The following is a 288,358-nucleotide window of genomic DNA, read 5'->3' on the forward strand; positions in this document are numbered from 1 at the left end:
TAGATTTTCTGAAAGTTACAGGCAATAATTTCAACAACTCTCAGAAAAGGTATTGCACTCACCATGAGGTAAACCTCTTCTGGACCTCATTAGGATGGGTAAAGATGAATTAATCACTTGTCTGGAAGCTCTAGTTGCCTAGGGATCAGTGATCATGACCTGATTACATTCATTGTGGGCAGACAAAAGATGGTTGCAGTTTGGTTCTTCAAAAGGGCTAATTTCCCAAAGTTAAAGAAAATTACCAGTGAAATTAATTGGGAGGAAAGGTGTAAAGAAAGAAACAGGAGTCCTTTAAGAGAGCTAATTAGCTTGCCAGAAAGCTGCAGTTTCACCCTCCAGAGATAGGAGAGCTTTGGCTAACAGACTGTCCTAGCTTCCTGGCTTCCTAGCTGCAAAGAGAAGGAAATTAGAAATAATGAAGCAATATATCACATACAGAAAATAGATAGAAGGGGATATAAACAAATAGTATACAAAGTGCAGGGCAAGGGACAATAGGAAGAACCATAAATAAATTAGAAATAAAAGCAAGCGTAGACTAATTTTAGGCTGTTTACTAGATAAGGGTGGTAAAATTGTTAGTAACAAAACGGAAAAGGCAAAGTGTGCAATAAATAGTTTGCTGGAAAAAAACAGATAATGGATTCATATTACATGAGGCTGACTCATATAACAGAATTGTCAGTTGTCGTGTCAACATTTTTTGACAGATACAGAATTAAAACCTTGGAGAGCTTGAAGAAAAGAGCCACAAAAATTATTTGAAGGCTTAGCTGCAAGGGCTGTTTGATTAAAGGATATTTTCTCCTTTTGTGGGCATTAAAATGATCTTTACTCTGGCAGAGAACAATAAAACATGAACCGATGGCTGGAAGCTGAGCCCAAAGTGTATATTTTTAATATTACGGGTAATTAACCATCGAGAGAACTCCAAGAGAAAATTGGTGCCTTTCTGGAAGACATGTTTTGGCCACAGCCACATGTTTGTTAATTCAGTGCCTGGGCGATACTTTCTTGTGATTTAATGCAAATTAGGATTCTTCCAAGGCTGGTGGGCTAAGGCAGCCTGCTGGGCTCCAACAAGGTACCAAGAAGTACATTTTTCTCTGGGAGTTTGGGTCATGATGGCAGGGTGTGGGGAGTGACTTGAGAGTCTCCCTGTGCCCAGAGCAGAACTGCTGTGACTACCAGGGCTGAGAGAGCAAAGAGAAGCCACGGATCTCCAGAGAAACTAGGAGCTCGACAATGAAGGCAAACTGGAAGGGCATGAAAACTCACTTCACTCAAGCAAGTGCATGTTTCTTTCACTAGCACTTAGTCTACCAGACACTGAGACAGGAAATATTCTGTTAAGGAGAAAGAAAAGTCCTGGCTGTGTTTTAACTAACTTTAAATCGCAATGGTGAGCTGGCTGAGGACAGACCAGGACCACAGGTAGCCTTGCATGGCCAGAAACCAGAATATTCCCCATCAAAGGCTAGAACATGCCCATACCTTTTTGGGTGTTCTTAGCTGGTTGTAGCCAGATCTTAAAGATTTTGGCTTGGTTTATACCCAGACTGGCTCAGTAAAAAAAAGTATGTCTACTCCTGCTGTTATGTCCGAGGTATTAAAAACATGTCCTTCTTCCTGACAAGGAAACAGCGTACAAATGAACTCCAGCCTCTAAATATTTCTTGTCACCTCCAGCAAATGTATGTTCAGAAGAGGTGCATTATAGGCCTACCATGACACATTATGAGATGGGCTTTCTATACCCCAGGCATAACAGTAGTCTATGGCCCCTGATCCATAGTCCTGTTAAAGAGTTTGGTAGTGAAGCAGATCTACCCCAGTAACAGTTCCACTTTGCGCAGTGTTGTCAATAACCTGCACTACCTGTCCCATCCATAGGCTGTTTTGCAACATCCACATCAAAATTAGGAAATAAACACAGTATATATTTGCATTTTAGGGGAAGAAGAGGAGAAAGATTCTTATCTAAATGACATTGATGTTACTGGGAGTTTTTCTAGTCAATTAAGTTGGAAACGGATAAGGCACAGGAACAAGCAGAGAATGCAAAATAAAAAATCTTCAGCTGAATGAAAAAGCCAACCTGGTAAGGAAAGGCAGAAGGTGAAGCATATTAAATACTGTGCAGTATGAAAAAACAGACTTCTAGTTAGCCAGTGACAGCATGAGGATTTTTTGTTTTGTAATTGTATTTTGTCATTTTATATTGAAGTACATTTTCCAATGAAATAAGCATTATATAGCAATTTACAAATATACATAAAATAAAGTGCCTACCACTGATGTTTACACTTGCAAAACAGGAACTCAGCCTAGCAAGGCTATCTCACAGATGACCCAGCAGCAGGGTTTACAGTGGGATACATTTTTACCAGAGTCCTGGAAACAGATGTGTAAAAGTATGCCATCAGAAAATGTGCAAAATGGAAGTGTAACCTTTCCTTTCCTACTCTATCAAATGTTTAGGGAAGAAAGTTGAAAACCCATCATCAGTTTTGCATGCTTACAAAACCAGGCTTCTGCTCAGGGTTTTATTTGCTATAGCCACTAGCTCTGATTACTAAAGTAGAAAAGATTTAGTGTCCTGACATTGAAAGTGTTGCACAGATTATAGCACAGCAGTATTTCAGAATGCTGCATAGCTTTGAAATGCAAAATATCAACACTGCAATATTTTCCTATACTGACTTTAACCGCAGAGTGCTTTGCAAATTTGTATGCCCCAGTTAACTAGCAAATTATTAATGATGCTGCTTTACAGATGGGGTGCTGATTCCCAGGAAAAGAAAAGTCATGTGTACAGGGAATAATAATCTGACGGTAACTTGCAGTCCTTTTGCTGTAATTGCTGGATCATGGTTCCTACCTACTGGTGCAGTATGGCAGCCTCATGCAATGGTCCAGTATTTAGGAAGAAAGGCAAAATATTGGAAAATAGCCGCACCTTCTCTGAAAACATTTCTTTTGGTCGAGTCAGTGAATTTAATTCACACCATCTGAAATCACCTTGGGCTCAGCCTGAATCTCAGCGCATGAATACCTTCATCTGCAGTTTCAGCCATTAGTCTCATCAGCCATTGCAATAGGAGTTATGTCCATGCAAGGATCTCAGCACTTGGCTTATGATAAGGTGCAGCAAGGAAGTAAAATGAGGTGCAGTTATTGACTGATAATAGGGCTCTTGACAATATATAACAGCTGTGGTGTGGCCAAATGAAATATGTACTGTGAGAATGGGCTACTGTCCAGCACTTAGTGTAAATGTTTTTGAAGTGCTGGTAGATCTACTCTATAAAATACCAAAGCCTTTGCTGGGAATGTTAATCCATACTGGCCTCCAGGAGAAAAAAGAAATTCAAACACTAGGAACTTTTTATGAATATGGAAGAAAATAACTGTTTTTAACCAATATTTTTTTTCATAGATTTAGTCTAGTCTTTGCTGCCTCTATTGTTTTTCTCAGGCTTTCAGACACAACTGCTCCTTCTCACCCGTGAATCTGCCACCTCAGCTGCATCCAACATCTACCTTATTATGCTGACCCCCATTTGAACAGGCTCATCAGCGTATGCTGATGAATATTTTCTGCACAGGGCTGTAATGGACACATGGCTTATGGTCTGCAGTAAGATGAATCTGTTTTGTCAATGATGTGACTACAGACTGTGTACATCCCAACACTTATTAATAATAGTTTATGTTTAAATGAGAGTCATACCAGACCCCTAAAAAACGTGTGTAATTGCATATTCTTCATCAAGTTAAGCCCATACGGAACCAGAGATCACGGAAGCAACAAGATGCACAAAACCAGACGTGTTTGTTCTGGTGGGAGGAGGCTATTCCCTGAGGACCAATAATCACATCCAAGAGTGCTAAGAATTTATTTCTTCTAGCCCCTTCCAAATTTAATTAGTAAATTTGAAGTCAGGTTAGACAAGATTGTTAATACACTCAGACAGCTGGTTTCTAGAACCACTGTCACTGGAAAGAAGTAAAGAGAAATTTTAAGTTTAGAAAGCAAGATTTTGTTCCATAAAAAGGAGTTGAAAAATGAAAATTTCTTCCAGGATGTTTGTAACAATACGTAAAATCTGAAACGTCAGTAATATGAAGCTTCTTTCTCTAGCTAGAATAAACTGAGAGACATGGAATGTTAGAGGATCTTCTGTATCTGTTAACACTGGTGTAACTTCATTGATGCAATAATTATTGCAGATTGACATGTAAGTGAATTAAAATCATGCCCTGCACATCTCAACCACATGAGTTATTGCACTGTGCTAAGCAACGAACTTTGAAAGCCCTTCTTTTCACCCCTTGAACCTTTTTGGTGTTTCTTGAATGGCTTTAGACTATGAGCCACGTTTATAAAATCCCATACCTGTTGTCATGTTAGCTGTTGTAGCATGTAATTAACTCTATTCCATATCTGAGACATGTCATCTTATTTTGCAAGGAAGCATTGTCCATGTGGATTTATGCCCATTTTGTTTAACCTTGTTTGAATTTCTGGATGTGTGCAACCCCTACAAATATCTGAAAATGGACAGTGTGGACAGAAAGTCACAACCCCACAGTTGTGAACATTATGTGTTGTGAATCTCAAGAGTTCAAACACATATATCTTTCTGCTCTGAGTGCTAAATGACATGTTAGGCCAACTGCACACTCATAAGCCTTGTGTCCCTATGTACATACAGACAGTCCGATGCCTTGGACAGGAATATGGCAACCCTACATATATCGCAGCCATCATTCAGCCCTAAGCTTTAGCACCAGTCTCAGCTGCAGTGCACAGAGGCAGGTTTGAGATGAGGAACCAGTTCTCCAGAACTGAATTGGAGCTTGCCTACACTTCAGAGTTTATTCAAAGTTAGCTTGTGTGTTGCCCCTCTGTGAAGTCCCTTCCACACTCACTGAGGTCTTTCATCTGGTTGGGAGGGTGCCGTGAGCTGGACTTGGCTGTGCCATGAAGGTAAAGCCTTGTGCCCAAGTGGGACAGTAATCCCACCACCCTGCTACATTAAGTTGATCACTGAAGAGGTCTGTTGTTTTGGTCTGGCCAATAGCCCTTCACAAGACCAGTTATCTCACAGCTAAACACATCAGGTGAACCCTTCAGGGAAGACCTTGTGTTGTCTTAGGAAACTCTTGCGTCCAGGAAACCTCACTGGGAAGAGAGGTCTCCATTGCCAGGGCTGCAACACATGGGAGGTGTAGCTATCTTGACGGGACTTTTGTTTTACCACAGGTGCAGCACCAGGTGGTGCCAAATTCCTCTGCTATCACCACCACCTCCCTATCTGCCTGACTGAATCTTTGCAGGAAGGTAGTATCAGATGCCTGGAGAAAATGGGGATTATGCTGTGCAGATACTGGTGTTACACTTTTCCTAGGGACACTTTTGGGTGACCCTGCTAGCTTCTGCTGCCCTGGATCTTTCAGGTTCAATTTGCCATCATTTCATATGCTACGGTCCTGTTCAGCCACTAGATTCCTTGACCAAGATCCCAGTTTTGCCTCTATGTATTGTCCTTATTCCTCTTCTTGGTGAAATGCAAGATATTTGTTGTTTTGCCATTTACCATCTGACCATTAATTTGTGTCAGACCATAGATTACATTAGATCATAGTTTGGCTGGGCTTTTAGGACATCTAAAACCTTTATTGTAAAGCAAATAAATCAAACACATTAGACTGGCTGATGAGGATACTTAAAATTAGCTACAATGATCTGAAGAAATATATTTAAACAACAGAAAACTTAGTGTATAAAGGATTTTTTTTCATTTTTAAATATAAATTTACCAAAAACACTACTTAAGTATTGTGAATTTGGGACAGAGAGTCAGTTGTTTTTTTTAATGGACAGTTGAGAAAAAGATTCATTTCTTTTTGATATTTACAAATAAAGGATTCTGATGTTTATTCTGAAATATTGTTTTCATTTTAAAATGATCCATTTTTTAAAGGGTTAAGTCAAACAAGGATTAAATAGGCCAAGATTAAGCTTTTGTTGTTGCCCTGTGACAAAATTAAACAAAATATTTCCAGTAGAAATAATTTTTAAAAATGTACTTGCCAAAAATCCCTGAACATTTTCCATATCCTATCAATCAGCTATACTGAATTTTCCCCCTTCCTTTAAGCATTTTCAATGATGAAACTTAAAAATCAGCCATTTGCTGAGCTGTACTGAACAGGGCTATATACAGTTTGCTTCTTTTACATGTGTATCTAACAGAAATGAATGGATTAAACTAGGGTCCCTTTCTCTAATTTTACATAGCCCTCACCCATGCACATTTTCCATTGGTTTCTATAGGATGGTTGTTTGGATTAGGAGAATAGGAGTCTGCACAATAAGAGCAATGGTGGAAGGAAGCTTTTGAAACAGGAATTTCAGAAAATGTTGACAGTGTTCTGGACCTTTTTCTGACTTTCCTTCACATGTCTGTGGAGCCCTAATCTCATGAAGAGGTTTTAATGTTTTATACCTAGAGATGCCACTCAAAGCAGTGACACTACCCAGGGAGATGTTAAGATATCTTTTAAATGATATGTATGTGTATTTTAGTATGATCTACTTTTAAAAGAGGAAATAAATGGTAGAAGTGGCATGCTGGGAGGTCCTGGTCTAACAGAGTTCTCTCTCTTGGGAGAATCATTCAAGGTAATTAATTCTTTAAGATCCCATGATAGGGAGTTCATTTTTGAGAAATGCACCAACCTAAATTTGTAACCATTTGCAACCAAACCTAAATTTGGTTTCTAAACCCAGTTTTGGTCCTTGTGACTTTAGTCCCACAGACCTATCTTTGAATAACAGGCCCTGACACAGTGCAAAATCCAAACTGGAATGCATGCAAAGCTGACAATTCCTGCTAGTTTGTAACCACAGGCTTGTCAGATTGAACTTGAAATCTGACCCAAGCATACTCAAAATTCATCCCAAGTTCTCCTAAAACTGCCTGATGAATTTTGCCTGGCAGCAGGTTTTATTACAAGGGGATTTCTCAAAGTATGAAAAGTAGTTCCAAGCCATCTCAATAACAGTAATTATTTCAATGTTTCCTTGTTGCTAGATAGAACCCAGATTCTTGGAACTGTACAAAAAAAAAAAAAATTAAAAGTAATTTTCTGCCAACTCAGCATGAAAATGTTTTGGACCTCTCACAGAAAAGAGCCTTGTGCGAAATATGTCTAAGATTCAATGAAGCGCTTTGTTCAGTCCAAAACAAAATATTGTGTTTCGTGTGGGGGAGTTTTTATTCTTGCAAAACGAATGTAGGTCAGTCCTATTTAGAAAATCTCATTTGAAAAGATGTCAGAATGACTTCCCTTACTTTTTCTTATCATGGGAGGGGAAGGTAGGAGGTGTGTGTGAAACTTCAACAAAATTGTCTTCATTTGTAAATAGTTTTGTTTTGTCTAAAACTGTTTATTTTTTGGTGAATAAACATTTTTACCAAAATATTTCAGCCAGCTCTATTTACAGTCAATATCAGGTGTAAACATTCATCATTCTGCCAATTGCAATGAAGCTACACGACTGGTGGGCTTGTGGGGTTAATATGGGTTATTGATGATGTGTATGCAACAGACGTGCGGTAGGACTGCTAATTGCTTGACTAATGCTGTTTTCCTGTGGTTTGGGTTGAAATGAACGAGTAGGTCTGAAAGGCTTGTGATATAAGGAAAGAAGAGCAAGTTCTCTGAGGGCTTCCTTACACATTTGTCATGGACTCAGTATTCCTACAAAGCCTGATAGGAGGATGAGCATCTAAGGAATGAAGGACAAGTTCAGTCTTTGCTATTTCTGTTTTGCTTACAATGGACTAGACCTTATTTCAGGCTGAAAATCCAGTTGCGAGGAGCTCACTATGTCAAGGTCAGCAGTAAACAACCAGATGAGATTTCTTTGTCAAGAAATTTATAAAGTATCAATGGCATTTCCTGGGTGTTATTTAAACAGCTAGCTACCTAGTTAGCAGGTTAGTTTAGCAAGACACCTCCCACATGGCAGAACTGCTGAATAAATATGAATCTGCCCTCTTTTCAAGTGGAAAGGCCTTTTGAGACAAATTTAACTGAAGCAACTGCACTTTGGTGGGGAATCGGGACAGGGTGTCATGGACCACACCTCTCCTTTGGGAGACGGCACCTGGAAACAGCTGGCCAGGAGCTGGTGCATAGCTGGTGAGCAAGTTCCCACCAAGGCTCCTAACACAAAAACATCCCCATTCTCACATATATCACTCTTTATCAAGATCTTTAGTTCTACCTCATTGCATCGAGATGAGCTAAGCTATGCAGCTGGTCTAAAGCAACACATTTTGATTTATGTTCTGATTTTGCCCATCTATATCTTAAAAAAAATTTACATATAATATAATACTGATACTCCGAAGAATCAGCAAAAACTCTCAAAGGTTCATAATAAACAATATTTCTAACTTTTTTTTCTCATGGTTGGTTAAACATGAATTCTTCATCTTTCAAGTATCCTGGAGGACTGTGAGGCTGACAAGAGAAAAGGCTGAAAACCAGTTCTACTCGAATCTATTCTTGTCTTTCTCTAATGGTGTATAGATCTTGCTATTTCCATAATTGTGCTTTGAAGGGGAAATAAGTGGGATTTTAATGGCTTTTCAAGTTCATATGGGTGTCACTTTCTTTGGTGTTTGCTAGATACAAAACAACAGTATGACTGAAGAAAACAATCAATGTTTTTTAAGGTGAATGGTAAGCATTGTGTTTAGGCATACACCTAGTATGGGCTTAGTGCACCCTGAAGACAGCTGTAGCATCGAGTTTTCATTATTTTCTGTCTAAGGAAAAACTCTTTATTGCATTTTGGTGAGCATAATAAAAATGTTTTGTGCTTTTACAAGTAAAATGCTTTTACCTATTGGTGACATGTTACTTATTACCATAAGCTTAAAATGGGTCCTTGGGCAGCGATTGGATTCAGATCTAACTTACAGCCAGGTTTTCAAACACCTTTTGACAGAAAAAAGTCTTGTCTGGAGTTATCTGGCTAATGAACAGTAAACATGTAGCAAGTGTTTTATTGTTGCAGTTGTAGAAATAAATCTGAGTTCTAACACATGTGGGAGAAACTCTAAGGCAAAATATTAGGAATAATTCTCCAAGAAGATTCTGTAAGGAAATGATTAGGTTAAGGTTTCTTTCAGTCTGCTTTCTGGCAGAGTTGGATTTCAGCTTTTATTTGTGGCCTTGCAATATGTCACCAGTGCTGATAGCCGCCCCCCAGTGCAGCGGTATGTGCCAGCCCCCCGGGCACTGCTGCAGAGCAGTTCCTCGCTGCCTGGGGCTCCTTGCCCTCTGACAGCCGGAGAAGGGCGCCAGGGGACATGGAGGACAGCATGAGAGTGGACTCCCTATTTCACACTAGCTCTAGTAAACCCACCTACCAGTAATACCTCGCTTGCTTCTTCCAGCCTGGAAGCATATGTGCTTATGACCCTGCACAACATGTGTCCCTTATATAAACCTCAGCTTATTATTTCATTTTCATATCACAGTTGTGGACCAGGACTTTGGGGGACTGTACAAACAAGCAGTACAAAACCGGTCTGTGCCTATGATCTACAAGGAGCTGGACGTTTCAGTTTCCTGACACAGAAAGTGAAACTTTGGGAAAAATACTATCTTGTGAAAGTTACTATTTTTGTTGAAACACATCCTCCCTCATTATGTTTCCATGTATCAGGAACATCTAAACTCTGTGGTTGACAGCCTCAGTACTTTCAAAGTATCCTGCAGCGGTTTTGTCTTATCAAGGAGTTAGAAGTAACTAGATCAGAGCATGTACATCCCTAACAGGACAAACAGAACAAATGAAAGTGACAGGGACATTATGGTTTTGAGATGCAAGTGCACAGCCAGACTAAGTTTTAAAGGTGGACACAAGTAGCCACTGAGAAAGCGATTGTTGTCACAAACTGAACATTTTCAAGTCAGTTGCTGTGAATGTCTACTGCTTGTAATTCCTTTACAAATGTAACAAATGGAGAAATCTATACAGACTGATACACAGAAGTGTAAAATGTCAGTTCAAATCAAATCACTGAGCCAAAGGGAAAATTTGCTACCTGTGAGAAAAGGGAAATGCATCCTATCACATTAGGATAAAGATCAAGAGCTGGTTTTAACATGAGGTTTCTGATTGGAAAGGATATATTGGGAAGAACAATATTTATAATCTGTTTCGGGCTACCTATAAAGAGACTTTTGGGGTTCACTTTGACTAGCAAAAACCTTGAATATTTAACCTACCCAGACTGTTGCTAAAACAAGAACATTGATCCTTTTATATACAGGAAAAAAATTATTTTGACCCATTTTGTGCAGGTGGCTCAGCTGTTATTGTGTCCAATGGAGGATGGAAAAATGCTGTTAACTAGGAGAATTAACTAACTAAATTTGGGTTGTGATTTATGACTTCTGACATGGTCCTAAACAAAGCTGACATGGCATACAACCAAGCTGAACTGATTGATCCATTAGTAACCCAGAACTCTTGACCCGGGGAAAAGAGTCAGTTACATGAATAAGAGGCTAAAAGGTATAGCCTAGTGATTACGTCAGCAGCTGACATCCTTTCCAGAGGATCCTGCGAAATGAACTTTACTTGATAGCTTTTTCATGCATGTAGCCTGCAACACTTCCTCCTCCTGTTTATCTCCATTTTAGTTGCTGCTCGATTCCTACTGTATCACTCATTCTCACTAGGCTTTGTACTGCCTGCTTGAATTTCAGTCGCTGAAATGGTTACTAGTCCTTGGCCTCTTCTAGAGCTGAGAACTGAACACTGACAAGAAAAATCAGCTCCAGATTTCATTGCCATTGCCATTGCCATATGGATATCCTTTTAATATACCTTGCATGCCTCCCATTCATGGTTTAATAATGCCACAGTGCTGCTAGTTTGCGGGGAAGAGAGGAGCAAGGAGCAGCCTAGTTGTGAACAGAAGATGTGTGGAAGTCCCTTACAGGAGAGAAATATCCTGCTTTGTGGCTGTATTTTGTGATAGCTGTGTCAAGTCAGAGCTTTGAGTATCTCAGTTACTTTCTCCATGCACATAGCAGAATAGGTATGGGGGCTCTTGGTGTGCTGTGTTTAGAGAGCGCATATGGGTTTCTGCAATGGGCTGGACTCCTCCTTGCTGCCACAGTGGCAGGAATAGTTGCAGCACAGGAGGAAAGCTGCAGAGTGAGGCCAGGCATGACGCCACCTGTTCTCATGCAGTATGACACAAATTCATCACACAGGCCCAAACCTGTGTGGCTTTGACATCCAGCTTCATCTCGAAGACAGCAGTACCCCTCTGAAGAGGTGTGAGAAAAAAAAGAGTACACCTTGGCTGCATGTAAAAGAGAAGAGCACTGTGATACCATTAAAAATCCCCCCCTCCCCCCATAAAACAAAAACAGTCAAGAGACAGAGTTAGGACCAATGATGGGCTGTGCAAGAGTTAGGAAACAGAGAAACTAGTTGCTGTGATGTGGGTGAGATATCAGCAGACAGTGTAAAGGTGCTGTTTACCCGAGCAGCGTGTGACAGCAGATGGAGCTGACCTGGGACTGTGGCAAGTTATTCTAGTACCAAATAATTCCAAGTGAGCTGTTGTGCCTGAATCCTCATGGCTGCAGGGAAAAAGGGACTCTGTTGTCTTTTCTTGGCATCTGCAATATCCTCTTGAGGATGGCACCCAAAGTAGGGCTGAGAAAAGCTGAACTGCTCTTAGGGAGAGCACATTACATTTCCCATTGGTAGGTATGCTTTTAGGGAAGTACTTTGGCTTGGACAATGTCATTACTGAGGAAGAGTCTTTTTTTGGTCCTTAATTATACCTTGTCCATCACCAGCAGCTTGGCCTCCTGTCTGGAAACAATATTCACCTTTTACCTTCATCCATGAAGTGCCACCAAGTATTTGAGAATGTGCAAAAGACTCCAGGGACAATGGTGCACATGACCAGAGTGAAACAGAAGATGCTGGTCATGCCAGCTGATGTATTTATCCCTGCCTCCAGCTGTTTCCGTAACCTGAGAGCAGGACCCCACTGCAGTAGCAAGGCCAGCACATGTGCCAGCTGCACTGCTGGCTTACACTTCTTCCCCATACCTGTTAGGAGCTCACCCCAGCAACACCACATCTCCCACTGTGGCCTGGACTGACTATAGGTGCTTCCCAGGTAGCAGCATAAGTTTTCCTACTTCACTCTCTTTATGTGCTCTTGCCCTTATCCAGAGCAATTGTCTCTTGGGACACCTTTTAGCCAGAAAAGGACCCCTACAAACATAGCCATTTTGCACAAGCAACAAACCATCCATCAGGGCGTAACAGCCTGTTGTCACTGTCAGTGGCAAAGTCTAACTGATAGGTATGGGAGGGGAGACTGCATCCTCTTTCTGAGCTATCAGCGCTCACAGATGGATTTAGTACAGGCCTCTCTGCTCCATATGGCATGCCAACATGATGCATTAAAAGAGATTGGAGCCTCTGCAATGCATTGCCTCAGAGATGGATGGATCTGTATTAGCTACTACACTGATAATTCACATTGCAAGAGCTCTGAAGAAACTTTGTCAAAGATCCTGCAGATTAACTGCTCCACATCAGGTGTTTGCTGCCACAAACCTATGCGCAGCATCGATCCCAGGTGCCAAATGCCATATGAAAGCACATATTTTTGAGATAGCTCTGTGATGGATTGGGTCAGTGTGTATTATTGCTACCAGTTCATGGCCCACAATTCAATGCAGAGATTAGCAGCATCTGTCGGAAACTCTAAAATAGAGACCAAAGTGATTCTCTAATACAGAAGTTTCCTCACCTTCTTTTAGGCAGGCCTCACGGATGCTGCTTGCACCTCCTCCTGCACCCCACCCCACCCTACACCCCTAGGCACTTTCCTCCAGATGGGCAACCTGCAGCCCCCTGAGTCCTGCATGTCCCTCCTTCAGCCCCACGCCTTCAGCATCCCAGCCCCAGGGTGAGGTGGAGGGAGGAGACAGGTCACCATCTACACGGTGACGATGCATCTTTTGCTCCCTTACTCTTATACCCAAATCCCACAGCATTGTTTTTGCCTGTCAGTACATCTTCTTTAATCAGAGGCAGCACTTTGAGGCCAAGCCTTAAAGTGAGAAGTAGAGAAGAATTCAATTTATTGTGCTCCCCCCCTGATTAAAAGTGAAGTGTAAGGGAGACAGCAGTGTTGTTTCCTGGGATGAATTTTTCCTGAGTCACATCTATTAGGGATCCCTACCACCTCTGTACTCCTTATCCTATGCCCACACAAAGGAGGAGAGAACGCTTTCAGGGAGGTCTGAGATAGTACAAAAACTGAAAACCTCAGAGGACAATGATACAGCTAGTGATTTTATATTAAATAAATGAAGATGCATTGTTGCAATTGCTGGAATACAAGTGATCCGCACTCACATGCTCTCCTTATCACAACACAGTTTATTATGGTGTTGATGTTCTTTTTATTACTACGGGGTTTAGGAGTGTGATCATGGCCTGGGACCGCTTTGTGCTCTTTGCAGTACAAACACGGAATGAAGACAGTCCCTGACACAGAGGGTCCTCTGAGACCGAGGCAAGGGGTGGTGACTGAGACAATTAGTCCAAAAGTTTCAGGGACAGTTTTTGTCCTGTGGACTTCGTACCACTGCTGGTGAGGATGGGTGGGTCAGCCGGCAAGACCTATGGCTGGGACTGTGCAGAGTGCCTAAAGCTAAAGAATTAGGCTTTGCTATGGAAGGTGTGCTTGCTCCTGCCATAGCGGGGAAACCTGACAGTGTATGACTCTAGTCTTCCTTCCTCATCATCAGAGCCAGAAACTAAGGCCTCTTGGGAGCTGAAGAACTAGCACAATTTGATACAGGTCCCCAAGTGAGCAGCAACATGCTTGGCTTAAAGCTATCCACATTATGGCCAGAGGCAGGCGCCTGGAAAAGGTGGACGAATGATCTGATCTTGTGTGGAAATTTCATTGTGCTTCAGCCCCAGTGCTCTGCTTTGCTGTAACAAAAAGTAACTTGGTCACTATTTTTACACACTATTCTTCTGTTAGAATAATTATTCTTTGTTTGCCAATTGCGGTAATTCTTTTACCTCTCTCCCTTTGCAGCAGCTGGGACTGGTTTATCACAGCAATAGATATTAGAGAGGCTCCTGGACTGGCAATTGCTGCATTTATGCAGCATATAATAAATAGACTGAGAAGAGAAAGATTCTCTTCTTTTACAAGGTGCACATAGGTTAATTTATCTTCAAAACTTAAGACACTATTTGTGCAAATAGAAGAAACCTGGAAATGATTCTTCCACCTGTTCTTGTTCACTCTGGGATATAGAATTCCCTCAGTTCATTTTATATTTAAAGTCTGCAATAAATTAAACACAAGCAAACTAAAAAACAAGGTGCAGCAACATGACCATCTTCTTCCTCAATAATTCCATGAGGGGAAGACAAAACTATGTCTCACTTAAAATAACAATAAAAACTGTTGTAATATTGCAGATGAATATGATATTATTTTTCATTAATACACTACATTGCATCCATTTTGCCCAGAGTTTGGACTCATTACTGCAGAATGCTTTTTAAATTAAGGTTTCGATTTTTGCCTGAAGACTTCCTCCATCCACCCAAAGGGAGCGCTCTCCCAAAAAAGGTGGCCTGTGGTTCAGAGTGATCATTCTTAATTGCATGTTGATAGGTAAGGAGCACAAAATGTTCAGCGTCCCTGCTAATACAGTTAGTGTCTATGAAACAAAAAAGCTTGAGTTGCTTATTATTTCTCTGAGAGGTTCACTCTTTTTCCCAGAGAGAAAATAATTTATGGTCTAACTGGTCTGAGCACTAAATCTGAGTAACGAGGATCCAGCCAGAGATTCCTATTAAAGGGTTAGAATCCATCATAATTGGCTGATGGGCTGTTTTGAAACTATATTAATCATGATGTTGGCAGCAAGCAAATTAGAAGCTCTGTGTTCTACTGCTGACTTCCCATTTCACTGAGCGAGTTAAATACAAAGCATGTGTTACTGGCATCAGCGATTTCAAAAGTGGGTGTTTCTCTGGATGTAAATGGTACTTAATAATGTTCCACCTTTGACTGAAACTAGGGCACGCCCTGCCATGAGGTTCTCATTGTCTAATTAAACTTACTCAATCTGAACTCAGTGGTATCATGCAACTTGGGCTGTGTCTCCGTGTCAGGTTAACTCTTGCGCTTGCCTCAGCAGCGATGCCGTACTCCAGGAAAGTCGAGCCTCCTGGCAGGGCCCCGGGACCGCCTTCCCCGCTGCCTGGCGGGGACGGCACGACCCAGCCGGGCTGCCTGCCCAGGAGCTCCTGCCCTCTCCTCGATACCCCTCATGTTCTCCCGCCCGTTACAGTTATTTTGAAGAAACGGGGCAGCAAGCCAATGACTTCCTACTCTGACGGGGGAGTGCTGGCTAATGCTGAAACAGCAAATGAACATGCCTTTGTGGCACTGCGAGGTGTGCTGCTGACAGGACTAATCACAGCCATTGTGGGCTTTAATCAACCCCTTCCAGGAGCCCTGCGTTTAGCACAGATGTGATCGGAGCAGTAGCTGAAGAGCTGGTGTACATTTGATGCCAGTTACTGCAGCCCACGAGCATCGTGCCTTGGGTTTATCTGCAGAAGCAGCAAAATGAGCTAAAAACATCTTGCCAGCTCTAGTGGAACATCTGCATAGACAAAAGATCACTTTGTGCTCCAGGCCTGTTCAGGCCATAGTCTCCATGCTGAGACCCTCAGTAGCTCTCCATACTAACAAATGACACAGCCCACGGACCATTTCTGGACTCCGAGGCCAAGTGAGGTCCCATGGCTTGTTGTACACACAACTGTCCCAAAACAGGGTGGCTGCAAACTATCTATTAGGGATCGTCTCTGGCTTGTGCTCTCCTCAGGTGTTGCCTGCCTGGTGGCTAGCTGGCATGGACCAAAATCATGCCAGGGAACATGCTCAAAATATGACAGCTTGCACGGTCACAAGCCAGTGCCAGAGCTCATGCCTTGACTCTACGTTATTTCCTGGTCTAGTTGCAGCCAGTGGTGCCAGATTTGGCAGTGTTTTTGAGCATCCTTGGCACTCACACAGGCCCTTGCATGCAGAGGAGATGGGGTCAGAGGCAGTGTCCTCACCCTTGCTGTTGGATGCAACTCCAGGACTCAGCTTCATTTCATCTTGCCTATATAATCTGAAAACTCACCAGGCAGAAGTTATGGAGAGGCATAGATATGGCTCTTTTAACCTCCACCCCAAAAGACACAAGAGGTGCCTTGGGCACCCTGCTCTGCACCACACTCCTGCCAGCTGACAAAAGGCAACGATGCTCTGCAGCCCATTCATAATTCACCTACTCCTGCACATGCTTCTAATGGGCCTTATAGAAAGTCCTGCTTTTATTCGCAAGGTTTTTTTCCAACAGTTTGGGGTGCCAAAGAGGAGAGAGAAGCCAAAAAGAGAGCAGTGAGCGTCTCATAATCGGAGATGACATTTTAATGGATAAATCTCTCAGGTCTGGTCTTCTTCTTGTATTTCAGCTGTTATTTATGAAAATAATGAAAACCATGGTGCACACAGCAAGTGGGCAGGTTCTCTGGAGATTTGCTTCCCTTATAATGGTTCTCTGCAAGTAAATGCCTTGTCACCGAAAACTCCCATGTCTTGGCACAGTAGGAGAGTCCCTGCCTGCCTCATGCAGTAGTGCTACTGGCCACATATGCAATAAGGCAGCATACCGTAAGCTTTACCCCCCACCTTCCAATTTTCCCTATCCCCTAAGGAGGTAAAGATCTTGAAAAAAAAGTGTGAGGCTTGAGAGCTGTCCCTTTTGGATCATTTCAGCTTTAGCCACATAATCACCATAATAATACTCTGTAATTATATCTTGCATCTTTCATCTCTATATTTCAGCTGAAATTATGAATGTTTAATTAAGCAAGCCTCATAAATACCTTCTGGGGCAAGTCGATGTTCAGATGACATCAGTTTTGGAGAGCTGCAGGGACATATAATCTTAGGGAAAATCAGCATTGCAGAGCAGTACAGGAGTATCCTTAGCTAAGCCAAGGTAGTCAGATGCTGTGCACAGTCTCATCTGCCCTGCAGAGGACTATTAAGCCTGAATCTATATAATTGCATGTCCACTGCAAAGCGGGGTACCCAGCGTCTGAGCTTAAGTGTGTAAAATGCACTGAGGCCAATGCTGCTGTATCATTACTGCTGTCAGTAACACAGATAGCTACACTAATTGGCTACTCTTTCCTGGGCTGTGTCCCCACGGCACAGGGCAAAGCAAATGCACCTGCAGAAGATTATTCGCATCCTCCCTGTTTCCACTGGCAGAGCCAGACCTACCTTTAGACAATCTGAATTGTGCCTCTGAACTGCCTAAGAAGATAGTGTGAACACAGCCAAGCCACAAATCTTGGTCATGTGCAGGGAACCCCTCACCATACAAGCAAAGAAGTCCACAATTGTAAAGGTATTTCTGCCTTCCTTGAATAGTTTCCTCCATATTCAAAAGACTGGATTTAGGAAGGGATGCATTTGGCATCTACCTTCTTCTGACACAAGTCTTTCTGCTGGTGGAGTCTAGTCATTTCTGTGGAAGGCCATACACAGCTTTGGCTGGTCTCCAGGGGCTGACTACGCTTCCTTACCATGTCCATCTCTCTGCAATGGCAGCTTCTCCCTCTCCAGTACTTTTTCTGTTCATTCTGTGTCTGCTTCATCCCTTAAATTAGGGGCAAAACTCTACTTCCCACATGATACACCTCAGCTGACATCCTGGCATGTATTGAATCCTGTTTGGATTTGGTGGGATTCCCAAATGTGTAGGAAGGGGGTATCGAGGAGCGCAGTGCCACGCAAGTGATCCCCCAAGTCAGCTGTCCTCTGAGCCTCACTGGAGTGTATTGGTGAAGTATCACACTGAATGTGCCTCACCTGCAGGATTTTAAAGGACAAACCATCCATCATTCTTTCTTTATTGCTCTCCCACACTTGTTTGCAGCAATTTTCAAGCCCTTATGATAAAGGGAACTCGGCCTTCCCTGCTGTCACTTCTTTGTCACTTTTGTTTTTAACCTCTGAGTTGAAAAAATAACTTTTGCTAACCTCATTTATACTGCTTAGGAAGGTACCATAACTTTGTCAAAGGAAACTCCTTAGCTTGGCATACACGGCATCTACATTGGAGGAGAGTGGGGTATCTGCTAGCAGGTCTATATTATGATGGCTAAGCAATATAGACAGGCCTAATTTGTGTCCTCTGAAGAGAGAAAGATACTATATTGTTTTTTGGTTTATTTTTCCTGTAAGTTCATATGCATTACAGGAAAGGAGAGATCATGTCAAATATTTGTTGGCATTTTTAATATGAAAGAACTAATGAGCCCAGTTTGCCCATCTGCTATGTAGCATGCAGCAAGTGAAGAGAGAGTCGGCTTGCTCATTATACTGATCACTAGGGTGTAAAGGGCTCAAAGGAGATGGCAGAGCTGCCTTGCCTTCCTCGGCACAAGCAGAACTTTATTGCTGTGCACTGCAGAAGTGCCCAGGACTTTATTTAAATCAGGAACGTGCTGTATCCATTTTAGCAAAGGCCCAGCTGCAGAAGGTAGGAACTAGACCAAAGAAGGCACTTTTATTACCATATGATCACACACACAGAATCACACAGAATCACTGAGGTTGGAAGGGACCTCTGGAGATCATCTAGTCCAACCCCCCTGCTCAAGCAGGGTCACCTAGAGCACATTGCACAGGATTGCATCCAGGCGCATTTTGAATATCTCCAGAGAAGGAGACTCCACCACCTCTCGGGGCAACCTCTTCCAGTGCTCTGTCACCCTCACAGTGAAAAAGTTTTTCCTCATGTTAAGATGGAACTGTCTGTGTTTCAGTTTGTGCCCATTGCCTCGCGTCCTGTCGCTCGTCACCACTGAAAAGAGTCTGGCCCCATCCTCTCGACACCCTCCCTTCAGATACTTGTACACATTGATAAGATCTCCTCTCAGCCTTCTCTTCTCCAGGCTAAACAGGCCAAGCTCTCTCAGCCTTTCCTCATAAGAGAGATGCTCCAGTCCCCTAATCATCTTTGTGGCCCTTCGCTGGACTTGCTCCAGTAGTGCCACATCCCTCTTGTACTGGGGAGCCCAGAACTGGACGCAGTACTCTAGATGTGGCCTCACCAGGGCTGAGTAGAGGGGGAGAATCACCTCCCTCGACCTGCTGGCAACACTCTTTCTGATGCAGCCCAGGATACCATTGGCCTTCTTGGCCACAAGGGCACATTGCTGCCTCATACTTAACTTGGTGTCCACCAGCACTCCCAGGTCCTTCTCAGCAGAGCTGCTTTCCAGCAGGTCAACCCCCAACCTGTACTGCTGCATGGGGTTATTCCTCCCCAGGTGCAGGACCCTGCACTTGCCTTTGTTGAACTTCATGAGGTTCTTCTCTGCCCACCTCTCCAGCCTGTCCAAGTCTCTCTGAATGGCAGCACAGCCCTCTGGCGTATCGGCCACTCCTCCCAGTTTTGTATCATCAGCAAACTTGCTGAGGGTGCACTCTGTGCCTTCATCCAGGTCATTGATGAAGAAGTTGAACAAGACTGGACCCAGGACTGACCCCTGGGGGACACCGCTAGCTACAGGCCTCCAACTAGACTCTGCACCGCTGATCACAACTCTCTGAGCTCTGCCATTCAGCCAGTTCTCAATCCACCTCACTGTCCACTCATCTAACCCACACTTCCTGAGCTTGTCTATGAGGATGCTATGGGAGACAGTGTCAAAAGCCTTGCTGAAGTCTAGGTAGACAACATCCACTGCTCTCCCCTCATCTACCCAGCCAGTCATTCCATCATAGAAGGCTATCAGATTGGTTAGGCATGATTTCCCCTTGGTGAAGCCATGCTGACTACTCCTGATCACCTTCTTTTCCTCCACATGCATGGAGATGGCTTCCAGGATGAGCTGCTCCATCACCTTTCCAGGGATGGAGGTGAGGCTGACTGGCCTGTAGTTCCCTGGGTCCTCCTTCTTGCCCTTTTTAAAGACTGGGGTGACATTGGCTTTCTTCCAGTCCTCGGGCACCTCTCCTGTTCTCCATGACCTTTCAAAGATGATGGAGAGTGGCTTAGCAATAATGTCCGCCAGCTCCCTCAGCACTCGTGGGTGCATCCCATCAGGGCCCATGGATTTGTGGGTGTCACGTCTGCTTAAATGATCTCTAACCCACTCCTCCTCCACCAAGGGAAAGTCTTCCTCTCTCCAGACTTTCTCTCTTGCCACCAGGGTCTGGGGTTCCTGAGGGCTGGCCTGACCAGTAAAGACTGAAGCAAAGAAGGCATTCAGTAATTCTGCCTTCTCCGCATCCTTCGTCACCAGGGCACCCACCCCATTCAGCAAAGGGCCCACATTTTCCCTAGTCTTCCTCTTGCTGCTGATGTATTTGAAGAAGCCCTTCTTGTTGTCCTTGACATCTCTAGCCAGATTTAATTCCAAACGGGCCTTAGCCTTCCTCGTCGCATCCCTGCATACTCTGACAACATTCCTATATTCATCCCAAGTGGCCTGTCCCGCTTTCCACTTTCTGTAGACTTCCTTCTTCTGGTTGAGTTTTGCCAGGAGCTCCTTGCTCATCCATGCAGGTCTCCTACCTCCTTTGCTTGACTTCCTACTCATAGGGATGCACCGCTCTTGAGCCTGGAGGAAGTGATGTTTGAATATTAACCAACTCTCTTGAACACTCCTTCCTTCCAGGGCCCTCACCCATGGGATTCCTCCAAGTAGGTCCCTGAAGAGCACAAAGTTTGCTCTCCTGAAGTCCAGGGTTGCGATCCTACTTGGTGCCCTGCTGCCTCCTCGCAGGATCCTGAACTCCACCATCTCATGGTCACTGCAGCCAAGGCAGCCCCCAACCTTCACATCTTCCACCAGTCCTTCTTTGTTTGTTAGTACGAGGTCCAGCAGCACACCTCTCCTTGTTGGCTCCTCCACCACCTGTGTCAAGAAGTTGTCACCATGATGAAAGTTAAGCTCTGTTGCCTCTTGACTCCTAGCCATGAGCTGGCAACCATGATGCTTGAAGAAACCTCCTGCAAAGAAACTAGGATATTGCAGTGGTAGAGAAGAATTTTACTTAAAACTTTAAGCATGCAATGCAACAAGTACAGAGCAATGAAACGGAGCTAATGGCATGCAGAAGTCATGGGCAACAGTGACACAGAAGTCATTAATTGTATGATTATGTGGATAATGAACAAGAGAAATGAAATGTTTGTATTCAAAACTGGTTTTATGATAAGGAATGTGAATAGGTGGCCTGCCTATTAAGAATGAAATTCTACCAACAAAACTAAGTTCAGAGATTAAGTTTCAGGGGAGATCTCAGGGCATCTGCAGAGGGAAAATTCAGCATGAAAGCATGCTCATTGCTAGAACTCCAATGTGAGCCAGAAACCTCCCTATAATCTTCCTTCTTCCTATCTCATCACTAATACCAAATTAATTTCATCTATATAGGACATTCAGCTTTTTTGGATTCTAAATCATCTATAACTGTTCAAGGTAATCAGTATTACTATTAATATTAAATAATTCTGAGCTATACAAAGTTATATTATACTGTATGAGGCAACAAATTTTTCTACTGGCTGTTTATGATAAAGCAATCCTGCTAAACACTGCCCACAAAAACCCCAGACTTATTTCTTACTTCTTAACCTTCAGTGGTTTTCTGGTCACCTTATTCCTATATCATAACTAAATCTGAAGTGTGAAAATACTGTTTATATATTTACTCCAGTTTTTCTAAGCCACAATTTATATTGACATGCAACTTTTAAAACCATCTTTAATTATCCTTAGTAAACAAGCATTTTAATAGGTTTAATCTTTCTTGTATATTTAATACACTATAGCCTACTTCAATGGTTAAGATTAAATCATGCCTATATGCCACAAAAGAGGACATTTCCGTGCTAGAATCAAAGACACTGGTGGAACAGAAGTCAGAGCTGGAGTCCCGACAGCAATTCCATTCTACAGAGTAATTCAGAAGTATTGGCTGTGCTCTGTACTCTGAAAAAGCCATCTCAGGCAGCCATACCCCACTGCCAGCAACTTCTTAAACAACAGGATGCCTTGCAAACAGCTGGCTGATTTCCTTGGTGTACATGCCTGAGGGCACATTGCTCTGGTAGGCAGGCATCTATATCCAGGGTCTTTGGGCTCTCAAGGGCCTCCTGAAATGCCCAAGCCAAGATTTTTAATGCCATACTGGCAGTTTTGAGATATGCTACCACACCCAGTGCTAAGCTCTTTCCAAACCTACCTTTGTATGTGTATTTTTCACATAAACACACAGTAATAATTAGGCCCAAGAAATACAGTAAGAGGTGTTTGTGCTGACATTCTGCTCTCTATTTGAATGCATGAAAATGGCTTTTTTGTCCTTATAGCCTGAACCAAGATTATGTTGAACAAAGGCTGGGGTCCCTAGTCACAAGAGGGTTTCACATGCTTTGTGGTTAGCATCTTTTTAATCATGTCTGCACGAGGCCATGTCTACGATAGCTAGTAGTGCAGGGCAATGAGTGAATCTGTCAGTCTAAACAGCTGATGCTGAGGATCCAGTGTTCACATTAGACATCTTGAGGGCTTTACCTTAGACTAGCTCTGGTGGGGACCTGTGGGCATGGGCAGTAGGAGTACATCTTACTGCTTAGTTTCATCTGAAAGGAATCCCATTCATGTGCTCTGAGACCTCTCTGCAATGTAAATCAAAAAGCATTCAGTAATGGGAGATTTGCTTCAAAAGCACATGCTTGACCTTGACTAAAACATTTAGGAGGATGCATCTGTAGATTTACTGGGAAAATCTGAATCCAGGTCTTGATCTAAATCTGGACTTGGGCCCATCTCTGATTCTAATATTCAGAGGTCTGGAACAAGAAGAAGGCATCAGAAACTCTCTGACTAGTGCTTTTGGAGCACTCATGTGAAATAATATACTTATCTGTCGGAAAGGTACTGAAAATGATTGTTAGGGTCTTTTCAATAATTTTAGCAAAAAATACAAGCTTTCTTCATATTTGTGGATCTACTAGATAGACTTGCTACCTGGTCACTAGAGTATGAATAACTGAGCTCTGAGTTTAATTCAATCACTTCATGGAGCTATCCCAGACCTGTGTTTAGCAGATGGGGGGATTCAGATATCCTTGTATGAATATCATGTACACTCTTAGAGTTTCTTTGCTTTCCACCAAAACATGGGATAACTTGGCAGATTTTATGGATTCCTAATATTTTTTTTATTGCATTTTTAATGGATTCCAGCTATTAAGGAAGTATTTGAAATTGGTTCTGCCTCATCTTAACTCTACTCCTATATATTTTAAGTATACTTCAAAGTTTATTAATGAGCTTCTGTAGCCTTAATAAATCCAGTCTATGTCATAATTACAAATGGCTAAATCACTCTTCTGAATAGTCCAGATCCTGGCATTCAAGCACAGATACTTAAAGGAACATTGCTGCGTACAGATGCAACCACACACATTCGTATTTATTCTAGGGCTGCTCTCCCAATATTTAGGGACAGAATGAACTCTGAGGCACAGAGTTGTTTTACCAGTGCAAACAGAGTGGAAACACAGATGAAGTCATCTTTCACCTCCAGGTCGCTAGTGTGCTTCCATCAGAATACAGCACTGCTGACTAAAAGTTTTCAGTCGGACACCAGGAGCTTAAGAAATACCATGATCTCAGCACAGCTGTTAGTGGAAGGCCAGTTCTCTAATGAAAAGCAAACCAAGCACTAACCCATGTCATTTTGAGAAGCTGCAGGAGAAAGACCATACTCTTGAATCAGCGTGGGGGCTGCATGGCCATCTCAGCCCAGGGGTGATTCCACAGAGGGCAACTGCATTATCCTGGCAGGGTGGGGACTGGGAAACTTGTGTGGAAACCCTTCAGATTATCTGTGCCCTTTGGTTAAGAGCAGATCACTTTTTATCCTAATTTTTCTATTTATAGAAAAGAAAAAAAAAAGAGGAAAAAGAGCCAAAGGAGCCACTTGCAACATTTTATCTTCATGGTGTATTCCTTTTAAGCAATTTTATTGCATGTATTAAAACAAGTCTAATTCTGAAATAAGGGTTTGAACCACTTGGAGCTGCATTTGAAACTTACCAATTTTTATTCAATCTGTGTTCAGGTATAATTTCTCAGTGACTTGACTAGAAATTTTGTCTCTGCAAGGGCCAAGGACTTACAAAGGTCTTCAGAGTTTCAACCCTTCACAGCAAAATTTGACTTCAAATTTCATTGAGAAAGTGCCTGAGGCACTTTCTCTTATCCATTCTGCTTATGTGCAAGAAATACTCCTCCTCTTCAGAGAAATCCATCCCCACTTGTTTGCTGGAAAATCAGGCCAAAAATCAAATGAGAATCCCTCTGCTTACCAGTGTTCTGCAGAAGGAGAGGAGAGACTGAATGCTTCTGTAGATGCATAGGTGTAAAGATGCAAAGCTATTAATTTGGAATGGTGAGGCAGCCACAAGGAACATGAATTTGCAATTCCGGCCTCTTGAAGAGTCTGCACAAGGTGTAGGTGGCCAGCAGTTTTCTTCAGCTGGCTTTCTGAATGGAAAAGTGAAAATAAATGTAACATGTCTGCCCTTCCTCAGCCAGGGGAGGAACACTAAGGGTTAGAGAGATGCATCATTCAACAAGGAGTATATTTCCATGCCACACTCAGATATGGGCACCTTTTTATCACAAAGAAGCTGACAAAACAGAGGGCAATGGGACAGGGGAAGAAAGGAGCCTGCAAAGGAGGCAATTTACAGGATCTAAATCTACAGAGTTAGGGAAGGAAGTAGGGTAGGAGTCAAGGTCTATAAGAACACAAACAAGAATTTTTTTAGTACCAGAATGAAGATGGACTGGTCTCCTACAGACATGCAACTCAAGGCTGATTGCTTTGGGTGGCTAACATGAAAGCCACTGAACAGCTTTGGTTCTGAAAGAAAATTTTCACCATTTGTAAGGGTCCTCTCTAAAGAAGAATCACTGATATCTAATAAGGAGTGAGCTCACACTGCAACCTTTGACTCGGTTAGGATTCTTGCCTTTTACTCAGCTATCTGTTTCAATAAAACCTGTGAAAACTTAATATTTTAACCTTTATCCTTCTGTCAAATGTGGCTGAAACTGGCCAATCGGTTCAAAAGTCAGTAGGGACGTACACACACATGCACAAAACAAGGTATGGGATAAACCTTCTTTCTAAAGAAAATGAGGCTAAAAACACTTGAGGAGGTGAAAAAAATAATTTTAAGTGATGAAGTAATCAAATTCTTTGGTTTTCCTATTGGGACACAGGATGGCCTGCTGGGCATCTTGGCGATGCCCTAAGCCATTCCAGCTTTCTGGTTGCTTCATTCCTTGGCCCAGTGCAGCCTTCACTCAGGCAGCAGCTCCCATCATGGGGCTAATAAGGCGCAGCTGAGTTTATTTAGTCTTCATACCTTAAAGGAAGGTGTTTTTGGTTTTAAGAGAGGGATAGAGTTTGTGTGTGATGTGAAACTTGATGATGAAGATGTTGCTTAATGGCTAACCTGTTTGATCAATGTGAGTAGTACCATGAGTACATTGTTTGGGGAACTCCTACTGAGGGAATGCTGCAAACAGCTGCTGACAGGCTGGGCTTTAATGTGGGTTATGTCCTCTGTGCTAGGGAGGAGTTGATATTCAGGGACCAGCCCATAATGAATGTGCACTTCTGATGCTAGCCTTGTTGAAGGCCAATTCAGAAGATGAATAACTTTTATTAAAGTGAATGGCAATGTAATTGCTTCCCGAGGAAAAGTGTTTGTGTGGGTGGTGGCAAGGGTGGAGGTGATGATCTCAAATGTAAATGATAGCTCTACCCTGTTGTCCAATCCAAAAGGCTTGCGCTGAAATTAGGAAAGGTAGTGTTTGGGCTGACTCCCATTCTGAAGCTTCCCAACAGTTAGAGACAATATATTAAAGTAAGAAGATGGTCTTTAAACAGAGTGGTTAGTGCTCCAGTGTTCAGATCCCTAGCAGCTGGAGAAAAGTTGGGGGTGTCAGGGTGAGCGGGGAAACTGCAGGACTTCTTGAGCCAGCTGATTTAGCAAGACTCACATGGCTTTGACTGTTCATCTACACAACAGATACTCAGTTCATTGACTCATCTGAGAGAAGCATTAGCAATTCATGACAGGCAGTGCAGTAATACCACCCTGCAGTAGGGTGTCTTCTTGTCTGTGTAGATCCCTGGTGACCCCAGGAAGCAGGAACAAGTCACTAGTGTGCTTTCTTTATTGGGTTTTTGGTGTTGACTCAGACTGGAGAAGTTCAGTTCATACAAGTTGCTTCACACACGGATGTGCCTTCCTCTCTTATTAGTACTTGGATAAATAGGATACAAGAACTACAGAATTATTCCTAGCTGCCTCCCTCAGCAAACTTCTCCTTCCTTATAGCTATTCTAAACTAAAATTATTTCCTCCTGGCCTTCTTTCCTCCTCCATTCTTTGCTCTGTGTACTCCATCTAGATCACTTTCAAGCAATATTCATGCCCTGCTAGGATGAAGGAGATGTGTTCAAGTGGCCACCAAAGGGAAAGGCACTGTGCTAAATGGAAGAGTTACCTTATGCAATAGGAGGTCTTCAGCTTCCCCCACTACAGGTGTAAATGCAAGAAATTTTCTCTACAAATGAGATGTTCCTTTGATCTGCCATCCTGAATGGGTTTTGTTCATCTCCTTTGCAGTCAGTTGCTGCTGGATGCGGGTCTTTCTTGACAGGAAATCCTTTAAATATTGTAACACATGTCTTGGTAATCCACAAACTGTCTCTTAAAGCCCTGGTAAAGGGGAAGGTCTCACACACACACAGAAAAGGAAAATATGTAAGAACAGGGTTTTTACTGGGGTCTTTTCTCATCTATAGTTGAAGAAAGAGATCTGAATGAGTGATCTTTGTTAAGCACTTCAGGAGAAGTTGAAAGTGAATCTGAGGCCCCTGTATCCCCTCCTCGTGGCTGTCATACAAATCACCTGACCAGTCTCTGTAAAAGTGTTATGCTTAACATCATCCCTTAGGTCCTCACTGTGGCAAAAGCATGCCCTTTCCTTGTGCAAGCAAAGTTCTGGCCTTAAATCCTTGGACATAAATGGATATATATTGTGCTTTCTAACAGGAAAATGCATTCCTGACCTAAGGTACCCAGGAGAACCAAAGAGCTGATGGGGTGGCTCAGCCCATGAGATAATCAACCAGAAAGCACTGCTGGGCCCAGCATATTTGAAACAGTGTGCAAGTTTCTTGCCTGTCAATGCGGTATTTCTTTTGGACTGCTTTCTTCGCTGCCAGGATGGGAAAAGTGCTAAGCAAACAGGCCTCAAGCAGAGTCCAGCTCATGTGAAGGCTGGCAGCTCTGATAACCATGCTCGCTCTTGCAACTCATGTGCAGATATCCTGTCTCTACATGTTGTACAGTCATTTCCACCACAGCCATGAGAGAATAAAGTCAAAACCACTTTAGCTTGCTGGTGTCTGATAGGCACCTGGTGCTGCAGTAAATGCCTATATGATATGCAAGGGCAAAGGGGACAGGACTACAAAAGCTGGAGGATGTTCTGAGGAAACCTCATGTCAGGTACTTACAAAGAAGCAGGGGAGCAGTGGTGTTGCTGTAGCTCTTGGGAATGCACTGGAATGGGAAACTCCTGCCTGGTGCAGAGAGGAGCGTATGGCAGGCTGGGCAGGGCAGGCAACTGGCCACAGCGTGCTGGCTCTGGAGCTGCAATGGCATAGCCATCCAGAGGGATGCTGCACCAAGCTAGTGACATCTGTGGAGCAAGGAGCTCTTATGTGGCGCATTGCTCCCAGCGTCTGGCGCTTTGCACCCATACTATAGGCATGCCCAGGAAAAGGTAAAATCAGGAAGGCTCAGTCAGCCTTGGTGCCCTAAGGAACCTCAGCACATCACAATGAAAACAAAAAAAGTTGCAGTGTTCACCTGCTCATCCTCTTATCTCCAGTGCCTGGTGATAACAGCGCTTTCACAATATGCACGAGGTTTCAGGCTGCTGGCTAAATCAGTCCCTTCTCTCCCTCCCCCCTCCCTAGATTTTAAAAATTCCCATTTCTGAGATTATTCTAGGAGAATATCTTGCAACACTGACTCCCTGGAAGCTTGTTAGCCAGTGAAAGGTCGCAGCAAGCCACAGTATAGTGGTGGCTGGAAAGGGATGGAAGTGTGGCTAGTAGAACAGTCCCTACGTGGTCTCCAGCAGCGGAACGTTTCTGTGGAAGGCTCAGAATGAGCAAGCGGAGGCTCTGCACCACGTGGCGGGTTGCTCAGATACAGAACAGTGCCACATGATGCAAATTTTTGGCACCCAGTATGTGAGTTCAAGAAGCAACTGGAAAAACTTGGGGGAAAAATATGGAAGAAGGCAGAAATCAAGATGCAAAGGAACTACTTTGAGTTCTGAAAGTTCCTGAGCCCCTAATTGAGTTTGAGAGGTTATACATGGAAAACAACTCTGCTTGTTTTGCTCCTGCCCAGGTATCTGCAGTTGCTGAGTGTAAGAGATTATCTGGATGGACATTTGACTGTTCTTATGTTATGTTTTCATGTAACATACAGCTGCCTCTGAGTGGCAAAATCTACAAAAAGAAGTTGATAGCCTAAATACACTGGGTTGTTTTTATATTTGCAAGACATAGAAAAACTGAGAATTTGAGCCTGAGGAAGGGAAGAAGCTGAGCTTTCCTTTGCCTTGCATATATAATTGCTGGGTACAGTAACATAATGAAAAGGACCAGTGCAGGAGTTTAAAAGGACTATCAACCTTAAATATCATTTACAGTGAACCACAAAATGCTGAAAACTCTGCACAAAGTCACCAGAAGAGCATGTGTCTGGCTGATCTGAAGGAAACCTACTGGCCTGTCTAAGAGCAAATACTGGAAATTCCTGTGTGCTTAGTAAACAGGTCTGCTCACAATGTGCCATCCTGCTTGTTCAGTGGGTGTTGGACATAGGGAGTGGTAGATAACGTTGTCCTTAGGGCGAAATGTCCTATCCCCAAGCTTCCAGACAAGGGACGAGCCACAGTCTGGCCTTGTACATCAGAGGCCTTCTCTATTTAAAGTATTCCCAAATACACTGTGCAAGTGATCTGGCAGCCTTTATTTGCTGACTTCTGTGTTCCCAGCTGGTGTGTGGAAAGGCTACCTGGCTAGCATGCAGGGCCCTGGGGAAGCCGCGGCTACATGTCTGAAGCAGTCTTGGACTATCCTTTTATAAATGCCAAACCAGCAGCTATTTCTGAACTCTAAAGGATAGCAGTGGCCTTGTGCTTTCAAAGCGGTCATACACCTGCCTAGCTTGTTAACAAGTCAGTGAGATTTGTGGATACTCAGGTCTCTGAGATGCCAAGCTGTAAGGCCACACATTTCACCTGCCTTCTGCTCCTCAGGGGGCTTTTGGCCAAGCTTTACTCACTGGGCAGGGATCTACTCTCTCTAGCACTACCTCTCCCACAGCTCATGTCATCTAAAATTCTAACAGAAAGGAAAGGTCCTTCTTCTTTGCTGTGTTTAGTGTTTTATACAGCTCAATTGCCTTTTCAATCTGCTGGGACGCGGGAGGGGAAGAACAGCTGTGGTGGAACATCAGCTGTAAGCAGTGTTAAGGCAGGAGCAATATAGAAACAAATTACTTCCATATATAAGTAATATATATAAATATATTTTTGTGTGTGTGTATAGATATGTAATTAAAATTTCCATGTATAGAGGGGCTGGCACATGCATGGTCTAATCTACATTCTAGCATAGAAAAACAAGGAGAAGCTTCAAATTGACCATAATGTGATGGAAGTTTGAGTCAAGAGAGGAAGGATCAAAAAAGTCAGAAAAATGTGTCCAAAAATGTAACTGCAGCAAATTTACAAAGTTGTAATTCAGCTAATTTCAGAGGGGAGCCATTCCTGAAGATACCCAGCTTTAAGGAGTGACAGCTAGTGTTAGACAGGGCAGCATGACATGTCCCTTCCACTTGTTGCTCTCCCTACTGCCTTCCAGGGGTAGATAGGAAGCAGGCAAAAGTCCTCCAGACTGAAAAAAAGAAGAATTTAAAATGGAGGCACAGAGCAAGAAGTCACTCTATTTGTACAGCGTTTGTAATCTCTTGGTAGTCCCATTACTGCCTGCACAATAACAGCAGGCTGAGGTGATATATTACCACCGCAGAGGTGTGGGAGCTGCAGCATCAGCTGTTACAACATAATTATTTTGTGTTTTCTCTGAGACCACAGGCTTTTCAATGCTCCCTCTGGTTGGTTCTGGGGCTTGGATGAGTAGTCCTAATATACCCACAGATAACCTGAAGAGATGGAGGAAAGGGGGGAATACAATGTGGAAGGTAGATCGAAACCAGCTCTGAAGCTCACTCCTCATCTCAAAGCAAGGACCAATTATCCAGGGCATGTCTTTGGGAGCCTGGAAGAGAGGTCATGGCAGCTCACAGTTGGAGCCTGAGTCATCTTAGTAGCAATTCTCTCCTCTGTTAGCCTCATTGTCTGTAAATGAAGAATCTCATATGAGACGAGGAATCTCATTTGAGGCTTGTATAACATGCCAGGGTTTGTGGAAATCAGCTGTGGGGCACATCTCAAGCTGCATTTAAAGACTAATTTTAACAATGATGTGGCTCATTAAAGCACTTGGCATATTCTGTGTTTTGTAGGACGTCTGCTGCCAGGCAGTCATAATATATTTTTTGGAAGGGAATGTACTGTTTGTGCAGCTTCTACATTAAAGCACTGTTTCTGTCACTTAGTGCCTAATTCAACTTTGTATTCATCAAAATTTTTAGTGAAGAGCTTCTCTGCTGCTGATAGAAGAGCCAAGACCTGATAAACCAGGTTCTGGTGGCTGCTAAAACAGAGCTGCTTGAGAAGAGCTCCTGCAGTGAGGTTCCTCCAGGGTTTTTCTGTGAATCTCATGACTGGAGGAATGGAAGGTGAATGCCTTGCTTGTGTTTTCAAAACTAGGCACTCTGAAGTCTATCCCTATTTCATGGGGCTGTTTGAAGACCAGCTTCTTAATCTTTAGAAGAAGCTTTACAAAAACTTTAAGTTTTTTTGACTAAAGGCCCTGGAGGTATAAGGTATTGTTATGATGCTATGTAGTCATAGAGATTTAATTGAAGGTATTAAACCGCAGTGCTTGTAAAACAGTTGAAATTGTACTTGACCTCCTCATTGGAGCAAAGCTTTTAAACAGATTAATAAGGCAGGTAATATTTACAATTCTTTGTGCCTTTCCTCAGGTTTTCTCCAATGCACTCAGCAGGTTTTTCAGAATGCAACCAGATTGGCAAATACAAGGAATTCTAGCAATTATGCCTCCTAAATTCCTTGTATGTGTGTCTGAGTATCTTTAGGATCAAAGTAAATATGATAAAAACTGTTTGTAAATGACCATCTCTGGAATGACATGCAGAGAATCTGGCCTGAAACAAATCAAACAATAACTGGTATTCCCAGTAAACCAGGGAGAACTTACTGAGAAAACTCTGCATGTGTATTTTTACAGATTACTTATTCAGTCACAGGTGTAGAGATTAATGTGGTCTTCCAATTTAAGAATTAATAATGGGCAAAGCAAAGAGGCTTGTTAATTTAGTATAGATGCTAATCTGAACTTCAGTTGAACCTACTTGCTCAGCTAATCTAAGCAGCAATCTCCAGGAGAAAAGACTTTTTCTCATGCAGAGCCAGCCTTACAAAAATGTCAGCTAACATTTAACTGAGATGGTTATGAAAAAAGAAGCTTTCTCTATGGGCAATTTGTCTGGGTATATAGGGAGGAGCAAGCAGGCACCTAAGTATTCTCTTTTTATTACTGAAGGTCCTTGTCGGGGCCCCTGTGCTGTGGGACAGGCAGGTGGAAGGGTCTGGTCACAGGCATGTCCCACTGCAAGCAGGGTGTGCTGCAGCTGCCTCCTGGTCAATCTGCTCCTGCTTGCACACTTTAGCTTGGATTACACAGTAACTGAGCAGGGATTTATGCTTAGACCACATGTGACTTGCTCAGTCTTGCTGAGGTGCCTTTTTAGCAGACTTGGATTAGTTTTCAACATTATTTGGGGATGCTTCCCTGTTTGAGGATAAGTTCTACTAATGATGGAAGTGCTGGGGTGGCCCAGGTCAGGATCTAGTACTTGTGCCCCAAACCTTCTTTCCCTGCTGGCCCCAGCACTCCTCCTTGAGCAGCAGGCATGGCTAGTAAGTGTCTCTGGGACTACCCCAGGGTGGCATAGGAAACGTGGGACAAAGCCTGGGTTAGACCACACTCTGTCCTGTGAGTCTCCCACAGGAACATTCTTTGCTTGCTATATAAATAGCAGACTAAACTCTTGCAATCTAGTCCTGTAGGCTACAGGCAAAACTTCCACTGACAGCAATAAGAATTGCAAGGCAGGGCCAGAATCACCTACTTAACTCTGAGAATTTGTCAGAGACTATATGACAGATATCACCCCTCCCCTGTGTTAAGGGTGGTGGAGTAATTTGCTTATACATTCTTGGAATAGTTTTGATGAATTTTGCAAAGACCTGTTTAAATAAAATATTAAACACACTTTTCCTTAAGATTTGCAGAAAGATTGTGATTATTTTTACCCTGAGTTATGTTTCTAAGAATAATCCCTTACTCCATCAATCTTTGCAGGAAGAAAAGCAATATACTGCCTTCAGAGGCTAGAGAGTTACCTGTTTATTTTGAAATAAATATTTATCTGTGCTATTCCTGACAGAGCATCAGCTTTCCTGTTCCACCCTTACCATGTAATGCAGGAAGGCAGTGTACTTTTGTCCTAGTTAACTCAAGTCCTGCAACCATGTAAGTTTGTGACATTTTATTTCATGTTTTTTTAGGTCAGACCAAGCTCATTCTCCTGCCATCCTCAAGGCTAGATGGAGGGGCATATGACTGCTCCTGTAAATATGCAGTTGACTGAAAACCACTCATCCTCTCTTCATGTGTAGCAGGCACATGGGCAATGGGAGTTGTTTAGTTGTTTGCTCAGTACTTCTCTTGTGAAGTTGTTATTGCTTTTTTCTAGGCATCCCAGCCTGGGCCAAACATTGCCTTGTTCCTGACTTGCAGAATGAAAGGAAGCCAAGAGCAGTATGGGGAGGGGAATGAGTCTTTCCTCATTCCTCTGGCATGGAGCCATGGCACAGCCTTTCTGCTGTGTCATGGTTACGCATAAGACGGGAATTAGCTCTATTCCTGGCTCTGTCATAGGCTTTGGGGACTTAGTTCTTGCCTACCTGGAAACTCATGAGTTCACTGTCACCTTTCTCTAGTAGAGCTAGCAAAGTTAACATCCCGAAGAGTCATTTCACTGCACGCTCCATATGAGTGGTGCTTCTATGAGATAAAAGCACCAAGCTCCTGTTTCTGGCACTGGACTCTCCCAGAGAGGGCTTGCAGGCTGTGTTGCTTTATTTACGGCCTCTTGCACTGTGGAGCATCTGACTCTACTGGTATTTTCTTGTTGTATCTTCTATTGGAGAGGACTCTGCTTATTTGTTAAAACTATGGACAGGCTCTGTATAAAATCAGTGTACTTTAAAGGTACAAGCTTGAGCAGATAGCAAATGGGGAGGGAAGGAGAAACTGCTTGGTTAGATACAATTTGATGACTTATAAATATTGCTCCCCTTAGGATAGTTAACAGAAAGAGTCTAAGCGTTTCTTTCTTCTTTTACCTTTTCCTGCCTGAGGCTTTTTCTCCTTCTGCTCTAGCAACTCTCTGCTGCACGCTGTGCCACTTTCCAAGAACTAAGCAGTTGGCGAGCATTTCTTCAGCATAGCAGTGTTTCCACCTCGCTCCTACTCCGCTTTTCTGTGTGCTTTCTGGCACATCAGCATGTAAACTATGCTCACACTTTCCCATGAGCTGGCAGAGTGGTTGTAAGCCTCTCTGTGGGACTCTGCACTAGCAAGGGACTGTGACCAAAGTTACTGCACACTGCGTGAGAGCCAGGCTAGAAATATGTCCCTGTTCTGGCAGAAGTGCAAGAGTTTAGAAGTGTTCCCTGCTTCTTGTTGGGATTAACTGAAAACCTCTCCAGATATCTCCCTTCCCTGGATGAGGCAGCAGCCTGCAGGCTAGGGCATCAGCTGGGGACATAGGAGATGCACACAGAAGTCATCTGCTTATGTGATTCAGTCAAGGGCTGGAGCTTGGCTTTCCCACATCTAAGGCTGAATTTTTTGTTTTGACCTTCTTTCATCCTTGTTGAATCTGGTACATCTAGCCCTGTCAGAGAACTCTTTTTTTTGATGATTGCTGTTGAACAAACTGCACTGAATTTCCTGAAGCTCTTCAAGCTCTCTCTCAGCTTTGCACCAAACATATTTGTGCCGGTGGACAGCTTCAATATCCCATCACCAGCATGTATGTGGTTATCCAGGGCATCGGTATTTGCTGTGCTCTTCACCACATTTTGCTCCTGATCAGACTGTCACACAGAGAAGCCTTCACCTTCTGATCCTCCCCAATGTTTCCTAGGTCACAGAGTCTGCTGGTAATGGCTAGGAAGTCAGTCCAGCTTAGCCATCTTTTCTTTTACCGTGATATTGCACTGTATAGTGTATAAAACATTCAGGAAAAGTTCTGGCATTTGAGTTTTAAGCCTCTAATCTTTGCAATAATCTCTCATGCTTGCCCCTGCAAAATGTTCAGGTCCTGACTGCTGCTTAGCACATCTTTGGGGCTGGAGTCTGCTCTCACCTGGCTCAAAAGCAATGGGAATACAGAGTTTCATGACAGCTCATGGTTTGTCATCTCTCACAGCTTTTGTTTTCCTTGCTTTTCAGCTCTCTTGAATAAAAGACAGCAGGACAAGTAGCCTCTTTGTCAAAAGTTGTAGTATATAAAGCAATAATAAGAGCCAAACTTGCACATTTAGTTAATTGAGGAGCACAGTTTTACCTTTAACAAATCCCTGCCCCATCTGTCAGTGAACTACAAATGTACACAGTAGGTCAAAGGGTTCTCTAGAAACAATTACCTGTAACAATTACTATGTGTGCTGGCTTTAAGTGAATTGCCTGAAATAGCTCTCACATCCTCTAAATTTAGACTTTAAAATATATCCAAAGAATGCGTGGTGGCCTAATGAATAGCCTGTCCTCCTACAGGATCCTGTCTCTGAAAAGTAAATTGCATATGAGTACTAATACAGCACCTCAAATCTCATGCAACTGCAAGCTTGATCAACTTTAATCTGGTTTAAACTGGCTTTTTTTGATTGTTTGTTTCCCTGGCCTATTTGTCTCTGATGCCTTTTTTATGCCATAAACTATAACAAAGTATTTTGTTGTGAAGTGATTTTTAGTGATTGGCTTAGGTAATGACAGCTATATATCCTGACAGATGAGAGCATTATGTAAGAACCAGAATATAAATTATTTGTCAAGGAAAAAAAATATATATTTAACCATCTTTCAGTCTCTCCCTTCTGAGTTTAAATTCTAATAGATGTCCACCATGTGAATTTCTTTACAACAATAAAGAACCAGATACAGAAAATAGAGGCATATATTAATATATTGAGTAAGATTTATATCTTTCCCTGATGACTGTGAGAATTCACTTAAGCACAGAGTAGAAATTAGAGGTGTATATGGAAAGCAACGTGACACTTGCCTCTGCAGAAATTCAACAGCTAACAGCAAAATGAAAGGGAATAGTCCCACCAGCTGCTTAGATTCAATATCCTCATTCCTTAAGTGCTCTTCAGTAAGTTTCCAAAAAAGTATGGGCTTGGATTTCTATGAAATTTATCTTGCTAAGATTATGCAGGAAGTTGGAATGGAAGAAAGGATGAAAACCAGTGTTCGCCCACAAAAATAACTCTCCTTCCCCCCATGCACACCACACAGCAACATGAGATACCAGTGGCAGAAGGTCACGCAGATAATTGCAATAATATTATCTGCTATGTCTCAGGAACTTGGCTCTTCTCAGTGGGAGGGTGATAAATTAGACCCTGTCAAAATTCCATTCAACTCCAACATTTCTAAATCTGGAACAAATGCTGTAAACTTCAGAATTTCCTGCAGAAAGCAAGTTCTGGAATTTCAATTTTTCCAAAGTGAAATGCTTCTCTGATGTTTCTGCTGATTTCTGTGTGGCTTTCCCCCCCCTCCCCCCAAAATCAACCTGAGGAACTATCTGAACGTGAAACTCTGAAAACCCTGGCCTGAGCTGTCTCTGCAAGGGTTTCCAGGCTCTTCAATAGTTTCCGGGCTCCCTGTAGTGCAGCTGTAGGTCTGAAAGTCCCAAATGAGACATTTATGTGCTGGGGTCACCATGAAACCAGGTGCTCTACATGCCTTCTCCATCAACCTGACCCATAAAGTAGCAGGAAACCTACCTGAGCTGGGTTTTGTCAACAGAACTTCCTCAAAACTGAGCAACTACTACAAAACCGTTTCAGGTTTGATGAATCAGATTGGAAAATTCTTGATGAGATGTAGCTTAGACCTTTCTGATTTCTGTTCAATCTCAGGTTCAGATGGGCAGGCGTTAGATGTCTTTTGGCATCTTGCTCTCCTTCTTAGTGGATTTTGCCTCTTTCAGAATGAAGTCACACTGCATGCTTTCCACCTTTATGTTAGAAATAGGTATTTACAACATGGACCACCTCTTCTTTTTGGCAGGCTTTTGTTGTCAATGGTCTAGGTAACAATGGCTGTGCTCAAAGTCATGTGGCTGGCACCTGCATTCACAGCCCACTGAGACACGTGGACCTTATCATTTCTCCCTGAATGTTTGCAGCCTGCTGTAAATAGCATCAGGTGGTCTGGGCTGCATTGTTCTCTGCTGCATCGCATTAGAAAGCTCAGTTTGTAATCTGTAAGACTGTTCCCAGTTAGAAATAGATGGTGACTTTGACTTCTCCAGTTCAAGGCAGACAGACATGGTGTTAGCAGCCTCAATCCTCTGAGTGCCTCTGGCTATAGAAACTATTGTGTGTTAACCAAGCAAAAAAGTCAGGCAGGTCCCCTCATCCTTAGTGGATTAGCAACTATGGCATAGTTTACAACAAAATATGTTTGGGTTGAATTAAAGATCTCCATTTAATTAAATGTGGGCACTTCCCGGTCTAGGCATATCCAGTGGAACTAGAGATTTGGAGGTGTGTCTATTAGTTTGGAGAGGACAAACTGTGTGTCTTGTCCCAGCCAAATGAATGCTGGTTTGTGTTGATAAAAGGATAGATAAACACAGTTATCTTTAAAACACAAGGCTGGAAATGCAGAGTTGCTGGAGTATAGATTCTCCTGTCTGGCATTACCTGAGACATTGAGACTCAGGAGGTATATCAGAGGGATAACATGTGACTATTTCAGAGGCGGGTTGGGAGGGCTTAAAACCCATTAGTGCCTTTGATGAGGTGAAGTGTAAATGTCAATAACATTGGCAATTCCTGCTCCTCCAAGGAAGTCAGCTGCTCCTTTTCCATTCACTCTCAGGATCTATACCAAGTGCTGCCCAACATTACGGCTGCTCCAGAACACTGTGCCTTAATGTGCCTTTGTGAAATGCTAGTAGACTGAAGAATAGTATTTGGTTTTCTTAAACGATGTTGAAGAAATACTTTTTTTTTTCTAAATCAACCAGCAAGGTGCCACCATAATAGAGAAATGATATGGCACTTCTTGGACTAAGGCCCAGATGTTGTTTGTGATGGTAAATCAATTGAAATGCATGAACGCTGAAATTACAGTGGAAAACATCTCTAAATTCTTTGTGTGATACTGAATCATTTTCCTGTAAATTAGCCCTATTGTCAGCAATTTTGCAAATTCAGTTTTAAAGGTCAAAATCAAAATGTTGCACTAGACAGTGATACTTAGAAGACGGAATCCCCTGAAGCAGATTTGTTCAGACATATTCAATAGCAGATAAGCAACCATTTCCAGATCCATATTAAACTATAGGGGCCTTTTCTAGTAAAAAAGCAAGCCTGTTCAAATAGTAACACGAAACACAGTGAGTTACATTAGTTACCCCAGTCAGCTTTCTGATTTGTGTTTAACTTCTGTCTAAATAAGGTTTCATACTTGCAGCATCTTCATAAACCAGTTAAAAGTTTGATTCACTTCTCACGAAATTCAGAAAGAGTTAGGCCAGGTCCTAAACTGGCAGAAGGAGAAAGAGAGAGAGAGAGAGAGCGCGCAAATGTTGGGAGCCACACGGCACTGCCTTGGAGGGACGTGCGGGAGCCGGGGGCATAGCCGTGACCTACCCCGTGCCTTGGCAGATGACAGGACGCTCATGCGCCACCTCTTTGGCAAAGGTGTGAGTGGCTCTGTGCAGGGTAGGTTTCCCCTCAGCTGCTCTGTCTGCATCTGCCCTGTGAAGGCCAAATCCCCAAGATCGCTCACACTCTCAGCTTGGTCACCGCAGCTTTGCATGCTCAGCCCTCGCCCTACCTCTGCAACAAAAGGCAGTATTTACCCCTACCGTTCCCATCTGGCCTTCAGCAATTAATCTCCGTGCCTCTAAGTACCACACATTGTATGATAATTCTTTATGTTAATCCCATGTGTCAGCAAGCCACTTAAAGACTTCCTTGGATGCCGTTCCCTGCTTCTCTTTTGGAATAAAACATAGGTTTTCCAGTGATGCTTATAACAGAACAACAAAGTTCTCTGGTTTTCAAATGCACAAGTTTAAAGTTTGATTACTGCTGTGCCTGTAGCACTGTGTTCTTACCTCGTTTGGTACCTGAAATAAGAAAATTAAGGGGACCTAACTACACATTTGAATCTGCAAGCTCCCCTTCCTCTTTTAAATGCAAATCTCCAGGGCAGAGGCACTAAATAATTAAACACATTTACACTATTACAAGCTATTCTGTGAGCAGCAGAGCTAATGAAGCCTGGTTTCAGCCTATCTCTACCCAGCTGCTGATTCTTACAAATCTTTTAAGAACAACTTTGAGACCATTACTCCCTTTGCAGATTTTAAGCTAGTCCCATAGACTAAAATGTTTTGGGAGAAGAATGGATGACAGACAGACAGAAGGACAGGCACTGAAATCAATTACACCTCCTTTTCTCACGAAACCAAGCTGAAACCCTTCTCAGTAGTTTCAACAAATTAAATCACCTTGCATTATCAGACCTGGATTCAACTTGTCCTGTTTCCCCTCTTTTCCCACTAATCAGGGTTCTATTGAGGATAAAGGTAATTAAAGATGGTGCATTCTGGTTGTAGGGGTGAGAGAGATTTCAGATGCACAAACCAACATGGCCAGAAGTGTGGCTGTGTTCTGGCATTGATTGAAAGAGCTTGCTGCTCTTGGCACACTCCCTGAGAAGGCAACACCTTGGTCTCCTGCAGATGAAAAGAGCATGGTGGTGCTGACCCACCTCTTGCGCATACATTTTGGCTTTGAAGATGTGGAGGGTAGTTCTGAATGCATCTAGAGAACAGTTTGTACTCAGTCCCTCGAGCCAGTCCCTCCAGACTGGAGATACATGGCCTGAGAGGGAAGTAGCTTGAGCTGCCAGTGAATCTGGTGTCCTGGTATTGCCTCTGGTATTGCCAGTGAGGACTGCAGTTCCTTGGTCAGTTCTCCTAAGCGCTCAGCTGCTAAAAGTTGTTTAGGTTGGGCTTCAACAGCTCTCTGTTGCCTGGGCACCTCCAAGGACCTGGAGTGAAATGCACACAGTGCCTCTCCTAGAGCTAAAAAATGCTTTCTAGAAGCCTGCACCAAGTAATGGATGTTGTTCAGTTGGATCACGGTGGTTTTAGGTCACAACTAACAGTGATTTCCTTTTGGCTGTCTGGGTAACTGAATCCCATCCCCCTCAGGTCCATGCATGAAAGAAAAAAATGGAGAAAAATGATGAAGCTAATCCAGACTATTTTCTTTCCTTTTGTAGAGTTTTCTTTCTTTGCTTTCAAAAATTCAACTTAGCTACAATTCAATTTAAAACAAATTGGGGAGGTTTGAATGCTGAAATGATGGCTCAGTTTTTCTGCTTTTCTTTCCAACCAGATTAGTTGGGCCACATTCTGCCTGAACTAACAAATGTTTTCAAGTGCCCTCAACTTGCTTCTTTTTTTCTAAGTGAATGAAGTGTTTCTCTGACATAATGTTGTCTGAATCCAGCTAAGCATTACAGCAATATGTTTCACTTGCTTCAGTTAGCCGTTGGCATAAAGACACAGTTAAAGATTTCTATGCAACTGTCTCTGTGTTTTTGTTTTTAAATTAATGTTTTCTCCTTAGGGCTATTGATACATTGACATTCCACAGATGGAGAAGAATTGCATGCAGGACTATGAAAAACTGAAAAATTGCAGGAGAAGCCATGGGCTGAATAATACGCTCTATATATGCTCCATGATATCATTTGGGTAGCAAGTTTCAGATTCAGAATGAGGAATGGATTTTCAAAAAGTACTAGGATTTGGCCCAAAAGCTGAATTGCAGACAATCTTAAAATAACAAAGCTCTGAGCTTTCTTACAATCAACCAGCAACTCAGTTCTTGGTGTTTTTAGCTTAATGTCAAGCTTCCCTACTGAGTGTTACACTTGACTCTGCTAATCAGAAAAACGCAGATCCTGCAAATGTAAGAACAGCATCCCTGCTATCAGTATCTAGCACAATAAATCCGTTCTGTCCACTTCAGATGGCTCTGGTTCTCTTTTACCAGCCTTGCTCTTTGCCTTTCCCCCCCTTCCCTTTCTCAATCTTAATGCAAAGGCAATAACAGCCTAATGCTTCAGGCATGCTTCCTTTGCATATCATCCCTCTCAGCCAAAACCACACTTCTCTGGCTTTGTTCTTAAACCAGCAATAACAGAGGGAACTCAAGGGCTTGTTACCCCATGGGGAAAGGCTGCATGCCCAGCAGGCACACAGAGCAAGCTCCTGGGGTGCTAGGAGCAGTTTGGTGGTCTTCCTGGACAGCCTCACTGGCAGGTGTTGAAAACTAATGACCCATCCAAGGAAGCAAGAATCCAGTCCTTCTGCACCTCGGGGGCTCAGGCGGAAACATTGCCCTTAGGCCTTGCTGGCTTACAGGGCTCAACTGCCTATGAGTGCAGACAGGGAAAGAAAGACTTGAGAAACTTTCTCTGAGCCCCCAAGCACAAGGTGCCCACCAAGACTGGGGGGCATTACACCAGTAAGTAGGCTTAATAAACAACCATGCTCCCTCTGAGATCTTTCATGTTAAATAAAAAAGGCCGATAAAGCTGAGAGGAAAGACAACAGGAAGTGAGAGCACTTATCCACACTTTCCTAAGCATGTCTAAACTGTCATGTAAGCACAGGTTTGAGTCCAGTTTTGGCTGAGCCTCTCCTGACTGCCTTTTGGAGTTGCACCAAGCCCTGGCACTGGTGCGAACATGGTGCTGTGCAGTCTTCAGGGCCTTCCAGAGAGAGCCAGCAGAGACGGGGCTAAGCCTGTTATCACCTAGACCCTGAGCACCCGTCTATCCTGAATGGCTGTCATGATGTGTACTCCGTCAGGACCACAGTGCTCACAACTGCCAAGGGGCCACGGGGTGAATGCAGAACATTGGCACTCTGCTCTACTGTGCTCAGATCTGGGGTCCAACCAGTGTGACAGGTGGGTTGTTTAAGTTTAATACTCATGCAAATGCAAACCATGGACTTGGTGATGAGCTGAAAATACTTTTTTCTTATGCTTCCTGCAAGGAGCAGAAGTCACCAAGACATTTCAGGATAGGGTACATGCTGTAAAAAGACCTACACAAGCCTGTTGTTGGTTTCTTGGTATCCAGCATTTGTATACACTGCCTACTATGCATCATGTGATTTATGAAGAAAGCCGACATCAGATGTTTCTGGCATTCTGAATGCTATCTAGACTTTTCTGGCTTTCATGCAGGAGAAAATGAAGGCTTGGGTCAAAATTTCAAGAGGTCAGGAAAAAGCCATAACCCTACACATATCAATAGATGGGGAAGAAGTCATAACTTGTAAGGATGATGAGTATTGCAAGATCTGCCAAACAATCCACAGCTAGAATAGTGTGCTGGAATGAAGGAATGATATGGGGAGGAATCCGGAAATAGGAACACATTTGAAAACCTGACTTCCAGGAGCATGAAAATGTTCGTCTGCCAAGGACTCAGTCCTGCTTGACCTTTCTTATTCTCTTTTTCTCCCATCTCTCATGATGCTTTTCTTGTATGGAGCAGATTTCAGAGGAGTCTATTGTTCTGTCTTTGAGAAAGCGGGAAGATTTATGCCAAGTTTATTGCAGGGAGCAGTTATGATTTCATTATAGAACACTTAAGATGATTGTAATTTTGTGTACTTACACAGAATGTTTAATGCACACATTAAGTTAGATGTGCCTTATTTCAGTTTGTATAGCAGCCTAAATGGCATAACAGTATTACACGCTTGTTTATTTGGCATTAAAGCTCAGATTCAGTGCTTAAGCATCCTGCTGAATTGGGGCCATGCTGTGATTTAATGGTTCAAATAAAAGTCTAGATAGTGATCAAAACTCCTGGATCTGTGAACTTAGAAGATTTTCAAACCAGTGGGAAATAATAGTTTACTGACATGGTGACCTGGCTGTCCTTTTCCTCCCAAAAGACAGTAACTTTAAGGAGGCCTGTAGATACTATCACAGAGCTCATATGTTGGGTCATTCTGAGGACCACCAGGGTGAAGATTATAGGGTGAATTGTACAATTTGGGGGGTGAGTTTACTGTCCCAAATATGAACTGCTTCAGCAAACTTATTTCTTTTCTATCAATAAACTGTGTGTAAACATTTTTTGTCCTTACTTCTTATTGCTTGGAGATGTATTCCTCCTCACTGAAAATGGATTTACTGCAAAAAGTAAATATTCCACATCTGCTATTTCATTCCAAAGCTTACTAAGATACCTGAGCTGATACAGGTTTGGAAACAGTAGGACTGTATTGCTCTGCTTATTAATAGCCCAGCAACCTTATTGGCTCAGGAAATATAGCCACCTATGGACCCAAAAAAGATTCAGCTTGATGGTTTATATTTTCATGACCCATTAGTGGAAGACATGGTATGTTTTGTAATGTTGAATTTGTATCTAAAAAAGATCCTTGCATTAGAAAAACTTCAGTTTTAAGAAATCATGTTTATTTAGTATTATGGGGAAAAGTGCACAATAGGTAAAGTAGAAGCATGCTATGCATTGGCTGTGTGTTCAGACACCAAGGATCCTGAAATGCTTCAGCTGAAAGCTCAGCTTTCTTCTCTTCCCCCTAGCTATAAAGTGGTAAAGGACAGTATTGAGAGTAATAAATTAAAACTAAAAATAATGGATCCCTTTACCTTTCTCCTTCAGATTAACTGCCCTGAAGGATCAGTAGAAAATTCAGCAACAGAGGACTACAAAAGTTTAACTGTTTAATGCATAGAACTATTTCAGTCTGATGACCCCAGAAGGACCAAACTGACTTACAAGAAAAAAATATGAAGAGTTTGGGCAACAGCCAAGGTTTCTTCTTCCCCTGCATCATTTGTATTGCATACAATTGTTGAGAACTGTTTCTCCTGAAGAACATACTTCAGGACAAAATGGAGGTGCCTGTTCCAGTTTCGAGGCCTAAGGTTTAGCTAAGACTTAATTGTTCTTTCAGTTGCTTTAGGAAGGCGTGTTCCTTTTTTAAATAACAAGGTTGGAGTTATTTTAATACCTTGCATGTATATTTTCCCTTGCTTACCTTTAGGCTGATTTCGCCATCACTGAAAAATCTTTTTGTGACTAGCGTTCAGCAGTTATCTGCAAGATGCAGAGATCTACCCACTAACCAGAGGCTTTGGGATTTGGTTTAAAACCTAGGAACTGGTTATTTAATCTGTGAGACAGATTTCCAGATCTGTAAAACATTATCTAATATTTCTCTGTAGACTACTCCCTATTCTTGTCCAGGTTATGTTTACCTCCTAGAACAGTTTTTGTCTGTAAAAGGCTGTTGTGGGAACGGCTGGTTCTACCTTGCAGTGCCTGTGTGCCCTCTGACACTCCCATCCAGCCCTATTTTCTTCTGTCATTTTGAAACTTGAAGGAATGTCTGCATAGTAATAGGGGTGCTGGGAAAACATTTAGGATCCCCAAACGGTTCTTCTCTATTCTACCCTGTTCTACATGGGAAAGGAGGAGAGGTGTAATTTGTTCTGCAGGACATTCCTACTCTAGTATCAGGAGATGCCTGCTGGTTTTTCCCCTCTGGTCAAGATCAGGATAGCATGATTTAGATGACATTACTGATTTGACAATGAGTTTTCTTACTTCCCTGCCCCCCTCCTTGTTTCTGCGGGAAGAGTACAATTCAGCCAGGCTGACGCTATCTAGCTGTCTGAGTCCTGGGGCAAGCTGCTTGCTGCGGGGCTTGCCGCCTCATTAGAGTACAGGCTGGTTGTTACACGATAGTCTGACAGTCTTTCAGCCTACCCATCCCCACTGCTGTACTTCCCTCTCACCCCTCAACTGGCCAGTTCAGGAAATGGAGGCTGTGCATATGCAGAGGCCAGACACTGCCTAAGGGCATGCATGTCATGTAATTTGAGGAGGATGTCAGGATGTCATCTGTGCCCAGAACTCAGCTTTCTTGCGGCTCCTGAGCCTGCACCACGATAGCAATGTGGGTTCTCTCCTGTGACTCAACTACGACTTACAGTTTCTCAGTGGTTTTGGCTTCCTAAACTGTTATTATATTATACAGCATATAGGGCTCTTACTTTAATGTAATGAAGTTACTGGGTAACTATTTATTCTTGTAATTAGTTTTTACACCAGCTCACAAGCTTTTAATTACTGAATTCCCCACATAGTTCTGTAATTCAATTTGTTTTGACCTTTCAGTTAGCGGGGAAATAAAAGAAAGGTGAAATCTGTGTTATGCTACTATATTCTGGCACTGGAGGCGAACAGGCCTTGGCAGCAGTAATCTGGAGCGTGCAGGCTGAGCTGGGGGAGTGTGGCAGAACAAGTGCATTGGTTCCCTTAAAGAAGATAGAGTACGTCACTTCTCTGTGCATGCACAGGGGAAGGCTTTGACACCTCTGTTGCCCACCTCATGAAAGGTTTGTACTTCTGATAGCCCTAAAGACCCTAGGTTTGCTTTTTTTTTCCCAGAAAGCAGAGGACTGAAATTGAACTTTATACCCCTCACCCCTTGCCTAACAAGGCAGTTCTAGCTGTGCTCTGTGAACGTGTGACCGATAAATGGCATCCCTGTGCAAACCTGCCATACTACTCTGAGCTGTGGGGCAAGGGACCATGGAAAAAATGGGCCTCTGAGACATGGAGAACTAGGAGACATTGCTGATGTTATGTAATAACCATCCCCAGCTGTCTGGGGAGCTAATATTTGGCTTCCCCTTCATGACAACTGATCTGAAGTCCAACAATGTCTGTTCAAATGGATGTTTGGGATTCCACAAGGAATATTTGACTCTTATCCAGCTCACCCAGCTGGCTACATGTCTGCTTTGAGTATTTGCACTGCAAGGTGCTAGCTAATGATTTGAGAGAATAAAATCTACAGGTGCAACATGGGTTGTCCCAGTGAAATGTCCCTCTTGCTTTGCTAGTGGACCCGAACATGAGTTCAAAGGGTCCTGCCTAAGAGTCGAACTGCTGGTTGGCCTTTATGTCGTTCAGCCCTTGGCTTTTCTGCCAAGATTACTGAGAAGATAACAGTCAGAGTTTGCTGGATGGCTGACCTTAGGATCTAACCCGACTGGTCATGCCAATTTAACTTTCATAGCCTCCTGACACAGGGTGCAGGTGGCACCAGCAGCAAGAGGAAAGTTTGGTTTTTACGCAGGTCCTTTGTGGTTGCTGTTATAGGTGAAAACAGAAACATCCAAACAAAGCCTTATTTGTCAAGTTCCTATTATGTGAAAATTTTCCTAGCTTGGGAAGAGGACTGATGGACAGATGACAGCCTGGGAGTAGGTGGCTCCTAAAGGTAAACTAGAAGACCTGGCTTGACCATTGTCAAAACCTTTGGAGAACACTACAGGGAACCACATGTGCAGTCTTTCATGATTCCTCAGTGAGGTGAAGGTCTTTTGCTGGCTGGTTCTGCTGGGATCTTGTTTGCTTTGCACTGGTGATTCACCACAAAGCAATTGCATGAGTCCCTGATAGGAGCAGAGGAACTATTATCTTGATTCCTAAGGAGACAAACTGAAATTAGTTGTTTAAACAGGAATATGCAGCATTCACATAGGTACACCTCATTCCATGTCAACAGGGATTGACATGAATTCTTCACTTGTCATGCATGGGTCCCTATTATAAACAGATTTTTGTATGTTATTTCTTTCCTGAGAAAGTCAAAACTATTAAGTTGGTTCAAATGGGTTTGGGTCTGACGGTATCAGATCCATTTTAAATAAATGAGCCTAAAGTTTCAGGCCAAATCCAACTTTAAATATGCATGATTCTGTTTTCCAAGTAGTACCATCAGAATCTAAAATAGTTTCAGTTCTCCCCTAGTATTCTTACAAATTCTGAACATCTGTAATAGTTTTAACACATACTATAACTTAATTCTACCTTTATGCAGGCATACAATCTATGAATAATGAATTGAAACAATTGGAAAGAAAGATTCTTAAAATTAATATTAACTGTGGTTTCTCAAATATTGTCCTAAGTCTTCCCCTAAGGAACAGAGAAAATATTCCAACTCCACATGATGGAGAAGCTTTAATGCAGAGAACTCTCCACAGGACTGTTTTCATTTCGTAGTGTATTTTAAGCATATGGACAGGGCAGACTGTTAATTATTTCTTCTCCTTTTGGCTCAGTTCCATATACGACTCAGCAAAAGCAGAGCTCTACAGAATATTCAATAGACAATAAATGGCTCTGCATTTGCTGAGTGCTAAATAAAAATGTTGAAAGGGTATTTTGACTAGCTCTCAAGGCACGTGTTGGCCCACAAAAAAACCATCCTTGTCCCCTGTTTCCCCAGCTGCTGTATCTTGTTGCATTCATTTTTCTGGGAGGGAAAACACTTTGAGAAAACATGGTTCAAAAATCCTACATACGATGTAAGAGAGGTTATTCAATAGGGCAGGGGGAAAGACATTACAGCTAGTGGGGCTATGTCCTTAAATGCCATTGGACACAATTAGAGTACAACATGACATGACTAAAAGGGCATCCGTGGCTTCTGATTGACATATGCAGGAGGATTTAGTTGCAAGAGTTTGAGATGCTGCAGCCCACGGCTGTCTGCACAGCCCTGGTGCTGTGCGTTGCCAGGTCTCTAGCAGAGGTAGCAGAGCAGGACCTGTGCCCCTGCCTCAGCTGTCTCTGAGTGCTCTCCAGTGCTTTAGCACAGCCCCAGCTGCAGCAGCAGTGTAAGTGCAGTCAGCAGGCTGTGAAACCGGAGGCTAGAGGACTGGTATCGATCCCCGTCTGCTGCCCAGGTTGTGCTATGCTGCACCACTTTGGTAGCGGATGGGTGGTAATATCAAATAATAATAATATCTGTAATGGACAGCATGATCATATCAAAAAACACCAAAGTTGAGCTCCTCTGGTATAGCCCTGAGCATGCCAATGCCAACGGGTTAGGTGCCTCCCCCAGAAAAGCAGTTTGTGCTGTTCTTTCCCAGCTTCATCCCCCCCCCCCCCCTTGGCTCTCAGGGGATAACTTTTACTCCCTCTATTTCTAGTCTCCCAGCTAAGCAAGGTGTGAGGTGAAGCAGGCTGGTGCTTAACTTCATGGCTGGTAACCATCTAATGCATATACACTTACCACTGGGTGCTAAAATTCAATGAATGCATTATTATTACAGTGTTTATTCTGTTAGCAAGGTTTGTACCTTGTACAAGGTTTCAGTAATTTACTGAAAGTACAAAGGCCCCAGTCCTTCAGCTGCTTCTAGGAGGCTGCTGTGTTACACCTTGCTGCAGCAGAGCAAGGGTTGCGTATCTTACTTTATGTGTAAATGTCCTGTACCTAACTGGAAAGCTTTTAGAAAGACAGCTTTAAAAAAAGTTCACATCTTTATTCTGCTTTCCGTCTGAGTCAGACGCAGTTCTTGAACACACAAAGGGGAGGATCTGCTCAATCCCATGGGATTTGCTCCAGCTACCCCCCCCTCCCTTCTTGCTGGGCAGAAGCAGCAGGTTGTTTTTAGTGGTGGTGATTCACCCACTTTTCCTTCAGAAACAAATACCTCACTTTGCCCATGGATCTTGGAGATCGCACAGGGTATTTCCCAACGGTGACTGCGGCACTCCCGCTGAGGTTTACTGAATGAGCTGGTCTTCCCTCCCCTTCCTTTTCCTGCAGGATTTCAATGTGAAGTATCACAGGAATGAGACGGGGAGTGGAACCTCTCCCCCCGCAGCAGGGCGTCCTGTGATGCCGCCCCGACTGGCACGGCCCCGGAGACATCCTGGTGGGGAAGCACTTTTAGGATCATGCCCTCAGTCATCGGAGCCAGACAGGCCAGTGATTTGTAGTCAGGTTTTGCACTGTGCTTCAGCTTTTTACCCCTCATGAGATTTCGAAAGGAAATAAAAAGATGAAGCAGGCTCCAAAACTGGCAGCCCAGAGCAGCTGCTGGGCGGGCTGCAACATGCTCCCTCCCCCAGCCGGCTCCGGCTGCTGCACTGCTCTCATTTCCACGTAGCCTGGGCTCTGATTTGGCATTTATTTTCCCCCAATTCTCTATCCCGAGGCAAAATTCAGCTCTCAAGCCTGTGCGGTGCATTGTTGTGCCCACGGTGCTGCAGAGAGGCTTGGGACCGCGGTCCCCATCCCTGCCGGGGAGCAGTGAAGCGGCCTCCAGATACATGCAGCGAAATATCTGGAAGAGCAACAAAAATGTATAAATGCAAGACAGCACACACATCAGCTTGGAATACTGATTAGATCCAGGAATAAAGGGATAGAGTAGCCAAACATTTTGGTAAGCCAGCATTTTGTATCATTTATTATTCTTCAGCTAGCTGGAATCGGAATCGGAATTGACTGAATGCTTAAGTATCATGTTGTCATATATGCGTACCGTTTTTGTCAGAGGTTTCTGCTTAGGATCTGCAAATGATTTGACAGGTAACCTGGATGGCTAAATATGAATCTTTTGTAAAATAGGAGGCAGGGAATACCACTAAAAGGCTCACAGTACATGGAAACCACTCCTGTTTCCACACAGTGCTTTGGTTGCATAGACCTGACATTTCCTTCACTAGTATTTCTACGCTTGTTCTGGCCTGGCCAGTGTAAAAGCATCAGTAAGAAAGGAGAATTACAAGATCTCTACAAATAGACTTCGGCAGATTTAAAATGGGGGTACACAGGAGACCCTGGTCCAACCATGGGAAGGTCCAAGCAGGGGAGCCACCACCCTCAGGTGCACCCTGCCAATACATCAAGAGCGAAGAGTCACTGGGGAGGAGGAGCCGCACACACGTCAGTCGCTCCCTGGGTGTTTCCAAGAGTTATCTTTTATCTGTCTCTCAGTCAGCTTCTGCAGATTCCACCCAGAACGAGGCTGACGTGTTCGTTATTATTATCACCCGCTGGATGCCGGGGGTGCGGTGGGCTTTGCTATTTTTATGCAGAGTTTCTCACTCTGCAAACAGCTTTCTCGCCTTTCATAAAAGTGTTATTGGATGGGCACCAGTGTCACTGTGACACCGGATGATCTCAGCGGGTCAATCCTAAACTCTGAGGAAGTCCTTGTTAGAAAAGAGTGATTGCATTGAACTGGGCCTGGTTTGTGGTACTATGGTGTAAGTCATTTGAGACAAAACCACTGTTAGCTTCCTTTTTAATTTCTTTTCTCTAAAAAAAGAAAGATGTTGGTGAACAGCAAGAGCAAACTGTTCACAGATTAAAGGAAGGTAAGGTCATGCCATCAATATAATGGGCTCTGAGATGTAATTATTTATGTGATCTTAACCTCAGTCATGTCTGTCCTCTGTAGGGCTCAAACTTCAGGTAACTGGAGGAAAATTGATCAAAGTCCACCCAAATAAATTAGTGGGTTTGATGTGTTATGAGGTATGTGCACTGTAGTATGTCTATGGGGACCAGAGTCCCAGTTTGTATTTCACAAGGCACTCATGTACCTAAACCATTACCCTTACTTCAGAAAGTTTTAGATAAAAGGTCTCAGCCTTGCAGATTTAAAAAAGGTCGTTTTCAAGTCAAGAGTGGGAGGAGGGCAGTGAGGACTGTCAGAAGTCTGTCCTGAACATGCTTATTATATTGTGATGGTTAAATGATACCACTAGCATCACATCCCACTGCCTTTACTTCTCCAGATCAGAGGTCCCTCTGACTTGCTTCTCTGGGCCCATAGTGGGACACTTTTCTTCCTGATATAATGGTACCTCCCCATTGCCTATGACAAGGCTACTTGTACACAGGAGCATGTGCAGTATTAGGGCATTAGTCCCAAATACGGAACAGCAGCTGGATAAAACAAACTGATGAAGACACCTACATGACAGGGCATGATGACAGGGATAGGAAGCAGCAAACCCCTTGCTGTATGTGAAGGCAAGGCAACAAATGAATTTTGTGACCTGTTCTATAATCATTACAATAACATGATGTAATAATACAATACAATAACATAGCACATGAATTTAATTTACTGTATTTGGAATAGTTTGTCATTTTACTCTGATCCAGTCGGCTGTAACAATATAGTACCAGAGCATAAGACAGGTCCAAAGAATGTAGTCAGAAGGAAAATAAATGCTTCTTCTGGCATCCTTGACAAAGACTTGGTTTAGTAGAGAAAGGCGGAGTATCATCAAAGAGATTCCATTCTGTTTAAAAGATTATTTGCTTTTGACAATATGCATTGAGTAAAACAGTGTAAAATCAATCTTTAAAATGGTATTTTTATTAGTACATACTTAATGATACACAGTAACAATCACTTGGGGACTGGGTATTTTAAAAGGCATGTGCATGCATCCTGAATTACAAAGTTCTGGAAGAAGGACTGAGGACGGCAGAATGCACAGATATGTCCTCTTTAGATTCCTTTTCCAGACAGCTGGACCAGCCTAGAACATGAGTTTCAAACGCTGTAATCATATCTATATCTTTCTTTCCTATAGAAGGCTGACAGATTAAAGGATGTGATATAGACTCTTCTGTCATAATAGAAAAGAGCTTATATGGGTTTTGCAATGAAGATATGATACAGCTTTGAGAGGCATGTACAATTTTATGCTAATCCTTTGCAAGCAGATCAATATCAAGGTAAAAGGCATAATGTTTTTGCAAAAGGAGAGGTCACCACACATACTCAGCTTAGAGGCGAGGCTATAATCAAGTTGCCAGGTGATGCTTGTAATACAAATCAAATCAGAAAGATTTTCTTTTGTAGGCACAGTAAGCTTGTTTCTGTTCTTTGGGAACCATGAATGTTAAAGCTGGAACAGTCACATCTGATCATCTGACCTATCTGAATTCTTTAGTACATCAGATCTCTGTCTGGTTCTGAATGGCTTATTGCACAGTGATTGTGCATGGAAATTTATATTCCCTGGAGACTGTTCATATACACTTATTCACATCATTAAAAATTAAATAACTTTTAATCAGATATCTCATGCAGAATTCATTAGTGACAGTGGATATTTCAAACAAGATAGGTTTTCCCCCTGCTGTAAATCAGTACACAGCAATAGAATAAAAACTAATAAGAGGAAAAAGTTTCAGTATCTAATTTGGAACGAGGACAGTGATCAAAATGATGGTTTCTTGACTGAAAAACAATTAGATTTTGCAGACATGCCCAGAATCTTTTATACAGCTACGTCCTTGGAAAGTTTATTGACAGGATTACCAACTAGCCACAGCTCATAAATTAAGAATATTTCTGATATATTTTACAAGGAAAAGGAGAGAGCAGAATGGAGCCCTCAGGTAGGATCTGGATTTGGTGGAAGCACTCCACATCTTGTGTGATTGCATAGTCTAGCTTGACAAATGTAATAAGAAGAACAGGGGTAGGGTTTAATATTGGCCTTGACAGGATAAATTATTTTTGTAGCCCTGGGCTACTCTTGTCCTTCTCTCCAACACATCCTTCCAGGCCTGGCTGCCGTGCACATGCACCCTGCTCTGGATATGGCTGGGGATGGAGAATGAGATGAGCAGCAGGGAGGAGAGCCATCTGGCAGCTCTGCATGAAAGCTGGAAATCCCTGGTAATGTTCCCAAGGGGAGCCAAAGACATGCAGAGGAGCTCCGAGCGCGGAGCAGCCGGTCGGGCGAGACGGAGGTGGAGGAGGGGTGGCTGTGCAGAAGGGTGGTAAGCAGTGCAGGTGGGTGGGCAGGGTGAAGGAGGGGAGCAGCAGGATCTGAGCGTTTTGGGTCTTTGACAGGAGAGAACAGGAGCTGTGGCAATCTTCGCCCTTGGGGTATCACAGGGCTGTGTGCTTAGTGCCTGTCAGGGATTCCCACATCAAATATGCTCGCTTTACAAGTCAAAAGGCATCTCTTAAAATCTCCCAGAACTGTCACAGCCCTGCAAACTCTACAAGGTCACTGAGTATGAAGCAGGTAATCTAACCATCTCGATCACTGTCAAGGCCAAGACAAGTCTGAAGTAGTGTTTTCTCAAGTTCACCCTGCACAGCTAAAGGGGAGTGGGCTGGGTGCTGCTCCTTTTGTTCCTGAGCAAACACTTCTAAGATCCCATCAGATATACATCTGCAAACACAATTACACATCCGTCACCAAGAGCTTAATTTGAAGAGAGCAGAACAGGTGTGAGAGAAGCACCTGTAGCCTGCACAATATTTTTTACTACCTTCAGCAAACACAGTTCTCCATATTCCATGGGAACAGCTGTGTCGAGTACTGAAATTCCCATGCCCCCATAAAAGCACTTTCAGAGGAGTTAAACACCTGGAATTCAGGGCTCTGTAAGTCTGGGTTTACCTGAGCATGTCTTCTTTTTCAGCCCATAAATTTTGTTCAAATGGGAAGCAGGGGGGAAATGGGAATTTGGCTTTTTTCCAGGATTTACAGATGTCAAATAAACTTTCTCTCATCAGGCAGCTTCACATTGAGTCCAAAGTCACTGTACACAAATGCATGCACAAGCATGTGTACACATGCACTAACGTACTCTTGCATTAGACCTTATGTGGCCATGCTGCCTGATTGACCTGCGCTTTCTCAGCAAGTTCCATGTGTTGTAGACACCTCTGATTTACTGCATGTGCATAAGTACATCACACATACCATAGGCTTAGGGTGTCCCAAACTCAATAGAGATGTTATACACTGGTACAGGATATGGGCTATAGATCTGAGATACCTAACTGACTGTGCGCACATATTTTGCATCCGTATTTCCATCCAGGGTTCCCTAGCTAGAGATATAGGGGCCATTAGTGAATAGCTTGACTAAATTATGAACATGACTTATATTCTACACATACAGCCACAATCTAGCTGGGGGCAAGCGCAGGCGGCTGTGCAATCACACAGCCTCTGCTGGCTCACACAGCTCAGAAAGGACACACTGTTTGCAACAACACTACAGGGGATTCTGGTAAATCTGCAACTCATGTTGCTGCTTATCACAGAGCACTCTCATTTCCTGCAATCCATGAATTGAAGATGGTAACCGCTAACACACAGAATGTTTATTTAATTTCCTCCATTCTTTGAGTTAAAAAGAAATGACAAAAGCAAAACAAACAATGCTAAGTGTATTATGATGAGGTTAGCTAATTGAACTCTTTGGGTAGGTTAACTGCATAACCTTGATGGTGGTATGTAATTGCATATTTGCACAACTGTGTGAGGCGGCAGAAAGCTACACGGATTGAAATTTAGTCAAGGATTTCATTCTGTCAGTAAGAAACTTGTTTGGTAATCCCTTATAACTTCAGGATTTTAAATTACATCTTCCAAACTTCTCCTTTCCAGGGAAGCCTTTTTCTGGCACCACCAATGTGCTTTTCAGTGAGGCTTTGCCCCCGAAAGTCTTTAAATAGCTGCTGCATACACAAGCAAAAAAACTGGTATTCATTGTGTCTATTGCTCAGTAATGACCATGTTGAATTAGACCCTGGCTCTGTAACTGCCCCAGCACGGCTGGACCCCTAAGGCACCATAAAGGTACATTTTGCCCTCACAGAATCACTGACATGACTGGGGCTTCCAAATCCCACAACTCACCAACTAACCTTACAAAAAAAACCCAACTCCCCTGATAAAAAAAAAAAGTGTTTTATGTGTTCCCTGTTCTAGTAACTCAGAAAACAGCTGAATGAAGTTCTTTTCAAGGTATGTCTCAAATCTTTCCTGTTGGCTGCAAATTTCCATACTCAGTTTTTTTGAAGAGAACACATTTTTCCCCAGAGAGTGATGGGTGAGCAAAAATGAGATGCTTCTGAGGAAGTGTACATTGCCACTTTAAATATCAGGGCTACTGTGGTGAAAGCTGTGAATAAGATTTACAATAAAAGCCAGTTTGTACAGGCAGGAGATGCTAAATTCCAGTGTCTGGCAATGAAAAATTCTTACAGTAGAAGAATCCAGCATTCCCCCAAGTGAGGCTGTGTTCAAAATCTGAGCCATAAGTTGATCTAAACTTTGAAAGCTGCTACTATTTGCATCACCAGTTGTACCAAGAATGTGGATCTGAACAACACTGAACACTGGAGCATCCAAATATCAGAGTTAGTATCAAAGTTTCTGCTAGTCTGGAATATTAATTTCATCTTCCTCAGAGAAGAGGCATTTTGAGGCATTTTGGCCCAGTATCTTTCAACCCTTGAGAAATTCAGTCATATCTCCTATGACTGAAATGCAGTTCCCCTCTGACCAGACGATAAAGTTGCAGACAGCAAACCTCCATCAGAGGACTTCAAAGAAGTTGTCTAAATAAAATTGAGTTCAACATAGCGCAAGGGTTTGGGCTGTCTTGCCAGGAGTCTTTCCAAAATGAATAGGAGGTATGAAGCCAACCTCATCCCCAGCCACACCAGGGCTGCCGAGGCAGTCGGTGGCAGGGGATGTGCCCCTGGCCTGCACCCATGGGTAGACTCAGTGCCCAGAGGCTCTCACCTCCATGAAGTGCTCCAGGCACATGAAGTGCTCCAGGCACGGGGCTGCTGGAGAGCTGGGACTGGGCTGCTCTGTGCAGCTGCACCTTTAGCACCTAGTGCAAACCGGGACATGGCTTTGAATTGCGGAGAAGCAGTTTTATGCTGATCCCAGCTTAATGCATCACCATTCTCCAGCTCCTTGAGTGGCCTGAAAACTACCATTGCCTTGTTGATCTTTCTCTGTTGACTCTGTTTTGGAAAAACAATAGTAATAGATGGGTTTCGGCTAACCCTAAGCCTTCAGACTGCCTTTGCCCTTCACACAGGGTGTATAGGTCACAAGTTGTTTTATTATTATTTCTGAATTATCTCTTCCAGGTGTGTCTCCTGTCTTTTATAAATGGGAGAGTTATGTCTTGCAACTGAGCAGCTATCTAGATTTTAGGATTTTTTTCTGTTTGCTCATGCCTGTGTCATCTCATCCTGTGCACAAGGCTCAGCCAGAGACAATGAGCTCTCCCCTGTGTTTTTTCCCCTAATGCCTCCAATGGGTTTGATGCTGTCCAGAGAATGGTAAATGTGGACTAAAAACATGGGTGGTGGATAAAAATGAAGCTGAGGAGCAGAAGTTTAGCTGCTAATATAGAAGAAGGTAAAGGAGAATAGGTTCAGCTCAGAAAAGGCGATGCCTTCTTTTGAGGCTGTAGGCACTGAGGATTTTCAGTCTGTCTCTGCCCTCTGAACGATAAGGGCTCTTATCAGCAGGAATAGGATCCCCCCCAAGAGGAGAGCAATTCCTTGCTACCTCCTGGGGAGGTTACTGGTCTCCTCACTGGGAAGGGAGAGACAACTTCCCAACACGCCTTGTGAGTGTCTCAGTGCCTCGGTCTGTTGTCATTCACTTCAGACCTGGAGAGACTTGCTCAGCAAGTTCTTCAGCTCAGGCTACTGGGTATAAGATACTAGTTAATTGTTGTTAGATTGTCGTGTGATGAATAGGTTAGATAAGAGGACTGTTAAGCACTGTTTTACCACCACCCCCCAAACCAGTGTACCAGACACTTCCTCTAAAAATACTGTTTCATCCTGAATCTTATAAATACACCTGTTGTAAACTCCATCTGCCATTATACTGTTTAATCAATGGGAAGAATGGTCAGTGTTAGATTTTATAGCTTAGGTATAAGTTTTCTAGCAATTACCTGGAAAAAAAGTGAGAGGTAAACACTTTTTTGTGTATTTTTACTCTGGCCAGATACAGTAATGATTTTTCCAAACCTTCAAGCCAATTTCTTTAATATGTTCCCTGTAATGCATTAAGACTCTCATTCAGCAAGAAACATAAACACATGCATAATCCCAGTGCAACTATCAACAGCTGCTTGTGTTAACCATAAGATTAATACTTTGCTGAAAAAGGGCCTTAGAGATGTAGAAGCAGTAATACTCTGTAAATTAGACTTGTGTTTGCAATGGGAAACAGCGGCAAGCTCACCTCGTAGCATGTTATTTTAGATTGCAGGCGAAATCTTGGCCTAGTAAAGTGAGTGGGTAGCTTTAGGGTATGTCGTGTGATTAGGAGGGCCTGTTCCTCCTCTGCAACACCGGTGCCTCCCCACTTGAGAAATTATATTCAGTTCTAGACACAAGGGAAGGGATTCAGCTCATGCCTGTCTATGTATTAAGCAACTAGTCTGAGCCAAGTAACTTGCCTCCATGGTAAATGGAAAAAGAGGCCCACAGGACAGGGGTTTTATCCCTGCCATAATACAGACATTTTAAATGGGTGGGACTGCCTGCTCCCTGGAAGTGCCTGTTAACTATAGACATAAATTTCTATTGGCTAAAATTAGCTGAAGTAAAAATGACCCAGTGCATTCAAAAGCTATTCCTGCCTTAAAAGGATTTATCTGTCCTCCCCCCTCCCAGACCTGCAAAGGAGTTGGGGGACTGACTTTAGGGAGGATTTCCTGATGCTGCCGGTCTGCCCTTGCCACCCCATGAGCACTAATGATAACAAGCACTGGAATTTGGTATTTCAAAGCCAGTATTTTCAGCCATAATTCTCAGTGCCCTTTTGTGGCTTTTGGAAGGCCAAACTATATTCTTCCTCAGAGGAAACAAGAGGGAAGTAGATATAAGAAGATCAAATCAAAGGCAGTCAGTGGCTCAGCGCTTGGGATCTCCTGGATTCTTGCCCTGGCCTGTGGCCAGTTGGTCAAGGTAATCAGGTTCATGTTTCTCCTTGCTTTGCCACCATGCAGCATCTGGGGCCAGATTTTTCGGACGTGATGATGAGGGGGTAGCCCTCCAACTCCATTAATAGGCCTCATACAAGGTGGGGGTTGTGTTATGCAATGCAGAAAAAGCTGTGCTGCTGCACAGGACCCACATTGCCATGGCAGTTGCACCCACTTGCAATTGTTGGGCACAAGGAGCATTTTGGCAGCAGACTCCGCCGCTCTGTGTTGTCTCCCAAATTGCTGGCAGATGACAAAGGAAGTATTATGGGCCTAGATAAAACAGGCCGCCAAGATCATCCTTTTTGATTATGCCATACCCATCCTCCTCTCCCTAATACATCCTCACATCACAGCTAGCCAAAAGACTGGAAAGCCATTGTTTCACCTGTGGAAATCCTTTAGAAACACCTGGGACCTGGTCCATATTTAAGTTTTGCCAGCAGCATTTAAAAATGTGCAGTGCCGGCTGTTGCAGTTCTGTTAGTTTATGCCCTGTGGCACTTTGCTGAGGAGAAAGTACTTTTGTTGATGTGTTTCATCCGATTTTGGGACTTTCAAAATAATTTCTTTGCTACTTGTCCCTAGGTTAGACTGGACAAAAAAGCCAGTCTCCACGTCTCAAGGAACAAGATCATTCTATGACTGTTAAATTCAAAGGCACAGGGGAAACTCTGAGCCAGCAATCACTGGAAGCTGGGAAAGTATTCCAAGAAAATATCACTATATGCAAGCCCCATTCTTACACTCTCCCTAGGCATCTGCCATTCACTGCTGTCCAAGGCAACATGCTGGGCTAGAGTGACCTCTGGTCTGATGCAGTGTGGCTTTTCTTCAAGACAAGGAAACCCAATTAATTTCTATCTATCTGGGACATTTTCCATGACTTTATCGTGTTAGGGGGACTGGGCCACATTTGTTGACTCTGAAACAGTCTAGAAACTTTGCACTTAAGGCTTACATGTAGCCCAAAGTCTGGCAGAAATCAAGAACATCTTGAGATAGGCAGCAAAGCATGGGGTCTTCAAATGCAGACCAGAATAAATCAGTCTTTGCTGGATTTCACGTTGACATTAACTCATACATTTCTGTATATTCTTTGCTGGCTTGATTATCCTCAAAAACTTAGGTGTAGTTAGCCTGACTTTACAATGAATCCTGCGTCCATCATCACCCTTGCATTTCAATTTACTCCCTAATGCACATGGACAAAAGATGGAGTCAGGCTGCTGCTGGCAAGGCCGCCATCTTCCCAGCTGCAGAAAATTTTAGGAGCAGAAAATCACCTGGCATGCCTGGGATAAACTTATCAGGAACTTCTGCAGTATTAAATAAAACAGAAAGATTTGAAGTGTGTCCTTAAAAAAAACAAAAACAAAATCTAAGCATAATTGACAATCTGGTACTGAATAATAAAACCAGAAAACAAAGTGTTCAGAAATCTAAGTGATTATTCCATTCAGGGAACAAGGACAGCTGAATTGATGAAACTAGTTAAATTTCAAGCTAATAAAAGAGAGAGATGAAAGAATTCAAAAATAAATAGCACAAAGAAAAGGGGAACAAGGCCAGCTTTCCAGCATCTGGTTAAGCAAACCTGTCTAAGTTGTCATTTGAAAAAAATTCAACAGCACATCCAGATTCTGAGGTGGGAAAGGTAAAGAGCTGGTATTTGCCATTTTGGGAGGTGGGGATTGGCAGTCTTATTCTGCATACTCTAAATCTCTTGGTAGCTATATATACTTCTCCTCAGAGCTTTGTCCAAGGTAGCTTTTCTCCAGCTACATCATGCCTTCACTATCACTGCTCTAATGAGCATTTAGTTAACTCTTGCCCTGTCTACCTTCGTATAGTGTTTAAACTAGAAAGCTGTTAATACGCCAAATCTTTAAAATCAACTCTATTTACCCTGACAGTCCTAAAGACATATTTCAGCCAAGTCAACAAAAACGGGCCGATTACAGATCAAATCACAAACAAGATGATACAATATGCCAAGAGCATTAGGATTTTCAAATCTGGAAAAGGAACATTTCAAAACTGACTCCTCCCCTTTAAAACGCCATAGGTGGATTGTTGCCTGGCATTCTTTCAAGATAGCACCTTGGAATGAGGTGAGTCAACTGGGATTTTTGATGGGAACAATTTTATTTTTGGAGAAGTAAAATAGAAAATTGGCCTAAAAACTAACTTTAACTACAGAGCAGCTTCTGCTACTCTATAACATTTAGGCCATTTATCTTAGAGCAAGCAATAAAGCAGTTGCTGGGAACAAACAACAAAGCAGGTCAATTAATCTAGTTAAGGTCACTTTCTTTTGCAAATTATTTCCTCCTCCTTCCCTCCCTATGCAGCTGCCAAAGGGTTAATTCTGAAATCCCTGAAATTTTTTTAGAGCAGATTCCCACAGCTACCTAGGAAATATTTATTTTAGAAGACTCCTCAGTGATCAGCTCAAGCACACCCTAATGTCCCTTGGAATGTCTTTCATGTTTCCATGCAAAGCTTGGTTTTGAAGTCATTTTAAATATATATACATATATATGTGTGTGCCTGTGTGTGTTTTCATATATATATATATATATATTCATATGTATGTTCACATATATATGAAAAAATATATTCAAAATAAATTTTATATTTTAGCATCTTTGGTGTTATTCCTGCATACAAATCTGCATCACTGGCAAATTTTGCAGCACGGCTCTGCTCCCGGTTCTGTAACACTTGTCTTGTGCCTGTTCAGAGAGGACAGAGGCTAAGAAAATTAAAAAATGCAGAATGTCCTCAGGGGCTAAATCCTGGCCATAATTCACACAGTTTGCTGCAAGTGGAGATGTGAGTAACATTTCCTATCTTGGCTCCACCCCAAAGAGCAATGACTTTCAGTTTTCATTCTGTCCTGACCTAGGTTTCAGAATACATTGGGAAAGCTGAGAAGAAGGTTTCATTTAACTAGTTCCCAGCTCATACAATGATTTTGGAATACAGCCTTTTTATATATCATGCATGTGTATGTGTGTAAATACACATACACATGCTTATACATGCATTTTATAAATATATATATATTTCACTGGTATAAATAACAAACATGGCGTTACCCATGAGAGTATATAAAACCCCAGCTTTTATGTTGGAAACATAAAACATAACAAAGCCAAGTTTGCATAGTAATTTATACCAAAGATATGGTGCAGAGTATAACTGAAATATCTTATTTGTTTCTTATTGCTTACAAGGACTTTCGTTAGTAAAAAAGATAAAAAATATTTCACTATCCAGACCTGAATCCCTATATATTTGTTAGTCATTATGTGATATTCGCAACATAAAAGAACATTTTCTGAAGAAGACTCAAAGGTGAGCAGAATTCTGCAGTCAAGCAAAATAATCAGTGCAGGCTTCCCCTTAATTCCCCAAATAAGTGAGGCGTCATGCCAATTCATGCAAGGTCATAGTGATTTCTCCCTCCACAAATTACACTGCAATTTTAAAAGAGGAAAAATAGTCCAAGCCCTCCTCTTGACTGTGTCTTCAATAATAATATAGTGTTGCAGATGATGGTCTTTCAGCACACAGATAATCACAAATGGTAAGCAGGTTTTCTCTGGCTCAGTGAAACAGGCAGAGTTTATACCACAGAAAGTCCAAATGAAGATTATGTGAAGACCTAAGGAAAATAACCAGCTAGCTGGTCTAAACTTGATCCTGCAGCTTGGATAATATTCCTGCTATAATAAATAGGCTGCTTTCTTTTCTCATTCAAACCTTCTGTCCTTGGAAGCTTTGTTGACCACGCCATTATTACAAACTTCAGGTTCAAAAATCAGTGTCTTTATTTCACTTTAAGATTTGGAGTCCCACTCACCCCCATTTACTTTATTCCTTAGTATGACTAGTTTGTGCAGCAAACGGCCAGTAAAATATTAATAAACTGAATGCAGAAAATGTGGAAAATCCAAACAGGTGCAAGTGAGTCTACCTTGATCATTGTATATCTTATCAAAGACCCAGTTTACTCACATAAGTCCCAATTTTGCCTAACAATTGCTTATGCAGTCTTTCAAATTTTCCTTTTGTCTTTCAATATTCTTTTAGGCAAAATGTTATTTCTATCATCTATCCACAGTGGGTGGATAAGATCAGTAAAATATACATACCATTCACAAAACTGCCAGGCTTTACTTTTATTGAAAAATGTAGTAGTGATGTGTAATGAAAGGAGTTCTCTCTTTCTGGAGGTGGAAAACAGACAGTTAGTATCGTTCCAAAAGGTCTCTATTTTTTTCTGTACTGCTCCCACATTTTATAAAGAGATCACATTCAGTCTTGCTTGCTTTTCAGCTTTAATTGAAGCCAACAGACACAGGCGTGAATTTAAACCTGCATACATCTAATTCTGCATTCCAAGGTTTATGTACAGTCTTAATTTCACAGTAAAATATGGGAGCTGTGCCTGAATGAGAATTTGGTCTTCTAAGTATTCAGTGTCAATATAGCTGCTTTGCACATATTTATTATATTTTATATGCTGGATCCTCTTTATTGTTTCTTTATGCTGTAAAATCTGCTAGTCATATAGCACTGTGACATAATTATTTCCAAAATTATCTTACCTTTTGTAAGTTCTTAATTCTGCAATGTTTGCCTCATCGCCTTAGCACTATTTTTTCACTGGTCTTTCACACTTTAACTGAACCATTAGTTGCCCTACCTTGTCTTGGCACTCGGTGCCTATGAAGTCTCTCCATACCTGGCAAGCAGATGGAGGGGCAGGTTTTCATACCCCATAACCTGAGTGCAGGTAAATATGACTTTACTTACCTGTGCTAACTGGGACTCAGCCCTATCAGTCCCTGCAGGGCGATGGCATGTTAGGAGCAGTGTCGCGACGCTCACCTCCCACGGTGCCCTCCTGGTGCTCAGGTTGGGAGCTCAGGTCCCCTCCTCTCAGTTCCAGTGCCAGCATGGCCTTGTTTTTTTTGCAATTATTCTAGCCCAAATATATCTTATTTGGTAGATTTCATCACGGCCCATTCAGGAAACATTATATTTAAGCCAAAAGCACTGATGAAACAAGTAAATTAGCAAGATGAGAGAGTAAAATGAGCTGTCTGTCAGTATAACCTAACCACTCTTGGCTCCTGCCTTTTCCTCGCCTCGACTCAGACAAGCCTGTCCATTTTATTTGCACAGGTGGTGAAAAGTGCTCCTGTGCCAAGGGTCAGCACAAAGCCCATGGATCATTTCAGACCTTGGGGTGGTCTTCTGGGCAGGGGTGAATTTTGCTCAGCCAACATCTTTATTATTTTGAAGTAATCTCCCACCTCTTGGGTTCAGTGCCATGTGGAAAAATACCTCTGCTGAAAAAAAGCCCCTTCTATTTTATTTGAAAGGTCTAGACTGGCTGGAATTTTCTTTTTCCCTAAAATTATCCAGATGATATATGTTGCATCATAATTTCGATCTATGTCTGTTAAGGGCATACTTCTGCTCCCACCAGAGTTCCCTTGATTGTAAGGGAAGCAAGACTCTGAGCTGGAGGGATTTAGACCTCTATGGAAAGAAAAGCAATTATAAGAAGATTCTAGCTTCATATCTGTGGTAATAAAAGAGAACAGCTCAGATAAAAATGAATTAAAACATGAAAGTTTCAGGTCTGTAGGCAGAGTTTAAGGAGAATGAATATGTTATGTCTTTAACACTCTTTCTTAAATGCTAGACTAGAAAAATCAAAGCTTGATCCAATAATAAATCAGTTGGTTTGCACAGAGTCTGATGCATTAAAATCCTGCTTCATAAAAATGTCATTCATTGATGCTGTATGGAGAGACTGCATAGTCTGTCAAACACCTTCAAGTAGGTCATCTTTTAGGGATTAGTCTAAGTTGCTATCTGTTGACATCTCGCATGTGACATCATAAGCTTCTTAAAATGAATGAAATTCTGCTTCTTTCTTTTTCTTTTTCTTTTTTTTTTTTGGCTAAAGGCAAATGATGGCTGAAATCTTGCAAGACAGAAAGATTTCCAGTAGTGACCACTGGTTTTAGCTGCCTTGTAGTTTGGATATCTACTTTAATAGCATCTAATGAGCCTGCTCATTTTTTTCTGAAAATCAGACCTTTTCTCTCAAACTGGAACTCACAACATGAAACACAGCAGGAACTAATAGAATACTTTGAAAATCCTGAGCCATCATCTTCTGATTAGTGATGAATTACTCCATTATTTCTCAGAAGACCAGTTCAGGAAGATGGATGTGAGTTTGATCCTCAAACTTTTAATATGTGGTAGTTTCTGCTACTGATTCCTTGTGTGACCTTGATGCAAGCAAGTCGCTTGCGTTAAGATTCTCAGAAATGCTCGTTGCTGGCCTCGTCCTGTGGGCAGTATCGTTCACTTTGAAATGGTCCATGAAGCTTTCTGTGCCTCAAGTGTTGCTGTCTTGCACACCTGGTCCTCTGGAACCTACTACAGAGGAGCGTTGTGAGCACAGGGGCTGTTTGTGAGTGTGGTACTGTTCACATGCAAAATAGTTCAGTGACATCCACACAATAGCTTTATGGGGCATTATAATTAATAGATGTTTATTTCCCAAATTATATTTTGAAAACTGGACAAAATAACAGGAGTCTCTCTGAGTGGGGCTTCTTAATGGAGCAGCTGAATAGCATGGAGGGGCTGCAGCATCTTTTGTGCCTTCCCTGTTTGCCCCATGCAGAAAATTTGTGCTGTTGTGGAAGGACAGTGAGAGAAGTAGAACAACACTTGGAACTGACATTGCTCCCTGCTACTAGTAAGAGGAAAATAGGATAAATTATTGGTTTATCAGGAATGAGACTAATAACTGAATGCATTAAATTAAAATGAGAGACATTATACAAGAATCTTTATTTTTACTGTAATAAAACAGCATAATTTTATTTTACAGCTCTAAAGACTTACAGCCTGATTGTTGGCCATCTTGAATACACTTAAGGAAAATATCCTTATGGAAAGACGTTCTTTAAAACATTAACTGGAGAGAAAAAGCTAGTATGAATAACAGTACACTGGGTATACTATTTATAAATGTCATTTATTTATACATCCTTTGTACATTTGTGTATTCACTGAAACCTCAATTCCTCAAGAAACTTATCTCAGTATCTTATTTACTTGTCTAGAGTGGCTTCCCCCTTTTGGACCAGTAAACTAAACATAATTGTTTAGAAACTCTATGCCCTTGCCAAAATATGAACTCATGCACATGGAAGGGGACAGAAGTTCAGATTTCAATCTGGCCGTTTGGGGCGGCACGTGCTGTCCTAAGCTTCTCTAGTAAAGTTGTTCATCTTAGTTGCTCTCTAGAGGCTCTTTTATTGGGAGAGAAAAAAGATCCGACTGCCAAGAAGGAGAATGATGCTGTCTGCTGAGATATGCATCAAAACTCTCACAGGGAAAACAGAATCTTTCTTTTCCTTCTTTCTACCCATGTTTTGAGAGACTATTGAAGAGAAAATAATCTGAAAAAATGTAAAAGTCTCTGCAGGGCCATACTGTTCCATTCTAGGTTATGTTCTGGCCTTTCATCCCACCCTGCTGAACCACTGATTGCCCCTTTTTGTTTTCTCTCTTCACCACTGTAAAGGAGTCCCTAATTCTTGGGCCACAGCCTTCTCCTTGTCTTCTATGTTCTTGCAGTCTCTCACACCTGGCAGCCCATTTCAGCCCTTTCCCACTTCAGTCCCTCATGCAGTTCCTTTAAGGATGGGTGAAATATTAAACCGGAGCCGCTGCTTTTCCTCCATCTCTGACAACATTGCAGCATAGCCCCTGAGGGAAGCAGCAAAGCAGCCTCCGCGAATTCGCTGCCCTCTGCCCTCGTCTGTACTTCTGGGAAGTCTCAATGCCAAGAAGCCGGCAGCCCCATTTGTGTCTTAATCCAGCCTGCATTTTGTAGGGGGTAAAATGTTTCAGCCTCCCCACATCTGCCATCTTCACTTTGGGCACCCTCTGCTTCACGGCAAAGGGGAGGGAAAAGAAGGTGCTGGACACAAAGCATTGTTTGCTTCAAGAAAAAGAAAAAAGGGGAGCAGAGATTTAAATTGTGGGATTCATTGTATCAGATACTGTCAGTTACCATAATAAGATTGTCTATGCTTTTTGAGTGGGTTTGGCTCAGATGAAATTAGAAAAAGTGCAGTTACAGCTGGGTATCATTAACTTTTTATCAAGGTTAACCTTCATCTTAGTGCCTGGTATCTTGGCCTTCACTTTCCAGATTGCCCTGAGAACTGAGGGAGCAGTTTTCCTGGGGAAAACCAAGAGGAGAAGCAGAAGGAGGAATTTAAAGCCATGTCCTGGACTTACACCCCTGTCATGTGCACTGCCCATGCACATTTTGGATTACATGACATGGAAAGAGGTGTCCACTGCAGAGCTGTAGCCAGAATCTCAGTCTGTTTTACTACACCCAAGTGTTTCCTGGTGCCTTAGACATAACTCATAAGCAGTGAAACAATATGCCATCATACAGCTCCACAAAGGAACAGGACACAAAACCCTACTTCTCTTTCCCTGTCCACATATTCAGAGTGCTACAAACCAGCAAAATAAATTATGGATTCAAGTAGAGTTTTCTGCTTTTCCCTAAAAAACAAGAGAAATGTTTGTTATTGGCTATATGAAGGAGAGACAAAAGATTTGTTCCTTTTGGTTGCAATTAATTGCAAAGTCTGTGAAATCCAAATGACTGGAGAGCACCTTGTAGCTTTCCTGTGGCGTCCAGTATATGGGAGGACTGAGCTTTTAGCAGCCTGGGAGTACCCAGGGGTGAAGATCTTGTTTTCCCCCTCATAGTCATAGTTTCTAGGATTATTGCTTCTTAGTGTGCTGGATGGTACCAGTGCCGGTAGCTTCCAGTTCTGTCGTGTAACATGGGACCAGTGTCCCTTCAGTTGTGCTTAACTCTGAGACACAGTGGCAAATAAAAATGTGGCTGAATTTATCAGCCTGGACTCCAAGTGGGGCAGTCAGAAGTGGGTACGTCTTGTGTCGTCCCAGCTGGAAACTGTGGTTACCAGCAGCTATGCTGCTGACTGTCATGGCATCATTTCAGGCTTTCTGTTTTGATATAAGTTGCTCAGTGTAAAATGGCAAAGTACGCTGTAGACTTGGCCAGTGCAGGTGGTGAAGCAGAAACTCCGACTTTTGTGAGACGGGGTCTTGAGAAGCTGTTCAGCAGCAGCTGTGTTTTGTGTGACTTTCAAGGGCAGGACACAAAAGAGTTACAGCACTTGAGCCTGACAGTGCAGCTTCTTTGCCACAGACAGCTCAGCAGCCAGGCAGTATTTGTCAGCATCTCAAAAGCCAATGAACTAAACAAAAGCACTGCTGTGGGTATGCATGAGATACAAAGGAACTGTGCGAGATGAACAGCATATAAGAAAAGCCAGATTTAGCCTCACTCACCCCATCATCCGAATAAGCTGGAATATGCTGCTGCAAGGAAACCACGCTGTGACAAGACCACTGCTGCTCCCTTCTGCACAGGTTTGCTCTTCCACAGGACATAGCCTTGTGTTATGGCTCACATGGCAAACAGCTCATCAGATTGAGTATCCTTCCTGGTCTTGGACAATATATCCCAGGCACCTCACAACCATTCTTCATCCATGGAGCACAGGACACCTGAGGAGGCTCAGTGCACAGCACAGTGGTGCACTGTGCTTGGGTGCCCGCCTCTAGGCCAGCACACTCTGGAAGTCAGCCGGCAAACTGCACATCACAGAAGTGTGGCTGAGAGGAGGACAAGACGGCATTGGATGCAGGGTTGCCTACTGACGTGTTTTTTAAAATGTGTGTCATTTTGACACGTTTTGGGAGATGTGTGCAACAGACACATATATGCCACCTAGCACACTTCTGGTAGCATGGCAGGAATCCAATGGAGTTTCAGATTAATGCTAAAATAGAATAGGATGTCATAGTTCGTTTCAAAGATATTTATCAGACACTCAGGTCAAGCCTTCTGGGTAAAATTTGTGAATAAAAAAAATTTCTGTGGATGATTTTGTAATTTTTGTTCTGTTTATGCTGACCTGTATTTTATCTTTATCAGCAGATCTCAGACTAGTCCTGCTCTCTTTGTGTGCTACAAGGGAATCTCACATCCAAACTCAGAAACAACCCTAGAGAATGCACGGCAGCACTTTAAGGGAAGGAGTGGGGGATTAAGCAGTTACAGACAAATCCAGGTAGTTCTTTCTTGGCTGGTGTCAGTTTGATTGATTTTATAAGAAGATCTGAATTTTTTTTGTGGATGTGAATGGTAAAAAAGGTAGTTGCAATACTCTGCACCTTTTCTGGGGCAATGGGAAAAGTCTCTAAATTCCAGCCACAGTCCAGCCAGAGCTACTAGTCTGCCACAAAGCACTACAGTTCCTCACCTACCAAAATCTTCTGAAGAAAGAAGTATGGGCACTGTATTGGCAGCTCTTTGTCTTCCTCCTTGAGGTGTCGCATGAATTCAAAGTGCATCTGAAATCTGACAGGAAATTTCTATTAGGATTCTGACAACCAGTCAAGTTTTACACCTCTTTGATGTGCAGAAGTCTTCTGGCAGCACACTTCCTCTCCTTGCACATCTGTGCCTTCCAAACATATATATGTCTATGATTTTTCTAGGAGCATCTCACCAAGAGGCCAAAGTATGCAGTATTTGTCTGCTATTAATATTATTCCCCATCTTCCAGTTCTGTATTGTTATTGATTGATTGCATGTTGGCTGCCAGTCTCTAAAAGATAGCTTGTTCACTGCCGTTAATTGATCGTAAGTTTGTCATCCTTTGCCCAGTATGCTAAGCTACTAGTAGATTGTAATTAATTGACATTTACTTATTTCACATTACTATTTATTGCTATCTTCCTTATCGTCTTTTCTCTTTCCTTTCCATGTCCTTTTTGTCTCCCTTTTGCTCCCTGCTCCCCTGGCTCTTGGTCTGTCAGTGCCTGTGCTTTTCCTCCCCACTCTCCCACTTCATGAATCTGTTTTTTCACCATGGTCTTCAGCCCACTTGTGCTTGCCGCCCTGCTTGTGCCTCCCTTCTGGTTGCCCCCTTTTTTTGCCCTCTCTAGTCTCTGTGCTGCTCTGGGCTCTCTCCCTGCTCACCTCCCTGCCCCTCCTGCCCTCAGCTGTTCCCAGGAGGGAGGGCAGAGGACCACAAGGAATCGAGCCCATGACTGAGTAATACAGAGTCCTAAGTCCTTCCTCTGGGGCTGCTGAGGAGAGGTGCAAGTGACAGTGCCCAAGATGAAGAAAGGAGGATGAGAGTGAGAAAAGGCAAGAGGTAAAAACAGGCTTTCCTACAGTGCAAGGAATAACACAACAAGTGTTTGTGGTTAGAAACAGTAGCATTTTCAACAACCCCTCTGCTGATCTGTACTGTGGATAGTGGTATAGGGGGGGATCAAGCCCCAACAAAGGCTATTTGCAGGAAATATTACAAATCAGCAGAGCTCTCAGGCCAGTCTCTGAAATGGTCTGCCTCCCGCTGACGTGTGTGGGCACAGTCTTCTTTGTGGAGAATGTGTAACACGTGGGACCACAGCAGGTGAGAGCCAGCAGGACTTTGGGAGCTGCTGTAGCAACATGCTGTGGGACCCTCACCACATCTCCTGAAAGCAGTAAGTCATCCTATTGCTTGTTCTGCCACACTTGAAATGAATCCAGGCTGAGTATGGCACAGAAAATGGGCACGTCTGTCTTCAGCACTGTTCATCAGCATGCGGCTAGAGGTGCCTCCACACAACAGGATGCAGCTACTGAGAGCCAATGCCTGCGAGAGATACTCTAGGGAGAACAAGTTCAAATATAACCCAGCATTTTATGTGTTTCTCTGTCAGGTGGATTAACATGGGGGAAGTCTGTGCACTTCTTTTGCCTAGCAGGTTCACATGGTGACAAGACTGCGTCCCATCCCCAGGCAATGGCTGTCACTGCAGCAAAGCGCTGTACAGCGATGATTTCACAGTCAGGAGGAAAGGGCGCAGTAGCTGCCTGAGACAGCCTGAGTGCTCCCCTTTGTCTCCTGCCTTGAAATGGCCTGTGTCTGCCATAGACAAAAGGCAGGCTACTGTACAGAGCGGTCCCCATGGAGGAACTGCGCAGATCCTCTGAATTACCACTGAATGTGAATTGCTTTGATTGGGGCCAGCCATCAAACATAATGAGGCTTGTAAAATATCAGGGCCTGGTTTTCACAATGTAATTGCTGATCCATGGCTCTGTATGTTTCAGTCCTGCTGCTCTTTCCCAATGTGTTTTATTTTTGGTTGACTTGGTTATCCCTCAATGAGCGCCATCTTTTATCACTGGAAAACAGACATCTGTAACCTTTTCCTACACTGTCAGTAAGACCAGTGGTGGAATAAGATCCACATCTGGGTACAACACGGCCAAGCCCAATCACATGATCGATCTCAAAGGAAGGCTATGAGAGGCTCTCTGAATGCTTGAGCAAAGTGAGAGAAAGAGGCTTATTTCAATACCTCCAAGTCTTACACTCCTGTGTGCCTTAGAGGCCACTCCATTGCTCTCCAATCTGAATCTTTATAAAGAGTCTCTGTTTTAAAATTATCACAGTGTAGATAATCCTTTACTGGAGAATTGATAGCAAGGTGTGAAAAAAAAAGCAGACAGGGATCTGGAATCAAAGGCAGTGAAGCACTTTGAGATCTGTGGATAAGAAGTGCTGTATAAATGGCACATTAAAAAGACTGGCAGATTTCTAAGCTGTTCCTTCTCCTGGATGCATTCATTTTTCAGTGTGAGTGCTTTTTTATCCACACATTCTCTATGACTGTGATGGCACATCTCCAGAAGACCACATTTTGGCCAGAAGTACACAGATTTAGTCAATTCCCTGTTCATAAGCCCTTACTGAAGCAGACAAGGGCAAGTCTTTGGTCTCTGATCTGTCCAGTATGGCAACTGTGTAGGCAAGTGTGGAGTGTGAGTAGCAAAAGTCCACACATATTTTATTCCTCCTTTTGATCCAGGATGAAAATAGACCAGATCAAGATTCGCTTCTCTTGCAGAATTGTAAAGATGTCAGTTCCAGGCTAGGCAACAAATTCACAGGCCTCAAATAAATACCTGAGTGATTGATGAGACAGTTGAGAACTTTCCTCTAGCTGTGAACACGGCATGGGCTAACGCAGTTCCTGAGCTGTAAGACAATGTTTCAGTCATATGTTTGGATGAAAAATTTAAAGCTGTTCCTCCCTATCTAGCACATGCCAGCAAAAACAGAAATGAACAGTGCTACTTTCAGTTCATTTGCTGGTCAAATTATGTCTCATGAAGAAATGACCTGTGAGTCTGTTTAAATGAAGCACACACCAGGACTCCAGGGCAGGTGCTGAGGCAGTCTGTGAGCAGTGGGGGACAAGAAAAGCTGTGGAGCCTCAGTGCAGCTTTTTTGCTGTCCCAGGCCTGCACTGATCCACACTCGTCTTTTCTGCGCATTGGATTCCCGGCACAGGAGGGAACTGTGCATTGCAAGAACTGACTGCTCAGACGTTGCAGGTCCCACTGGTTTCAATGGAAGCGGCTGGGCAAGTGACTGCCGGCCAGTGTTTGCTGCGGCTGGCTGGCCCTGCTGAGTAAACGCAGCAGGCGCTGGTGCATCACTCATGAATGCTACATTCGGCAGTCATTCCTCTGGGAATAGCGGGAAAAGAACAATAAGGAAGATGAAAACTGATCTTTTAAACTGAGCTTGGAAGATACTGAGGGACAGATTTCGGTTTGAGATTCATAGTTCTGACAAATTAGACAGGATCCAAATGTGATTTAGTGTTCTTGCTGTTTAACATTAGTAGGGAGATGCGAAATTCTCCAGAAAGAAGATGTATGTCCAGATTTAGCTGTGATACAAAGGTGCTTTAAATTACATTTCCTTTATCTTCATTTTTCTCTCCCTTTAACTGAAAAATCATTATTTTTATTTTTTTAAAATCAAACTGGTAGAATTTAGGCTTTGAACAGCAGAGAAGACATGTCCTCCATAAAAAAATGATGGTTTGTTGATGTTTGTATTTGACAGCTGTCTTCCAGTAGATAATCAGATGAAATAAATGTTGCTCCAGCTACTCACTATGAAAGAGCTAACAATTACATACAGGAAGATGTGACAGAGTTGGTTTTGATGGTTTCCCCCTGTGGCTTTTACTTCTCTTTTTGGTGAAAGTGATGCAACCATGATTTGTCTCATTTCCAGCCTTTTTAGAATTTGTGAAAGTATCCTTTCTGTGTTTCTTTTTATATCAGAATCTTCATTTTGCTGTCAATTCAGAAGCTGATCAGTAGCTCAAAGAGATTAAGGCTAAAATGAAACATAACTGGGAAACAGCATTCCCAATCAACATTTTATCCATAAAATCAGAGTCACAGAATCACAGAATAGCTGAGGCTGGAAGGGACCTCTGGAGGTCTAGTCCACCCCCACTGCTTAAAGCAGCTAACATCTAGGGACTGAAAAATAGGAGTGTGCTCTGCCTGTCACTTCAGTGAAATGCGTTCAAAAATTTCTGTAAAATGCTGACACTTTTTTAGTGTATCTAATGAACAGTCCTGGTTTAGATATTTTGGAATACAGATGGTATTCAGAATTCATAAAGCAAGCCAGAACCACTCCTCTAGTCTTCATCCCAGAAATTAGCAACAAAGAAACAAAATCAAATGAATATTTCTCAGTATGCTCACACCTCAAATTATAATTTTTTTGACATAGTAGTATGCCAATACCAAAGTCCTGAGCAATTTTCCTTTAAGCAGAAGGCAGTGTGTTGCTGCTGTGCTTGTAAGCACTTGGTTGTGTGAGGAATTCTGTCTCTTCACAGTTTCCTTAACTAGGAGATGCACATTCTTCACCAACTTTTAGATGTAAAGAGTAAGCACGGTGATATTTTTTGAAAAAATGTGCATAGGCAGCTGCTTCCAGTTTTTCTCTACTATGATACTAGGCAGCAGCATGCTGATATTGGGCACCACCTGTTTACACCTTATTCTGAGTCACTGACCCCTTTCCATACCCACTCTAGGCAGCTAAGTCCCTAACTAAGCACCTAGCTTTGATTTACATGCAGGGAACCAGGAACTGCAAGAAGCAATTTTTAGGCACCTGAACTCTCCGCTGGATCTCTCTTTTTGTGTCATATCCTATACGCCACAGCATCTGTCTAGGCTCCTTGGCTTGAGGGCACAGGCAGTCTACAGCAAGGCTCCCTCTACCTATGGGGTCGTTCTCCCTTAATTTGGCAGCTGCAGACATCTCTGCAGACTCTTTCTTCAGGTTATGGTTCATTGAGGCATTTGGTTCATGTTCTCACAATCCACTGTGGCAGTTTCTCCCCCTGCTGTTTTTTGCCACCTCTCTGCCAGCAGTCACCATTCCTGCAGCAAAGTCAGCACAACAGGCCTCAGCCTCAGATTTATGGCTGGTCTGGCCTGGGGAATGAGGCCTGAAAAAATGATCCCTTGAATGTCTTTCCCATGCCCACTGTGCCTGGCCCTGTGCTGCTCATGAATCAGGTCTGAACCTCTGCAGTGTCCATCTGGGCAGTGGAAAGCAAACCCTCAGATATTTTGGTTTTCTTGAGACAAGGCATTGGAAATTGCAGCAGTGGAGGCACTGTTCCATGAGCAGCTCCAGCAACATTTGCGTGGCAAACAGGACAGTGAAGATAGGGGGAGAAACTTTGAGAGCCACACCAAATGAAGCTAGCCCCGACCATCACTACTGGTCCCTGGTGATTTCAGTGCCATGTCAATAGACACATGAATGGGCAACCAGGGCACTACCTTAATCCACTGCTGGTGGGTTTGGCACCTCTCGTCTGGCAACAGCTGTGCCTGTGTTCAGTCTCAGCCTGTTCCCAAGTGCTTCAGGCTAATGACCAAACCAAACTTTAGTTTAATGCAGAACATTTTGAACCAAAGTATTTTAAATCAGAGCTTTTTGCTGTTCTTAATCAGCTTTAAAATGACAACTAAGATAAACCACCACATCTCAGTGAGTGGGAAAGTCCTAGGAAATTGGATGGGGACCAGGAATGAGTGTTAGGGAAAGTTGGTCAGGTGTTTAGGTTGACCGGTTGACAGCCTCACAGGTCCTGGGTGTTGCAGGAAATGAAATGCAGTATCTACTTTATTCATTAATTCAAACACTTAAACAAAAGATAAAATTAAAATATTGTTAAAGTACAACTACTACTAATATAAGTAATCTAGAACGATTTACAACTGTCATGTCAAAGTCAGATGAGTCTCAATATTGTATGAGTATATAGTCAAATTACTGCAAAAATTATCAGTCCTTATGCATTTTAAAAGAATCCACAGAGAGGGATATCCTTTGGTTGTAAAGTCCAGCTGAAGAATATTACCAAAACTGGCCAAATTGTAACTGAAGATGTTAACTTTCTTTGTGCTGAAATAAAACTATTATCTGACAATCTGATTGTCTCAGAGATAATTATTAAAGCTTTCTTCTTAGAATTATGTTCTTAAATAGTAAAGCACTTAAACAGCCTGCTCAGGTGCTTTTGAAAACTATTGTGGCAACCTAAACACTTTGAAAATCTGGTCTTTACTTTTCCACGCCCTCATCCTCAGAGATGTCTATCAATTTGACCAGAAGTTTGAAAACTTTATTTACCGAGGATTGTAGATAATAAGCTGATTCTTTTCTGACTTTTAAACATACAGTACACCCTGAAAAACAATCTTATAAAATAATATTTGAACAGTAAAGCCTTCTCTAGACTGATTTATGTGTGCTCATATGCATGTGTACTATATGCCTGCTTTCATGCCTAAGATTAAGGAGCATAAAAAGACCAAAGCATTTCACAGTTTAGAAGAATATAAAAAAAAAGAACAATAAATTTCTGAAGATAGCTGGAGTTTGAAAGTATTTCAGCTTTTTCAGGCTTTTGGATTTTTACAATGTAAGAACTAGGACTGCAGCCAATAGGCCAGATGGTGATCTGCTGGACATCACATCTCTTGAAGAGACCTTTATTGAGTTCAAAAAAACTAGTCATACGCTGGCAGGGTGTACTTTTTAGCGCTGTGACTTTTTCCCCCCTCCAAGGTGGATAGTCCCAGATATTCCAGAACATTAATTTTCCTTATGTTTTGTAAGGCTGGTTCTTTTAGCCTTCCAGATCATTTCTCCAAAGTCTTTGGACTAATCAGTCATAAGGCCTACCTTGGGGTTATGGAACCATACCAAAACCTTTGAAATTAAGTCAACCCCCTAACGAACACATAAGCTTTTAAGAATTCTACTTTAAAAAATAATTTGAATATAGTCAGTGTTTTGCTTCCCACAGTGTCTCCCTATCCCAAATATATACAAAATTCATAGACAAAGCACCATTTTTGAGGAAACTAGCATGGTCTTATCTGGCTGAAAAGTCTTGAGATAACATTGTGTCACTAATTTAGACAAAGTTCAGCATAAAAATAGAAATCACTACTTGAAAAGGAACCACAGTAAATGTTATTCACTAGGCATCTGCCCATCAGTAATATTTAAAAATGTAAGTTTGCATGGTTATTCTAAATTACCAGTTTCATTATGGTGAGTTTTTTCTTAGAAGGAGATGATATACAGTATTTTCCTAGCACAGAAATGGGCTCCAAGTCAAGTTGTTTGTTAACTGGAAACTTCATCTTGCAAGTGAAAAGCTGTTTTAAAGCCAATCAAGAGTGAAACTCACATAGAGCACTGAACTGTGTGTCAGGTTTGCATTCCTTAAGCTGTTCTTCCCGTGCTGGAAATCTGGGTTCCGCAGCTGCCTGTTGCTGATGTTGGGGAATGGCTGAAATATATAACAAATGCTGTAGAAATGTCTTCCATTGCGGTATTCACATTGAAACTGGATTCATGGGGTTGTTGTTGTATACCCAAACCACAGGTATTAGAAGGTATTGTTATTTACATGGCTCTAAGTAGCATGTTTACATGATTCTCTCCTATAGATATTGCCTTTGCATACTATTAGCAAGCCACCTTTTGCCCAAAGTCAGAATAAACAGAAGAAAACAAACACAGTGTTGGTGAAGAAGCATTGCTCTTAGGTGATTAAGCAAGACATAAAACATTACACCTGTGACTCTTAGAAGGGAACAGAAGCATAAAGGCCAACAAATTCTTCGTGTGTCCTGAAGAACAGAGCTAACCCATAGTGCTGGCAGTGCTGCTCTGCCTTAGCTACCCTTCTAGGGAAACTGTTCCAGTGACTGACTCTCTACAGGGCAGATTTCATCATTTATATACAATAAGAACAGAAGAGCAAACAGAAGAACCTGCTCACAAATTACCAGCACTGAGAAGGACTGACTCTGCAGGCTGTAGAGGAGCCCAGGTAGATTATCAGAGAAGCACCATTGAGAGCTACAACTCAGAGATGACTTTAAAGCTGTGATACCTAGATTTTGATAGAAGCTTTTTCCTGCAATAGCTTCAGACCTATCCTTATTTCTTCAGTCTCTGCCCTGACACAGTTTTTTTTTAATCAGTCTTGCTATCTCTGCCCATTTCCTTTTTCTTTCTTCATGCTTTACCTTGCAATAGAGAGGGAACATGAATATTATATAACAGACCACCTTTGTCTACAGGTGCCTTTGCACCATACCTTGTTAGGAATGAGTGGATCTTGGGTCTTCCAGCTGTATTCACTTATGCTAGTCTTGTGACAATCCCTGGAGAGTAAAATGTGTATGCATGCATTTTTGGTTACATAGCCACATACATGTGTGTTACAGCCAAATATCAAAAATCTTATATATCTGTGATTTCACACTGACTTTGCACTATACCTATATGACTATAAAAGAGCTTCTAAAAGATTCACCAGATTTTCAGCTGGTGTAGATCAGTGTAGTGTACTGAACTGTGTTGCCTTCTTGACTTCAGTGTGAATATATTTCAGAGCTGAAGGTGCACTGACTTAGGCCAGCTAAGAATCTGAATAAAAAAAAAATCATAAAACAACTAATATATTTATTTCCTTGTATCAAAACAAACTTAGGTGAAAGCAAGCCAATGAGCCTGTCTGTATATAATATTTTACATGTGGCTGCCAAAAATTTGTTTAAGAGATCTGAATGACATAAGAAATTCTCTATGGGAATCAAACATAGAACTGTTAAAATTACCTCTCAGTTGCTAATGACTTCTTCCAATTCTCATCCATATGACTAAGGTTTTGCTCATCTGAAAGCTAGAATCAGGGTTTGATTATGTATTGGAAAAGTAATTATTTTTATTGAATTCAGTAACAAAACAACAGACTGATTTCTTCCAGTCTAAAGGAATGGTCAATTTGTATTGAATTTGTGTGTGTTTTTTTTTTTTTTTAAGTTCTTTAAGAAAGTACATTCTTCTTACAGGGAGCCATAAGGTAGATTTAAGCTGGTCCCCACTGCCACTACGAAATACTTTCATACATAAAACTAGAAAACAAATTGTCAGCACTGCTGACATACATGAGTTTATAATCTGAGCAACCCTTAAAATTATCTCTTAATCCTGTATCCTATTCTTCCTGGCACGTCTGTATTGTGGGCTTTGCTACTAGCTCCTCTTCCAGACATCTTTCAGCAGTCATCCATCAGGCATGGCCTGAACTTTTAGGATGTCATTTCTGCTAAGTGACTAAATAGGAGTTTTTTCTTTTTTCTTTTTTTTTTTTTTAAACACCTTGTATCAGACTTCTCCTGAAGAAGTCATATAAGAATGGTAGAGTCCTCCTTAGAATGGTTGATTAGAGAATGGTGCAAGTGGAGACTACTGCTGAGGTTCGAACATGTTCTTGTTGACTTCCCTCTGTAATAAGTCCATCTATAATGAAACTCTTCACCTCTGAGCAATATGCCTCAGAAACAGATTGTGGGTGGGGAGATCCTCACGCAAACTGCATTTGGAGAGAGTCTGACAACAAAGAGGCAGGTGCTATGCTGAGGCAGGTGCTATGCTGAGGCTGGTGCTGCTGCTGAGTATGGAAAATGTACTTGCACCTTACCTCCCTGCCACGCTCCCTCCAGTCCCTAGAACATGGTGAGCCATTTGGACCAGCACTTGCCCAAGTCCCTGCACATATCTTGAGTGCTTGACAGGTATTCAGCCCTGGATGAGGCCTACAGGGCCTGTCCAAGGACAACTGAGAATAGCTGTGTTTACTAACACCTCTTACAAAGTCAAAATTACATGCAAAAAGAGGCAAGGCAGGTACCCATTGGAAGAGTAGTGGGTGGGTAGGAAGGGAAGAGAACTAAGAGTTGGGAACCTGCCTTCTCTTTCTGTTTCATTGATTCACTCTGCTTCTGCTTCCTCTTCCACAAAATGGCAGTTTCCAAGTTCACTCCTAGTTTTGATAGCTGGATGAAAAGAGGCGATGCACATTATGATTAATTTTCATACGCAAATTTTCATTCACAGCTATTAGGCTTGTTCATGATTTTGAAAAGCTTTGTGAAAGAAAAAGTCAGACTGAAATCATGATCTGACTTCTTCCTTAGCTCTGGAAAGCTATCAGTGGATACTTAGTCTTCTCATGTGCCAAGTTATACTTCATTCTTTGAGGTACAGTAGTTTCAAAAAAGTAGGCAAACTCTCTGGTTTGGCATGTCAGAGAAGAGGAGTATTCCCACAAGGGAACTTGTCTGCCTAACCTGGATATTCAAATTTAGTCAGACAGGATCTCTCTCTGAGGTAGATGAATTTCCTTCTGCCTTGCCTAAGGAGTGTTGCAGGCATTTGTTTCAGGGAAGTGCTTCATGAGGCACCTAAAGCGTAGGAACAAGGTGGGTGTCAAAGTAGCGTAGATTGGAGCACGCCCATGAAAACACCAAGTGTTTTCACCACTGCTGTTCACTGCAGCAGTACACAAGTCTTGGGTACAAAAGGCTGTTTTCTACCCTTTCTCTTTTCTCAGGTATTCATTTGCTATGCTTATCCTAAAATAAATCACTGTATCATAAAAATGACTGAATAGCCAACCTCAGCTTTTATCCAGTGCTCTCTTTCCTCAGGAACAACTATTAAGAGGATATTTGCTAACGCTGACATTAGTCCAGGGAATCAAGTGTCCCTCAATAGCAGTAGCAGTAAATGTGAAGCCTGTGCACCTGCGCTGGCAGCTGGTGTATGTCACCTGCCCTCCAGCTGTTGCCCTGGGCCCTCCTCTGCCCACTCTTGCTTCTCAGCCCCACAGGAGGCCACAGAAGAGCCAGGGCACTGTGTGAACAGGAGGAACAATGACTGAAGCCCCTTGCAATGAGCCCAGTGTGGGAGCATTCACACATGGGATGCAGGGTCTGGCACATGATGAGATATGAGGCACCTGGTATGGAAAAGATTTCCCATCATTGCTCCAGGATTCAGGGGGAGAAGCTTTTCCAGGGGAGGATTCAGAACAACAAAGTTGGGATCCTGGCCTGAAGTGATTTCCTTGAGAGTCTCTCTTGAATGGTTACAAGCCTTAGTGAGTCTAGCTTTCCTGTGGTGAAGGCAGCATTAGTGAACACCTCATTATGAATATGAGAAATCCTTAGATGAAGATCCCGATTAAGGTACGACTTCACATAGGTATCTTTAGTCAGGAAAGGTATCTAAGCATATGCGTAAGGTCAAGCATGAGCTGAGTTAGTTCTAGGAAAGATGAACTTTACAAATATTTAAATGCCTTCTAGAATGAGAAAGGAAGGGGAGAAAGGGGAGGAAGGAAAGAAGGGAGGGAGTGGGGGAGGGAGGCAGGAAGAGAAAGGAGAAAGAAAAAGAGAAAACGGGAAAGAGAAGGAGAGAGAAAGAGGAATGAAAAAAGGGAAAGGGTAGAGTGGGAAGGGGACTTGCTTCTAAAATGGACATTTTATTTTACTCTTATCTTGTTCCTTATCTTCTCTATTTATTACACTTTCAGTGCTGCTTTTGTTTTATCACTGTGCATTAAGTATGCCAAATCCCTTTGCAAAAACCCTTGAACCACAAATGAGCCTCAATTTTGTTCTTGCTACAGTCAACAGCAAATTCATTTATATCAGGGGCTAAGGTTCAGGGCTTTGCTAGGAAAACACTAAATCAGTAGCAAGTCATTTTAACATGTTAGCCTGGGTTCTTAACTGCTTAATTCAGTTCGGGTCTGGTGTAATTTTATTTTTTTAGCACTAGTGTGAAACCTGAAATAAGCCTTTTAAATCTTCTGTACAGTTAATCCAACTGGCTATTGTACAAATATCTCAGTAAGGCTGGGCAGTTGCAGTCTTTTTAAAATGTTGCTTAAGGAGAGTAATTGTATTTGAAAGGTATGATAATTTCTGAAGATGTTTGTTTTCTTGTCTGTTCAGTATAATAGAGCCCTTTGAGCTCAATGCTTTACTTGTATATGATGTTATTAAACTATTATTTTCTTCAAATCTGTTTCAATTTGTTACTCATGCTGAAAGGCTGAGGGCTGTGACACTGGTATATCTGCTTTTCATGGACTAATTCAGATAGCTAGGAGTTTAGAAAATCTTGTAAATACTTTTTGAAAGCATGTTTTCATATCCTTGGATGTTTTTTTCCCTTCTTAAAGTGAATGTGATGTAGCTTGTTCTGAGACAGAAAACCCAAAATTGGTCATTGAGCAAAACTATGGATTTCAGGAATTTTTAACAATGACAGTACTCTGACCTACAGTAATGCTTGTACTGTGTTTAACAAGTAATAGAACAGTCTATAATCTTTAACAAAAGAAGAGTTATCATATATATACACACAGTCTTCAGAGTCATTGCAGGCAGTCTGTGATCCATTGAAAACAACCACCACTGCTTTCCTTAAGGATGTCCCAAGCATTTTCACTGTAAAGCAATCTATCAGCTTATCCAGACTGAGATTTAAAGCATCTTGCCCCTAATGTAACTTAACACATCACTTGTCAGCCTAAAAGCATGACATGGAAAAAAAAAAGAAGCTTTGACTATATATATTTATTTCTTCATACAGAGATTTGTAAGTTTTTAGAAGCTCCTTTGCACTTCCAGTTGTCAAAAACAGCTCTGCTTCAAGGAAGTTAGTTAGTTGTAGTACTGCAGATAGATTTAAATAGTTCCTCCTTAAAATATTTTACACTTGTTGAAAGATGTATGGCTAGAAGAATGCTACTGTGCACATGAAGGAACGTTTTCTTAATACGTACTTCTTTATTAATCTGGCAATGCTCTGTACTCTAAATTGAAACAATACAATACAGTGCAATGATTCAGGAGGAACTCGATACAAGAAATATAGGTCAGTTTTGCATAAATCAGGCTATGTGCCAGGAGGCCCCAGAGGGCTTAGAGAGTGTTCCAAATTCTACAGCCAAAAAGATGGATTGCTGTTTTGCTGGATATTTGTATCTCCTCTCAGAAAAGTCAAGATATGTTTGCAAGTGCAGTGAAGAGCTTTAGTAATTATTTCCAAGCTAGAAAAAGTGCTTTACAGTGAGAGAGAGGTTATCTGTTTAGCTAGTTAAAAAGAAGAAGATAGAGTCAAATCTTTATGAAACAGCAGGTAAAGTAAGAGTGTATTAAAAGGGAGAAAGTATGAAGTACCAAAGGGCTATTGAACTAGAGAAAAGCGTGACAAAAGCTTATGCCTGGAAGTTGGACACATTCAATATGACACACTTTTTAGCAGCGAAGATGAGTAAGCGTTGGAAGAAACCCAGTGAGCTTCTATATCCTCTGTCTCTTGCCATCATCAATTCAAGCCCTTTTGAAAGATAGGATTTCACCAAATATAACTTACTGAATTAATCCAAAGAACAGCTGAATTAAATTCCACAATTTATATTGCACAAGTCAAATCAGCTGTTCATTCTGCCTCATAATTTGTTAGTATATGGATTAATCCTTCCATTGCTCCCTCGGCACTGGGGCATTTGTGGCACTGCTCATGCCTGTAGCAGGACATTTGATACCATGTCTCATTAGGGGATGATGTTTTCTTAGTCCACTGTCAATCAAAAGCTGCAGTGTGAAGAAGCTGCAATCTCACACAGTGCATCCTCTCCTGATGGTAATTCTGATGATCAGATTAGGATCAGTAACTGCGAGGAAGTCTAGAATAGGCCGGGGACTTCAAATTACTCTAATCAGACTGAAGTGCCTGTGTCCTGGGAAGAATACCCCAACCTAGCTTCAAAATACTGCTAGCAGCATAACTCTGATGGCACAGAGCCCCACCGGGTGAACTTCTGGATTGAGCAGCGTATTTTGAAAGGTTTGCTGAGCTCTGTGGTGCTATGACTTCCTCGCTAGTGATAGCCAGTTGGCATAGCCACATCTAAGCAAGCAGAGCCATGAAGACAGGTCCACAGCAATTCTCTCCACCATGCTCCAGAGCGAGGGCTGAGCAGAGGTTTCTGGCAGGTAAAACCTGCAGCCTCGCAGCATGGCCTGACCACCAGCTTCAGCAGAGAGCCTGCTGCCTCTAGCAATTTGTTGTATTAAGCAGTTTACATCCATCTGCCATAATTGCTTCAGATGGAGTGAAGTTTTTTCACAGAACTTTGGGCTGAATTCCCATATTTGGATAGGTGCTACTGGGAGACAAAGGATACATTTTTGAAGCCTCATGATCTAAATTTGTAGTGAGGATTCCAAGGTGCCTTTCATGGCTGGGAATTTACAGCATTTTGGAAAACAGGTCATTAATCTAGGTGATTATTTCTGTACATGTGTTTCTAACTTTAGTCAGTAAGAATTAAAGTGGTGATCTTCCTGTTTTGAAACGTAGCAGTAATGTAATTCAGGAGATCCTTCACCCAGAGAGTTGTACATCCCCATAGTTTCTGTCTACAATGATTTTTTAATTCTTAGTTTCTCATTTGACTGGCCTGCAGTGCTGGGTCTGGATAACCTTTTTGGGATATGTGCCTTGAAAACTGTAGATTGTTTATGTCAAATCTACTCCCAAACTGTTTATAGTTTGTTTTTACTTTGGTAAGAGCTAAATACACTTAAACAATGTAAATACAACACTCTGTAAGCACAAACTGTGCATTTAGAAAAACTAGATAAGGGAAGGTTTATATGAGAGGTTTTGACGATCCTGAAGGTGCTTACAAGGTAGAGTACACAGTGTGTTTAAAACTTGCTTAAATAGATCCCCAATGCTTCGTTGGGTTCCATTAAGTAAGTACAGTATCATGCATTTTTTAAATTATCTGTGAGGCTGTACCTTGTGTATGACAGGTTCATTAACAACAAGCTCTAACTGCCATTATGTCAGCCTTCCTGTATTTCCAGGAGATAGTCTATTTTTTCCATTCACTGTTGTTGTACAAAATATCACTCATGGGAGAAAATCGTCCAGCCAAGGATACCAAATGATTATTATACCAGAGCCTGACAGTAATACTTGCTTTCCAGAAAGCTTTACTATTTATTATTTATCATTTGGTGATGCATCTTGTCCCTAGCAATGTTTCGAACTGTGCTAGACGCTGCACATGCACACAACAAGAAGATGGTCCCTACTTCAGGTAACATGCAAATGCTTGCACATGTTGAAACACAATAAGGAGGGAAGGAATAAATAATGACGAGGCAGAAAGATTGGGAAAACAAGGTAAAAATGTGAAACTTGTGGTTAGCACAAGCAGAGGTCAAAGAACACAAAGTACCTTACGCACGGGCTAGTAGTTCACAAACTTCATGACTACAGCGAATTTAGAAGGATCCAAAGGAAGTACCTTTGTGATTTTTGCCTGGGTCTCCTCCCACAATCAAGGAGTGGCATGAGATGAAAGGTGAGGGTGTTTGAGGAAAAAATGCACAACCTGGTATTAAAGCTTGGTTTCAGAGAGAAGAGTCAGGGCTCAGTTATTTCAAAACATAATTATTGAGTGTTCTTACACTGACAGATGCAGTGATGAGTGGAGACATCCAAGCTAGTTGTTTAGAAGGTGAGGCAGGAGAGAATTTCACATGGACAAGTTTAGCCAGCTAAAGAGGACACTCTTTTAAATGTAGTCCTAGTATCTCTATGTTGTGTTCCGCAGTGTAAATACACTTCGTAATATGCTTCCCCCTCAGCTCCTCCCTTTTTCCCCCAGTTGGACGGGACTGAGTTGTGACATCTGTAAGCTGAAAACCTGGTGATTCACTGAGTTTGATGCAGTGGGTTTAACGTAGCTGGCAGAACTCTTTGCATCTGTATACACGAGATGACTAATGCAGCTGTATCATGCCTGATACAAAAATGGCATCATGGGCTAAAGCAACAGTGAACTTGAAAATGAAGCCCATGACACAGTCAAAAGATTGAAGATTTGAAGAGACTGAGGGACTTCTGATAAGGTATTACTACCCTTGAGGGGGGATTCATCTCACTTCCCTATAGCCATCTGAAACTCAGAGAACTAGTATAAGAACCTAGATAATGAGTTGATTAATCCTGACACAAGATCAGTGTTTAAGATGTGTCTGAATTGCTTTCTGGAAATGTCTGCTTCTTTCCACTACCTATAGAGGGAGTCAACACTCACTCTCTCTGTCTAATTTTTAGACAGTTCAGGCAAGGTAACACAAATCCCATCCCAAGTTTCTGGAGAGGGGTTTCCTGATGCTTTCTGTTGCTTTTTATTCTTACAAAATTCATACAAAAAGCATTTCTGTTCTATACCTGTTCTGGCCACAGACCTTGAGAACAGAAAGCGTTATTAAGGAAAACTTGCTGAGTGAAGAACTGTTCTTCTTTGCTGAACTAGCATGTTCCTTTCACAGGCTTACATTTACAAGCTTTCTGAAGTATTTTCTTTTGAGGCTAAAGCTGTCCACATACAGAACCTATGTATGTTATATGATTTAAAAGAATAGCAATTTGTCTATTTTTGTTGGAGCAAAGATTTAGGTATCCACTACATTCTTAGCTCAATGGTAAGATTTTTTTAAGGGAAAATACTTTCAGTAGTTTTGGATCAGTTCTAAAAAAGCACAATAAAACCAAAAAGCCAATGGTTCTGTGCATGGTGACCTGTTTGTTTTCAAATCAAACTTTTCTAATAAAAAACTGCTCAGATATGGCCAAATCACTTCTGTTCATATGTGAAGTGTATAAATGAGTTATAATCATTGTGTGAGTGTAAAAACTGATTAAAATGAATGCTCCTTTAATGTTCTATACAATGTATGCTTTGAATGATGCTATTTTTCAGTTGAATAATTACAGGGTGGAGAGAATGCATGGCCAATGGCAGAGGGTTAATTACAAGACCAAACACCCACTACATCTTGCTCAAAGAGCCTTGAAATAATTATATATTGTTATGACTAATAGCCTAGTTTGGACCACTGATTGGAGAGCTACCCTCATTAAAAAAAAAAAAAAGTTTATTCCTATCTAAACACTTCTATCTACCATCTTTACAAATAATGATGTATATCACAGGGAGATGAGCTAAATTTCTGGACATTGGGGATGTCAGTTTATTTATGCTGTCTGCTTGACAGTTTTATATACAGACTCCATTTCTTTCTTTCCCTTCTTGTGGTCAGCCAGTTTCTGCTCTTGTTTTGCAACACAACAGTTTCGGAGAAAATACTTTAAAATAAAGACGTATTAAAAAAAAACAGTAGCAGAAAGCTTTTGGAATACCTACAGCTGCTCTGAACTTTGTTGCAACTGATTGCACTTTGAACTATATGGGATAAGGCCAGATCATCTGATAATCTAATGCATATACCACCAGCCATTAAATTTCTCCTTAAATACCTCTGTGTTGAGAACAACGTTCTCTGACTGGGTAAAGACCATTTTCCAGAAAAGCATTCAGTATTGATCTGAAGATACCAGGAGGATTCCAGTAGTAGGTTGACACTGACTGCAGACCTGGAGATTGGTCCTCCTCCTGTGAAACAGACTTCAATGTGCTTCTCATTTCTAGGGGTTGTTCAGCTGAAGACAAACATACATCTTGCTGAAGTTGATGTGAATGCTTGCATGCTCTAAGACAGTAAAGTGCTTGTCCTCCTTGCAGAACATGGATCAAAGGGCTTACTTCAGTGAAGACAGGACTGCAACTGTGTGTGCACTGAACCTACCAACCCAGGTAAGCCTGAGCACATGGTCTGGGAAGAGCACCCTGCTCTGGAGTCAGCTGTGCAGAGCTTTGAACCTCTTTCTCTACAGCTAAATGAAACAGTTTGGGCAGCTGGATGCACTGCCTGATCACCTGCGGCATCCAGCTGTTCAGATGGGCCAGCTTTGGGCCAGCTAGCTTTCAAAAAGCTCCTGGGCCCAGACTGGGAGTCAGCACATGCCAGCGACTACTCTAGTTTGGCAGTTTGAATGCAGCCACTCCGTTTTAGAGCTAAAACAATTTAAAAGGATGGACGTGGCCAGCCTAGGCTAGTTGGCTTTAGGGCTAGAGAAAGGCCCTCACACTTTTCAGTTTACTAGTATAAAGATAACTTGAGAGGTCTTAACCTAAGAAGCTTTTACCACTAAATTACTTGGAAACATCTTCTTTATATAACAAAAATTAAGCATCTTCCTTAAGGATTGACTTGACAGTTTTGTAATACATCCATATATAAAACAAAGGTAAGATGAATTTATTAAGATATGTGATTATCTGCCATTATTCAGTCTTGTGCTTCCTTCCCCTAAAAATAGAGCGAGGATAATTGAATTGAAAACCTAAAGATTTCAGAAAAAAAATTACATAACTTGTCACACTTGTCCTGTTTTCCCCTCTGCTCCCCCCCATTTTTTATTTTATTAAAGAGGTCAAGGTTATTAAATATAAACTTCTACACTCACACAGCAAGAAAAATAGTGATCTAAACATACAATAAAGATTTTCCATGGAGTATGAATTTGCCCATGTAGCCTATATGTAGTATGTTTGTTTACCAATTAGGCTGTGAAATTGATACTTTGATGTATACAGTGTGTGCAATTCATGCTGGTGAGATAATGGCGCAATGAAAACCCTTTTTTCCTCTCACTGACTCATGTGTGTTTATACTCTCTGAAGCTGCAATCCTTATTCAGGATAATTTATTCACCTTAGTGGGTGTGTTGTCTGTGTAAGGACTGCAGTTTGATGACCTAGGTTTGCAATGTTAATGCTGCTCTAATGTAAGCTTTCGCATTCTGCTATGCAAAATTATAGTTCTGATACTTCTGCTCTAGAGACATATGCATGCTTGGGAAGCCATGAGAAGGGTTACTTTAATAATTTCAGTCTTATCTATGAATTTATAACTTCCAACAGTGTGCTGATTTATACAGTGTGGCACTATATTTCAGATGCACACTGCCTCAGAAAATGAATGCTGGATTCTGGCCACCATATGAGCAGCTGACTAGCAGCCAGGAGACCAGCAGAGCACCACCCTGCTTTCATGCAAACCTTCCCTACGCCAGAGAACTTTGGGAACTGGTAGCATGAACTGCACAGGCCAAGGAAGAGAAATAAAGAGATCTCCCGTACATAGTTATTACTTATAACCATCAGCTTCCCCAGGGATAGATGCACACCAATGTGATTAATGACAATTGCATAGACATAATCCCCTTGTGGCAGGTGACCACGTGTGCACTGCACCTCTTGATGTCTGAAGGAACAGAGAAGAATGCAAAAGCTTCTCCATGTACCTGCTGCTTCTTTATGGACCCCTCTACTAGTTGTTGCTCTCACCTGTGACAAAGTTTAGCTTGCAAGCTCTATGGGGAAGGACATTTATCTTATTTGCTCTGTAAAATGCATATTATGCTTTGAGTGCTGAACAAATAATCACACTAATGGCTTATGATAGCTTAGTTATCTTAATCACCTTAACAAAAAGAATATTTACACTGTTCAATAAGGAGAAAAGTAAAAAACTTTTCTCATTATCACTTGCAAGTAAAGCAGTTTTTGTTTCCCCCTTCTTAAGCTTCTTTCACCCCATTATGTCTGATCAACTATGTGATTACTCATAGAGTTAAATCTAACTCTACCACTGGCTTCAGTAGGCCTACCTACATGAATACTGGACTGGGAACTCCTCAGATAGGATTCTGGCTTCTTACTATGCAAATGATAACAATCTCCAAATGAATACAGAAGAAAATTTCATTTAATGGTTTCAAGTAACTTTATGAAATGCCTTAAATGGAAGATGACTTGATGATAGCTCACACAGACAATTCTATATTCTATTTGTAGAATGCTTTCCATTCATAAAAATCTCTAATTTTTTTTACAGCTGTTCACAGGAATCATGTCACTTGCTAGGCTTTACAGCAGCTGTTTAACTTCCTATTGCAACAGCCCTATGAAAAAAAAAAAGGACTGAAAGTGAAGCAGCACACATTTTCCACTGTAAACTAGGTGGTACACTGTAATTTCATGCTTTAGCTTTCTCCACACTACCTTTTCCAGGGAGATCAGGGCTCATGTTTTATCTCCAGCAGTGCAATCTCCACACACACATACCGTGCTGCTGGTTCATTCAGACAGCTCAGTTCTTGTCTAAATTATGATTTTTCTTAAACCCTGATGTACTAAAGCTGCTGCAGTTTTGACTGTTCACGGCAACAACTTGCTCTGCAGGACAAGCGGGCCTGTTTTTTGTTTTTTTTTAAACTTGTTTCAGCACTGGGCAGCTCAAAGCAGAGTTAATCAGTAGAGTGGTCAGTGCTGGTATCTGACCATCAGCAGTATTTCCATTGCTCACGCCACTAAAGAAATACATTGTAGTGACTTCAGATTTCAGAGAAATGACATCTAAACATTACTAATTTGCTCCAATTCTGCTCAGTTTGAGGGATTTGTTGGCACCAGAGAGGGGTCTAGCTACAGTATAGAAATGCTGACTAGCTGCAGTTAAAATAGAAATAAATAAATTCATAGATTACTTTATATACCACATGAGTCTGGCACAGTGACAATTTGACTCCTGGTGCTCCTCAGCATTTGAAAACCCAGGTAAGCCAGCAATTCTAAATTAACTGCTTTGGGTAGCCAGTTTTCCCAGAGCAAGTGCCTCTTTTTCCCAGGAAAAAACAATTTTATCCATGTAGCCTGTAATAGCAAAATGGTACACATAATCTGCATGTGAAAGTCTCCTTCCTAATCCTGAAGTAACACAGCCACTATTTCTCATCCTGCGTCTTGACCAATCCAGTTTCACCAATACCCAGAGTCAACCATCCAAATCAACACACCATTCTCCAGGTGTCATCTGCCAATAGAACATGCAGCTCTCTGCCTGGGTTGCGGACTATTGCATCACAGTTTTTATATGGCTTTGTGATCTTTGCAGGCTTTGCCAGAACATCCAAAGTTATCTGGTGACAAACTCTTTGTGGATATGGAAATAAAAAACAGTAGAATTTTCTTCCTTTTATATAAGAAAACTTATGTTTTGTTTTTCTCCCTACATTATACTCTTTAAAGCAATAAAATAGTTTTACAATTATGATAATTACAGTTATAAAAATTGTTCCCCCCTCCATATTCTCCTAGGGCTACCAGAAGGCCTTTCAACATGTCCCAGAGTTTGGGACCTGAGAAATATGATCTCTTATGTCCTTGGAACTGTAAAGCTCTAATATGGCACAGTTACAGATGTAGGGCAAAAGTATAACTGACCTTCACCTGTAAAACCAGAACTGCTGGTACTTACACAGAAGCTATACTGCTGGTTAAAAACAATAATTTAATTGCCTAATATAGACAAGGCCTCTGAGGAATCTCCTTCTTCAAATAACCCAGACAATCAAAACTTCATCAGCAAAACCTACTAATCTGAACTCCCTCAGCAAAAGAGGAATTTGAAATACTTTGCCAGGTACACTAAAAAGACACAGTATTTCTCCTTTTGTACCATCTGAAGAAATCTAAAAAGATGTATGCTTGGATAATTGAGTTCAAAAATGATCATTCAAGGAGTGTTTCCAAGTTTCAGAGGATGCCCAATGCAAAACAAATACAACTGTTGAAATATTAAGGACATTTCACTTATGGCAGTGGATTAAAAAACAAAGCCCAAACCCCAAAGCTATGCCGGATTCCAGAATCTAATACAACAAGCAATGCCTATTATAGCCAACAGACACATTTTGTGAGAAACCACACATAAATTATATATCTAAAAAAGCATTAAAACATATCTGATGCTTTAACGCCATCTCAGGTTTATCTCAAGCTGTGGGAATTTATGCCAGTACATTCTTTTAAGACAATTCCTTTCATGCAATGTTCCAAAAACACTTAATAAACATTATTAAAGACAGCAGCACCCTGTGAGGCAGCAAAGTATCATTACCCTCATTTTATAGAGAAAAGTTGAGGCAAAGGGAGGTTAAGTGACTTGCTCAAGGCCACATGGTGAGTTAGTGGCAAAGCTTCAAAGAAACCTTGACCTGTTCCCCCGTCCTATGTTCTGACCTCTGTCAGAAAGGGGAGGGTGGGCTTTTAAAAATATTGGAAAACAGGAAAATTATAGCTCATCCTCACACGGAGAGGCTATAGCGAGGTAAAATAAATCCTCTGCGAGGTGGATCTCTGCTGCTGGGGCAGCAAGAGAGGTGGCCGAGGCCCTTTGTTGCCGCGGGCTGCCACCAGGCCCCACGCAGCAGCCGCGGGGTGGCTCGGCCTCCTGCTCCTGGCCACAGACTGGGAACCAGAAAACCCTCCCGCAGCTTGGCGGCTCTCTGCGGAACAAGTGTGTGTGTGTGTGTGTGTGTGTGCGTGCGTGCGTGTGTGTCCCCGCCGCCTTGGGGAGGAGACATCTTCACCCCCTGCGCTGAACAACCCCCCCCGCGATACTGCCATTCCCGCGGCCTGCCCACCCCCGCCGCCTCCGGGCCAACGGCCGCAGGGCGCCCCCCGCCCCCACCCGGCGCGGAGGGCAGCGCGGGGGGCGCCGGGCCGAGGCGCGCCGCTGCCGCCGCCGCCCGGGCGCGGAGCCGCGCCGCAGCCGGGCGCAGGGAGGTGACGGGCGGCGGGAGCGCGCGCGCGCGCGCGCCGAGGGAGGGCGGGAGGGAGGGAAGGCGGGCGGGGGCGCGTGCGGGACGGTGTGTGAGGGAGCGAGGGGCGGGCAATACTGGGGCGGAGAAAGGCGGTAGCGGCGGCTCCGCTCGGCTCAGGGCAGGCGAAAGGGGACAGGCGCTGCCGAGCCAGGAGACACCGCGCCGGCCGCCGCCGCCGTTTCGGGGCATCCTTCCTCCTCCCCTTCCCCCTTCTTCTTTCTCTTCTTTCTCGCTGTCCTCCGCGGCTGATCGCTATCGGCGGCACCATCCCGGGGCGTTTCCGCGGCGCCCGCGCCCGGCAGTCACCGAGGGGAGAGCCGGCCCCTCCCCTCCTCCAGCCGGGACTGAGGCACCCCCCGCTTCCCCTGCTCCGTCCCCGCCTCCGCCCCTCGCCCGGGGATCGGCGGAGAGGGCCCGGCTGCGGCCCCGGCTCGGCTCCCGGCGGCGGCGACGGGCGAGGCGAGGATGTCGGGCGGCGGCGGCGGCGGCAGCCGGGAGGAGGAGCGGCGCAAGCTCGCCGACATCATCAACCACTGGAACGCGAACCGGCTGGACCTGTTCGAGATCAGCGCCCCCACCGAGGTGAGCGACCCCGGCCCGGCCGCGCCGCCCCCCGGCTCGGCTCGGCTCGGCTCGGCTCGGCCCGGCCCGGCCGGCTCCGGCACTCCCCCCCCCGGGCCGCCCGGAGGTGAGACACCGCGCCGGGGCCAGGCCGCGCCCGGCTCCCCCCCGCGGTCAGCCCTGCTCCCCTCCCCCACGCGGCCGGGGGCCCGCCCCCCCCCCCCGCTAGCCGTTAAGGCGCGGCCCGTAACGGCCGGGGGCAGTGCGTGCCCGGTGCGGGGCTGCGCTCCGCTCCGCGCCTCGGCGGGCCGCGAGGGAGGTTCGGTGTCCTCCCCTGGCTGGAGCGGCCCGCGTGAGGGCAGGTTGCGGCGCCCGGCGAGGGAAAGGGAGAGAAAAGCGCCGGAGTGCTGCCCGCCTACCCCGCGCCTCTGCCGCATGCACACACCGGCCCGGCCTGGCCCGAGGCAGGAAACCTCTGGGGGCCCGAGGTGGCGATCGGGGCGGGCAAGGGCAGTACAGACCCCCCCCTCCCGCCCAACGTCCCCCCAAACGAGTTGATTCTTTTTCCCTTTTTTTGTTTAATTTTTTTGTTTTTGGGGTTGTTTTTTTTTGGCCTATTTATGATTTATACAGTACAGCCAAAAGGGAGCCGGTAGAAGAAAAGGGTTGAAAGCATGCGAGTGGGTTTTTTTTTGTTGTTGTTGTTTGTTTGCTTAAATGTTCAGCTTTGTGCCGGAGGCACCTCTCACAAAACAACCTGTTTTAGTTCAGCAGCTCTCTGAGCCGCTGGTGAAATCTCCGGGGTAGCTTTCGCAGGGCGTGACGGACGGAGTGTTTTTTGGCTCAGTGTATCTGAAAACTTGGAGATTGCCAACGTTCAGTTTTAAGTAAATATCAGAAGCAGGTTCGTAGTCCTGAGTCCACATGTTGTACCGGAAAAACACAGCGGGTAATTTCTTCCTAATGAAGTGGGTGTTTCTAATGGTTGAGAGAGGCTGGATTTACTTTTTTAAAAAAGCAATAGTCAAACCACACCCTACCACTATCCCTTGTCATGTTCCCTTTGGCTGGTTAGTGCTGTGTGTCTGGTTTGAAAGGAGCGGGGGGAGGGCTGGGGAGGCAGGTTACAGCCCTGTTTGTGTGTGACAGCGCGGTCCCTGCTCAGAGGGTGGAGGCTGGTCATGTGCGTGCTCCCGGGGAAAAGGAGGAAATTCACACTTGCTCTTGGCCTGGCCCTGGTCGTGGTTGTTGATTAACACAAGTCTCTGAAAAACAACGTTGGCTTGGTCTTAGATCTTAGTCCTGTGTCATCACCCAGGTAGTGGTTGCAAGGGTAGCCACGAAAAAAATCTTGAATGCATTCGTAAGAATTTTCAGCCACAATAGTTTGAAAATAAGTATTTTGGGCGTTTTTAGTTCTGCTTGTTGCAAACTGTTCCTTGAGGTGTGAAGATGAGTTCTGTGAAATTTCCTATAGCTTGCAATATTTATTATAATTGCAGCTACTTGCTGGAATGGATAGTTACCACTGTCATTGTTGTCTGACAGTCACTTGTTCAAAAAAAGTGGACAAATGCTGGTGTGAAGGGAGCCTTCATGATTGTATTTGGGAACATAATAGATTGTCTTTCTGGAATTTTAGGTTGACCACTAAATGTCTTTGGCTTACTTTTTGATTAATGTATTTGTTCATTTCCAATATATTCTAACCCCAATCTGTTTTCTTCATGTTCATGACAAGTTTTACTTCTGTAGTTTTGCTAATGATAAGTAGTTTAACAAATATTGCCATTTTTATGACAGATGAATAAGGCTGACCTAATTTACTAGACCTTGCACAAAAGCTGCCTGCCTCATTAAAGTTATTATGGAAAGAAATAACAATTTTGCTTGCACTACCTCCACACTTATGTAGTTTAAGCTTCTGAACCTGCATAGGAGCATAGTTATTGCTGTCAGTGGTGACATCTATTTCAGTTGATCTACTGATAGTAAAAATTAAGTGCATGCATATCTCTTTGAGAGTTTGAGCTTTTTAGAGTACTAGTTCTAAAATTTTGGATAAGATTGTCAGTTTGCTGTAGACACATCTGCAATAGGTAGCAGTTTTACAGATGAAGTGTATTTTTCCTTACAGATAATTAAAAATTTAAATGTTCACGTTTTCCTCAATGTTATCCTGAACTGACCCAAATTTGGCAATATTTTCAACACAAACTAGGTGATTCATATTGGGCTTTCATTTGGGCTGATAAATAGCCCACTTTACTAGACTGCTTTAGAGCTGATAGTTCTCTGATGTCTTCCATACTTTTCCCTGTTCAGCTTGAACATAAGGCATGTTTTTTATTGTAGTTATTATTTATATATTTTATTTATTGTAGAATGTGTGGGACTGCAGCATCATGCTATAACTTGGATAAGACTTTGGGTGTACCTGAGTCTGATCCATTTGGGCCAGTTTAAACTGTTCATACATAGCAGTTAGTATCCTGGGTTAACTTTTCAATGAGGACATGCCCATGCTGCAGGCTGTCAGCCAGGAACGTTTGTTTGTGTGTATCGTTCATATTTAGAATATTGAGACTTGATGCTTTATAATGATTCTCCAGGCATTCCATCAGTGTAAGTAATCAGGTTTACGGTATTTGTCTTGTAATTTTCCTAGATATTGAATAGGCATTTTCAGAGGACCTATTCACTTCCATAATGGTAGGGTCAAAGGCAGATACGTGCATTCAAAAAAAGAAAAGAAAAGTGAAGTCTCATGTAGAATGACCAGAGTTCTGAAAGTTTAGCTCAGGCGATGACAGTGAAAGGTATCACAGCCTACACACAACTTACTGGTGTACCTCAGTGTTAATTTGAAAGATCTAATTCTTTGGTATGACAAAATTGCTAAGTTCTTAAATCTGTTGGGTCCTTATTGCTTTAGTGGAGAGTGTAAAATGTGACTTGGTTTTAAAATATAGAGTAGAATTTTGAAACTAGTGGGTTTTTTTTTGTTTTTTGTTTTTTTTTCTTCAGAGAAGTGCTTCATTAAATAAATGAACTTGATTCCTGTTAATATTTCATTTTGTAGACTAGTCTTAAGGGATTAGATATCCACTTTTCTCTTTGTTTCTTTTGAGAGTTAGGCCAGTTATTTTTTAAAGTGCATTGACTGTAAGGTATGGAAAATAAAGAACCTTGGATAGGGCATATTATTAAGTTCTATTACTAATTTTCTCCTAGCTTGTTGTATGGTATGAATAGAAGTAATTCAGTACTACTTTCCCCCTACTCTCTATTTTGCTGAGGAACTTTCTGTTCTGTGGTTGAAATAAGGTATTCTTTTTGTATTCCATTTGAGGAAGGCTGAAGACTTCTTGGGGCTGGAGGGGTTCATGTCTTCATCTGCTTAAGTTTTCACTGAAGGCATGTATGGACTCCTGCTTGAGAGCAACATGGTAATTTTAACATTGTAGGCATTTAGCTGTTTTTCGCAGTTGTTGCTTTTTCTGAGAAATCTGCTAATTGTTTGCATTATTTTCATTTTGAAGATTTTTATTTTAGAGAAATTAGCTGGGAGAAGCTCTGTGGCTTGAGAAGCTTATAAATGAATGAAATGAAAAATTTTTGTTATTAAATTCTATCAGCTAATACCAGTTAAACTCTAATGATGTTAGGAGTGATCCTAGGTACAGACCTTTGCTAAATAACTTTATAATGTTGAGACTAATTTGAACTTCATTAAAATAAGCTTTACTTTAAATGATTAGGCAGCTACCCACTTTAGGAAGTCTAAGAAAGATACAGCAGGTTTTGGGGATATGTGGGCTGAATCATGTTTTTGTTTGTAGATAAATCAACAGTCAAATTCAAAATGAAATAGCATGTTTACCCTTTTCTTTAAATATTTCCACCTTTCCATTCTCTTTTCCCCTCACCTCATCAAATTAATCATTTCTTAAACAAGCTTCTAAACAACACTACACGCTTGTTATCAAATCATTTGCACTTACACACTTTTACTTTTTTTTAATGAAAGTGCTTACTGGAATGAAACGATTGTATAAAATAACTAGTGTGGGAGTTTAGAGGGGGAGTGAGGAAAGCAAAGTCACTGTAGCCTAGTGCGTTTATCACTGTTGGAAAGGATAAATATAAATCCTCTTGAAAATATTTGAGATCTGTTGGTTTAAGGTGCCATACGTAGTCTAGGCATTGTAATTATTGTTAATGACAGCATGCAGTCTCGAAGTACTGTGTTGTGATTCAATATGATAACTAGATATGAGAGGAGGAGCAGCGCTATATTTTTCAAAACGTCAGTTGTGGATTAAGAGTATATACTGGGTTGCATTTAACTTTTTGAGAAAGACTTTTAGAACAGTTTTTTTTTTAATATATAATTGCCTAAGGGTTTGGGGATCGTTGTCAGATACATTGATACGTTGCAGTTTTGTTTTTTGATGGAGAAGGCTTTTCTAAATTGGTCTAATATACCTGTGTTTTATTAAAAGCAGTAAAATATAATCAAAAAACTTAGAGGAGTGACATGCTTTGTATTAAGAATAACACTTAATAGAGTATTTAGCTTTTAAATGGCCATTTAAAAATAAAAATAAATGAGGGATTTGGAAGCTCTTTATGGCTGTTAGATGACTTTTTTTATCTGAAAATATCAACTTGTGTAAGCTTAGCAGCAATATACTAGGAATAAATCTTCTGAATGTTTTTTGGGGGGAGGGTGTTGATTTCCCCCCACCTTCTGGTGCTATATGTTTTGTCTAGTCAGTATGTATTTAAATTCATATTACTGGCTTTAAATAGATTGCTTATTTGTATTTAAGGGAAATGTTGCACGGTACCCTGGATGGCATAGAATATTTTAAAGTTGATGCAATTTTTGTTTAGTCTTTGGGTTCAGATCTGATTTGGTTTCCTTAAGTGTTGCAAATGATCGTCATTATATGGGTGACTGATATGCGACATGAGTTGATAGTCTTTTCAAAGTATTTATGCAAGCAGGTTACTTAAATCCATTCAAATCACTAGGAATTCCAAATCTTTAGGGATTTAAAAACCCTCCAGATTCATATCTGCATGTTTGCTCTCCTGTATGCTTTTAAAAATCTGGCTCTGAGGGGTTTAAAAGGTCTCATGTCTTAAAATTGTAATTATCAATTGCTATGCCTATTGCATTATGGGTGATATTAGCGGGGGAAGTGCAAGTCTGGAGCTTGGTAAACATCGTATGAATGGTAAAAATACTTGTGCTTTCTCCATGCTTTGTATGCCGCAACTTCCAGTAGTTTTAGCTAGTGCAACTCTGCAAACAGTCTAGGCATCAAAAAAGCAAATGGTTATATCTTAGAATACTGTTTTTAGGTGTACCAAACCCATAGTATAGAAAATAAATTCACTTTGCAACAAATGTTTAAGCTAATGTTTAGAAAGTCTGGAAAGGTGTCTTGGAATCTTAAAGGATTGATGCCTGCACTTTATAGTAAATGGAATATTTTCCAATAATTACTATCACTAAATAGTTGCATTTAAAGAGATAGTAAAAACACTGAAGCATTAGTTATAGGTTAGCAATTTCAAACTTCAGCTAACTGAACCTGTTGACTTCCAATTCTTCATTGAAATGGTTGGAGAAAAAAAATCCTGGACCAAAGTCTGGTTGTTTGCATTAAAAGGACTATTTGGAGACCAGCTTTGTGTTAACTGAGAAGGGAATAGTCTGTCTTTACAAATGAGGTATAATGGCTGCTATCTACAGAGCAATAATAAATTTGAATTAAGATCTTGACCACATTCTACAGACCATATAGCGGCATGAAAATAATCTTCTTCTAGGCAGAAGCTTTATGTTTGTGCTTTTAATATTCCTTATGTAAGTTACTACTTGAGTTAGTGGCTAATTATGTCCATATGATTCAGACATACTGGCTTTAAGAATTCCCTCCCAATGTGTGAATCTTGTTCCCTGACTAAAGTGTCATTGACAAGCATTATTTTTTAGTTGAAAAAACCCTAGTCCTCTGGAAATGTTAGGGATTTACTTTGTTTGCATAAGTGTGCCTTTTTTGACAAAACTATTTCTCTTTCAGGCAGGCAAAAGTAAATGGAACATACTTTTGTAAGATTTTTGTGGATAATCTTGCTGTATAATTAATAAAAAAAAAATTGCTTTTGTTCATAAGAAATGTTAATCTAAATGGAGTAAGAAGATCTAAAACTTTCAAACAGACTCTAGCAGGAAGGTGTTAAGAGTTGAAATGAGCTGGTGTTTGTGATAAGGATGTAGATCACAAGAAAAGCACTCTGAATTTATCTTTGGGTCAGTATTTCTTTGAAAAGCTTCTTTGATTATAAATGAAGGGAAATAGATTATGGCTAACTAAAATTCAGAGTGCTACATGAAGAATAAATTCAGGTTTTGTCCAGGGGCTCTATTGAAGGTGGAATAGGAAACCACAGTATGAAGTAATAAACTGAATGTTACGATAAACTTAATTTAAGTTGAATTTAGCAGATATTCCAGATAAGTAATGGAGTAGTTGCTCTGTTTTTCAAAATGTTGAATTTCAAACTAATGGGAACCTCTTTTGAAGTATGTTTAAGTAAAGCACTTCTTGGATAATTTTGGATTTTTGGAGGGTTTTGGCTAGGAAAAATGTTTATGTATAAAACATTTTGAACGATACTCACTTCAGTGAGTAGGGATATGTGGGATTTTACTTCTGGCTTATGAAAAGATTAGAGCCTGTTAATTTCTGCTGTTAAGATTGTTGTGTTGATTTTAGAGATCTTTCTTCCTTGCAACATAACTTTGTATTAAGAAACTAGTTGTTAATAGTAAAATGCAATAAAGGTTTAGGAGAATGTTTTGTTAACTTAATACAGGATATCAACATATGAATGAGTTCAGTAACTCATAAATAATGTATTCATATAATTTATTATGTTTGTTAAGTAGTTGAGATGAAGGTAAATGGACAACACGTGTTTCATTATGCCTAGCTTATAGTAGAATGAAGAACTGCAGTATAAACAATCAGTGTGGGCTTTCTGCTCTGTAGTTTTGTATATTAAGCATCAGAACAATAAATAAGGCTGAGCACACATTGGAGGTTTTACGAGGTTTGTGTAAAAGTGGAGCAGGATACATTTTTCTTGCTGAATGAAATAACCTTAGAGATGAAAATGCTCAAGGACCATTGCTTTTTTTTTCTGATTTGGGGGTTTCCTTTGCTTTCTTTTCTCCCTGTTTATTTATTTCCTCATCTCTTTCCTTCCTCTCTTCTTGTTTTCAGGGAAGGAAATGTAAACTTACCTGATTTGCATCCAGTCCCTCCCCTTATTTTTATTATTTGCTAAACAATCAAGAATATGATAATTGAAAATAAAATTTACAGTGCCAACAATAAATTTTAGTATTTTCATTCAGTTAAGCGCCCCCTGTACAGCAAGTGTTCCTACCTTTGTTGTTATATGTTCTCTGTAGTCAAGGTATATATCAGAGCCAGCTCTTTCTTTGTCTTTGCTTATCTTTACAAATATGTGGCCTTAGAAATATTCTTTAGCTAATTTTTTTTCTTTAAATGAATGTTATCAGGACAAACCAAACTAGGTATTAGATAGTTCTTTTGGATACGTACATGACTTGACTTATAATTCTAAATGCCAGAGACTAAACACTCTGCTGTTTTTTATTTTTTTTTCTTCTCATCTTTATTTGTGGGCAAAATACTTACTGTTTTTCTGTAACTGTCTCTTTCCAGAAATCTGATAGTCCCAGATAAAGACAGGAGACAACAGAGATGAAAGTCTTGTTTCTATTGATTAAAAAATTCAGGTCTAACAATAATGTTCAAACTATCTTTTTGGACTGTATGATGTCTTGTGAACTTCTGCAAGAACTAAATGTGGTCACGGCATAACTTTTTACAGTGGAAGGATGAATTTTTCTTGTGACTGGTTGCCCTCAATCATTAAATCACAACTCTGCCTTTCACTGCTGTCTAATTTGGTTCTCTGCTAAGCCTAAAAATATCTCCGACTTTGACATGAAGTCCAATCTTACTTGCTTCTTTCTTTCAGTACTCACCTTGGGCTACTGATACCTTGCTATTTTAGGTGACTTTTGCTTTTACTTTCTTAAGGATTCATAACTTGATAAAAGCATTTTGTGGCTTACTTGGGCATTGTGTTGCTGATGGTGAGTCTGTGGCCTACTTGGATGACAGGTTTTAGCTTCAAGGTTGCTAACTATGAAATGGCTGAGTAGTATTGTCATATGTTATATTTCATTACCCTTTCTAGAGCTACTTTATTTCCTTGTGTGTTCAACTGTAAGTCCTTTGCTCGACTCCTTTTTAGATCATGTTGTAGCCCAGATATTCTTACCAGGTGACCATTCCAGTGATATCACCTTCATTCTTGTCTCCTTATGAAGAGCCCATTCTGTCTAGATACTGCTTTCTTCATTTCTCTCCACCTGGAGCAAGACAGGGTTCTTTATTTCCCTGGTCTGTCTTGGACAGCTTTGGTGTAGATTAGTAATGACTTCAGGAAATGTCTTTAGACTTTTTAAGAGCTGAAAGGCTGGACCTCCCCCCTCCCCCCCCAAAAAAAAACCCCAAAACACCACCACCACCACCAACAACAAAAAAAAAAAAAAAAAAAAAAAGCCCCCACACCTCTTAGGCCTAGGATTGTGATCTAGAAGACCACAGCTGTCCACAACGTGTTAGTTTTAACTTCAAATGTGACACCAGGAAATGCAAATAACACTCTAACACATCTACATCTGTTTCTAATCTTCATATTTTCTTCATATAAATAGAGGAGTCTGGTAATAGAATTTTTGACCATACAATTAAAGATTGTATGCAGTCTTGCATAAGCTTGTCCATCTCATCTGTTCCAGTCATATTTCTTTGGAGAGCAGAAATTATAAATCATCAACTTTGCAAGTGGTATGGTTGTTTGTTTGTTTGTTTTTAATGGGATTTGGTGTATCTTAATAATTATCAAAGTATTTCCAATTTTACTCATGTATTTTAAGAGTAGAAGGTACACTAGACTTGAAAAAATAATTGAAGTTACCGTAGTAAATCTTTCCAGCACATGTTCTGGTTTTGAATGCAATTGAAGTGGAGTACCTGTTTGAATACATGACTCCATATGCCAGATCAACTCTTGTGTAAATATTCTAGAATAGGTTTTGTGAAATACAGCATTAGTTGCTATAGAATACTACCAGGCTAAAACCAAAATGATGTTGTGTGTTAATGGCTTCAGGGTTTTTTGTTTGTTCGTTGTTTTTATTTTTCTATGTTACACTGTTGTAACTAGAGCTAAGAAACATTAAGGTCTAGCAATAGCTTACCACCTAGTACTAGTTTTACAGTTTCTTGATGAACTATTTTCAGGTTTACCCTTGATGAATTAAATATCCCAGGGCACAGCTGAATTTCTGATCTACTCTGTGGTGAAAGCACCTTTGTAACAGGGAAAAGTGAAAGAGTGAGTTGTTGGTGAGCCAAATATTGCTGCCAAAGTATGTTGCCCATAGCAGTATCTATCAACTAAAGTTTCACTGCCTTGATTTTTTCTTTTTTTTTTTTTTTAAGGCATCCCAGTGATTTGTTTAGTATAGCTTTCTCTTTGTCAAATGAGTTGCCTTTTGTATGCACGTCCACGTTCAGATATCTTCTTACAGGGAAATACACATCTTAATTGGAGTGTCATGCTTATTGTGTGTAATTGTTGTATTGCTTGCGAAACCCACTGGAAGATCAGAATCCTGCTTCTGAGTGAAGATTAGCAGCTTTTGCACAGCCTACTGTTGGGTAGAAGAGTTCAAAAAACAAAGAACTGCCCCCATTCCCCAAGTGACTCCAAAAAAAAAAAAAGTCCCTTTCTTACCTCTCTCCTCCCAGAAACAACTTTACTTTGAGCAACAGATGAGCTTGATCTCAAAAGATCCTTTATCTATTTTGTTGGGTTTTTTTTCAATTTTAGTAAAAAACGATATAGTTTATTTCAAAAACATCAGTGCAGTGCTGACTGTGATGCAGTTTCCTCCTGGAGAGGAAGAGGTTTATGTGAAAATAGATCAAGTTGTTCCAAGTTGTGCTTTGGAAAGCTTTGCAGACCTTACCTGATGTAAATTAATTGATTAAAATGGTCTTTGTAATATAATTTTTTATACATTGAGAAATCTGTCTTGCATTCATCTTTCAGTTACATTTCAAAACTATTTGCTGTTTCTGTATCATATCCAGGCATTGCATATTTGTCGTAGAATGCTGGGGTTTTTTGTTTTTTTGGGGGGGGGGGGAATATGTAAGTTGTTTCCATTACAAATTACAATTTTACTAAACATGATTACCGCTTATTTTCAGTGCGGACAGAATAGAATTTTGAAGAGTTCTTTAACACCTATTGTATTTATGAAGGATATTCAAAGACTGGGATAGATGGTTTTCGTATTTGGAAAAGAAAAAATTGAGTTGTGATGAGCAGTTTAGAAAGACAATGTTTGCTAATGAAAACATTGCTCAATCCTGATAACTAGTTTTGGTGGATTGCCTATTATGTGTAGTGTTTGCTGTATAGTGAGGAAACTCAGAAGTGGAATTACTTTATATTATTGCATGCTATGATCTAATCTTTAGCTTTGAAGTCTTAAGCCAAACAAGTGTTTCCTTTTTTAAAAATTTGAGGAATGCTGTAACAAAGCCCTTCTCTGTTTTGTGTTGGAGATATATTCATGTACTTCTGATAATTTCAGTATTTCTGGAGGCTTTATATCTAGTATTAAAAGTGTTTTTGTTGTTGTCAACAAGGACAATTTCAATAAACTTGAAATTATGCCTTTAGAAACTGCTTCATGCCTGTAACGAACTTTCCAGACAGATAAGGATCGATATGTAGACTACAAAAAGATTATAGTGATGAAATAATACCGTGCTCCAAGTATTGGCATGTTCATGGAAGCCATTTAGAAGCATCTAAAAACCTAATCATCCCCAAGTGAAGAAACTGTTAAGCTCTCACTAAGAGTTCAAGACATGAACTGGATTTGCAGTCTGTCTCAGGTGTTTTAGTCTCTTAATGGGAAAAATGTGGAAGAAGAGAGCTATAGGCTGTGTCCTAGAACCTTTGTCAAGATTTACAATGAAAAACCTGTTTTTCTGTTACCTGCTGATTTCTGACTGGATATATGTAGCTTTTGACTAAAGTTGGCCTAAAAGGTAGGATCTTTGATCACTGTATGGTGTTCAAATGGACTTAAATATCATCTTCTCCATATCATGAAGTTTGCTTATTTTCTGGTAAAATTTTCCGAAGAAGTAATCAAGAAAATCTTTAACAATCTGATGTTAATATATTGAGTATTAAATGGTTCTGAAGAAGGTACTAATTCTTTTTGTTTGGCAATAAATTATTTGCAGTCTGTAGCAAATTTCACAATATTTTGCTATCGCACTTTGCTTTCTCACCTGTATTAAGCTTAAGTGTGAACATGGGAAGTGAGTGCATCAAATTTATGAGAGGTTAGCCAAATTTGAAAATACTGGCTTCTTAAAGGAATCTGTAGTCTTCTGTGATGGATGGCAGATGGCAGAACAAAACTTGAACAGCATCATATCAGCACCAAGCTGTCACGTACTGAAGCAAAGTGTTGAACAGCACTCTGATAATGGAAGTCTAAAGTTTGTAAAAGCCTGCAGAAACTCAGCACTTACCTTAAGTGTCTGTCTTATCTTCAGCATTCCGTATTTGTTTCCAGCTCTCTGAGCTTCCTTGTAGGTATGGATACTTATAAATAACCATGTATATCATTATAAATGCATTGATTTAGCTCTGTAAGTAAAGCTGCCTATGTAGAGCCCTTCTTTTCCACATTCCCCCCTTACCCTGCGCAACCCTCCCCCCCCCCCAACAAACTAACTCCCACAACCCTAAACCAGACACTCTTCTCCTGTTTAGAGTGAAAAATACCAGTTACAACAGCCTCCAGATGCATGCATCCTGCAACATAGGCTTCAGAAAGACCCCAGGAATGTGGCTAGTGATTATGCAGCTTTGTCAATAGCTTCCAGAGAGGTTACTTGAACAGGCACCTTTGTAGCACGTGCTGTGCGTACTTTGGAATTTGGAACGGCTGGACTGTCGCAGTCAGGCCTCTTGTAACTAGCTAGTCCCTGTGCTGATGTTAGTTTGCTGCTGTTACCACTGCGACAACAGTGATTTTTTTCTAAGGGAGTGGGAAAAAAGGTTGTTTTTTTTTGTTTTGTTATATTATTATAGCTATGGATACATTTTCCTTATTTTGGAGAGAATTCCTTCTTCTAATCTACTTTCAGTTTGTTGGGTGCTGTCTGTTGTGGGCATCTGCTAGATTGTAACAGAATGCGTTTTCTAGATTAGCCTTGCACTGAATTCCTCAGGTGCAGAGAAGAGAACAAAAAAGGTTTTCCCAATATAGGCATTGCAACAAGGGGAAAAATTCCTTCCTAACCACCTCAGAGATAATTAGGATGGTGCTCTCAACAAGTAGACTAGAGCTAGTTGTAGTAAAATCCTGAGGATAAACAGAGGTGTGTGCTTTTTTTGTTGTGTTTTTTTTCTTTCTTTTTTTTTTTTTTTTTTATGGTGCAAAATGGCCAAGGCGATTGCTTTGATCCTTGGTACACATGACTTTTTCCGAGTTTCAACTTCTTTCCTTCCATGGTAATGCCATGACAGTATCAAATAGAGTAGTTTATTCCTTCGCTAAACATTGCTCTGGATTACATCTTCAGAAAAAGTCTGCAAGCAGACTGAAATATCAGAAGATTTCTGATGCCTTGATACTCTAGTATTTCTGAAATAAAATACTGAAGAGCACTGTTTGTGGTATGGCCAATAGATGCTGAACTAATTTGAAACCTTTTCCAACTTCTGCAGCAAAGGAGGGTGAATAGTTTCATATGTACATGCTCTGTTTGCTAGCCACTTCTCCTTTACCCACCTCTCAAATTCTGAGGTACAAAAAGAAAGCTGGTAGTGTTTGCCTTTTTCCTTCTGTCATTGTCAGCTGGCTGCCATAATGTCACTTGTTTTCTGTGACTCTGAACTGTCTGCTGGTGATAGTGAAAGGCAGTGATGGATTTTTCTGCTGCTGTTTAGCAGTTGCTTTGGACTGGTTCTTATCACTTTTACAGCAGCCCAGAGGTACTGAAGAGTAGCAGTTAAACGTGTATATTGATGCTCACTGTGGGTTTGAAAAACTTTGGCCAGCGCTTTCTCTGCCTTCTCCCCCTACCCACAGTGTCCAAATGACTTAAATGGCATTAAATGATGACAGCATTTTAATTAGTGCTTCGTTTGTTTCAAAAGTTCCTTTCCATATATATATATATATATATGTGTGTGTGTGTGTGTGTGTGTGAAACCTAACTCAAATGAGAAATTCTGGACAAGCTTAGATTCTGCTAAAGCTTATGTCTTTTGTTGGGAAAACCTACTTACTTGCTCTACGCAAGTGGGCATTTCTGTATTGCTGAGCTTTCATGTTTGTATATGCCAGCACAAAATAATATTGTAGTCTGCTTCTTTCCTTACATTTACTAATGATTAAAACAGTCTTGTAGGTAGAATATATATGATACGTTCCTTATGTAATGAGAAATTCTGGGTCTGTCATTCGTGAGCTTAAGCACTCCATCAGAAATGTTTGTAAACCGGTATTACTGAATTTTTGCTTGGAGTGCTTCTGAAAGATGCTTTTGAAGAGGATGTGATTATTTAGATCATACTTACCTTCTACTTGTGTGTAGTTGCTGTCTCTTTCTAAACTTTGTCTTGTGTTTGTTTAAAGGATGTCTAGCATTTTCACTTTGTTATAATGTCTAGAGGACAGGGGATGGGAAAATAGTGGTTCAAATATATGAAGTTATGTGTTCGAAGTCATGCGGTAAGCTTGGTTAGTACAGAGGCAGCATTAGAAGCCAGATTTTTATGGGTGTTTGTTCACCAAGTCATGCTAGTTTGAGATTTCACCTTATAAAATATAGCAAAAATATATATTATTCACAGTGTGTATCTAATGTGCCTCCCCCCTGTGCACAAATAAGTCTTAAACAAGCTGATTCATATTCAGATTTATAGTATAGCTTGAGAATGTTATTTTTTTCCCCTTTGGTAGCTGCATACAGTGGCAAATAGGCTATCTTCATAGAAAACTTAAATCATTTTAATCTTTGGTTTTGCTTTTCTGTTTCAAAAATACTTAAATATCAACTCTATGTGGAACTGCCTCATTGAGGTAAATGGATAAGTGTCAGTCTTTGAACTTCCTGAATAATTTTTCTTCTCCAAATGTATAACCAATTTTTCAAAACTTTCTGGTATTCAAACTTCTAGAGAGCTCATTATAAACAGTTTTAATTTTTACAAGTATATTTGTTTTATTAACATTCTTGACATGGCACTGAACACAGAAGAAATTCAAGATCCCCAAATACTTTGTAATGAAAAAACAGATAGACCTTCTTAAACAAATGACTCAAAGTTCCTAATCTTAGAAGAGTACATACTTCTTATTGTGGGTAATAATAAAAGATCTACTGCAGATAGTATGGTTTTCAGTAAAAATTTAACAAAAGTCTTTTTTTCAATTTCTGTATTGTACAGATAACCCTGGAAAAGTGGACAATCTGCAGACATACAGAAAAACAACAGTAGCCAGCACACACATCATGTGGGAGAGTTTATTAATTAAACAAGAGAAAGAGGCAAGAAATGCTTCATAATTTTAAAACCACTTCACTTCTGTATACCACATTTTTCTTTGCTTCTTGACATAATTTTTTTAGGTGATTTTTTCCATATTCTTGTGACATCCTCCATCCTCCCTCACTAATGAGAGGATAGAGTTGTCTTTAGGTTAATTTTTCAGCTACAGTAATCCTGGCTTGCTGCTATGATTGTTTGGATAATATCACCAGTTAAAGCCTAAATTGTTTCATGGTTAGTCAGAAGATACTTGAAATTTTGCATGGTACTATCGCTTATGCCTACATTAACTATGTTCTGATATCTGAATAAGCTCCACCAAGTTACTAAATGCTTTTGTAATCTGAGACTGTTTAAACTCGAAATACTCTTGTTCACGGTTAATCATCTGCATTAATGTTTGTATTGTAACTTGTCCTTGGTCTGTGTGCCGCTGAAATGACATCTCTTTGATAAGAATAAAAATAGAGTTATGTAATACAACTGAATTTTAGAGCAAGAAAATGGTTGAAAGTAAGCAGCAGATTCTTTTTCTGGTTGTATTTTGTAATGTAGTGATGACAAATGAAAGGTGGGAATTTTTTAGATGCCAGGGAATTAACTAAATGTACAGGTCATTTAACTGACTGCAGAGCGGCCTACTGGGAAGAAACAAACCACTTACTGAGAACAGGAATTCATGCAAAACAGCATTGGCAAACACTTCTTTCTGGTGACTCCTAATTAACTTAGCTGCAGAGTCCAGTTTCGTTAACCTGTGCTACATGATAAAAACAATAATTAATTAGCATTCTTCTAGTAGAAATCCTTAAAATATAGCTATTAGCATTAGTTATAATTCCTTTGGTAATGAAATATGCCATTTGGAGAGAGAAATGATCTCTTTAAAAGGGTGGATTTCCCACTGCAAAGTTTCTTTTCTGACTGGTGAAGTGATTGTCATTTTGTTATTATACATTTTAAAAAAATCACATAGATCTTTTCTATATATCTGTGACAGATTATAGAAAACTTAAATGCTGCAAATTGCGAAATAAAACTGACTACAGTACATTGAAAGGTTATAGATTCTATTTTAATACTGAAAAATATTTCAAAATGTTTGTGTTAAAGTGTATCCCAGAGGGTTGGAATTTTTTAAATAGTGAACAAATTTTAGTCAAAAACAAATTTTCTTTTGCCTTTTTAAATGAAAGTATATCTGGCCTGGATTTGACTATTGTTTAAAAACTGTTCTTTGAGATTGCTTTTTTTTCTTGGAACAAACATGAAAACTTTCATTGCTTTGTCATGCAAACCTTTCTGATGATGAAGAGTGGGTAGTCTGCGACACAGGGAGGATCTGTGTGTCTAAACTCAGTATTCCTTGATCATAGCTTAGAAAAAGGAATCAGCCTTGGAATTACTCTTTCTGACCCTGGTGTTGCAGACTGATCTGGCTGACTTTATCGGTATGGATATGTGTAAACAGAACAGCTTGCAGAATGGACACCTATCTCCTTAGAGAGAAAAATGGACTTGCTCCTTTTGGTTTCCTGCAGAACATCTGAAAAAATAAGGAATTTTTTTTTCTTTCGGTTTGGCTTTATGTCTTCCTTCAGCAATTTGAGATGTTAGCCAGCTTAGAATTTTAGTTTGAAGACCTTGCGCAGGTGATATGATTGGAGACTAACAGCTTGAGAGGGAAGAATTTTTATAGTTGGCCAAGACTTCTGTATAGTTTGATTGTCTCTCTCAATTTAGAGAGGCCCAAATGTGGTTTTTAATGTATGGCAATTGAGTTTAGGGTAAAAAAAATCAAAAATGTGATTGCTTTCCTCTAGAATTAGAAATAATGAAATTAAGGCCTGACTAATTTCTGCTGTATATAATTTTGAATGATTAAAAAATTTGCTGGACCATAACTTTGGGGGGCTAAAACATATGCTGTCTCTTGCATATGCATTTAAAAGGTATGGATCAAAAAGACAAACAACCCTTCATCTCTTTGCTTGTGACATCAAAAAACTCAAAGCTAGTTTTCCTAGTTCTTCAGTGCTCAGGTAGATAATTACTTAACATTAAGAAAAACCTTCCCTTTTTTGCATTAATCATTTACAAAGAAACACCAATTCCTTTATTATGCTAGTTATACATACGCCTTCTGTACCGAGAGTTTTCAAACTTCTGGCAATGAGGACCACATTTTTGTGTTGCAGAAAAGGAGAAACTAGTCCATGTGAATTTGTGGACATAAATGTCTTCCAGTGACTGATTACCTGACAGATAACTACCAAGTGTGCAAGTTGCTCATAGAAGACAGCACGGTGATCCCAATGTTAAAGGCTGTGTCAGTGAGGTATAACTTATGCTGTTCTCTGTGGATGAGAAGTCGTCTTGACAACTCAAGATATACAGGTTACAGTTTGGAAACAACTATTCAGAATAGCTCCTTACTGGCAGGAATAGCTCATTGGCAGATATATAAATACCATGTAGGTTTTGCAATGAATTATTGCTAGTCTAGTACTGTATGCAAGGGTGAACATTTGCTTGAGAATTTTTTTTATCATGAAACTATTTACAGTGATTAGGAAAATCTTCATTTTTAGTGTAGTTGTTTTTTTTTTTTTGTTTTTGTTTTTTTTTTAGAACCAGCACTGTGGCAAAAGTAATATGGTGCAGATTCCAGACCTGTATCTTTTAAACAGTATCGTATAGCTATGATTATATAGTGGCTTGTAGAAAATAATACTGTGACTTCTTTTTTAATTGTTATATGCACAATTTAACTGATACCTGATTTTATGAACATAAGTATGTATTTAAAAAGTTGTATCTCTTCTGCAAGTTAAATTTAAGGAGAGGTTTAGGGCTGACTTGGTTGCCTAGAGTTTTGAGATTGCTATGGTCAACCATAGGTGCATTTCTTTCCTTAGAATAAAACTATTACCTTCTTTCCTAGTTATTTTTGCTGGTCTCTCCTCAACACATTTCCCTTTAGAAAAAAGTGCACAGCAGGAAGGCTGATCCTCTAACTGCTTTGTGGGTTTGGGTTTTTTTGTTTCATCTTTTTTTTTGTTTGCAAGAACCATGAAACGAAGAGGCTTCTTTTAGTGTCTGAAGTTCAGATACTGTCTTCCCTCCCTCTACTCCCAATATGTACTTGCATGTAGTGAACAAGAGAGAAGCTTGAAACTGGACCATTAGGGTAGCTGGACTAGTGTGTTTATTCTGTCTTCTCATGATTACTCATTTGTCTTGCTCTACCCTGCTTTCCTTTTGTTCCTCTTTTCTTTGTTTTCTTCTGATGCTCTGTTGCTTTGTGGTGTTATCCATCAGAATCAAGCTGTGCTGCTGTTGCTCTTCAGGATGTGATTTTTTCCCTCCACATACCCTGCAGTAACTAGAAGAAAACAACAGATACTGATGATGGTGAATCACTTTCCCTGTTGCACTCAGTTATCTGTCTAGAACCACCTGGTAGACCACTGTGTTCAGAAGTGATATGTGCAACCCAAGGAAATCTTACCAGTATGAGGATATGGGATGGTGGTGGTGGTGAATTTATTTTTATTTATTTATTTATTTATTTCACCTCTGCTTCTTAGTTTTTTGCCTTTAAGTTTCTGGATTTGTCTTTCTGATCTCATTTCTTCTGGTTGTGTAATCTTTCTTGAAGGATGAACAGGTTTTATTGATGAAAACAATCATCATGAAGTCTTCTAAGGAGCTGTTCATGTTATAAAACTTCACTTGTATTTTTAAAGGAAAATGAGGTAGAGGCTAGTTTTAGTATTTTGCACTAATAATAAAACTAAGCAAGCTTATCTTTTAAACTACTATACAGTGGTTCACTTGACATCTTTGAAGAAACGTTTTCAGCTTTGATTTCCTTTATCCATATTAAAAGTGAAATAATCATGCAGTTCATTAACTACAAATGTGTCCTGCAAAATAAGACTTTACAGAGCTGATCCTTGCTTGAGCAGGAGTTTGGATTGAAGATTTTCTGAGTTCATTATCCTATGATTCTAGATGTGCGTATGCTGGTTCCATTTATTTCCTTCTGGGATGAATTGCGTTGCATTCGTTGGAGAGATGACTCTTGATACATGTAGTACAACCACTTATCCAGGTTTTAGTCTTTCTAATCTTTGTCAGTTGGACTCATATCTGAAGAGAAATTTGAAAATGTTTTACTGTTACTTAAACATCTGTATTTAGCTTTTGGTTATTCCTTCAAGTGTCATGCCCCTTCCTGCGACATCTTGGGACATCTCGGCATCAGCATTCTGCTGTTGGCTTTAGCCCTCTCTTTATTATTCTGTGCTTGGAATAAGCTAATGATATCTCCCTGACTGGTGCAATAATTAGTGTCTTCTGTAGGAGACTAGTTTGGGGAAATCAATTAACCTGTCTTCTGTGGATGATTAAATAAGATCATAGGATAATTCAGGTCAGAAGGGACCTCAGGAGGTCTCTAGTCCAACTTCCTGTTCGAAGGCTCAGCTGTAAGGTCAGACCAGGCTCCTCAGGGCTTTATCCAGTCAGATCTTGAAAAACTCCTAAGAACAGGGAGTGCACAACCTCTCTGGGCAACCTGCTCCGCTGCTTGACTGTCCTCATGGTGAAAAAGCTTTTCCTTATATCCAGTGTAAATCTCTCTTGTTTCAGTTTATGCTCATTGCCTCTTGTCTTCCACCATGCACTACTGTGAAGATCCTGGCTGCATCATCTTCTCCTTGTAGGTACTGGTAGGTCTTTCTGAAGCCACCTCTTCTCCTGGCTGAACAAATCCACTTCCCTCCACCTCATAGGACAGATGCTCCAACTTTCTGACCGTCTTGGTGGCTCTCAGCTGAGCTTGCTCCAGTTTATCCCTGCTTTTCTTGTATTGGGGGTCACAAAACTGGATGCAGTATTCTAGATGTGGTGTAATGACTGCTTGGTAGAGTGGGATAATCGCTTTCCTTGGTCTACAGCCTATACTGCTGTTAATACAGCACAGGATGCTGTTGGCCTTCTTTGCTCCCAGGGCACGCTGCTGGCTCATGTTCATCTTGTTGTCCACCAAGACTCCCAGGTTCTTTCTGGTAGAGCTGCTCCCTGGCCAGTCATTCTTAAGTCTGTATTGTTGCAAGGTGTTACTCCTTTCCAGATGCAGGACTTTGCATTTGTGCTTGTTGAATTTGCTGAAATTAAAAAAAGCCTGCTAGATCATCCTGTCTAGCAAATTATTTAAGCATGTGCTCAAGTACTTTATTGAATATAGAAGTACTTAAATGCTTTGTTGAATTTGAGTACTTGGACCACAGCATTCTGCTGTCTCTGTCCTACTCAACTTTTATGATTGCAAGTACCTTAACATTTCAGGAACTTTCTGATCCGCTTTATGTATCTGCTGGCATAGATTTATGATGAGGAAGCATTCTTCGCTTATATGATAGGTTTTTTGAGGGAGATTGAATATCCTAATATTTCAGGAGAAGAAGCAACTGTAAATTGTCTAAATTACATTCTGTTCTATTTCCATTTTCTCCAGTATTTCCTCTTAATCAAGATTGCAAACCTGCATGAGTTACCAGAATAGATACTTGCAGTGAATGAGTTATGCTGGATTATTTTTGTAAATATGTGCTTGTTGTGGGTAGTATTTGTTTCTGCTTCTGATTATTACTAATCTTATAGTACAGCACAGAATACAGTACAGTGTGTTATCAAGCTAATATCTTCATCCTGAACCTTCTTCTCTGTGTTTTGAATTCTGCTATTGTGATACAGATCTCTGTGATGGCTAAAGAAGTCTTAAAAAAAACCAGTATGTATCGCTTGAGGCAAGCAGTAGCTGCTGAACATATCTTGCCATTTGTGATCTTAAAAACAAAGTTTTGTCTATGAAACATTAATTTTAACCACAGAAAGATCTTTTTTCATGGTATTAGAACTTCAAAACATCTGGTATATTTGGTTAGATGTGGAGACTAGGTCAATTGCGTGGAAATATTGCTATGCTGATAGTGTAGCATTTTTGCTAGAAGAAATGCTGAAGTTCTAGTTTCAAAGTACAATAAAACTTAATCTGGCCACAGATGTTTAGTCTTACTATCTGCTGCTTCAGTAGAGTATTTTTTTTTTACCATTAAAATTTAAATTATTACTTTGGAACTTGGGTAATATTAATCTGTTAATTCTCTAATTCTCTGTTCCAAGGCCAATATTAACATACATAAATTTAAAACCAAAATAAGCTGAGAAAGCAAACCCCCCAAAACTGTCTGAGCTTAAATTCAGCATTAGATTCTGTATACTGGTATTCGTTTTAAACAAATAAAGCTTTAAATCACCTTTCTTACATTTTATATCAGAATCTAATTTGGAAGCTACTGATGGAATGGATAGCAAGTTTGTAGGTTACCACTTCAGTTGGCCTTTGCCTGGTCTGGATATTTGTTTTTGGATTTACATCTAAAAACATGGTTAAAAAGGTTTATTGTGTACTCTGAAAGTCAGTGGATCAGGACTGGCTTGCCCCAGAAGAGGGGTGATCACAATCTGGAGCTCCTCAAGGAAATATCCTTCCAGAAGTATTCTTTTGTAAAAGGAGACTGTTTAGCTGACACATCTCTGAACACAGCTGCAGCAACGTGTGATGGAGAGAAGCTGTCTTTATTATGACAATATGAAACCTTAAAGTTGAATCAACAAGCTCGCAGAGGAACTATTGAGTTGTGCTCATTTGAGAAACCTCTTTAAGCTCTGTAACCATCTGCTCTCTCAATTCTAGGAATGAAGCTGCAGCCTACTCTAAGCAATGTACAAATATAGAAAAGTGTTGTCATTAAGTGCATGCTGAGAGAATATTTGTGTTGTTCTGGACAGGCGTGGATAGGAAGGGTGGAAAAGAGATAATGTGAAGGATGGGCATGTGATGATTAACAGCATCCAGATATTCAGTAGATTCTAGTTTATAAAGGAGCGTCCCTGTCTCCTCCCAACTTCACACGCTAACTTGTACTCGGTGGTCTGACTGAATTGCCCTCTGAAACTTCCTTGGTCATCTTTAAGCAGGCAGTGGCAAGTTTTTTTCCGAAACGAGGAGCAAACGGCTACAAAATGATGGGATAGTATTGATTTAGGTGCTGATCTGCTGGAGTAGATTTGTTCTGATGTTTGAATGAAAAGTGAGTGAGTGACCCTGGCTACTTAAAATTTTGAGCACTTACAAGATGAGTATGTGATTGGTTCCATTGATTAAACCCCTCATCATGACTAGAATTCAAGTCAGGTTCCTATCTTACCCGGTATCACAACTAAATGATAATTCAAGTATCGATGTTTATAACTGGTAAGGAGGAGAGCCATCTTGCTGCCTTTTGGAAATAGAAATTTTACTTAAAAAAAAAAAAAAAAAGTTTTGCATAGATCATTTAATCAGAGATTCAACTGAAAAATATTTGAGAGGGTGGGATCAACAGTTATAAAGTAGTAACTTAAATTTTTTTTGAACCTGGCATATATCTGAGCTCTATTGGTCACAAATCACTACTAGATTTTCAAACAATGTCCCTTTGACAAAAAAGTCACTAAAATTGGTCATAATACATATCTTTTTCCAGATTATTTATACTATTATGAAGAGAACTGCACAGGAAATGAGGAGCTTCCTATGTAATCAAGTGGTCAACTGCTGTTTCCTCTATCGGGAATAGAATTGGTTATTGCTCAGTCTCTAAATCTGCATTGTTGTCCTGAGCATGGAATAGAAATTCTAAAGCAGTAGGAGTGAGGGAGAAAATAGAGTGGCCATGATTGAAATACTGAAATTTATAGAAAGAGAATGTTTTTTGACTCATATAGTTATGAGGTACTTCTAAGTGTGTTTTTTTTTTTTAATACATATTTTGTAGCATGATTAAATGTAGACTTTTAACTGGTTTAATTGAGCTTTTTTTAAACATGTTTAACTCATCATATCTCTGTGCTGACTTTCTTAATCATGGCTGCTTCCTCAAATCTCACTTTGTTTTAATATATTTTTTTTCACTTTCCTCCTCTGGTCTGTTATATTGAAATGATGCTACTGTGATTGCTGCAGGAACTCGTAGAGACTCAGGAATGTAAACTCTATCGGTGTCTGTGTATAGGCAACATCTGACATAGCATTTTTTAGAAATTCTCTTGGCATCTCTGAGTAATTGGTTCAATTAATGTAGCCATGCCAAAAATGGTGAAGCCTTGTCAATATTGTCTTTTATGTTCAGCATGTGAAAAATGTTTTAGTGGCTAGTACTAGCAGCAAGTGATAGTAGCACTAATGTACTCTGTACTGCTAATGTTTGGGAAAAAGTTATTTCTGGTAAAAAAAAAATAATAATACAATGTATTTAAATATTTAATTATTGCAACATCAACTTGGTATTTCTATTGATAACTTTAGCTGAACTTTGAAATAATAGAAAGCTGAACTTGTTTCTATGCAATGCTAGTCTTAGACAGTAGATGCTAAGTACTTTGGTAATATAAACAAAAATATGGCTTCTATTTGGTTAAATGAGTTACTAATTGAAGTATAGTCTGATTATACCATATTAGCCTTATACAGTCTCTTAGACTTTTTATGTTACAAGTTTTAAATACTGTATTATTTTCATAATGTTCTATTGTTGAGACTAGTGAAATAAATGTTTTTAGGTAGGGATGGTGAAATATCTTAATTCCCATCAACAACAAAGTTATTACTGTTAGATAATGTTAAGATAGCCTCAAACATACTTTTTGGTTGGTTGGGTTTCTAGATCCGCAGAGGTGTTCCTTGTAAGTCACTGTTTATAGACTGCCAACAGCTACCCAAGAAAAGAGAATAAGGATGTGATTTCATGTTTATAACTTAAGCTGGTAAAATGGCCTTCTAGCAGCAAAAGACTGCTCCCTTGCCCCTTTGTCAACTGAGCTTTTTTTTTATTATTATTATTATTTTTTTTATTTTAAATCCCTCCTTTATGTGGGCATTGGGTCTCATGTGACTCCATGATGAAGTTCTTAAGAAGGCTAAAAAAAGCAGGAGATACTCTTCAGGGAGCTGGGGGGCTAGAGTTAATTTTCTTTGGCTTTTCTCCCTGAACTAGCTCACTGGAGTTCACATAAATGATAGTGTTGTAGCAAGGGAAGTGACAACATGTAGCTGGAGGCAGGGCAGATGGGGAGAGGGTAAAGCTCCTTCAGATGTAGGTGCTAGTTGCCATTAGGTTAGCTGTGATGGAACCCCCACCCCACCCCGCCTTAAAAACAGGACCTGTGTAGAGTCTCTTTCTCCTGGTGTAACCTTCCAGTAATCAGCAGTATAGGGACTTTCAGGGAATTTACTTCTAGGTCTATGTATGCATGTATGTATTATTATTATTAGAACAGGATGTGGAATATAATGTGGAGGATATATGAAAGAAGAAAGAATTGAGGTATGCAGGTTTTCTTGCTAGTTTGCAGAGCGAGACATATCAGCCGATGCACTTGCTTCCAGTCTGGAGAAATAGATGTTATTGTGGATGGGAATGAGTGTGGAACCTCCTAGGAGAAAAGTAGACTGGTACCTTAATAGGAGGGTAAAATATTTATTCATGAGAAGAAGGGTGCAAGAGAAAACAGTACTGGGAGAGTCTCACAATAAAATCAGAACTAAAGCAGTATTTTGTTTAAGTACATTTAATAAGAAATCTGTCTAGGACTACATTGATCTAGCTCTTGTGTTAGAATGGAGGAATTTGTTTCTAGTATGGGATTAGTCAAGAGAAAGCCTCACAGAACCATTGAGTACAAAATTAGTGTCGGGCTGAAGGTACTGTAGATGGTGTTACTGCAGAGAAGGCCCTTTTTAACTTCCCAACTGTTGTTTTAAATGCAGTTAAATCAAGCTGAATGTCATTCAGCAGGCACACTGCTTGATGAAATTGCTGCCAAAGATTATATGACAGGATTAAGTACAATTTATTTAAAAAAAAAAAAAAAAAGAGGCTATCAACAGATAAATCTTACCAAAGCGTTACAACTACTGCAAAGCTTTTTCCAAGTTATCTGTGCCCTTGGGTCCTCCAGTCAACCACCAAAAACTAATATAGCTAGTGACATTAATAAGCTGCTTCATAGGTTTTAAGATATGACTTTATTCCCTAATTAAAAATTAATAATTCAAAGTGATAATTCATGGCAGAATTTTTTTTTGAGTAGCAGTATCAGGAAAACTTTTTTGGAGTATGTCCCTCAAGTTTGGTAGTTTGTGATACAGACCCAGCATTTCTCTTAACTGTTTGAAAAGGTTGCAGTTAGTGCTTCTAATACTGTCTAAAACTGTGTTTTATACACATGTGAATTTGGCTACTCACTTTGGTTCTATCTGTAGTGAATGAATCTCTGTTCTTTTTTTCTACTTCTGATAATGGATGTATGGTAAAAGAAACTAGAAAAGAAGATCATCTTAGGGTTTTTTTGTGCTCAAGCTGAAGGTGAGTATAACCACTGTGGTTATGCATCTTTGCAATCAGCTAACTTTGCATCAGCGCCACTTTCATTCGACAATGCAGACTTTTATATATTTTTGCAGAACTAATATTACACTAACATTATAAAAGTTGGGGACTAAAAAGCCCGAAGTTTAAAAAAAGGGGGAGGAGAGGGGGAATATTTTAGCTGGAGAAGAAAAATAACAATAATCCAAAAAAGCGTGTTGTGTCCCCCCCGTGTCGTGTCGTTTCCCCCCCCCCCACCCCCCCCGTTTTTTCCAGGGCATTTGTTATGACAAAGACTGTGTTTAGGCTACATTTTGAAATGGCATCACTTCTTGAAATCTGCTTGACTCACCTAATTTAATTTTAAAATAACTTTTTGAAATCCAGTCAAAGGTTGAATTTGAACCAATATCATCCAGAATGTATGGACTTAATGATTATAGACCAAGTTCCAAGACAGTGCATCAATAATTGTACAACTGGAACAAATTTAAATATTGCACATTAGTGTCTCTTGAGGTAGTTAAACTAGTAAGAAGGTTAATGAAGTTGGCAACAGTCCGGTGCAATTCCTGTGCTATCGCATTCCTTTTTGGCAAGAACCACTGTAAAACCTTCGGCGGTGTCAGTTTGGCAGTGAGCTCTTAATAGTATTGTAAACAAGAGAATATGGACTGAGAGTTTTTCCCACTCAGGACCCCCTTCCCCAAACTTACCTGGGCAATAATCCCTTGTAGGCCTTTCTATTTTGCATTCTGCCAGATAGGATCCTCCTATGTTTTGTTTGGCTATGTAATTCATTATATTGGTAGCTGCCTTAACGTCCCCCCGCCAAAAGAAGTAAATATTGTTCTTTAAAAAACAAAACAAAACAAAAGCCTAAAAGTTAAAAACATTTTAACTGCAGTGTAATGGATAGAACAGGTAATTGGAAACTGGGTCTAGTCAAGATTAGATTTTGTGTTAAAGTAAGGGTCTAAGTGCATTTTGTTTGTTTGTTTTTTAAGCCTTCCTTTTTTTTCAGGTTGATTCCCTGCTGTAGTACATCTACTCCAGGAGAATCAGGTGCTTTTTTCCTATTAGGCTTCTTAGCATTCCTACTTCAAGCTCCTGACTAATTAGCCTTGTTGCCAGAGCACTTGCATGCAGAGTATCGGATAGCATCTGCCTTTTTTTCTAGATTAGTCTGTGTAGCTAGCTGTCTTAACCCTGTATAGTGCAGATTCCAGCTTGTCTGACAGAAGTCAAGAATACACAGTCAAGTTCATGACTACACAGTGAAGCCGGGTCAGTCTTTTGTGGCAGTGTTAATAGAAGAATAAATAAGATATGACCCCTGGTTATGTAAAAATGACTCTATTTTTGTTTTCTTTTGATACCCTGTTGCATCAAACTAAAGTCTGATACTGGAATAGTAAAGATGCAATATTGATTACAAGAAATTAATCCAAACAGCTGTTGATTTAAAGGATCATTGATTTCACAGTTTTTGTCAGTGATAGTTTATTCCCAGTATTTAAACAGTTGGTGTTCCTTGCATGTATGAATGGGAGTTGATTTTCTGAAAGATTTTTTAGGGGAATGTTATAAGCAGTAGTCTAGATGTGACAGTAAATGTAGTAATTATTGGCAAACAAAACTATGTAATTCGTAAGTAATTCAAGAATGGAAGAAATATATCCCAGTGCCTAAAACTACTTTAAATAATTGGAGGTATCTCCAAAAAGAAACTGGTCATCAGAGACTGAACTTACCTTTAAATTATAAAACTGAAAAAGAAAAAAGTAGGCCTCAGATTCCCTTGATTCAGCTTAACATGTGAGGTGTTATTCTATGAAAACTAATGTGGAGACAAGGAAATGCAGATTGAAGGTTTACAGATGAAACTTTCTTAAAACAGAGATATAATTTGAAAGTGTTTGAATTTTACCCAGAATTTCTGATTATCCTTTGCCACTTGGTGCCTGCCTTCAATATCTTCTTCACCATTTGTAAAAGTCGTGGTAATATGTGTTTCTCATCAGTTCATTTGGGGTCTTATATATACCCATGAGCTTCACACCTTTAAAATCTGAATTAAAAAGTTACTTTTATGGTAATTTCTTATTATTTCTGAAATTATTTAATGTTTTGAAAATGGCTTTTATATTCTTAAGTATGGACACTTGGTCAGCTTTAATATACAGGGTCTACTGAGAGTAAATAGAATATAATATATAAAATATATATAGATTATATACATAAATACATATTTTTTACACACACACACACACACATATATATAGTGTCATGTGGTTGAAATTAGGGTGGTTTCCAAACTGCTCTGTGTTCTGTATGGGTTGGTGTCAGCTTCCTCTGGATACCTGCTTGTCAAATGTAGTCGTTAACTGATGCCTTGGTTGTTAGAGTGGCCCTTCAGCCTATGTCAGGTGCGTTAAGTTGCCAAAGTAGGTGGTCAGATGGAGATGAGACATCTGATTTAGTTTCTCCTGTGAGGAGAGAGGCCATAGTGTATATTCAACTTCTAGACACTAGAGAACCCACACAGAAGGAAACTGTTATGAATAATCTGATCTGTGCCACCTGTAATAAAACTATGTAATTCAAGTTTAGGAAGGACAGCCACAAAAAACTAGGCTTCATGAGTTTGACTGCTGGTGGAAATGCTCATGGTACAATAATGCAGCTTTCTGTGTTAGATTGGCATTTCTGTTAGCTGTAACCATTGCTTCTTGTGATAATTCTGTTGTCAGTTTTTACCTGTTTCACTGATTAATCTTAAAAACTAGTTTTCCTGTCCATTATTTCTGGATGTAAGATTAATCTTAATGATAATTTTCTCTACCAAAGTATAATTAGTGCAGGAAACAGTTTGATTTGTTCAAATTTTAGAAAATTACAGCATAACTCCAGTACCAGCAACTTTTGCAGTATGCCTGTTCTGGAAAGCCCTTACAACTAATGCATTCTGACTTTGTGATTTTTTAAATGCAGTTTATTGTTCTGAATTTCATGTGTTTGCTGGATGAATCTTTAAAATATTTGAGAGAGAGGTCTGCCATTTCTATAGCAGGACAAAATTTCCACTTAGTTCATCAGGACTGTCAGTCTCTGCCAGGACATAGTTTCACCTGTATCAATGTTGCCAAGCTCAAAAGAGCTTTTTTTTTTGGGGGGGGGGGGGGCAGGGAGGGTGGGCAAATATACCTTTGCGTAGATGAGCAGAATTTGTAGAACTACTTTTTGCATGAAAAATCACCATTCAGATCTTCACTTCTTACACATAATATTTAAAATGTTTCTTTGAAAACCATAGCCTCTAGATTAACTAAGCCTCTAGATTAAAAATTCCGCTTGAAAGAAGGGCTGCCACTGTAAGTAGAAACAAATTACTACTATGCTGTAATACTCTTAGCTCTACCTTTAGAAATATATAAACAATACATTGGAAAACAGAAATGAAATTAATTGTTGCCTGGGTGCTGTCAAGTTAACCAGATGCTCTAATGGTGATGATACCATGTTGTTGAGCAGGTGTGAAATGGCTAGTGGTCAGATGAGGGCAGATGGCTTAGCTGCTGGCTGCTACATTCCCACTCCCTTCTGTGGTCAGATGCTCGCCTGACCTGCACGGGGACTGTAGAATGTGCCAAACCAGCATATCCTGAAACCAAAAAGTACCTGCTGGCTTATAATGCTGTAAATTCTCTGTGCCGGGTCAGGTATGTGCTAGTGCAAGGGTGGGAATAAAGTATCTAGCTTGGCTTAGGTTGCTGTTCCACGAGAAAGACCATTTCATGCAAGCGCCAGCCCTGAAAGTTCTGTAGCTGTATAGTGAGTTTGAGCAGGAAACTACCTTGACTGGAGGAAAAAAAAAAAAAAACAAACCCTCTCTGGATTAGTTAACCTAATTCAAATTGCTCTACAACTGCAAGATGCTAGTACCTGGCATAAGGGAGGAGGTGAGAATAAGATTGAGGAAGGGCAGCAGGAAGGGTAGCTGCTACTTCAGCTAGCATTTCTGTTCATTTAAAGTGATTTTGGACCTATGCTTTTAATGTTAAAATGTGTTGAAGGTAGTCTTTTTTGTGGCCTGATTGATGAATGAAGACTTTTAAATACTGGGGTTGCAGATCTGCAGGTTGTTGGCAAGTAGTAATGTCAATGAAAAATTAGACTTTTAGTGCCAGAACTGTCATTTTCCCTCTTGTAATTTTCCTATTGTAATTTGGTTTGAGGCAGATGTAATAACATGTTCCTCTTCCCCCAAATCAGACTATGTAAAAGTAACAGTCTTTAATACAATAACTAGTAGAGAGAACTCTTGATTTATTATTTTGAGGCTGTATTTGAAAGGTACCATAGTGAGTTGTCTGTACTTCTAATTTTTCCTCTATAGATTTTTTGGAGTTATTTATATGCATTCTGTTCTTAGTTCCTCAGCAGTGACAGGTTGCAGGCAAGCAATTGGAAGGTAAACAATGGATCCTTGAGACTTACTGCTATTTCTTATTTTTGCTCTTGCTCTTAAATAAGTCATGATTGATTGATTTTGTTTTCGACTAACTTTTATCTAGTTTCAAATGATTAAATTCTGCCTGTATCTCTCTTTTATTATGGGAGCCTTTGTTTTAGAGTATTTTGGTAGTCCAAATTCGTATACCTCAATTAGTTTTCCTCTTTCTTTCTGTCCTATCAAGTCCTTCAAACAGCTTTCCAAACAATAAGAGCTGTTTACTTTGTGGTTATGTTTTTCAAGTATCTGTTTACAGTTACTACCAAATCCTCAGTATTAAGGTACTGGGGGATTCACTGAATGGCTGTTGCACAAACATCAATGCAGTTTTTAAAAGGAGATATAATTTAATCTAGGAAAACCTCATGTATCTTTATTTGTTGCAATTTATATTAAAACAGTCTAATGTAATGAATGGTTGGAGGTTAAATAGTTCCAGAACTATTTTTGGTGCTCATTGTTGAAAATACCTTTGTTCTAGTGTTTTTCGGTTAACAGCACTAGACTTCATTTTGTAAGAAGAGCATCCTGCATTTGCTTCTGGTTAATTGTGAAAGGTTAAATGACACTGTACAGTGCAATTTAACTGAAAATATCTTGCAGGTGGCAGACAGTTGCTGTGTGTTGCAAGTACTGTTTAAGATTTTGCAGATCTTTTATTGTAGGTTTGAAAATTAGAGAAATAAGCCTATAATGCTATAATGCTTTCAGGGAGCACCCCAGTAGGGTGTGGTTTTTTTTTTTTTTTTTTTTTTTGAATCTAGCAGGTTTGCCAGAATATCATTCTGAAATTAAGGGGTTTTTTGTTGTTGTTTTTTTTAAATTTTGAAGAACGTAGGAAATATTCTGGTTTACCTCCTTAATGTAGATGGGTCTGTCCTATAGTTTTTTTTGTTGTTGTTGTTTTAATGAAGCCTATTTTCTTACGTTTTTCTTTCAGTCTGAGTTGAAATATGAGATGAAACTGCAGTGTCGATTATTCTGGTGGACGATTAAGTTTTAATCCCCATAGTTATTATATTAATTGTCGTTCTGTGGGAAGTTTGCTAATAGGGAGAATGCATGCAAGATATACAACAGAATATCTACATCAGTGATAATTCAAGCTTTATATGAGCATTTAAGCTGCATTTATGAAAGTAAATTCTTTTTTAGAGTGTTTTTTAGTTATATTTATAGAAATGAATTTTGACCTTAGTTTAAGATTTTAGTTATGTAGCATTTGTCATATACTGTACTGGGATTTGCATTGATTTACTTGCATTAAATTTGTATTAAAAATGTGTGCTGAATTGTTCAGTTCTGTGGGACCTTACTGATCTTGAGTTTTCTTTTTATTTTGTAGTGGGACAAGTTCCTAAGATGTAGTTTTCCTCAGAAAAGTGGAGAAACAACTTCCCTTATTTAGTTATGCTTCTTGTGTTGTGGGCCATTGATAATTACCTTTCTGATAGGAAACTGATGTTGATCCTGTTTTTATGAACACTAAAGTGTGCATAAATGCAGTTGTGGAAAAACGGAGTCATTCTGCAGTGCAGTATCTTTGCTGAATCAGGTGTCAAAGATGTGAAAGGGGAAATAAAGCAGATGAAAAAGAAAATTTTTTTTATACAAGCTGTATTTTCATCTGTGTGACTCTTCCTTTCTCCTCTTGGAACTGTTTGAGGTGTTGCTATCATCAATCATGAAGCTGCACTTTTTTGAAGGTGTTCTACTTTCTCCCTTAAATGGAAAACAGTTTATAATAGTTAACATGCATTTTTTTAAGGTTATATGGAAGTGCTTTTCAATAGTTAAGTGTAGACACTGTATATTAAAAAAAAAAAAAAAAAATTGTCCTTAAGTTTCAAGTTGGTATAACTGCTAGAAATGCAGGCTAGAAACTTACTGACCTTCATGTAATTTAAATGCTTACTCCTTTAGTGACTTCATATATTTGTTCTTAAAATCGTGTAGTGTGGTTTTTTTTTTTTAATTATTTCATTAGAAAACTTGGCTTTGTTGCATATTTATCGCTTTTGGAGAGGGGAAGGAATCAATTCCATTTTACTCTATAGACTGACTACAGGTTAGGTAGTAAGGCATCCTGTGAATATTTAAGAGTATCCCGCAATGATAATATTGTTATTACGCTGACCTGTTATATCAATATTGTGACCTGAATTCATTTGAAAGTAACTTGTATTTGCTTTAATTCTAATTGTTATGCTGTGAATTAGTTTTATTGTGATTTATATTCTGTTAGCAAAACTCCTGAGCAACAGGTACATTAATTTGAATAATTACAGCTTAGCTAGGAGTTAGTTATATGTAGATTTTTGCCCACAGAATTTGAATGGGGCAAGGAGAAAGATGTGACACTTCTAATGCTGTTTTTTGGTGTTCTGTAGACCTAGCCATGCAGAAATGCCATTTATAAGGCAAACAGTGGTATCAGTATAGCTAACATAGCTCAAAGCTATGCTTTTGGAAGGGTTACCAATGAGGAATTTGGAAGGGAAACGTGAATTTTTTTTTATTGCTAGAAAAATTAAATAGTTAACAAAATGGATGGTGTATAATTTACTTGTGCTTAAATATGTATTGCTTTATGACTAATATCTGTAGGAGACTATTTTAAAAGCCTGCCTGTATTCTTTGTTTGGCTTGTGGGAATAGTGATCCAGACCTCATTTGTTGCTACCTCCTGCATGTTAGGAGGGTGGAATAATATTCTCTCATTAACTTCTCTGGCACTCTAAAGGAGGGGTTTCTTTTCTCATACATGAGTATTGCTGTGGATTACTGCTCCTGAATATTACTGTTTTGTTTGCAGGAGCCTCTGTGTTTCATTCTTCAGGAAGTCCAGATTTCCCTGCTACAAATCCCATTGTATCACACTGTAGACTTTTTCCAAACCCCTCTTTTACAATACAAGCCTTTTCTCTTTGTTTTCTGGTTTTCATTTTTCTTCTTGCATGTGTTCTCCTTCTGTAAAAAGAATGGGACAGTTAGAAGGAAAAAAAAGCTGTTTTTCTGTGGGAATTTTCAAACAACCAAACTGTGTAACACCTCAGTCTTCCATAACTTTTAACACTTCTAGTGTGTTCTGTAACCAGCCTTAGTAGTCATGGACCTAGGCTTGAGTTACTCTCCTGTACCATTTTATTTTATTTATTTATTTGCGCTTCTGGATAACATAGCTTTGAATGAGTGACTATCTTGATTATTACTGGTTAAAGATCAAACAAACCATGTTGAGAAGCAGCAATCACTTTGCTGAAGCTTCTTGGAAAACTTTGGATGATAATAATTTGAAAGCTAAACTTGTATGTCACTTTTTCAGTTTTAAATGTAGCTTAAGTGATTTGTATGACTCTTAATGTTATATATTGAAGTTGATTTCCTGCTTTTGTAGTGTTCTTTTTCAGTTGATGATGGTCTAAGGTCAATAGAGAGGGTGTCAGAAGATAAGGCCATAGCAGAAAAACTAGCTGAATTGTTTTGCTTTGTGTTCATTGTTGAAAAGCTTGGAAAGGTTGCCATGCCAAGAATCTTTTTATAGGTAACTCATCAGAGAAATTCAAATCAGTGTTTGTAAATGGTTTATAGAACAAATGGGCAACATGAAAGCAAGTTGCTAGAACTAGACAGCATTCATCCAAGAACTCTTTAAAAAAAGTGAAGGATGAAATTACTTTACCAACTGGTATGTAATGACTTTTTATCTAGCCATCTTCAGGTTCATAGATAAAAATGCAGTGTGAGCCCAGTATTTAAAAGGACTTTTACTAAGGATGATGTCTGTGCTGCTTAAAAACTATAGTAACTTACAGAACTAGTGGATGCATGGATAACTGTAAGATTGTGGAAGGGTCAACAGAGCTTTGTGAAAAGAAGTGCCTCATAACCCTGTTGGAGCTCACTCAAGGAGTTAACAAGAATATATGTAAGGAAGATTCAATTGGCAATGGTACGTAGAATTTCCAAAAGTCATTCGGTAGTCCTCCGTGAGAGGGGAAAGTCCTCATATGGATAATTAATCAGCTGAGAGATAAGAAATGAAGTGAAGAGGATAATTTTTAGAGGTGAGTGGTAGTTAAAAACATGCTGTTTAAAATACTCAAGGTAGAAAAGATGAGAGCCAACTTTGAATAACTACAGAAGAACTCCTAATGTCATAGCAGGTGAGAAAGTGACAGGTAAGTTAGTGTAGATAAATGTAAGGTAACGCATATGGAATCTGCAACTTATTGCAGGAAACAGCGACAGCTTTGTATTACAATAGATAGTTCTGTAGAAGCACCAATTTGTGCTCAGGAAAGTTAATTCTATAAATTTTTAGGAAAACAGCAGAGAGCAAAACAAAATATTTATGCCATTGTCTAGGTCTGTGGTGCATCTGCATGTGACTCGTGCAGTCCTTCCATCTCAAAGGTACAGTAGAACTGTGAAAGGCTCAGAGAGGGGTGACAGATTCATTCAAGGTATGGAATAACTTCCTCGCACAAAAAGAGTTTAGAGTAGGATGTATCAGCCTGAAAAAAATGACTGGAGGAAAAAAGCCTGTGAAGTCCCAAGTGGCCTGAAGGGGGAGTATGAGAAACGGTTGTTCTTGATCTCTTACAAAAAATAGCATCAGTCGAAGGTAGCAAGTTCAAAACAAACAAAAGAGGCTTCCTTTCACTGTGTTTTGTGTTTTTTTTTTTTTAAAATGTGGCTGTGGAAATTCTTGCCACAGAAAATATTTTGTGGGTAGTAAAAGTTTACATGGGCTCAAAAAAAGACAGATTAGTTGAAAAAAAAAATCACTGAAGGCTTCTGAATGAGGAAGTCTTGGAACCTCAAATGATTGGAAGTTTGGAGAGTATTTGGGTGGAGGGATATGTAGGAGAGGGGGAGAGATAGTATACTCCTCAAGTGTTTCCTGGATGTCTGCTTTTGGCTGCTTTCAGAGATGAGATACTGGGCTAGATAGACCCTTGGTCTGACCCACTACATATCTTCTTAGGATTAATTATTGGTCCCTCTCTCGCCTTGAACTTTTTGATTAATTTGAATTATGGATGTTGTTAAAATTTTTAAGAAAAAAATCCCATCTCCTCATTCCTGTATACAAGCTAGTTTAGAAGCATTTTTAAGGAGAATCTCGTCATACGAAGTTGTCTGACTTTCACTAGTAAGATCGGGACTAGCCAGTGTAAAAAGCAACAAAAAAAATTGCACACAAAGTATTTTCAGTTTCTGTGGTTGTATTTTCTTTCTCTATTTTAGACTAGAAGTATACTTCAGGAAAATATTTTATTTCTGTATGTATGAATGGCTTGGTGCAGTCATTCGTTTTTAATCTCTTTCTCCACCTGTCTTTTTATGGTGTGCCATTTTTTTTCTTACCTATTATGCCTTATCTTTGTTCTAGAAACAATTCAGTACTCTAAAATGCTTACCTACCATGTTTGTTTCTCCTGATTTTGTTGCAACTGTTAATACTGCAGTGTATCTTGACTTTGAATACCTAGAATGTAGTACAGATACAAAAATATACAGATACAAATACAAAAATACAATTGCCTTTTTTAAAAATGGCAATTGCACCTACTGCATAATGTAAATATGTGTTTGTAGTGCCACTGAGAAATGAAAGCAGAGCCTTGCCTTGGTTCCTAATGATTAGGAAGAGTACTGATGCAGAACTGGGAATTGCAAGTGCCCTGGGAAGAACAGTGTTTACAGTTGTAGAATTTTTCTTCTATATATATAGCAGTAACTAATACTCTTGTCTTACAGTGTAGCTTGTAACACTTTTTTTTTTTTTTTTTTTTTTGGCTGAAGCCTTTTGAATGCTGGATTAACTTCAGTAAATATCTCATTTTTTTGCTGTTCAAAGACAACCTTGTGATGTCTTTGTGTGATCAGATCAGTGCTGGAGAGGACTGCTTTTAGTGTGAAACCCACTATTGCATCTGACACCAGAGGATATATCTTTTGCAAAGCCTCTTGAAAATAAAGACACAAGCAATGATTATTAAACTGTAGAGTAAACTTGAATGTTTGCTATATAAATAGCTATACAGATAACAGGACGGTTGAATCTTCTTGATTAACTTCAATGCAGGGCCTCATGAGTGCTGGAAGTCGTGCAGAGGGCAAGAGTAGGCCAGGCTGAGACTGCTGCAGAACTAGAATTTGAATCTGGAGTCAGTGTTCAGGCCAGTAATAGAGGTGTAAGAACAAGGAGCATCCTCTCGCAGTTTGGTAGGCTGGAATGTAGGATATGACTGTGATGATTAAGAAAAGTATCTGAGGATGTGGATCTACAAGAGTTTGAGCAGTTCAGTGTTGCAGGTGCAGTGTAGCCACCAAGCCTAGGGTTCCTGTGTCTCTTTCTTCCCTTCCTTTTGCCTTGTGTTGGTACTGGAGCTTGTCTAGTGTCCCAGAGTGCCTTAAGAGCTAAACTGAAGACTAACCCTTCCAAAAATATAAAGTAAAAGATCAGGCAGTTTACCTTTCTGAACAGGCTATTTCTGGGACAAACAGATGCCAACATAAGAGAGGGTGTAGCAGCACATTGGGGGGAAAAGAGGAGAGAAAAGATCACGCTCAGGACTGCCATGATAGAAGGCTGGTCTCTGAGACAGGTTGCTGTTCCACAAGTATACTTATTTTGTATTATTGTTTGCTCTGGATAACAAAATGCCTTGAGACTAGTCTGCATTTCTGGCTGAAAAAAAGGCCATATTAGTTCTGCTGCAATTAAACCTATATTAAAAAAGAATTCTGAACCTTAGGACTCTTAGCTGGCAATCAGGTTTGTATCTTTATTTCTTTACAGGATCTGGAGTTTCATGGAGTAATGAGGTTTTACTTTCAAGACAAAGCAGCTGGAAACTTTGCAACAAAATGTATCCGTGTCTCTAGTACTGCCACAACTCAAGATGTGATAGAAACTCTTGCAGAGAAGTTTCGACCGGACATGCGAATGTTGTCATCCCCTAAATACTCGCTTTATGAGGTGCATGTCAGTGGAGGTTAGTATTTATTCACTAAACCTTTGCTGCGTCCGCACCACCCTCTTACCTGCCCCCAAATGAAGTATCTTAAGCTTTCCCCTCAGCTTCTGAACCTTGTAATAGACTTTGTATTTTTTGCTCTTAAGAACACTGCTTTTAATGGGTATATGGGGGAGTGGTATTTCAAATGTAAGTACATATGTCAGACCTCCAGTTTATGTAAGTTTTGATGATATGATCTATTAAATGCTATACTTGACATCCTGTACTTGTTGACATTTGTGAGAGAGTTGCTACTTTTAACACTAGTAGAAAAAAATTTGTGAGAGAATAGAAGTGTTAAATTGGACCACTTAAGAATACATCCTCAGTTTTCTTCTTTGATACTGTCGGCCTTTGTTAGATAGCTTTATGAGACATGTTCCTTTATTGCTAAATTGAGGGAAGTTCAGTGTATTGTTGTCTGAAGCAATTGTGTTTCTTAAACAGATCCTTTAGTGTTATTTAAGAAGAGCTTGGATTTCTTAATAGACTTTTGATGTTGCTTGCATGTGCTTTTTCTCCCCCTACCATATAGAAAGCTTCAGGTGGGAAAATGGTGGTGTATGGGTGGGGGTGAATAGTAGAAACTGGCTTTTTGCAGTGGTTTTTTGCTATTCTGGATTTTGGAAGCTTACACACAACTGGTTTAACTACTTTAAAGTCTGCTTTTCATTGACTGAAACTACTTTGGCTTGAGATAGAAAATGGAAATTTCTTGGGGTGTATGATGCTTTTTATAAGCTACTGATGATGACTTGATGTTAATTATAAGAAAAAAGAGCATGTATCATTACCAGTTTAAACAATGAATAGTATACATTTTTTCTGCTTAAAATTTTTTTAAAAAAAATCTTAGTGCTATGCCTAGGCTCAAAATGAAATGGTTTCTTCTGTGGGGCAAGTTCCTGATTGTTTAAAATACGGCTCATAAGAGAGGCACCTCTGTCAGTGTATGAGTGTTTCACATTAAATAAAATGTAACTGCAAAGACATCATTGTCTTTGTCATGTCATTGTCATGTGTAGATACTGTCTCCTGCATTCCAGAAGGGAGATCAAGTGGCAAAACTTGTTTAATTTTTTTAACCACCTTCTCAGGTTTTGTTCATATACTTAAAAGAAATATAAAACACTAATGAAATTTTATCTCGTATATGTGTGTAATGTATTTTTTCATTTTATTTTATAATCTACTTATTTTTGTGCAGTCTTTCTAGAATATTAATTTTTATGTAGAAGCGAGACTGATTAAATTTAAAATCAGGAAGATGAATATTTGGAAGTCTCTTGAGATGGTAAAGTTTAAAGCATCTGAACTGTAACTATAATGTCTACTCCTGAGTGATAATCTTATGTTCCTAGACTTCAGCTCTGACAAAGATGATGCACAAGGCTACTTTCAGTGAACTTTTAGCTTATGCAGATAGAGGGAATATACAAGGAAGAACCAACTGATTGTATATGGTTCACCAAAATTTTTTTTCCTCTTAAAAGCATAACTTGTTTCTAAGTCTCTTTGCTCTTGTTTGCTCTTGAGGTGCCAAATAACTGTTATTGATTTTCATTTTTTTTGAAGAAGAAAGAAGATTAGATGTTGATGAGAAGCCTCTTGTTGTACAATTAAACTGGAACAAAGATGATCGAGAGGGAAGATTCGTTCTCAAGAATGAAAATGATACGCTTCCTCCAAAGGTGAGGCTGTAAGAAGGAACATGGTAGTGGTAACAGCAGTTTTGAAATCTGTGGGACTTGCTCATATTGTAAAACTTTATTTCCACTTTTTTAATTCCTGAAAACAACTGCTGCTGCTAATCTTGGATATCTGGAGCAAGGTAAAATGCATCTGCACAACACAGCACTTTTTCCATCTTTCAGATAACTTATGATGCTTTGATCCATGTTGCTGGCTAGTATTGTAGCATGTAAGGGACAGAAAACTTGGAGCTTGTTTTGCTCTAGTAAGCTGAAGTAAAAATATTACTCTAATAGTTTATCATGCACAATGCCTATAAGGTAATCCCTTGCAGAACCTTTAAAGGGTAATGCCAGAGGGAGTTTAATAATTAAAACTCATCACCTCCCTAGGTAACATTCTGTTTCTTAACAGAGCTCACAAATACTTTTTGCTTTTGGGGAATTTTTTTTTTTTCTTCCTGCTGCAAATGAGGGGGATGGGAACATCAGGCAAACAAAACTATATAATATATCTAACCTGGATTTTTATAGCTATGGAAAACAGGCTGTTTGGTGTGGGCTGTCTTCAGACAAGTTTTTCGTCTTGGGGTTAGCACTGAATTTCTTCTGCCCTTGGAATTAGAGCTTGTTAATTTTAAGTGTTTTGGATATATGTGCATGAGCTACACTTATGCTTACACTATGCTTTTGAGTACAGGATGCATCCACATTAAAGATGGGGAGAGAAAACTAATGGTGCTTTGCACTACATCTACCAGACTTGCCATTCCTATTCATTGACTTCAGTAAACTTCAATCCTCCTTCTCTGTGTTCTTCCTTTCTTGACAGAAGCAAAAAACCTGCATCTTCTTTCTTATCTTTTGCTATTCTCTCTGCAAAAGACAAGTGGGCCTAGGATTACGGGGATCTTGTGTATGCAAAGAGCAGGAATTGGAGAAGAGTGAGAACACTGGAAGGACAACTCAGAAAAATACACCATAGAGGAAACATCCTATATAATGTATTTTCTCCTCCAGTTTATTCTGGTCTGAAACTCCAACACAATGTCTTGGGGAAAAAAAAAAAATCAAGTGCAGTGTTATTTTGTGAAGTATTTTTTTACTGGGAGGCAAACATTTGTTTTGCAGCCTTCAGTAAATCTTTGAAGTCAAGTAGATGGTATATGCTGCAGTTATTCATGTAAAATTCACCTATTTCTTCACTTCCCTGAGTATACTTTTGGAGTACAAGATACTCAGTTCATATCTACTTTGGAATTCTTGAATGTGTTTTCATCTTAGTGATGCTGTGTCTTTAACGGAGTTACCTGGTGATTTAAAATCAATAATAACTTTTCAGTGGACCAAAAGTGATGGAAGCTGTTTTAAACTGATTTATTTCAGAAGGCTCAGAGTAATGGCCCTGAAAAACAAGAAAAAGAGGGGGTTATCCAGAATTTCAAGCGGACTCTCTCAAAAAAAGAAAAAAAAGAAAAAAAGAGGCGTGAGAAGGAAGCATTGCGACAAGCATCAGATAAAGATGACAGACTTCTTCATGGGGATGATATGTAAGTGTATTAAACTTTAATCAGTTCATACAACCTACATCTTTAAAGAATTCTCCTTCTTTATCTAATAAGTGGTTGCTTCTGTTTCAGAAGTAAGTAATTGACATATGTACGATAGCATCTTAGACCAAAATACGTGATGGCAAATTTTATGGCTTGTATGTCTATCATGCAGCAAAGTTTATTTTTACACCATGAAATAAGTTTCTTTCACCTCTTTATCCTTGTACAAAAATCTACACATGCTCATTCACATGAGCTCTTGTAACTATTATTATTTTTGAGCATTTTCTCTAAAGTAGCTTTATTCTTTTCTTTCTGTTTGATTGTTGTGTCTTTTGCCAGAAAAAGTAGTATATGCAGGTGGTTGCATTTGACTCATCACCCGACTGAGTTTGTGTTTCCGGGAGACACATCTCACTAACCTGTCTTCTATAGTCTCCACCTCTTGCTCCCAAATATTCTAATCTTAGTTCATTAGGACAGGGCAGGTCATACATTAATCCTTTTAGGGAAAACTGGGGCATAAGAATCAGGCATGAATAAACATCTGTAGAATTAGAAAGCTGAAAAAAGGTCTCCATCACATTAAACTTTGTCTCAGTACCAAATTTTCTAGGTTTTCTTATGGAATACACCAGAAAAGATGTCATTTATGGTAGAGTTTTAACATACCCAAGAAGAAAATGAATGATGAAAAGGTACTAATTGATAAAAGATTCTCAGTGATGAAAGAAATTGGTTGAGCAGTTGACATATAATAGAGGATTTACTTGGTCAGCTTAATTTTTTTGAGATCATGTTTGTTTTTCATATGCCTAGTTCTGCATGTACATTTCCACAGTGTTCTTCAGAGCATAATCTTTCCAGCGTTCTGTGCAGTTACTTAGCTTGATCTTATTTTTTTAATTAAAGTAGAATTATGTTTAAGTGCATTAGCAAAGGAAAAGCATGAGTTGCAAGTACATGCTAATTTTGCTTCCAGATGATCTTCAGAATAAAGTTAAAGGTGTCATGTAAAGCTTCTGTAATGCCTCGATTTTTTTTGTAAGAGGTCAAAGGCCCTTTTTTCTTTCTTCAAAACTAGCAAGCATCAATACTTAAATTGGTTGCTGCATATTTTAAGTGAGCATGGGTACATGAACAATGTTAATCCTAGCAAAAGTACACTTCACAAAGAAAGGATCCGTTGCAGTTACTTAGGAGGTCTTCTGTATGTATAGATCCTCATTGCTTTTGATCCTTTATGAAGTGATGAAGATATATGCAATTTGGGCTATTAATGACAATTTTTCCTTTGTTTGTTTAACTAACTTGGCAGTGAGAATTCTCGCCTTGCAGCTGAGGTTTACAAAGATATGCCTGAGACAAGCTTCACTCGCACAATATCCAATCCTGAAGTGGTTATGAAACGGCGGCGACAACAAAAACTAGAGAAGAGAATGCAGGAATTTCGCAGTTCTGATGGCAGACCAGACTCAGGTACTTAGATTACTTTTGGCTAAGCTGATGTTAACCTGGTTACTGAGAGGGTATTGTTAAGGCCAACAACTGTAAATTTGAGTTAATTTAGACAATAAAATGTAAAAAAAAAAGTTGGAGAAAGCAGCAGTTATCCATGGTATAACTGAATGAAGGATTCCTAGAGGTGAGATTCTACAGGAGTTTGTCCCGGGACTACTGTTAGACAAAGCTTTCAGCGATGGACTTAGTGATGAGAGAGAGTATGCTTATTGATCTTGCTCTCAGTGTTAAACTGAACAAGAATGAAGAGCAGAATTAAATTTCAGAATACTGACATATTGGACAAGTCTTCTGGAATAACTGTGATTCATTTTACTAAGAACAAACTGAAGGATCTGCATGTAAGAATATAATCAGTAGCACAAACACAGCTGGGCAGGAATTGTTCAGATCTGCAGAGAGGCATCTAGCAGGTCTTGTGGATCACAAAATGAACAACCATTTCAAGTTGGAGATGGGGCTAAAGATCACATTGGCTGTATAAACATCAACGTTAAATGTAAGACAGATGAATCAATTTTCTATTTTTATCAGTGTTGCTAAAATCTCAAAGGATGTATTGTGTTCGGTATTGGGTTCTGAGTACCAGGAAAGCTGAGCGGCCATGGAAGAATAGTGAAGAATGAGTAGAGGTGTAGAAAACATGACCTCTGAGGGAAATCTTAAACAGGCTTTTTGAAGAGAGGAGAGAAGCTTGAAGAGCAGCACAAGTTTGCTTTTAAAAGGATGGGAAAGGTCTGTTCTTTATCCATTCATTATCACTGTTTCATTTTGACTTCAGGGAGAATTAAGAATGGTAAAGACAGTGAAGCATTGGAGAAATCAACTTGCCTAGAGAACTTAGGAAAGCATTACTGGAGGTTTTTTACCAATGGCCTAGATGAGTAATTCGGGGATTATATGACTGGTCTTGTGTTAGGGATTAACTAAACAGTTTCTCAAGGTGTTCCTTACTATATTTCTAACAGAAAATAAGAAATGGTTGCATGTCTGTCTCTCTTTTGATGCTCTGATAGCAGTGTTAATTAAATTTTATTTTCAAGGTGGGACACTGAGAATTTATGCAGATAGTTTAAAACCAAATATTCCATACAAGACAATCCTGCTGTCCACTACAGATACCGCAGACTTTGCAGTTATTGAAGCACTGGAGAAATACGGTCTGGAGAAGGAAAATCCCAAGGATTATTGTATTGCTCGTGTAAGTGAAGTTACTAAGTCACAATACTTCTCATGCTTCATCTTTGATTCTGTTCCTTGAAGAAACTTAAAATGAAATGGAAAAAACTCTGGTAGTTCCAGGACTTTTTTTTTTTTTTTAATTTAACAACCTCAGTCAATTTTTACTTGTTGCATAGATAACATTAATAGTGAAAGGAACATATTTTTGTATTTGGTACTGTATTTGGTGCTGTGCTTTTATGCTGCCAAGTGCTTACACTTTGCAGATGTATAAACAAGTAGTTAATCCTACAGATACCTGAATTTGTGCTTAGTTTGTGCATAAGCTATTCCCCTGAACTAAATGAGGCTGCCCTAAGGCAAAAGTGCTTAGTCCAAACTCCATTATAAAAAGTACATTATATGTTATTGCCTTATGCCTTTCAGTGGTTGCTTACCATTATTACACATCAGTGAAATTTAAACGTTTAATTGAAACTTAAACTTATTTTTGGAATTCAATTCTTCTAGGAGGTTTAAATGAATTAAATAGAATCACTATTTCTTAAAGAGGCATGGATTTACCAAAAAGGCCCAGGGACAGTATTGATTAAAAAGTGTAAACTGCTATCTATATCATCTTCTGAAAAGGAAGGACAGTTGGATTTGAAAACACTTGACCCTTGTTTGAGTCCAGTCTTTTATATTTCTGGCTATTAGGTTTCCAATAAACTTGATTTTACTGCTACTTTAGATGATGAAAGGAAGGAAAAAAAAAATGTTTGTGTCCTGTTGTGTTGTGCCCTTCCCCTTTGCGGGGCAAAATCCTTCCCCGCACCAGCACTTGAAATGCCACTGGAAAACATTATGGAAGCTTACATTATTTGCTATTTTGCACATTCTCTAATTGGTCTAAAGGATGTGAAGGATGTGAATATTTATCTTTAAGTTGCCTTCTTTTTTTCTTCTTTTTTTTTATGATATCTTTGCGTAACCTCAGCGTCTACTTTTGCTGTGCTTAAAGCCTCTAGGGGTATAATTAGCTTGGAATTGACATGATTACCAGTTTTAGAGTAAACTAATTGTTCTAATTACTAATAAGAAAACTGTATGGTAGTGATTTTAGAATTAGTTCACTGTTATGGAACTATAGTTTCCATTGTTACAACAATTTTTTTTGTTTTAGTTTTAGGTGCATTTTTAATGAAGTACTGGATGTTTTGTCTGCATCTTCATTAACCCATAATTGTGGTTCCAACTGTGAAAGTTAGTTTTAACATAATTTCGGTAAAATTTTAAATAGTTTTTATTAATGAGGGAAGTAATTTTGCAAGCAATACTTGTTAGACTTTGATTTTTCACATAGCATATTAAAAATTGATTCTCAGTTGTGATGTGAAGTATTTTCTATGTGCAGTTTTACTTATGCCAAGATCATGTTGTTCATATTTTAGTTTCTATAAATGAAAATCATGGTTCTCAGTTGTAGCTCTTATTAAATGCACTGCTGATCTGATATGCTAGTTTTTGTGCTGCTTTGAGAGAATTGGGGGTTATAGCACAGACATTGCAGCCTTCTTCAGAATTTGGAAGATAACTTTGCAGTGTTTTTTTTAGTTCAGATTTGGAGGTTATCATGATGCATTATGAAATATTTATATTTTTAAGAGTATATTGAACTGATCTCCCGCTTAGGTACCAGGGAAACTGTTGCAAGTCACTGTTGTGGTGACACCAACCACCTCTCCCTGTTCTCTTGCCTTTTCTGGGAGTGTTTAACATAGAGAATAGAGTCTAAGGATGTTGCATTGATCTTGGGAAAGATTAACAGTCTGCTATGAATCAGGTTGCTTTATATTAGTTTTATGGAAAGTGTTTCTTCAGGAAAATATTTTGCCATTTCTGAGCAATGCATCTTCTTGATATGGTAAATTTGTTGTGTGCTGAATGATGTTAAATACGTGAGTGATATTCACTGGCTAATAGCAAACCTTTTTTGTTTTATACCTTCAAGTGTAGACGACTCTGCCTTTTTGTTCTCCAAAAGTCATTGTAGCTGGCTGAAATCTATTAAGCCTGTCTCAGTGCCTCTGCTGACACAGCATATGGGTTTTAAATATGAAAATCCTTCCATTTTTACTGAAATTCAGTTTTTTAAAATCACCTAATTTGAAAAGCTAGTTTTTGTCAAGTATCTTACAAAGTTACTTTCCTTGCTTGAAAAAAATTAAATATTCTAGATTAAGCTTAGTATATTTTTTCAATATTATTTCCTTCTTTGGAAACTCTCAAATATGATGCTAAATAGGTTTCAAGGCAGTTTGTGTTCCTTTTCCTAACTTCACTAATGAAACGTAGCTATTCTTTACTGCTGGCTTTGTTCTTCTGACACTTTACAGTGTACTGTGAAAGGCAGATCTTAGGTCTTTCTTGTATGTGTTACTATTCTTTACTTTCTGTCAGATTTAAAACACTTCAAGATTAACAATTTACTATATAACTTTGGTTTCCTATTGGTTGGGAACTTTAAAATGTTTTGATTTCTTTGGGTAGCAGACGAAATATCTTCAGGGAAGACTTAAGAGGTTGACATTTAGTTAGCTGTTAAAATGGATTTTAAATTATATGACAAGACCTTTATAGGGTTGTGTAAGTACCTGCAATAAAGTTCACTCACTTCAGAAGTTTCACTTGAAAGACGAATATTTTAAGAATTTTTCTTAATGTTTATCGTTGACAACTTCTATTGTAAATGGCAATTTCCTACTTCTTTCATATTCTGTTTTGTGGTTTATCATGCTGTACCTTTATGTTCAGTTCTAGAGTGCTTTTCTATGTAATCAAGTAAATACAAGTTTGTTCTGATACACATTTTTGTTGTTTCAGTTCGCTTGGTTTGAGTTTCCCTGCATAATATAAGGTTCACTGCACATCTCTCAAGATGTCAAATTAATTAGACAGTCTTCCGAGCTACCTGTGCATATTCACTTATTTAGGGCATAAGACTTGAGGCATGCAGCAAGCCAGTTAACTCTTAAAATAGAATCTGGATTAGACCTTTGTTTTAGCATGTTCTTATTTTTTACCTGAGGATAAGAGAAAAAAATAAATTTTTGTAGTGTCAAGCAAAAACATGCAGTTCATCATGATTAGTTTTTCTTAAAGAAATCGGACGTTTGAGAGATGGTTATTGGAATATTTTTTTAACAAGTTTCATTGTTTTTTCAGGGGCATGAGCGGAGCCTGCGCTCCAAATTGTAAGGGAAATTGCATGAAACTCATCAGTATTGCTGCTGTTTTAATGATACTCATTGAAGAGTATGGAACTATAATTCATTTGAGTAAACGTGTATATATATATAGAGAGAGAGAGAGAGAGTGCACACAAGTGTGTAGATACTAGTTAATTTTTTATTTAAAAAAAAGTGAATTGGCAAAAGAGCTTATAGGAGGCCTATTAGAGTGGGTTTTTTTTTTTTTTTTTTTTTTTTTTTTTTAACTTTTGCTAAGGATAGATCCGCTAACTTTATCTGTAGCTAAACTTGACCATAACTTTACACAGAGGACTTGAGTATTATCATTTGTTACTGGTTTATCACAGCAAGTGTCTTGGAAGATAAATCTTAGTTACAGTAGGTTTCATTTAGACTTCCTACCTTCTATTTTCTGCATATTTTGTTGCATTTTGAATGAATAAATACAGAAGGAGTGACTTTATGATATTCATATATGCTTATGAATTCCCTATGGAGGAAGCAGGATATACTATTCCTAATTATCTGTCATGACCAATTTGTTTTGGATTGTAGGTGATCAGCTGACAACCTATTTATAAGACTTGTGATCTTAAACTGGTTTTACCCATCTCTATTTCCTAATTCATTGCAGAAAACGGGCAAATGTTTGTGCCTGATTCTAGCAATCTGTATGGATTTGAATTCATTATAGGATATTTAACTTCATTTTCTTCATTTTTCTGTTTTTTCAATATGAATGTAAATCTCTACCCATGAGCTTTGTGCTTTCTCCTTTTTATTGTTTCGTTTGCTGATTCTGAAGTCAGTTAATGGTCAAAAACTGATGATAACGTAAACCTGTTCCCATGTTTTCCCGTTATTCTAAAATGCAGGATTTTCAGTTTTGTGGGTGACACTGAGGCAATATTTTCTTAAGAGGTAGAGATGTTTTATAAAACTGCTTCAACGTGATTGGAAGCCTCCTGGCCTGCATATACTCGGTTGTCTTGTTTTCTGTCTCTTCCATCAACAGGGTCACACTTTTTTTTTCTTTTTTTCTTTTTCCTCTTTTTTTAAATGAGGTATGTTTGAGTTTATCACTTCATGCTTCTTGTGGGATAGGAGGAATATTAACCACCTGGGAGGACGAGGGGATCATTGCATTTGTGACCCCTATTCTTTAACTCTTCTAGTTCACCATTGCTGCTGTCAGCTAAGCCTAGTGTCAGTGTAGATTGTCACCCAATTGTTCCGGAGGACAGAAGTTATATTGGGGTCAAGTTGTAGGACTTCTTAAAATTTTATCATCCTTCCTCTAGTTTTAGTGTATTTGAGGATTTTTTTGGTTTGCTTGCCAATCTCAATTTTATTGAGAATTTGTCAGCCCCTGTGTAATCACACTGTAAGCCTATAGTTTTTGTGTTTAAACTAGTTAACTTTATGCCTAGGGCTTTGGAGTTGTGGAATAGTTGCTTATTGAACAAGACTTGCAACGCAGTGTTGTTTTAATTAACTAATCAAAATTACCATATGGGTATAATTGATTGTTTTTAAAATTTGAGACGTGAAGTAGAGAAGAGTTGTTTGGCAAGATAAGAATTGAATGTAGATGTGTTTCTGTTTCCCTTAGATGTCTAAGTTTTAATATTTTTCTCCCTTTATTCTATAATATCTTGTCTATTTGAAAATCTAATTAAAGATTATGTAACTAGACCTATGTTTAGCCAGGTTTTGCATAGAGAATGTTCTAGGGAAAGGCCGGTGACTCAAATAAGTACTTTTGATCTTAAACGCACTTGTTTCCTTTCATCTTCTTCCAAGCAGGAAGTTTGAGGTAGATCTGTGAGAACTTAGTTAATACTGAACTGGGTGTGGGAAGGAGGTGACAACTAGAATTTAAGGCCTCTTGAGAGCTGCAGCGCAGTAGCATGTGGTAGCTGATACTTGCCTTACTTCAGAAGGTGTTACTTAGGTCATAGTTCAGAGGTTGAAATACTTTTGAGTACTTTAAATAAAATAGAGCTTTCTGTGAATTAAGTAACATGCTTAGGATCACAAATTAGGGAATAAAGAGTAATTTTTTTATTCAGTCTTGAAAGATCCATCTTTTATTTAGAGGCCAGTCATGCATTGTAATATTGACTCTTACTGTTTTTATGCTTTATCACTGTGGTGAGCAATAATGTAAATATGAATGAAATAACTGGCCATGTCTCCTTTGGAGTCAGAACTCATTAATCAAGGTTCCCCCCTTCCTCTAACTTGTAAGCAGTTAGTGGTAAAAGGTAAGAATGTTCTTGTGCTTCTGTTCCCAAAGTATACTTAACTTAGGTTCTCCCTTAAAGAAAAGTAGCATGAAGCATTGGTGTCAAATGCACCTTATCCTCTGTACGGACCAGTTGGTAGGGTAAGATGAGGATATAGGAGGTATCCCACAAATGAGACATTCTCTTTGCCAGCTTGTCTAGCCATTTCTGAAGATACTTTGTGTTGCTTTAGCAGAAAGGTTTTAGAAAAATTGAAGACTGTTTTCAGTATATTGAATTTATTGAGATTTTGTAGGATGGATGTGTAAGATAGTTAAAAAGTAAAAATGAAATGTCTGTGGAGGGGGATAATAAAGGAAATTTCAGGGTTCCTTTGGTTTTGGTGGTGTTCTGGTTAATTGGAATAATTTTGTTTACTAGAAGATGATTGCATCTAGTTTAAATGTAACTTGCATTTTTTTTTTAATATGTCTGTTTTTTCTGGGAAGTGTGATTAACTCTGACAAGAGGCAAGGGAGAGAATTAGAAAAACCCTTGGATAGTTAAATCCATTTCAAGTTACTTAATTCATTTGCTTTATCTCCTGTTATAAACAAAAACAAATTAGAAGGAAGACACACTCCCAGATCCTCTGTCCTGATTGTCCAACAAGAACTCTGTGAAAACTGCTGATTGTTCCTTTCTAGGTCGTGCTGCCTCCTGGTGCTCAGCACTCTGATGATAAAGGTGCTAAAGAAACTATTCTTGATGATGATGAGTGTCCGCTTCAGATATTCAGGGAGTGGCCTAGTGATAAAGGTATGTCTAAAAAGCATTAAGAGATTTTGGTGCCTTGGGTATTGTAAGCCATCAGCGTGGACCTCTGTGAAGTAGGGAATCAAAAATGTATTTAGAAGTATTTTGTTTTCAGGCACTTTTAAAACTAGGTGCTTTTAGAGTTCTTTTCTGTTTCATTCAGCATTGTTTATAATAATGTATCTTTAGACAGTAGAAGAATTTTACATTTTCTTTAAAGTTTCTAAATTCTCCAATGAGAAGTATGATATTAAATCATCTAAATTATACACAACTGGTAGGAACTTAGCAAGCTGAAAGCCATTCTGTAGGATAATTATGAATTCATAGATGTGTTTTTGTGCTTATTCACTCATAGCGAGACTCAAAGGACATATAATATTGTGTTTTAGGAATACTAGTCTTTCAGTTGAAAAGACGGCCTGCTGATTATATCCCAAAGAAATCCAAGAAAATAACTGATGGAAAGCCATTAAAGGGGAAGGAAAGAGTTGACGGGTCTGGCTATGGCTCTTGCCTTCCTCCTGAGAAACTACCATACCTGGTAGAGTTAAGCCCAGGTAAGAGTTCTGGTTATATAGTAATCTAAATTATACTGTTAGTCATTTAGATTTTCTAAAAACTTTAATTCAAAGCAGAAGACAGTAATGTAGGCAGCGTAAGTGAATGTTGGCTCAGGTGATTTTCTAATGTCAGATTCTGCATTTGAGATAAATGGAGGTAGAGCTACATGTTGCTATAGTATTGATGTTTTAGTAGCAAATGTTTGGAGAAAAAAATGTGATGGGAGAAATGGCATGGCTTCAAGTGTTTTTAAAGGGGAAAGTGTTTAAAAATCAAAAAAACCCTCAGTTCTCAACTTACTTTGGATTTGGGGGTTTAAAACTTCATAATAAGTAGAATGTTTTGATGTATCTTACACATCTTAAACCAGTTAGAAATCTTATCCTCAATATTGTCCTGTAATCCACCAATTAATATGGAAGACTAAGTGTACAGAGTCCTAATTTGTTGAACTGAGTGTAGATACTTAGGTGTTTTTGGAAGCTTGGGGAAGGGGTACTTAAAAACTGTTTGTGTATACCTTATTCAAAACACTTAAAGTGGGATTATGATAGATTCTTTGTAGTAAATAGGGCTGTTGGGGGAAAAAAAAATTGCTGAAATCTGGTTTATCTTACGCTCTGAAATATACTGTAGGAAAGTTAGTAAGGGACCAGAACATGATTTTTTTTTTTTTTTTAAATCAAACTTGTTTGCAAATTAGCAAATAAATCGTTTTTCAGCCTATATTGACTCTTCAGCTCCTTAGCAAGGCTGGGTTTCATTTTAGACCTCACTGCAACTTCAGGCTGCTTTGTAATCTACAATTAATTTTGAGGGAGCTTGTTTATTTACAGCATAACATTTTTAAAACACATGTAACTTTTTTATTCTCAATTTCTACTGTCTTGTTATTTAAATGATTTAGTTATAGGCTTTCACTCTTTTGTAATTTAGTTATTTGTAACTCTTTTCCTAAGTGTAACTTGAGTATACTCAGGGTTCCAGACAAGTGGTTTAGGATTCAGAATCTGGTTGTTTACCTTTCAAGAGGCAAGGTTGGAAACTGGTATTGAAAACTTTGAATTTAACCTTTTGTTTGCTGTTCTGATTATAGTTAAATAGCTTAAAAATTGCCAGATGAAAACAGCAGTATGCAGACTGTATCAAATATATTGTATTCTGTTTTAGAGCTGGAAGTTAGATTTGCATGTGAATGTTTGAGGGTTTTTTTAATAGTACTTTCAATTTTTATTTTTTTTCCTTCTCCAAACTCTTACTCTTCATGGAGCCTGGTTGCTTTGGTATTAAAGCACTGTGTCTGGGCAGTGGAGCAAGACATCCCATTAACTGAGAAAGGAAAAACGATCTGAAATGACACAGGTGGCAGGGCTGTGTAATAAGCCCTTGCACATTGCCTGTGGAACTGACCTATTGTTCGTGTTTTTCTTCTAACAGCTTGTTGTCGCTTTTCTAAACAGTAATATGAATTGTTCCATCCACTAGCTTTGTAGCACTGATGTCTTTATATACTATGCAGTTTCTGAAGTTGAAAGAGTTAAATGCACTGCATCCTTATAAATTGAACAAGTATTTTCTGGATACAGTTTCACCCTTTCCTGTCTTTTCTTTTCCTGCCCTCTTCCGCATGTTCTGCATGGTATCTGTCCTGCTGGTGCTGCCTTCACCTGGGTCCTCTGCATGTGTTTCTAACCCCAGGGAGAAGGAATCACTTTGCCTACTACAACTATCACGCTTATGAAGGTAACACTGTATTTTAATAGTTCTCTCACTAGTCACTAAAAACATCGCTGGCTGTCTTTTGTTTCTTTTTGACAAATGAAAGGCTATCTTGCTTATCATCTTTTTTCAAGGAACTGCTTCTGTGAAGCAATCTGTCTTGTCAGCTGCAATTTAAATACTCTGTGAACAAACATCAAATAGATCATGAATGTGCTACCATCCAAAGAGCTAAACCTTCCAGCTAAGACTACTAACTAAACTTCCATAGGGTGATCTACAAACAATATAGTGGTAGAAAAAAAAAAAATTCTTTGTTCCATCTGCTTGCAGAATGCACAGGTTAAAAAGTGAATTGGGTAAATGGTGTAGAACTTAACTATGCTTTTCAGTGTTTGATGTGGTGGATGAAATCAATGATTTTTGTTTTTTGAAAGTTTTTGAATCACTGGAAAAGTAACCTCATTTTCTTCTCTGTGGCGTTCCATTGCATTCTTTAACATTTCTACTTGTATCGTGGTGTTGTCTGCCAGCAAGAGTGTAGATCAAAGATTTAGCTACATCAGATGGTCACAGTAGAGTGTCGTTAAGTTTTAACTGTAGTATTTGAAATTAATAACAACCTACAAGTCATTATGAAACTTTGACTCTCCTCATAGTTTTACGTTATGTGCAGGTACATCCTGTTTTTACTAAATAGAAAGGAATAAAAGCCACTTTCTTCTTATATTAGGAATTATAAATATGAAATGTCTACCAAAATAGATTTTTTTTTTTTTCTTTTTAACTATTTTAGCATGTGTTTCCTCATTTTATTTCCTAGACTGCTGTAAAAGTACTGTGTCTGTCAGTGTTGCTCATCTATTCATGGCTGTGGAATACAACATGGGGGTTAAAGAATTCTTTTAAAACTTCTACCTGCAGCATTCACGACTTTGAATTCAGACTTCCATTTCATTAAGATCGTTATTCTAGAGAGCAGAAAAGTTTTGTAGTATGTGCTGAACTAATAAGCATAGATTTCTTCTGCAGGAAAACCTGACTGTTAGGTAGAAACCTTGAAATTTAAGCTGTATCTCATTGGAAGAAAAAAATATTTACAATTTCTTAAATCTTATTCCAAACTGTGAAAAGTAGGTTTTAGTATACTAAAGTCCAGACTGTTTCTTCAGAACAGTGCATTTCAGAATATTTTTATTTATGAGAGCTATAACACCTGTAGAAATGTACTTCATGTCAAAGCATTGGCTGTTTGTGTTCTGCCAGAGGAATCTGGCAGACTTCAGTTTCATACCCTGTGCAATTGCATAAACTTAGTAATTTTGTTACTGGAAGTATATCACATCTTTTGACTTCCCCACAGCTACTTATCTTGCTGGTTGTATGACTGTTTTGTAGACTGAAGATCTGGGTTCTGCACAATACAGTAAAAGATGCACTTCAGTAGCATGTGGCTGTAAATATGGCAGTTAGCAAGTGTCTCTTTCTCTTCAAAGTCATGTAAATGTACTGATAAAGTGAGAGAAGTCTGATAGTAACAAAAATAGAATGGATAGACTAAAAGTGCTGTCGCATCTCTCTTTAGTTGCTGATACTGTCTAGGTTATCTGTGAGTATGGTGCCGGTGAGTTCAAGGATATTATTAACTTCAATTATTCACAAATAACAGATTGACATTTAGAATCATAATATTAAAAGGCTCAGAAAAATGACAAGAAGCTGTTTTTAGATGTGAGGCTCTGGGATTTATCACACAAGCCTGAAATAAAAATCATAATGGATTTAAAATGAACAAACAAGAACAAAGTTGAAAGCCTTTCTCCCTGCCTCCCCCCTAAAGAAAGCAACCCTGAACCTGTAGAATTGACAGCAATGGGAGATGCTGAGAACATGCAGGTATAACCACCAAAAAAGATGATTTACAAAAAGTTGGAGATGTTTGAGAGCCTTTGCCAGAGCTGTTTCCCCAGCTGACCTTCGCTATGAGAACAGAAATGCAGTATTGTACATGGTAACTCTTTTTTCCACATTAGTTTGAAGGGGCTTAGTTGTCAGTTGTCTGTCACAGTCCCCACCGACTCTTCCTTTACCAAAAATGTTTATACTGTTAGCTCTTCTTGCTAGAGATGCTCATCTTGCCTGAAATTTAATGGCTGACTTTTATCTTACAGCTTCCACAGCATATCTCAAACTTGCCAAACCAATCTTTTAAACTTACTGTCTAAACTCTTAGAGCTTAGCAGCTTGTGCATGAAATTTGTTGTTTTCAATATACAGACTTTGAATGTAATGAGCAGTGATTGTTCATATCTATTCACTGTACAAGTTTTTTATAACGCTACTATTTAAAGTATGAATGTTGAATAATAACTGCATAAAACAATTATGAAACTTGTTCATATGGTATTTTTAGCAAGGAGAGTAATAGAACACCAGACTTCTCAGTTTTTACACATGCAACTGTGACTATGTGTGAGTAGTAATGTACTGTGCATCTGTCTATCTGTCTTCACTGTGTAGTATGTGTTTCATAATGCTAAAAAAAAATCTTCCTAAATCATTGTTCCTTGCCTTGTCTCAGGTGATGAGGTCTCCTTTATGATTATTGACTGTGTCTTAAAATGTAAGTTTTCAAGGTGCTATAGGCAGCATATACAGATATGTGCGTGTATGTATCAGTGTAAGTGTACTTGTCTCATGGTTGAAAATAACTGGTGAAACATTTCAAATGCAAAGCGGAAAAGGATTGTTTGAACCTCCATATGATGTTACTGGAAAACCTTTTCCAGGTAGATAATTCAGTTTAAAATATGTGATACTAACTTAGTCTTCTGAATCATCTAGGCACACACGCACAAATTTAGCTCTGTTTAGCTCTGCTGATGTTGTTCAGTCATGGAGGTCATAAATGGAATGCAGGCATCTTTCCTCCATGCCATGTGTTTGTATGTGCATGCATATAAAATGATGGACAAGTTTGTATAAAATTTCTTTATGCCTTTTGACACTTTCTCTGTATTGTTTATTAATGCCTATCTTTCCAAGAACTTTTCACCTTTTCAAATTTTTGAATTAAAATAAAATTTTTGTCTTGACAGATTAAAACCCCTAAGTGTATTATTCCTTTTTTCCCCCCACAAATCCTGGACCTTAAGTAACATGACCTTAAGTCATTTGTACCTCCTTTCTGAACCACCAGAAGTTCTGAAGTTTGGTGGCTTATTAAAACCAGGAACAACCTTCTTCAGCTTTCATTCTGTGAGGAGCCTGGACTTTGCCATAGATAGGACAGAATCTGTAGCATACTGCAATGAGTTGAGCAATGCATTCTAAACAACATTTAGATGAGCTTCCAGCTGTGGAAAATCATGAAATAAAAGGCTTAATATTGTAGTATAATGCAGCCTTCCTTCCCTTCTGCATCCCTTACCTCCCCTAGAGTAAAATTGCACTTTCTCAAAGACCTTTTGTCCTTTATAGAGCTTGTAGTAATTGTCCTCAAGACTAATATATCTTTTACAGTAGAAATTAGCTTTTATTGATGGATAGTTACATATGTGCTCCAAGTAACTTACAGTAACCCTTGAGTTTTTCTCATTTTTCTGTAAAAAGTGTGTATATATCTAGTGCTCTAGTTTTAAAATAAATTGTTGTTGTTGGATTGGCCATCCAGAGAAACAAAGCCATCTTAATTTGTCTCAATAGAAACATTGTGATACTGCAGATATTTCTTATGTGAAAATGTGTATTTTACACGATGTACATATTGAAGACATATGGCTGTAGGAGATAAAGTTTTATTAGTAAGAACGTGATACTGATCGACTTATTCACAAGTGGTGAACTCAGGAATGAGATCCAGAAGTCATCCCAAATGAACACCTATCATACTTTATCATATATTTTACCGAATATTTCAGAAATATATGGGAATATTTTGAAGTTTTTTTCTTTTTAAGATGTCAAAAATGAAGAATCATAGCAGGGGGAAGTGTGTTTAGTATGGGGAGAAATCTCTCCACAAAAAAGCTTAGCCTCTAATCTGTGTATAAAAGACTCAGGAAGGAGTATCATAAGAAAATAAGAACAAAAGCTCTAGATAACTGGTTCTGACTTGTAAGAATTTCAGCTTCAGTGGCATATTTTTGTGTGCATTTGCCCTTGCTTCCAAATTGAATCTTGTATTTTCTGTGTATGAGTTTGGTAAAACTGGGATGTGAATAGGAGAAAATGCTTGATTTACAGATTAAAAAAAATAATAATTCAAAGCTACTTTAGGTTTTGACATGTAAATTGTGGGGAGATGTAGTAATGATTCAGAGAAGTGGGATTAAGCAGCTAAATGTATTCAGTACCATATTACATGCCTGCATTTGGTCATGTTGAGGTTGCAATCATATAATTTGTGATTAGCATAGTGAAGTATCAAAAAACGACACACAATTTAATTTGCACTTGCTGAAGATACTGTTAACACTTATCAAGCTTATTATACAGTGATATTAGGTGGATGTCTCCAGAATCAAACAGTGGGAGCTCAAGGGGAAAAAACTTATCCCTGTAATCTGAACAATGTTTAGAGGGCTGAGTGCTCTCATGTTAGATGCTTTTTTGTCATGGGTGCTGTACTGCTGTTATGACATAGATTCTAAATATGTTCTGTAACTTGACATTACTGTAGTATCAGCACTTCGTTTTGGTATATGTCATACTAATCTGTGGGCTGTCTCTGTCTCAGGCTCGTGGTCTTGCTGTGCTCTGCTTTTTCTCATTACTCCCCATTCCTCATTCCCAGATATATGGTGTTACTAACTCTCATTTCTTTTCACACTGATGTTGGTGAGGCCCTGATGGCAAATTACTGCACTAACTCATCCCTTTGCCTGGTGACGCATTTACAGCAAGTGTTTCAAGTCCCATACAAAACAGTTCGGCTCCTAGGACATTTTGGAGGGTGATGTTTTATGGTGGGGAGTCTTGTACTCCCAGGGCTGAGGAAATGGAAGCAGTCCAAATACCACCACAGACCCCCAAGAAAAAGCTTATTACTAGAAGCATACATAATACTTTTTTTCTATGTCTATATCATTTAGAATTCTAGCGGTATCATTCTTCACTGATACATTACCCCTATTCCCCCCCCGCCATTCACTCTATATTTTCTGCTCTTTTGTACTGTTGCCTTTTTTTCATTTGTGTCTGCTATTTTTAGTCAATGTGTAATTCTCAGCTGTTAAGTCTTCTGTGTGCTATTGGCCTTAATTTGTTTAAATACTGTTCATTGAAGGACTGACAGAGTACTTCAGGGATGAAGAAAGTGAAATGTTAAAGTTCAAATGGCATGAATTCTGACTTTAATAAATGAGTCATCATAGTAATGCTGGGAGCCTACAGTTCACTGTGGGTTTATGTAGTTTCTGCATTTATTGACTTTAATTTAAAATTCGAAGGTAACTAATATCCCACTGAAGAGAATATCACTGTATATGCCATGACTTTACTAATATTCTCGAGTGCTTTTGGGGGATGACCTGAAACTATTCTTCATGTTCCCAGACAAGATATTTTTAGTCTTTTAACCTCCCTTTTTACATTCTCCTTTTGGAGAAGAAATTGGAGAGAAGTCAGAAGTTGAAGGTATTAGTTTAGTATGTAGTAGTATTAAAAGCTTTAGTATTTTCTGGGAAGTGGGGAGGATTCATATGCATGCTAAAACTCATCTGTGTTAGCTGGTGAAGATAGCAGCTAAATCTTGTGTTGTCTCCTGTGTATTTCACTACATGTTATTTTATTTGGAGAATATATACTTCTGGGGGAGGAAGAGGACAAACTACTAGAATACTCTTTATCTCTGACCTCATTTTCTGCAAGATGAAAATGTGGGTCATAGGGGCTATAAAGATAAGGCCAGAAGTGTTAGTCTTGTATACCAAGACTAAAGCTGTCTTGGGAACAATTTTTCGAAGGTTCTCTTTTAATATCTGCCTATTATAATACCTGGTGAATGGGAAAGAGTATGGAATGTTGGCCATTTGATAATAGATATTGTTGATAATCCATGCTTTTAGTAACAGTAGTGTGATGGAGATGAAAAAATCTATAAATACTTTTATTATAATGATACGTAGGTATCTTATTTCCTAAATCATTTATACCCATATTGATATACATAATTTTTGTTAATCTCTAAGACTTTGTATTGCTTGAACTACTAAATAAATACAGAAATGTTTCTGAAGTCTATTCAGGGTAGTAATCCTTGATTACTTTGTTCTTTGCAGTTGCAGAAAACAGCCACTCTGTTGTATGGGCCATCTTTACTTTCCATGTTTTTACACAATGATGAAAAACTTTTCAGTGTTTTCCACAAACCTGAAAGAATCTCACTCAAAGTTATGTTTTGGTTAATATTGCTGCTTTGAACAAAGCTTCAATTGTGTAGAATTATTGTGTGAGTATCTGAGCTTTAATAACTTGCAAATGAATATTTGTTTGCTCTACAGATGGTTCTGACTCCAGAGATAAGCCAAAGCTCTATCGTCTACAACTAAGTGTCACTGAAGTTGGAACTGAAAAATTTGATGACAATTCCATTCAGGTATGGGTAGGGGGGCCAGGGAAGCGGACTCAAATGAAAGACCTGATCTGGTCTTCAGTGTGTCATGTGCAATTGTGGAAACTAGTTAAATATTCTGTGGATCTTGAATCATTTAACTTCTTTTAGCAGTGATCTCAAACTTACCTATAATGTTCATATTAATGAAGAGCAGATAAGTTATCCTTCAAAGCTAGAAGGACAAAACATTGCTGCAATTTCTTGTTTATTTTCTTGTCTTGTTTCTTGGTCAGAACTTTAATTTATTTTATTTCCTCTGTCTTGCTTTAAGAGGAAAGTGAAGATTTCATTATTTAAAATGGGATATTCTTTTTCCTCACTGGATTGTTCTAATGATATATATCAGTATGATCCCAACTGCTTACTGTTATCTGAGCCTTTAGCCTCTCAACCCCTTTGAGTGAGGTAGGATTTCCTAAATGTGGAAAAGCTAGAGCAAAGTCGCATGAAGTTCATTCCAAGGAGACTTTTATACCATCCTAGGTCCGTATCAGTGCAGTCTTGACTTGTAAATATTTGCATTTTAAGTTGTAATGTTGAAACAGCAAGTGGAAGAAAACATAGTTACAAACAGCGTACTTACAGCCAAAAGTGAAAAATTCTTCATTATTGGATTTTTGCTGCATGTTTTAGTTAAATGTATGTTTTAATTGTCTGTGTTAGATGGAAAGTTGAAATGAAACTTGACTGATTTAAGTACCTTACTTCTGTGTTAAATTTATAAGCAGGCAAAATTATATTGCTAGTCTGTAAATATGGTAAGCTGTGACTTGATCTTTTGGGTTTTTTTGTTTGTTTGTTTGTTTTGCTTCTGAAGCAATATAATTCAGTTTGTTCTGCATTAATTATTTTTATTTCCAGTTATTTGGTCCAGGGATTCAGCCTCATCATTGTGACCTCACTAATATGGATGGAGTTGTTACTGTAACCCCAAGAAGCATTGATGCTGAAACTTATGTGGAAGGTCAGCGGATTTCGGAAACAACTATGCTGCAAAGTGGCATGAAGGTTCAGTTTGGATCATCTCATGTATTTAAGTTTGTGGATCCCACTCAGGACCATATTATTTCTAAAAGACCTGTTGATGCAGGTCTTATGGTCAAAGGTCCAAGACACAAAACTGGGTGAGTATGATAACTTCTTATCTTCTAATTGTGGTGAAGAGTAGAGCCTTGGAAAAAATAATAGAGGAGAACATTATAAGGGGCCTATGATTAGAGCATGGTTTTAAATGAGTTCTGAGTAACTACTTTTAAGTGTTAAATATATAATAACTATTTTAATACTTGAGCTCCACCTTGTGATTTTTTTTAGGATTAGCAAGTGTCCATTGCATTATTAAGTATTCAGATGTGTTTTTCTGAAGCTCTTTGCTGTGTTGAAAACAATCAAAAGCCATTATTTTAATGTGATTTCATAGTCATTCATACAACCTCCAGGAAAAATAAAGACTTTGCTAAATGTTTTTGGGGAGCCTCGTTTTCATTTTTCCTCTAGATAGTAACTTTCAAAGTTTCCCTAGAGATATTCAGAAATGAAGTGAGGGTGAATACAGATTTTTTTACTGTCAAAATAGGGTACTAAACGTTTAAGTATAGCAATCATTGTTGCAGTGTGATTACTTATCTTCTAGTTTCTGTGTTTCAAGGACTAACAGTCCAGAAGTCCATCCTGTTTTTTCTCTGTATAGTCATGCTTTTGTGATAGATATATAATAAAAATATTGTTTATATTTTTAGTGACTTATATGGGCTCAGGTGTCCTGTTCAGTGTCTATGGACATATTCAGGAGAAACATAAGCTTAAAATTGGACTCTATACCATGGAAGATGTGATGCTTTTTATTCCGTCCTGTCTGGGTCCAAATGAAACTACTGTCATAGCATGCTATGTTTAAAAAAATAAAAAATAAAAATAAATAAATTTATTTATTTATTTATTTTGGCTTGGAGATGAATGAAAGACACCCAGAAAAGGAGTCTCTTCTGGCTAATTTGCTGAGTTAACTTGGATATTTTAAACTATGGGTTTTTTTTTTTCTTGACTTTATTTTAACCTGAAAGTACACTGTTTGTTGTAAAACAGAGAATTTCAGAAAAGATGTTTCTCCTGTTCTTTGTTAAGGATAAAAGATCAGTCATTCTTTCTACTGGACATAGGCTGTTTGCATGTGTTTCTTGCAACAAAAAAAACTGCACTGAGTTTTTGGAAGGAAGGTAATACTTACAACCAATACTTAAAGGGTGTTGAATGTACCAAGTGTGCAAAAGGAGCATGTCCATTAGTATGGACTGTGAGACTTAGAATATTTTTTAAAGGCAGGGTCCCAAGATGTCCAATGATTTCCTTTCTCTTTGCCATGGGAAGGCAGTTTTTGGCCTCAGACATAACTAAAATTTTGCTAGCCACAAATCTATATATGTCTGTGATCATACCGGCGCAGAAGAATTTTAACCTTCTTAGTTATGAGATGAGGTTTTATACAAATAACCAAAAAGTAACAGGACTCGGCGAAGGTGACTTTTTTAGTTAAAATTGTAACACCATACATTACTGTTGTAAGCTTTAAAAACACACAAGTGATTTTTCTTGTGCTAAGAGATTCTCCTGCCACTCCTCCCTCTTCTCTTCCCTGCCCCTGCCAAGTTCCTCCATCCTGGTAATGATTAATGTGCTTATTATAATTGCTAGATTTGTGGTGCAGTTTGAGTGAAATACTTATGAACAATGTGCAGTTTTATTCTTTACCTCAGCAGCTTTAGACTTGTGATTTTTAGATTTGAAAGTCTGGGGACTGATAGGCTGAAATTTATTGTGCAGAAACCCTCTGTTTTTCCTTGGCCTCCTAGTAGACTTGCTTTCAGGTATCTACAAGTCAAAGTATGTATAACTGGTGTAGGGGGACGTTTGTATTACCAAAAAGTCAGAACGTCACTGTGATTTCGTGGCAGTGCTTCCATCCAAGAAATTCTGTGACTTGTGATCACTTGTCGTTATAGTACCTATTGGAATACTTCTGAACATACACTGCTTATCTGTAATGGGATATACAGCACATGTAAGCTTGCATTTCACTGGGTGTCTCATCCCTGACCCCTAACTTTCATGTGGCTTCAACCCCTTATTTTCTCCTCAGCTGTTCACTGGTTGTAGGCCTCACTCTTACTAGTGGGTTTTATGCTAGTTTCTCGCCCAAAATAGAAAGTGGGATGCCATTCTCATGAGTGATCATCCCATTAGTAAGAATTAGAGGGTTTTTTATGTTTTAAAATGAAAAGGGAAAATATATTGATTCCTGTAGTGATAAGTGTAATACAAATCTTGTGAAGGCTTGTATTTTGTTTAACTCTCTTCAATTGGTAGAGGAAAAGATTTCTTAAAAATCCATGTGCATGTTTTGCTTGCATTTGTGGAATAAATCTCAGTTCAGGCTGGTGATGTGATACTTCTGCTTAAACCTCTAGCTCCCTTTACATCTAGCCTGCAGATCAATTAGCAGATGCATTTCTGGGTTTATATAGTCAACTGCAAAGCTTATTGCAGAGCTTTACGTGAATAGCAATGTCTCTGGTGAGGGATATTGCAGCTTGAGTGATCAAATATTTTTAAAATCTTTATTCATCAGAATAAACAGATAATAGAATGCATTAGTTTGATTTATGAATGATTTAAGTTGATACAGTGGATGTGCATTTAGTATTGAAGACCTGAGTAAAAACTTAAAGCAAGTTCGCTGCAGTGAAAATATCATGGATCTATTTTAGTGGTTTTATCTATTCTCACTTACTCAGTTGAAAACAGTGAAACTAAGAATCAGTTTTGCCAAAGGAAATGATCTGGCTAAATATCTGTAGTCTTTATATAAAAAGAATTGATACAGTGGTTTAAAAAGTAAACATTAACGAGAGAGTCATGGTAGGCCTCTGAATTGCAGTTTACTAATTTTAGCTACTCAGTTCCTTGTTTAACTATATGATTTCTAAAAAGTACTTCAAATGTTGTTTTGCTTTTAGAGCTGTTCAGGAAACCACATTTGATCTGGAGGGAGATGTTCACAGTGGAACAGCATTGCCAACAAGCAAGGTATTATATTATGGCTAAATTAGGAATAAATTATAAAAGTTAGAGGACATGCTTAACCTAGGTCAAAATTACAGCATTGGTAGTATTTGGTAAAGTGCTGCCAGTTCATCATTCTCCCCATCTATTTAGTTTTGTGGGCTTGGATATTGTGTGCATCTTTTTCTTCCCGAAGACTATTTTGTGCAAGTTTCTGTTAGCATTTGGCATGCATTCCTGCCAAAAATATAATAACTTTCCTTTTAGAAAGGAAAACTGCTTGGACTTGGAATAAAGTTTTAGGAGAAACTGGTTAATCAAAGGAAGCTTACATGCAGATAGAGATGCATAGTAAAAATGATACATCAATATGCCATACACGTAGTGTGTGACTGTTGTCATTTGTTAAATAAAACATTCAATTTATTCTATAAAATCTGAATGTGTTCAAGTTTTAACTTTAACTAGGCTTTTAAAATTTAGTGGACGTGACTACTGATGTCAATAGAGCTCCTGTAAACACATTCACTAAACAAATTGTCTCTGCAATCATAATTATAAACATTTTACGAAGTAGTAATCTTTTTGTTCTTGCTTTCTTCCTGCACTGTGTTTCTGCTAGTAGACTCTACATCAGAGTTACATTTTCCAAGAGCAAAGAAGATGAGTAAATTGACACAATGGTTAATGCCTTTTAGTGGTATGATCACATGCCTCGGATGAAATGAGAGAATGAATTATTTCAGCAGTCTGAAATGTAGTAATCTTCCCAGAAATGCATTTCCTTTTATTGCTGCTGTTATCAGATTTAAATAATTGAAAAGAAACATTGTGATACTGTTATGGCAGTGTTGTTATTAACAATACTCAGGCTTTTCTTTCATGACATTCGGGGGGAAAAAACCATTAAACTATCAGGGATAAAGCAGGCATCCAAGATGCCAGAAAGCATTGCCACTAACAAAGCTATAAAGAAGGGAGGGAAAATCAGAATCAGATGTTAGTCATGTCCTGGACATGTACATGGCACAGACAAAATTAAAGATAGATATATTTAAAAACTATATAAACTATTAAGATTCCTCAAAATTATTCAGAACTGGAGTTACTGACATTATTATATTGTATAGTGTGCCCCATATTCTTTTCAAATTCACTAGAAAAATACTTTTACTGGACCTAGGGAAGCTTGGGAAAATTAACTTTTTTGAGCTGTGTAGTTTGAGAATCTGCATGACATCTTGTTGAATCACTGATTAGATCACTGGTTCACTAATGGTTGCTTTTTATGAGTTTGCTTTGGAAAAAGGGGTAACAATAACTTTCATTAAAGTTCCCTTGAGACCTACTGATGAAAAGTGATTCATAGATTGGCATGCCAGTACTAAGATAATGATTTGTTCAAATTCCTGTTTTGAGCCACACTTCAGTATGTTTTCTTCTGTCAAAGCAAATTATTTAGTCCTAGAAATTTCTTAAGAAATGTGGAAGTATTTTGTATTTTATTGATACTTTATTTTCTACTGTTTTCACTGAAAAATAACTGCTGTAAATTTTGTTGCTTAAAGCAGCGTGTTTCTGATATGCAACTGAAAAGCATAAATCACCAGCTTGCTCTTAAGGAGCCTGTGAGACTAAAGAAAATAAACGAACTTGTACATAAAGATTGGCATGGTTTGAATTGCCCTTTCTTGTTTTAGAAAGTTATGTCCTGTCTATCATAGGAGACTTTACATAAGAACAGGATAAATTATGGCATAGATAAATAGTGTAAACACTTGGAACTATTGCTGAACCAGGGTAGGGTAGCTTAGCCAGTTTTAAATTTGTTAATATGTTTAACTTTGATAATGAAAACTTCAGAGGCATCTAATTCTTATTTTATATTGATAGCCACGCAACTTTTAAATAAAGACATTTAGAATTTTCAAGACGCATTTTTGGCAACATTTAAGAAATAGCCGCTTCTCTCTGCCCATTGTGATATTTTGCATTGCAAGTGTGCTCTTGGATGTTTCATTGTGGTGACAACATCCACTGAGTTGCTGTATTCTGTTGTGTGCTTTTTTTCTGCTTATCCCAACCCTTTCCCTAGCCTCAAATTGACACTTCATTCTAATAGTGCCAAACACAAATATTGGCTAATGTGGTGTTTCCCTGCTAAGCACCTGTCCTACTGTTTTGAATTAGAGCATCAGCAGGCTTGATGGTGACAGAACATCATCAGCATCCAGCACAGCTGAAAGAGGAATGGTGAAGCCGATGATTAGAATAGAACAGCAACAAGATTACCACAGACAGGATAGCAGGTAGGCAAGCTCTAATCCTTAACTTCTAATAATGAGGAAAAAAATTGATACATTTTCTGATAGATTAGCAGTGAATTAAAATATTTTGAACTACCTGTCTTTCTCCATGGAAAATAAGATTTCCTTTGAGATCTTACCCTAGTAAAACTCAGGATTAATAACCAAAGCATGGAGTTCAGGTTATTAAAAATGTTTTCTTTTGTTTAAATATTGTTATGTATAGTTCTCTTTCTGTAAGGTCAAGTTGATAGTTTGTTAGACTATTGTTGATTTGTGGTCAGGCACATTCATATGAAATGCCTTTAATTACAAGAATACAGTTTCTTGAAATTTGGTCTTCATTTGTCATTAGCATGGTGATGTGACCGACTCCGGAGAGGAAAATAGCTGGGTTGTTCCCATTTCTGTAGTGTTATTGGCAGCTCTTGTGAGCAAAAATTTCAGCTACCTCTGTGTTTTCTGTCTTGCACGAGTGTTATGTATGTGTTAACACCTGCTCCTTGATTTTGCTTTTATGATATAGTGGCTGTTATCAGGCAGATAAGCATTATCCTATTTTACCCATAGATAGGCCCTTTTTTCAAGGGCAGAATGCCACTTTCACACCCTGCATATTCAGTTTGCTTCCAAAGTCAAGGCGGAAAACACTGTCTCCAGCTGATATACCTTTTTCCAGCTGTTTGATCTCCATATATTCTCTCAAATTCAGTTTGTGTTACTTCTTCCGAAAAGGACCCAACTCCTCCTTAGAAAATGTCTTTTAGTGTTAGCACTGCCTCAAAAATCATTTCTACTTCCCATCGTAAATAGAAGTTGGGAAAAGAGAGACCCTTTCCCATATGCAAGGTTGGATAGAAGTCTGACACTGTGTTTGTGTCCCACGTAATGTATCACATGTGATACTAGATACCTATTTGTGTGTGTGCGCATAGGTGTATATGTATATATTTAAAAAAAAACCAAAAAAACCCAAAAAACAGCAATATGGCCTTGTGGCAAAGAAGGCCAATGGGCTTCCATCTGAACATAAGGGGGAAAAAAAGCCTTTTTTTACTGTGACTGAGCACTGGCACAGGTTGCTGAGAGAGTTGTTGAGTCTCCATCCTTGGATATATTCAGAAGCCATCTTTCTGGGTCCTGTGCAGCCTGCTCTAGGTGACTCTGCTTGAGCAGGGGGAGTTGGACTAGATGATTTTGAAAGGTCCTTTCCAACCTCAATCATTCTGTGATTCTGTGAAGAGAGATGAACTTTCATTACGCTTGTAAAATACTATCTAGGTTTTTCTCCTTTTCAGAGGTCTTTATAAGAGGAAGACAACCTCTAAGTATATTCTTAGGTTTTGTGTATGCATATACATTTTACTTTAGAATAAATGCCAAGTAGCAACAGTGAAGCAGAAGCAGACTACCAATAGTAGAGGATGCTTGAGTTAGGTGGCGTCTGTACAAACTGGACATATAAAAGTCTATGGGATCTGATGGGATGCATCCAAGGATGCCAAGAGTTGGCTGACATCATTGCAAAGCAGCTCTCATCTTTGAAAGGTCATGGAGATCAGGGGAAGTTCAGAATGACTGGAAAAGGTGCAAATACCACACCCATCTAGAGAAAGGGCAAAAAGGAATATCCAGAAAACTGCAGACCAGTCAGCTTTATTTTGGTCCCTGGGAAAATTATGGAACAACTCCTCGTGGGAGCTATTTCTAGGCGTGTGAAGGACAAGGAAATGATTGAGAAAAGCTGGAGTGGCTTTACCAAAAATGAATCATGCTTGACTAACTGACTGGATTCTGTGATGAAACAACTTGCTTGGTGAATGAGGGGAGAGCTATGGACATCATCCACCTGATTTTAGCAAGACGTTGACACAGTATTCCAGAACATCCTTGTTGATAAGCTGCTAAGGTATGGACTGGGTAATTGGACCATAAGATGGGTGGAAAACTGGGTAAACTGCCAAGCTCAGAGTGGTGGTTAATGGCTTAAAGTTGACCTGGCAGCTGGTCAGGAGTCGAGTTTCTCAAGGTCAATATTGGATCCAATATTACTCAATATCTTTATAAACAGTCTGGATGACCGGATTGAATGCTCCTTCACCAAGTTTGTGGATGATGCCAAACTCAGCGTAGAAGTAGATAAGCCGGAAAGAAGAGCCACTGTTCAGAGGGACCTTGAAAGGCTGGAAGGTTGGGCCAACAAGAATTGCGTGGTATTTAACAAAGATAAAAGTGAAGTCCAGGACATGAGATGGAAAAATTCCAAGTAGCAGGATAGGCTGGCGTCTGTCTGGCAGGAGTGTAGTTCTTCCAAAAAGGACTCCGGGGGCCCTGGTGGACAGCAAGCTAAACTTGAGTCAACAATATGTCCTGGCAGCAGTGAAGGCATTGAATGGACTGCATCAGAGTATAGCCAACAGATCAAAGGATGTGTTTATTTCACTCTACTTTAGGCCACACCTGGAATATTGTGTCCAGTTGCAGTCACCCCAGTTCAAGAGAGAGATTGAAAAAATGATGAGAGTCCAGTGGAGGGACATCTCAACTAAGGTGGTTAGAGGGTCAAAGAACTTGTTAACATATAAAGAAAGGTTTGAAGGGGTTGGGATTTTTTTTCAGCCTAGAAAAAGGAGAGCTTAGGGCGAATCTTTCACAATCTTTCAATACCTAAAAATTAGTTATAGAGAAGATCGGGGTGTTCTCATTGCAAGGGCACTGAGTGACAGGAGAAGAAGCAATGAGTACAAGTTGCTTCAAAGGAAATTTGGGTATAAGAGACGACAATTCTTTACCTTGAGACCAAGCGAACTTTGAAATATGTACCCTGGAGAAGTGCTGGAATCTCCCTCATTGGAGATATTCAAAGAGTTGGTTTGAGGAAGGCCCTGGATAACCTAACCTAAGGCCCTGCTTTCAACAGAAGATTGGACCAGATGAACTGTAGAGGTCCCTTTCTACTTAGACTTTTGTATGATTCTGTTCTTCTCTAGAGTCCAATGTCTTAGTTCTGATAAAAACAAGTAAATATGATAGGAGTGATTGGAGAGAGAGCTGGGATTGTTTAGCCTTGAGAAGAGAAGGCTCAGGGGGAACATTATCAACATGTATGAATACCTAGTGGGAGGGAGTATGGAAGGCAGAGCCAGACTCTGCTCACTGTTTTGCAGTGAAATGGCAAGAGGCAGTGGGCACAAACTGACATACAGGAAATTTCACTGAAACCTAAGAAAAAACTTTATGGTCCTGGGCAACCTGCAGTAGTTGATCCTGCTTTGAGCAGGACTACATGATCTCCAGAGGTACCTCTCAACCTCAGCACTTCTGTGATTCTGTGAAAAAACTTTTTTCTCATCTTACAAAAAAATAAAGGATTGCATTGCTGTCTGTATTAACCTGCTTTTAAATTAAGATGAACTGCTATGATAAATGGGTAAAAGGTAAGGTAAATGCAGTACAAGGTTGAAAAGCAGACTAATTCAAGTTGTAAAGTTTCTAGTATGACTTCTTACCCTTAGGTGGATTCATTTTTCACTGGACAGAAAACAGAGTTCAGAGACATGAGTCATGAAATAAAGCAGAAAATTGTGCTTTGATCTGAATTTAATTTCTCATGTTTCAGTGTTTTGCAGTAAAGGGATCATTTAAATGCTTTTAGTGAAATTACAGTAGAACTTGAACTTTTCTGGGATACTAATAATTGAATGCAACTCAGCTCTGCTCTGCAGTCCATTGTTAGAGTTCCTGAGCATGTTGAGTGACTTTTTTTCAGCATTGTTTTTATTAAGGTTGCCAAAGATTTAATGCCTTACACTGAAATAAGTTGATTTATTAGTTAAATTACTGTTTTAAATGCAACTTTCCTGTCCCTGTCTCTCTCAGAAAAGATCAACAAAACTTCTTTGTGAACCTTTATAGCCAGTCAGAAGCTCTTGATGTTTTTACTGTTAATATTTGTTGAATTCTAGCTGAGCATTTGTATCTATCGGAAGATGCATTAAATTTCTATGTTTTTACCTTCCAACAAGAGTATTTTATTTTACAGGATTATCCTGAGGCAACTTGTATATTGCAAATGTATAGAGTCATCTGTGAGCTCCATCCTGGCTTTATTTTGTTTTTTAATGTTTTAAATTCCCTCTGAATTCAGAGAACACACATAGGGTAACAGTAACATTAGGGTTACTGTTACTATATGTAGTTTTTCTTTGTCTTGATAGCTAAGTGTGCAGAAACTGTTTTTAGACAGTCTGCTAAATTATTCTTAGATTTGTGATAGTTGCAAGTGCAAAGTTCATTCTTATCACCACTGTTGACATTGAAACTGTATTTCTATGTGTATCGTATGTGAATGTAGAGTGTGGGGGTGTGTATATATATGTGTGTGTATACGAAGGGGGCATACATAGAACTATTTATCCAGCTAAATGGTTAAATAAATAAAAAATACAACATTTCTGTTGCATGCACTCTGTCACATATATGCACTATGTTGAGGTTAACGAATTGGCAAAGTCAGGCTGTCAAATTAGGAAATGCTGGTCAATGAGTTGCTCAAGTAACTTGAGTTCTTCCCTTTCATGGGTCTATTTAGTGAATCGGTAGTTAGGCTCCCTCTGGGATACTCTAGCCTTGTTCTGTGAACAGTGAGGATGGTAATCATGGCATGAGGTAGCTGTTATGATTGCTTAAAAACATGTCCTTGTATTTTGTGGGGGTGTTCATCACTGCTGTTCAATATTAAATAATAAGGCAAATAAGACTTCCTTCCAATCACTCAGTGCACGGGTTGCAGAGCAAAAATTTGAACTTGAGACTGCCCTAATTTTTTCACCCCTAGTCTGTAGAAAGAACTAAATTGAAATTTGAAAGCATAACTTTGAACTATGCGCTTATTAGGCCTGGCTGTTCTGATTGAAATGTGATTCTTTGAAATAAAAGAAGATGAATATTTAGTTGAGGATTATGGTCATATGTGCTTGTTAGGGGGCTGACTTCAGTTAGAAGGAGCAACCATATCAAAAGGAAAAAGATAATTTTTTGCCTTGGATAACCTTCAGGAGCTCTTAATGTGGTTGGAAATGAGGATAGTGGTGTGTAAGTAGTGTTAATGGAATGCAGACTCTTTTCAGAGTCCTAATTTTAACATGCCTTGCGAAGTATTTCATTTGTATTTAGTTAGTGTGCTGGGTACAGCAATCAAACAAGGACAGAGAATATAAAAAAAAATTTTTTTTGATGCAGTTTATCATACACAATTAATCTAGGGAAGAATAGAAATATCTGGAGAGTGCAGTAGTGATTTTTTAATGCAATTTTAAAGCCTAATATTACCTGATGCATACTTATTAGAGTAGGCAACACCTAATCAGTATTTTATGGCCTTGCTTGCTAGTCATACACGAGCTAGACTTGCAGATTGTTTAGCTCAAAATCATCAGGATGTTTCTGTAAAAGCAATAGCACAGAGATAACATATACTTAAAATATAGCTGGTAACAAAACAGTTTGGCTAGCTACTGTCATACCAGAAGTACACAGAGTTATTTTAAGTTACATTTCCGATTTGCAAAATTTGCCTAGAGAGTGTTTCTCTTGTGTGGGCTTGGGGAAGGCAGACAATGATATGACAGTTGAAGTAATCTCTTATTATTGTGGCTAAAATAGCTGATTTATTGCCTCTGTTTCTAGAGAGAATGCTAATTTGGAGGTAAAATTAAATTAACTTTTAAAAGAAGTCCTTCCTCTTCCTACTGCATATTCGTTTCTCTCTTAAAGCCAACTTCCAAAATTTTGCAAGCAATCTTGCACTAGTACACATGGGCTGTCATATCTTGTACTGCTCTCTTTCCTATTGCAGGAAAACTGATTTCCTGGTCCGCTCTTTTTCACTGAATGGGATCAGCATCTTTTCATTCCAAGAAATGAAAATAAAACAGCATGTGAAATGTGTCATTCATTATTGATTTACCAGCCATTATTGTTGAAACATTTCTGTGTCTTATTACTACAGCTGCATCTGCAAGTTTACCTGTTTATAGTCTTAGGATTACGCGCATCTTTGAAATTGTCTATATTAATAAGATGTATGAATATTAGTAGCTACTCTTCTATGGAAGTTAAGTACCAGTGAAGATGATGATGATGCACTTTTGACAGTGTGGTGGTAGTGAGAAATTAGTTCAGCTTAAATTCAAAGTAATAAAAACAGAAGAAAGGCTGCAACTTCAACACCGACAAGTGCTCTTTTTATAAAGAGAGTATGCTGTCACATTCAAAATGTAACTAACTTCAAGGAATTTGTGTACATATTGCCTTGCCGTGCCTGGAAATCTGTTCCTTAACCTTCAGCTCCCCAGAACTTAGTTTTGCCAATCTCCTTTTATAATAAAGTGCTACCTAGATGACATAGCTAAGTTCTCTGTTGGTTTAGTTTTTTGAAACTAAAAAAAAAAAATCCCTAAAAGAACGCTTAGTTTTTTGATCTAAGATGTTGAAATTAAATTTAGTTTCAGATCTTTTGACATCAGCTGTCTCTCAAAGTTACATTGTTTTTTACTATGGGCGATGGATGAATATAGGGGAAGATTGTCATGTATCCTAAGTATATGCCTTCAGCATCCTTTCTTTGCTTTGTTACATAAGTAAAATTTTTGCTGCTTTTTGAACTGACTTCTTAGAAAAATGAGGCTTATGTAATCATATTACATTCTTTCTTTCTGAAAGTTGTTGAGGAAAGAAGAAAGCTACGCATTGTGTTAAATGTGCTTAAAACTGGCTATTGCAAGCAAAAGATGTTAAGCTTCTGCATGTTTCCTAAAAATAGGAGCCTATCTACAGAGAAAAACAAAAACATTAATTGGGTTTCAGGGAGGAGTGAAATATGTGCTTAAACTTTGTAGACACCAGAAAACTCAATTTTCTGTTCATTTTTCTCTGAATTCTCTGATATGTAATAATGAGAAAGAGCATTGCAGTCACTTTAAGTAGAGAAATAGTTCTGGGGCTCATGGAATGGCACATATTTCTTAATATATATTGCAAGAGCAGTGTGAGGAAAGGGGCTAGATTTTACTTCTGTTTCCTTAACAGGAGAAAGGACAAATAAGTTGACCAAGTTTGCATCAGTTTTGTGAGTATTTTTCCATGATAGCGAGGAAAGTATTTTGTTATAACAGAGCTGATCCTTCAGGCTGAAGCTTCATTCACTTTCTTTCATGTGTCTGTGAATAATTTGTTATTTGAATCCTGTCAATGGCAGGTGGCAAGCTGATGTTATCAGTCTGTCATACAGTGCAAAAGAGGACATTTGTTAATAATGCAGACTCCACAGTTCAAGACTGTGTTATGATCTGTCGTCTTGTGGGCAAGTATAGCTTGAATGACTCTAGGAGACAGGTTAAAAAAGGAAGATTTGGAGGAAAGACATGTCAGCATTTGGAACCAGTGTATTTGGAGAAATCTGTCATTTGGCAATGTAATTAATATTACCCATGTGGATTGTTTGTTTCACTTTTAATCATCTTTCTTTAGATCTCAGGATACCCATGGACCAGAACTGATATTACCTGCCAGTATCGAATTCAGGGAAAGCTGTGAGTATATAGTGAAGTTATAAACACTTACTTGACATATTTTTCCGCAGTATTTTCAGCCAGTTTGAAAACTTAAATAAAACTTAAACATTGAAAAGAAAAATGACTGTATAGATAATAGCTAATTCACTGATATAATTGGTTTTGTTGGGGAGGGTGAAGAGACACTTCGTGTATTGGAATGGGTTCATGCCTAATTCTAATTGCATTTCAACTCCTTATCTGCACATACTCAAATTTAACCAGGAAAAAATTGTTGATCCCACCTCCCCAACATTACGCTGAATTCATTCACTATATAGAGAGTCTCCACATCTTAGATATTATGTTATATATTGGTCAAAAATCCAATTTATATAAAATCTGATGAGATTAGCACTTAAATTTGTGTCATCATCGTAGTCTCCCTGATTTTTTTTTATTTTTTTTTAAGGTCTCAGATTTGGTAGAAAAATATCATACCAAAGATTGCTTAAAAATCTCATTTAGTTTCAAACAAACAAAGACAAATTTTAATTGATATAAAATTTCCTATGATACGGGAGACAAGAGAAACTTTGCATTTTCCTATTCTCTTGAGGCCACAAATTTTCAACAAAGAGATAGGGATTAGTATGGAAATGTTTTCTGATGTATCAGATTTTTATAACTTTTATATAAAAGTGTGTTGCTGTTGTACCTAAATAACCACAGGATATAACAGATACAGAAATTTAAATTAAGTTCTTTGCTCCACTCTTCCCCATTTCTCCTCCAAAAATGAATCTCCTCCACCCCAAGCTAGAAAATGTTTTATTTAATTTTCTTCCTGTCTTTGATTTACTGGAATGTTGTTGTTGTTTTTTTCCCTTCCCCCACAGCTGAAGATGCCTTCTTATCTGCCATTATAAATTACACAAATAGCTCAACAGTTCATTTTAAACTGTCACCTACATATGTTTTGTATATGACATGTCGGTACGTATTGTCAAGCCAGTACAGACCTGACATCACTCCTACTGAGCGTACTCACAAAGTCATTGCAATAGTGAACAAGATGGTGAACATGATGGAGGGAGTTATACAGGTGAGTTTCTCTGCAAAAACCTATCAAGGGAATTACACATATGTTGTAGATTATCTAGCAACCTTCTTAAACTTTTTTTAGCATTTAATCAACTCCTGTCAAGGGTCAGACTATAGCCAACATTAATTTCCCATCTGAGGATTTGTTTTCTTGTCAATGAAAAATGTGAGTTGCAAGAAGCTCCCTCATGAGCAATGTGTGTAGGGAGGGTGTGTTGTTTTGAAGATATGTTCTATGACAGGAAATCCTTCTGTTCTCTAGAAGGAAAAGTCTTTGCAAGCATTTCTGGTCATGAGCGCTTGAGAAACAAGTTGGATTTCCTTGTTAAAGAATATTGAATGTCACAGGTGTTTGCATTGATTGAGTCTTGAAGGGGACATTACAAAGAATTGTGGCTTTTGAATTTTGGTTCTGTTACTATTAACTTCTGTGACTGCAAAAATGGTAATAAAACTTTCTGGTTTTGTTTTTTTGAACTGAGTTGACACAACTGCTTTATGAAGAGAAATGTTAAGTTCTCAAGTGTTTCAATATCTTGCACATAGTCTGACACCATTGCTATTACATACGCAAGACTTCCACTGAAGCACTGGGCAGGGTTCTGTTTTGCATGGGAATGCAGGATCAGATCCATTAGACTTTTTTGTGAAATGAGACAATACTTGGCATTGTTGAACTGTTGATAAACTGTAATGGTCATATCCTGAGAAAACAATGTTATTTTTCAGGTATACTTATTAATTAATTATTTTAACTTCTTTGTCTGCAGGATTTTCTCAGAGGAAAAATTGAAATGCATTTTTATAATTATTAAAACACATACGTTTGTTACAAAATATACTACTATAGTAACTTGTAGAGAGCAAGGATCCTACTACACTAGGCACTGTACAGACATAACAAATATATTAATCCTGCTGTAAAGAATTTGCAGTCCAAGTGAGTGTTAGGCAACAGGTTGATTAAAGGAGAAGAGAGAGGAGAAAAGTAAACAACAAAAGAATGGCATGACTGTCAAGGTCACAGCAAACTAAAACTGTTCAGCTTTTGTTCAGGTTTCAGAAAGCTTTAGTGGAGTTTTCAGTAGGGAGGATGTGATAATGAGACAGTTCTGTAAATAGTTACACCAGGCTCTCACCTTTCATAAGAAAGAATGGCAGAAATTGCCAGTGTTGAAGAAACTTTACAGAGAGAAAACAAGACTAGCCTTTCACGTGGATTCTGAAACTGATGTCATGTTGAAAGGCTGTTTGAATGTGAAATGAAGAACTAGTACGCTGTTTTGATGCCATAGTAAATGGATATTTGATAAAATCAAAGTGGTATCAAAAGTTAAATAATCAGGCTTTGCTGTAAACATTATCTGGCTATGGAAAGAGTGAATTTTTTCAAGTCAGAGAGCAGACTGTTGCAGCAGTGGAGAGCATGAACTACAAGAAGCCTGAACAAGGAGCCCGGAGAATGCAGAGGAAACAATAAAGGGTGGCTTCACTTATAACGTGGAAGTTACAGAGCTGAATCAAAGATGGTGACTCTGTTTACAGAACTCTTTGATGTAAACTTGCCGCAAGGACCCCTCCACACACACACGTGTGCGCACACCCCAAAAAATTGGGGTGAGAGGAAGGGGGCAGTGGGAAAGCAAAGGAAGCTCTATTTTGTCTCTGAACCAAAATAGATAACCATGTAGCTGCTAGAAGATAATTGAGAGGCAGGCTCGGACATCAGTTTTCACAAAAGAAGGCAGACCAAAACTAGAAAATAGTGGTTCTGCAAAAACATTAATTTCCAGCACTGAGAAGGGCTTCACAGATCAAGTCCAGCCTTTTGGTTGTTGTAAGCAACTGTATTTTATATAATCCTGCTAATAATATCATGAAACTTGTGTTAAAGCCAAATGTTTGTCTGGACTGTCCTTTGTGAAAGGCCATTTCTGCAGCCTTACATATTTGTAGTTGCAATCTAATTTCCAACCTTAAGTTTAGGGAAGGCATCAGCATAGAAATGGTAGCTGAATTTGTGTTTTGTGAAAGATGTTATCTGGGTACAAGAAATATTGAAGAGAGTTGGGGATTGACACTGAAGAAAATTGGGAGGAGGTTCCTCCAAATGCAACGCTGAAGAAGCTGGAGAAAACTAGGAAAAAAACAGTAAATTACACATATGATGAAAGAGTAGAACATCAGTGATTTTGAGGGCTAATGGGCTGAAGACAAAGTAGTACTGAAGCTTGATCAAAAAGAAGTTGTTGTTAGGTTGGACCTGCTTTAGTTGTGTGTAAACACTACTGGCTAAGCTAAGTGAAATTACTTTATCTAGGTTGTAGAATGTGTGTTTGTATTGATGGCTGTTACCGTTAAATTACTGTGTAATAGCTTGCTGTATTACAATAGCTTTTTTTGTAGCTCTTGACCATAAAACATGCCTACACTGACAGGGATCTAAGGGTCTGAAAGACTGAGGGAAAGACAGATGAGAGGCAAGAGGAGAGAGATACCCAAAGCAGAGAGAAGCAAAGGGAAGGTGCACAAACTCTTGTGCTGGGCTGCGAATAAAAGAGAAGAGGTTTTGATTCTGATTTTGCTTAACTAGATCAGAAGGAGACTTGATAACTTTCTGTAGTTACTCTAGAAGTACTTGCTAACAAATTAATTCTGTGACTTTTTTTGTAGTCTTTGATGTACTAGTATATGTAAACAGTATAGAAGATGTCAAGGGATAGGGAAGAAACTTTGGAGGGAGCTATGAAAAGGCTGAGCACTTCCATTAAAAATTTTGGAATAGGAACTTAAGTTGTGTAGACAAGCCAAGTTTGTGTATTCTGATTTTTAAATCACTTCATGGCATTTCTGATCCTCTGCAAATTTTAACATCTGTGTTCAGAAAGAACATCTTTTATTCTGTACCAACACATGTTCAGTCGGTTCAGAGTTTCTCGATTGGAAAGGGGGAAGACAGAGAAGAGTAGTGGCAATTAGTTGTTGAAGCGCTGAATAAAATTGCAATAGTGACAGTAAATGACATGTCAAATTTTTCTATCTAAGCTTAATGTGAGGCAGGTGGGCGAGAGTGATCTTAGCAGAAAGCTGAAAATTTTGAAATAAGAGCTCAATTTTAACTAAACAAACAGGCATACCTGGTGTTTTTTTGTTTGCTTAGCTCAATGTAGCTTATGTGTACCATTATTTAAGAAGCTGTTAGTGTGGTATTTCATTTGACCCCCTTTTTTGTTCTTTGAAACAATTTTTTTTTTGTTCTTTATTTGAAAAGCCATGTATTAAATCTGTCCTAGTTTTTTGTTGTTGTTCTTTTTGTTGTTGTTGTTGTTGTTGTTGTTGTTTTTTTTTGGTGGGGACTTTTTTTATCTCTGTTTTGCATGTGTTTGTACATTGTCTTCATTGCAGTAGTGTGGGCAAGTAGCTCCCTCAGTCTGTTGCTCATGTGACAGTTACCCCCTGTGCCTGCAAAATGTTCTGTGGGGTTTCTGTGGTGCACTGAGTGTGAAATAACCAACGAGTCTGGGATGTCAGCTAGTAGAGGGCATTCCTTGAATTAACTGTTATGTGTGGCACTTCAGTTCTTAGCTGTTGTGCTACAAGTCCTACTGAAATAATTCCTTTTTTTTTTAAAGGGGGCTCAGTTGCATCATAGCTGCTTATTAATGCATCTGTGTATAACTGTGAACATAAGTGTTATACCTTCATATTTAGTGTTTGATTTCTAAAACTGTCATGATTGTTCACAAGTTTCTTTCTTCTATTCTGTTATATTTCCTTCGTCCGTTTTTCTCCAGGAGGTAGACCAGGTTGATCAGGTAGGATATACTGCTGGGAACTGATCCTAGCTGTGTTGGCTTAGCTCAGTTTCTCATGCTGCTTCCATATCAAAATACAGTACTCAAACAGCTGGACTTGAATGGTTCATAACACTCATTCAGCAACTGGAACATGCAGTACTAAAATCCTTTTTTGACTTTGCAACTTTTACGGCATTCCATAATTTCTGCTTAACGCACTTCAATGTGGATATGAAATGACCAAAGTTCTTTTTCTTCCCTTTATTTTCTTTTTTTGTTGTTTGTGGTTCCTATTCTTTGGATCTCATCTGAGGTTGCCTGGCCTGGCATTTGTGGTCGGGAGATGGTGAGATAGATCAGTACTTGATACTGAATCACTGGGTATCAAAACCCGTGAGTGCAGTATCAGGGTGGCAGGGGGCAATAGTGAATATGTGCTTAAAAAGCATACAGATTACCAGATACTGCATTCAGCTAAGCTCTCAGCTCTATGTAACTAGATGCTTATGCCATGGCTTTATTGATACTGCTATTGGCAATATGACAGAATTTTGTATGTTCAGTAAACATATTAAAATTGAATTGAATCAGTTACAGCAATTGCAATATTATATATGAACATTTTGCAAGTATCTGGTATCTGAGATTTATTTGGTGAAATGGGAAAAGGTACTGGTCTATCTTCGGAGCCCTTTTAAGCTTCAATGTCTCATTGGAAAGCTATTTCTCTGTATTGTTCCCTGCTTCTTTCTACTTACAGAAACAGAAGAATATTGCTGGGGCACTTGCCTTTTGGATGGCAAATGCATCTGAACTACTGAATTTCATAAAACAAGACCGAGACCTTAGCCGAATTACTGTGGATGCACAAGATGTTTTGGCACACTTAGTTCAAATGGCATTCAAGTAAGGATATCAAACTTCTGTTTCACTGAACACATTCTACATGTTAACATGCAGCTTTATTATTATGTTTTTTGGAATCTCTCCATGTTTTTGCCAACTCTAGACACAGCAGTTGTCTTTTGTGTTTTGTTAAATATCTGAAAGGAGGACTTAGATACTTATTTCTTTGAACAGTTATTTTCTTTTATGAATATGGATCACTAGGCTATGCCAGGAGTTTTATTTGCATCACTTTCTTGTGTTTCTTCATTAAAGGAATAAACACCTGCAAGGATTTGCCATTTTGAAGCTTGGTTGTTTGTTTTGATTCTCGTATTTGGCTGAATGAGATGTTGAGAAGTCGGTCAATGTTTTTAATACTAAATTTCTGTAGTTTGTACATGCTTCAAGTATTTTAGTATCTGTAGACACAGAGCTTTAATCTCAGGGTATTTAGAGAACAGCTTAATAGTTACTAGCTGTTCTTGTGACAGATGAAGCTGCAAAATAAAAATTTCAAAGAAATTTATTTAAATTAGAATTTCTGTTGATTGCTTTCTCTTAATTTAACATTTTTATGGAGATAAAAACAGCAAAAATAAGCTTTCATATGTATAAATATATGATACTAAATATTTATGGACCTATCAAGTTATGAACCTTGCACTTCTAAGAGCTTCTAATTAGATTAATAATCTACTCCTTTCATAATTCTCATAAATAGAAGTTTGCATAGCAGTTTTTAAGAATGTAGTGTAAAGACAGTTTTAGGCTTGGGGTAAAAACAACCTATGCTAGTCAGCTCAGTTAATTACAGTACTATTTAATAGGAAGTGTGAATAAAGTGCCCAGTGGGAAGGGAAATCTTCCAAGGAAAATATCCTCAGAAATGTCAATACTGACTGAGCAGAGCGCTAATCAGTAAAAAAGGCTTAACTTTTGCACAACTTGATCTTTTTTGGGGGGGGGTGGGAGGGAGGAGGGAGGTTGGTTGTTTTTGTTTTTTTTATTTTTTTTGGCCAGCATTGGACAAACATTTTTCAGCAGATTTGTGTTGCTGAGACTGAACTTTAAAGAAGTCTCAGTGAACCTCATAATTCATTATCTAGCAAGTCAGACATTTTGCAGCACAATATTTATGAAGATTGTTGTTGCTATAGAGCTGGGTTTAAAAAAAAAAAAGAAAAGGAGGGGGGAGAAAAAGTTTGCAAGATATGACTTAAAAATTCTCTCCTGTAAATGCACAAGTATTTGTGTATAACTTCACAGGGAAATATTTTTTTACAGATGGTTTCACTCTGAAAATACATTAAAGAAGAATCATAAATTCTGCTTTTTGCAAAAACTCACAACCAGATGCCTGCCTACATTGTTAAGGGCCTGTACCTATCCTTCCCACACTTGTAGATTATCTATTTTACATAAAATCTTTTAATGCTTCTGTAATAGCACTGAATATAAACTTAATTTTTTTTTTTTTATATTGTGACAGGATTGAGGAAACCTAACCATGGTTTAACTGTTTAGCTTTAAGGGGTGCTATATTGTTCTGAAGAGATATGGTATGAAACAGATATGATGAAAGTAATGCACCTGCTGCAAATTCCAGATGCTACTATTAAGACTGTTGCAGTGATGTTGTGTGGTGTTTCCTACCATATTTGGAAGAATAAGTAAAAGTGGTCATTGTGCCCTACAAACAGGATTTTAATGCCAGTAATAATACATAATCCGTGGCATAAGTTTTCTTGAAAAAAAGATGTAATTCTTTCTTGCTAAGTTCAGTAGCTTGTACAATTTTTTTTTTTTTTTAAATCTTAGAACCATCTAGATTAAACACACACTTTTCTCTTAAGCACTTCAAATGTTTTGAATAGCATTTACTCGAATAGGGCATGATGGTTTGGGATTGTTGATTAAAGAACTTAACGTGTAGTGTGTGAAACTTTACCATCACTTTCTGAACTGTTGAAAGGTATCAGAGAAGGACCAAACCCCATTGTTTGTACTCATACAGAATTTTTTCTTCATTGGTGAATTATGGGCAAGTAGGATATAGCAAGTAGTTATTTTGACAAAGTATTTTGACAAAGTGATCCTCCATTTTTATATCACCTCTAAGTGACTAATGACTGTTAATGAAGCTGTGACTTTTTTCACTCCCCAGGAGCGATTGGTATGAGTGTCTTGAAACAAGTCTTTGCTGCTTCTATCTTCAGCCGCTATTTGGCAAACTGTATACTTCTATGGCTGGGAAGAAGTAGCACTCTATTTCCCCTGAACATGAGCAGACTGGGTATGAAAGAGTATTTTCAGAATTATGACTGTGTGAACTCTTCCCTAAATACACTGTAACGTGGAAGATTTCAACTGGATGTATTAAACCTTAGGAAAACAGAACTGTGGAATATATTTTTAGAAGGCAAACTAGCATGACAGAAGCATGAAAAGAAAGAAATCTGCTGTGTGAAAATGTTATTTGGTGGTAACAACTGACGTATAACAGAATTGGTTGAACTTCCAACAACTGTTGTTTTATAGCAGTTGAAAATATTTCATAAGAAATGTTGCCAGTGAAACAGAAAGGAGAGCTGTAGAAAGCCATGAAATATTTTCCTTGATCTATGTAATTATAATTTGATTCCATTTTAGTTTCAGTTTTTAACAGAAAATGTGTAAATGAATTACAAAAAACAGTGTTAGAAATGTTTTAATGAAAATGTTTAATTATTAGAAGTGAAGGAATGTTAAAACAAGCTTACTTTTCATTTTGCTCTAGCTAAAGGTAAGAAAAATACAAGAATCAAAATAACTTTTTTTTTGCAAAAGAGTAGGACAATTTCAGAGTCCTGTGTGTTGGCTCAGAATAGGCTAATTGTTTTCTTCAATACTGTTCTTGGTAGAATTAAAAAGGAGAAAGGTACGTGTCTGTTTGAAAAACAGTTTTAGTAATCTTCAAGGACCAACATTTGGCCTAACAACATCTCTTTATAAAGCGTATGAACGTCACTTGCACACGTGGTAAAAATGTTGCATTAAAGTGGCCAAATTCATTCCTTGCTGAACCTATTCTTTTCCTAATGTTTCTACGGAAGGTATAGAACTGGTCTCTCTATGTCCTTTTAAAAAGTATTATTCTATTCAATATAGTCACATACATAAGACTGTGATTACAGGAATGTTATGTTTTGATAGATCTCTCTTTAGAAGCATGCATAGTGAGCATATGCAGGATGTTAAAACTCCCTTTTTTTCCCTTTCTTGCAGGTACCTGGTTCATTGTCTCCAGTCAGAGCTTAATAACTACATGCCAGCGTTCCTTGATGATCCAGAGGAAAATAATCCTCAGAGGCCTAAAATAGGTTAGACTACTTGATCTTGTTTCATTGGTTCTAAACATACAGTTAATTAGTAATAAATAAATAGAAACAACAAGATAGGGCTTGAATATTTTTAAGTTGAATGAAGGGATCAACTGGGTTAGGAAGAGTTAAGAAAATATTGACGTTTTGAATAATTGAAGTTAAGATAATCAGAAAAGCCATTAAATACAGACATTCAGTTCAACTGCAGAAAGTATTCATAACAAAATTCATACATGCTTCCCAATTGTTTGGGTATTAAGCTTGCCGTAATTGCTTTTTTTTTCCTGTGTTGAGCATTCAAGGAAGACTATAAAGATACACTGTGATTTATCTAGTGCCCTATACTGAAAAGGGGAAAACTTGTAAAAAAAAAATAAAATAAAAAAAATAAAAAAAATAGCAATCTGACATTTTAACAGGTAAAACTATGCTACATGTTAGGGAATAAAGGGAGGAGATGAAGCTCATTATTTCAGTTATTTTTAAGTTGCTTTATAGGTTTCTATCTTGAAATATTTAGATAATTTCTTTCAGCCATGCTTCTCTTTTTCAATGCTGAAGAAGTGAATTTGGCAGCCTCTTTAATAGGGATTTCAGATGCAAGTATTGCCTTAAAAGAAGGCTTGGAGATAAATGTTCTACATACATTAATGCATTCTACCAGGAAGCATAAAAGGATGTTTGTTCTTAGTGAAGCTAACAGGAAGTGCCTATTGCTTATTACATAATGTTGCAGTGAAATAATGGACAAAAGGAATTAGAATAATATTTAAAAACATAATGTGCAACAAGAGGTGCTTTCTGCAATTTTTGAAGTATATCACGCAGTACAAAATTTTTGCTGAAATTCTTGACTACAGTTCTTTTTAAATAAAAGTGTTATGGAATAATTGCAATATGCATTTGAAACAGTAGAATATAAAGGTTTTAACTTGTTACTAAAAATAATAGGAAAATGAGTTTAAACACTTAAATGAAGATATGATTTGAATGTCAAATATAACCGATACTCTTGTATACTAAATACAAGAGTTAATTTTCACTTCAAAGTTATAAAAAAAATTTTAACTATCAGTTAAATGCTGCTGAATCTCAAAACAATTACAGAAAAAAAACATGAAGTGATAGATTTATTTCTAAAAGTGTGTATAACTTAAATTTGTGTAGTTTCTACCTAGTATTAACCAACTTGGATTGAGTGTGTCCTGCATATTAGTGTTAATGGCCTAAACCAGTTTTATGTTGTGTTATGTAAATCGATGTACTTTTTGCTTTATCTCTGTAGACGATGTCTTGCATACACTGACTGGAGCTATGTCCCTATTGCGACGATGTAGAGTGAATGCTGCACTGACTATACAGCTCTTCTCCCAGCTGTTTCATTTTATCAACATGTGGCTTTTTAACAGATTAGTTACTGATCCAGATTCAGGGTTATGTTCGCATTACTGGGGAGCCATCATTCGTCAACAGTTGGGCCATATTGAAGCGTGGGCAGAAAAACAGGGTTTAGAATTAGCTGCTGATTGCCACTTAAGCAGAATAGTGCAGGTGAGTGTTTGCATTTCTCATTAACAGTCCTAAAATAACTGTACATTCAAAGAAGGTATTTGTATATTGTGCATTCCTAGAGAATAGCTTGTTGACAAGTGTAGTTTGTGTGAATCAATCCTGGAACACTGAGGTAGCATGCAAAGATACAAAATGTGTCTGGCATCTTTAATGTTAAAGTTATAAGTGAAATTAATGCTTAGTGATTTTGGCTAACATGCTGTTCAATTTCTGCTTATTATACTGAGCTATAACTAGGTTGAACAGAGACAAGAAGAGCAGGTGAAAAATTGATATACCTGATTTGTGATAGGTTTAGATTTCACTTGTCTTGCAGGTACAGGAGATGTAGGTAGTGGTTATTTTGGGGAAACTTCTGTTGCTTTTGTAGCAAATCTGGCATCTCACTGTTTGTCTTCTCCTGCCTCTTGACTAAAGAAAATTCAGAAACAAGGTCTAAAGCTTTCTTTGGGTTTGGATTTGTCTCCTATGACTTTCCTTTTTTCCCCCTCACTCTCAGGCAACCACATTGCTTACAATGGACAAGTACTCGCATGCTGATGTTCCAAATATTAACAGTACCTGCTTTAAGTTGAATTCTCTGCAGCTACAAGCTTTGTTACAGAATTATCACTGTGCTCCAGATGAACCACTTATCCCAACAGTAAGTCTCTTCTCTTGATTACTGTGCTATTTAACATACTTGAGGAACATGGACTTAAAAATAAAAACATTGTGGCTGAAAATGGCCATGTTACTGTTTGATTGGTTTGATATTGTTATGAGAAGAGTCAGAGTGGGCCTCTGTTCTTCCATATACTAAGAAGTATTTATTGGTGGTAGCAGCCTGCTCCTGGATACCATATTTTGTGGGTGTGCTTCACTGGAACACTGGAACTGCAAAAAATCTCTTACAGTGATACTTTACTTTCAGAATCAGCGCATTTGCTGAGCATGCTCCAAGAGCTGTCACTGCATCTTACACCCTTTGCAAAGGAAATCAATAAGGTGGTAGAGGACAGGTGCACAGAGAAGTCCACTTCCAAAAGCTAGTTCCGATTATAGCCACAAGAAACAAGGAATACAATTTTGACTGTAGAAATCAAATGAAAGAAGCTGGGATACAAAAGCGCTGAGTATGTGGGTTGTAAAAATTCATGAATTTTGTATTCTTTCATACAGGCAGTGGACAGTATCTTCAGATGAACAAATTGGTACATGAAACCTCTATTTTATAGATAGATAGATGGATAGAGATATACAGATATATTGCTTCTGAACTGGTTTTTGTCTTGATATATAAGGGATATGACTGACTATTCTAAACCTTACCCATGGGCAGAATCTTTTTGGCAAACGTCAAAAGAGGGTTTGTATTCCTTGCAGGATTGTAATCATATATGGAGGAAAAGTAAAGTAAACTCTGAATTACAGGATAGTTGGTTGATCTCAAAAATCTTAAAAGGTGAAGATAATCTAATATTTGTATAACTGAATATGTTGTCTGCAAAATCTATTTTTAATAACTTTGGATACATCCATTTATTAAATCAAAGGTACAAGTACAATGCTCCTAAAGGTCTGAAGGGGCACTTGTAACGAGTAGAGCTGATTTTATATATTGGCTGCCAAACCAAAGTGCCTTTCACAGCAGAACATAGCTTATACTTCCTGTTTGCACATAGGTAGAATTCCGCAGTTTATTATTATTGTTCTTTATGGCCCTCCAAAAAAATATAATGCTGGATTTGATAGATCATCTTTGTTTCAGAGAGAGGATCACAAAATGGTCCGTTTTCCCTGTTGTGGTGAGGTGGTGTTTGGGACTTCTTTGCTCCTTGCTAAGAAAGACATGTACACTTGAATTCTGACTTTTTGCTGCCAAATATAAAAAATTTCAAGGCTTGGAATTTATTCCAAGGAGTATAAAGGCATTTAAATTTACATATTTTGGTTTCATATAATTCTTTTAAAAGCTATCACCTTTTATGGTAAAAAGGCTCTTCTCAAAGAGCACTTCCTAAAGACAGACAGAATGTATCTGACTTCCTGCTAGAAGTTTGTTCCCAACTAAATGCTCAATTTCAGCACATGCATATTTGTCTTGACTGCTTTTTTGAATTGTGCTGAAGTAATAAAACTGCCTTATTAGGTTTACAGATTCTGCATTGCTCTTTAGTGTAACTGGGATAAGATTAAGACCAAACTATTAAGCTGATCTTGGGAGCCAAATAGAAGCTGTAAAGAGAGACTCAAAATCATATCTGAATCTTCGATAAAGAAAATACCTTATAGGAAAGGAATCTATATGTAATATCTGTAGCAGCTTCAGATAAATGAATTGTAATAGTTATAGCTTGATGATAGCAAAATCACATATCTTGGGGATGAGTTCTCTTCCAGAAGGATTGCTAATTAGCTAGAAGTAAAGATATTTTTATTATTGTTGCTGCCTGGTCAGTGCAACACAGTGAGTCAGACCTGGGGTGGTTTCTTGGTTCCTATGGTGGAACATGCAACTGTGAAGATGCAGAGTGTTCGGACAATGACAACTGCCATCTTTTTAAAAGTTGTCTGTCTACAGCACTTTTTATTTCATTAATGCAAACTTAACAACTGAAAACCTTCACATTAAAACTTATCTTGAATGCCATAGGTTGGCAAAGGAAACAAAAAATAAAAAATAAATGGAGCAACTGCTTGAATAAAAAGAGAGATAAAAGCCTTTTCATTGTGTGCTCTTTTGAATAAGTTTGGGAAGAGTAGGAGAATATAGAAACATAAAATACTGCTTGGACCTTAACTTTTTGGAAAGTTATTAGGACTTTGATATTTGTTAACTTCTGAATTAATTTAGTACAGTGTAGTAATATATATGTCCTGTAAAACTCTTAGAAGTCTCACTAAAATGTAGTAGGAAGACTGCTTGTGTTACGTGCTGCTACAGTAGCTACACTGTGAAAAGCGTACTGGTTTCCTAGAGCTTTCTGTGGTAGGAAGAGGAACAGTTGTGTACCAAATGTAAAACCTGCTGTTCTTCCTGCACCTGGGTGATTGTACTCATGTGTTCTGTGCCTTTACCCTGTGTTTACACAGGCGTATCTGTCTATCTATGTTATGGGTTCCTTCATATTATACTGAGCTCATGGGTGTGGAATTAAAGAAATAGTTGTATAAAACTTCTGAAACAGAGAATTGTATATGCCATTGGTCTCTGGGTGTTTGTGTGTCCTGATGGAGCTGAAAATCCTTGTATACATAAGTTGTATGTTTCTTCTGTATATATTTAGTGTTACAGAAGTATGTATACTCAACATAGCAAAGTGTCAAAATTAGTTGCCTGTGATTCCAACTTATTCTCTGGCATTTATGTTCTATGCTGTATATTTTTCAAATACAGTTGTCAAATCAAGCAGGAACATGTAACACATTTTAAAAATATTGGAGTTAAAAATAGATGCTGTTGAGTTTTATTCTATAACTGCATAATTCATGGGATTTGATCAAATAGAGCGATGCAGCATCCTGTCTCTACAAAGTAGAGCCAGAAGTTTTATATCTGATATTTAGCTTCCTAAGTTTCTTTTTCATGCAGTTTTAGTATTTTCTAAATGAATTTTCTTTTTCCTTAATGAAAACTGTCCCTCAGTAGTAGTAGTAGTAATAATAATAATAATAATAATAATAATGTCTTTCTGTCTTCTCTCGAGGAATTGATAGAGAATGTAGTAACTGTTGCAGAAAATACAGCTGATGAACTGGCTCGCAGTGATGGCAGAGAAGTCCAGCTGGAGGAGGATCCTGACTTACAGCTACCTTTTCTTTTACCAGAAGATGGATATTCATGTGATGTTGTCAGAAATGTTCCAAGCGGGTTACAAGAATTTTTAGATCCACTCTGCCAGAGGGGTTAGTTCTACTGTTTTACAGTATAATGATGTTTCTTTTCTGGTGCAGTGAACAACACAGAACCTGAAATATATTTTAGTTATTTGTAAATCACTTTTTATTTATGTATGTTTCAATCTTCTTATTCTCCTTCAAGTATTTATTTTTGCAACCCATAAAGGTATGCAGGATTTTTGAATCCTTACCCTTTCTCCCTGACCCTTTCATTCATTTTCAAGGCTCTAAATAATCAGTACTTACTTAATAGTGTCTAGTGAAAATTCATTTTGCCTTTGCTGCAGAGTTTTTCAGCTTTTGCTGCTGGAGCAACAATAGATGCAACATGTTACAAAAAGAAATTAAATAGTTGTGTAAAGTGTGCTGTGAGTAAGGGTTATCTAGGAATCATTTATTTTAAGGTTTTTATGCATGTAGTTGTACTAAAAAAAAATACTTTCTGGCTTCTCCATAAAGTGTTACTACTTGTGATCTTGTAGTATGAAAAAGAGCAGAAAAGACAGAAAAAAAAATAGTGACTAGAAAGGCAAAGAAAGTTCATGATGCAGAAGAAAAAGAAGGGGAAAGAGCAACTTTGTATCCCTCTTTTCTCCTTGAGCTTGTCTCTTAGCTGGGCCAAGTGAATTATATTAGAATTAGAATATGGAATTAGAATTGCTGGAGTAAGCAAACACTGAAACTCGAAAGTCATCAGCAAGCAGGAGACTGGAGTTTGCCTTTCTTGTCTGATGCTCTTCCAGAAATGATTAAACTGTTCGACAGCAAGGCGGTAGCTGCCCATCATCTCTTCAGGCAGGTTGTGGGCAACCTGAATTTGAGGGGAAAATCTGTTTTGGGGCATTAGTTATGAAGATATTAAAAACTCATTCCTTGTGAGAACAGTGCCTCAGTCACCATATGAAAACTGATACTTGATTACCAATGCTGCAACATAAATGTAAATTTTTATAATACTTTAACAGTTTCAGAGTCAAGCTGCTTTTAAAGCTAGTGTATATTCAATAGCTTAGGTTTTTTGTTTGTTTTCTTTCTTTTTTACAAATCCGCTGCTTCCATATAACATTAAAGAAAACACTAGAGCTTAAAATACTTCCTTAATGTTCATCAACAAAAGAACATATTGCTTGGGAATTTGTACGCTAACAAAATTTTAAAATGAAGAGTAAAGAACTAATGTGGCTGGGTGAAAGTCAAATAAATTTGAGGAGAAAGCAAAGCAGTGGATCTGACTCTTGCTGTACTGTCCCTCTAGTTCAGAGTACTTAGTGAATGAATGGTCACAAATTGTTAGCTTTCATCTTTATCTTGAGCTACTCCATTTTATTAGAAGCATCTTTGCTATATAATTTCTTATTAATTTTCTGTTTAATAAGCAATTGTTTAAAACATTCAACAGGAATATCATATGTATGACAGCAAAAGAGGCTATATACAAAGCAGACTTGGTCTATCCTATAGAAAAGTTTTGCAGCTGTTAGTTCTAGCTGTTAGTTTATGGAAAGGCCATATTCTTGCATTAAAAAAAAAAAACCTAGGAAACTGAGTGTTTCAAAAGTTAAATGAGTTGCAGAGGATGTGTTGAGAGTAAAGAGGACTGGTGGAATAAATATTTTAGTTAGCAAATGTATTTGCTTTAAAAATGTCTGTATAGTTTTTATATGCAGTTCCTTTTTAATCCATACAATCCAAATTTTACATTTTTGGTCTCTCAAATTATGCTGAGTGACTGGTTTGCAGTAAGCCAGTGTAAACTAAGTTGCTGAAAGATGGTCTTTGTGTGAGAAGGAGCATCTGTTCTATTTTGATAGGATGACTTGTAATTTGGCTGTGATTTGGGTTCTTACTGTCCCTGATTTAGGGGAGAATGCTAGATATCTTAAAAGCAACATAGATCTGAGTGAAGGACTTCAGTTAAATTTCAGTCTCTGCCATAGATTTGCATTGACATTGGACAAAGCACTTGCTAAACCTTTGAGCTGCTATGGCTCCTTTTTTATTCTAGGAATTGCTCAGTTAATAATAACCAAAACAAACAAAGCCCCACTTCTAATGGCATGGTTGCACTGACAATGGTAAAGAGTCTATATGATCTTCAGCTCTGCTATATCTCTGCAGAGACTGGCTAGTGAGATTCAGTGCAGAAGAAAAGATTTCCATGGTGCTGCCTTATTCTGAGAGCTTACTGCCCATGTTCTGAAACATGAATTGATGTTTCATGTCTCTCTTGTCTGGTTGTTACAAACAATTTTTGCAACCCAAGAGTTTTCTATAAGCTTTTAGGGTTTTCAGATACATACGTGTTTCTTGGAAGCAGCAGCTATAGAACTGTAGGATTTTGTAGGTATATGAAATTGCAGTTAAGCCTCTAATTGCATCTAAGGTACAAGATTCAACATACCTATGGATATACAGGGACAAATTTTGTTGTTTGGTATTTCCCTGTGGCAGGCTGTTTGGTTTTAGTTAATCTGTTGAGAAAATATCATGCATATATTTACTTTCTCTTTTAGGTTTTTGTAGACTAATACCTCATCCACGGTCACCAGGCACATGGACAATATATTTTGAAGGTGCAGACTATGAAAGTCACCTGTTACATGAGAATGCTGAGTTGGTAAGTGTTAATTTGGCAAACAGTGGTGAAAACTGAATAATGACTTCTTGGCAAGTTGTTGTGTTTTGTGCTGAGTTTTCATTGTTATTAGAAAGAACAGACTTCATTATTAAATATGTAACTCATTAATGATTTGTTGAATTTAAGGAACTACTTGCAGACTTCTTTAAATCAGTGTTTCTGTAGGCTGTGACATAACTTTCACGTAAGCAATATTTGCCTGTCATGTTCTCAACCCTGGGAGTAAACAGCAAAGAACATTCCTTTTAAATGCAGGCAAAAATGTGTATGGACATGTATCTGTAAATAATTTTTAAGGTGAATGGAGCTGCAGACTGCTTTGTTTTATAAACTGGCAGTTGCCAAGTAAATATTTAGTACTAAATCGTAGTGTAGTATTAACTTTGTTTCTGTTAGGTTTTCAGGAAAAAATCTACAGTTTTCTTTTTCATTGGACTTGTTATTAAAGGAGGGTTACAGTTTCATGTGAGGTGTTCTTCTGTGTTGTAAGGTTTTTTTGTTTTGTTTAGAATAATTGATAACCAAGTAGATCAAAGTTTTAACTAACTTGCTTTTGGAAAGACAGTGGCTTTATATGAAACAGTGTTTAGAGCAATTAATTAGAAATAGCTTCATATTTATAATGATTATAATGAAATCAGGAAGACCAAAAGTAAACTAGAATTTACCTATCTTCCTAAGGCCTTCTAAGAAAAAATTCTTGGCCTTCAGAAAGAAGTGAGCAGGAAGGACTTGCCTTTCAAAGACCTCAGTCTTTTTGTCTTAAAGCAAAAAGACTTTTTTATTCTCCTTAGACCTGCCATAACAGTGATACTCATAAAAAGTGATAAGAGTTTTTATACTAGTGAGGGTACAGTACCATGAAACATTGCATAGAAAAGATGATAATCAGTATTAAAAGGGACTGGAAAGCTTCATTTACCCTGTGCATAACATGGCGTTTGTTAGGTGACATTCAGTCACTGCTGCAAGACTGTATAAAGAATTTCCTTGCTTTCAGAACAGAAGAGAGTATCTCCTAGTGTGTACAGCTGATGCAGCAGAGCCCAGTATTGAATTGATTAGCCAGGCTTCTGCAGGCTTGATATCTTGCTGAAAAGGCACTTGATTGAGGAGAACATAGCAGAGGCGTTCTTGAGACATCATGCTCTTCCTCCCCCCTTTGTTGTTGTAAAGAAATACCTTCTTTAGAGCTAGTGGAAGCAAAACTAATCTGGAGTTAGGCTAGGTACTTGCTGTTCCTCATACTAAGAGAAAAATAGAGTTCTGGTCATTCTGCATTAAAAAGACTTGATAAAGAAATCACAGAATCACAGAATGGTTGAGGTTGGAAGGGACCTCTGGAGATTGTCTAAGTCCAACTCTCCTGCTCAAGCAGGGTCACCTGGAGCACATTGCACAGGATCATGTCCAGGCAGGTTTTGAATATCTCCAGAGGAGACTCCACAACCCCTCTGGGCAACCTGTTCCAGTGCTCTGTCACCCTCACAGTAAAAAGGTTTTTCCTTATATTCAGATCGAACTTCTGGTGTTTGTTTGTGCCTGTTGCCTCTTGTCCTGTTGCTGGGCACCACTGAAAAGAGTCTGGCCCCATCCTCTTGACACCTTCCCTTAAGATATTTGTATACATTAATAAGATCTCCTCTCGGTCTTCTCTCCTCCAGGCTAAACAGCCCCAGCTTTCTCAGCCTTTCCTCATAAGAGAGATGCTCCAGTCCCCTAATCATCTTTGTAGCCCTACGCTGGACTTGCTCCAGTAGTGCCACATCCCTCTTGTACTGGGGAGCCCAGAACTGGACGCAGTACTCCAGATGTGGCCTCACCAGGGCTGAGTAGAGGGGGAGAATCACTTCCCTCGACCTGCTGGCAGCACTCTTCCTGATGCACCCCAGGATACCATTGGCCTTCTTGGCCACAAGGGCACATTGCTGCCTCATAGTTAACTTGTCCACCAGCGCTCCCAGGTCCTTCTCAGCAGAGCTGCTTTCCAGCAGGTCAACCCCCAACCTGTACTGCTGCATGGGGTTATTCCTCCCTAGGTGCAGGACCCTGCACTTGCCTTTGTTGAACTTCATGAGGTTCCTCTCTGCCCACCTCTCCAGCCTGTCCAGGTCTCTCTGAATGGCAGCACAGCCCTCTGGGGTATCCGCCACTCTTCCCAGTTTTGTATCGTCAGCAAACTTGCTGAGGGTGCACTCTGTCCCTTCATCCAGGTCATTGATGAAGAAGTTGAACAAGACTGGACCCAGTACTGACCCCTGGGGGACACCGCTAGCTACAGGCCTCCAACTAGACTCTGCGCCGCTGATCACAACTCTCTGAGCTCTGCCATTCAACCAGTTCTCAATCCACCTCACTGTCCACTCATCTAACCCACACTTCCTGAGCTTGTCTCTGAGGATGTTATGGGAGACAGTGTCAAAAGCCTTGCTGCAGTCAAGGTAGACAACATCCACTGCTCTCCCCTCATCTACCCAGCCAGTCATTCCATCATAGAAGGCTATGAGATTGGTTAGGCATGATTTGCCCTTGGTGAAGCCATGCTGACTGACTACTCCTGATCACCTTCTCTTCCTCCATATGCTTGGAGATGGCCTCCAGGATGAACTGCTCCATCACCTTTCCAGGGGTGCAGGTGAGGCTGACTGGCCTGTAGTTCCCTGGGTCCTCTTTCTTGCCCTTTTTGAAGACTGGGGTGACATTGGCTTTCTTCCAGTCTTCAGGCACCTCTCCTGTTCTCCATGACCTTTCAAAGATGATGGAGAGGGGCCTAGCGATAACATCCGTCAGCTTCCTCAACACTCGTGGGTGCATCCCATCAGGGCCCATGGATTTGTGGGTGTCAGGTCTGCTTAAATGATCTCTAACCCGATCCTCCTCCACCAAGGGAAAGTCTTCCTTTCTCCAGACTTCCTCTCTTGTCTCCAGGGTCTGGGGTTCCTGAGGGCTGGCCTGAGCAGTAAAGACTGAAGCAAAGAAGGCATTCAGTAACTCTGCCTTCTCTGCATCCTTCATCACCAGGGCACCCACCCCATTCAGCAAAGGCCCCACATTTTCCCTAGTCTTCCTCTTGCTACTGATGTATTTGCAGAAGCCCTTCTTGTTGTCCGTGACATCTCTCGCCAGATTTAATTCCAAACGGGCCTTAGCCTTCCTCGTCGCATCCCTGCATACTCTGACAACGTTCCTGTATTCTTCCCAAGTGGCCTGTCCCCCTTTCCACTTTCTGTATACTTCCTTCTTCTGGTTGAGTTTTGCCAGGAGCTCCTTGCTCATCCATGCAGGTCTCCTGCCTCCTTTGCTTGACTTCCTACTCATAGGGATGCACTGATGTGAGAAATTAATACCATTTAGACTGTCCGAATAACCTAATCTGATCAGTCTTCTCTCTAGTGCATGTATGTTAATGGAGGGTGCTAAGCATGACAGTGGAAAAAGTCTTCAGTATGGAGCTGTGCTTTAAATGCAGGTTCGCAAATCACCTCTTGGTGCTACACGTCTGGGTAGTCTAAATATTAGATAATGTTCAATTATATAGTTGTGCTGTCTTAGTTTTTTTGCAAGCCAAAACTGTCATCACAATTCTGTTTCTGTTGGTAGTCTAAGGAATGGCCCAAATTAGGCAGTCCTCCTCAATTTTCGTTGAGGATTTCTATTTATTTTTTTTATTGTCACACCAAAAAGAGAAATCATGTATAGATTAGTGACAAAGTTATGTTCCTGGTGTCTTGTGGCTTTTTCTTCAATGTGATTCTTCTATAGAAGTCTCTCACCTTTCACAATGTATATGGTTTTTGTTGACTCTAGTTTTAAAGAATGTTTCCATTTAAATTAATGAAGAAAATCCTGAATAAAGTAAGAATATGTTCTGTCCTTCTGCAGTCTTTGGCATAGGTGTGCTAGAATACTTCTAGCTTAAAATCTACTTGCTTTCCGAACATTTTGAATTAATCAGTGTTAATGTTTTTTGAATTAATTTTTTTAATATATTTTTACTTTGTCCTGTGTCTTGTGGAACTTGTAGTAAGCAAGTTTTAATATGGGTACAAGCTAGGGTTCACATGCTCTAATTTATGTGCTTCAGCTCATCAAGATTTAATGTCAACTTTTTGACAGGAAACTGGCAACATTGTGAAGATGCGAAAAAGAACCACTGAAAATGTGAAGGGGGCTGGGGTTTTATTTTAGCTGTGGGATTTGGAAGTGAAATTTTCTGGAAGCTTTCTTTCAAGGCTTTAACAGTCTGTCTTTGAAATTAACTGTCCCATAACATCTTTGCAAAATTATGTTCTAGATGCTGCATTAAAAACTGAACTCCAGACAGGTCACCCTCACCCTTCTAAAAGGGCCTACTGAGTTTAAATGTCTGATTTTGTAAAAAGTTGTTTCATTTTATAGACCTATTACATTTCAAATTGTAAATCACTTAAAATCTTTCTTTACTGTAACTGTTAAATTGGCAAAGGAGAAAATTGGTAGACTTCGTAACTCTGTTACTGTATAGAACACAGGTGTAATGATTAATATGAATTCACATTATCAACTAAGTGTAACAGATTCTACTTTTAAAATTAAGTTTCAGACATTATTTAGGGTGTGAGATTTTTTTGCTGCATAAACAGTTTTGATTGTCAGTTGGTTATTCTGTGTGGTAATTTTCTCAGCCTGGCCATGAATATGAGCTTTTGTCTTTTTTCCTCTCCATTCCCCTTCCCTGTTCAATAGACTCAGCCTTTGAGGAAAGAACCTGAAATTATCACTGTAACACTAAAAAAACAAAATGGAATGGGCCTGAGCATTGTTGCTGCCAAGGTATGTAAATCAGTTTGTTTAAGTGTTACTAAGTTTTTTTGTTTGTTTGCTTTTTTTAAGCCTACTGTGGAAGATGTTAATGGAAAAATCCATTTCCCTCAAGTCTGTCATGCATGTGATATTAATGATACTTTTATTCTGTCTGGGAAATGTTTCCTTAAAATACACAAGTATGAGCAGTATAAGAGAAAACATAATATGGATATAGTTATGATATTTAAGTCTAAAATGCTACAGGTTAATGTAGCATTTTTCAGACGCCAAATGTTTTTAAAGAGAATGAATAAATGTGGTTATTTAGCACTTCAACTGATAAATAGCAGGAGTATTTGGGGAAGAAAAGCAGTAAAATGCAGAAAGAACAAAGTGTGTGCATTAGTGTTTTATCCATTCAAAAAAAAAAAAAAAAAAATTCAAATATATACATTGAAGTTTGCCTACTTTCTGCTGTGAAGACAAGAGACCTTATCCTTTTACAGTATACAGCTACCTGTATGATTTCTTTCTAATCAAGTTCTACAGCATATTGAGTAGCTTGATGAAGGGGAGTGTTCCTCTTGTCTTAGCAGAAATATCTCGTGTATGCTTTCTGTTGATAATAATGTATAGCCTGCACATACAACTCCAGCCACCAGATGGAGGGCTCCACTAGTTGGTGGGTTTTGCTTTATTAAACGGGTCACATAGCAGACATGATTTTTAATTTTAAAATTTGTTATAAATTCTGTAACTGTGATATCCAAGAGTCCTGGTTGCGATAATGTGGTATACAACACATGCAGCAAGTCTTTCCTAGTGCCTCTTCACCATGTAGTACACAGCTTTTCGGAAAAATCTTGTCTTCCTTGTCACTTACTGCAAGGGCTAAAGGCATGATTGTTAGTCCTTTTAAGTTACTTGGCATAGTTAATTACTTCTAAACAGCACTATTTTTGTTGCAACTTTGCACATTTCATGTTCATGAAGTGGTAATCTTGCATGGTATCTGCTCTAAAGATTTATTTCTGAAATCTTTTTAAAAAAAAAAAAGGTATCGGGTACATGTTGCTAATGATCAGCAGTTATTGAGAAAACTATTCAGAATCTGAAAAATGTAACTCAGTGTTCTGCTCTGATTTTGTGGAGTCAGTAATTTGAGAAGCAAATACTAGATTTTGAGATATACCAGATATATGTATCAGAGTATGTATCAGTAGTATGTATCAGACTGCCATCTGCATTTCAGTTGAATGTTTTGAAATGTTAAGTTGAAATTAGTTTTTCACTTTAAGCTGTGACATCTGCTTTCTCACCTAGAGAGAAGCAGGGTATAAAAGGGGGGGAAAAATTTCCATTTTCACTGGAGCTGGCTGGCTTCTCCCATACATTGTTTTAACTAGCAACGCTATCTTAATTTATGTTAGCATTATGTAAGAATGTTACTGTCCAGTGTGAAAGCTTGCTTTGAAATTTTTTACAATTTGTTTAACCAATTTTATGATACATCCATTATCTCAGTTTGTGATGGAAGCAGCAATCTTCATCTCAGCACGTGTACTTACAGAAGCATTCAGTGCTTCCGGCAGTATTTGCGTGCCGTCTTGCAGTGGTACGCATGCCACACTATTGGGATGCTGATTTTAAAAAGGTTATGCCCTAAATCTCAATCTGAAGTAAGCTAGAGGCAGATTTTTATATTGTATTAGTGTGTGTAGAATAGAAATTTTTGCTTAGCTTGAAGTCAGCAGAATGTTGATTGGATAGAAATAATCATCTTACATTAAGTGTTGAACCAAATTGGTTCCAAATTAGTAAATAATTAGGATTATTTTCACGGGGCTATTTAGAGTGTGGAGTTGCTTATTGGAGGTAATTAAGTAGCATGGTTTTCCCTTAATGGGCTTCATAAAAACAATAGGGTAAGGAGGAATGTGCAGGGCACCAGTTTTCCCAAGAATGGATTAGAGAATTGTGTGACTGAGAAGCTTTTAACAGTGGGTGGATTTTTTTCTTTCTATTCTTATCTTGTTGACTTTCACTGATGCTTTTTCTGATGTGTCTCAAGTCGTGTGTCTTTTAGCAGCATAAGAATTAAAATTCTCAGTTTTTCTTTTGGCTGCGAAAAGTGGGAACAGAAATCCAATAAAGTATTTGTTAAAATTTCACACAATTTAAATGTATGAAGTACCTGAAATGAGAAAGAGACGAGCATCAGAATGGATGCACTTTTTCTTTAAAAAGTGTGTGTGTGTGTGTATATATATATATATATATATAGAGAGAGAGAGAGAGAGAGAGAGAGAGAGAGAGAGAGAGAGGTTGGTTATCAAATGTTCATATGAAAGTACATTATAGTTTAAGAAATTAAAACCTATATTGTGTTTCAGAAACACAGTTACTCTTGCCATGCGTAGGATCCTGGTTTGATAGCTGATCCCAGTTATATTTCTTTGACTACTGGTTTCTTGAGAGTGTTTCAAAAGTGCTGTAATGAAAGAAAATGCAATGGCTAGTCAATAGGTGGCACTGTTCCAAATAATGAAATATAACTTTGAAACTACTCAGCTTTGGTTATGAAAATAACTTTTGATATGACAAAACAGCTGCTCTCAGTAACATTCTGTGAAAGAATGAGAATGCCTTTGCGTGTTGGTGTTGACCTACCTTTCTCATTAAGTTAAAATCGACTTTTTCTTAATGTACTCCTGATTCTTGTCACTGGCCTTGTGTAAAGTTGATTAAAATGTGCGTTGCTGATGGTTTTTAGAGATGAGTGAAATGGGCAGATTCAGAAAGATCCATTAAAACAAGTAATTTCTACTGAATGCTTCTTTCTTTCTTTTACCCACTGCAACAAATCTACACTTCTATAGTAATTTGTGCTCATCTCTGAGGAAGCATCTAGCTAACTTATAATTTGGTAATTCTTTTGGCTTGTATTGGTTTGCAGGATTTCTGGATAATCAAAGTCTGTGCCAATTAAGAGTTTGTAATGGGGAAATTAATCCCCTTGCATACACCTTCCAAACAAAATTTTTGTAATTACCAGGTGATTGTCACTTCCTTTTCTGCTGCAATCTAAAAAAGATCATCTGAGTTGAAGCTAAGGTTATACAAGCAGAGAAGTGGCACAGTGTGCATTGAAATGTTCTGCACCTGCTTATCTTTCTGATGGATGGTTTCAGTTTGTAATAGCGATTGAAAACATATTGGCAGTAATAAGTGAGGATCACTGGGGAACCCTGCATTTGATCCTCTTTCCACGTAACGACAGCTAGAATGTTTAATTGCATTACTTTTAAATAAAAAATGAGTATTTGTAAAGTAAATGTTGCCAAGTATGTTGGAGGGAACAGAATTGCTACCTATCAGCTAGTTTGCTTATCTTAGTTTACTCTAAGAGTATTTTCTAAGGCAAGACAGCCCATTTGAGCAACCATGTAGTAAGCATATGTGCTATATGAATACATGCTGGATAAAACAAGTTCAGTTACGAAACAACTGCTAGCAGCCAGGGGATTGTAAACAGTGGTGGGTTTTTTGTTTTGTTTTTTTCTTAAGTTGAGAAAACAACTAACAGCATTTCTTAACTTCTTCTCTAACTTAAAAAGTTATATTGTATAGCTTCACGTGTTTTGTGACCCAGAAGGTTAACCTCTTTTTTTAACCCATTTGCAGTGTTGCATGTTTCCTTGTAGTAATGCTTCTGTAGCTTTATTACCAGTAGCTTTTATAATAGGAATATGGAAATCTAGTTGGTAGGAGTGGTCGGGCATTGGGAACAGTATTGCTTTTTTGAGGTTGTGTGCAGAATTTGGTTGCTCTAACCCTGAAAGATGTTTTGATGTTAAAAGCTGCCTGACTCCCAACCACATTGCGGCTAAGTTTTTATGAAATCCAGATGATTTGGAAGCAGTGTGTGCATGTAGTTTACTTTAAAAATATATCACGTTTTGGGGGCTTTTGCATGTGACTTCTTAGCCATCTGTGGGCCAGTACATTACTTCCTGTTTAATTTGGAGGTTTTGTCTTTTGTACAAAAGGGCTCCCTTTTTGTTTTTCTAGCAGTTTTCAAAGTTTAATAAAGCCTCTAAAGTAAATGAAAGTCAGAACAGCATAACTGATTACGTAAGAGACTGAATATTGTATTGGTTATAGCTGGTGTTGATAAATGCTATACTGTGTCATAGCATCCAGCTCAGAATTATCTTGATGGGTATCTTGGAAAATCCAGCAGACTTGGTTGCTGTTGAGGGCTGAAAGAGAAGTGGAGAATTGTTTTTTTTTCTTTCAAGGATCTGTAGTCCTGAAGATCAAAATGTGGTTTTCTGTTGTTGGAAGAACAGAATCCATGGTAAGTTTGTTCAGGTTTCTGTTGGGACTGTTTTTCTGTTAAGTTTTAAATATTATCCCTGTACTTTTTGCTGCTCTCTTGCTTGTTTAAACCTGCCAGTAGTTATTTGCTCATGTAGTAACAATGTAATGTAGCATGCAGTTAAATATAGTCAGAGGCTAGTAGCTAACTTTCCAGAAATTAAAAGAAAAAGCTTAACTAATTTTTAGCTTATTTTTTATATGCACTTTTCAGATTTGTGGAAGTAACTTTTGATATTTAAAGTTTAAGGTGTGATAACTACAGTTTTACCATGGAAGAGCATGAATAGCATGACCTGTGATATGCTTACTTGTCATATTAGTTGGCTTTAATCCAGATTCCTTTAAAAGCCCATTTTTCATTTATAAAGTCTTAATAGAATAATTAAAATTCACATCCCAAGCAGTATGTATAAGAGATTTTAAATATTCTGTAGACCCCCCAAAAAGACCAGAACATGCAAATATTTTCCAGTTACAGTATCTTATATTTAGCACATTTACAGCAGAGAGGCATTTAAATTCTGTTTAGACTGCTACTGCACAAAAGAAAGGATATTCCAGTGTTCTGCAAGCATGGTGGATCAGATTTTGTTGATTAATTTTGGCATGCCAGTTAGTCATTAATATGCTACAGTTTAGTTCATAGAAGTATACTGCATATTTCTCTTCTACTTCCTACTTTGTCATCTTTTATTAGTATAATGGAAAAAGTTACCTTAAAATACATACATACACCTTAAAATGCATACGTATATGCACACCTGTCTATAAATGAAACTGTATTTTTAGGTTTTTTTGAAGATAATTGAATTAAATATTTCCACAGCAATTACTAAAATATGATAAGATGATGACTTTTTTTTTTAATAGAAGCATTTCAAAGTGTCAGTATGATATTTTATGAATAAATATTGTGGGGATGAGGTTTCCTTTTCTAAAACAAGTGTGTGGCATCTTAGCTATAAATAATTTGTATTATTCAGTAACCTTGTTTGTTCTTAAGGTTTAATTAAATCACTAGGTTGATTTATTTTCTAAACAGTTGTTCTTCATTTTATATTTAACACAGTCAATTTAAGGTGTTAAGGAGGGTTTGACACTACAGGATTATCAATTTAAATATGAAATTTTTCTGAAAGTTTGTTTTACAAATATTTCATCAGTAATATATTAGGTAATATGTTCTCATAATATAATTTTGTAGGTAATATATTTTGGAGGAACTGGCTTAAAAATGTTAATATAAAAGCATAATTTTTTCAAAGTGGAAAATTAGATTTATATTTACAAATAATACTGATAACCTGGTACTTGATTGTATCTACAGTGAGTTTGCAAAATATTGACCATTGATGGGTTTGGGGTTTTTTTTGTTGGTGGTGGTTGTTTGTAACTGTTCCCTCTCACGTTCCAGCTCCTGAGGTAGAATTTCAAACACTTTAGCATTCCCTTGTAACAGTCGTCTTGTGTCTGCACATCCTAAATTTTTTTAAGGAAAATCTTTGCCCTTTCCTTCCAACATGAATTAATTGAAATGTTTGAGTATGAAGGGTTTGGGGTGTTTTTGTTTTGTTTTGTTTGAATGCTTGATGTTAAGTCACATCCATGGTCTGAACTACTAATGTTGCCTTAACAGACTTCTTAAGAGGAACTTACTTTTTTAAAGTAGTATTTTACTAGCATTTCTACTACAGATTTTCAGTCCCACAGGAGTAAGATATAATGCAAGCTGCCAATTTAGTCTCTCTCATGGACAAACATCTAGCTATGTGTTAGTAAGTCGCTTGTTTCCTGTTAATTCATAACTTTCGGGGGGGGGGGTTGGTAAATTTTGATACCTTATAGGTGTTGCATAATAGCTTGCTAATGCTTTCATATGTTTTGTAAAAACTAAAGCTTATGCCAGCACAGCATGATTTTTCTTCTCACTTGCTGAGACCGCAGCTCTGCTGAAGTAGAGTGGTTTTGTCTTTTTTACTAGCATTTATTTAGATTTATATTGCAATTGGGTCACCCAGACATTTGTATGTAATGCCTTCTGGACAAAGGGGTTTTTAAGAGCCTGTCTAAATAAAATTGATGTGCCAGTTCCTCCATGCATTAATGCCTTCTGTATGCAGACACTTGCTAGCAAGCTCACAAAAGTAATAGTGTACAAAACTAGCATTCCTCTGACAGGCTTCATTAAATTATGTCATTGAAATAACTTTTTAAATTCCATTTAAGTACATGTTAATATATCACTTTAATTTTAAATTTTTTACTTCCATCAATAAAAAACACTTTCAGAAGCTAGCAAATTCTTTGTTGACTATTTCTGCATGAATAATGCTTTCAATTGGAGTAGAAATTTAAATGCTTAAGAGTACTTGGTAGTGTATCCACTGATACTGCATTAAATTGTATCCATCTGAAACTGCCCAGCAAATTTATGTGGAGGACTGTACTATGTTTTTTCTGTTATAATTTGTTCTTAGCTATAGAGTCAAGATCTATTTCTTACAAAAAGAGCAGAGGTTGTTTTGTTTTGTTTTAACTAAATTAGATTGTCACTTAAGTCTTGCCCATGAAGTACCATCTACAGACCTAAGAAAGGTGAGGTGTTAGTTCAGAATTGTCTCAAAAGGAAAAAGTGCTGCAGGATCTGAAATGCAACTTGCAGATTTGTGCATAACTCTAAATAGCTGTTGGTATATCGTGGCTTGAAGTATTTCTAGCAAATTTACATTCAGAAGTTATAGCACTTATTTGGGGAATAGAGTTCGAGCAGTATATTTTGCTTGAACTCAACATGTTTTTTTTCCTTTGAACAAAAGAAAAGATAAACTGATTCAGACAGGCCAATGTATTTTATTTGTAAAAAAAATAAATAATAAAAATTGAGTGCCTTTATCAATTTGTGCATATCCTATGTATCTTCAGTTGCAGCATTCATCATGGTAAGAGAGGCTTCCTTTTCAGAAAGGTTAAAGAAGAATCTTGAATAAAATTTGCTTAGTCTTTTATAGATGCAATGTATGAAACACTTTCCCTTTACCTGCTTATTTTCCTGTTTCAGTAGATCCAAGAGTAAATATGATTAGGAAGAAACTGTTAATACTTGATTTCAATTCCAGAATAGGATTATAAGTCAATTGCTTTAGTTAGTTCCTTTATTTGCTTTGCTTTTCATCAAGGAAAATACTGTTTTGGAAGCATTCAATTTCTAAAATATGAGAGAAATAATTTGTTTTACACTGATATACTTCTGTCTACCACAGAAGACACTATAGCTATTTGTGTCTGCCTGCATGCTTTCTTTGTATACCTAATCACTTTACTGAGAATTCTGAGTGCCATAATTTGGTTTAAAAAAAAAAAAAAAAAAAAAGACTACATAGTTAATTAATCCCATTTCAGTAAGCCCATTATACAACATCCTGGGTTCTTTGGTCTTTTATCTCCTGGGAAAAGCAAGCCTTAGGAAGATGTAGGGTATCTTCACTTAACTACATTGCATGCAAGTTGGTCTTTATTGCAAACATTCCTTTTTAACAAAGTAACAGGCACTTGATTGGAAACCCTTATTCCATTAAAGAAAACAACAAAACTCCTTGGTCCGTTATGGTTTCCTCTTTCCAGGCTGTTTGTAAGTAGAGCAAAGTTCTCTAGGTATGCTGGCTGCTTCTGAGGCTTGTAGGGTTGTACAGCTTGCAGTCTAACTTTTTCTCTGGATCATAAGACGTTTATTTTTCATCTGTTTTCCTACCCAGTGCTACTTAGTGCAGTAATGGAATTGTTCATTAATGTTAAATGCTTGATGTTCCTATGCTTATTAGTAATGTTGATTGGCCCCAAAGTTTGAATCTCCCCTGCCTGTTTTGCTTAATTGGAGATGTTTTCCCCACTTGTGACTGTGCTTTGTCCAGTTCATAAAATGCTTCTTCCCCTCCATCCCCCACCATGGAGGGAGAATGTGAGAGGGTGAAAGCAGAAGTTTTCATTTGTGGAGCATGGGTCAGTTTCTGAATTTTTTTAAAATCAGAGTACCACATGAATCATGGCAGCTGTAGCTACAAATAAAGGACCAGTTTTACACACAGTAAACTGGTTCACCTCACTTTTATTTGGAAATTACATAGAGCATGCTATGAAGTATTTTGTCTAATGATGATAGATTTCCAAAGTCTCTAAACTGTTCTTGAGGGGGCTGAGGGCTTCACTTCCTCTGCCAGACTGTTTTTTTGATCTTCAATTCCAAAGCAGTTTTCCCTTGTCGGAGGCGGGACCAGTAGGGGCAAAGTTAGTCTTTCTCATTTCTCTGGACTGACAGCAAGTAATTCAGTGAATCGCAGTCATGGTATGTTCTGTACATAAAGTAGATAAAAATGCTTGTTCTCATCCAAATGCAGTACAACCTACAAAATACATTCAGCTTTGGGGAATGTGGGTATTGTGTTTGTTTTCTCAGAAGCATTTGCTTTTTACATCCTAGAGAGTACGTTTTTAAACTGGCTGCAGTAGTTTAGTAAACTGGTATTCTTTAAAACGCATATAAACTTGGATTATTTAAATGTTTCTAAACTAACTGCTTGCCAGGGAAGTCAGACTGAGACTTGATTCTGTTGCATAAACTTGCCTTTAAGGTTGTTTATAAAAACTTCTGAAGATCTTCTGTGTATCTTAGAGTCTGGAATAAGAGACTCAGCCTTGATAAAAATCAGTAAAATCTACTCTCGGCGTAGGCAGATAAAAGATTTCAGGCCTGATAATTGATTTCAGGCCCGATAGCTAGGTTACTATCATAGGGCAGACATTTATTGTTTGGTTTAAAGATACTTTAGTTGCAGCGATTCATTTTGTTTTTAAGCTGCTTAGTTTTTAGAAAATGCAACAGAGGCTTCCCAAGAAAGACTGACTTGAGGAAAAAATACCACCCTTGAAATGTTATGAAAGATAGCAGACTCTAATATTCCAGCAAAATGTATACATACATACATATGTGAAATCTATATTTTTAAAACTAAGTTTTTAAAAATGTTTCCATAATTATGCAAAATCCAAGCAAGTCTTGGAAATTATTAAAAAAAAATAATTCTGATGGTTTGTGTGAACAAAACTTGCCATCTGGAGCATTTTGACATGTTGTAGTCTTGGTATCTGAAGCCACTTAAGTTGGCACATAACTTGGAGTATGGTTGATAACTGTGTGACTTTTTTTGTATGTGTGTGGATTCAGTCAAACTAACTGGAGAATGAAGATACCTTCATTTCAAAACAGGTTGCTATCTCTGTGAAACTTAAAATTTTTTATTGGAAACTTGGAGTGACAAACAAAGTATGCAAAGCTAGGCAGGTATAGGCAAATGATAGTTTAAAACATGTAATGACAAGGCCTTGCTGTTAATTTTCTGGAGAATTATAGGTTTGGTTAGGCACCGTACATGCAGATGTGTTTTACAGCAGCATATTTTTTACTTCGTTCAGGCTATTTAATACAACAGTTTTGTAGTCCTAATAACAATTGGAAAAATGTTTCCATAATAGATTTCATCATTTTAATCTAATCATAGGTGTTAAAATAAGTAGGTCATCCTACAGATATACTAAAAATGCAAGAATATTACTAACCTAGGATAAAGTATAGCTAATTTGTGTTGGACCTAGACTAGTTGTGCAGTAGGATGTTTGAGGGTGTTAGTAGCTTAACTATTAAGGAGTTATCACCTTGTCAACAGATGGACCTTTGTTCCCCCTCTGATACCTTTAGGCTAGGGTGTTGCTGAGACTGGTTCCTGTCTAAGCAACTCGAACCACCATACCACTGGCTTTAGATCCCAGTGTGGCTTAGATGTTTAGTTTTGAAATCCAGCTGCCTGTTGAGTCCCATTAAAAATAGTAGGCTGTTGTCTTTGCCATACTATTATGGCTACTTAATCTGGCAAATGCAAAATGGTAAAGAGGTGGATTTTGTTATGTCTACTTTTAATTCTTTTGTGCTGAATAACCAGTTTGTGGGCTAGATGTGCCTGCTGCCATTAGGAAGACTGTATATCTGCTTTTATTGTTCTTCTAACTGCAGCTTAATATACAGTTGCGCTATATGGTATTTTCCAGTTTTATGGCTGATCTAATGTACGTGAGCCAAAATTTCCTGTGTTTGTTACTGACACAGGAAGTCCTATAAACTCATCTGTCTTGTGACTTAGCAACACTAACAGTAAAATCTCTCATCCTTAAATATTTTCTTTAATTCTGTCTTTTTTTATTAATTCTTTACTATTGTATTCTTGTTCATCCTCAATTTTGCATCCTTCTGATATATCATAGTAGTTGGGTTTTCTTTTTCAGTTCACTATAGTTTATCTTGTTTTTCGTTATTACTCGGTCTGATTACCCCATAGAAGTGGTTGTAATTTTTTTTTTTAATGCTCCCTCTTGCATGCCCCTAGATTTAGTAGTAAGTTTTGAAGCAAATGCAGTATTCTGGGTACAATCTTATTAAAGCACGGAGGGGCTTGCAAAATAACACTAAATGTGAAAGCAAGTATGTACTACTGTACGCTGATGTCATTCGTGATAGAAGGCCCAACTGATAAGCTGACATGATTAAAAATGACTTGTTTATTGCTACACTGTCTCAAAAGTTGAGGTTAGATTTCATTGACTAACTCCATCCTTTGTCTTATTTAACACGATGGAGTTTTTGTAGTCAAGCAGAGATTCATACAAGGTTTAAAAAAGACATTTGCCACTTTTGACAACATGTATGAAGTCTTTGCATCTTATATGCATTTGTCTGCCGTGAATCTTTGTCACCTGGGCATATCTCTCTATATATTCTTTTGTCAAATTAAATGTTTGATTGACATTGCTCTGTTGTATCAACTTTCTTTTCCTCCCATCCCCCGCCCCTGCTGAATTTCCAGATTTTTTAAAATCCTTTTGATGTTTTTCTTTTCAGCTCCGATATGAATCAACTTTGTGTTGTTTTTCACCTTCTAAACTTTTAACAAAGGTGTTGAATTAAATGGCATTAACCAGTGCTGATCATTCCTCACTAAATTCCTTCTTATCCTTATGCTTCATTCACCTTCAGTGTTACATTTCTGTGAATGTCTCAGTCTGTGTGACTTGAAGAGTGGGATCCTGACCGATAAACATAGTATTTGTGATTTTTGTTATCTTCTTCATCTTCCCAGTGCTCTTTTAATGAGGGAATCTGGTGTTGGACACCTTTTTGTTCTGTAGATGTGTGGTTACTCTTATATATACATTTTATCAGCATTCTAGAGATTGAAGTTGCTCTGGCCACAGGTGACAAAATTGCTCTTTAATTAATGAGGATTCCCACAGTTGCTTTGAGTTTTCAATACTTTCCTAATCTTCCAGGTCCTTCAGCAAAATCATACAGTAAATTCATTTATTTGATCATTTATTCAGTTAATTCTTTACCATATTACTTTATATTAGATGATGTGTCCTGGGATACTAGCTTACATTTTCTAGTTGTCCTATAGCTTATTATAAAGACATTTATAAGTGAACATTTTACAAAGTACTCGTTGCTTCTTAATTGTCCAAAAGTATTTAGTGCAGGTTCACTCCCTGCTGTTTCTGGTGTCTAATTAGTGGCCTTGCTGTTTTTCTGGTACTTCTTCTTGAAATGTTTATAGAAAATTTGTTTCTGCCAACAACTCACGAGAGAGCAAATACAAAGGCGTACAATCAAAAGGCATGAAAATGGAGCATATCATACTCCTTATGATATAACAGAGGCCATCATCTTCTGAAATGCTAAGCTGATCACTCTTCTTACTTAACCAAATCATTTTCTGTATTATTTATGCTTTCTTGAAGTTGGATTATCAAGGACTAATACTCCCTGAGAGTTTTTTCCTAACAAGGTGCTTCATAATTATCCTGAGCTATTAGTAGAAAATATTCTGTAGTAAGTTTTGGTGCCTTTTTTTCCTTGCAAAATAATTCTCCATGCAGCTCTTGTTAATGTGCCCTATCAAGGGCAGATTTACAAATAGCAATTAATACTTAATTTTTGAGTTCTTTCAGTAGTAAAATTCCTGTCCATTATAATTAAGTGAGATTAAATGTTATAGGAAGCTATCCTCATCTTTTAAGGGAGAGCTTTTTCTGAATTACTAGAGAAGAAAAAAATAAAATGATACATATACAAAAGTTGTCTCTTGGGTGAGATTTTAATGTTGGTCCTCTTCTGTTGGCCCCAGTCTGTCTGAATCCATTAAGGCTGCTCTTGAAGGAGCTAAAGGCCCTTGCTGAAGTTCCAGCTGTTTAACTTTTTCATGCTCCTCAGTCTTCAGTTGTATTTTCAGATGAAGCTCTGTTTATACTGTAAATGTGGTTTGTTTGCCCCCCCCCCTTTTTTTTTTTGATTCAGTGATGGGGAAATTATAAAACATCTTATTCTTTAAAACAAATGAAGTAATAGCTAGCACTGATTTTTTTCTCTTACACATGTAAGCTACGTTTTTGATCATGAAATCGTCTGCTGTTTTCAGTAGTTATACGTATTACTTAGCAGCTTGGGATTGTAGCTTACAATTTTAGTTTCTTCTAATAAAACTTTTTTTTTTTTTTTTTTTTGCTTTGACCGAGAATAATTGATCCAGAAATTTTGCAAATACATTACAAAATATTCAACCTTTAGATAGTGCTGTGGGTATATCATCCTCTTTTTCCTTATCAAGCTGCTTTAGGGTTGAATTACAATGTTTATTTATGTGTAGACTTTATATGTGGAAGACAGTGTCAGATTTGTATGTAGGGCATACTCAGTTATTTGAGAAGGTCCTTTGTCAATTTAGCAAAAATCACCAGAAATAAGTCTTTTGTTATAATTTTTTCTTACGTGAATTTGACAGATTTGCATGCAGTTGAACATTTTTGAACAATGCTTACACTAAACTAGTGCATAATTAGCATCACTTTAATACTTTGAAGTTATAATTTAATTTCAAATGAATAGTTAGATTTGCATGAAACTAGGAAACCAGTGACCTATGAATTGTACTGATGTGAAATTCCCAGCAATCATGGTCATCCAAATGTATAATAAACTTAACAAGCCTTTTAGTGTTTTATTTCCTCACTTTTATTTATATCCTCAGGTTGTAGTTATAAAATCCATCTTGGAAGATATTTCTAAACATGTTTCTTTGTTCCATGATAAGAATTCTTGAAACTGGGTGACTATGAGAAGAATGACGTTATTCCTCTCTAATTTGTTCTCTCATCTGAAAGCTTACCTGTCTTTTCCTTGTGTCCCGCTTTAAGAATTGTTGTATAGTGTATGTGAACCACACAGATGCAATAAAAACAAGTGTAAGGGAGATGGAGCTTCTGCTGAATTTTAATTGCTGGATTTATTGATAGCATTTCATACCTGTTTCTTGATTATCTGCTTGATTTGTAGCACCTTTTATTCTTGCTCTGTTTCTTGGAAGAGGACTCTTTTATTATTATTATTATTATTATTATTATTATTTACAAGGTAGTGTGGTCACTTAGACAAATATTTTCCCATACATTCCTTTCTTCATTTAGATTTAGGATAAAGACCTCAGTTACCATATTAAGCAGACTTTTGTATGCAGAAGTATCCTGTGTTTGCCTTTACCTCCCAAGTAGGATTAGAAGATCTATTAAAATTCCTTCTACGTACAAGAGAATGTTCACCATTGTCATAGAATTCCTGCAACAACATGTAAGTCGCTGCAAATTTAGGAATAATTATTTTAATACTCTTATTAAATTCAATCTAAGTACATGCCAAGCTTGCAAATGTGGTATGTTAACATCTTTCAACTTGTGCTGTTTTAAAGCATTAACTTATTTCTTAACATATCATTAAGATGAGAAGAGCAACTTTGTACAGTTAATATAAGAATCATGCAAATGCATGTGTTTGTTCCAGTTACTGGGCTTAATCATACAGGATTCTTTCTGGACTATATAGTAATTTCACAATGTTTTCCTCAATTTCTCACACAAATTGGATGTTTTATAGATGAAAAATTCCAAGCATGGAGAAAAATATGTTCAGGAGTTTTTTGATGTTTTACTCAGCCAGTTGAACTTCCTGAAAAAAAATCTGGGAACTTACTTTTATCCTGTTGTATAATTACATCACTAAAGATGTATTTTTTGTTGTTTTATGTTGTATTTTTTGTTGTTGTATTTACCTCAGTTTTAGGTACCCTAGTCATCTTCATCCCTTGCTAAAATTGCTATACTTTGAATTATTTACGTCAGAGGTGTGGGGGAAAATCTGATGGTCTGTGGCAAAGTTGGGAAGTGTCCTTTGGATGTGCTTGCCGTGCAGGATTTTAAAAGCTTAAAATTCATCTTAATTTTAAATGTTCATAACAGGGTTTTTTCCCTGTTCAGTTAGCATCTCTGTTAGTGTGGGGCTCTGCTTTTTTTGTTTTGTTTTGCAATTGTTTTGGGAATCAGCTTTTGCTAGAGTACGTTTGGTCTGCAGATACTGCTCGGAGTTGCTTGGCAAGTCTATAGGTGAACTACAGTAGGATTTAGGAATTTGAAACAGTTAAATTGTTGGGCTAAAAATCCTGTAACTTCACAGAATAGTAGAAGCTGAGGCTGCTGCTGCAGAAGAAACATGAATATTTTATGTCATGATATTTTTGCCTATTTGGAAGTTATTTGGACAGTGTTTAAAATGCAACATCCTTTGTTAGGTCAAACTCCTCTCTTTATGTTGGTCGTTAAAAATATGAGAATATTTCCCTAGTGAAAGTCATGGAGGAAGACCTATCTGTTCATATGTATGCTCTTAACATAGATGAATCGTTACATTTAAACGATGAAAACTTCCTGGCATTAGTTTTCCTTCTTGATGGTTTTTGTGCTTCTAGCAAGAAAAAGCCCAGTTCAGGGTCTGATGTCAAAAGCCTACCTGATATTCATCCTGTATATTCACAGCCCTTGAAAATTATTCATTTATTACTACAGGCAAACAGTTGCTTTAACCCGATAAAAGTTAGCACTACGATTTAACAAGAATAAACTCACCCACCCTTATTGATCCTCTCAACCTCCTTTACTGGATGGTTAGGAACAGTCTTATGCAAGGTAGTAAAGGGAGCAGGTGGTGAAAGGGGGGGTGGCCTCTGTAGGCTTCAGTCAAATGAAATAACAGTGTAACTAGGATATTGAGAAGACCTAAACTGTGAAGTAAATTACCCCAACTTTCTTGGCCCACTCCACTGCTGGCCTTAAAATTTATTTCTGTGCTTTATGCAGTTTTTATGTTCTGGGTTTCTCTTTTGTCCCGATAATTTAACTATATTGTAAAAGCATGGAATGAGGGTTTTCTCATTTTGAAGCCTAGGTCTAATGTACTTGAGGTATCAGAATCTATAAATATCATATAAGCCTCCTTTTTTTGGTTTGCAATTTATTGTTTTTCTAATTCTGATTGGTTGATACATTCCTTATAAAACTTTTTCTTTATGGTTCTCTGTTTCAGCAACTCATTGTAACGGTAGATAACATTTAGAGCTAAAGCAAAGCAGGTATTCACAATAGAATATTATGCTCGTGCAGTTTAGGGTTGGACTATTGTGCAGTTGTAACCTAGGTGAACTGAAGCCAATGTTAACTGCTTTTGATGTGATAATTGTGTTTACAGCTCTTTTTATTTTTACTGAGAAAAAGTTTATAATGCTTCTGAATTCTTGGAAATGTTAAATGATTTTATACTGCCAGGTGAAATATTGCCTCACTATTTTGCGTGTTCTACTAAAGACTCCAATGTCCATGGACTTTTTTTTTCCTCTGTTTATTTTTATGATAGGTTTCTTTTGGTTGCCTTAAGTGTTTTCCACAAGTGGTTCTTCTAATTGAAAACTATGACTAGAAGGTGTATCTGCTAATTTAGAAGCAGTGATTCAGTAGTTTTTTTGTTTTTTTTTTCCTCATTTGTACACCTTTAATAATTTAAGGGAAGTTTTCAAAGAGGAGGACTTCCTGAGGTTTTTCCCCAAAGGGTGCTATTCTTTTACTTTCTGCAACAATTATGAAAAACTTGCTTTAAATGTGGAAGAAAAACAGGTAAACTGGTAATGTTAGAGAGTTAGAGAAGACTTTTTTTATGTCTAGAACTTACTTTTTTTTTTTAATTCAAATAAATGTTTTGGGGGGTTATAATTGGTGGTATATGTTGGAGAAACTGCATTCTAGGTTCCCAGTATATTTATCTGGAGCGAAAAAAAGCCTATCTTCTTGTACTTAAAACATTCTTGCTTTCCACAATCATCCAGCTTATCCACAGTTGTGTTCTTCTGTTCAAACAGCATACAGATATATATGCTTTAGCATTTCAGGGAGAAAATAAAATGAACTGGAAAATTTTTTACCATATTAGTTACTATGATTGGTACACACGTCATTGATCTGTTTTGTTTGTCAGGGAATAATTCAAACTATGTTGACTTTCACTTTCCTTTAAAAGAAAAGTAGATTAATAGACAGTCTACCAAAAAACCACTGTTTTATTTTAATGTCGTCAGTAAACAGTATTTAGGAGAAAAATCCATGTGGGGCATATGAGAATTTCACTCACTTTGGAGTTTAGTATGCATGTCTAACTACATATGAACACACTTTTTGTGCCCCTAATACCTGTACGTTTTCTTCTAATGCAATCTCCTTGAGAAGCAGGAAAATACTGCTATCCTTTTTTGGAGAGGTGGAGCTGAAGCAAAATAAGTCTGTGTTAATAGGAATTGATAATTTAAATTCAAATGCCTGTAAAGCTTAGGGTAAAACTTGAAGGAAGATGATGAGTTAACTCTGAGGATGCTTAGTGAGAGGTCTTCCTAAGCAAAAGTGGTAGTATAGACATCTTGTTACAAACATTAAATGGCATATGAAGTAGGCAGAGAAGAAGGAACTCATCTGTCCTAATAATGTGTGATGAGACATGATAGCTGATAAAGATGTTTGATGTAATCTGAATGAGTAGAGATGTATTTTTAAATCATTTTTATCCTTTCAAAATTCATTAGTTTTAAGTGAGATAACTTAGTGCTAACACATCCGTCATAACTATTCTTAAAAACACAGGACAGAGATTGATTAAACTGTATTGGCTTCATAAAAATTTTTGAAGAAAGAAACAATGAGCAAAATGCCAGCTTATTGGAATCGTGATGAGGAATTATTGTAAGACTTTGCATATAAGAACAGTTATACTGAGAGCAAAAATCTGTCTAATGTGGTATCCTCCAGTGGTGGGAGCCAAAGAGCATAACAAAACAAATTCTGAAAATACAGACTGCTAGAAACTAAGAGAAACCAGCTATACTTATGTCAGAATGTATTGCGTGGGGGTTTTTTGTGTTTTTTGTGTTTTTTTGTTTGTTTTTTGTTTTTGTTTTTTTTTTAAGCCTGTTTATGTTTCAGCATCCATGGTAGCCCTGTTTCTGTCAGTTTCACGATTTAATTATGAAATTCTGTGGAAAAAGTAGTTTTTGTTGACTTTTTACATATGCTACCCGGTAGCACGAATAAGAAAGGATTATATGTCATCTCTCTCATCAGCTGCGCGACAAAGCTAACAGTGCCATTCATAATTCCATAGACCTTTACTTCCTTCCTTGGTTGCACCTAAGCTGAAGAGTCCTATTTAGTCGGTTCTCTCAAGGAAGCCATTCCACGTTTCTGATCATCCTTGTTATCCTTCTCTGAACCTCATATTTTGTTGGTGCCTTTTTGTAAGGGGGTAATTAGAATTATAAAATGTTTTCTAAATGTGAGCCCTCTAAATTTTGAGTGGCAGTGGTGGTTTCTGATCTGTTTTTTTTTTCCCGAGTAGCACTGTTGGCTTACGAGTATTTGAGCTGATTATGTGAAGAGTTCTCTGAAAACAATGTTTATAAAGATCTTTCTGAAAGAGTTAAAGTGAGTTTAGAAACTGTTATATGTGTATTTTTGCGATTGCAGATGTTTGTCTCATCACTATCAGCAAACCAGTGCACGTCATGGACTTAAACAGAAGTTTTCAACTTCATTTATTATATTCATTTTAGGCTTCTCTGATAATTTCAATTCCTTGTGAAAACTAACGACTTATTTTCTGTGGTTGAACCAGTTATTAATGTACAAGGACAACTTCTCTTGTATCCCATGATAACTTAAATTCTTTGAGAACACCTGGTGAGAGACCTTGCCAGGTGCTTTTTGGAAGTCTAGATGCAGTGTCAACCAGATCATCCTTCCCCATGCACTTGTCGATTGCATGGGGAAAAAGAATAGATTTATGAAGCATGATTTCGTTTTTCATTATATTTATCTAGCTGCCTTCTGACTTGTAATTCTCATAACTTAAATCAATTTTTCTAGTAGAAAGTTAAAAATAACATTCTGTGTTTACATAGATGATGTTTCCTAGAGTCCTTAGGAAAAAAAAAAATCCTTGTTTGGTCAAATATAATTTTTAAATCCCCTTTATATCCTTCCTGGACATAGGAAGTATCCTTATTTTAGTTATTTATTGCATGACTTTTATTTCCACATTTTATTCATTTTCATTACAGCTCAAGCAATTATTTTGAAATATTTTGAGATGTAGAATGTTAATCTCGAATCATAGGACTTGAAGTAATTCCTGTTCTGTGCCTTTTGAGTAAACATTTGGGATTAACTCAAGACTTAATGAATAAAAGTTAAACCCTTCCCCTGTTTAGAAAACCTTGTATACCCCAGCTTTTGAAGAATCTTCACCTTTGATTTTCATTTTACTTTATTACAATGATGGAAACAATGAATGCTTTTTCTTCCAAAAGAAGAAAAAAAGAGTTGAAGCCTGCAGGAAGTTGCGTTGTCACTATCAAAGTAACTTGGGATAATATTTTGAAAAACAGTGTTACATTGAAAACTGTACTTTGCTGAAGACTTTTTGATGTTTCTGTAGCACTCTTCTGCCAAGTGAATTGCAGAGTGATTTTAAAATAGCACAGTTCACTGTAATAAATAGTGAAATCACAAGTAATTGTCTTACAGTAGAAGTGACAAGTTCAAGGCTTGTGATAGTAAAATTTAGACTGATCTTTGTGGTGGCTTGTAAATTGGGGTGTGTGAAAGATGCAGCAGCATGGCTTGAGTGGACACCTGTGTTCTCATGCCTCAAATCTGTTATTTGTTTGGAAATATTTTCGGTGTTAACGGTCCTTTTGAAACTTAGTGAAATAGATACTTTGAGGCACATGTTTTATGAACAAAATTACATGGTTTTGCAGTAGATCTAAATATTGGCTCTGTCAGTGTAAAAGACTTCTTAATTATAATGTTCACTTTACCTGATTGTTATATATTCAGAGATACTGTTTGTCAACGCCAGCTCCTTTACAGATATCCATTAGAAGACAGTCATAATAAATGTAAAAGTAGTTGCATTTCTTTTCATTTTATTTCCTCAAGGAAGAATAGGTGATCTGCATTTTACCTTGTTTCATTTGGGTATTAGCAAGAGTAACAGTGCAGTCTTTTGGAACATAATGCATAAAGGTATAAAAAGCATTAATAATTTGCATGTAAAACTGCAAATAAGTGTTTCTCATTAGAAGGGGATTAAAGCAAACTCCTAAAGTATACATTTTAATTAATGTATTTTTTTTCTTGTTTATTCAAGCTTATATTAAGACCAAATAGTATTTGCTTCTAATGGTGCTTTCAGGTTCAAGAGGCATAATATTAAAATTTTGTTTTGGCTTCAGATGAACGTATATCTCTTCTGTGTGATTGTTTTTTGCAGTTTGGGGAAATAGAAAAATAGTGAGAATTTAGAGGTTTACCTAGTCATGTAAAATTCCAGTTAAAACTTGTGGAATGCTTGCTTATTTGAGATCACATTTAAAGGCTGCAAATTAATTCCTCTTTCTCTGTAGGGTGCTGGTCAAGACAAACTTGGAATATATGTCAAGTCTGTTGTGAAAGGAGGTGCTGCAGATGTGGTTAGTAATATCTTTAAACATCAGAAGTTCAAAGGTAGAAAGATCCTTTGGAAATATTTTTACATCTTTTGTTTACTAGTATGCATGATATTTGTTTTTATTTACACCAAGTTAGCATTGCTATATGATTTTCCCCCCCCCTCTTGAATATGTAATTAGGATGGTCGTCTGGCTGCAGGGGATCAGTTGCTCAGTGTGGATGGTCGAAGTTTGGTGGGCCTGTCCCAGGAAAGGTACGGAATAGTTTCATTAGGTGTCTTTACACAAAATGCTAGAATAATAGTTTATTGAAAAAGGTCTCAAGCTGGTGGTTTTGCATGTTACACTTTGGCTTTTTATGACTGCCTACATGTAACCTTAGTAACAAAAGTTCAACTGTTTGTGTAGTATTTTCTGTATATGGTACGGGTAGCTATATAGAAAAGATTGTGTTGTGCATTTGGGCTCTGGTATTGAGCAAATTTTTCTTAGCTCTAATTTTAAATATTTTGGCTTCTGGCCTTTACCTGCAGAAACTGGAAATAGACAACACATACAGGCATGTACTATTTAATGACTGTATCTTCTAGTTGTTGTATTCTAATTTTTTGAAAATTTTAAGATTATTTAGAAAAGGAGTGCCTTGTCAAACGAAAGATTGCTACAATGAGCAGCAGAAATGATGACATAAAAAATGATCATAAGGAGACTAAATAATACAGTGCTTAGTTTTATTCTGTTTTATTTCTTTGGCTCTTATTGCAGGGCAGCAGAACTGATGACAAGAACAGGTTCTGTAGTAACGCTAGAAGTAGCAAAACAAGGAGCAATTTACCATGGTCTGGCAACTCTGCTTAATCAGCCATCCCCAATGATGCAAAGAGGTAAAAATGACCATATTTATAGTAAAAACAACTTTATAAGCCTTAGAATGCAGAAAATGTAGTAATTCACAATATCTTGCCAAATATTACCAAAACATTAAATCAGAGAAGACATATAATCCCACAGAAGGGAAGCATTCCCTTTCATATCAAAAGTTCATCTGATTTTTAAATACTGTTTAAAATTAGACTAATCATTAATAAATGTAAATACCTTTTAAAAAATTAATGTATTTAAACACAGGCCTTGTTTGGAATAATTTTAATAAATGGAATATAATAAGTACAGAGGACATTACAACTTCAGTAGCTTTTTCATCCCTTTCATAAAAATTTCTCTCCTCCCCTCAAAGGATGACTTTCTTGTAACCAGAGAGAATAGTGTGATTGCTGAGAGAGAAATAAATAGAAACAGAGCCCCCTGAAAGATATGCTGCCATTGGTTTTTAAACTTGGGATATTGAAATGGCTCTTCTTAAGTTTCTGTATCTGATGATAAAAAGTTCTTGAGTGTTTCTCCAGTGGTGTGTTTAATCATCATACTTCAGTGAACTAACTCCAAAAGACAAATTTATTAAAGTCTTGCATAAAATAATTCCATAAATGGAGAAAATTTCTAAATATAGGATAGTACTACAGTATGGAAAAGAATGGGTTAAAAGAATAAATCCCTGTTATCACAGTTTACAACACCATCCCAGACACCATATGCCTCAAGAGTCAAGAGACTTTTCAGTAAAGCGCATCTGGCTTTCCCAGATATTGTGGTATCTTTTTTAAAGCTCTTTTGAAGCATAGAAGTCAAAGGAATCCTAAACAGTCAATGCAAGAGTGGAATGTATCTGAAGAACTAAAGTTTTTAAAACTTAGCATTTGTTTTACTAGCAACTCATATTCAATTACAAATGCAAGGTAGCTCTTGTTTTAAAAAGAGTATGCTAGACAGTAGTTTTTTAAGTCAAAGAGGGAAAATACGTATCTAACTATTACAGTTTCTGACCGCCGTGGCTCAGGTAAACCCCGACCAAAAAGTGAAGGTTTTGAGCTGTATAATAACTCTGCTCAGAATGGGTCACCTGAGAGCCCTCAGCTGCCGTGGACGGAGTACAGTGAACCAAAGAAGCTGCCAGGGGACGACAGATTAATGAAGAACAGAGCTGATCATCGCTCTAGTCCCAATGTAGCAAGTAAGTAAGATTATCCTTCTTTAAGGGGTAGATGCTTCCTCCACTACTTTTCATGGCCTTTGCATTCCAAAGGGGGATGATTGTTTTAAAAAATCGATCAAGTTTAAAATACTGACCTAGAAGTAACATTTGGAGAAAGCCTTTAGTTAGAACTATTCAAAGAAAAAAATCATAGTTATTTTGTGAATACTATTATTTTATTAAGTTATGTAAATTATTATTAACAGTCATTTAAATACTTCCTGTAACTTTCCAACAGATCAGCCTCCAAGCCCTGGAGGGAAGAATGCTTATACATCTGGAACTACTACCAAAATAACCTCAGTCTCTACTGGAAATCTTTGTACAGAGGTCAGAAGTGGCAAGCAAAATACTAGCTATTAAAATTTCCTTAGCTATCAATAGGAGCAGCGTGCTTGGGTCAAAAGAGTGTCTCACTTAAGAATTTGAACATAATGCTAGTGCTAGTGACTGGTTGGAGTTTTGCTTAATCTAGCTTAATGAGAGATTGAGACAGCTGTGGGTGGTTTCATTAAATTTTGTTCATGAAATTTTCACTGCAGTTTTTTTTAGGTTTGGGCAATATTGCTTACTTGTTTTCAGAGCTTAAAAAACATGGATCATAACTACAACTTATATTTCATACTAGAAGACCTCTTTATCTGACATTCCAGACAAATCATATTCTTAAGAGCCAAAACAAAACATTTAGAAAATGCACTTTTAAAAATAGAAATTTAGAATAAAAAATAAATATAGGAAAAAAATGGAAATGTAGAATAACATTCTGTGCAGATCTGTGAGATTAGTAAATTTTACCTTATGTTCTTTATACCTTTTTCAGGAACAAACTCTGCCTCCACGACCTGAAGCTTATCCCATCCCAACACAGACCTATACTAGAGAATATTTCACATTCCCAGCTTCAAAGTCCCAGGATCGAATGGGTCCAACTCAGAATCAGTGGCCAAATTATGAAGAAAAAACACAGGTCCAGGCAGAGAGTAATAATTCAATCAATACTACAATGCAGGTTAGAAATAATTTCTTTCAGTATGTTTAAAAAAAAAAAAAAGTGCTTGTCTTCCATGTACAAATTGCTGGAGACATTTTTGCAGAACAGTCACTCTCCATGATCTCTGAGCTTCTGAGGATAAACCATGCCACAGATTGAGGGCACTAGAACTGACTAAACTTCAGCTGAGCTCTCACCCCTGACCTAGTGCAACATGAACAACTGTACTTTTGCCAAGACTGGCTTGAATTCAGAAAGCCTGCTCCGATTTTGTTCATAGAACTTGGGTTATCAAGCTCTGCAGACCTGTTATCTGGGTTATGTTAATCCCCCATTACCCAAGAGAATGGGGAGTAGGTGGTAGTAGAATTTGTCTTGTAAAATGTTTTGTGCCTTTCTGAAAAGCAAACCAACTCCTCTACTCTTCCCAGAAGGCTTATGTGGAAAAACTTCTTTGCCTGCAGGGTTCCTTGTTTAAGTGATCAGATGAAGTATTAAAAATGAAATAAAACATTATTTTAAGACCTATCCAGGGTCTTCATCGAGACACATTCACTTCCCACAGTTAAAAAAAAACTTCAAGTTGCATCTTTTTTTCAGTTACACTGATACTACCTCATTATCAAAGCACAGATGCTTCTTGATCTGAAGTGAATTTACCCCCGAGGTACCTTTGTAAATTCAAAAAATACTGCTATTCCACTCTTTGTAAATGAGGACTTTACTCAAAGCCATACAGGAAATCAAATCTTGGTCTACAAATCCATTCACTTTCTCACATCTTTTTCTCTAATCCACCAGAGATAGCCTCATCACTTAAAAATATAGAGTTAAAACACTTTTTTCCTTCCTTTCCTTAGTTTCTGATAAAAGCTGTGCCTTGCATCTGTTTCAGCATGTTTTGCATTTGGAAAGTAGTTTCATCTAGGTTATTTTGAGATTATGTCATGAAAGCAATGTAGGGGATCAATTACTGAATACTCGCACATGTATTGCAAAGTCACTTGGATAGAAGTTATTGTGATTATTGCTGTATTATAGATATCAAATCCTAATTATTTCAGCTGTTAAGAATTTAGGTGTTATACCCAAAATAGGGTAATTTTGAAGGAACTTGCTGGAAGTGAAATGATTGGCATGTAGCTATAGGTATATTTTGCTGAACTTCTGTGCTGAACTGCTTGGTGTTTCATAAGATTTCATCTTGCCAAATCTTAGCTGCCTAGTTAATGTCTAGGCTCTCTTTGTAGATGATGGAGAGAGGCTGGGATCTCCAGAGAATGATTCTACCCATGTGTCCTAGAATGGGATGAAGATTCACCTTGCCCCTGCCTAAGACAAGCTTAGATGAGTAGCATAGATTGGGTGGCTGAAAATTTAACAGATGGGCTTCATCTCGCCAAGTTGTTGATAGATACAGAATTTGAGCTATGGTCTTAAGGCTTAATGCAGTTAAGAAGTGTTTTCATAAAGCAAAGGGCTGGAAGCTTTAGCTCCCTACAAGCATTGACAGTGTACACTCTTATTTTCCCCACCATACGATGGTTCTTTTAATTTCAAAATTAGAGTAAAATAGACTTAAAAAAAAAATCCTTTTAATCTTTGCAGTGAGAGCTGTGCTTATAAAAGCTGCAGGAAACTGCTGGCTAACTTGAAATGTCTTTTTTCTCTTCTGAACACAAGTCTTTAGCAAGCTGTTTGGCTAGGTGCATCTTTACAGCAAATCTAACACAAATAGCTTTGTGTTCAGATCTGCTGGACTAATAGAGCATAAGAAATACACTTGTCCATCTCAAAGAAGGCATTCTTTTAAGGTCACAGTTAAGGTCATTGATGGAGGGAAAAAGAAAAGTAGTTTGCTTTGTTAGTCTTCTCTCAGTTGCTGATAATTGGTACATTTTGTATTCAGTGCTTAGTGTTTTGTAACATTTTTAAAGCATGAATGTTTGCTTCAAGAAAATCATTAACAGATTTGATAGTCTGGTGTATGATCCAGTGCTCCTTTTCAGGAGGTGATACAGTGCAGTGAGACCCACAAATTTGTATGCAGAAAGACTTAGTATTTGGTGCATTAAAAATGTGACAAAAGCACAAACTAATAAATCTATACCCAAAAAGCAGGTAGAGTTAGATATGACTGTCCAGATTCCATACCTGTGAATGACTTCTACTGTAATGAGAAGCTGAGGTCATCTCCCTTATTAATGGAGGTGGGTGGGCAGAGGCTCCCTTGTCTTTTCCTCAGCAGTCTTTCTGTTCGCCTTCCTAATAGGCAGAATGTTCACCAAGCCACTAGAAGCCTGAATGGCAAAGCTGGTCTGCTTGACCTGCTGCTCCGGGCTGCCCGGCCTTTTGTGCTCCTGCGGGGGGGAAGGGGTGTCAGGGATAGTCCTGAGAAATTGTGTGAGCTGGGAAGGGTTTTTTGCTTGAGCTCCATTTTGTGTTCACCCTTCCTCTCAGTGCAGGTTTGCAGGCATTTCAGAGGTTGCAAAGTCTTCCATCACTTGAATGAGTTAAAGGACAGAGAAGAATATTGCATTGCTGGTTTTGGGAAACTTACTGGGTATGGAAATGCTGAACTTCACTAAAAATAATTACCTTCCATAATAAGAATGCAGTTTGTGAGCCATTTAGTTTTTAGCATTTTGGATATGTTTTAATATAGATGGACTATGAAATACATGCCTTGTTTTATTTTTTCCAGCGTGTGGCTCGTTCCCAGGAAGAACTCCGAGATAAAGCTTTCCAGCCAGAAAGGAATCGTTTGGAAGTGGTTATCCGGAAGGATGTAGAATACATTGATCGGAAGTCAGACAGTGATCCATGGATGAATTCATCTGTGGATTCTAGCACATCCAGCCAAGAGCATCTGAACCATTCATCCAAACCGGTTTCCCCTGGTTCTTGTTTAACTAAAAGTGGACCTGGCCGTTGGAAAACTCCAGCTGCCAGCCAGCCAACTCCAGTGGCCATCTCCCAACCCATCAGAACAGATCTTCCTCCTCCACCACCTCCTCCTCCTGTGCATTATGCAGCTGATTTTGATGAACTACAAATGGATTTGCCTCTGCCTCCCCCGCCTCCTCCAAATCAGATAGGAGCACAAGCATCTTCCCAAGTAGCTGCTGCTGAGCGTAAAAAAAGAGAAGAGCATCAGAGGTGGTATGAAAAGGAAAAGGCACGTTTGGAAGAAGAGCGAGAAAGGAAACGTCGTGAGCAGGAGAGAAAACTGGGCCAAATGCGTTCTCAGCCACTAATTCCTGCTCAGCCTGTGGTTCCTCCAGTTTCCCTTCAACAAGTGAAATCAGAAAAACCTTTGACTCTGCAGAGGTCTCAAGAAACAGTCATTCGAGAGTTGCAGCCCCAACAGCAGCCTCGGACTATTGAGCGGAGAGATCTGCAGTACTTTACTATCAGCAAGGAAGAACTGTCCTCCAGTGATAGCCTCTCTCCAGATCCCTGGAAACGGGATGCCAAGGAAAAACTGGAGAAGCAGCAACAAATGCACATTGTGGACATGCTAAGTAAAGAGATTCAGGAACTTCAGAACAAGCCTGATCGTACAGCAGAAGAAAATGACCGCCTGCGCAAACTCATGCTTGAGTGGCAGTTCCAAAAGCGACTTCAAGAATCAAAGCAAAAGGATGAAGATGATGATGAAGAGGAGGATGATGATGTGGATACTATGCTCATCATGCAACGACTGGAGGCAGAAAGAAGAGCAAGGGTAAAAGGGGGTAATCCTTTCTAGACAAAAGTATAGTAAATGTATATCTCGGTGGGTTCTCTGGATTTGTCTGAGTATTTTGATGCCCTCACAGGGCAAAGGAGGATGGAGTTGTATTGGTGGCCTTAATTTTAAAACTGGTAAAGAAACTTTCACTAGCTTACACTGGCTTCACCTATTAGATGGTGTGTTACGAAAGTGTCCATAGCTGCCTACTACAGAATCTAGTTGGGAGTAGAACTTACTTTTCTGGTTGTGGGGGGAAAAAATCCTTTTGATAAATGGATTTTGCCATGTAGCTGGAGCAGGATTAGAAGTTAGATATTGCATGTAATTCCCTTGCAGAAAGGGAAGCAGAAATACTTGAAATCGTGAGTATCTTTGGGAGAATGGGAACAAGATAGCGTGTGATTTTTCTTAAATATATTTAATGCTAAGAGTTCTTACTTATGGTCTTGCCAGTTTTACTTGGACCTAAACGCAGACACTGAAGGCATGCTATTTCCAGGGAACAATGAACTGCAATGAGGTTCCGCCTTGATGGTCCTCCCCAGGTAGAGGCTAGGGCATGAAGCAGCTGTTACCTCTACCTCATGGTCAGGTTGGTGACTGCAGCAGTCATGGGTGGAAGCCTTCTTATGATGGGCTGTGTGGTTTTGGGTCTTGATGGGACTCCAACAACTAAAGCTCCCTATCTAGGGGCTCCAGCTCATACATACCCAGATTTTGCCTGGTGTCCAGGGTAACTAGTATCTAACAAGGTCTTCTTCCTTAGCTTCACTACTGTGAAAGCTCATACTGTATATAGCTGCCAGATGAAATAAGATAATACGACTGAATAGTGTGTTAAAGTTCTTACCATTCTGCTGGTGGTGGTTGTTTCCCAGGATCTATTACCTATTGTTTTTGGAAATCAATTTTTATAGTAAAAGCTGTTTCTTTTTTCTAAACAATAGCACTGATACTAAAGTTGCATTCCAATAGCTAGTGTTTTGACAGGCTTAAATTGTTCTGTAATTCGCTGAGTGTCTTCTGTTAGTTTAAGAGATGACTTAATTCTGTGATAAGCAATTTCTACTTGGTAAGAACTGTTTGTGCATGTTTATTTTGACATTCAGGAATTGCTGTTGGCTTAAGTAGCATTTGAGTTCAGGATTGTTTTGGCAGCTTGATTTCCTAAACTTATTCTTCTCATATTCTCTGCAGTCTGCATTGCTTTCCTTTTTTCTCGTGGCTAGCTTTACTACTCTTTGAAACAATAAATACCTCACGCTTGGAAACTGAAGAAAGGAAAAACTAAATGTATTGTTGGCAAACTCCTTGTGTTAAAGCCCAGTATTGCTAACGTGTAATTTGTAACACATAGTTACCTATGGGCATAAAAATTTGTATAAAACTGCCGTTTTCACTCAGTGTCTTTAGCATCTCATTGTAACAAGGCTTAAAAAGCCATGTGTCATTAGTAGAATAGCCAGTTGTATTGCATGGCATAATGCTATGCAATCTTTTCTGCAAGGGCTGAATTTTAAATATAATTTGTCTATAAAGCTATCCACCATTTTGAAACATTTTGTAGGATTTGTACTCTGCTAGTATGAGAAACTTGTAGTTTCCTACTGAAACTAAAAATAAACAGTTGTCTAGAACTGAAATAATGTTTGCATTTATGTTATGTTTCACTGTTTGTATTGCTAAAGATGCAATAAATATCTCTAGAGAAGAACTTTTTTTTTTGATTGAATCAAACTAATACTGATAAATATTTTAGATTATTTTGACTGTTTTCATTTCTATATTTCAAGAATATGTCAAATTCAGTTCCTCTTTTTAAAGCAGCTGACTTAACAAATAAAATGCTTTTGGCATAGCACAAGTCTAACCTATCTTTATTTTCACTGTGCATCTTTCTTTTTTTCCCTTTTCTTACTACCTGCAGCAGACTGCTGTGCCAGCAATCTCTGTCCTAGATTTGGTATGTTTGTTTCTTTCTCTTCAATATTGCTTTTCCATTTCAGTTTCTGATTTTATTAATAACCATCTTATGTGCTTTGGATGATGATTTGCCGTCTTTGTTCAAAAACCATTTTGATACAATGTACAGTAAGCTAACTGTAAGCATGTGTTTTGATGTCTCCAGACGTGGTGACTCCTTTCCCTGTGTTTCTCTCCTTTTAGATGTTGCTTTCTGCTTCCAGGCTTGATTTGTTTGTTGTAGCTGTGGTCTAATATAAAACTGTATTTGATATTTTGTGTAATCGTGTTTATAAAATCTTACTAATCAGTTGGAATGAACGAACTGTGAGGTAAGATTTCTTTCCCTTCCCCTCTTCAGGTTTTTGAAAAGCTCTAGCATCACCATTCACTTCTGACTTGAAGTAAAATTGTCCTGACAGCCTAATAATAAAGAGTACTTGAATTCTATTGATGCTGTAAACTTAGGTAGTCTGGTTTTTTTGGAAGTCAGGTTTTTGTCCTGCCCTGTGTTGGCTTTGCATACTGTTTCAGCACACACTGAAAACCCATTGTTTACAGCTGTTAAAACTTTCTCACCAAAATAAAAGTGGATTGTCAACGCTGAACTAATATTTCAAAGTAGGTCTCGTAAACATGGAATTATTAAGTTACTAGATTTTATTTTTCTAAATTTCAGTTTCATTTGGTTAATACCATTCTCTTGTGTTAAATCATGACAGATTTTCAAATTGGGGCAATAACTGGCTAATAGCTGGCAGTAACTGGCTAAACTGATTCTGGCTAATCCTGTATTTTATTGCCATCATTGGAAATGGGTACATGGAAAAACATAGTTCTGTAGTGTTCTAAAGAAATAATATATCGCCTTCAGAGTGTATTCTATGTAATAGAATATATAGACAGAGAGAGAGAGAGAGAATGTATACTGGTTTGAAAGAAGTGTTATGCTTGCAAGCCCCGTTAGTAAAATTAATTTGTGTGGCTGAAAAACTGTAAGCATAACTGTTCAAAACATGGACTTGGCCATTTGGCCCTACATTTTTAAAAAAAAAAAAACTTTTAAAATGCATACACAGAGCAGGCTCTGAGCTTCTGGGTCTTTCTGCTACAGGAGGCTGTGAAAGCAGATAGTGTCAGAAGCTCTAAAAATCTGTTAGACAAATTCATAGACATCGAACCCATAAACCAATACTGAAAGGATTAGACAAGGATGCCCCAGCTGACATCTCTAGTACAGCGATGTTGGGGAAATACCTAGAGAAATGGACTGCAGAAAGCAGCCAGCTCCTGTGCAGCTCTTCTCACTGTTGTCAGAGACGGAATCCTTGCACTAGATCGACCTGAGTCAGTAGAGGTTTTATTATGTTCCTAAAATTATCATTTAAAAAAAAAAAGCAAACTTTTTAATTCTAAAGTATATGATGTGAATGGTAAAACCCAGCAAAAACAAGAACCTCTTTTTTTCTGATTTCATGATTTTGAAAGTATTTGCATGACTTTTGGAGCATAGAAATTGCATCTATCCTGTGTCACTTCATGTACCCAGGAAATTGCTTCCTTGTTTCTAGAAAAAAAAAAAGTACTTTTTAGAGTGCTGGATGTTTATTTTTGAACGTCTAACATGAGCATTGATGACAGCTGTTGTCCTTATTAAAAGGCCGGTGAAAGTTGATAAAAAGTTAATGCATAAATTGTCAATTTGCCTAGTGTTTGTCTTTTAAATTCCATGGGCCATTAACAGATCTAACCCAGATTTAGTTGTCATAAATAACTAGATATAAATTGAAAGTTTTTCTGGAACTTTTTTAAACCATTCTAAGCGGTGCCTGGAGACATAAATTTTGTGTGGACTCTGAAACCTCCTGAATTTATGCCAGTCCCATGAATATCTTAACAATTTCTGATATTCCAGAGTCTTCTCCCCTTCTCTCTCCCTGTTACCTATCTCTACTTGTCAGGGATAGGGATTAGATATTTAAGTTGTCATTGTCTGTATTAACAGCACTGTATTAAGCTTTGGCCAGAAGCACGTTATGCTGCTATGAGACAGAAAATGTTCTGCTTGTTTGCGCACTTGTTCAGTGCATCCTCCGAGTTTTCAGCACTTTTATGGGAAGGAACAGCTCAGAAGAAAGGTGGCCCTCTTTGCCTGCTTCCAGGTGGACTCAGTGCTGGAAGTGTGTGGGGGAGTGCAGAAGGGAGGCAGGAGTGTGAAGCTGAGTGAACTGCTGACATTTTGTGATAGAGCAACCTTGCTGGGACAAAGCAGAGGGAAAGAATTTGTGGTTTATAGTGGTTACTCTTGGAAGGATGCTCTTCTCAGTCACTCAAGTTGTTTCTGCCTGTTACTAGATAAGCACATGCTGCTTTGGAGAAACACTGAAAGTACAGTAAATCACATATGACAATATGACTTTTAAACTAGAGACAAACTAATTGGGATGGAGAAGTACTGAAGCCAGATATTCAAATTGGGGATGTTAGAAGAGAGCTGTATTATTAGAAATAGGACTTGAAGCCAATTTTCCTTAGTGTCCTGAAAACTTGGAAGTTCTGAATACTGAAGAGTAATATCTTGTATGCGATCACAAACGTAAATTGCTTCAATACAGCAAGGCTCGCCATCCTGACACTCCCTGTCTTGGTCTACAAATGCTCCAAAGCAGAAACTAGTCAGCTAGTCATAAAGAAGTAAAGTGTCACTCTATAATAGTTGCTCTCTTCCTGCTTGTGCCTTATATCTAATTTTTGGCTTTTCCCTATGAATTATGTTTAGAATAGCCTCTGGCCTAGACACAATTGTCTTCCAAAATTATTGTGATTGACATTCCACATGGGACGTCTCCACAGGGGCACGCTGTCCAGTTTTCCCTTCTTTCTTTCTTTAAGATAACAATAAGATAAAATAAGTTGGTCCTCCTTCCTCTTTAGTTAAGTTGAAATTCTTTTTGTTTAAGTGTGTTCGAATAGGAACATTTGCTACTTAGCAAAAAGATACTTATGCAGTAAACTGGGATAAGTAATTACTGTGTTCAGGGTTTTTCTCTAAGTGTGACTGGGACAAAGTCAAAGAGTTTTTTCTGTATTTTTCAGTATGCAGCTTGTGCCTTTTTTATGGGGCAATTAATTCTTTTCTATGAATTCTTCTGAATTAGTAGCTATCTTTTTGTGTGACAAGAATAGTATCTCCTGTGCTAAAATGATGTCTTTTTAATAACCAAGAAAGACAAGAAAAGATCTTGATCCAAGTGGTCAGTTAATTAACTATTTATTCCCTGCTCTATGGAATATACTAAGCCTGATCTTTATCTTTGTGTAGTTTTCAGTTAGGAATTACAAAAGTTTTAGCCCTGGATAAGAGGAAGTCATCTGTGACTAAAGCTCAGAGGTAGCATCCTCTAGCCTAGATTTGCCAAGTTTCTGCCCAAATCTAATTAATTAATTAATTTTGTCTTATAGCTATGCTGAAAAATGGTGGTTCTTAACACTTCAGATCAGAGCTGTCTTTGGTGCAATTAGTCTGTATAGCTGTTTAAAGATACAAAAGGCAAATGTCTTCAAAATTATCTGTCCAAAGATACCTGCAAGAAAATACTACCTAAAAAGTGGGGCGGGAATAGTTATTGGAAAATTAGTCCCCCCCCCCCCCCAAATTTTTTTTTTTTAACCAATAGCAAAATTAGAAAACCTTTGGCCAGTACCTGATATACAGTTAATAACTTCAAATCACATCTCCTGCTGGTTAAATAGCAGAGAGAGGGAGAGGAAGAAGGATACTTTCATGAAGGTTGTCATCCAAAAGTCTACAAAATTTCTTTTGTAAAATTTCTTTCTATATTTCTAATATTTCTTTCTATAAAATTAAATTTCTGCTATTATCATTACTGCTTCCTGTGTCTTAAAGGCCTTTCTCTATGAAGGAAACCGTATTGTAAAAACAGAAGTAAAGAAATTGCAGTATTAAATATAGCTGATAGTAAGGTATACCAATCAATGCAAAAGATCTTGTGGAAAAAAAATCACTTTAAAACATATGTAGCAGTAAGAAACAACTCAGCATGTAGTCGAGTTAACATTTATTTTTGAATATTATTATTCCACTGAATACACTATCCATCACAGGCAGATATTGTTAGCTTTAGAGAATAATGCAAAGACAGGTTTGGGTTATTGCTCATTTGTCTTATCAGTGCAGTATTTATCATAAGCAGAAAAAAAATAGTATTGTCTGTTGGACGTTAGTTGTTCATATGAGCTCTTTAATCTAAACAGTCAAAAGTTTTGTTGCCTTGCTGTCTGCTTTTTCCAAAACACATCTGTTGCAGATACAGTGGGAGATTTTATTTATCTCTTGAGACTATTTGCAGACTTGGTGAATGAGCCTGTTATGTTAAATGGATTGACCCTTTGACTAATGAGTCATGATTTTCCAGTGCTTAAATACTAATCCAAAATGAAAAAACAATTGGCTGCTGGAGCTGTGGACCATTGGTTCCAAGTATTTCATTTCACTTTACTGTAGTTATGAGACTATGGTTAGTGAAGCAGCCTGCGATACGAGTCACCTCAGTTTTCTGCGAGGGGTTCGTATGACTGCTACGCATTTCTCCCTTTGTGATTTTTTGTTCTTATGTATGTGCTTTTCCTCTCGCTTTTCCTCTCGCTTTTCCTCTCGCTTTTCCTCTCGCTTTTCCTCTCGCTTTTCCTCTCGCTTTTCCTCTCGCTTTTCCTCTCGCTTTTCCTCTCGCTTTTCCTCTCGCTTTTCCTCTCGCTTTTCCTCTCGCTTTTCCTCTCGCTTTTCCTCTCGCGGAAAAACAATCTAACAAAGTGTATTCTCAGCAGCTAAAAACTTCATTGATTCATCTGTAGCATAGCATTTTTTACTGAATTTGTTATTTTTAGATGCAAATAATCAAGTTACTTCTTTTTTTTGATGCATCTTATCAGCATGAGTGATAATTTGATGAAAAATTAAAGATGTGTCTCTGTTAGTTACAGGATGAAGAACGCAGACGGCAGCAGCAGTTGGAAGAAATGCGCAAACGAGAAGCAGAAGATAGGGCCAGGCAGGAAGAAGAGCGACGACAGCAAGAGGAGGAGCGAACCAGAAAAGAGGCTGAAGAAAAGGTTATGATCTTCTGACTGCTGCAGGAATTCCTTATAGGCCTCTCCTGTTTAGCCTGGCCAGTAACAGTTCAGTTTTGGGTCAGCAAGGGTTGAATACATTAGCCTAGTGATAACGTTCGTGGCCCAAGGTTTCATTTTATCCAAGAAAAAAAAAAGTGATTAAAAAAAAAGTCCTAATTCATGGTTGTTGGAGTTCACTGGTATTTCACAAATAATATAGTAGAAATCCCAGTGGTAGCTCTTTTGCAGTGCAGCGTTTACCCTCAGAGCCTTTTCTGAAAGTTATGGCAGAAATCAGCTATATCTCCTGACTTTCCAGTGCCCAATATGACATTCATACCGTCTTTGATAATGGCTGAGTTAGTAGTGTTGGGCTTTGCTGTGCCTCATGGATGGCACTTGAACATTTTTTCAGTATTTTTTTTATATATGTGTGTGTGTGTATAAATACATACATTAGTACATATATTTACACACACGGGGGGGATGAAAATATGAAGTATTGTGGAGTAGAGAAAGATATTCCATATTGTATTTACATTTGGACTATAAGAAAAAAGGGAACTTGTTTAATTGGATTTTTGAAAGGAAGAAAGTAATTATAGCACATAAATAACTCACTGTGCAATCAAGTATATTGCAGAAAACTGGGCTTCTAGGCTCCTTCAGAGCATCACACATGAAATTGAAAAGTTTTATTATTCAAAACTGGAAGACAAAGCACTTCATTTGACTCTTAGCAAGTTTGCTAATCCCCTTTCTCCCTAGAGAAGATTAAATACTTGCATGTTAGTAAAACTGATTTCTGAATGAAGAAAGAGGCTAACTTTTAATGTCCAGAGAAATTTCATCTTGGAAGATTGAGCAAAATTTGAAGAGGAAAAAAAACTAAAATATTTTCACTTTGTTAATTTGTTTTATTGGATTCTGTTAATCCTTTGTTAGATTGTTTTCTCTGCGCAGTATGGGTTGATGAGCAGAGAAAAGGTAGGTTGTGGGCAGTGATAGGCGACAAATGAGAACCTGTATCTGGACTCAAGTACTTAAACACATGTTTTAGGAAGCAAAACTGAGCTGGCTAGCAGAAAAATTTGGTCAGAAACAGATTTTCTTGATTTCTGACAGTGATGTGATGCAGTCAGATGACACTTGGGTCACACAGTTGACAGTTTTCACTGACAGACCTTGACTGAGATGCTACTGAATTTGGAGTTGGTAGATGTACAAGCATCTGAGTACTCTAATGGCTTTTGGAGAGTAGTACAAGGAAATAAGTTTTGTGTCTACGGTCTAGATAAAATGACACGGTCAGATTATTTTTCTAGGATAACTGATAACTGACTCAATGTATTGAGGACATAAGGAGGATTTAAAAAAAAAAACAAACTTGGATTAAAAGTGAAAAGGGATGTTGTTCAAAATGTCAGGTATTTCCAACACAACTCATAATATATGTAGGCAAAAGATCCTTTTGTAACATCTGATTTCAATATTAGATGTTACAAAACTTGTTTTCATTGGTTATCAAACAAACTACAGAATAGACCCCTGTGGTGCATATAGTAAATTACAATGTGGCATAGGCAAGAGCTGAACAAAATTAGCAAACAGTAGAAATCTTTTAAACTGGAAAAATCATAGAAAATATTTCATGGCCTTTTAAAATAGTAGCCTCACTATCGAGAGCTTAGATTTTTTTAATATAAATTTGTTTTTTAAAAAGAGTAATTTGATATGTTTTAAAAGTTCTTTCTAATTTGATTTTATGTGAAAGTAGTTTTCTTAGTGTTTATAGTATAAAGTTTTTTTTTGTTTTTTTTTTTTTAAGGAGTCATCTATTCCAAGGCTCTCTTGATTAATTTGTATTGCATAAGCGTGCAGCAAAATTATAAAGTTCCTTTTTAAGATGGTAGTTAATCTGAGTTATTTTCTCTCCACAGGTTCTTTATGGCTTTAGTAAATCCACCCTTTATGAGTTGTAGTTACATTTCTAGTAGTAAATGCTGGAAATGCTCTTAGTTCACATAGGCAGTTACCTTAGTTGCCACAGGCAGTGGTAATTCCAGAAATAACAGCAAAGTTGTGTTACAGGACGACTGGCATTTTCTTTTTATAGTAGTAAATATTCTGTGTATGACTTGGTATAGATATGTTGCTCATTGCCAGAAAAGGAGAAAAAATACATATATATTTACAACTCTGTGATGGAAAACTTAAATCTCACTCAGGCTGAAATGTCTGTCTTTCTGACCACTGTGTTTTTGTTTCCTCTGGACTTACAGAGGCGACAGGAAGAGGAGTATTACAATCGCTTAGAGGCTGAAAGGCGCAGACAGCACGATGAAGCAGAACGAAGATTACTGGAACCTGACGAGCCTGGTCTGTACAGACCTCCGCTTCCACGGGAATATGAACTCCCATCCCCAACCCCTTCATCTAACGCTCCTCCTCCCCCACCTCAGCGAAACACCTCTTACCTCAAAACACAGGTCCTCTCCCCTGACACGATTTATACTGCCAAGTTTGTTGCATACAATGATGATGATGAGGAGGAGGATTCCAATCTAGCAGGTCAGGATAAGTACTCCAGCACAAGAAAATCTTATGGTGACTTTCCTCCTGCCACCCTTAAGCCACAGCAGCCCTCCCGCCAGCCTCGCCCCGTTTCAGATGGCCTCTTTCTTTCCAACTCATTCCAGCCATCTCCAGTCAATGCCAACAGTACTGCTGCCAAAAAAAGCCAACCCCCACCCCCACCAAACAAACTGAGTTTCATCCAGGCAAGCAGCTCTAAAGGTAGAGATCATGAAATCAAAATCTTTTCTACAGAACTGTCTTCAAGTTTTCTGTTCTGGTGCTGTAGATATAATCACTTACTCTGTGTTTTGTTTTTTGTTTTTCCCGCTCAATCACTGTATTTTCACTATGGTGATCTAACTTAAATCCTGATAATAATGTGAGTCCTCTCACTTTTAATTGTTTTGATCTCTCAAATTTCCTTGTTCCTTACCCAAACTCTTTCAAAACAAAAATTCATCTTTTACACAATGAATTAGAAATGATTTTAACTGTTACTCAACCAATTCAAAGTACTGTTGGTTTTGGCTTTCACTCTGTATCTTTCAGTGATTTGTTTTGTACAATTGACTGCTGGTTACTTAGGGCTTCTAGAAGTGCGTCTTTCTTGAAGAGAGGAAACCTTTTCTAATGGGTTCATGAAGGGAGCTTATCTTCTGCTTTCATTTTTGGTGCTGGGGCCTCTTCTGATTTCAATAGCGTGTGCAAATGGCTTTAAAAATGACCTTTGTAGGCATAGTTCTAAAATAACAAGCACCAAGAGATGTGTGGGGGAGACAGTAAGATTAATGTATTAGGTGCCATTTCTGTACTTCTGCTTCATTCAGTGCGATTTTTTGCAAAGGGGGACAAAAATTTCATCCTAGTGTTTTTTGCCTTGATCATTCCCTCTGCACTCCTGTACTTCTTTGTCTACTCATCTTCTTTCCCTTGTAACTCCAAGCGGGCAGCCATAATGGAGCTGAATTTTAAAGAGAGCTCTAGTTACTAGTAACTTCAGCACCATATTTTTACCTGCAGATTACTAGTTTAGCTGTACTTACAAATTCAAAGCTAATTCAGTCCAAAGTTCTGTGCTAAATTTTTGGATATCATGGCCACATAGGAGAAATCTTACATGCTTTACTCTTTGAGTATGTGTCTGTATGAATTCCACTCCAAGTAAATGTGCAGCTTATGAATATACGACTTTAAATAGCAGCATCTGTCAGCTCTACCCCTACATATATTCTTCTGTATTCTTCTGACGAGAAGGTTGGCCATGACATCTTTCTAAAATGCAGAGGGTAATTGCCCAAGAAAGCAAGGGAAGGTGTTCGTGCTAGCTTCTAGCTGAATGACTAGCTTGTTTACTGGATTCAAATCTCGATGAGAAATCAGGAAGCCTACAATATGGTATGTCCCTATTCACTTTTTTGGCCACCTAATGAATTATGAAAAACTCCTTTTCTTTAATCATAAGTGTGTGCTCTGGTCATAGAGAGCATAGTAGCTTCAGAACAGGTTCCATTTATCAGAAGCACTTCTAATCCAGCTACAGTAGTGAATGAATATGACTTAGGATGTTTATGAGACCATACAGATGTGTGATACTGTGAGCTACCTGTCTGCATCCTTTTCAGTTAAGGCTCAAGTCGTTGTTTTCCAGCAAGGCATCTTTTTCTTTGCAGGGCAAATTAGCTTCAGCTACAGCTGTATTGTTTCCAGTGCCAGAGAGGAGCTCTGCACAGCATTATGTGGTTTTAATATTGCTGATGGGTCAGTTGTTACACTCGGTTGTAATTACTGTCCAGCTGATACAGTTGACACTTAGCAGTTTCACTGTTTTGGGTCTGTACACCACACAAGTTGCATAAAGGGCATCCACACTGATACTCACTTAAAGAAAAAAATGTTTTATTTACCCTAGCATTCCCTGTGAGATCTCTTGATGTTATAGTCCCTATGGATTCTGCAAGCCCATCTGCCACTCCTGTCTTGCTTTGTCACTGTTTCTAAACCTCAAAGGAAGGTGATGGAAGTTTTGGCTTTTTGGTTTGTTGTCATGAGACTGGAGTGTAAGCAGACGCTGTACACTGTGCAGCAACTGATATGTGCTAACATTACCAATGCAAATAATTTAGTTACACGTGCCTACAAGTGGCATCTATATGGAATATATAACCTTGAGAAAGCACCGGTTCTGTATGGTAGATCTCTCTTTCACTGTCAACTAGTCAACTCTTTAACAGTGCATGTGAGCCCTCTGATAAATCCACAAGCATTGATTTCAAATCATGGTTTCGTATCAGAAGGATTCTTGCTTTGAGCTCCTTATATCACATAGAATTAATGAATTAAAATTAAAGACAAGAAATTTACAGGAAAAAATACCTTAAAATACTATAACTACCTATGTTAGCTTGCTTTTAGGAATATTCTGGACCAAGCTTCTGATATGTCCGTACTGAATTTTTGTTCTTTCAAAATACTTTCCCTTTTCTGGAAATTCTTATTTGAAACTGACCAGGATTGAGCATAAAACGTGCCTTCCATCACAGCACATAGGCTTCCAAAGACCCTGACTTCTCTTCCTTACTTGACACTTCGAAGACTGTTCATGTAATAAATTAAGTAACTCTAGAACCATCAATCACTACTTGGCACCACCACTCTTACCCCTCCCATCATCTGCAATCCAGTATGTCATTTCATCTTTAATTTCATTTTCCAACCCTGCTTTCTGTTAATTTTTATGGACAAATGAGTCTCAAGAAAGTGAAAAGTTCAGTGATATTTTTTGTGTGTGTTCATTTTTCCTGGAAAACAATCAGAAAGACAATCTACAGAGATTTGTTTAGGTTTTTGGTAACAATTAAGGAATATTGTAGTATGATGCTTCGCCTTTAATAACCTAATCCATAAACCATACAACTAATTCTGAATACTCTTATTTCATAATTTTTAAAGTAGCCATGAGAACAGGTTAACTTCACCTGATTGCTCAAGCTTCTCTGAAGACTGCCTGCGTAACGTACAAAGCCGTTTGCACAAAATGCAGAATTCACTGTGCAGTTTGCCATCTTCCATCTTGCTGGCTCTGTTACATTACTGTCCTTTACAGCTCTCTTCCGTTCTGAATGTTAACTTTAGTAAACCACGCTTCAGCAAATTTTGCTCTCATACCTTCTTCCACTGGGTTGCTTAAGATATATTTAAAACTGCTGGGTCTGCCAAGTAGTTCTCCCCCCTCCCCCTCCAAAAAGCCAACACCCGAATCAAAACTACTGTCTTTAAAGTAGTTGGAAGTGTGAACCACAGCATGTGGACCCCAGACTTTTCAAAGTGGGGACAGTTATTGTAAGCATATGAGATTTAAGCCTGAAAGGAAAAAAATTCTTCATATTTCTGGCCTACCAAGTATGATTTGATCCACAACAACTTTTTGGTGAAAAAATTCAGCTTACAACACATCAGCTAAATTTGTTTTTGTGTTCCTTTATCATATTATCTCTTTTCCTTTGTTGAATATTTGTGAGATGTTACGTACACCAGTGGAAGAAGCAACCATTCCCTTCTGTACAGAAGAAGGTTCACAAGACATAACATGTACAAAATTGAGACCAGAACTGTCTGAAGACAAATCTGAGTATTGTGCTGACAATTCTTTTGACTCTTTTCCTGACCATTACTAAGAGAATGCAGTCTTAAACACTGATTAAATTATTAAACTTTTGATTGGAAAGAAGAGGTTTTGTCTTGTGACCTTTAGAAAGGATTAATATGCTGTGTAAAACTGTATGTATCTTGTATTAATTTAAACTAAAGGTGCAGTGCTGTAAGATATTTGCTTGGGAAAAAAAAAGTGGGAGAGGGGGGCATTTTCTAGGTGGTAACATCTTAGGTAATCTGGCTAAACGAAAACAAAAGTTTTGACTCTGCTGAATTGCAAAGATGGTATACACTAACCCTAGGTTACTTTTTAGTCTCATAAATAGAGCAGATACAGCTAATTTATTTCCTGTAGAACTTGTTACAGGGTAGTCAAGTGAGTATGGTACTCTTTCCTTCAGTTTCCTGAAAACAAGTTTTAATGTCTGTCTAACAGTGAGCCATAATAAGATAAACACCGTGACTTGATACAAGTTGAATAATTTAAATAAAATGTGTTCTGACTTGATAAATAAAAGTAGGAATAAGAAATTATAATTTTTTTTGAGGAGGGATGGAATTTAGTATTATTGACTTTAAATATTTTACAGGTCGGATGACCCTCTAAATTATTTCTGACTCTAGTTTGAGGTTATTTCTTGAAAGAAGCACTGCACCTTGTAGAAGAAATAAGATGTACAACTTTTGTTTTGCAACTGCCATTCTTCAACTGTCATTTTTTCTTTTGCATAAGGAATAAATTCATACACTGGATCTACAGGAGCAACTGTTGGGGCCCATGAAATCTATCGGGATCCAAGAGACAAAAGATCTAAAAGGTGACATGCAGGAGTCCATTAAGTGTTAACTTTAATTCATGTGACTTGGCTGACTTCTGCAGTGGCTGATTTTCTGCTCTTGTCATATCTCTGTGGGCTATTTGAGAGTTCTGCAATGGGTTGGGGAGTGTCTTGGAGTGCTACAGAATAAAAACATAGTTCTGCACAAGTCTTTTGGTGATCTGACTATACTGAATGATCATTACAAACAAACAACTGTTTTAGGTGTATTTATAAATCTGAACAGTACATCAAGTGAGCTTACCAAGTTTGCAGTAAGCATAAGTAGTATAATGGCTATATTTTTATACATGAGTGGCAAGCTTTCCTGTGTAGTGTATTAAACATGCAGCTGGGTTTTGGCTATGATTCTGTAGGAGCTGTTAGCCCAGTTCATGCACACCTCTTAATATGCAGTTAATGTTTCAGTGGTGTGTGCAGAGCAGAGACTTCTTGGAGCTAAAAGTGAAACTTCTCTGATCAAGGAATTGAAATAAATATTAATCACAGATGTATTATTACAGCTACTTAGAGGAGACTGATAAGTGATTTGAGGTGGTCATTGTGGTGGCCAGAAACAATTTATACAAAAAAGTAGATAGCTGCAAGGATAGAGATAAGTGAAAGAGGTTAGGCCATTATCACACTTGAGTTTGCCAGTACAGAATAGAATGTAGAGGTGTTAAAACCCCTACAGCACACAGCAGTGCTAGTAGTTTTGTTTACCAATACTTAAAAGCTTTGTATTAGAGTGCTTTTTCCTAGACACAAGCTACCATAGAAAGTCATGGCAATTTAGCCGTAACAGCAATGCTGTGCTAATACAGACTGGACCTTAGTTACACCTGCACTTTTATTTAAAAATTGGCAAGTGATTTCATTCAGGTTTATGTGCTAAAGTTAGTCATGAGCTGTCTCTTATGATTTGCCTAAATGATAGCTCAGTGTCAGAATTAAGGGCAAATTGGGGGACGGGGAGCAAAACCTTACAGAATACTAAACTTAGACTCTTTTGCTACTGTTAAGACTACCAGTTAGTACATCTGTCATTGAGAATTTTTATATTTAAGGTTATTTTGAGCTAGAATTATAACAAGGGCTTTTTTCTTTTTCCAGTCAAGATGTGGATTTACCTGGAGCACCAGAAAACTTGACGTTCAGGGAACGCCAGCGACTTTTTTCACAGGGTCAGGATGTATCCAATAAAGTAAAAGCTTCTAGAAAATTAATGGAACTGGAAAATGAGTTGAACACAAAATAATATTAAAGCACCTTATCAGATGTAACTGAAAGATCTCTAAATTGAGGGCTTGAGATGGGGGGGCTCTGCTAATGAACAGAAAATGAATATTTTCTGAAAAGAGAGTTTGATTCCTGTATATCTAAGACTGTTAATTAAGATTTAGAGATGTTGCAATAGCAAGAAAACTGATTGCTTTACCAGGAGCTTGTGGTTTATACAATTAAAGCACTGTAAAATTTTAAAGATATGAATCACGTGAAGGTAACTTTTCTTTCTTTCTCTTTTTGGGGTTAAGTTCTTGTGCACCAGACCAAGTAGCACTTGTCAAAGATAAGTTCTGTTTCCTGGTGTTTTACAGACACACTTTTGTTTTAGCTGCTGAGCAGAGAGAGAATAGCTTGAACTGCCTAAACTAAACTGTGCACTAGATATTAGTATTTTAGGTTGTTTGATAAGAAGCCAGTATCTGGACCACCTTAATAAGACTTTATATGCAAGTTTGACATACTGCATACATATATGCTGTTCATACAGTGATAAGCATATCAGTACAGATCTTAACATTGCTTAGTATTGGGATAACACATGTTCTCCAGATAAAACCTTGGAATAAAAACATTTCTACTCCTACAGACTTGCTGGGTCTAAAATGGATGCATAAGAATTTATCTGTAGTTATGGAAAGGTTTATATGTAGATGCATCCCCAGTATATGTGCTTCAGACTTTTGAAAATGTGAGGATGAAAAAACTTGGGGTATTTATTGTATTTGAAAATTACATAGCAATAGATAGTAGGCTACATTAGTGTCCCTTTTCCGCTAGGACCAAAATGCTGGTTGTGTGTTTATGGCAAGGAGTAATGATTGCAGTTCCAAAGCTAGCAGAACTGATGCATATGTTTTCCAAGGAAGGTAGAGTAGAAGGTGTTAGGCAACTAGACAAGGAACAGTATGCGTAAGAGTTTACTATTATCAGTTCAGCAATATCTTTTTTTCTTTTCCCTGTGGAGGAGTAAACTGGCATATTAGAGAAAGACTGAAGTGTGAAGCATCCAATATAATACTGTTGGCTGGAAGTGGGAATGTTAGTGAGGTAGTTAACTGAATTGGTGTGCTGGCAGCAAACTGTCTCTACTTAGGTTCACAAAGTAGTTCTTGTAAGCTCTTCTTTAATCTATCTGGCTTTACTAACATCCTGTTACTGTTATATGAAAGATATTCTTGGCAGTTCAAGCTATTTCTTCACACTGTAATAGCCTTATTTAATTTTAAATTGTTAGTCTTTTTCCTCCCACTGTTGTTTCTTCAGCTATGCATATGTGGCTGATGATGCTGGAGATGAGGACCTCATCAGAGTTTTTTCATTGTGTGATGTTAAGGCAATATATGTTGTGATTCCAAACAAATTTTCTATTTGACAAAGCCCTTTACTGGCTTTAGATGATTTTTTTTTCTGTATCATATTGTTCTCTTATAAATATATATTTAGGGAATTGTGCACACTTCCAAATACAGAGGGGTAGACTTTCACTGCCTTAGGAAAGAAATCACTTTTAATAAGAGTTGTATGATAAATAAATGCAAGTTGATGAAAATTGGAGTGTAAATATTTTTTACGTATTTCAGGTTTCTTATTTGAAAGTGTGCTTTTACCGTTTCACCTGTTAAATATGAAGTAGAAGATTAAACTGGTTCAAAGTGTTAATGAAGGATTTGCATGCTTGCTATGTCTGTTAAATCAGGAAAAGCAAGCCTCTCCCAATTTATCTTGAGAACACTAGCAGCCTTACAGTGACAAACTTTTCTTAAGGAAAAAAACTTATGCTGTGGCTGAGTTACTGTTGCTGCTAGAATCTGAAAAAGGCTTAGCAAAAAAATATCTATAACCTTCAGTTGAGTGGATTTGGCCGCTATTGGGCATTCAGGTCAAGTGTGAATATGTGTAAAAGTGCTTTTCATATTTGTCTGTGCATTATTATGAAAAACATCAAAACTGCTGTAGTTTCCCATTTCTACTGTATTTCACTTGCAACCTATTTTTAATAAAGTTTGTATTGTATTTAACTTTGCATTAAATGTTTTTTGTACTGTTTGTTATCTGATTCTGCATTTGTAACAGTATTATCGTAAACAAAAGGGGCTCTTTTTATATGTTTTGACTTACCTATTCTATTAAAATACTTATCTGCAAAGTCAGTATATTTCATAATGAAGAGACAAAAAACTCAACTTTACGTGAAGAATCAACAAATTAGTATGATTCAAATGAGGACTAGAGATAATACCTTGGCCTGATGTTGGTCAGTATCTCTATCAGTGACCTGAAAGAAAGAGTGATGTTTTACAGCTTACCCAAAAACTTATGAAACAGTAAATATTGGTTATTTCAGTTATGCAAGCTAGTCTGTGTGTTCTGATGGATGTATTGTATTTGCATCCACCTCAAGTGCAAAGTTGTATTTCTAGGAGCAAAGAGGAACCTGGAATGCAAAGTCTTTTGGAAAAGGTCATCATGAATAATTATTAGAACCAGTCTCTGTTGTGATAGCTCTGGTTAAAGATGCATTTGATCTCTCTGTTTTGAACACAAGGACAGGATAACTTTCTGTGGAATCATTTTGGAAAAATTTAGTTTTGGAAGTCCCAGAAGTTTGCAGGGGGGAGGCTCAAATTCACTAAATAGTTTTGAATAAAGTTTGAGTTAAGGACTTGAGCTAGATTCATGAAATGAGCTATTAGCAATGGTGTATTCCTCTTTATCATTGGATTAATAAAATTAGATCACTTGCCTCTTAAATGGATGAGAGACAACAGTTTTAAGTTATTCTGCTTGGGGAAGGTGCGGGAGGAAAACAGTCCACAGCAACATGCTCCAGGTTCCTTGTGCTGTTGTTGAATGTTCTTTGGAGCCGGGATTGAGAGCCATGTACATCTCTTTCCAGGTGAGTTCTGTAAAATCTCTCAAGTTGTAGGGTCTGCTCTGGACTTGTTGAAGTGATTAATGAAGACATTCAGAATTTTAGGGTAAGAGATGTTCTTATAAAAGCAGGGAAAAAGCCCGAAGAACTATAGAAACCCAGAAATTCTGTTTGTTGCAAGGAAATCATTAGATAGGGTGACTGCTAAGACTTATGTCTGTTAACTCTAAGACATTGCTGAGAGGGATCTTTTGCCTATGTTTTTGAGTCTGTAGCTATTGATTGTGAGAATAAGGTTAAAGAACTCTTAATTCTGATTATCAGATGTGTAGTCCAGAAGAAAAAAGGAACAATCCATTGCCCTTCTGTATGTTAGTCCCTGTGTCTAAGCAAAAGGAAAGAACTGGTACAATCAGAAAGTGACTTTTTTTTTTTTTTATGAGACTACAGTTGTCACAACTGTGAACTGTGTGTTATAGAAGCATTTCTTTCCAGACTTAGTCTAGATTAAAGGAGAGAAGGGGAGGACTGTATGATATGGAACAGTGGTAACAAACTTTCAGTGGGGAAAACTTAAATATTGCAAGTTGAGTGAGCTAAGCTGTGCACAGTTGACTTCAGATTTGCAGTTACTGAGCACACTAATATGATTCAGCTGAACAATGCAGCATCTGCTTTACTTTAAGTACATGAGCAGTCACACTTATTGGCAGAGCTTTTGATATTTTAATTAAACATGTATTTAAAAGCTTTACTGATTCAGGCCAAGGTATTTTTTGTTTTCTTGGTTTGACTTCTATGATAATAACTGTACATGCAAATGGCCTTTGCATGTGCAGCCAGGTCTGTGAGTCCCAGCAAAGACTTGAATTATTTTAAATCTGACAAATTCTCCCTTCAGCACCTATCAGCCAAATACAATGCTTTTCATCTGCTTTTACCCACTGCACTGTAGTCTTGCTGGTATTTGGGGAAAAGGGGAGGGAATTAAAAAAAAGACAAAGTCCATAATATATCCTGTTTACTGAAATAATAAACTATATAGTTGATTACACATATTGCTGTTTTTAGGTCAAGCAATGAGTACATTAGCAGCAGAGCAAACAAACAAGACCCTTCTCCTTTACCTCCCAATTCCCTTAGATAACATGAGAAATTATAACAAAATTAGATTTAAGAAAAAATAAGCTTCACTAAGAATAGTCTTAAAACACGTTGTAGTAACAATATGTATTTGGGAAGACTTTGGGAAGATATTGACTCTTCCTCCTCGTCTGTCAAATGATACTACTGCGTCAAACGGTCACTTATGTTAGTGGTTGTATGATCCAGAAAGCAAAGCTTCACAGATTAAAAATTTGGAGTCAGCTGGCTTTCAGCTGCAATGGCAAATAAACTGTTTAAGGAGATGAAAGTGCAATACACCTGCTTGGAGAATGTCAGTTTATTCTCAGTAACAGATTTTCAGAATTGTGCTACAGTTACTGAAGCAAATGTCCTGTTAAAAATGTAGAACAAAATATTTACAGTTTGCATATTGCATGTGCATGGATAGTAGGTTAATTTCACTAATGAATTTTGAGTGTACATTTATTAATGTGTGAAGAACATAAAATAATCTTTAAATGTACACTTTTGCTATGGTTGTGTGCTAAAACTTTTTCCCTGAGAACAATGTGAGATCTCATGCAAGAAGCTGTTCTTCAAGCAGAAAATCTTCATAGCCTTTTCTCTCATTAAATCATGCATTTTAATGCTTTACTCCTAACTCCTTCCTCACTCTGTTCTCTTGGGAGCCATAAGTTTAGCATTGATAGCAATTATCTCCCAGTAAATAATGGTAGGACTTAATACAGAAGAACAAAATGGGAATGGGGGGAACAGATATTGTTGTTGTGTCATAGATTTTCTTATTTCTGTTCATTGTTGTTCTAGATGTCACCATGAACGGCAACAACTGCTCTGCTATGCTGGATGGGAAGATTCTGCTGAAGTGATGCAGGTTGCCAGCACTGATCATGTGCAGAATTAACTAAAAAATTGCAGTGATTTACACAGGGTGGCTGGATTGTAGTTAGGAAAGGCATAAGGGCTGTCTTGGGGCTGGTAGTTTTGTCCTTCATTAAAAAAAAAAAAATCAAATTTGCCCACACTTTGCATTAATTCTTTTATGTATTTGTAAGCCTAATGGAAACCTTGACAGACGTTTGACTCTATCTAGTGATGCAAGTAGGGCAAAAACTGCAAAAACTATTGGTATTTGTTTTGAATGAGTAGGATTGAGGTTTAGTTACCTGTCACCACAAACAAATTACAGTGGTGTTTCGTTATTCTCTTGTAAGGGGACTATTTTATACAAATTAAAGTGGTATGTAGGTAACCGCATTTATAGTGGAAAAAAGTAAAGAAAGAAAAGTAAAATCTCTTGGAAGGAACTTCTCTCTCAGCATGTCATCCTTCAGAAGATACTTACCTGATCTTGCTTCTGTGTGGATGCTCAGAACTGGCATTCATATTTTATGTTTTGATAGTTCTTGGAACAGTATGCAGAAATGAATGAGTGAGAAAAGTTCTAGCTAGATGTAAGTATAACCCTATTTTCCTTCAGCTCCATAAGAAAAAAAAACCCTATGTACTCTCTTCTATAGTGGATTGCACCAACAAATGTGTGTGAACTAGGGTCATTTAAAGGCTAAAAGGTCCTGTCAAAGCCTGCGGTTTGTTCAGGCATTTATTGCCAGTTCTGTTCAACCTCAAGGCTGCAAATAAAAGTATATCTGTCCGAGATGGGAGAGGCATTCAAATAAAATCAGGTTTGGATCAGTCTCCCTGAAGTTTATCTAGCATTTACTGGGAGGCAGTAATGAAATGAAGTGGACAATGTTTTAGAAAGCTTATATGATGTGCAAAACTGTAATCTCAAGTTACTGTCTACTGCACTTAGCTAATGTGCTGTCATACAGGCAATACAAAAACTGAAGGCATAGAGCAGTGAATCTGTCCATGTTTGGCACAGAAGGGATAGCAGCCTTACCTCTTGGTATTTTTCTGAGTGTTTTTCTATGCATGTTGTTTCTGGTTACTGCATTTGGGAGCTCCATAAAGGACAATTCATATCAGAATGCTGAAGCTGGGACCTCATCATGCTTTTGTTTCCACTACTGAGGTTAATGTGAAATGCATCAGAAGTATTCACGATCATGCTTATTTAGAACTTAGTTTTTTATAATCTACCATACTATTTAACTGATGTTAAATTAATAAAGTAAAATGTGGAGTTGATTTAGTGGATTGATTAAATTTCTAGCATTCTGGTTCTCCACAAGGATCTACAATGAGGTAGTGCTCTTGATTTAGAGGGGAGTGACAGGATTAAGCTGGTAAAAGTTTGGAAAAAAATGAATTATTGAAAGCAGAGAATCAAGGTAGAAAGGCATTCTGGAATACAGTCTTGTAGCGCTTCTAGAAGAAAGTCAGATTTTGTTTGTTTTTACCTAAGTCCAACTGACAGATGGTTTTGTCCCCTGCTTATCAAGCAGCTTATCCTGAGCTTTGGAAATAGAAGGAAGATCCCAAAAAAGAATCGCTGCTGTCATGGTGAGTCACAGCATCATATTGTGATCTTAGATTCAGCTGGGGTTGAGTTTTGTGTACTAGTCAACTTTCAGGTGGGAACAAAGAAATGAATAAATCACAGCTGATAAATTCTAGGGATGCTCAGTTTTAGGCTACTAGTTCAAATTCAGGGTGATATAAACTGAAACTCTTACCTATTACAGGCTATGGAAACCCAATTCTTAATCTCATTCACAGTGACTAAAACCCCCAGGAGGAAGAACAACGATTAAATCAAGAATTTGTAGATTAAATTGACTAGATCACTTCAGAGTTGGCCGTTCTGAGCTGAAGCTGACTGACTTTGGAAAATAACGTTGTTCTGACTTGATTACTGCTGCATGATAAGCATTACATGGAAAAATCACAGCTCAGTGTCACAAATTGTCAGTATCACACCTCTATTAAAATACTACCTAAAAATAGCTCATGTTATTTAAATTCCCCCCCCCCCCAATTTGGTGAAGATAGTTATATACTAGGGTTTTCATAGTAGAGTCTTTCAGCATAATTTCAAATTAAGTGATACAAAAGGATGAGTGGCTCAGAATTATCAGCTGCAGTTTACAGGGAGAATTTGGAAAGGATGAGTCACTCCAGATTCTGTTTTTAAAAAGTCATTGCCCAAATCTTTAAAATGATTTAAAAAAAAATTTAAAATCTTTAAAATACCTACTACATATTATTTTCTTTTACCTTTAAATAAGTTATTTGCCTAAAATAAATCATGACCATTCATAATGCTACACAAATACCCATTAACACAATCTCTGTGAAGCCATCACCTCCTCAAAAGCTGGTATACTGCAGCAGCTTTTTTCTTCCCTAAAGAAAGGCCTGTCCACCTCATTTAGTGCCAGCATGTTTTAAAATCCATTAGTACTGCAGTAGTTTGGAACTCTTTTTTAACTTCAAGCCATTTGCCCATTTTTGTTATTCTACCAATGCAGAACTAGTGGCCGGGGTGAACTCCTGAGAAGCTTCTGGTCTTTTTTTTCCTTTTTTTTTTTTTTAACTGAGGCTACAGTTTGTATGTGATGTGGAAGGAAGTTACAATACCATGGATGATGGTGAGTTGATTGAGTTGCATGCTTTGGTCTGTGAGAATTGGACAGCAACATAAGAATTGGATTATAATGTTGGCTTTGGTTTCCCCCCAAAATTACAGTGTAAAAATAGTGCTATTTTGCAGTTCCAAAAAGCTGACATGTTGGTATCTGTTATACAATTTTGCCACTAAATGTGAAAGTATTCAGACTGCTTTCAAGATACTAAAAATATAATAATAATATATTTGATTCAGAGCTACATACAAGACAATTGTCTGGCAGCTTAGTACTCCAGGAAAGACCACCCAATTATCTGTGTTGAAACAGATAACAGAACTAGGATGGGGAACAGAGGTTCAAGTCTAAGACCAGCTTGCAAAGAAAGCTCATTTAAGTAGCCAAATGTGTTTGGTAAAGTTATAAGTTGAAACGTCATGTGGAAGACACAGGTTTTCTCATGAAGTCCCAGTGGGATATTGAAGAATTGGGAAAATACTTTTAGTTCTTTACATAATGTTCACCTTTCAGTGCCATACAGTAAAGCTTTAGGTAGTATTACTACTGCCAAGTTTTGGCCTTGGAAGCCTTACTACAAGACCCCAAGCCATAGCTGGCATGAATGCACTCACGTCCACTTGCCTGGGCAGCCTCTTAGGACTCCCACAACAACTGGACATCGAGGCTTTGTCCATCTCCTAACACTAGCCCTAGACCTCGGCTTTGTCCTTGGCCTCAGCATTTGAAGCCTTAGCCCAAAACCCTCAGCTATAATATCAGTAAGCTGATATTATGGCAGAGAAATCTTGTAACTTACACTTTCCTTTGGCAGCCCCTTTGCAGCCCTGTGCCAGCTGCACCTCTGAGCTTTGTCCTTTCATCTTGGTTGAGACTTAGCCCAAGACCTCAAGATGTGGCCCATGTGAATTCTCTCTCACAGAAGAAAGCTTTTTGTAGCCTATGCCTCTGTCAGCAGCACCCTTGTAGCCCTATACCAGGCTCTGTCTCTTTCCTGTCCCAAATTCTAACCTTAGGCCTTTGCCACTGAGTCCTTAGCCCAAGTCTCTCAGCCATAGCAAACATGAACCACCTCTCAGGGTAGAAATCTTTTTGCAGCCTACTCCATCCTTTGGGCAACCCCTTTGCAGCCCCACACCCACTGCAGCACTGCAGAGTTTCCCAACTCTGTCCCTAAGCCTTGACTTTAGATGAGCCTTAGCTGTGGCCCGTGTGAACTAGCACTCAGAGGAGAAACCTTTCTGCAGCCTACCTCAGCCTGAGGCAGCCCGGCACCCTGCGGAGCTTTAGGCTTTGCCTCTCTCCTGCCTCTGACCCCCATCCTTACCCAGTTCGTCCTTTGAAGCCTTATCCTCAGTGGCTCTAGATGATCAGAAAGGTACCTGCAGGGGTTCAATGAGTATTTACGGCATGCTCTTTAAGTATTCTGATAAACATCTGGGGGTGGGTCGTGTGTCCCTCCCCGCCGCTGCCGGGGGAGCGGTGGGTCTCACAGCTGCTGGCCACCGCCCTAACAGTCGGGGGCGGCGCGCGGGCAGGGCCCGCGACGCTCCCCGGTTATCACCCCCGTCCAGCCAATCGGAGCGGTCGCGAGCGGGGAAGGCAGCCCTGTCGCCATGGCAACCGGGGAGACGCCCCTGCTCTATCGGTCATTGGTCAGTTTAAATCCCTCGCGGGCCTGGGGGAGGGGAAGGCGAGGCCCGGGTCTCGCTCGGTGCGGCAGCAGGGCCGGTGGGATGCGGCCGCAGAGCGGGCTCGACCTGGGCTCCGTGTGGGCGCAGCGTGCCCGGCAGCTGGAACAGAGACTGCGGGTGAGCCCCGCGCCGCGCCGCGGCGGCGGGAGGGGCGGCGGGGGTCAAGCTGTAGATGTGCAGAGGGGCCCGGCCCGCTCCCACGGCGACGGCGCGGCGGCGGAAGGGGAGGCCGGGCCGCCTGGGTCCGAGGGGCGGGGCCGAGGGCAGGGGCGGGGCCGGGGGCGGGGCGGGCGCTGGGGAGGTGCCCGCGGCCGCGCCCCGGGCAGGCGTCAGCGCGCTGCAGGGCCGCCCGCCGAGCGCGGCGTGGCAAGCTGGTGCCGGAGGCGCCGCTCGGGCACCCGCGGTTCCCAATCGAGGGGCCGCTCCAGCTTCTCCTCGCATCCGGGGAAGCGCAGGCAGCCCGGCTGTTCGCACCCGTCTTGGCCGCTCGTACAAATCCCGTCTTGTTCCAAAATTCGGAATGTTTTACGTCTCTGTAGGCTTTCAAGCCTGAATGATACGTGGCGTTGAGTAGTTACAGCAAACACCCAGCCGAAAAAAGGTGTGCGTTTAACTGTCTTGGGATTCCTGGTCCGGTTGCAAGGGGTCTCTTACAGCATGCCAGTGACACCTCCCCTTGTCTGCCGCTTTCTTTTAAAAGTAAATTTTTAGGCTTAAAATTGAGGAGAGAATCCTAAATATGACAACCTAGGGGAATTTGCCAAGCAGTCTGGTGTGGTGGAGAGGATGGTCCCTTTGCGGCTGGGTTATAAATCAGGATTCACAGTTGTGAACATCCTTGCCAGCCCTGTGGATAGATGGAAGGGTCCCAGCTATTTTAGCAGACAGTACTAGTATGGAAAACATATCTCACACTTATGCCATTGAAAATCTCTAACAGTGCAGCCTAGGAAATGGGAAACTTATGTGACTGATTACTTATAAATAAATAAAACAGCACTTCTCTAAGTATCAGTGGTCTGGAGACATCAAGATACAACTTGGAAGCAAAAACAGTTAAAAATTTTGTACATATGTATTTCCACACAAGCAGACAAAATGAGAGAAAATATAAGTAATAAGGAATATTCAAAATCTATCCTAATTTTTAAATAGTTGTAGCCAAATAGTATTGTGCTGTGAAGATTGGGGGTAGATAGTCCTTTGATTTAGGAAGGTTGAGAAACACTGGTATTTAATAATGAAAGTTATTGTAATGAAATAACACTGGTAGTTTAGCTATATTTATTTCATTTTTACTTTTTTTTTCCCTTTAGGCTAAAGAAGAAAGAATAGTTGTACTGGAAACTGAAAATGCCCTTCTTCATTTAAAACTTGCAGAGGTATCTATCATTTGTTTTTTTTCAAAAACAGTTCATGTGAAGACACAGAAAAAAGATACTGAAATCTACTTTTCTATTTTCAGATTCTGTACTATTTTCCTGTTGGGGAAATCTAGGAAAGGATTAAGGCTCAATCTTTCTTTCTTTCTTTCTTTTTTTAAACCTAAATGGCACTCATAACAACAGATAGCATGCCAGTATTTTAAATTTATGAAAGTGAACTGAGGGAATGACTCTATAATCACTGCATATGGAATTACCTGATTTCAGCTTGCAGGAAAAATGTGTGTCTAAAATGCAAGGGCAGATTTTGAAGGAATACCTTGTAGGCATAAACAGGGTTATGCTTTAAAAAGGACTGTTCATAGAATGCCGGAGCCATATTTTATTATGAGTAGGCTGACTAAAGATGCCCTGGTGTATATCTTATTAGCACTTGTGTTACCTCTTTCTAGGAAAAGCTGTATATTGCAGAAGTCAGTTATAGAGCACACAGCCACAACCAGATGCCCTCATTTCCCTATATCCTTCTACAGAAGTATATGTTGTTTCTAGACCATTATTGAAACAGGGAGCAGCCCATGAAAATGTTTGGTGTCTTCAAAGGCAGGACTTTAGAGATTTAGAGAATTTTGAATATTTATCTGTAATGCTAGACCAGAGCTGGTTGTGAGTATTGGTTGTAACAGAGACTGTTGGCCAAGGGATTCTAATACACGCTGGATCATTAAATGGTTGGGTGACCTCAGGAAAGCCACTTACCCTCTCTGTGGCTCTGTTAACACTTGCAGATAAAAGTGGGTTTAACATAGCTTTTCAAAGCGTGATTGGAAGCCAGATGGTACATCTGAAATGGGTTTTGCTAGGTATACAAAAGAATACTGTAACTTATTTTGAGAAAATGCTTCTATTATTTCTGTTCTGCTTTATCATATTTACCAAGAACCTTAAGTATCTGATCTGGCCTTTTACTTTCACAAACACAAGAACATTAGAACTAATGAAGCCTTATATTATCTGCATTGTCAGGAGTCTGTAGTGTAAGTCCATGCTTTTATAAGCATAATATATGTATAATATACACCATAGAATCTGCACAAAGTACCTACTCTCAATATATGAAAACATTAATGTGGTATTCTTTTGCATACCTAGCAAAACTCAGTTCAGAAATACCATCTAGCTTGCAATTCAGCTTCAAAAACCATTAAAGCCACTGCATGTTGGACACCTTTCTACTACCCACCTGCCTACTCCCACAGCGTTTGTAGAGCTTGGAACTCTAGTTTATGCTTGTGTGAAGACCATTCAAGAGCTCCGTGTATCTACAGTGGGATATCTTAGATGTGCATAATAGACAAGATTCACTTCAAAGCCAGGCAATTTGAATCTCTGTCCATATAGCCCAGCCCTCCAGTCATAGATGAGATGTGTAGCTGCTGGAAAAAAAATATGGCATTGTTTTGGTTTATTGCAAAGTGTGTTGGAAGACTGAGCACCTACAGAAATATGAGGTGCATGCCAGTGTTACCACCATCAGTCAGAAACAGTGGCAAAGGGTTAGTGGAAATACTTTGCAATTAAGTGTGCACTGATGTTTCTACTCTGTCAGTTATTTAAATACACTTAAAAGACTTTAGTTTCTACTGGGTTGATTTGCCCCAGCAGTCTGAGAATATGAACAAAACTGACATGAAGGAGTTTTAAGTTAAGAGTCCCCATTTAAAAGGATACTGATTTTAATTAGATGAGTTTAAGGTTGTGCCATGTTGCACCACATCTCCCACTTTTTCACTAGTTAGGCTGGTGAAAAAGTTACTGCCATCAGCTATCCATCATTGTCTGCTGTTTAGTGTTTACTGACCCTTCAGATCTGCTGGTGGAGCTGCCTGAATGATTTTGAGTTGCAACAAGTTCAATCAAAGTGAGCTGGGTGAATAGAGGTTCATACTTAACTTGTAATGGCTAATTGGATTCATTTTGGCTGAAATGAGTTAGGAAGCTTTGAAGACAGACTTATGAGGATGGTCATTAATAAGGTTTTGCAATGTAAATGTTTTTCTGTAGCTTGTACCAGTCTAATAAAAATGTTATCTCATGCTATAGACCTTTCCTTGCTTTATAGCCTTAAGACAGTCATGAATAAACAGCACTACCACTGTTTTCTACAACCTGGTTCATTATTATCCTGGTAGTGTTTTGTAAGGGTTGTAACTGAACATAAAAATAAAATTCTTTCTCTGTAGACTGCAAACTTGTCTTTGTCTATTTGGAAACATGTTTGAAGCAGACAGGTATTAAAAGATGTTAGCTCTTTACCTGAATCATCTTCAGTATCTCATGTTATTCAAACTCCTTTCTTTTAATTAAAGTGTTTGTCTACCTTCATGCCCCTTGCTTTTGTCTGTGGCTCTTCAGGTCTTGATCCTGCAGCCTTCCATACGTACAGCCAAAAGTCTGCCAGAATGGATCTGATGGCAGAACTGAGATTTCAATTTGGAGAATGCTATTTAAGTGGTTCAGTTTCACTTCTGTTTATAATAAAGCTAACTATAAAGAGTTTTACAGTCAGTTTTCTGCTTCTCATGCATGAGCAAAAATTTACAAATTCTGGGCTGCAAGCAATTCTGATGAATGCTAAATCTACAATTATTTTAATGGATAAAACCTAAAATCCAAGGGAGCATTTCCAATAAAGATAAATCTGATAGTGAAAGTGAAGTTGACTGCAAAGAAAAAGTAGAATTGACCAGCCTGTTCTTATTGTCCATTTTAGGAAAAATGGGGTTAGAGGAACTTATGCAGACTGTAGAGAATATATTAGATGTTAAAAGTACATTCAGTTTTAACTAGCTTAAACTTATTTAATATCAGGGCTCGAGTACTGCAATTGGTTATATATATGCTCAACTTTTCACATGTGATTAGAGCCATTAATTTTGGTGTACTACTTGTATGCATCTTGTCAAGCATTTTTGTAAATACTGCGTCTGAGTATCATGAGTCTTGAAAATCCCCAGAGTAAAAGAGTGCATGAACAGGATATAGAAGCTGTCTCAATTTTTGGCACCTGTAAAACATATGATATTTCACACAAACTTTTTATGCAGCTTTCATCTGATGTATTTCTTGCATTTTGCAATGCCTTACATGAGCTTTGAGGTGTGTCTATCAAGCCAAAATTGTTAACAAAATTGTTCTAAGGTATGGAGGAATAAAAAATGGTTCTGATTAGAAGTCTACTCCACTTGCATCTTAGCTGCATTTTTAGTACTTTTCAAGGCAGAGGTTAAGTCTCCCAAAAAGGAAGAGTCCATCTCTCTGCTTTCCATGCTATTTAGCCTTCTGAACTGTATGGTAATTTGCTTATAGTGATTTTGTGAGTACAGTAGACATATACCACTTTAGCACAAAGTGAAAATTAAAATAAGATTTATGATATCTTGCAGCAAAGCTGCAGGGTAATCCTGTGGCATAATAAAAAGTGAAAACTCATTGGACACATAATGCTTTTTCTTCTCCTTGTTGGCAGCTATTACAGTTTTGACATGTAAGTACTTTTTATATTAGTTGCTAAGATGTTACATAGTTGTGCAGGACTTCCTGTTGCAGTTGTGAATAGAGGAGGCATACTTGGTGAAGATGAAAAAGCTGCATGAAAAAGTTAGTTTAGGTAAGTGAAACACTTTTTTTTAATTCTAAGAACTCCAGAACATTGTGGTGGTGTTCTTGCAGATGTCAACTGTAGTTAAACTGCAATTGATTCTTTGTTTACTTTTTACCTATCACTCTATCACTATCAGATGATTGGAATTAAATCAAACTCCATTATGTGGATAGTGTTAGCTTTTTTATATCCTTGTACTCTTGTATTGCTCTGTTAATATAAACAATTGGGAACTGCAGTCACAGAATTTATGGACTGAATAACCTGGGAAATAAGCCTGTGCTAGAGACAAATGCATTCCAAAAATAGGGAAGGAAGCTATCCATACTGGTTAAGCAATGACAGATGTCAATAGATTGCAGGAAAGAAGTGAAGAAGCTGCAGCTGATTTTAAGTGCCAGGATTGGCGCTTAAATCATCATCTATAAATCATCAAAATACAGTTTTTAATACAGTACAGTGCAGAATTTCAGTAGTAGTCTACAGAGATTTCCCTTTTGTGTTCTTGCCTCTAAATGTTCAAAATTGCACTATTTCTATTTTCTGTTTGATTTCAACATCTCAAAAATTTGGCCATAAATATTATTTTTGAATGATAGATTGTTGTATATTATTAGAAAGGATTATTCTCCACCTCCTTTAAAAATTGCTTTGGTTGCTTTGATCCCTGAAGGCCCAACTGACTGTTTCATTACTGCAGTTTTGCACCATTGCAACTCTACTGAATGCAGCGGAGTCAGTGTTGGCAGGATCTGAGAGCAAAGAAACAGCAAGTCAGGGGCTGTGTATTACCAGCAATCCTGCAAGATTCTAGCAATTAACCTGTGCTCCCCCCCGAGACCATGCTGCATATCAGAGACCCTTCTGGACTAAATACAGATACTCCAAACCACCTACTAAACCACCCCTTTACAATAAGAGAAGACACAGCTGTAACCATTTAGATCCTCAAGAATAAGTATGGGGTTTTAGGTACTGCAAAAGCATTTCAGTATTCCGTTGTTGAGGTTTACAACCCTACAGAAGTAGAATATTGTGATGTTACCCAGTTACCTTGAGATGGTCCTTCATATGAATCATAAAAAGGTAAAAGCAAAGAAATTATGTATCTACAAAATCACATGTTATCAGATGATTCAGTTACAAATATTTACAGGGACAAAGGTGACAGAGCAGAAAAAGAAACACGTTTAGTCTATGTACTCTGAATTAACAGAAAGGAACCTCTTAAATTTGTATTTGTCCAACATGCCATAAATGGTTACCTGCTGCATTGCCTAATCTGCACCCTTAGGTGCTGGACCCAGGAAGAATACTAGCTTCTGTAATCACTCTTTATTGGGGAAATACTTAAGAGTTCACTCCAGTTGGAAGGTCCTCTCTCATCACCTGCATTCTGTTGATCCTTAAATTACCCAGCAGGCAGTTTTTGTTCTGAGTTTCTGAGTTATTAACTTCCCTCATGTTTTTGGAGAATGAAATAGTGCCTTTCTCAGAAAGAGTGCAGGTATCTCCTGTGCTTGACAAAACCTTTAGGGGTGGATACTTTTTCTCACCTGGGCTTTGGTTTCACAAGAATCCTAGGTGCTGCTTGTCCCCACAGTATGTGATCCTCATTTGTGCTAGCAAGTTTGTGATGCCACACTGTGAAAAGGAACAAGGAACAACTGAACTTTAAAATACCTATTTGGATGGTTTACTTATAAGCTGGGCCAGTTTCCTTGATCTGGTTCTCAGAATAGCCCCAAAAGCAGTTGTACTGTCACAAAAAAAAGGTGCAGCAGTGTGGGGGTGGGAAGGAGTAGCCAAAAGCAGCAACATCCTAAGTCAGTGTTTGTGCCAGAGTCTTGTGAAACTGCAGCCTGTGCACAGGTTTTCCAACAGTGAACTTTTAATATTTCATATAAATTGCCAAGCATTCTTTATAGAAATATGTAAATAAATAGTCAGGCCATACTACTACATGCTACTCACTTTGACCAAGCCTGCACAGGATGGTAACAAGCCATGCTGATATAACAAGAAGCTTGGGGTGTTTGACCCGCTCTATCCCATCTCAGAGGGGCACTGTAACATTCAGCCTGCAGTGAGTGCAAAGTCTGCAGGGTACACATCAGCATCTGATCTAGTCACTCTAGGTTAATGAGAGAGGCAGGTATTTCTAAAGTGCAACTCATAAAGAAGACATCTACAGCAGGTCTGTTCCAAATATAGCGTTTCATGTGGTAGGAGGTAACATTCATTTTTTTAGATGTCGATTTTCTAACCATGGCTACTAGGAATCTCTAATATTAGAATAAAATACACTTAGAGTTTTGAGTCTTCAATGTGATGTTTTTAGGTTTTGGGTTTTTTTTAACAGTATCAAGAGTTGGCTGGAAGAAGCACTAATGAAGTTTTGCAGCTCTACTCTGCTCACAGACAGCAGCAGACCTTGCAGAGAAGCTCTGTTGTAACACAGCTTCACAGAGCAATACAGGTAAAAACATTTAGTAATAATCTAGCCATAGTCTATGCTCTAAACATGTATGTGTTTATCAAATATAGTAAAAAACAAGAAAACAATCAGATATGAACCTGATCTATGGCTTACTGCATTCAGAGCATTGCTTGCAGTGAAGTGTAGCAATGCCTCAGTTAGCTTAAAACTTGTAGCAGTTTTGCAGCAGTAGACTGCAAAGTCTGTTGACGTCACTGGGAGTTCATCCATATTGGGAGCACTCAGAAGCAAGATTTTTTTGCTGTATGCTCAGTCAGGCAGTCTTAATTTTGCACTAAAGATACTGGAAATTTTCCCCAGTAGTATTAAAATAATATTTTCCTTTGCTGAAGTACTTGCTCCTTAAGTTACTCCATAGAATAGTGAGTTCCTTTCAAGGACACTTACAAATGTCAGTTTTTCTCAGGGCAGTTTCGAAAGCCTCCATCTAATAACCAAAAAATAACTCAGGAAAGGACTCTAATTTTAAATAGGCAAAAGGATTTAGTGTAATTACAGTGGTGGTTCTCAGTAGATCTTGCAGTGATATTTTACGTTTTAGGTTAGCTAAAATGGCAGACTTGCTTGTGACACAGTAGCAGTGGATTGAGATGGCTTACTATCAGAGATAAATGTATGCTAGAAGAGTTGAAAGCTCTCCAGATAAATCTAAATTAATGGTAATCCTATACCTGTAATTAAAAAAAAAATTGATTTCTTTCAATCTTGAAGATTGAGTTCTGCAGCTTTTGAGACTGACAGCTACAGTGATTACCTCCCTTTTGTTTAGTTTATTGTTTTATCATTAAAACTTGTCAATTAATTCAAGGTCATTATCACAATTGGAACAATTTAAGTCTCACAGAATAATTGTGACACTTTTCACCACACTGACTAATGAATCATCACGGTGTGCTGTGAGATAAGATACTGTTCAGCTCCTTTTACAGGTGGCTTTAAGTGCCTGTTCCAAGACCTTGAAGTCAGAAAGCCTACTAATCCTAAAATTAGGGCAATTTTATTTTTACTTTATTTGAACTTTTAAGTGAATGTAAGATGCTCTGGATATAAATATTTAAAGGTCACACAATATATGTTGTACTGAGTTACAATAATAATATAAATACTTTTCTGAACAATAAAGGTTTCTGAGCTTCTCAAAATACATTTGTTTTCATAGGAATGCATAGAGCTGGCTTATTTAAGAAATGACTTATGGTGAACCTTAGCAAACACCTGCTGAACACAGTGTAGAAAATGAGTGCAGTAAGGGATATATGGATCATTATTTATTCATTGCTAATTCTGTATTTATTTTATAAGTGGAAAGAACATTCACAGTTACTTTTGTTTGATGAAATAAGAAAGATACTTTGTTACACCTGAGACTTTAATAGCCCAAGAATGTGCAGTAAGATGGTAAGGATCCTTAAGTCTTGCTGAAGTCTTTAGGAGATGAAATTGCTGAGTATCTTGCAGGATCCTTCTCAAAATATACTGAAAGATGCACTCCTGATGACTTCCTTTCATGAAGTAGAGTGTTCTTCTTGACTGGGATATCTCACCATAATTATTTGCATTGCAGTTATTTTGATTCTTCCTCAGCTGCTGTTTTTATGTCTTTATAACATGTTTTTTGTTTTTTTTTTCTTTTTGCTGATAAGAGGCTTAAGCAAGACCTGAAGAGCCTCCATTCATTTGCCCTTGAGCTTTCAAAAGACCTTCAGCATCAATGCAAGACTTATCTTTACCAAGTTTTGACAACGGTCCAAAGGATAGAGCTGCAAAATGAAGCAATGCAAAGTAAGGCTCATTGCACTTACATTTCAAACATGTAACATCAACAATGTCACTGTTAAATGTTAGTAACATTGAAAGGTTGGGTTTGGTTCTGAGACACAAGTCACTGAAATGGTAGCACTTTTCTTCGTTTGACCTTAGATTGTCATAGAGCCCTCAGGAAACGTTACAAAGAATACAAATAACCCTTCATTTTCACAGGGCTGTGAGGCTGATAAATGGTTCAGATTTAGTTTCTGTGCTGATAGCAGCTGCTACTAGGCTGCTGGGTTGGCTCAGCTGTAACATTTTAAATCTGAATTCTCAGCCTTGTTATCTTGATGGTTTTAGAATAGCTGAATAAGGAGAGTGTTGCTTTTGCTGAATTCTTTTTACTTTTGACTGTACCAGAAAAGGACTCAAGAGATTTCAGAGACTTCTCAAAATAATGTCTGAAAATTAGGACAGACTATATTTTTAATTATTTTTCTGTGTATTTAAGGAGAACATTTTACTTCTAAATTAAAAACCGATGCACATGCTAGAGTGAAGATAATAACACCATAAGGATTGCAGTTTCAATGTTCAGGTCCTTGTTCATGTGTACATATAAAGCACACCCTGCAATGCATTGGTGCTCTCTGCCCCTGTAACTGAGGCCAAGGTGCCTTGGTCCTATGTCTGGACCTGTTGGTATGGATCTTTGCATCCACTTCCAGTGTCCTTGATTCTGTTGCAGCTCCTGCGAGGCCTGAGAAGAACATGCCATATATCTGATTGTGATATGAGGGTTTACATTGTTTGAACTGTAGCAGCCTGGTGAACTAACCATAAATTCATGAGTTTATACTCCAAGTCCCTGTATGATGCACATTCTGATATCCATGTGTTGCTGTATAAAAAAATGTTTTTCTCCTGTTTTTATTTTTGTTTGAAATAATTAATTTTGGGGCTGATTTGATTTCAATGGGACTACTCATGTCAGGAGCTACAAGCAGTATGCTCAGTCACAGGTATTTGCAGAACTTTTCTCTGTATGTAAGTCATGGTTAAAATGATTAATTGTAATAGATTAGATCACTCTGTTATCCATGTAGAGAAAACGCTTAAACAAGTTGTCTTTGAGTCTGGAAAAAAACAAAGTAGAAAAGTAAACCTAGGTAAAGGTGAATGTTCCCCTTATTGAAACAGGGGGCTAAAGGGACAGATAGGAGGTTGGATTTGGCACATGAGCAGATGTGGGGTAAATAAATAATAAATATTCCTTATAAGGCCTTGCAAATTCCTATTGTCTGTTCTGGCCTTGCACTTCATGGTACATTGTTTTATGAAATCATAACCAGGAGGAGCTTCCTCACCTATATGAAAATAGTGTGTTGGTGCTTAGGTGAATGTCTTATGTTCCTGAGCTGGACATTTTTCTGGCCTCTCCCAAACACTTCAGATGGAGTTTCTATTTTAAGATTAAATATTATATTCAGAATTGCCATCCTGAAATTACATATAATTTTTTCTAAGCAGAAAGCCCAAAATATGTATTCTAGAGACAACATATGTTATCCGTTTAATCCTAAAATAGAGACTGAAGATAAGCAAGAGAATTATAGAAGAAACATTCAAAAAGGTGAATCTTGAAGCTCTAGTAGTCATGCAGCAAGCTATAAAACTTTTGTGTAATAATTGAGTACTCCCTTGCTTAGAAATATTGAATCATTGTCTGAAAATCAGGCAACTGCCATCTTTCCCAGTGAAACAGTAACAGAAATCAGTAATTCGTATAGGAGAAAAGCACCCAGCATTCTGTTGTTGTAGGCCTATTTCCCTCATAAACAAAGCTGCTGTCAGTTTAGCAAAAAATGTTGGCCGCCTGACTGCAAATGATACTACTGAGGCAGGTGCAACAATTAAGCAGATTTTTGGAAGTGTAGGGAGGTTCTGAAAATTTAAGATGACTTCTTAGCTTGCTTCACCATGCAGGTATTATCAGAAAGAGAAAATAACAGCATCTGTGCATGCAGAATAGATTCAAAGAGGGGAAACCACTGTTCTCACTGCTTGGCAAGGTGGCAGGTACTAACAAGCAAAATCTGTCCTTGTGAATATGTGACAGAGGTGTTGCTGCAGGTTATTAACATATTTTGTGAAAGCTGCTGGAGCTCAATGGCTTGTGCATCCTTTGTGGTTCAAAGACATTTTCTCTCCGGGTTGGTGAAGAAGGAAAAATGGGTAAAGAGTTTATCTCCCACTTTGCCTGTATGCTGACATCTAGGTGCTGTGCCTCTAAGTCCTTCCTCCTGCAGAAAGCTGAGCTCTGCACTGCGCTGATAACTTATATTTGTGGAATGTGAATACCACCTCTTCCCCACAGCTGGACAGTGGAGTCCCACCAGCTCAGCTGCCTTTGGAAAGCCTCTCCTTCTTAGAATTGAGTGGGGGAAGAGGAGAGGGGCCTTGGACCCAGATTTTTTATATCTTGAAAATGTTCCTCCTACAATGAAAAACAAAATAGGAAGACCTATAAAAACTTAAGTCAGAGATTTAGGAAGCTAAATGCCCAATGAATCTGTGCATGTAACATAAATATTGCAACAGCCCAAAGAACAATGCTACAGGTGTCGCAGGATATAAAACACAGCTTCAGAAGAATTCAAAAGGATTTTGCAATTAAGTCTATTGCATCATAGCTGCTTATCCTAGGAGGCAAGGTTGGAGTGACCTCCTTTTTAAACTAGAATCTAGTCTGGAAGAAGCACTAAAAACCCCAGGGACCTATGGGGACAGCTACACATCCATATCTTTTGGTGGCTGTGCTAGGTTATGCTGCTCCTGTTGATGGTGTCGCTGGCACTGGCCTTTCAGTTATGCTGATACAACTGTGTGACCACACACAAAACAGATTAGGGAACTGATCCAGGACAAAAGTTACTCAGCAAGAAGGGTTGCTTTTAGCCCAGATCAGTTCCCTGATCCATTTACAGTGTGACCGCACAAGCAGTTGTGCCAGCCCAGCTGTAAGGGCTGGAGTTGCATTGAAAGGAGGGAATGAAGATCTCCATAACCAGGACTGTCAACTCAAGGAACATTACAAGCCTGAACATGTTTGCAAGCTATCACTCTTTTCACTCTTCCACTAATATGGACCTGATTATTAACTAAGATCCCAGCTGTGCTCAGTGCTGTTTAAACAGAAAAATAGAAAAAAAAGAGCATTCCCAGTTCCCAGAAAGCTTCTGTGTAAGTAGATGAGACAGGCAAAGCATGGGTAAAAGGGATAAATGTCCATAACAGCTGCATGCATGTTATGACTACTACTCTTGAATAATGAAGAGCAGTGGGTTACTAGTATTTTAAAACAGATGTACCCAGTGGCTGCCCCTTGATTATCAATGAAAATATTATAACTTCTGAGTAGTTTGTAGCTGAAGCCAAGCAGAAATCTTGGAAAATGGTAAAAAAATGTTTAGGTTTAAAACTAAATAGTTCCACATTCAGAAAAATTAAAAGTTCAGAAGTAATTTATGTATTAAGAAATTTGCTCTGTGGAGCTTCTATTCAAGAAGCTTATCTGTGCTGCACATGAAGCTTTACAGAAGATGAGAGGTTAAAACTGATGGTTCACTCTTACAAATATGAAAATAGCATCTAATAGGTGCAACAACTTGACTCATTTTCTACAGATCGCAGTCCTTCACCTGCCTGCTCCAAAACCCTTGTGTCAAATTAGGAAGCCCCAAGGTTGTTTTCTGCTTTCAGGGTCACCTTCACCATAAAAGGGCTAGTTAGAAACTTTTTTGAGTAATGAAAGCATAAGTTAACTGAAACAAAAGCTATAATGTCCAGTAGGCTTCTAAGAGTCATCATGCAGAGATCACTTAAATATTGAAACAAACGAATATTTTCTTTTCCCTTTCAAGATTGAAAGAATGAAGGAGCACCTACTGCTTAACTTTACTGTTTATCCAAGAAACTCCACAAATTGAAAGTTTGTGTGTACACAAGTTTCTAAATTGCTAACATAATTTTTATGAAGATTACTTAACCAATCAATGGATTAAAATCTCATTTTTTAAAAAGTATTATATGATTAAGGGCCAGTGAATATCAGAGTCACTTTTGACAATTTATTGTAGTATTTACTTTCATGTGATTCTCCAATCCAAGACAAACTAGTGTTATTCCACATGCTGAATGCAAGAAAGGGGTTTTTCTTGGTGGAGCTCTTAGACTTTGACTCTTCAGCTATTGGCATCATTTTTCCCTGGATGCATAAACTGTGGAGAAACATTATGAGCTGGAGGTGAACAGCTTGAGTATTGCAAAAATAAGATCTGAGAAATCCCCAGTGCCAACAAAGGTCCTCTGAAGTTCTCTAAATTTTAGTCTACATCAGAGAGCATAAATGATATGTGTGATGTGCTGAGACCCTAAAAGTCCATTCCTTTCTTTGTAAGATAGCACATACTCAGCCTGGTGACCAGCTTGCTAACTCAGCTCTCAAATCATGATTCTGGCTGATTGCTCCTCTACATCTCAAACAGGTCACTAATTGCTGGAGAGATTGATTTCTCACAGGGTTTCCTAAAAGCTTGCTTTTTACACAGGTTTACAGTTACTTCATAAGCCTTCTGGACTGTATTTTTGTTTTAGGCCTGCTCAGCGTTAATGTAATTGGGCTGAAATAAAATCATTTTGTGAGGTTGGAAAGCTTTTATAATGTCCCCTATTGCTCTCAATTTGTATGGAGACTCTCTAGGGTCCAAAAGATCAGTTGTGTTTTACGAAATCTTAGCCGTGAAGTGAATGTAGCTATCATAAAGGACAATCTTATAGCTGTTTACAGGATTAGTAGTACTGTAAATGAGGCTGAGGATAAATGATAAGCTAACATCTTGTAACTTAAGCTGGCATGAATCTAATAATCTGCAAACATGGCACGATTTAGCCCCATCCAGAAGCAGTTTGCTTCAGGTTTCGGTTTTAGGCTTCACTGCCAGCTAATGCTGGTCTAACTAAGCTGACACATTTAAGCTACCTTTGAATATCTTGTCTTTTTGATCATTTTTCAAGACTGCACATGTATACATGTGGTAACTATCTGCAACTTTGCATAGCCATTTCATAGTAAGAAGTAAGATGGGGTTTTTCAGAGGTGACTAGTAAATCACAAACTGACTGTCTTAACTTAGGTGTGGTAGAAGTTAAAGAAGTTTATGCTTATATTTCAGGAGGTGCTATTGGTAAACCCATTCTGTAAAGTCATAGAATTTAGTTCTTTGAAATGACTTTCTTCTTCCAGTGTTCCAGATAAAAGCTTTTGATCTTGAGCAGTCCCTACAAGAGGTAACGGAGAGATACGAGAAGGAAAAGCATAAGAGGAGAGCTCTACATAACAGTTTAGTTGTAAGTATCTTTAATGACAGAACATTTTGTATTTTCTTGTAATTATGCCTATAATTTCCTCACCAGTAAAGGCAATGGATATACTTTTCACAAATATATCACCTGCCCAGCTATTTATATACAATGCATTTCTTTGCTGAGGTACTTCTGTCTTACAATAAGCCCCAGCTCATTCATTTTACACAAACATCTTCCAAATGCACTCCTGGGGCACATTGCCCTAAAGAGTATGATCCATTTTGAAAAGTGAGCAAAACTGAGTTTCCTAATCCTCTTCTCTAAAATTGCAACCCCTGGGAAACATCATTTCTCATTTAGCAATTTCCCCACAATGTGAAATTCAAGGTATATAAATTCAAGTTCGATTGTCGCTGCATGGAGCAAAATGTTGCCCTGAAATTGTTCTGGAATTTTTAAAATGATTGACTTGAAATTGCAAAATTTTCTTCTTTTATTTTTCCAAATATATCTAACTATATCCTTCTCATTTATTAGTGATGGTCCATTTGGGATTCATTTTTTATTTTTACACTGTTAACTTCACTCTTCCCCCCCACTACAAATTACTAGTTTTGGGTTGCCTGACTCATGACCTCTAAAAGGGACCTGATTTTTAGAAACACAAGCCATCTTCAAACAAAATTCTTTTAAGTTTTTCCATCTAGAAAAATGAAAATCTTTGTTACAAAATACTTACCTTCCAAATTCTTCCTTGTGTGCCTTGCAATTTACTGAAAGGATATTCCCCAAGGCAATGTGGAGTTAATGACAGTGTTCACTAGTCATCACAGACAAGCTGTTTTCATTAATATAAGGCAAGAAGTGAACACCAGCAAAAGGGAAAGAAAAACACCAGGTTAGATAAACTAAAGTCTGAAACAGTCTACAGAGAAAAATCACTTACTGGCTTTTTAGTCATATATGAATACATGAGGGAGAGAAAAAGGAAAAGAATGTTTTATGTTCCACATCTTCCTCAGGTCTGGTGTTTGCGGAGAAATGTAGTGTTTCAACTTGTTGCCTGCCAAGTTAATATAGGTGTCTGAAGAAGCTCAAGTAAAGAAGAAGGAGACTGAAGAGGGAAAATGGCTCAGATTGAAAGCCTTTTTTTTTTGCCATCTAGACTGGGGAGGGCCACACCATTCCATGACTCTGAAGAGTTTACACTTTCTCAGTTAAAGTTAGGAGAGGACAAATGATACTGATGTTTGTTTTTTTTTCTCCATGGAAAGTCTAAAGCTCTGATGTTGCAAACACTTGTCTGTTTTCTTAAATATATTTATGCCTGCAGAACTTATTCTGGTGTATTTGTCCTCTCCAGGACTTTGTATTAAATGCATGTTAATATTCTAATCCTAGGAATTAAGAGGAAATATCAGAGTCCACTGCAGGATCCGACCATTACTACCTTTTGATACTGCTGCTGGACATACAATACCACAAGATAGGTAATTTATTTTGGCTGTGTTATAATCTTAGCTGATTCATAGTTAATATATGGAGAAAAGAATAGCTTGTGTGTGAGAATAATTGAATTGAGAATAATTGTGTTCTTGATTTTTCTGTTTTTATGTGTAGGAAGACTATGATGGTATCATAACAAATAATTGCTATTTCCTTTTCTTTCTCCTGTTAAGTTGGCTTTAGCCAATCTCATCTCCTTGTCTAAAGGTCTGTCTACCTGAATAGAAAGCCACAGCAGTTCAACAACCCAGGATTATCCCTGGCTTGACAGAAGTAACACAGCTGCTGTCAATTTAAAGTGTATTCACTATCCTGTACAAATTCTGGGATACAGTAATTTAATAACATCTGTCGGAAGTTACGTGTAGAGAGAGACTTTCAGCATTACAGTTGTTTTGTAATGCTATAGAGAGATTTGCTGTCAGCACAAACACTTGTAATTCTATCTATTTTAGTATTTGGCTCTGCATCTCTAATTCGTAATACACTTACCATAACTGAAGTGTCAACACATCCCAAGGTTTAAAAGGAAAAGAGGGATTAGATGCAAGTATGTGCCATAACAAGCTGAATTCTCCATAGATGAAAAACATGAAAGAAGGTAGAGATTGACACATACACAAACAGAGAAAGCAGGGAAAAACTAGGTGGGTGTCTAGAAAACAGTAACATTATGTTTTGCCCTATCAGAAAATAACTAATTTGTGACTTTATTTTACTTTCCCTGGATGATATTTCTAAAAGAATACATACAGTGTTTTAAAAGTCTATACACTTATGGCAAATCTTTAAAAAATATATATTTATTTTAATTAAAACAAAACAAAAAATGACAGACAAGAAATTTCAAGGAGCCTGGAGGGGCATCTTGCATTATCCTGCTCTTAGTACACCTGTGAAGGAACAAACTCTGTTTTTGTTGCTGTCTGGAGTAGTGCAATTGGCTGCTGAATCAAAGGGTAATACATGATGGACTGTGACAAACATGCAATTGTTAAGCCTAACTTTTCTTAATATACCAAAAGGAAATTTAAATAAAACTTAGTTGTAAAACTAAGGACTGAGTCTGAAAACGCTTACGCACATGAATGCATTTATACACCTCAGCAGTCCCAGTCATTGTTTAGACTAGTAATGGATGCAAAATTACTTCTGACTGTGTTTGCAGAATCAAAGCCAAATATATAAAAAGACAGTTTTTTTCAGTTCAACATGCAATTGTGAAAGCCTCTTGTTACAAGCTTTCCAGTGGTGATCTAAAAAAAACATTGCATGTGAACTAGTCTGAATTGGGCTTGTTCTAAATTTGCTTTTTTTAAGTAGATTATTTTGCTTGGTTGCACGTTAATTTGGTTTTTAATCACAAATAACTGTGGTGTTAGCCTGTACATGGATACAATAGAAATGAAAATTCTGAAAGTCACTCTTCAGACAGATTGTAGTTCACAGACATTTTGAGCATTGACTTTCCTGACTTAAATAAAACATTTATGGCTTGAGAAGTATCTTTCCCCCTATTATCAAAAAAACTTTATTTCCTTACAGGCAAAGAAACTTTTCTGAAAAAGTGGCATATGCAGCTGATGATGTGAGTATATTTAATAGTGAAATTCAGGAGCACATTCACAGATAGTAGGAAAGAGAGACAAAAAGGACATGTGAACAATAGGTTCATAAGAAAATTAGGTAGAATTTCTCAGTAGGTACCCAGCTCTGATCAACCATGGATACATTAGCAGGTGATTTGTGCTATTTTCATCCTGGCTCTTTGTAGTAATAATAGCTTGGTGCTTCTGCTGATAAAGTCATCCATGAACTGGAGCTTGTGTGTTTGCAGTAGTCAAACTGATGCAGACATCCTGCAGTCCCTTTGAGCCATTTCTATTTACTGTAACCATTTCTAAAATTATGTCAGGCTTTTTCATTTTTGTTATTATAACACAACTAATGGATTAAGAGAGAAATATGATATCTCATGAAATACCACAACAGCCTACGCAGTATTGCAGTCAAGCATGTTAAAGGATCCTGGCTTAGATCCATCAGAGGAAGGAGAATGAACACTGAGATTGCAAATCCAGATGACATTCCAGCATTAATTGAGGCCATTACCAAGACATAAAATTTAAAAAGGCACAATAGTGTGAGCTGAGGTTAAAGTATTAACTCAGATTTTACCTTTAATTTTCTTAGCTGTCATAGTTCTTAGTCAGTTGCTCACTGTTACTTACATAGTAAGTAGCCAAATTCTCTTCTATAGTATAGTGCTTAAGATGTAGCTGAAGTGACCTAAGATATCTTATGCATTTAAATCTTCTAAATTATAGTTTCATTAGGCAGTTCTCTGTTGCACAGAGTGGATGCTCCTTAATGCAATTGGGAAACTAATGGAGCACATGAAGAGTCAGTTAGCTAGAGTAAATATGCCATGAGATAAAAAACAGGAATCTGTAATGGTATAATATTCTGGATGTCATGATCCATTTATTGCACTACACAATGCAGTGACCATTTCTCACCTGTTAAATTTTGTTGTATGAAACAGGCAAAATTAGATAATTAGGTTTTGGATTATTTCCTATAGCAATCTGATGTATTACAGTCTATATTTTTACAGGCAAAACAGTGTTTGCTTGCTTATATCAGTGTATGAGTTTGAATTTGTATGAGTTGGTAAGCTTCAAGATGCTAACCTGTTCTTGTGTTTAAAAGTCCTTATGAAATATTTCAGGAAAATAAGCATACGCATGGATTTGATTGTAAAATGAAATTTGTAAGATACTATCTTCCTATTTTTGGAAAAGACAGTATTGACCTCAAATGTTTGATTGGTTTGCTTTGAAATTTATTTAGTTAAAATGCTTCCAAGTTCTGATCAAACACCTTAAAGTTTGCATTTGTTTCTTAGTAAGAATTTTTCTTTATAGAAAATTGCTATTTTTGTTTAAAGTATGTGGGAGGATAAAGTATGGCTGATTTTTTACAAAAAGCAGTCAACTTAGACCGATCTAACAAAAGTAAAAGAAAACAATGTCTATGCCTGATTCTTTTAACAATTGTAGATGTTACGCTTGTAGCTAGGATAAGTATGCAGTTTTCAGATAAAATTATGTTTTTTGATTTGTTATTGAGGCTTTAGTTTCAACCCAGTCAAAGCTCACATTCCTTAAAATGAGTTAGCCCTTTTCCAAAAAAGTATTTATAATTTAAAGGAAATTTTAGATCAAGGTAAAGGGAAACTGCCTGTTTGTGATAGAGGTACTGAGTTCTGTTATTTAAATCATGGCTGTTTTTCCAGATTCCTCCCTGAACTTACTGGAAAATATTTTATAAAACTGTGCATGTAACATGGTCATTTTAGAGCCAATGTGCATTACAAAGTAGAGCTGCATTAGAGAACCACAGTCACAGTGCATTTGATTCTTCTTCACTCCCCTCCAGCATACGTGTAGGAAACTATGGTTTGATCTGATGGACAGGCTTCAGCTTAACATTGTACCTGGACTGTGCTAGAGCTCTGGTAATATTCTGCCTCATCTAGGCTACAGTTTGTCATGTTTTAACTAGAATAGGGAAAAACAACTGTCTCATAGTGAAATACCTTAACAGAATTTGCAGTATGATGAAGCTCTGCTTCCCTTCTGCCAGAAGCTGTCTTAAGACTTCCTTGAAACTCTCTCTACATAGGCAGAGCTTTAACTTAGACAGAATGACTGTGTATTGTTTTGTGAGACTGAGACTACTTGCATTCAATTTAGGATTTTCTTTGACCAATTTTTCTCTTGTTCATTTAGATATTCATGCCATTAATTCTTCAAAAGTCGCAAGTGACCTTTTCTATAATCTTGCACATCTTGTCTAGAGAGGGTCATTATTGTGATTCCAAAGTCTAAAAAAGACTTAGGTTTTTATTGGATGTACAGGGCAGTATTTCATTTCAGTTTTTGAGCTAATTCAAGATTTTAAAGTCTTAGATTGCATGTATAAATACAGTCATTTTCATATGCAGGATCTGGCTGCTAACATTAGGGCTCCAGGGTGACCATCTCCAAGGTTTTTTCTTGTTAATTTCTTATTTAATACAAATCTCTTGGCTTGAAAGTTCTGAAAGAGCATATATCTAGACTTTCTTCAAATTTTCTCATGTGCTTGGCAAGGTTTCTTTTCACTTTCCCATGTATGCCCAGCTACTCAGCATAATGATAACAACTGTCTGAGCCTTTCTCCTGAAGCTTGTTGTTATAATAAGGGTAGGGAGTTAGCACTCACTAGGCATCAGGTTGAACTACTTCACATAGATTAGGGTATTGAGCAGTGCTGGTCTTGTGTCACTGCTTGGGGGAAATAAGAAGATGAGAGGCGATGCTCTGCTGGACTTGATCCTTACAAACAAAGAACTGGTCAGGGATCTGAAGGTCAGGGACAGTCTTCATTGCAGTGACCAAGGTGCGGTGGAAATCAGGACCGTGAGAGGAGGGAACAAGACAAATAGCAGGTTCGCAACTCTGGACTTCAGAAGAGCAGGCTCTGGCCTATTCAGTTGTCTACTTGGAAGAATCCCATGGGATACATATGATCCTGGAGAGAAGAAGGGTTCAGAAGAGGTGATTTTCAAGGTCTCCCTCCTCCAAGCTCAAGAGTAGTCCATTCCTATGTGCAGGAAGTCAGGCAAGAGTGGCAGGAGGCCTTCATGGATGAATAAGGAGCTCCTAACTAAACTCAAACAGGAAGCATAAAAGAGGCTGAAGCAGGTACAGGTAGCCTGGGAGAAATATAAAGACACTGTTTGAGTCTGCAGGAATGGGGTTAGGAAAGCCAAAGCTCATCTGGAGTTGAATCTGGAGAATGATGTGAAGGGCAACAAGAAAGGCTTCTACAGCTATATCAACAGCAAAAAGAACACTAGGGAAAACGTGGGCCTGCTGCTGAATGGGGCAGGGAAGCTGGTGACAGGTGACATGGAAAAGGCCAAGGTACTGAATGCCCAGACTCTTCTCAGTGGCACCCAGTGACAGGACAAGAAGCAATGGACACAAATTGAAATACAGGAAATTTAACTTAAATATAAGAAAAAACTTTTTCACAGTAAGGGTGATCAAACACTGGAACAGGTTGCCCAGAGATGTTGTGGAGTCTCCTTCCTCGAAGTTACTCAAAACCCAACTGGACACGGTCCTGAGCAACCTGTTCTAGCTGACCCTGCTTTGAGCAGGGGGCTTGGACTAGATGATCTCCACAGGTCTCTTCCAACCTCAATGATTCTGTGATTCTGTTCTAGGGTCCTACCTCTTGCTTTTCTGTAACTTTGTCCCTCTCTGGCAGGAGTGTGTTATGTGTGCTACTAAATGTAGCTGTTATGTGTGAATGATTAGCTGTGCTTTGGCCTGGATTCACAACATCCAAATGTAGATGCTAAAATGAGGCACTTAAGTTAGGGATGTAATCACTCCAGACTCCATCTGTAGTCAGTGGAGAAAAGTAGCCTCCTCCACAGGGAAAGCCATTCACCTAAGATCTGAATTACCCTTTAGACATGTTTCTCTCTCTTCAGTGACTAGATAGGAGCCTGAGACACCTGCCCTAGCAAAATACCTGAAGTTTTGTCATTTGATTCCAACCTCCTTTGGCACAGGAGAAAAGAAACTGGCTGCCTCTGAATGATTATTTCCTTTCAAATCATTTTGGAAAGCTTTGCACTTGGGAGTGGCTGAGAAAAAAGTGATGACAAAGAGGCTGCTCTCAATATCAGGGAGGATGTGGGAGGATTCTGCTGTTTTTTCAAGACCAGATTGGGAAAAATGTGTGCATTAACCCCAAAGGACCCCCTTTTCTTGAGAGATAATTTTGTAGTAGATCTGGTGGATGCAGCTATAGTAGCTGGAGACATTATCGCTCCCCAGTTGCTTATCACCATCCCCAGCCAGAGGTTTCTTCCCTTGCAGCTTACCCAAGGCAGGGAATCCTTTAAGCTGTCTTTGTGTGCCTCAGTGCTCTGTCAGACAGATGCACTAAAGTTAGCAGTCAAACAGATGAGGAGCTATTACAGTCTCCCTTCCATTTGCTTGTCTGTGGAGCAGTAGTCTTGGGAAAGGGGGCAATAGCCTTTAGCAGATACACAATGACAAGTGATGGGAAATTATAACTATCACAGCTGGGTTTTGTGTCTACGTCCTCTGTTCCATATGACTCATTTAAAATTATTTCTTTGCCTCACTGAATTGCACTTACTCAAGAGATCCCCAAGCTTGGGTATCAGGGCAGACTGAATATTTATGAAGCATCCGCTTGTCATTTCCCAAAACTCATATTGCCCTAAAAGAACTCAGACCAGCAGTAGTCTGTGTCTCTGGAGCAAAAAAAAACATTATTCAGTATTGTGTGATACCGGTGTCAGGATTTCATAGACACTATTGATGGGGAAACCTGATGAGCTTCTGTAGACCAGCAGCTATGGTGGATGTGTTAGGCCGTACTGAGCTCTTAAGAAAGGAAGGACATTACAAATGCTCACATGAAGACTTTGCCTATTAACAATTCTTCTGTTTCTGTTATGCAGACAGAATTTTTTCTGTCCCATTTCTCACCTTGGGAAAAGCTGGTCTGCAAATAAATTTGATAACTGAATCAGAAAGGCATTTCCTAAGTCTACATCATTTTCCTTGCCTTTTTTTTTTGGAGCCTGTTGGTTACTGATCTATTGTAATTGCTGAGTCAGGCCTTCTTGTAGCAGTGTTGTACTCACATCTGTACTGGTGCTAAATTAGCCTGTTTGCTGGGACAGATACAGTTCATTCTGTGTTGCCATCATTAGATTGGTAATGATACACTGGCCTTCTCCAAAGAGGAAAAATACTTGTAAATATAAAACAAGAAATTTAAGTGACTTTTTTAATTAGCCATCTGCATGCTGGACATACTGTTATGCAATCATTATTTGTTCAGTTCTTTGTTACTTTATTCAGTGGCAATACTAGTTTGAACAGCATTAGTTTAACACTGCAAGCTATTTGTCTAAAGCATGATAGAAATTTCTTCAACACTTCCATCAAAATGTAATGTAATTGCAGGTTAGTAAGCTAGGAAACCTCCTTGAATTAGATGAGGTATTTTATGTGCTAATGAGCTTCCACTTGAAGTGTTGTAAACCCTCTCATTTTTTTCTTTACTTTTCTCTGCAATTAAACAACATATGCCATGAGGAGTAAAAGGGCGCAGGAGTTGCTAGTTAAGACACATGAAAGTGCTGTGATTATGCTCTAGTAATACTTTAAAGAGCTGCTGACATATTCGACAGGCTTACAAAACTGCTACATAGTCCATCTGGAAAGACCTCATCAAAGAACTCATCAAATTCTAGCAATTGTGCCACTGCTGTTCTTTCTCATAGTTGTGGACTAGCATGATATTCTATGAAATATGCATCTTCTGTTCAATTGTAGGCACAAATATATATATTTAAGCAATCTGAAATGACACCCTGAAAACTGGCCTTATAATAAAAAAGGGCTCCATTTGCCATTTTACTACCTGTGGTGGCAATTAGATATGTTGGTTTTACTTGCCTGTGGCTTTCTAGGCACGTAAGAAGTTTAGGTGATGGTTTGGATCTTTCTCCTGAACTTAAGTGCCCATATTTTGTGCTTATTGCTCTTTAATCATCTAAATGCATTTTGAGATCCTTTTTCCTGATCTGGCTAGTTCACTGCAGTATGCAGGCTCTAAAACCTCAAGTGCTGGTGACTGTTGGAGCAGGATTTTGCACTTCACGATCTCTCTAATTCCTTAATTACTGCTGTAACCTGGAACATTAGAAGTGATAAATATATATTTCATTTTTATTTCTGTGCTTATGATGTTAACTGTAAGTATTTTGTTTTCCTCTTAGGAAACTGTCCTTGTAAAGTGTAACCGACCTGGTCACGCATCAATAAACAAGACTTTTCAGTTTGAGAGGTGGGTGGTCCTGTGTAGCAGTTTGGATTGCTGGAAGATTTGTATAGTAAAAGCCAATTTTTTCATATGCATTGGGTAGAAGATGATCATATTTTTTTATTTATGTAGTATTCACATTCTTTCTAGGACAGAATAATGCACTTAAGGATACAGATGATACACTTCGTCCTCATTCTCAGTGAAGACCACCAATATGCTTAAGTTTGAAACCTATGCAGAAACTTATTTGACCCTCTTCACAATAATGTCTTAGTAGCTGTCATGATCCTTGCAGCATGCTGTGAGATAGTAAAATATGTTATCCACATTTTAAAGGTGAGGAATTGAGGTGGATTATATGACTTCAGCATCAGATATACAGCATGACTGAGCCAGAAACTGAACTGAGGACTTCTAAGACCTGGTGTTCAGTCATGCTACTCATAGTTTAGAGTTAAATTGGACTGAAAATAGAGAGCTGGGTAGAGTAGTGGCATGTAAATTAGCGGTCCTCTGAGGGAAAGGTTGTAGTGTGAACATTTTCCTAATTAGACACTAGAGAACCCACATAGGTGTGAGGAGTTTTGAATGCACCAGCTGCAATAAAGGTTTTAATTGTTTTTTGTGCCTTACAAGACACCAGAGAATCAACCCATAAGACAGAAAACTGCAGGGAGTCAGGCTGAAAGGTGCTTTGTGTTCTTTAAAAATGGAGCTGACTTGAATATCTGAAAACAGGAATGAAGAATTAAACTAATACAGATGAGATCTCTGTAAACCAAGAAATACAAAATTTTGCCTCATGCCTTTCTTCTAATGCAAACTTTGCTTTACTGAGCTATGTGTGTACATTATAGTGACTCATACAGTAGCTCTCTACCCTGGATTATGCTTCACCCTCTGGAAACAGAACACATGAGGACAATCTCATGCTTCCTTGCTGAAAGCAAAACTTGTATTTAAAGTCAAATATATCCAGCATGAATTATCTATCCTGGTTTAAACTTAAGTTCTGAGCCTGTTCCACCCAAACTGCTGTAGGTTTGCTAAACATTGCCCGTTATTCACCCTTTGCTTGAGGCATCCTTCTAAGATGTTGCCCTTTTCTGCTCATCCAGACTGAGGACTGGAGCCTGGCCACCAAAGGACTGAAAAGCCCTAAGATGATGCAAATCTTTGGGAAGCTTTACTGACCCTATAGGTTATAGGACTCCTTTGATACAAGGCATATATATGTGATCTCTCAAGGTATGTGGTCACCTTGCATGTCTGCTAAGCTACTTGGAGTAATTCCTTTCACCCTCTAGCTATACCCAACACAGCAATAGCAGCTGAAGTGAATGCAGATTAAAGCTGGAATTCAAATCTGTAGAGCAACACAGTTAATGGTATTGACACAGGACTCCAGAGGTGCTGTGACTCTGGACATGTGGTGTAGATCCTGATAATCAGGAAAAAGGTTAAAAAAATGTAAATCCCTCAAAGAATGCAGTTCTTGGGAAATGTTTTTTCATTGTCCCAGCACAGCTCTTTTTTATAAACAGAAGAGCATATGGTTCTTATGAACTCAGAAATGTTTATTTTTTTAGCAATGTTTTATGGAACTAATAAATGTCAAAATATTTGATTTCAGCTCAGGAAGAAAATTCCAGCTTTCAGCATGTTATGCTTTTATAATTTTACTGGTGAATCAGTTAGCAAAATAAAAAAGAAGCTCAGAATTTTCAAGGTGAAATTAACATTAATCACTAGGCAGGGACAAATCTGTTACCATTCTGGTAAAAATAAAGGGATTTACAGAAACAGATTTTCTGGATTTGTTGCATCTTCCATGCTCTCAGATAGCTACTTAAGTATATGTCTACGCTTCAGCTAGCACTGTGATTATAGTGTAGCAAAGACTAGTTCAAGCCAACTTTAAACTACTTTCTTTTGGGTACTGGTAGCATTTGAACCACAACAGCTCAGTAGTGGCAGTTAAATCCCTACAGGAAGTTGGGTAAATATTTGGAGTAGTTACTGTAACATGGAGCCCAAAGCCTTTTCTCTAAACTGCTACCAATACCTGACACAGTTAGCTATGTCTGTAGTACTTTGCAGTGTAAACATAAGACTACCAAAACTGGTTGACTCTAGCTGCAGTTGTTGCAATGTCTGCTTTACTCGACTGCAAAACCCACCAACACCAAGTGAACACAGTATGAGTGTTCACATCTCATTATTAACAACTAAGTTAATTTTTTAAAGTAGTAGCTTTGAGGGAGATGTTTTGACATGTTAAGAAAAACATCATTTCACAATAAATAGAGTTAGAGCCCTAGTTGTTTAAAATTCAGGACTTGGTGCTAATGAATATTTCATTGCTTGCAGATGATAAATGAAGCAGAGAAAAATGTTTGGAAGTGCTTTTGCTTTCTAATATTGACCTTGAAAATTTGATGCACAAAGCATACTGAAGAGTATGCATGTATGCATGCAAAGCAAAGATGGAGCATTGCTATTCAGTGACTGTGTCCTCCCAATAAGAATTGTGCCACAACTCTGCATATTTATGGGTTTCTCAGTTTAGTATGACAGCATGTGAGTGGAATGACATGACAAGCAGTATTTGTCCATCAAGCCAGACAAGTACTCATTTCCTGATTAAAGAGAGTACGTTTTCATACAACTTATAATTAGACTGTGGACCTCATTGCCACAGGATGTTACTCCAGGCCAAAAAATCAGCAAGACACAAAAAGAAACTGGATGTTAATGCTAATAGTATTTGTTGAAACAGAAGTTCAACTCTTTCAGCTTTGAGGCCAGTTTACAACTATTAAGGATTAGGACGAGACACTCACAGAGACAAATTATTCTGTCTCCAGCTACCATGTTATTTCTTGCTCGTACCTTTGACCACTTGCAGAAACAGAATGCTGAACTAAGTAGATTGGGTCTAATTCTGTATCTGTGTATCAGTGGTCCCTCTGTGCAGTCTTATTTTTTGAGAAGTTAATTCGAAATCTACATTTGTGCAGTCTACAAACCTTAATGGCCAGATCCTGGTCAAATATACAAAGAGGCTTGAATAAATGCTAAAGAGCACACTATGTCCTTCATTCAAAAATATTTTTAGTATTATGTATACAAGATGTAGAATAGTGCTAAGTGAAGCTATATGCTATATACATAGGGAAGTTACTATGTTCTGTAATGTTTGCTGCTACTGAAATTCCTGTTTCTAATTTGCCATTCTGTTGTAACCTATATAAAACATGCATCACTCATTGGAAAACAGGGATAAACAAAAAAAGAATCACAACAGAAGGATATCCAAAAAGGAAGCTTTTTCCAAAGAAAAAAACATCCAAACCTCAAATTCTACAGTGTGGCTAATGATTTTCATGTTTTAGATTTAATACATCTTGTATAAACAGTACTTGTTGCAGGCTGTAATCTCAGGGAGGTTACTTTTTTGGCATGCTAGAGAAGAGATGAGTGAATTAGGATGTCCATGTTTTATGATCAGAATTTCCTCCCTTTGATGATTTCTTATTTTCATGTCTTGATTTTGTGTTGTACAAATGTTATATCTCAAAGGATTAGGGGAAAAATTTCTTTGAAGGGCCCTGTGTAACCTTGCTGGATTTTTTTCTTGAATTTGAAAAAATGCATGTAGTTGTTTTGACCCAAGAATTATATTGTCATTGATCTTTTCTAAGAGGTGGAATAACTCATTAATTTAATTGTCATTCGTTCTGGTAAAAAATTAGTCTGAAATCCACATCACAACATAAAAGAAAGCCATCTGAAAAAGCCATCTGTTCCCTCTGGTGAGAAATATTCATCTCAGAATAGATAGTTTATCAGGGGTGGGGATGAAAATACCTTAAACTGATGCTGCCCATGAAGACAGTGCATCATTAAACATGACCTCAGGGGCCTTTAGATTTCTACTGTGACAGACTCCTCTGAGACAAGTCCTGAGGCAAGTTTGCAGCCTCTGTACCTCTTTTCCCAAACCCTTCCTGCATCTCAAGAGGAAGCACAACCTGACCACTCCCTTCCTTAGAGCCTGACACAAAGGAGACACAGGCAGCAGGATATTTCGCAGTCAGCTGGTAGGTGGAAGAAAGTAACATGGGTCAGTACTGCCTAAAAAAAGACAGTGTCTGCCAGAGAGGCAGACAAAAGGATTAGGATGAGATCAGACAGCCACAAGTGTACATCCATGGATCACTCTCTCCAGTACAGACAACAGCCGCTCCCCCCAAAAAGCAGGGGAGAACTAGGAATGCTGATTTCCAGTCCCCTGGAATACATCACAAAAAGCAACCAGACCACTTCTTTAGTGGATCCTGGCTTCTCTCCTGCTCCAAGATTGCTCTCTTCTGTAATATACTGGAGGCACTTCAGACTTTCCTATGCAACCTTTGAGGCTTGGCCATGCCCCATGTTTTTTCCCTCTAGCCACCTGAACAAAGTGGTAACTCCCATGGCAGCTCAGCTCTTCCTCATTACCTTTTAATTTCCTGGCATAGGAAGTCTGGTTTAGAGCAGCAGTAAGTAGTTTCTATCTGCCAGCTTCATGTTGGCAAGCTAAATAAGTCTTTTAAAACACAATCTGTAATTGTTGCTGTCATAGAAATGTTAGTGGGTCACAAGTTTGTGTCACTGGCCTACATTTTCTATATTTTATGTTCTTGTATTGTAGCAACATATTTATATTTTTTCTTCAATTAACCATTGCATTTTGATCCTCAGAGTTTACAATGCTTCTGAGTCTCAAGACACAGTGTTTGCAGATGTGGCCCCTTTGCTAACTTCTCTTCTGGATGGGTAAGTTAAAAAGTGGGAACAGGAAAGCTAAGGGACAACTGTCTACTGAAATCCATCAATTAAAAAAAAATTACTTAAGCATTAGCTGTTAACTGCCTCACAGGTCAAGTTTTGTAACTTTTCAGTTTCATTTTCCTGTTTTCTTCCTACTCAACACTGAGTGAAAGTTGTTTCCCCATATAAACAGTGAACACAACTGTTTATAAAATTTAGCAGAGTGGACAAATTTTTGGGGAAAAAAAGTAGGTCAGCAGTTTTTCTCTGGTCTCTTTCCATTATAGCAAACATGAGCATTGCTTCTAATGGAGATGATACTATTTTTTTTGTTTCCTATGTTTTGGTAGGTTATGTTTTAGAACTGTTTTTCAATTGCAAACACAGTATGATACATCTTTTCCAACAGTGTATTCTTATATAAAAGGCCTGCTAGGGCCATTTTCTCATCATCTGTTCTGTTCCTGTGTACAGCACATGCCATAGGAGGTCATACAACCAATTCCTGATTGAACCAGAATTGAGCATCCTCAATCTCAGTTCTTAAGAATCCTTCAGATACTAGCATTAAAACAGAATTCTGCTTTGAATAAGAAACTAATCAGTAATAAGCACTAACAAATGTGTTTAATTACTTTTAGCCACTGAAGTTCTTGAAGTGTGATTTTCATTTACACTATGGCCAAGTTAAGCTGCTCTCACAAATAAGCCTTGAAGTGGTTGTTATAATCATTCAGACGTGAATTTAGATTTATTTAATAGTTCCTTTCTGCTCTTTTGTCACCCTGATTCAACTGAACTATAGATATTTGTCGTAGACCTGATTACAGCCTCTTTCCTTCCAGATTGGCATAGTTGAACAGTGGCAACCCTTGTTCCTGGCAGTCTGCACACTGAAGTTTACAAGTCTCCTTTTCTGTCTGATAGTTAAAAGCAGCCTAGAAGAGGCATATCAGGATATTGTGAATATTGAGAAATCCCAAACATCCTGTTACACATGCCACAGAGGGGCCCCAAGGGCTAGCTGGGCTAAAGGAAGCCCTATATGGCCCATAGGGTGCTATTCCAGTTCTCCAAGGATAAGTTACCACAGTTTCCATAGCTGAGCAACCTGGGGACCCCTAGGTTGGAGGAGTTTGGAGGGGTCCTTAGAAAAACTGGTTTTGCTCTATACTTTCCTGTTGCAATGAACGTAAGTTTGCTTTGGCTCAGTATGTTGCCAATGTTTCTTCAAACCTATCTGATCTGTACCTCTATCTACTGTATTTCCCACTTTCCAATTTGCGCATTGAGAGAATCCTGTCCTGAAAGCTGGGATTTTTATATTCATTTAGGAAATGTTCTGTTATTGAAAACAAAAGAGCTGTCTTGTTTTTCCAGGAGTGCCATTTAAACAGAACCAGATTTTCAGGGAAGGAAAGACTGTGCGTAAGAGCCATGTTTCTGAGGAGCCTTCCCTTTGTAAATGTGAAACAGACAAGACTTGGTCTGAACCTTGAACCTTTGTGCCCCTCCTGACTGTTTTGATCTGGGTTCCAAAATGGTCTGTACCAACCTTAAGTAGAAAGGAGTGTTCAGCTGACTGTTCAACTCTTTTTCTTTATTTTTCTTTTTCTTTTTAATGAATTGTTTCATTTTTCAGTATAAATATACAGGAGGAAAAGATTGTTCCATATGCAAAACAGACAAAATTCTGCAGCCTTCAAAGTTTACAGTTAGCAGTACAGGACCAGCAAGGGACTGAGATAACACTTCCTTTCTTTACAAGATTGAAGAATAAACTTAATTTATTTATTTATTTTAAGGAAGAATAAATTCCTCCTTCTTTGATTTCTTTTGATAGTGTTCCCAACCCAGTGATAACTTTGCTGGAGTGAACAGCCACATTTTTTTCAGGAGAGGAGTGCTATAAAAGTATTGGTATTCTAATTTGACAATAAGAACTTTTGAAAACAGTAATATAACTAATGAAACACAGTGAAGAAGGAGAAATGTCTGGGTTGATAGAAAAGAAATGTCTCATAGCTGAATCCTAATCAGAAATGTTCAGATTAAAAGCCTGAGGATACAAATGGGTTTCATGCTCTATTTAAAACCCTTATGTTGGAACCAGAGCATCAATAAAGTAAACTGAATAAATATAATTTGATCTGTTGCTGCTGCCCATCCTTTTGCTGAATCATCCAACAGTTCATTCTTTCCTGTGCTTAGTTAGATCTAATACTGCTCTGGGTAGTTTTAGCTCACTTGGGTTTATTGAAATACTGTTTTGGCTTTGGCAGAGGGGATATCACTGGCTTAATTCCTGATATGTGTCTTTATCATCAAAATTACAAGCACCTGTGAACTTCAGCTTTTAATCATATCATCTGTATCTTGTCAGAACTATTTTTGCCATGATGCTTGCTTTCTAACAAGTGAAGAAAATTTAAATAGTAACCGTACTATTTGAAAGTTTGAAAGATTTCTGAAAAAATTCCATTCTGTTTTACCTAAGGAAAACTACTAGTTGCAAACTTTTGGCTCCTTTTTTGGTTCAAAAGATATCACTCTTATCTTGAAGAGGAACTGGAAGTCTCCAGAAGCTATGACTTCTCAGGCTTTGGGGATGAAATTTTGAAAACTGCTTGTTGTTGGCCTAGCTGAAAACTATGAAAATTACTCAGAGCTTTCCACTGACATAAATGAAAGTAGATTGATGACAACAGGGAATACCTAGAGAAATCCCACATTTCAGATTTGCAGCTCCAATTTCTAGAACCTTTCATTTTGCTGTAGTACTCTCTCCTTTAATTTCAGTTGCAGTTGCCTCCTTTACTCCATCAAATCTATGACTAGACTTCTAGTTATACTCTTTGCATCCTGACTTGGGGACCTTATCGTAGGTTCACTGACTGCAACTTTGACTTTACATCACTAGAAAGGGTGCCCAGATATTTGCCATATTGCTTATCAGCCCCCACTTCTTTCTAGTAAGAGAAACCTTTCTTAATAATCCTCCAAAATTATTGCTTCTAGGCATATTTAGTATTCAAAAAGCCCTGCAAATGTATTTCTTTGCAGTGGCAATTTCAGTATTTGATGACCTAAAGTCAAAAATTTGAAACAACTGGATGAGGGGTGTTCACTGAAATTTGCTGGTATGTGCTTGAAACAACATTTTTGATATGCGGGAAAGCATCAGATCACCAAAAGCAGCTATTCAGGTCCCTCCACAGAGGAGGTATAGCTTATGCAGTGAAATTCCACTCCCTGGCAGAATAGGAGCAAGCCCATTCTTGCAACTCTTTAATTGCGCTGAAATTTCAGCACACCACAAAGCACTCCTAGTGCATGGAGATTCTGCTAAAGCTGGGACTCTGGACAAACAAGATAGACCAGTGAAGGAGCAGTCTTGGCAGTGTAACTGCATATTTCCTAAGAGTCTTTGCTGGCATGGTTCTGTGGTCAAAACCAATGCACCAGCAGGTGCCTGCAGTATAGACAGAGGTGAGTGGGGACTAATTTGCAACTGCACGTTACAGCCTTGGTCCTCAATACAAAATAGTACTGTGACTGGATGCATTTGTTTCTACCCAGCTGTTTTGCTTATGATGTTGATTTGGATCCAACTGTATTAGAAACACACTTTGTGGATAGCATTCATACAGCTAAATTCAAATGCCTGCAGCAGAGACATCCACAACAGAGCTGGCTGCTGTGGACTTATTTTTTAATATTCAGTGGAGAAAACCAGGCATTTTCAGACCTCTGTTCATTTGACGTATTTCACATGTCTACTTCGGAAGATGATAAACTGTGTTCCAGAGGTGCCTGTACCTCTGCACTGACATTGTACTCTTTCGCCTTCTACAAGTCCACATCAAATCAATTCCTCACACTTTCATTCCAGAGTAGAAATCTCCATGTGCATGCTTGTATTCAAGTAATGCATTTGGTTTTAAACTTGTGTCTCTTATTATTAGGGCTCTCTTATCTTTTGCAGTGACTGTGGGCTGTGGCTCATGAGCCTGCTTGAAAAGGCTGTGAGAGCTGACGAGTTTACTATTCCCAGCTGTTAAGTTATTAATGCTGTGGTTTGCAGCATAGCAGTGTAAGACAAATCAAACCCAGTGATGTTTTACTTTAAAATGCTGTACTGTAAACTGCAGTACTTCAGGAACTGATTAACAAGCAGCTCAGTAGTGCATGAACTGGAAGTGGGGCAGACAGGAGGTCTAACATCCTCAATCATTCCAAGCTAAGCATCCCGGTGTTGTCAGTTCCCTACCCTTCATTGTTGCTTAAAAAATAAAAATCTGTTGCAGAGGGGTTATGAGCAGTACTTAATTTCAGTCTGATTTTGAGATCTTCAGGAAGAAATCTGCAGTGGCAATGTATTTATTTTTAGTCTTGGTTTGTGTTCCCAAATTGTTTGGGATTTAATCTGCCACTTAACAAATGCATTTGGTAATGGTAAAATGAAGGCACTTTTGATTTTCAGGTACAATGTGTGTATCATGGCTTACGGGCAGACTGGAAGTGGGAAGACATATACAATGTTGGGACCACAATTAGAGGAGAACTTTGCATTCTCCACAGAAGATGAATCAGAACTTGGAATTATTCCTCGAGCTACTCAAGAAGTGTTCAGGTAACACTGACCTGATAATATTGACCTAGTAAGAGTTAAGGCTTTTGTCAGTGGCATGCATATAAAGTTTTCACATTAAACTTTATAGAAAGGATAAATAATGTTTGTAATTTATCATTACAGATTTCAATTTTACAATGATTAATAATTATAGCACCTCTGACAACCATTCCATATCTGAGATTTGATATAGACTTCTAGTCTCTATCCTATCTAGATCTAGCTAGCTAAATCTATCTAGATCTAGCTAGCTAAATCTATCTAGATCTAGCTAGCTAGATCTATCCTAGCTAAATCTAGCTAGATTTCCTAAGAAAATTAAGATTATGCAATCTTGCTCGGTATGTCTGTCCATCTGTATTCAGACCCCTAATAACTTTAGAATAAGTTTCAACCATATTTGTGGCAGTCCAAAAGATACTTACATTCTTACAAGCTTTGTGAGGATTGACAGTTGAGTAGATGAAAGGGATCCAAATTAGAACCCAGTCCCATGGAAGGATGATAATAGACTTTCTAACAATGATCTGTTCTGGGCTAGATTTCTTAGTTGAACGTAATGCATGATATGAACTGATATGCTGCTATGTTATAACAGAAGAGCCATTAGAGGCTGTTTCAGTTAAGTCTGTTTCTTTCAGAGAAGGGTAGAGGCTAAATCAACAAGAGCCAATTTTGTACTAGAATAACTGTGTCTAACTGTAAATACTTTCCTGAGTAGACAGACCCTTATTTTATGATTTTTCTGGGATTTTAGGACTACTGTTTCATGTGTTTTCTTCTTGACAGCAGTCAGCTTTTACAACCTATACTTCATGCACAATTGTGGTTAGGTCTTAACAGTAGGAGAGGGGAGTGGAATGTTACAATAATGACCAGAAATCACAGTCAGGCCACACTGCAGAAACAGGTTGTGTGGTTTAAATACAGTCAAAAGTTACTTTTTCTGGGTTCTACACTGAGGTTGTGGGCAGATAACCTCTTACAGATCTAGCTGGAACAGTTTACCATCTCTGCCTTGAGCTCTGAATGCAGTAACTCCCAGCAGGGAATTGGTATAAAAAAAACAGCTTGAGGAGTGAGGGTGGTTGGTGGAGGAAAAACAATGTAAGCTGTTACCGCTGTTTCCAAACGAAGGTCTATTTACTGCCTTACATATAATTTAAGTGTATATTCTTATTCTTTAACTCAATAGTAGTATGGGGATGAGGCCCAGCCATGACTGAGGATATTTAATAGGCACTTCTATCAGGCTGTAATTCAATTGTAATTAAAAAATAGATCCTTATTTACAGATAGCTTGCTTGGGGTTTGACTTCAGCATTTTTTATTTTTTTCATTTTTTTTTTTCTATTTTTATTCTGCAGTCTTATTTCAGAAAAGCCACCAGGAAGTTACTGGGTTGAAGTTTCTGTTGTAGAAGTATATAATAATGAAATTTTTGATCTTCTGGCCAAAGACAGTTGTGGAAGAGTATTTGGCATCAAACGTGATGTTGTCACAACCAGAGAAGGAAAGAGTGATGTTCCATTGCTTACATATGAGTAAGTGCGCAATAGGATCCTGATCATAATACAGTGTTAGTGCAATGCATAATTAAAAATCAGTTATGGATGCCAGTGAACACTTCTGAAAAATAAGTCCTTACCATATGCATATGCTCTCACTGTTTCAGTTAATGCAGGCTATTAGATTGCGGTTGGCTCCAAATATTAACATAGTCTCAGTAAAAACAATACAATTAATTTTGGTTATACTTCTGTGTTAAGCACCCTCCAGTCAGGATGCCTGAAGATAGTTATGTATTTCATTGTGACTGGATCTAGAGCATCTTGTCAGCGCTAGGAAAAGAAAGGGTAACCCAGTCACAAAGGACTTTCCCTGCAGTCTTACTGTATTATAAGAAGTCTTACAGATTATAATGGAAATGTATACACATCTTATAGATTTTTAAGAAGCTGCAGAGTGTTATTTCTCTACAATCACTGGGGGTTAAAAAAGTGCTATAGAAAGAATGACATTTTATGACATGTGGCTCTTGAAAATCCAAGTTCTTCAAATCAAAATCTAAGATTGGTCAATACCCCTTCTACTCATTCAGTTTTTAGATGCCCACCTTTCCAGTGTACATGTGTGTGGTAAGTTTGATTCTTATCTACACACATCTTGATGTTGAAGGGAGGCCTAAAGTAGTTACAGGCAACAGCTGTACCTATTTAATGCCTTCTTGTACTTCTAAGCTTTACAAAGACTTGTTAGTATACATGGGAATGGCATTACATATGTATAGTGTACAAAGCAAATACATAATACTTTCTTTTTATATCTAAAACATGTATCTTTGCTATTTTGATTATAAAAATCACATGCTCATAACAATTCATGCATTTACAAGAGCAGGTCTGTTTCAGATACTCCATTTTAGTAACAGATGTGCTGTTTATGCTGGTATTAAATAAACATTAATAAAACAGGTTAAGACAAGCAGTACTAGTGGCACTGGAGAGGTGATGCTAGCCAGTGGAATTAAACTACTGAACATTCCACTGTGAGCCTGCAGAATGTGAACAGATTTCAGAAGGGAACGTTTCTGCTGTGAACTACAGAGAGGACTGGCAACTCAGAAGAAAGTTCTGTTCCTTGGGCAAATGATGTTAATGTTTGTGAAGAGAAAGAAACATCTTGTCTACTGAAGAGCTTAGCACACTGTTATAACATCTTACATTTCCATGGGAAACATGATGTTTTTATTCACTTCCCTATCCTAATGCTTGTCACAATCTAATCTGTAGTTCTCCAGGAGGAATTGGAAGTCAGATGTGAAAAGTATTTCCCCACCTTGTGAATTAAAACAAAATGCACCCTCAGTGGAATCACACAAGCATTATAACCACAAGTTTCGGTTTGTTTATGTGGGTTTAAGTTATTGCCAGAAAGCCTTGCTAAAAATATGACAATGTACTGGAGGGTTGCGTAAATATCCTTTTATTTTACCTGGCTATATGCATTTATTAACTTGTATTTTCTAGCCATTGAACTGCTCATAGAAAAGTGGAACCCCAGAGAAACTGTAAAGTGGCTTACTTCACCAGCTGGGCTATATAACTCTCCTTTCTTTCAATGAAATAGTAATCACTGCACTACTCTAGAAGGGTTTAACGTTTTTCTTGGGGGTATGTCTTCTCTTCACACTTGAGGTTAAATATGATTTCCAGACAAATTCTGCATTCTTGTTTGCACTCTGTATGTCCCATAAGAGCCTGGAAATAATTAAAAATGACTAGAGCTTGAAATGATGAATCCTTTTGCTCTCTCTCAGTCTGTATTATGCTGCTTGGTGGGTTTCTCTCAGTCTGTGTTCTTGGATTTCCCCAGCTGTGACTATACTTTAACTTTCGGCACCTGGTTAATTTGGATAGATAGAGACTCCCTAGGCTTTATTGTCAGGGGAAAGAAAGACTCCTTCAGAGGTGACTGGGAGCAGAACCTAACCTGTCTGTGCTTATTCCTTCTTGAAAGAGCTAATCTTTTTCCTTTGACTAGAAAAGGAAGGAACTGTATGACTTAGCAGATGAAAAATGGGTGCATACAGTGTGGGTACAATAGGAGTTGAATACTTTTTTCTGCTTTGTCAGAACCTCCAAGTAATTTTTAATTACAGTATCTCAGTGACCAAGATCATTCCTGGATCATTCCTGAAAAATGTTTACCCACAAGGACGCTTTGCATAGTTAGCAGGTGACCCATCTCTTCCTAGGCTTTGAGGAGGAGAAAGGTGAGATGTGTCAGGGATCTCTGCCATAGAAACAGGAACCAGAAGCTGCAGTAAGGTTTTATTTGTTGTTCTAGTCCATAAAATGGCTGCTGTGTTTATTTCTTTAAATTTTAATGTATGGTAAAGGAACCTGGTGCCTTGAGCTAAGAACCTTCTTAAAACATTTATCTAAATCAATTGATAAATACTCAGTTCTAATGCAAATATACACAAAAATATGGACATGTATCTCAATTACAATGCAAGCTGCAAAAAAGTCCAATTCATAAGCGGGTTATATTAATAATTATACAGAAAGGTTAATAAGAAAAAGCAAACCCAAACAAAGTAAGGGAACCATGGAGTGAGGCCACCCAGCTGCCTGAAATCTAAAGTAAACAGCTGATGCTTTGAATAAAAACACATCCTCATTTGTAATAATATTTCATCTCGGAATATATTGGCCTGCTGGGTCTCATTGGTTTCTCCATATGTCCAATAAAATACAGTAGTTTCCTTCCTGTTAACGTGCACATCCTACTGAATCACAGAAACCTCAGTTTCTTTCTTCTTTTACAACTTGGTTGACTTTGGAGAACTTTCAGCATCAAATTTTTAACCTAAGCACAATGGGGCTTCTCTTTGTAGAAGCTGGTCCTTGAATGTATGGTACATACAGCATGATACAGTAGTAAAGATTATACCAAAAATCATTACCAGGAGACAGTCCCACTGAGGAGCTGCTGTGAGGATTTTGGAGCACTGGGCTGGTGATGCTGTTTACCTCCAGAGTCAGCTGCAGTTTCCTAATAGATGACCAACACTAACTGCATATCCCAAGGCTTAGCTCTGTCTGCAAACCTCAGTTACAGCACAGCAGCTGAGTGGTACTGCCCACTCACCAGTGAACAGCAGCAACAGCTTGCAGAAGCCGATTGCCTGTTGCTACATTCTAGCAAAGGCTGTTCACCTCTCAGGCTATCCAGTTCTGGCTGATCAGCTATTGGAATGCAGTTCAAAACTCAGGAAGGCAGGAACTGTCTCCTTGCACCTGAGGCAATAGTTAGATCACCCCAGTGAATTGCTTATGTGGTTGCTTCTCTCTTAAGTGTCTGTCTTACAAAGGTAAGTAGGGTTTAGCTAAGTGTATTCCCCTTCTTTAGTATATATCTTTGCTTTATTTTCAGAGTAAGTTGTTTCAGTTGGGTATATCTCTTTTTTTCTCTGACCTCTTCAAGTATGCCTGTTCTTAGCTTGTAATATGTTTGTACCCAGTGTGACTTTCACTGAAATTGGCCAAATCTAAGTCATGAAGGCTTTACCTTTTATCACATGCTTTGCAGTGATGTAGAACCAAGTCTGTAGCAGGCAGCCTGTCAGGAGAGTTATTAATGGTTCTGGTGTCTCACAAGGCATTCTGTAACCAGGCTGTGATATGCAGTCATAATAATTTATACACCCATCTAGAAACTAATGCTTGGTGGTGTGGCTTGAGTGATTATTGAACAAGGCAGTGCAGTGAAAGGAAAGGGTAAGGAACACCATTTTATTGGTAATCTTACCTTTGTTTTCAGATTGCAAGCCTGGGGAAAATGGTAGGTTTTTTTCTTTACCTAATCAGTTTATTTCACCTTCTGTATCAGGTTTTTGCCCTTCAGTTGCTCATATTGCAGTATTTCCTTCATCTGAAAAATAGAACAGATAGTATAAGATAAAATGATCTATATGAACTTATGCCTGTCTATTCTGACACTGTACTGGAATCCCTGTTTATTGAACAGCAGAACTGAACTTTTTCACAAGGATTTTGGAATTAATTCTGAATGTGAACTGTAATTTCCAAAGGCTCAGAGAAATTTCTTTTTTTTTTTTTTCCGCCCTATTTCTGTACCTCCCAAAGAGCAGGTGCTTGTTTAACATAAACTGGTCAACTCCACATCTGTAAGACCAGAGATTTCAGGAATGTCTAAGTCTATTTGTGTATTTTTTTTCAAAGTGCAGAGGTGTAGGAATTTGAATCACTCCCAGAGCTGAGGTACTCTGTCTACAGTGTTGCAAGGCTGGCAGGTCACTTCCTCAGCACTTTCAGTAATAAGTCACAGCTTTTGCCTTGAATTTTCATCTTGGACTATGTCCCACCAGAAAAAGACTATAACACAGCAGCTTGTGCAACTCAAAACTGAAAGCAGTTTAGAGATAGAGTGGGGAATAGTACAAGGAGTTAGAAGAGTGGGGAAGAGGAAATGATCAGCTCATGTCCAAGTTGCCAGCTTTCTCATGTCATTTTTACTGTGAATCAGTTACTTTCTAGTTGTTTCTTTATTTCCTAGAACTGTTGAAAATATATCTGAATTCTTGCATCTAGTAAACAAAGGCCTGCAGTTAAGAGTCAGACACCCAACACTGGTGCACGCTCATTCCTCTCGTTCTCATCTGGTAGTTACATTGACCATAACCACAATTGTCTCTGGAGATAACTTTGGTAAGTAGAATGTTACTAAAATACATCTAGAGCCATTTGTTTTTGAAACACAGTCTGCGAACTGAAAGATTTTCGTATCGTTCTTTCTTCATTTTTCCAGTGCTTAATCCATTCCCTCAGTTCTTTTCTTTTGTTGTTTAACCTTTCAAATAGCTTTTAAACACCTTACCAGTTTGATTTCTGAATGCTACTGGTTTTAGCAGATGCTTTCATAGTAACTTCTTAATTTTCTTTACACGTCTTGACTTATGGAGTTCTTAAAATTTATTTCATTAGTTGTTTCATGCCATAAAACTTGATCAGTAAGTCATCATCTGATAGACACTCAAATACAGTAATTAAATCACTTTGTATGACATATCATCTAATTATACTTGCTAAGTTTGTGGTAAAGCTAACCAATGTTGTTGGTGTTTTAGGGCGTATGCTTTAAAACATATGCCCTAATGTGTTTTAGGGCATGTGCTAATCAGCATATGCTGCTAGGGTGAGAAAGAATTGTTTTTTATCTGCTACCTTGCAATAAATCCATTAAATTCAGAGTCTCTTGAACTATTAATAATAGGTCACTGCAGGAACAGACAACATAGTTGTTTTATTTAGTATGGCAAAACCTGTATTTCTACATTATAGTTATGTCCTTTGCTTATTTTTTTCATTACCACATCAACACTTACCAGTTAATTGCTTTAGGAATAACTTTGGCTTTTGGGGGGTTTACTTTGTTTTCTTTTGCTCATGTTGTAATTAAACTCTCCTTTTTCAGTGCTGTGGTCTGTTTCCTTCATATTCTGCAGCAACAATATGGTTTTAGAAAGTGGAAAATATTTAACATTTTTTCTCTCGATTGCTATCAGAAATTAGATTGACAATATTAGCAAAACAGAACAAACACTGCCCTCATTTACCTATGCCCCTGCCAAAAGACACAGTCATTTTGCATGTTGTAGCTCTGGCATTTCAGATGTTAGCTCTGTCCAGTTCCAGATTCTTGTCAATCAGGCAGATGTTACTTTTCAAAACGCAGAGCATTTGCATCATTACCACACCAGCCATCTTGTCTAGTCCAGACTTTCCTCTGCCATTGGTAATTGCAGTCACCCTGCTACACCACATTGTCTGGCAGCAAAACTCCACAGAAATATCTAATTTATGCTGAATGCAGACTCTTAGGTTTACAGTTCATAGCACAAGGATGAAGATGAGCAATATGGGTGTGGGGTGGGGAGAAATCAACATTGCAAATGGGACCTCATTATAGAAGTGTGATAGTGCATTCTGTTTAAAAGAAAATATTCCTGACTTAAAATCTATGTGCAATTGACAAGTATCTCAACACTGGAGATCTAAGTCACTAAATAAAAAGTTATAAAGTCTAAGATGAGCTCTTCAACAAAAGCAAGAGAGGACAAGCAAGCACTTTTTCAGGTTTGATTAAGTTCTTATCGCAATTTGTTTAAGGGGAGGCAGTTACTTCGTTTCTTCGTCTCAGGCTGAAGAGGAGAGAGAACACTTATTTTTACACGTCTGGACTGAAGCCATTTATTCTGTGTAAGCTAACACAACTGCTCAGTCTACAGTGTGAACAGCTAGCTCGGGTATTAGCAGCAGCCTAGTTGGAGAGGTACAGAGCTCTACAAGCTAGTTATGTCTGCTCCCTACTCAAGTTTTGCAGCCCACCGTGAACTTTGTCCTATTGCAACTAGACTCCTTAAGACCTCAAGCCAGTTTATTGTTTCTATTACCTGTAGCAGAGCCTCTGCCTTTTATTCTTTTATGTCCTTCCTTACAACAAAGAGAGATGGACGAAAACCAGAACACTGAAGAAAAAAAGGAGAACTGCTTTGGGAAGGTCCTTTTGCATATATTCCTGCTAAGCTAATGCCAAAGCAGCTTTTCCAGAGAATTTATCTTCCTCTTCCCAGCAGAGAGTGAAAGCCAGATGCTGCTACTAAGGAAGGGGAAGGATGTGAAGCAGGCTAGTGCAGCTACAGAACAAGGGCCAGAACGAGTAGGTGACCTACCTGAACAAGTGCAAGTAATGCTAACAAGGCTAATAGCTCATCAGGCAGAGACGCAGCAGTGAGATAAGATGGCTGAAGGTAGTCTAGAGGAAATAGCAGCAAAGGACAGAATAGAAGAGGCAGGATGAACAAGTTTGGCCAGAGCAGCAGCAGATGAAAGACCAACTGCTTAGAAACAGACTTCAGAGCTTACGGCTCCTAACCATTCAAAATCCCATTTTGTTTGCAGTCGATCTAAAACATGATAAAATGCCTTTTTGAAGTCCTTAGTGGTCTCCTGTTTCTTGCTTTCCAGCTAGAAGTGTGTATATTGGGGGCATCAGATACAACACAAGCTACATCAAGTCTTGTTATCAACTGGTATGATCAATCTGATGAGCAAAATCTTAAACAGGATAGACAAGGTTTCAGACCAGGTTGTTCAGCCTGCCCATATCATTGATTCTGACTTGTATATTGCTTCTGTTAAATATTCTGAAACAGCAGACATTGTGCTCCTCCCCGTAGATGCCATCTCAATTTCCAGTGTCACTAAGAAGCTCTCCTTGTTTCTTTTTTTTTCACTAACCAGGTATTTCATGGGAAGATGAACTAACCAGTCAGAAGCTAAATAAAGAGCTTTTCTGCACCTTTCCACAGAAAATGAGAGAAAATAAATCCACCTTTTCTTCCAGAGCCTCTTCACCAGCACAATTTGAAACAACTGAAAAACCGAAGCAAATCAAAACTAGACTGCAGCTGGTGGATCTAGCTGGCAGCGAGTGTGTCGGTAAGCAAATGTGTCTGTTTCTGAAAAAAGCTGTTTGGAATGATGGGCATAGATCCTCCCAGATCTGGAGTAAAGCACTTGCCTTTAGCTCTTTACGTAGGGATATGTGTTACCCTACTTTTGCACAGGTGGTGGTTTAATCACACAGATCCTGACATAAATGAAGTTTTGGGGCCTTACTGTTCCAGTTTTACAGTGGTGCAGTTTACCTGAAAATCTGACTGCATTAGCCTGAAGTAAGCCCAGGGCAGGTACCCATATCATAGGTATATTATTTGTTCAGACTGCTTTTCTTAGGTTTGTTTTTCTACTTTGAAAATTATCATGTCTTTGTACAGGAATGTTCAAAGTGTGTAAATTATTTAAATCTTACAAATATTTGTAAAAATTGATATCACCATGTGTGGGTTTCTCTGCTTCATTGTGGAAAAATTCTTGAAGGAAGTTAGTGTTGAAAAGATAATACTGTTTTCATTGTTTCTTCAAAGTATTTTCCTCCTCCCCCTCCTCTGTGCACACAATAATTTAAAAAATTTGATTACTTCCTAAAGGACAAGCTTTCTTACCAAGAAAAGCCATGCAGCCAAATGTACCATTCCAGAAATAATGTTTTGAAAACTGAACCAGTATTATGAAAGAGTCTTTTACATTACTGCCAAGAGTTCTTGCTGCTGCTCACTGTTAAACTTTTGTTCTATAGAGAAGCATAATGTAATACATTATTTTTTCATTTGCTGTGAGTGCTGGAAACTGGTGAACATGTAACTGAGCAATAGTGTGTGTTTGTTCTCTCAGTTCAACCAGGACAAATATTTATTTGGTTTGGGGCTCAGTGGGCCAGATCCTCCAGTGAAGCCAGTAGAGCTGTGCTCACTTATATCAGTGTTAGATATGGCCCAGCACATGCAGTAGACTAACCTCTGCCATTGGCTACACTGCTGAAGATTTGAAGAAGTTAGACTTACTCTGATAAAAGTGAGGGCAGCTGTTGATTCTTTTTTTTTTTTAAAGGTGGGCAAATCTAAGTAAGCGAGCAGCAGTACATCAGGTATCACACACACTTAAAATGTACATCAGCACCTTGCCTTGTTAATGGCTGGTAATGTTCTCAAAAGCTCCACAGCCATCCTAGACCATTTATGCCATTCACAAGCTAAGTGGTCACTTCTTAGCAAACTCATTTTCGCTTTGAGAACTCACCTGAATGCTTTGTGGAAGTTCATCTGATCAGACATAGATGTTTGCTGTTTAAACGTGTACCCTTTCCCTCATTTGCAATTTTCTGCTTTAAGGTGATATCCATTGTCTTAGGAATCCCTGCTTCTCTTCACTGACTATAAAAGAAGCCTGGGGACAGCCAGCAGATACAGACCCAAGTAAAGTTAGTCTGAGATACATCCTATTTCAGATTATTATCCACCCTGTGGCAGGGTTTTCCAAACTGTTTTCCTCTGTGCCACCCTCCCAAGAGACTCTACCATTCCAGCCTCATCCTCTCCATCACAGTAACACTCCTCCAGCCCTCCCTGTCCAGCCCTCTGTGTTTTTCCTGTTATTGTGCCTTCTCCCACTTACCCTTTGAACACCTCTCTTGTTCTCCCAGTTTGGAAAATGCTGGCCTAAAGGGGAAAATAAGATCTTTAGCCTCTCCCTCTACAGCTTCTTGCTCTCTCTAGAGGTGGGAGAGAAGGCAGTTGAGGAAACTGTAGCCCATTCTGATCATTACACTAGCGTTAGCTCTGCCCAACCTGCTCATATGCTCTGGGTAATGAGATGTGATTGCAGATGCACCTGTAGCTCTTCTGCTACCCCAAAGAAGGGGTAGCATTTGAATAATGTGATGCTAAATGCTAATAGCAAGTTTCTCTCCCCCAAATGGCAGCAATAAGGACAGGAAGACTTACTCTAACTGCACACTCATCCAGACTGATCAAAGAGTTGAGCTTGCAACAGCTTTGCTAAATTGGTGCAATTTGATGTGTAGACCAAACCTTTCAGCATTAGCTACACACCACCATGCAGGCTGGATGGTAAAAGGGCATCCTTTTCCTGTATGAACAAGTACAGCGAATCATACCATAAAGAACAGTACCTTACAGAATTTGGTAAACATAAACTCCTCAAACTTATGGCCATTGTACAGCTCTGTTTCTGCAGCTTACGTCATCAGCTTCAAAACTCAGTGTTGCTCCTGTTGGTCCTAAGGGATACACACTGGGCAGTTAACTATTACAAGAAATGTTGGAACACAAGAGGTTTCTCTCCCAAAACACTGTGGACTGGTGTTTACAAAAGCAGTATTGTCTTCTCTAATCTTGTAGTGTTCCTACTTACTCAGTTCCCTATTCCTGATTGATACATACAAAGCCAAGATGCACCGTACAGCTGGAGACATCAACTTTAACATGAGATACCTCAGACCATCTGCATTCACTGAACTTCTTTAACCCTATTTCAAAAGAATAAATGTACTGAACAATGTATTGCTACTGTGGAGTAAGCAACCACTGCATTTTGCTTTTAGTATGGGTGGATTGGAAGTCATGTTTTAGAATGTGTATTTAAAAATGTTGTGTCACAAGTAGGTGATACACCAATAGAATTTTTCACACACTGTACTCAAAGTAGCTGTGCTTAGTCTTACCATTGCCTTTCTCTACACTGTATTAGGTATGTCTGGAGTAACAGGTGCAGCACTGAGAGAGACATCATTTATTAACCGCAGCTTGTCTGCTCTGGCAGATGTTCTTGGAGCAATAGCAGAACAGCGATCTCATGTACCATACCGAAACAGCAAACTTACGCATCTGCTCCAGGATGCTATAGGTGAGCAATTATTCTGATTTTTGTTTAACAATATAAAATAGACTTCTTTTCCCAACCTTTCCCCCTCTTTCATTGGGTAAAACTAAACAATGAGCTTGTGTTGACACACTTCCTTTGTATGTGGGCCTCTGTTTAAAGAATCTAGCTTTGGAGCAGTGTGAGTACACAGATCTGTGAGTACACAGTGCGAGTTCTGAACTCCTCCTGAATTTGGCCACATCTTGATGTTTCCAAGGTTCAGTTTATTAATAAACTTAGAATAATCACAGTATTGCTAATAATACAGTGTGAAGGCTAATGATTGCATTTCACTGGTGTTCCATGTTATGTACAGTTTACAAGTTAAGCTTCAATCTTAATTAGTACAGGGCACAGTCAGGTATTTGCAAATCTCTTACTGCTACAGGACACAGTATTAAGACAAAGGAGGCAGACTCCAGAATACCTGTGTGGTAGTCTGCTACAACTTCTTTGTGTGTTCAGGTCACTTTTTCTCTAGCTCTTCATCTATGCAGAAATAGCTTTATAGCAAGTAATCTCAGTAGTAATATCAGGTTTGTGTCAAGCCCATACAGTATATTAGTTTATTCTTTCCTTCAGCCACAGAACATCAGCTGCTATGTTTTTAGCTCCAGAAGTCTCCAGTTCAAGGTAGTGGCAGTGACTGAGGTAACAGCTGTTCAGACTTTCAGAAGAAGACTATTCATTTTTACTTGACTTTCTGATTTCCCCTAGTGCTGCAGTGAGTGCTGTGAAAAGGGGAAGCCAAAGCAGCAAGTCTAGGAGCTAGGCTGTATGCACACTGAGCCTGTTTTTCAATCATGCTTGGCATATGACGTGGTATACTGTTTAGGTGCAATGCTTAAAATGGCAATTTCTGTGTTCGTTTAATCACTGTAAACTTTTAATAAATCCATTTTGCTGTACCGCACACACATGAGCCATTTTGCCTTCATCCTGAATTTGCAAACATCTGACAAAGCTTAATGAGGTGTCCAGACCCATAATGTACATGCAGACTAACTGATGAAACCATAAGGGGAAAGAATTCTATATTACAAATTGTGAAATATTTATTCTGCTACTGGGGAAGCAATCATATTCTTAGATGTAGGCTTCCCTGTAAGCAGCTGTCTGTTTTCAACAGCTGTGTTCGCATATAGTCTTCTGCTTCTAAAAGCAATGGTAGCCTATGCTGGTTGCTTGTAGATCAGTACATTATCAGTTCATAACTTCCTGAAAATAATGGGTGTTTTTCAGTCTTTTTTTTTTTTTTTCCTTCACTTTTAGGAGGTGATGCTAAACTGCTGGTGATGCTGTGCATCTCTCCTGACCAGAAGTACTTAGCAGAATCAATGCAGTCTTTGGGATTTGGAACTCGTGCTCGGCAAGTTCAGAGAGGACAGGTCAAGAAAAAAAATCTCCCAGTGCTGAGTAAAGCAAAATAAAACCTAAGACTCCTGTGGATTAAAGTATTATTAATGAGTGAGTTCCTCAGACTGAAATGTATATTGTTGTCCTAAAGCCATTCTTCTAGATATCAACTGCCAGATAAAATAAACATTCCTCAATATGGCGTTAGCAAGCCATAAACCTGCTGATAATGTTCTTGCTCCAAGGATAACAAGTATTGACAACAGCTACCAACCATGATAGAATGGCACAGAAATAGATCAGGCTTTTTTTTAGGAGAGCTACTTCAAGACATGATTTTGGTGATGTGTTTCCTTTGGGCAAATAAGTAAAACTAGGTCAAGAGAACCCTGATTTAGGATGGCTCGCTTCAGAAAGGCCAGGGCTGCATTTCGTTATTTCAGTAGAAGGCAGGCATGAGTCAAACTATCATTCAATGCTTCAAAGCAGCAAATGAAAAACTCCCCTCAGCTTGAATGAAAATGAGACACGCCATCTTGGCATGTTCTTCTTTCTAACATGGGGTCATTCCTAATGCATTATCAATAGACAGGAGTGTAGAGTAGAGTATTGAATGGGGTTTGGCTTGCTGATTTTCAACATGAAATAATGGCAATAGTGAGATAGGGAAAAAGGAATTAGGCTGTATCTGTTATCCTTCTGGAATGTAGCTCAGGAAGCAAATAAGAGATTATACAGCTTTTGGAAAACATGCTCAGGTTAAATGGTTGGAGCAAATTCCAGCTCTACCAAGTTCTCTTGGAATAATGCTTTGCCTGTTTTTTGGTCCACGAGTGAGGAAAGGCACTGAACTACAGCTTCTCATGACTAATGGGACCTAACTTGTACAACTGTTTTAGTAGCAGACTTGCTTGTTGTTTTGTTTGCATTTCTGTAGTATGTAAATTAACCATATCAAAACTTTGAAGTCATGTCTGCACATTAGAGAAGGATGAATAGAAGCTTCCCAACTACCAAGTGAATAAAACATCAAAAACCCAGCTCATGATACAATGCTTGTCATCTTCAGTGGGCTTTTACCATCTTATCAATGTTGAAATCACATCATGAGGGGTTTCTGAATGAAGTTATGTGAGGAGAAGTTTCAAGTAAATTTAAGCAATGTTTAAGATAAGTGGTTCTGAGATACATAGTTGGATTCTAGTAACATCTGATGGGTTTTATGCACTGGTTTATTGTTCAGCAGAGGCCTCAGGATTGACTCTGAATTTTTGCCTCCAGCAATCACTCTGCCTCCAGACCAGGGGAGAGGTCACTGGTAGGTCACTGCAAGAAGGCTTAAATTGCAGTTGCCTGCCCAAAAGGCTGGAGTTTATAGTACTCCAAGTCACTTAACCTTCACAAGCATAAATATTTATCCAGAGATTATATAGCATACTACTATTGGAATTTCACCCTTGAATATATAACAGCTGCTGTGTTGCTCTGGTGTTCAGAACATTAGCATGGCAACTAGAAAGTTGTGATAATACTTGTTTTTCTATATAATGTTGCAAAGGTAAAAATGCTTTAACTTTACCTGATACCAGCTGTAACAGAAGGGCAGAAAAATCTGGACACTGAAGCTGAATGGTCACTAAGGCAATCTCACATACCAAGTGTTAGATGGAGGAATGTTAGCCTATTAACTGAAACGCAGGAGTAGACAGCTTCAAGCTTGCCATAGTCTCATGACAGGCTACTAAATCACCCAGGATTAGAGCTCTAAAAGGGGTTAAGTGACAAGAGAGGGCTAGCTGATTCCACCAGTGTCTTTAAGTTCCTCAAATATTTCTGAGGATTTGGCACTTTCTGAAGTGGTACATACACATGTAACTTGTCATGAACTGTGCTTTCTTTCCTGAAACTACTCTTCAAAACTTGGCATTTATTTACAATCCATGTGGTAGGGAGAAAACAGCAATAATGTATTGTTAAGGTTGAGAAATAAAACCCTTGAATATCAGCAAATACCAAAAGTTTAAGTTTCTACATTAACATTAACTCTGCCAAATTGTGCAGATGTAGCGTTCCCTGTTCCTGTTTTCCTTGTCACTGTAGCGTATTACTCTCTGTTTGACCTACATGATGAAGTGTACAGGATATGCAGGGCAGCAAAGTTAACATTTTGCTCTAAGAACTTTCAGTTTTGGAATTTCCTGGGTTATAAAGACTTGATTTCTCAGTCCCTGTATCAGATTTGATATACTGAAAGACAGAAAGGTGAAAGCTGTAGCCTGAAAGGGTGAAATGGCTTTACTCTGGCATGTAAAAGTTGGATCATCTTCTGCACAAAGACTCACTCAGATCTGTTTATAGAGATGCAGTGGTCTTCAGACAGATGTAACTAATGTCCTGAGGAGCAGGGGAAAGTGCATGTACAATGATGTCCTTTAATTATCATCTGCTATAATTTTTTAGCTTTCAGGTTTTATATTCTTTGAAATGACAGCTATGTTAGAAAAGCAGGGGTGAAAGATATTCATGGAGTTCCTTAGAGCAGCTGATTTAAGATTCCCTTTGCTGACCAAAACCTATCCTGACAGATCAGTCCACATTATCTTCCAATTTTAAGGCTGAAACCCAAATACCAGTACAGGCAGCTGCCTGGGAGGCCTGGAGTCCAGTACTCATGCCAACATACTCCTGTCTTACATAAAGGGAAGCAGCTTCAACCAAGAGACTGAGAGCACTCCTCATCGCTGTGCCCTATTCACGCCATCCTCTAACCCACAGACCAAGCACCATCCCAAGAAGCATAAATTCTGGATCCAGCTCAGAAACAGAGTATTCAAACTCATGTCTCACCTCTAACAAGTGAGTGCTCTATCTGTGAGGACATCCTGTAGATCTGGTGATGGCACAGCAGAAGTGGGGCTATGGTTGAGCTGGACCAATCCCCAAGTCCTAACAAACAGCAGCAAGTGCTTGTCTAGGGTAAAAGAAAAAAAAACATACACAAAGTTAACAGAAAAAACCTAGACCTATCTAGAATCAGACAAAAGCTTTCAAGGTACAAGTCCAAAATTTGGCCCAAAGCTACAGTCTGGTGCCTACATTTCTCAGTGGATTTATTGTTACAGATGGAATTTATCACTTGCCAAGCCCAGCCTTCCATGCAAGGGAAGCCAGCAGGCAGTAAACTAGAGCAGAGTGTATAGCACAGTAGCTGCTCTACATTAACTCCATGTGAGGACACTATTTATTTATTTACCCTTTGTGCAGGGCAGCTTACTATGCTCCGAGAGCTACCTCCCACACAGCACGTGGCTGGCACACTTTAAATTCACGTTAGCATATAGCACTCCAGCTCCCCTCTGTAGACAAGCCATTAAGCTTCCTCAAGATCTAGGAGTACAGTTGTCAGCAGAGCCCAAGGAAGCAGTTTGATGTGCAAGTGCAAAGAGCACAATTGGTTAACTCTGCTGCAACTCAGCACGGGGTTAAAAAAAGCAGTAATTAAACCAGCTGGTGCCTTTGGCCAAGTCTTAAGCCAAACCTTGACCTATGCTGAAGTTTGAAAATTATATATTTAATTTCCACATGTAGATTCATGCCTTGGCAGCAGCCATACCACAAAGAAAGGCTCCTCTTGATTTTAGTCAGTCAGGCTAGGAAAACCATAATTAGCATTGGAAAGTTCACAAAAATGTTTAATTTGCTTTTAAATATTCATTGCTGATTCCATTTTATGAAGCACTTTTCCAAACCTCTATAGAATGCGACAAACAGGCAAAATGAGGTGGTTAGTGGGAAAGGCTTTCAACTCCCGCTGTGGACAAGTAGTTGCAAGCTGATGAGTTTGCAACCCCTTTTCAACCAAAGGAAGAAGCAGCAGTGTCCACTCACAGAGGAGCGGACAGGCCCAGAGTGCAGGACTTCTGAAGATATCGTGGCCTTTCACAGCACCAGCTCGGCTTTTGCGCAGTGACATTAAAAATAGCCTCAGCTAGACAAAAATGCAAGCCACATATACATACATACCATACAAAGAGGGGCACAGGGTGATCTAATTGAAGGGCATGAGCAAGGGGAAAATGCTGCATACAGATTTCTTCTCCTCTGTTACATCTTTTTTTAAAACAAATAAACAAAAAACAGGTTCTGTTTTGCCTTATATCTGCCCTTTCTCATTTAGTTTATATGAGTGAGAAAAAAAAAAAAAAAAAAAAGATGGCCTTCTTGAATTCATGCAAGTATCTGCCCTGCTAGGCTGGGTTAGTGGACAGCTGCGTTCAGTTTTGTTCATTTGAATTCATTTTTAGTAAGTGGCAAGGTGCCAGTGGACTTGACTTATGTTGGCAATATATCCAAACAATAACTGTCCTAAAGCTGCATCAAACTATTTTTTGGTGACACTTAGAAACAAATATTTTACAGCATGCCAGGGGGCAGGGAGAGGGAATATAGCTAATGAATGGGGCACTTGCACATTTGAAAGGTTTCAACTTGTGCCTTGCAGTAGGCTTTTGCCAGGCACCAAGGCCCAAGGCTGTAAAGGTATCTGAGCACCACTCATCATTTCAGGCATAACCTAGGGCTTCACCCAGGGTGGTAGCACACTGGAGGAACCATGTGGGCTCTGTAGAGAGCTCTAAAGCCCACCAGTAATGCCTCTCCATGCTCTACTGCAAATCTCTCCCTGGACTGTG

The 288,358-nt window shown here is 38.7% G+C and overlaps 2 protein-coding genes across 9 annotated transcripts; both read left to right on the top strand.

Moving 5' to 3' along the window:
• Positions 1-90,694: 90,694 nt before the first annotated feature.
• AFDN (afadin, adherens junction formation factor) lies at positions 90,695-229,660 on the top strand. 7 transcript variants are annotated; one of them, XM_067293374.1, is made up of 31 exons: positions 90,695-91,181; positions 127,750-127,945; positions 129,545-129,660; positions 131,047-131,210; positions 132,532-132,692; positions 133,778-133,935; positions 140,085-140,196; positions 140,586-140,753; positions 148,980-149,074; positions 149,954-150,216; positions 162,988-163,049; positions 163,910-164,115; positions 167,909-167,929; positions 168,672-168,817; positions 172,064-172,158; positions 173,447-173,712; positions 174,233-174,376; positions 177,423-177,621; positions 180,129-180,232; positions 184,979-185,065; positions 205,348-205,413; positions 205,573-205,646; positions 206,158-206,276; positions 207,269-207,463; positions 207,723-207,814; positions 208,308-208,496; positions 211,183-212,205; positions 219,172-219,306; positions 221,589-222,102; positions 226,268-226,352; positions 227,469-229,660. In XM_067293374.1, exons 1-31 carry the CDS (start codon positions 91,065-91,067, stop codon positions 227,611-227,613), a joined length of 5,517 nt encoding a protein of 1,838 aa, XP_067149475.1. In that variant the 5' UTR covers positions 90,695-91,064; the 3' UTR covers positions 227,614-229,660. The 7 variants fall into 7 exon arrangements, with proteins under 7 accessions (XP_067149475.1, XP_067149480.1, XP_067149481.1 ...); XM_067293379.1 differs by having other exon boundaries at positions 221,589-221,877; XM_067293380.1 differs by having other exon boundaries at positions 221,589-221,685.
• Positions 229,661-236,806: 7,146 nt separating this feature from the next.
• Positions 236,807-284,707, top strand: KIF25 (kinesin family member 25). Of its 2 annotated transcripts, XM_067293382.1 has the most exons (15): positions 236,807-237,004; positions 238,204-238,269; positions 244,299-244,415; positions 246,080-246,218; positions 251,491-251,594; positions 252,954-253,042; positions 254,604-254,646; positions 260,944-261,011; positions 265,737-265,811; positions 270,289-270,438; positions 271,806-271,982; positions 276,523-276,674; positions 279,270-279,467; positions 282,138-282,293; positions 283,584-284,707. In XM_067293382.1, the coding sequence occupies exons 1-15, from the start codon at positions 236,810-236,812 to the stop codon at positions 283,739-283,741; spliced, it is 1,887 nt and encodes a 628-aa protein (XP_067149483.1). In that variant the 5' UTR covers positions 236,807-236,809; the 3' UTR covers positions 283,742-284,707. The 2 variants fall into 2 exon arrangements, with proteins under 2 accessions (XP_067149483.1, XP_067149484.1); XM_067293383.1 differs by lacking the exons at positions 236,807-237,004; positions 238,204-238,269 and having other exon boundaries at positions 244,399-244,415; positions 246,082-246,218.
• Positions 284,708-288,358: the final 3,651 nt, after the last annotated feature.

Source organism: Apteryx mantelli, chromosome 3 (assembly GCF_036417845.1).
Source record: "Apteryx mantelli isolate bAptMan1 chromosome 3, bAptMan1.hap1, whole genome shotgun sequence".
NCBI classification, from domain to species: Eukaryota; Metazoa; Chordata; class Aves; order Apterygiformes; family Apterygidae; genus Apteryx; species Apteryx mantelli.

Coding starts and splice junctions, on each gene's coding strand:
- AFDN (XM_067293374.1), top strand. CDS start 91,065: ATGTCGGGCGGCGGCGGCGGCGGCAGCCGGGAGGAGGAGCGGCGCAAG. Junction 91,182..127,749: donor AGATCAGCGCCCCCACCGAG/GTGAGCGACCCC, acceptor ATTTCTTTACAG/GATCTGGAGTTTCATGGAGT. Junction 173,713..174,232: donor ACTTAAGCAGAATAGTGCAG/GTGAGTGTTTGC, acceptor CCTCACTCTCAG/GCAACCACATTGCTTACAAT.
- KIF25 (XM_067293382.1), top strand. CDS start 236,810: ATGGCAACCGGGGAGACGCCCCTGCTCTATCGGTCATTGGTCAGTTTA. Junction 254,647..260,943: donor TGGCATATGCAGCTGATGAT/GTGAGTATATTT, acceptor TTTTCCTCTTAG/GAAACTGTCCTTGTAAAGTG. Junction 270,439..271,805: donor GCTACTCAAGAAGTGTTCAG/GTAACACTGACC, acceptor TTTATTCTGCAG/TCTTATTTCAGAAAAGCCAC.